The 288,358-nt window shown below is 43.2% G+C and overlaps 1 long non-coding RNA gene across 1 annotated transcript; it reads left to right on the forward strand.

The window, feature by feature from the left end:
• The first annotated feature begins 25,641 nt into the window (after positions 1-25,641).
• Positions 25,642-227,602, forward strand: LOC138526578 (uncharacterized). Its single transcript, XR_011283631.1, has 3 exons — positions 25,642-25,696; positions 84,113-84,456; positions 227,155-227,602. It is a non-coding gene; the product is annotated as an uncharacterized lncRNA (long non-coding RNA).
• The last annotated feature ends 60,756 nt before the right edge of the window (positions 227,603-288,358 follow it).

The raw sequence follows: 288,358 nt of genomic DNA on the forward strand, positions 1-288,358 counted from the left end.
TGAAAGAGTAGGGAGAGAGGGAAAGAGCAGAGAACTAGGTTAGCAGGGTAGAGGGAGAGAGAAGGAAGAGGAGAAGAGGAAGGTTTGGAGGAGATTCCGAAACTTAATAAGATCAGGCTCAAGACAGAGGGCGGCAGAGAGGCTATTCAGAGGGAGGCAACTGCTGAGGATAAGGATCTCACCCCAAATCTTTGCTTATAGAACCGGCTCACTCGCAGAAGGTTGGAGGTAGATGAGCAATGGGCTTGCGAGGGACAGTATTTAGGTAGGCAGCGTTGCAGGTAGGTAGGTCCCAGGCCCCTGAAAGCCTTGTGAACAATGCAGAGGGTCTTGAACTTGATTCTTGCAGCCACAAGGAGCCAGTGAAGAGATTTCAGTGCCGGAGAGATGCGGTCCATGTGCATGAGGCAAAGGATAAGTCTTGCGGTTCTGTTCTGGATGAATTTCAGAGGGTGCAGGGCAGAAAAGGGAAGATGAGGAAGAGGCTGTTGTAGTAGTCCAGCTTACAGAGAACGAGGGCTCTGGAGACAGTGAGGCACTGGGGGAAAGTGAAAAAGGGTAGAGTACCTCTGAGGAGGTGTAGCTGATAGTTGGACTTTTTATGGATGTCCGAAATGTGAGAGGAGAAGGAGAGAGTGGAGTCAAAAATGAGCCAAGGTTTCTTGTGAATCTGTGAATCATGTGAATCTTTATCCATTGAGTATTATTGCAAAATGTTGGAAGTGAGAAATCAATAATGCATCATTTTCTCATTTAAATCTTAAGCCCCTGAAGAGGTTCTGATGATTTTTCACAAGCTAATCAGGACGAAACATGTAGGGCACGCAATAGGGTGATTGGAATCCTAGAGGCAACAACAATAATATTAATGATGAGAGTAATCAAGTTGTTCCTTATTTCAAGCACTAAGCACAACAAAGTATGAGAGTGAATGAGTGAGGACTGGAAGAGGTTAAATTAATTAGCAGCACTTTGAGGCAAGGGGGGTCATTACGAGGTTGGAGGTAGCCATGGTGCTATTAGCGCCATGGTTACCCCCTTACTGCATACCGGGTCCCGGTTCCTTGAATGGGGAATTACCGGGCCATTCCAACCTTGGAGGACCCAGTATTTCCCCATTCAGGGAACCCCTCCCCATTCCCATTTGAGCCCCCATAGGGCTCAATGGGAATGGGGAGCATGCTAACAACGGGCCCGGTAATAACGGGCCCGTTGTTAGCATGCTGGTCCTTTAAGGGCTCCCACTAAGGGCGCCTGGTAAAACCAGATACCCTTAGCGGGACCCGCTAAAGGACCTCGTAATGCGGCGGTAAGGGGTTAATGGCACCGGCACCATTACCGGCCCGTTAACCCCTTACCGCCAACCTCGTAATGACCCCCAATGTGTTATATTGAAATAGGTGCTTATATGCACTATATGTGTGGATACAAGCATATTGAGTGGGTAATGTGATACTGGGTAACTCCAGTTATTGTTCATGTGGACCTTATACATTGTGTGTTGATTAAAATAATGTATTATTACCATTTAGCAGGTATTGTATTCACACATAGGTTGGGGTCATTGTAAGGTCATTATTCCAGGGGCACCCACGTGTTGTAGTACCCTGGGGTCTCCTGCTGTATGTTGTAAGGCTGTGTACTTTCTCCATGCTGCACTCACATCTATCTAGTGTGAGACATTGGCTCTCTGCCCCTTCCCCAGAAAGGAAATCACTGTCCAAGGCTGGATTATGTGGATTATGTGTGGATTCCTCGGCAAAAGATGAAATATAAAATGCCAAACAAGCTGGTTTGATGCATGGCATTTGTCGACCCCCAATATGGAGTTAGCATATAGTTTGCTTATATCTACCAATAGTTCCCAATGTAAAGGTATATTTATGCAATAGTGCCTGTTGGGTAAGATGTTCATATTAGTCATAAAACCTCCTCCTTGTGTCAACTGCAGAACCTTTTGCTTGAACTTGGTGATTATTTTCCCTTGTCCCTAAGTGAGTGGGAATCTTGTTCCCCTCTCTCCTATCCTTTTACTTTTTTATGGGTGACCTTTTAATGTCTCTCCCTAGTGTGTGTTTTGAGTTATAGTGCCCAATAAGTTTCGAGTTTAGCTGCGTTGCCCTTGGGGCTTCCCTTTGTAATTTCTCTTATTATCTTTTGGGTAAACTACTATTCCCAACAAGTAAAGTGGGATTCCCATCCCCTTTAGATTTTATATAGTGAGCCAGAACACCTCACCTCATGTGGAGTGTTCGGGATATACAATGTATCCCTTTCTCACTTACCTAGTAACATTTGTGTTACAATTACAAGTTAACTTAAATGGCTGGTGGCAGTGGTTTTACCTGAATTACTTTTTAGTCATGTTACTCACAGGCTTTCAAACCAGCAGCGGTAATGCACAGAAGGGTCACCATTCTGCTAAAATGGTGGGATCCTTCTTTGTTTTGCCATTTATCATTTACATCTTGTTTCTTAGGTCTTTTTCTGCTGTGCCAGGTCAAAAAGATCTTGGTTGAAGGTTTGTCTTTGGCATAAAGCCTTTGCATTTGCATTCCCTGCTGAGGCACCAGAGCGTCTTTCAAGGTAGGAAGCGAGGAAGTAGTCCAAAACTCTGCACCCCTTTGTCTTTCACCTTGCCTGAAAGAACCAGTTCCTACTGGGGAGTTGGCTGTTCTGATTGGACAGCAGATGCCCCTTTCTGTAAACTGCATGGAGTGTTTGCAGTAGTTATGCTGTAGCTCCTGATAAAGACTCTGATCTTGGAAGCTGTTGACAAGTTCACCACTGGAGCTGAATCCGAAGATGAAGATGAAGAAACTACAGCTGTAACCATTTCTAGTGACCAGATAGCCTGCTGTGTAACCAGAGCCTGATGTAACCCTTCCTTCCATCTACCCTAGGAGTCCCAAAAACAATGACTCCTTCCAAGATGCTGGTGAAACCCACTGAACTCAAGAAAATCTGCATTTTTAGCAATTCCTCAATGAGCTGTGACCTTGCTGGGCTGCAAACTACCATACCTTGAGCTTGAGCGCAGTGCAACATCTTTAGAATTCCGATTCCTGCTGAAACTGCCGGACCTCCAGAGACAGGATTTGAATCCAGAGTGCTGGACTGAGATAGCGAAGAGAATCTGACCAGTGATATTCACTCTTCATCTTGTTCCTGTAGAAGGGCACCAAAACCACAGAGCCATGAGAAGCATTGAGTAATCCTTTGTTGGAAGCCTTTTCTGATGACTGCTGTTTCAAGCTCCCATCTAAGGTCCTTTTCTTTCGTCACCAGACCAAGACTCCAGGGACCGGGCCTTGTGCTGCTGCGGCGTGAAGCCATCCACCCAGGAGCTCTTCATTTCTGCTAAGTTACTGTGTTGGCTTTGGTAATACCTAGGATATGTCTTGTGTCGATCCTGTGTGGCTGAGTGGGTGACTTGTGTGTTTGGGAGTTTGCCCATACTGTTCACCCAAGCCTAACGCTGGGATGCCTATAGGGAGTCTTCTGTGAAGTCCCTCAACACTTTGAACTAACTCTGAAGCTTATACTTGTTGAATAATATATTCTCTGCAACTCTGACTTTCCTGTACTTGAACCCTATCCTGACCTGCCTACAGCTGGCTCCTAGACCACTAGGGCCCATCTTCTGCCTCTGAGAAAACTCATGCTATAGACTAGTGAAGGATTGTAAAAAATAAGGCTTCTGTCTTGAAAAGTGTAAAAATACTTACTTTACTTGCAAATGAGTTAGTGTTGTAACTGTATCTCTGAAATAAAATAAGTTACGAAGTGTTACAAAAGTTATTTATTACCTTTAAATTGCTGGTTGCTCTGTTAAAAAGTATCTTACTTTGAATAGTGTTCCACTCTTCGTAAACATAATTGTGTTGGTACTGTTTGATTATTCTTAACTGTGTTTTATTATTAACTGAATGAGTGTAAACACTTACCAGTAGGGTTTACCTACCTTGAATAATTGTGGGTTCTTCTTAAAGTGTACCATTGAGTTTTGCTTTCGCTGATCTGCTTCTGTGCATTTCCAAAACTGTCTTGTAGCCCCTCTGAAAAGTGTATGTGTACTTACTTACCCTGAACACCTCACTGCCTTACTTAACATTCTGCTAAGAGTTCCTACCTACCTTAGAACTGTATTCTACACTTCTGTATCATTGGTTAAACTGTCTATTCCTTTAATAGAAATAGTGTAAGGGTTATACACCTATAGGTTATACTGACCTTGAATAGATGGTGCTCTTCTTAAACTGTAATGTTGGGTCGTGCCTTCCCTGAATTGCTTTAGTGTACTTCTAAAACAGTTTCACTAGGTTCTTACTTGTCCATGACTGGCTTAAGGCCCCTCTAGAAAGTACACAAGCTAGGTTATTCCCTCTGAGCTGTGTTCTTAAAAGTAACATTAGTGTGTAACTGCATACATTCATAATAGAAGGAAGTGACATATGTTGCAAGATATACTTGTAACAGTGTTGGTCTAATTAAGTGATTCTATAACTGAATAACACGGTATATTCTGACCAATAGGGTCTGCTGCCCTTGAATTACTCATGGTATTCTAAAAATCCAACTACTTTGGTTTTACTCCCAAAGAATAGCTTAATGCCATTCTGGGTGTGTTACATTAGGTTTGAATCACCTAGAACTGCTGATCGCTATTCTTAACAAGGTTATACGTTGGTTTGTATACCATGAGTATTAAGTTGGGTTTTAATGATTGTGCTGATATGATATGTGATAGTACTGCCTCATAAATGCTTTCATGAAGCTCTTAATTGGACTTTAGAAAAACTGTCCTAACAGCTCCCAATACAAATTGAATGATCTCTCCATTGAGCAACCATAGCCATGACCTGCACATTGACAATGGAGTAATTTTCTGAGCATAGTTAAGCTTTGGTGCAGTCATCTTAACCCACTGCACCTTCCCTCCAAGGGACAGTCCAAGACCACTCCATCTCACCTTGTCTGGAGTGATAATTTTTTACTAGGGTAAAGAGATTAAACAGAACTAAAGTACATGGGCCTGAATTAATTTGAATCCCTAACTACTTCATGTCCTTTAACACCTAATGAAAGTGGTGATGATGGATATAGTCAAGTACATGAGCCTGAATTCATTTTGATCCCTAAGTACTAAATTAAGCAATATGCCTCGAGCCGTGGGGGCATTAGCGAGTCAGGTAATGCCCCGGGGCCCATAGTTATAGGCCCAAGCAAAGCAAGGACCTTAATGAAGGCCCCGGGGCATTACCTGCCTCAGTAATGCCACTGCGGTGAGGGGCATATTGCCATTATTACCCCGTCTGGCAAGTTCGGGGTACTAATAGCAAATTGAAAGGAAATGGCCACTGGGAAAGGGAAAACAGAGTCCGTTTTCCCTTTCCATGGTGGCCATCGGGAGTGGAGACACTGGGAACAGAAATGTTCCCAGCGTGTCCGCTCCCAAAAAGGAGAAATACGAAGGTAAGTGGGGTTGGGATGGCAGGGAGGGGATTGTGTGCAGGATAGGGGGGAGAAAAAAAAAATCTTACCTTAATCCCCGGCGGGGGACGATGGCAGCTTCCAACCGTGTGGAGGCTCGGAGCAGGGATGTCTCATTGGCTGAGTGGATGCCACGCCCCCCAGCCGGAAACAAAGGAGTGGAATCCCGGCCGAGGGATTCCTGGGTGAGTAAAGCCCCTGCGAGGGCCAATCAGAATGTTTGTTTCATCTGGTTGACCCTCGCTGGGGTTCTAATGTCCTTTAACAGCTAATGAAAGTGGTAGTGATGGATATGTGCAAGTAATGGGGAGGACCTCACATTTATGTCAATATGTTTTATAGCCAGTAAACAAAGTGAATAAGCAGCTATAGTGTCCATCTGTGGCTCATTAGGATGTACAGAATCCTTAAGTATTACAAATGTGTCATCCACACGATTCCCTTTGTTGCACTAGCAGGCGCAGATACTCAAGTTGTGGATGATGTTGGATCACCATCGACAGAAATTCCAAAGGAAGTAGCAAACACAACAGGGTCAAAGGACAGCCATGTCTATTCATCCATGTGATGTCAACTTGTATAATATACAGCCATTACAACTAGCCCTAGTAGCGGTATTTTAGCAAAAAAAGTGCCACTTTATTGATTAAGTCTTCCCCAAGGGCAAAGAAAGATAAAATTCAAAACATGCATTGCCACTCCAGCCGCACTTTTTCTGCATTTAATGTCAGAGCTAGAGACAGGGTTTCCATATTCTTCTCTTGTCAAAGAAATTGAAGCAGTTCTAAGACTTTGTCCCAGTCCATACCTGTGCATACCCTTCATCTGATGAATGAATCAAAGAGAGAAGACATTTTTTGCAATCCAGTGGGCAGGTTTTTCACCAACATATTGTTGTCTTCAGAGTTGAAGGCAAGGGACCAGCTGCATCTGTTATTGTTCCTAGCATTTTTGGAATGACTAACACCAGATCCTTTTTAAATTGTGAGATTCCCTCATTTTCGAACTTGTCAAAAAGAGGAACCACAAAATCTTATGCAGATTGTGTAACATGTCAAAGGAAGCAACATCATGTACCAGTGACTTTCCAGCTGTCATATCTTCCAAGGCTTGTTTTAGTGCCAGTTTCATTATTGATGTTCCTGTGACCCATTTACATCAGTATTGGCAGTGGCATGGTTATGTTTGCTCATACAAAATGTTTCCCCAATCACATCAATGGGGGATTTTGCTGTAAAGAGGGCACGGTAAAAGGCTGCAAATGTATCAGAAATGTCTATAGGATGGAACACGAGTGCCCATCATCCACAATGAGTACATGGAACCCAATATCTGACTGAAGATTCTTAAGATGTAGCACCAGAAGTCATCTAGCCATTCCTCTTTGTTCATTATGATTTTATTTTTGTTGTTGCAGAAACGGGCAAATATCTGTTGCTCAATAAGAAAGTAGTCAGATAACCAGATAATTTGTAGCCATCCCACAATGTATACAACAAGGACTCTGGAGGTGACTGCATGTATTGAAAGGTCGGACATCAGACATATTTCTAAAGCACATCCATTTTATTTTTTTAAAACCAACACGTTTGAAGCATGGTGCAAATGAAATCTCCACCAATAAAGCTGATTTATGGCTCAGGTCTAAGTAATGTTTAATGGTGCCACATATCTGCCTGCCTTTATATTACAATATGTCTATAAAGACTAATATGTATCCTCCACCTCCTGAAAGCAGGTTCATCCATAGACATCGCCATATTTTTGGAAATGGATGCATGATCCAAATGACTACTCAGAAAAATACGACTATGGATCATCATTTCCAGTAATGAAGAAGACAATGTCAAAGTGTATTCTTGCTAGTACCATGTACACATAACAATAAATATATTCTCTGTCCTTGGGGTGTCAAAAGCTGCAAGGATCCACTAAGCCAATATCCTCATCTTTCAAAACACCTTTGCCACCATGAGCCACAAGATAAGGGAACAGAAATTCCAATGACACCCAAGTCTCACATGAAGTGACCCAATTTAGTGTTGGAGCATGTTTGCGGTATCCCTGCCACAAACATATGACTACCAATGCTTTCTTTAATGTGTGGATTATCCATTTCATTAAATCCTGTCATGTTTTGAGGATTTTACTTCCGAGAGTCTTATTGAATAAAATGGCTTCCCCACATATATTTCCTTCACACTTTCCCAACAGATATAGGGCTTATTTCCCACCCAGTCTTTGCATATTTTGAAGGCCTGCAATACTTCTTGACAGTTGCTTAGACTTTTTTATTCAGGGATTTCATCCTAAGCACCGACCACTAAAATAGGAATATAGTTTGTAAGTCATGTATTTGGTGTCACAAGAATCATGTCAACTCCTTAAACAAAGCAAATGAACCAACATGCTCCTTAGATAAAATCTTATTCCAGACATCAATTGACAACCAGAAAAAATCAGATTGGCCTATATCAAAGCTGATGTCTTTTGACAAAGTTGGATATGTCCAAGCTCTTATTCAAGAAGGGTCTGAAGAAGTGAATTCAATTATTTAATGGAAGTGATGTGATAGAATAATATAGACGGTGCCAGGCAACTATACAGTGCTTCAGTGAGGGCAGCAAGCATCACTTTAGGAAAGCATTATGTGCTGGTTGTTACATGATGAGGAATTCATCTAGGGATCAGAGAGAATGATGTTTGACAATGGTTTATCAAGTTAAAAAGAAGTGGAATCATGGAAAATCAGAACAATATAATGAACACGTAGAAGATTGTGAATCCTCATTGGTAAGTGTCCAGATAATTTTTGACCTTAGCAGAGATTGGGACTTGTACAGAATATGGTTGTCATTACAAGAGTGAGTCAGAGAGTCTTGTGGGTAAGTGGGAAAACACAAATCTATCTCCTTGCAGTTTATAGCAGAACCATTACCAGCAATCTTCTCTCTCCTTAGGTGGAAAAGCTTCCTGCAGGGATTGTGGTTTCTCTGAGGTTGAAGATACATCCTTTGCCACCTGTTCATATGCACAGAGAAAGATCTTGAGATCCGTAGGTTCCAGAAATTCATTAGTTCTGCCATCTTTGGCCAAATGTATGCACACCAGTCTGTGAAAGCCATACTTGAGATTACACAATTTGAGCTTTTGATATCCGAGCCTCTATATATTGTTGCATGTGACTTGTTACTTTATACAAAGATGTCAAGGTCATCATAGTGGAAAGCAATTTTCATCTTGAGCAGTGGCTGAAACAGTCAAGTAAGACTGATTCTCAGTAGCAGAGTAGGATGTGCTTGAGTGTGTTTCGTTTGGAGGGGTCAAGGTCAATTTATGTGCACCCTATGGATTTCAAGTGTCCAATCAAAGGTGGTACACTTTGGCAGTCATGCCTCCATGAAAATCACTGTAACTGTCCCTTTCATATTTTCACGGACAAGAAAAGGGTACATATTTTTGCAACCACTTCAATCCATTATGTCAGTCAGCTTTAGTTCCATGACATTACACTTCAGATATGCAGAGCCTTCAACTCTTCCTTACAAATAATATAGGCCTATGGTTTTCCTTGCTTCATTCTTTGATGGAATTGACTGACTACAATTAGGCCACCATTTGCCCTAGTAACAATCTAATGCTGATTTTCCTATATCGTGGTACTGGGGATCAATATTGAAAAGCAAGAGAAAGTGCCACTAGGCCAGGGAGTGTAACCGGTACCAGGTCCTTAGAGGGGCTCTAGTTCCTGCAAATACTCAGATATTTCTGGACAGTCTATCCATAAATGGGGAAAAATCTCCTGCTTTGCCTGATACTGTTACGAGTATCACAGCTGTCAGGTAAAAATGGATGGAGGAAGGGCAGTACATTCCAGGATCAAAACAGCTGGTATGAGGGTTTCATGGTCTGATTTGCTGTTCCTTGGCCATGGTAGAACATAGTTGGAGGGGTAACACCCGCCCCAGCACCATGTTGCAGTCAAGAACTTCATTCCAGTAGGGTTCTTGCTATTACAGGACCTCCCTGACTCAGACATAGTCGAGGCAGTGCTTTGAGTGCAAGCTGGAAGAACAGCAGAGAAGGAAGCACAAGAGGGCTGAAGCCCTGAGGCTTCCTCATTTGGAGAGTGTGAGAGACCGGTCTCACCGGTAGCTCCCAGTCCAAGTCTGAAGTCCCCTGAGGCTCCTACTCCTGTGAGGGAGGACCCAGCGGCCATTGAAGTGATTATGGAGTCAACATAGGATTCAGTGATCTAAAGGTTGCCTATGGGCATAGAGGAGATACCTGAGATGGCAGACAGGGGAGCTTCAGACCTGAAGGGCCTTCTAGAGCTGGAGAAGTTGTCTTCAGATGGAGGCCCAGGTCAGATTGACTTTTGCCTGGAACAAGGGGACTGTCCCACTCTGGTGAGTCTGTTGTGGCACATGAGCAGGTGCAGGGCGGAGGTCCTGAACCACTCCTAAAAGGGGAATAGGTTCAGAGCGAAGGCCCTGACCTATTCCAAAAACAGGAACTGGTGAAAGGCAAAAGCCCTGACCAGTTCACAGCGAAGGAGCCCACAAGATTTCTGGGGAAGGGCACAGTCAGGCACTGGTTGTTCACCCAGGCCCCAAGAGTTTCCTAGTGAACTTGGTCCCTGACAAACCTGTGGCCAACTTCGATGTGGCTGGGACATCTGACAGCTTGTCGGATCATTTCTGTAACCCCCTTGTGGATTTGGAGATGGAAACTATACCCTGCCTAGGTACTGACAGGACAGGCAAAGCATACACAATCCAATAAAATCCACTTTCCGTGGTTGTGCGGTTGTGCGAGAAGAGCAATACCTTCTCTCAGATGGGATCCCTCCGAGCTCTCATAACTGACAGGGACCCCTTTCAATCTCTGTGGCTGTGCAGACACCACAGGAACCTCATCTGGCCTCTGCCTGCCAAGCAACTTTCCAGCGCTGGGAAACTAATTTAAGCAGGTCCTGAGTTCTAGAACTCCCAACCTACGTGGTCGGAATACAATCCGCACAGGCATCTGTAAAACTGGAATCGGAGTACACTCAGTGCAGCTGATGTCACTGATCAGCCCCATTACCTGCGCTCACAGATGGCTGATGGGGTTAGAGAAAAAACTGGGCCATGGTTGAGAAGAATCCAGAGCTTGTGCATTGGGACATCTCTCTACAGAGAGTTAAAATGGACATGCAACCTAAGTCTGGGGCTCAACCTGCTTGCAAAAATGGCATCTGGTTATTTTCTCACCTTAAGGTTGGACCTTAATCTAAGAAGGGTTAGTCTCAACTTGTTTGGCTTTGGGGCATGTGACAGATTGCCATTTTTGATTTTTCTTTATACATAAAATGATTCAGGTAATTCCATCTCCAAAAGCACAATCTGCTGACCAGATTCCCCTTTTCATCAACTCCATGCCAAAAACATAGTTAGGCTTTCCTGTTTTCAGTGAAATCTGATAAACACTGAAAAAACGCCCTCCCCCGAAGAAAAAGGCGCCTCCTAGTTGTAAACTGGAAAACACTGTTTCTCCTATTCCAGTGGTCAGAGCTATTTTGAGAAATTTTAAACAAATGAGTGGTTGTCAATTCACGTCTTAAAATTGGCTAAAATAGCCCTTGACCACTGACAAATATTTGTATTTACAAAAAATAGTTTAACACAGATTTTTCAGTGTCTCTGTTTGTGCCTATAGATCCTTTGTGTATGTTAATCTGTCTGGAGGAGAGCTGAAAAGTGTCATCTTTCTGTTGGCTTTAAAAGGAAAGCAATGTGCAGCTTCTATGTATGAGGCTTGCGTGAGGCCATAGTGTCACTGTCACCGCGCAACCTCCTGTGGCTCTCTAGAAAACCAGCACCCAGCGGCTCATCAAAAACTGCAGGCCTCCTAATTACTACTTAGCACATTCTTTCTTCAAGAAGAGTTTTTAAATGACAAAACATTTATAAATGATGGCTCATTTAAGGGACCATTGCAAATGTTTATTTAATTCTGAAAGCACACAGAAAGCACAAGTTAGTTGCCTAAATCTATGCCCTCCTCCTGGTCAATATAACACAGAAAGGTTTTAAACCAACTAACTAGATTATTTTCAGATGTTCATATTTAACACCAAAAAGTGTTTATTTTCCGTAGAATGTAATATTTGTATCACATCATTGATGAACCCTGCATTTGTCAAACACTGAAACACAAACAAGTTTCACACATTCCATTTTGTTATAAGCATTTCAAAACCTCTAAGGCAATTTGTTTGCCTTTTGCTGAATTGCATTCTGGTATTTGAAGGCTGCCATTCAATATGGAGGTAATAATGTCAAAATATTGCACTTTGTGCCTAACATAGTTCTATAAGGATTTATATATTTGAATGAATACATTGCTATGGTATGTGTACTATTCAAGTTATCTTTAAAAAGTAAAGTATTGCTGAAAGCCAGACATTGGGTTGAAGAGGGGAAATGATGAGACGTCAAGCGAGTCATGAATATTTGCTCAACGTGTGGCAAGAGAGGTTGCAATCCTGGAGACTGGTGCAGTTAATTTTCCCTGATTGTCTCTGTTTTTCAGGGGACAAGTAAAGCATACATATGAGTGGACCGTGTAACTTTTTTCAGAGGGAGGACGCAACCCCTTGTATTTTATTTTTTTTTTGAGGTTGGCAAGCTTGCTCAAGAATTTGCGTACCAGGACTTTACACAGATTGTCATGTTCCCAGTGCAGACACTTAGCCACAGGACCACAAGTACTTGTATTGGGATTTTGTTTTCCATGGAATATTTAATTACAGATTGCTGGGTTTAAAAGGTGTGCACCTTGTATACTATGCCAGCATATTTGTTGGAACATTTCCTCTCTCAGGTTATTTTTCTGGTGTTCATTATTTAAAAAATGTCTAAAGCTCTTTTGTTTTGCACACTTTCTTCTAAAGAGAAGGTCAATTGAACTACATTTGTATATTTCACTTTAACATATGTTCACTTACTGTGCGTATATTCATGCGTGCCAGCTTCTGATTTTCGCTATGGAGGAAAAGTTACCACATAGAGTGAAGCGAGAAAGCCCAGTCAAAACAACACATTTTACAGCACATGTTGCAGAAGGAATAGGAAAAAAAGTCATACAATTTACAGGAAGGTAAAAACATATAATATCTAAGCCACAATCACCTAATGCCTTTACAACATTCTGCTATAGGATTCCCTGATATTCCCGCACCCGACAAACAGTGTTGGCTTGCTCAACCCTTCCAAGCAAGGCTTAGGCAATACATTAATGAGACTCCACTCTCATTTTGTAGTGAGCAGCACTTGATAAAAGTAGTTATTATCTGCTTGGAGTTTCTTTATTTTGACAGTCAACATAATCCTTATCTCCACCAAAGTGAGTGCTCTATCACCAAAGTCCTTTATCACACTATGCTTTATCTGTTAAAATTAAAAGTCACTTCAATATGGAAAGGTTGTTTGCACAAATGAAAGTCTTCTTGGGAATAAAAGAAAGGGCAACGATGGGTAAAGAGACCCTGAAAAAAGAGTTGCATGATTTTCAACAAGTGTTCATAAGATCTTGCACTGAGAGATATTACGCTACTTTTGCACGCAATAAAACAATACATTAATACTGTGTGTTTATAATGGGAAAAAAAGCTATCTGTGATTTTCTTAAGGGGTCAAATGGGAAAACACTGATAGACACAGGTTCTGAACATTTTTGAAAACACTGGAAAAACACCACTGGAAGTAAAAAATGAAAAAAGGAAACCCCAAGCATAGTACAGTCATGCCCTGCTGCATCAGTAACCTGATCCCCTTCACCTGCTCTACTTGTGGCATAGAGTGGGTTCGAAAGTCACACAGTGCCCACTTGACAGCCGCAGACACAGCCAAGTACCTGCAACACACAGGTGGCATTTAAGATATGCCCTTCTGTACCCAAAAGTATGATGATCATAAGTCACCCATGCTGGTTGCAGGGTAGACTCTAAATAAAGGTTATCCCTACTTTTAGGCATAGTGCATGATCCTACTTATTATCATGATCACCACATTCCAATTGATATTGCACATGTGACAGCTCCTTTGAGTCAGCAGCGCTGCGAAAGGTGATGTCTGTTCTGGTCAGCCAGGTGTAGCCCTCATCTTGAGGTGAAGAAGGAGCTGTTCAAGAGAGAATGAAGATCTGTCCCCTAACTACTCTCAGGGCACATCAGGAGTGACCAGTGCTGTGGACTAAAACCAATCACACTGCAACACACCTCGTAAGCTTGGAGAGCAGACCCTGAACGGAAGCATACTGTCCTTGAGTCCTTTGACCTCACAGCAACCTGAAGCTCCCTGTTCTGCCCCAACTGGTCGCTCCATGTTTCCCGCATCATGAACAAGAGGGAAGGTGCTGGTGACTTTGTTTTTCCATCCAGCCGAACTCGTGCTTGCATCTAAATCATCTCGACACTGTATCGTGTCCTAGAGAAGCATGTCACCGGCTAGGCCCAAAGCGACTGCTCAATGCCAGATTCCTAACTGAATCACCAAAGGTTCACTCGCCGACTATAACCATGGGTTACAACCATGGCTAGCCTGTGAACTGCCATCTCACTGATCACACATCGATGCATCCTCAATCACCACTTCGACGACAGTCACCCGCTGACTTGAACCGCTGGAGCATCACTCGCTGACTTCCTAGCAGCTAAAGCCCGACTCGGCCTGTCCAATTGTGAAGTGTTCCTGGGAACTCCCTGACCTGCATCTTTGAAGAACAGCTATTCTACCACACAGAGCACCCGCATTCGCCGCTACTTGACGTCTGCTTGCTGCCAGGGCCTCTATGGTTCTATGTACCCGGAACGAGCCTGATCAGCTCACATCAATGTTTCAAACCCAGGTTGGATGCATCAGCCCACCAAGAACTGAATCCAGATATTTCTGACACTGAACTTCTCCCACGGTCCACTTGGACCCTAGAGACTGCTTAGGTCACAATCACTCCTGTTTTCAATACAACATCCTTTTTATTTTAGTACCTTACATACCACCCCTTGAACCATGATCAGAATGCTACTCTGTTGCACCATCGCTGTACTTTCCATGTTTTATTTTTTTTGTTCTATGTGCAGATGGTGTGTTTGTTTAAAGTATAAATGTTTTTAAAGAGACTTGATTGGACATTCTCTTTATTTTGTACTGTGATACTTTGCTGTTTGGGTTACTACTTGTTCACCTTCCCAGCCCTCTTGAGAGTAAAGCCTTCCCTCGGCCCATGTTACCACAAAAGGTGAAGGAGGTATATCTCTTGATTTTCCCTGTTTTACATGTATGATTGCATTGTATTTTGGTTTGTAGAAGTGTGAAGTATGAGTCGGCCACTTTACATCACTTGTACTCCTGTGAGGCAGAATCCAATTATTCACACAGACTGCTAACAATGATGCACGGCATAATGATTCAATGGCAACAGCAGTCCTTAAACATGGATATATTATAGGTGGCGCAAATGAAGGATGAACTACTGCTTTGTTGCCGTTGTTTAATCTTGGGATCATGATGGTTACAGATGTGTTTTGAGGGAGAGTGCCAGAGAACAGCATTTAGGCAGCCAACTTTCATGACAATTCAACATGACCCTTAAAATGAGATATCTCTATGAAGCTACATACTTAAAATTTAAAGTAACATCAATCAGAGAGGAAAAACACTGAATCTCCATCGGAGAATCATCCTATTAATTCAACGGAATAGGAGTAGAAGATAGATGATCCAACAAAGCTAGCCAGGGTTTCTACTGTTGGATTTGTTCCCTTATAAGCACAACCGAACTTCACAAACAGCCTCTCACACTGTTCGTCATTGCTTCACTCAGACTAAGAACATGTCTTCTGCTCCCTTAAGAACTAGGATATGCCAAGGTCACATGGAATGGCCCATTTGCAGAGACAACAGGGGCTCTACGGGTAACAGATTCCAGCTAGTCCATGTGATTTCTTCCCGGATGAGCTGCAAAGGGGATCCCCCATAGACTCTTCATGTCTCTAACACCTGCATACATTATGAGTGAAGGTCACTCTACTCCTTGGCATCCCAAGAATTCACTCTTTTCCAGTGACTTAACCAGCCATAACGTGATACAGGTATAAGCCTACATTTTTATTTCTTTATTCTGTTAACGTTTTCAACAAACATTCCAAATGCATGAATCATTAAATGCAAATTATATATAAATATACATCAAAATGATTTGCTATATGGACAAATCATTATCCACTAATTTTGTCATATATATACTACAAACTCAATTTCTTCATCTATTCAAAACCCATTATAAAATCTATTTAGAAATCATAAAAATCATATATCTCATAATACTTTATATTTCAGGAACCTGTTTTTTTACTTTCATGACAGTCTCTTTCTCCTTTCTTAAGTAACCATCAATTCCTTACTAATTCTATCAGGGGTCAAACGTCTCTTTTTCTTTATCCATTTCCCCTGAGATTTGCACTCTGAGACATTATTCCAAAATTGTACAATTGCCCAAATTAATGAGATTTGCTTTCCTACATAATTTGTTCGCAAAATTCTTATGTATGAACACATTATGAGCAAAACAACCCACATTTTTTTCTTCCAACATCTTGGTCACTAAACATTTTACAACTAGGAGTCTCAAGGTTTCTTCTTCCATGTTCCATGTTGTCTTTATTACCCTAATGTTCTTCGAGTAGGGATCCAAAACCACCAAGGTTCCCAAAATGTGTGCTCTAAACTATTGATAAATCCATCTCTCTTTCTTTGAAAGGAAGTTACTCAAATTGGTTTACATCCTTCCTTGACATGGTAGTTTTTCTAAATATTTTTTTATTTTAATGATTTCTTTCTCAATTAAAAACAATATTTCACATGATCCCATTTTAACACTTCATTTGTCATATCTCTAAGCACCATTCACAGATCTTTTTGAGATGTTTCTTCATACTGAATATACCATACATCCGCCAAGAATCTCATACACCCTTGTACATACCATGCCAAAAATCTATCCTTTTATTTTGCTTCATTTCTTTTCAAGACCACCAGATTGTGTTTGTCTTTGCTGACCAGATCCGCAACGAAATAGGCATTTTCCTAAATTCAATAACTTTATTAATGATTTCAAGCCCAATTCCAATCATATCCACTAGATTGTCACACAGTTCGAAATGCTGAGGGTGGGTCTAAACAGACATCTGTCTATCTTTTCCAGCCAATTCTTTGAGTCATTATGGCACATCTCCATTGACAATGATTGCGTACTACTACCTTTGAAGTAATGCATGGAAATGCACCATACTCTGCTACTAACCCACACTATTGTTTCAATGTCATGCTATTAATATAATTTGTACTTTACCAATGTAGGACTTTTGCCTCTCTCTTTTTAAATTGTTTGGCTAGTTAATAATTAAACTTTGTTTTATGATAAATCTACTCTTGTGATCCTTTTGGGCTAGCATTTGTTCCCCGTAGCCTAGCTACTTTTGAGGTGTACCTACTGTGCATCTATGAATAGGGTTCACCGTTGACTCTATATTCTGTCTTGTTAGTCCACTACACCCTCCTGAGTCAGGCCCCCCTTTACAAAAAAAGAGGGTCCCTTTTTGCCCCACCATGTTCCTTCTTCTTTCTTACATCTCCATGACATACAGAATTGTCATGACTATTTTGATTTTATAGGCCTCAATAAGAGGGAGAAGGGTGTAACCCTCATATTTCCTATCAAAACATTTCAAAGATGGCTTAAGAGATCTGGTTTTGATCTTTGTTCTCTCCTTACTTCTAGTTTCCTATGGATTAATTCAAAGCCAGATACCTAGAAGTAGGAATACCGTCATTTATTTTGTCCAGTTTTGTATTTTCCAAATACTACTGCATCACTTTCACTTTTGTTTTCTTTGGACTTCCCAAGACATCATTTTATTTTCTGACTGAAGGAGAGTTAATTATTATTGTTTGCATATTTTTCCAAAGCTTCAAGATTTCTTTGGAGACCCACTCTGGTTAGATTGAACACCATAATATGGTCAGCATATGCAAACCAATGGATTAGAAGTGAATCTAGACTCAGTGGGAATGTATGAGTTTGTGAAAGGACTTGATCCAGGGCTCCTAAATACAAATTCAAAAGACATCAGCCCAGTACAAAGACATGTTTTAGGCCACAATAAGTTTTAATTCTATGTAAAGAGACCACCATCAATTAATCTTACTCACGCTAGGGTATCTGTATGAAGCAGCATAATTAATTGCAGTAACTCAACATCCATTCTCCATTTCACCAATTCTTGCCATAGCTGTGTTCTGAGCACTGTTTCAAATGCTGCCAACAATTCCTGGAAGGCAGTATGCATATGTCCCTTTACTGTCTCCTTGGTTGTTTAAGCTATTATCAACAACATGGTAATGTGCATGTCACATTCATAAACAAAAAAAACAGTCAGAGAAGGCAAAAGCTATTTAAGGTATACACATATTGTTCTCCACCACTATCATCAAAAGCCATGTGTATCACACATAAATGGTATGGAGCGTACAACATTCAATAAGAGAATACTTTTGTATGGAATCAATCCAGGAGAACAGAAGCACTGACCCTAAGCAGAAGAACATCCTGTCCCTTATCACAGGGTGCTGTCCCAAGATCAGTGGCAGTGTAGTTCTCCTGGATTGATTCCATGCATAAGTATTCTCTTATTGAATGTTTTATGCTCCACACCATTCTTGTGTGATACACATGTCACATTCATACCTCAATTCCACTTGAAAAGTGGGTAGGATGATCTTCTCTTCAATTAGCTAATTTATAGAATCCAAAAGTGGCCCTGAAAAACAGTTACTGGAGACATCCAGTGGGGTAATAGGTCAACATCTAGGGTCTTTCCTCCAATCTTTCTTATTTATAGGTATTATTAGGAATTCACCCCTGTTTTTAGACGTCTTAGTATTATTATTATTTTGTTTCAAAAAGGAGTTTTGAGATCAGATGCTCATTCTTCGCTATTGTTTTCATCACAGTGTTTTGCCAAACCATCAGGCCCAGTATCTTTAGACCTCCTTTATTGATTACATTTTTCTAAAATATTTTCACTAAATAAGCCCTCCGAACCATTTCTCATATTTAATTTAAGAGGAGATATCTTCTCGGACTTCAGTATAACATTTGTAATAATGTATTGGAACCAGGTTTTGGCTCCAATGTAATTAGTCTGCAAAATGATTGTGCTTGTGGTGGGCTTTCATAGCTGCATCCGGAGGGCTTTAGCATCCCCCATTTAAATAATAATATGAAGCATATTCTCCCAGGCGACTGCAAGGCATGTTTCTTTATATTTATTTTGACAATTTTTAGTCTGTTGTTTTAATCTTTTTTCATTATTGAAAAGGTCTATTCCAAAATCTTCATTCTTAACTTAATTTGTATCTAAGATTTAAGCTCTCATTTCTTTGTCACTATGTTTATGTCACAGGAGGTGTGCCTTCCCTCAGCTTTACCCTATAAAATACCCTCCTGATTGCTGCACATTTTTTAACTATCTTGTTATCTGATATACACATGTTTTGGGCTCAATATCATGCCTTCCAAAATATTTTTGAAATTGGTATTCTTTAAATTGTAATTGTACCATGACTTGTAAGTTTTGTTGTGAAAATATGATCATGCTTTTTTTTATTGTCTTCAAGTTCCCAATCATTCCCATGCTTTCCTTGTCATGGCAGTTTTGCTGGCACATTATAGATAATGTGGCATGATCACCAAACATATTTCTTTCAATGATTAGTATCATTACTTCATGTAATATATCCTGAGTAAGGAAACAATAATCCACAGTGCATTGATTATTTGCTTTTCAAAAGCTATACTGGTCCAGTAAGTCTCCCACCATACAAATATTCAGTACATATCAATCCTATTATTTTAGGAGGTTTTGACTGTTTTTTTCAGTGCAAATAAATTGGAGCAAGGAGATGTTAATCGAATCCTTCATTTTTCTCCAAATGTTTTCCTGTTTACTAAAACATGTGTCCTTTAAATCCCTGCATGGAATAATCATTCTCAGAAATCCCAGGGTCATCCAACTTTTAATGCTTTTTCCCAATTCTTTAATGATTAAAGAATACTCTTCCCAGAAGACTATGAATACAGGTCAGTAAATATGTTGCTCTTCTGTTAATGAGCCTTTAAAAATGACCCATGTCAATACCAAATTGCTGCTGCTTTATCTTCTAAACCTTACTAAAATAAATGTATTTCAGCCGCAATTATAAGGCCTCCACTCAGTCACCCATGCGTGCCTTTCCAAACTGGACAAACAATATCATTTTATCCATCCAAAATCGGGAAGTCCATTAGCCACATTTCTTCCAGCATTAAGATATCACGTTTATAGATATATTTAGTATCCTCATTCATGGTTAAAAGCTATGATATACTCTAGTGTTCAAGTAGAGCAGCAGCACTTTGTTATTTGTATCAGGGTCATCAACTTATCTCTTCTTGTAGCAGTTTAGGCTACCACTAAAGCTTGTCATGACAGTACTTCCATGCTTAAAATCTTTCACCAATAGACTCTTCTTTGGAACATGCAATTTTAAAATAATATTGTGCTATCTTCATTCCCGATTTTCACTGCCTCTCTATTGGCTTCCTCTGCCAATCCTCTTTATTATCTATATTGTTGTGTGTTCAGTAATAGATAAACCACGAATTCTTAGTTCTTCAATTTCCCATAAAAAAGATCTCATAATTCCCATTGTTTTAAAATGAATAATATTGTTTAGTCACGATCTCTTGTTTAGGAAAGTCTACTCATTCAATATCATCAGTTGTATTTACTTAGAGCATAGAAATACTACATAATAGATGCAGTTTTCTTCATCTATTCAGAGGACAATTGTATTCATAATTGAATAGTTCTTCCATCACATAAGTTAGCACCACTTCATCACGCGATAGCACTTATTTATATCCTACTTTCATCTTATTCCATGCATTTCCTCTTTGTTTTCACCATTGTCTTGTTCAATTTCCATAATGTCTTTTATATTAACTTGTGATGATTACCCCTATTTCAAAATCATGACATCTCTTATCACCCAGGTGTTCCCCTTTCCCTTCTTAAAAGGGGGTTTAATTTTCTCGCTTTAAGTGAAGTTGGAGCCGCCATGCACAATTGTCCTGCTCGTCTTCTATTTCCTATTAGATCTCACTCCTCTTTTTATTTTAATACAATTCTTGTTGGTTCCCCCTTCAGTTCTTTTTTCATTTCTTTTATTTTCACTCCAACGCTTGTTGCAAAATAATCTATTATTAGAAAAATAATCAATTATCATTCTCTTTTTAGATCCTGCTGCTACCTCTTCTGTAACTATTTTCTGTCCATCATTGCCCATAGTTGTTCATCCACTACTGTTTTCAAGAATTGTTTCATTGCTTGGTCTTGGTCGTTATATTCCCCTGCTTCTGAGCTATAAAAATAATTGTAATGTTCCCCTTTTTTTGCTGGGATTCCTGACATGGGCTCAATTTGTCAAGATCATTTACATTTCCTTGAGCTTCTTAAATTATATGCCATGACTTATGCGGGGCTTGAAAGAAATCTTTGTTTACGGCTTCCCCTTCCCCCAGGTGGGTTTTTGACACTCTGCCTCACAGAGGTAACTCAACCACCACCACCTTCAGTGCTTCCCGCAATTTGGGCCTCCTAGTTGCCATGCCGTACCTCCTTCACCTCCTGCACAGACTGCCTGGAATTCCCATACTTAGGCCTGCTCTTCCCATAGGCGTATTGTTTTTCTTCCTTCCAGACTCTATGTATTGCATTATGGATCCACCTCCAAAGTCCAATCTGCTGTGTCACCAAAACATCTGCAGATGTTTTCCTCTGCCTGCAGTGCCCACAATTAGGTCTGCATATCGTGATCATGCTTCACACAGGTGCAGTGCTTTTCGTCCTTTGAGCTCATGTATTGTGTTATGGCTGCCCCTCAAGAGTCCAAGGTGGTAGGTCACCAACAATTCTGCACAGCATTCATTTCTCTGCCCAGACTGCCCACACCTATGCCCCCACTCTTCACTCGTGTATTGCATGAATCTGGTGTTTTTCTTCCTTCCAGCCTCCATGTTTCCCACTACGGCTCTGCCTCCAAAGTCCAATGTGCTGGGTCCCCAAAACTTCAGCACCCCTAGCTTGTATGCCCTACATGCAACCAGCCCCATTCCAGACCTGTTTGCGAGGAGCAGGAGATGTGAACAGCAGAGAGAAGCACCAGCATGGAAATGCTATCTTTCTGAATAAACAGTTATCCCATTATTAGAACGATGGGAGAGGCTCTGACGATTAACAGTACTACCTACTGTCACAGCGGATATTCACCGGATGATTTTTTAAGGAATGAGTTAAGAAGCACTGCAGACAAATTGAGACTACTGGGAAGATCCCCCTGGTTCTACTTTCAAGCAGGAGTTTCCGCTTAGGAAGAGCAACAAGAGATATAGTGGGAAACACATGCTCACAACTAGCTTTTAGTTGTATTTTGACCCCTCAGCATGTGATTGTATAAGAACACCAAACAGCGTTATTCGCCACACCCAGCGCAAATGCATTTTGTCCTATCCAACACATTCACTTGCATGATGCTCACATAACACATTTATTTTCTTGCCTTGCACAAATTAATGCAGCACTAATGTGCACAATGATATACTCTTCCTGTAGAAACTGAATTTACAGTGAAGCATGTGTTGAGAAAACATTAATAAGAAAAACCTATTAGAAATTTGAACATTTTATACAATGAAAAAGGCAATGCAAAGAATTATGACTCTGATGGAATATCTCAAGCAATAATTGGGTTAAAGCATGTACTAAAACACTCACCTGAAATGGGAGTTTTGGCATACTGGCATTTTGGGCTCCTTCAACCTTCCATTCCTTAAAATGTATATATCTTCTAGCTGCCACAACAACAACTTAAGCTAGAGCAAAAGACCTAATCACATCAAACGAGGAGTATGAAAGAAACTGGACCTCCAATTTACCCAGTAGGATTCCTTTATCCAGACCCTCCTGCTTTCCGGATGGATGAGATTTCACTCCCCTGATTAGCAAATGGTAAGTGAAAATAGGTAAATACCAGTCCGAAGGTTAAGGTTCGAAGCAGCATCTGATCTTCTATTTATGGGATCACAGGGACAATCGTGATTGTTGGCATGGATGTCTTATTGAGTAGCAAAAAACAAGGGGGGTCCGGGGAGTCTCTCTGCCAGACCTTAGTCCCGGTTACGAGAGCCTTACCCAGATTCTTTAGCTCACTATCGTTCACATTGGCATTTTCCTGGCATATTTACGCCCAATTACCGCTGCATTTAAGGGCTATGGCCCAACTCGTGATGAGGCCCAACATGTGAGAGGGGTGACAATGTGCAACTGCAGCCCAACTTGCAGTCCAATCTACAAAAAGAACCCTTGTGAGAGCTTCTCCGGGCCTATCACTCAAATTTCTGAACCCAATCTTCCTAGTTCCCGTTTGAGGATTTTCTCTGCATAAATGTCATTTTTCTGAATTTATGTTTTTTATGAATAAAAATGAAATACTCGATGTTTTCACCTCAGAAATGTCGTTTTGCCCCTGAAACTTAATTTTTATGGAGTTTCAAGTGCTCGCTCCAACCAAGGGTGGAAACGTAATCTCGGAGCAAAAAAAAAAAACGACTGAAATGGTCAGAAAAGGGAAAAAGAAGCCCAGCCTGTAAAACAGCATTGGTGACCAGTAGCCACGATGCTGAACTAATACATAACGTGAATTCGGGCACTGCTTCCAAGTCTGGAAACAAAATACAATTTTGAGTCAGGTTGGCCCTGAGAATGTGGGATCCCCCTATTGGAATATATGACAAAAGGAATAGAAGCTATGACAGGATATGGGCACGCAGTGAAATTATTCTGGAAAAATTAGGAATACTGTAAATGAAGAGGTACAGATATGTGCTTCCTGAAAATAACTGATGTACAAAGGAAGACATCAATAATATCTCAACTTTAATATTGAACAGGAAAGCGTAACATAGATCAGAACTAAAAGAGAACAACAGCTGGTTTGGATCACTATGAGGAGGGAATGGGAGTGTTGGAATGGTCCGTGGATGAGAGGCTTATGTCTTTTGAAATTATATCTTCAAGAATAGAAATAGTAAGTGTAAATAATGGAGTGATGCGTTTAGCTGGGTGTTAAAAAGGGATTTGCCTGGTGCTGCTAAATCAATATGAAAGTTTAAAAAATCATTACAGCACACATATACTTGTGCACAGAATTTGCTTTTTTTAGAAAAAAGGAACATTTTCTGAAATGATCGCTGCAGAGATGAAGCAAGTTATTCCCATTTTTAACTTCACACGAACAGGGATCCATAAATAGGGCAAACCAGAAAAAAGTGTGAGAAAAACCCCAAAGCTAACCAGTCACTCTCAGTATGTACTATTGGTTAATAAAATAAGTATATCAGGTTGATATTTTCTCTGTATAATTCTCGAGCTCAAGACCTTAAAGTTAAAGTTGCATTTAAAATAAATCTTTTCAGTGCAAACAAGGTGAAGATTTAATGTTGAACAGTGAGGGAGTCCAATGAGTGTCTCATGAGTGCAAGACTCCTTCATCAGGGCAGAGCCCTTAATTCGTGTTGCAGACCAATCAAAATCAAAATCTCACATTTGAGAAACTAATGAGTACAAGCGCGCTCCATCCCACGTGCTGCTACAGCTGAAGATTGCATCCAGGTAGTGATCAAAATCTCTTGTGTGAGAAACAAATGAGTGTAAGCGCACTCGATCCCACGTGCTGCTGCAGCCGAAGATTGCATCCAGTTAGTGAAGAACGTGGGATTGAGTGCGCTTGCACTCATTAGTGTTCCTTTTAAAGGACTGAATATTCCTATGGCCCATTTTATGGCCATTAGTTCCTTCACAATGATGGAGTAATTCATCTCTGCTCCTTTTAAGACTCTCGATGTGAAGGATATCATGAGCTCTACTTACCTTCCATCTGTATAAGTTTGACTCTGAAATCCTTACTTGCTGGCATCTGTTATCATAATAATATTTTTCCTTGGCTTGAAGATTTTTCATAAGAATACCTTTCCCATGGCACTTTTCAATTAATTGAACTCTTCCTAACATGTCTTGACCCAGTTGAAGTTAACTGTCAGTGCATTCAGCAGAGCAAGCTAGAGTGGTAGCAGAGAGCTTTGTCATGCTCTCGTCGCCAGTGAAAATATCAACGCTGGGATTAAGGCGAGTTACTCATTTACTAACTTCGTATGAACTCTGATAAATAAACAAGGGTCCACCATCTGATCAGGTACTCCACTCTCAACTATCACTTACACTCTATTCAGCATTTTCTCTGACCTCACACATTCTAGAGATGGCCTGCCTGACATGAGAAGATCTGCAGATGCCACACATATATTTAATTATGTCTACTTTCTGAATTTAAAACATCTTCATTGTTGCTGATTACCAAACATCCACTGTAAAAGTAGCTATGTGTATTGTAGGGAAATGTAATAGGGCATTTCCCTATTCTGAATTTCAACAATGGTAGCACCACATTTCATCATCCACCTGTTAGCAAAGGTCTGAATTTTAACTAGAGCCAAGGGTGTGAGACTCGTGTGTGACTCAAGGGTGTGAGACTCGGGCTGAATCTAATAGATGATAATGTTGGGAATGCACAGAACACATGCTAGAAAAATAATCACTTTGCTCCACAATACCACAGTTGTGGGCTAAATTGAACTGAAAATAAAACTAACATGAACTAACATACACATTTACTTTATCCATTTAACATATAACAGATTCCCATACTAACATTTAGTGCAAACCAGTTCATGCCGGTTATATAAACGTGATGCAGATTGATGGAAATGCATTGTAGTTTGGAAATGAAACTAAATGTGCAGGCTAAAAGCTGCGCTGTGTCTGAATAGGGACGTGACAAATCAGAAGTGTGGAATGTGAGATCCGCTTTGCTAAAGACATTGCATTGTTTAAAACACTTTCAGAGCAGGAAAATGGCACTGAGATGTAGCTATTGTTTCCACTTCTAAGCAGTGGGGATGGACACGATCAGAAACATTCTTGGAATGGCTGACTGACAAAAAGGTAGGTGGTTTTGAATGACACATGAGGTCTTATAAAATGGCTTGCAGCAGGAAAGGGCTGGGGCTTTTTCACTCACTCACTGGCTCGGGAGCTGGCAGATGTCTAAAGAGGGTTCATTCCTGGTGCTCTTTTCCTCTGGCTGACTTCGGAAGCAGAAAATCTGGTAGAGAGTTTGTTCCAGGCGAAAAGGGAGTGGACCAGATAAAGAGTCATTCTGTCCGACAACTAGATTGGGGTCGTGAGCAGTTCAAGACACACACACCCAATTAAAGATTTCTTTGGAAAGTTCAGTCAATTTGAGGAACGTTCTGATGAGTGAATGCTTGATATTAAATAGTATAGAGTGGTTAAGTCATTTCATTTTTAGGTGCGGCACAATGACATTTCAAACATGTATGTAAACTGTGTTCATGTTTCTACAAGTTTTGTTGTGATAAAACTCAGATGTGACAAAAGCCTGTGCTCATCCAATTTTTGATGCAAAGTTCAAGGCCAATGTTGGCAGAACCCTGGGCATTATCGCAAATAGAATGTTTTGAAACCCACTGCAGGGAAGGCTTCACTTATGTTTGTATTACAACGTGAATGCACATGTCATTCTGTGTAATATTTCTAACTTCTGATAAAGATTAACTATTTGAAAAAGGTGAATTAGCCTCAGTGTACTTATTCTGTGATCAGCTTTATTTCTTGTTGGCATACAGAGAGATGCAGAACGAGTGGTGAAATATAAAAGCAGAGTTAGTCATTGTAATTTGTGTTACCCTGAGAGGCTCCGAATGAATGTTTGTGTTTCATTTACATGGTAAATGTATTCTGAGATGCAAGCTAAAAGGGTCATAATATGGTATTCTAGATAAGATACACAGAAGGAGATGAGTTAATTGTTTAAAGGGTACTAAGTCCAGCATTTGATTACCGTTAGTGATTCTGGTAAAATAACAATTATCAGGTGGTACTCTGAATTCAGGCTCACCACTATACCAGGAAGTACCAAAAATACCACTATACCAAAAAAATACAATTAAATATCAAAAATATAGCTAAAAAGATCTCTAACAATATATCTTCAATTATATAGCATACATTTAAGTCCTGGTTCTTTTCCTTAGGATATTGTAACATCAAAACAAAACCTTGTTTGAATGACCTCCCAATGGGAAGAATTTACAGACCTTTTTTAAACCTGACATAGAGGTAGTGAGTGCCAATTTGAGTAAGTGGATGATCCACATCCTACAAGTGCTGCATGCTCAATGACATTACCACATGATGTAGACATTGGGAGAGGGCTAGAAAGGAAATAGTACCCATGGACAGGCTACATGCACAATGGCAGCACTAATAAAGAGCTGGCAGTTGAGCACATGCAAGAGGTGCAGTGCTAGTTATAAATATAATTGTTCATTTATAACACACTTAATACCAGGAGTGGTTTCTAAGCGTGGGATCGGGATTCAAACCTGCATTGATCTGTGTTGTTTAGCTTCTAAGACACATTGGCCCTAAGCTATGCTTTCTCATTTTTAGTGATGCCAATGTGAAAGGTCAAGACCACAATGCATAAGAGGAGGAGAATGTTGTGGCAAAAGGTCCAAAGTATGCATGTAGTGAGAGGGGGACCATGGAGACTGACTCTGTGACTGACTCAGTGATGGAAAAGAGGAAGGGGGAAGAAGAGACACTCTTGCAAAAGACCAAGGGATGCATTGTAACGTGTCTGAAACTACGGTTTGTATCAGGAAATAGCTCGGAGTTTAGCCATTGAGACCCTGACACAAAACTCCCTGGAGTACCAACGAATCATACAGTAGGAAAAAGAAGCAAGTTTCATAAATACAAATCTGTTCATGTATATGCCTCTTCGTTCCTCATGTTCTAATTTTGTGCCGGTGGTGTCAAATTCCACGCCTAGCAAACATTTCAGATTTTCATGATATCCCTCATTAATATGCATGAGATAAATTTGAATACAATTGGCCTCATTACGACCCAGGCGGTAAGTTACCGCCTGGGCCGTGACTTTACCACCATGGCGTAAACTACGTTTACGCCATGGTGGTTGGCGGACTTACCGCCCCATTCCGAGTTAGGCGGGGCGGTAAGTCCCCAATCCCCATTTACCCTTCCCCATTCCCATTTTTGCCCCATAGGGCATAATGGGAGTGGGGAAGGCGTTAATTACGCCACCGTAAATTACGGTGGCGTAATTAACTCCATGGTCCCTTAGCGCCATGGATTTTAACGGCTGCAAAAAGCAGCCGTTAAGATCTCCATGGCGCTAAGGGACCTCGTACTCAGGCGGTAAGGGTCGGCGCTGTTTACGGCGCCGTAAACCCCTTACCGCCTGAGTTGTAATGAGGCCCAATGATTCTAAATGCATGCAGGTATGTCCCTCATTAATATCCATGGGATACATTTGAATACAATGATTCTGGTATGTCACTTGAACATTAATGAGAGACATGCTGAAAACCTGGCATGTTTGCGTCCCTAGAGGCCTGGAGTTCCATGCCCATCCTAACACTTCACCTGGCCACTACTAGTATGAAGCAAATGCCTGCTATCACACTGGAAAAGACTACTCAAGTTGGGACTCTGTGTGCTTATTTTCGCACTAAAGATCTCATTTTGTTTACAGAAACAATCGATTTGCTGTTCTTTGATTAGTCAAGCTGCTACTGCACTGGAATGCCACATTCTCCATCTGCTCCAGATAAACATGGCAGTGTTCACTGGGAAATCTCGGGGGTTACAATTTTCCCATAAAGAAAACAAAGTCGAATTTTACACCGTAATGTATATACAATGCTGACATGTTGTTGTACTATAGCACTGTCTTTTTTTAAGTGCTACCCAATATGCATGAGATTTGGTGCCTGACCCTTTATGGCTAGAACGAATATAGCAGCCCTGGCCGCACTCTTAAAGGCACATGCACTATTCAACAACTGTACGTGTGACACCTGCGACCACCCCACTCTACCGACACTAATCCTTACCTCGATTCCGCCGGATTTCATGTTTCCAGCCCAATCTCACCAAAGTAGTACATAAACGTGCTCACTGTATTTCCTGCCTAACACAATGAATAGGGTTTGTTTCCTTGTAGTAATTCCTACGTCTGTATGACTCATATCTGTAGAGTTCCCAGAAGTGGCTGCCAGGCAAAATAATGTATGCAGCGCTAGAGAAAACAAATGTATAAATGACATAAGGGCCTAATTCATGGAACGTTTTCCTATGGGATTGCACCATTATAAAGCACTTCCATGAATCATACCCTTAAGTGTGGTTCGTTTGGATACAGCACAGGTTCTGTCTGGAATTCTAGAAGGTTGCAAAGTAGTACTTCACCTGCCAAGGAGCAATTCGTAATGTTATGCCTGCTTAATACCATCACTTATGCCTATTTGGGGGATGTCAGTCAAGGCTATCTTAGTGCACCCTCTAAGTGAGGCATATGTTTCTGTGAAGCCATAACTCGTCACTACAGACATTACAGAGACATCTCTCCCCCAATCCCAAATCTCCTACCACAACCCCCAAACCCTCCACACCTCCCTCCCCATATTTTCATAGAAGTTCCTAATAGTCAAGAATTACCGCGGGACTGTGTCGCCATACACTGCACACTTTTTGTTCAATTGAAATGTCTACCTGTGAAGAAGAACACAAATCATGTGCAGGCACTGCATAAAAAGCAGAGGACCCTGAGGGCGGAAGTCATTGGCAGAGGGTGCTTCCCTTATTACACCTGGATAAACAAACGTATCCATTCACTTGAAACTACTCGAGCACCAGGAGAAAGCCTTGGCACAAATGTGGGCTTGGCCTGCGATTTCCAATAATGATTCGCGCTGAATCAGTGTGTGATCCGTTCATCTTGCTAAATGTAGCGCGTGGCACTAAGTGCATTGGCGCGCACAGTTAAATGATAATAAGCCCTACTGTTAAAGCTAATAGAAAATGGCCAGGTTCGCAGGCTATTGCCACTTACTATATTAGAACGGATCGCCTCCAATTGATATCTCATGCAGTCAGAGGGAAGGCTGCCCATTAAGGCACACCTTATATTGGATTTTAAATAAAAGGTTTACAGTGACACATACCAACTTTCGTTTTAAGATTATCCCATCAAAAAGAAGGGTTTCAATCAGTCTCATTGATTGAACAATATTATTAAACACCTAAAACACGTTTCAAACGACTTAGCTGATCATGAAAAGAAAATATGCAGTTTCAATTGGATAGGCAGACAGAAAGAATGTGGCAGCTTCCCCAGACAACTTTCAGTCCGTTTTTAAACATATGTTATGAGTGCTGTATGACTGTCTTTACTTAGAAAACACTTGACAAAATGGCTGGGTTCCAAGCATTCGGAATAACTTTGAGACACAACAGAGGAACTCGCAGGGAAAGAGCCAACCTTGTACTTGTTTGTGAATATGTAGCTGTGTACTTAGTGATAGAAGTGTACCAAAAAGTAGTGGAACTGTGACGCCGGAGGGGGACAGGGTAGGAAGGAAAGGAGCAACGTCCAACACATTTTTCAGTCATGCTGGTTAACAGCCAATTGAGCTGAAACAGATTTCAGGTCAGCTGTAACTGATATCTGGTATTAAAGTGGAGAAGCGTGCTTTAACTTCCCAAAGAAAAGTTCTGGAATGGTGAAAATGGTTGCAAAAAGTATTGGAGCTGTTAACAGTAAAAACAAAAAAAATTAAAAAAAAGTTGTGGAACACTGCTCACGACTATTCCCGTTCACTTGAACCACTGGCAGTCAGACGACAGAGTGGCGGGTGTTCCAGATGTCCAGTTTAGTACCAGAAAAGGTGCCCCAGTCTGACAGCCCTTAACAAAGGAGTAACCCTTAGACTGCCCCAGGAAGATGTACGTTAGTGCTCAAAGAATTGACAGCGGAAGTTCCAAGTCCGAAAACACAGATCAGGAGTATGGAAGTTGGATGATGCTGCAGCACGAAAGCCACCTGCTGCCCGAAAAAAGTGATTACACTTGCCATTGCTGCTCGAGATGTGTAGAATCGTGATGATTGTGACCATGAAATGGCAGTTGTTTGAAATCTCTTGTTAAGACCTGATTGCCACTTAGAAACATTACTTAAGCTCTGAAGGAGCCCTTATATATGAACCATGGTTGTTCCTTAGCCTAGTCAGACACGTACTCACATCATTGCTACTATTGCTTTGTATGCCTTGACATGTTATTCAATTGTATAATTGCTTATCCGGCATACATTTAGACTCATCTTTGAAAACTCACAGCATCTCTCACAGACAGCATAGACATCCATATATACACTCCTCTTTTCAGGCAAAATATAGGCCATTTTGAAAATAAAGAATGTTCTAATCTGGATGCTTTCAACAATAGGATGGATGCATACTGAGGTTGATGGCTGGATGCAGGGGATCGGAGGTGTCGTTTTGAGTGGTTCAAGGCTGTTTAATGGCGGTCTACTAGTGGCCCCTAGATTTTGCCTCCAGAGGTTTGGGGGGGCAGCTTTCTCTGTGGCTTCAGGTAGGCTTTGGAATGATCTCCTAACTCGTCTGAGACATACTATGAATCATTTGCAGTTTCATCATCAGCTTAAAACCCAGCTATTCTGAAAATACCATCTGGCCTACCCTCTCTGTTGTGTTTCTCGTGCCAAGATGGCTTTTAGGTGAACATGCTTGCTACAAATGCACATACAATAAGATAAGAAGACTCATAATTATTTAGCAAACTCAGGGGTTTCCTCAGGGCTTGAAGACCAATGGACCAGATTATCACTACTTCAGACCTATCCAACCTTCGTTGTTCCCTCTTTTGCTTTCGTTGGAGTCTTTTTTTATCCTGCTTGCACTTATGAGATGGGAACTCAGCTACTTTCTCCACACACAATTTCAGATATCTCTTTATCGTTTTCAAGTTTCACCTCTAGATTTTTATCTGCCTTGTGATTAATGACAGGGTCCACAATGATTAGATCGTCTTCACTTGAAACAATACTGGAATGTGGCATTGTAATGTGTGTCTTAAGTATGCTTATTAGTTCTCCTTGCGAGTCCAAACCCCTATTAAATAATGTAACATCCACGATACAAATGATTGCAAATGTTTGCTCCTTTTGGTCTTGAGCAGTACAAGAACCAAGACCAAATAATGCCTTCATGGTGATTGCCAGCTCGGATAATTCAGCATTGATCACATCTGTTTTATTTAGCAAGTCGTCAAACTCTGAGCAATTTTGAATGTTCTCTGTACCATCCAAGTCAGGTGATTTGGATAATCTGGGTTCATCTGTACCTAAGATTTATTCACATTCCTGTTAAAAAACTATAAGTTGTATTTCTAGTAGGGAGGCAAAACAATAATAGCTGTGGGCCATTAAGTGTACATGTGCCAATGCATTTCGGTAAAAACCATCTTCAGGGCTGTACACTTGTGTTGAGTATCAGACTCTAATTGCAAACCTGTAGCATCAAGCAGAACATCATTACAATAAATCAAAACATTTTGCGCAATGATCGTGGTGTTTTAGAATAGAAAAGTTCAAAAAATAACATACCAATGAATGCCATATCAACGAGTTCATTAACGGGTGTCATCCCAATTTGCAGTAAAGGAGAAAAGAGAGAGAATGCATGTCAACTCTAGTAGCTTTCCTTTAAATGCCTTCTTAAAGCTTTAATAATATGAGATGGAAATAACAATCGTACCTCCTTCTAAGGAAAGAAATACAACTTATAGTTTTTTAACAGGAATGTGAATAAAACAATTCCTGGTATAAACACAAAGAGTCCCTGTATTTTTCCAAAAGGACTTTACCCAGTAGTCCCATAAGGAATTGTATGGGCTAATTCTGGAAAGAAACGAATCAACAGTTATCATAAGAATCTGAATAACGAACGTTTAAACTCTTCTCTGCTCCTTCGGGGGCAAACTGAGAGCGCCAATTTTAATAGGGTGGTGTCACCTTATTTATTTTCGTTGTACATTTTTGGGGTCCTTGTGCCATAACACCTTTTTTGACGGGCAGCCCCAGGCTAAAACAACCATTGAAATCAGATTAGATGTTTTGAAATTTACATAATTTAAAAGATTGAGAAATAACGTGGTGCCCACCGCTATTGTTCATTTAGCAAAAACGCGTCATCATTGAGGTGCAATCTTAAAAACCTAACAAGCAACATGATTGGTTATAGGAAGGTAACTTCATCATAGGTACTATATCTGTATGTGGTGACAGGGAGCAGGGATTGGACACTCAATGTCAGGTGGGGCAACTAAGTCCTTCCTTCAAAATGGCCACTATGAATGTCACTAAAAGTACAACGTCCCATTGGCTCGACTCTCTATAGGATCATAGATTACACGGTCCACTATGATTGGGTTTGCATCAACCCCACTCATACGTTTCCACTTACGTCTAGCAGCATTACAATAAATCATCACCTCAGTGGTCATGCGCCAATTACTGCTTTGTAGTTTGGCCTCGAGTCTGCTTCTTGGTCTGAGAACTTTTAAGGAGTATGGGCATGGCAGAGATCCATGCATAGGTGTGAAAGTTTCACTCTTCCAGCCTGCCTTGTCACGTGACTAGGACACAGTGAAATCGACCTCTTCTTCATGTATTTTCATGTATTTGATTTAATTCTGCCAGTCTTCTACCATCTGGGACTTATCTTGACCTTTCTGAACAGGATACTCTGTTGTTTTCTCTTTAATTGTATCCATTGTTGGGCTTTTCCAACCAGATATGACCTTGGCTTCTTGGCATGGTTACCTTCAGCTGAGTTTCGCTCCATCTTAATTCTCGATTTGTTTGCTGCAACACTCTACTCTCGAGACCTTTAGTAACCTTTGTTTGATTCTGCTCATGTGCGTAGTGGAATTATACTCATGTATAAAGTGCTTTTGAGGTATACATATGTATATGTTGGTGCTTGCCGCAATCTATTTACTATTAAGCATAAGCCAGCTTAACGATTTCTTTGCTTCTTGTGGTTTCTTGCATCTGTACACGCTTAAACTAACTGAATATCTTCATTGTGTATGTGGCATAAGTTTCTTCATCTTGGGTTCAAGATGTCATTTATCCATGGTATCTCCTTTTAACTTTGTTTTCCATCAGCATTCTCTGGTCTTATATCATCTATGAGTGTGTCCATCCGATGTTTTATGGCGTTACCGTTCATCTTACTTTATTATCTTCTTGGTTTCCTCGGGTATTCCATTCTGACAACCGTCATTTTGTCTTGACTGTAGATATGGTTTTCTATGGGTACCTCACTGTCCAGGTTTTTATTAGGTGTTGGTACTTCAAAAGGAGCTGTTACTCTGCCCTTTGCTGGATTATTTGTTCTTCATACGTCACATACTTTGGCATGAAATTACCGGGTACTACGAAGGGGTTGCTGGAGTGTGGATGACACATGGCACTTCCTCTTCACTCCCCCATCTGGGCGATTCATCGACCACTCTCACATCCTTCTTTGTATCCACTTTAATTTCATCCTCTGGATCTAGACATCTAGGTCTGAAGAAATGCTTCCTTGGGATCCATATCTTTATGACTCCCTTCAGAAATTCTGATGCTCTCACATGCTCATCTTTGTTCCATGTCATTAGTTGACATTCTCCACTTGGATTGCAATAGATCCATCTTCCCACATATTTTTTATGTTTTCTTGGATACAGGAACTTTGTTCCTTCTAGTGCATAAATGCTGGCCTTCACAAAATCTCCTATTTCTTCGTCAGTCAGGTCCTTGGGTTTCCATCCTGACTCAACATCAATCATGATTTTCATCCCTGTGGCCTTTTTTGCAGTTTTCTGGCACTGAGAGATTATTAGCTTGATTACACAGAATCCAACCAATATCATCACCAACAGGGCTCCTAGGAACTTGAATGCATCTGCCATCCATTGTGGAACCCATGAAACTAGTGTTCCAAAACAACTATCATCATCAACTTCATCAACTTCATTTATCATCCGATTCTGTAGTTGTGTCAGCATACTGATGGCTTCTGTTAAGGTTCAATTTTTTTGTATGAATGTATAAATGTGCAACAAGATTCTCAGATGTTTGCACAAACACCTCCATCCATAGCTGTGATCATGTCTAGGACATGTCTGTTCTTGAGCGTCATTAGTAAAATTGCTCTTAACTCTTCTTTGATTGCATTAAATCATTTTATGGCCATGTTGATGGTCTGCAGTAACTCTCATCTGGTTATCTGCAACCATTTAGTATTTGCTCCAACCTGAATTCTCGGCATCAGAATTGTTGTGAACACTGATGAGGTTAAGCTGAACAACCTATGTTCATACGGGATTGCATTAAAGGCTTCTATCGATTTGGCAGACAAGTAATTTTTTCTCTTTATTTGGCTCATCATTTCCACATATCTCTTCTTCTTTAGGTGAGCATCTGCTTTCTGGGAACTGTCAATATTCAGATCACTTCTTGGAATCACCAATGGTGGAACATGGACATTCACCAATGTATATATACCTCCCCAATTCTTTGGCAGTGAGATATATGCTTTGGATCCACACACCCAATAATGATCCATGATTACTTCCATGCGTCATTCCTGTAGCATCAAAGCTTCGTCCACAGTTCTCATTCTCTCCCATTTTGTCTTGTGGCATTGTTTCTAAAGCATACTTTGGAACTATCAAAGGGCACTATCTGCAAGGGTCCTCCTCTGTCTTCGACCGATTTCAGTAGTCTTACAAGCCTCGGCCATAATGGTTTGCATATCATTTGTGCATTTTCAGTTGTTTCTTTATAGTATCCAATAATCAACCATGCTCTGCAGATCACCACTCCTTTCTCCCATCCTTCTGGTGAAAGCACTGTTCCCCAAATTTGGATTTGTCCTCTGTCCTTCCATCTTTGAGTGTCTTCTCTAGAATTTCCTTTGATGTTAAGTGTTTTGTTTGTTTCTCTTCTGATCTCTGATCCTTCCACTCCAGGTTTCTCATATCTAATAAAAGAGTGTTTTGTTTTGCCATTATTTCTTGTCTTTATGTCTCGACATATTCATTTTCATCTGGATCAGTTGCCCATTTGAGCAAAGCATCACTTCCCATGAACTGGCCTCTGGCCGTGCACATTGCTATGTGTGCTAAGCAGTGTGCTGTTTTGACATTTATCTCAACAGCTATAAAGATTTCTGACTTCCACATGCTGTACAGTAGGAGTGCACAAAAATAGCATTCGTCATCTGAACTTTTCCTTCCAACTTCCTTCATATGTTGGAACCATATGTTGTTTCCCAAGTGTGCTGTGCTATCCAGGTAATCATTCAGTTTGTTGTTGTCTTCTTGGGTGCTTCTTCTAATTCTGAACGTCTTTCTGAAGTTTGCTAAAACCACATCTTTGAACACATCTGTATAGCTTCTTCTGGCTGGTTGATTTATAGGAACATCCGCCCGGGTTCCCTGAGTAGTAGAACGCTCTGTTAGTCCTTCCTTATCCCTATGTCTCTTCCTGGTAATGGTTATAAATGGCCACATTGATCCTGCTATTATCTGTTCATGTGATTGTCTTGCAGGTCTTGAGCTTGAACCTTTCATCACTGGATCAGGTGTGCTTGTCGGTGCTGTCTCTGTTCATTCTCTAAAGTTTTTTTGTCTCCTTAAAAGTTCAGCCCCCTCCATTTGTCTCTCATTTTCTTTTGGCGTAAAACTTCTCATTGTTTTTTGTCTAGGTTTTCCCCATTCTCTGGAATGTGATTCTGAAGTCATTGACACTAGATCAGGTGTGTATGTGCCCATTATCTTTGTAGGTGTACCTTTCATCAATCCCTTATCTGATTTGCTTTGCTGACCCTGTCTCTGGCATTTTAATTCATTTGTTAACACAAGTGCCATGTGTGTGTGTCATTGTTTATCACATCCATCTCAAGCTCAGTCACCCTATCATTCTTATTAGGAACTGGAATGACAATGTAAGATCTGGGCACTTTTGTAGGTCTTATGCGTACATCATTAGGTGGGTGCACGGGAATCTGAATGCTTTGTGCACCGATAAAGAATGCAGTTCTAATCGTTAATGACCACCCTATGAGAATGAATACAATGAATGTGTAAATTACACACTTGTAGGTAATTTTACAGCATTTTTTCGTGGGCCAATATGAATGTCTCTCCTCATGTGGGAGGATTATGCTGCTGTTCTGGCTTCCAATCTCGAACATCTAAGAAAGCAAAACTAATTCTTTTAACATGCTAAACAGTGTTACTATATGTGGACTCTGCTGTCTCTGCTTGCAGGTCACGAGTGCTGGACCGATTAACCTCTTTGTCAGGAATAGGGTTTGGGGCAGCAAAAGGCGAGTAAAATGTGGGAAGTAGACTTTTGAACTACACTTCCCAGCAGCCTATGGGGCCTTGGGTAGTTCAGTGTCTTCACGTTGTGAGCCAACTAGGTGTGATTTGAAGGCGTATTAAAACCATTGGCCGCCTGTGCTGAGGTACGGATAATTAATGTTTGCAGCATGGCCGGTCACGGCTTTCGTTTGACTGAGCTCTGGGGAATACATGCAGCGAGAGGAATGCTGAGGTTATGCCCAGTCGGCGGCGGTGAGAAAAACAGCTCGAGCAGCAGCAGACGCTATTTCTTGGAAGGAAGGCTTGCTCGGCATTTCCACGGCGGTGAACAGCCTCGGCTCTGCCTGCATTCACGCTTCATTACCACAGTGCCTAGGTGTCGTTACAAGACACTCGGGCATTCAGATATGTGCTTCTGTAATTCCTATCTCTTGCGCAATGCTGACAGTTACCACTTGCGCTCACTGAGCTAATGTGAACTTGGGTCTTGCAGTCTGGCTCATGTTTATTTTGGGAACGCAATGTCACACATCAGTTGGAGCGAGTGTTTCTTATAACCTTGTGCATTATTGAGCTTGTCAACCAGTTGGATAAGCATACCATGGTCACACTCCTTTGATTATTATTTTGGTGAACATTAAGTGACCACTCAGGTTATTGTGATATTTAACAACACGTTATCATGGCTGATGCGGGAAACATTACATGGGGCATAGTGGTGCTCGGTTGGTTACTGATTAGGAAGAGCGCATTTAAATGTAAGGTTATGTGTCTTTATGTTGCTAGCCCAACGGGCCATGTGTATTTTCTTTGGTTTCATCATGGAGAGCTTCCCTTGTTTGTGTCATACAGCTTGATGTCCAACACATGTATTTCCTTTGTGTTTTGCATAATGTGTATGTTGGGCGTAATGTGACATCTTGTTTATAGGGACCAAAAATCGTTTTACACATACGTTTATGTTTGAACAATGCTGAGAAAGAATGTGACAGGATGTATGGGTTACGTTAAGTTGCAAGTCTGAGACTGAAGTAGGAGTTGTCAGGTTTTGGAGGTTAAATATAGGACTACAGGTTTTGGAGCAGTCGCAGAAGTATATGCTTATATGTATGTGTATGATTTTTCTTCCCTACCTTTCCCTTATCGGTCCACACCCTTTTCCTAACTTCTTCTTTCCCCTCATTGGCTGCCACATGGCTACCTGTGTTATCAATATCCAGGCGCCCGGGCCAACCATGGTGGGAGGGTCAAACTATTCAGCTTCTGTGGTTCGGGAGAGGGGGTTGCCGCCCCTTTATCCCTTACGTTTTGGCACTCTTGGTCCGAATAATAGACTGCCTCTTGGGTCTGGAAACAATTCTCTTTCCACTAACGAAAGTTCCAAATGAGGCAATAAGTTCAGTAAGTCTTTTATTGCATTTTCCATATAGACCAATTCCCAGTCTATGCCTCTAATCTGCTTCATTCCAGACGACATGTTATTTTCTTGTCAGCATAAATAAAAGTGAAGTCCTTGGCAACACTTTCATAATCTGTCCCTCGAAGGAAAGTTTCTGCACACTTCTGTGATTTCGATGATGACTGGAAAGTTCAACCTGAATCACAATGCTATACATGAGCATACTCAAATGTGTAGTGTTTGCTGGATCTCTGATGAAAGTGAGAACGTTGACATTGGCATGTCTCCCCACAAGATCTGGAAAGTCTTCAATTAAGTGAATAAATACAGCATTAGCTAGTCAGTTATTTTCTTGTGATAGGGACAGTTGTCTTGCCCTCGCTGTACTCTGGAAGAAAAATAAACTGTTCTGCAATCACTGTGAGCAGCCTCTTTATTGTCTTTTCGTTTTCAGGATCTTGAAGACACTCTGTTATGTTCGGGAGTGTTCCAACCAATGACGGTTAGGACCTCAATACTAACTCGAAATAGATCAGAATGTCTTTGGTACGGTCAATATTGCGTGACATCATAAGTGAGTCCAAACAAGGATTCTGTGGTGAAGGACTCTGTATACTCTTCCAGTTTATATATCGTCGATCAAAATTTGGCATATCTTTTCTTATCAAGGCTTCAGTGTGCCTCAGTCCAAAGTTCAAAATCAACAAGTCATTTTGTGGCTTAAAAATGTAATTCTCTTCTTCCACCCTGCAACTAGGATGCACAGAGTGTTCGTTTTTTGTTTCCGTCTACCCTTCTTTTGCTTTAAGGAAATGTCCAGAACTAAGCCACAACTTTGCACAAAAGTTTCTTGCCTTTTGCTTGATTGGTCATGCGTCCTTCTTCCTCGTCATGGTTCTTGTCTGCACATGCTGTGGTTCTTCCCTGTTGTCTGTAGTCTCTTCACAGTGGGGGTGTGGGCAGAGGGATTTTTCCGATACATGGCTTGATGTCACCAAGGAAGATCCAAGCTCTTCTTCCCTATAACTTGACAGCAGAGGGTTTTATTTCTTCTACAATAAACAGACTGTGAAACATTGGCTCGTCCCACTTTTTTCTTGTGTGATTCCTTACTAAGACAGTGTCCCCAGGGAATAATTGAGGTACATGTAATTCTGAAACTTTATCTGTTGTAGCATGTCCTTCCATGTTCTGTACTGCCCTACACCCTTCTTGTTGTCGCTGCAGCTGTCCTGAAATTACAGAAAAATAAAATGTCACGCAATTCAAGTCGTTTTGCATTACCAATCCTAACACATCTCCTGTTGACTGAGCATCACATCTAGCTCTTATTCAAGGTGTTAACAGCGTCCTCATCCTTCTGCCTATCATGATTTCATTCGGTGTGAGATGGTGATCAGATCCAGGTTGGTTTCTGAGAACATATAGTGCCAGTTGATGACAGTGTAACCATCCCTTCTTCAGAGTAAGCTTCAACCTGGCTATCCTTTCTTTTAGCAAGCCGTTGAGCCTCTCACATATCTCATTCCCTTGAGGATGATACGCCAATTAAAACTTGTGCTTTATACTAAGCAACAAGCTGATATGTTCAAATACTGCATTAACAAAATGAGGACCATTATCTGACCTCATCACTTCAGACACTCCCCATATGGGAAACACCTCCCTCACTAGGAATTTGGCCACACAGGTAGAGTCTGGGTCCTGCTTCTATCCATCTAGAGAATGGACACACCACAACAATTTAATACCTGTACCCGTTACATACTCGAATCATATCGACATAATGATATGCAAGTGCTGAAAAGGCCCATCAGGCCTTGGGATGACTCCTCTAATCACACGTAGTGTTTGCCCAGCAGTAAACTTCTTACAGATTATGCAATTTAGCATAAAAAATGCAACGTGTTCTGTCAAGTTTGGTATAAATCAGTCTTCGGAAATTGTTGCTGCTAGATTATCTTTTGTTATGTGCGCTGGATAGTGTAACTGTTCCAGTGGTATCTTCAATAAGACTAAGTATCACTGGTTTACCAGTACTGTCTTGTCGCCACAAGCTCTCGGAGGGGTTTAAAGAACACCCTCTTCGCTTCCATAGGTTCTTTTCTTATTGTGGTGCTTCTCCTTGGAGCTCCATTAACTGAGTTTTTGGCATATTGCTGTAGCTTGCCGGCTTACTTTGTGCAACAATCATTTTCTCATGCACATCAAACATTTCCACATTCATTATTATTTCATCTTCGGTTGTCACATGCTTGGCTTCAGTGTCTGCTTCTTGATCTCCATGTGAGATAAAATCTATCCCTTTCGTGTGGGCTGCGCATTTCACAACCGCTATGCCCACTGGGAGCTGTAGTGCTTTAATGAGCCTGTCCAATAAGGTGGCATGCTGCACTGGCGTGCCGTCCGCTCAGAGATAGCCCCTCCTTTTCCAGCATGCTAAGCCTGTGTGCACTGTTGACGTCACATAGGCAGAGTCACTCTACACTGTTAATTACTGATCTGGGTGATTCTCGAGTGCGAGTATCAACACCAATAATTCTGCAGCCTGTGCTGAATAATGGGAGGGTAACCGTGCACTAATGAGTACTGGGAATTCCCCATTCGCTGTGTGCTTTGTCACAGCGGCACCTGTATATCTTAGCCCATCTTTTTGATCGATCCTGGAAGAACCATCAACGAAGACGATTTCTCCTTCTGCCAATGCATTTTCTTTCACTCTGGGAATCTCATAAAATTCTTCATAGTTCGTGAATCATGTATTGGCTCTCCTTCGGTGACTGGCTCTGCTATAAACATAGCTGGGTTCACAATTTTACATCGAACTATTTTAATCATTGGATTTGATATGACCACTTAATAAGCAGCAGCTCTTTGAGATGACAATGTGCCTTTCGGTTCCTCTAAAATGGCAAATAACGCATGCTCGACGAATAATGTCATTGGACACCCCATCACAATGGTTGTAGCTTTCTCTATGGTGAATGTTGCGGCAGCCAACCTTTGTACGCATGGGAAGTGACCTCTCATTAGTGGGTCCAAATTCTCACTGGAGTATGCCAGGGGCTTGTACCCCAATGTGGTTTTCTGTGTAAGGACTGTTGTCATAAAACTGCCATTCGTGTGTGAAAACAGCTAGAATTCCTCTGCATAATTGGGAATCCCTAAGACTGGGGCTGTGCAAATAGCCTTTTTTAGTTCATGAAACCCTTCCTCCATGGTCTTAGTCCACTTGATTTTTTCTTTTGTTGCCTGTGCTTTCTTTAAGGCTTGTAATAAGGGCTTAGTATAGGAACTTTAATCAAAGACCCAGGCCCTGATGTAATTGCATAACCCTAGAAAACTCTGCATTTGTTTTGTCGTGTGTGGCTTAGCTGTTTTTGAAATGGCTTCAGCTCTTTCAGGGGTAACCCTTTTCCCTTTATGTGAGATCAGCTTGTCTATGTACAGCACTTCTTGTTGACAATATTGTAACTTCTCTTTGTCAACTTAATATCCTTTCTCTGCAAGTATAGTCAATAGCTGAATGGAATTTCGTCTACTTTTCCTCTGTTGTGCTGCAAATTAGAACGTCATCCACATATTGCAAGACAACATTCTCTAATGCAATATTGCTTAAGTCCATCTGCAGAACTCTATTGAAAATCGAAGGAGACTCACAATACCCTTGAGGTAGTCTTGTGCTTTTCAGACAAACTTGTCTGAATGTAAATTATGTCAAGTCCTGCGAATCCTTGTGCAAATGGATTGAGAAAAATGCATTTTTCAAGTCAATCACCGTGAAATATCTTGCTTCAACGGGTATATTACATAGGATCGTGGATGGGTTCGGGACTAGAGGGAACTAAGCCTCTACTATCTGGTTTATCGGGCAAAGATCTTGTACTAGCCTCCAAGAACCCCCTTCCCTTTTTTCACTGGGTAAATCGAAGTATTGCATGACAATTCTGACCTCACTAAGATGCTGTGATCCATCATGGCAGAAATGGTCTTCAACATCCCTTCATCTGCCTCCATAGACATGGGATACTTTCGTGCTTTTGGTAAAATTGCTCATGGTTTCAATTTAATCTTCACTTCTCTGACTCCTCAGTAAGCCTACGTTATAAAGGCCTGTAGTCCATACTGAGACAGGCACCTTTTCCATGTCATCATCAAAATATTCAGGACGTTTTTGTGCCAACATCATTCTCTGAGGCACTTCTCTTTTAATCATTTCCACCCATTAAATGAGATTTACCTCAACTGCCATCTCATCTTCACCTATTTGCTTTTCAAATAGATCGTCATCAGTGACGTCAGTCAATCTGTAACCTTCCCCAATGGTGATTATTGCACACCATTGTCTCCTTCATCATCACAACCATCAAGCAAAGCCATCTCTCCTCGAACTATGCCTGTTTGTATTATTAAGGGAAACACTTGTCCCTTTTCCTCATGCATAGGTATTCTTGGTCTGAATAGAAACTCATTGGGGGTTCTCATTGTTTTGTCTGCAGGGCCTGGTAGCCATGACATTAATATGCGCATTCCATATGCGAATATCTCTGTTTCCGATGGAATAGCTCTCATAGTCATTTGTCCTGCGTATGCTCTAATAATTTCACACACGTTCAAATAATGCATTCCTGGAGTTGAACATACTATGCCCTTCTCGTTGAACGAGATTGTCATATTTAGCTTTGTCATTAAGTCTCGTATATTTACAGGTGTCTGCCTCAAATATAGCAGTGGCACTTTCATGTCATATTCTCCTATGGAAACTAGAAGTTCTTTTGCAAAAGGAACACGGCTTGTTGCTCCTGTAAAGCCCTGAGTATTTAAAGTGTAGCCGGAAAAAGAAAACTAGCCTTCACGTATACACGAGCGCGTCACAACCTGTGTCAACTAAGAAATAATATTCATTATCCCCTATAAAGACATCTACCCTTGGTTCCTCATGAGGGTTCGGTGTCACTGATAGGATAGAACACATCAGGTCTCCCAGTGAGCTGTCCTAGTTCATATATAATCTTGTCCCACACTGAGTGAATGAATTTCCTCCATTACCAGTGGCATCTCCTATTTCAGAATTCAGTATCTGTCTTGTACCTGATGTTTGTGACAGTTGCATCAGAGACTGTTGATACTGCCCTTGTGGAAAATGTGTCACCTTCTGCTGCGGTTGAAAGCTTTGCTGTACCCTCGGTGCTTGCTGCTGTACTGTGTGATTCTGCACAAATCCATTTCCACCCTGCTGCGACAATGCAGATAGATTCACCATCCCTCCTCTTGTGAATTGGTCGTTTTGCACCATTCCTTAACTTATGCACATATGTGCTAGAGGCCCTGTCATCCCACACGTCCAACATGTTGGAGGTGGTCTGATTACTTACTCATTTTGCATATCCTGGTTTCCATTTTGCTTATTTTGAAAACCTCCCTGATTACTCTGAAAACCTCCCTGATTACTCTGCCATCCTCTTCCTCGAAAACCTCTTCCTCTTGGGTAAAACCCATTATTGCTTTGATTGAACTGCCTTTGGTTATTGACCTGTTGCGTATTTGATCCATCTGTACTAGTTATCATTGCCCTCTTAATGGCATAATTTGATAATTTTTTCTGCACTAATTTAGCCTCTTTGCCCTTTCGTGCAGCATCCTTTTTGCGATTTTTCTCTTGCAGCAGTCTGCAATAGTGCACGATGGTCAGCTCTGTTTCAGACCATGGCTTAGCCTCAATCCCTACCAATTTCTTGAGCTGCTTCTGTCCCTGTTCTGTAAGCCCTTGGCATAATATATGGTAAAACACGGGTATAGATTTCCCCCAAGATTCCTGCTTTCCAATACCCATGTGTCTTGGAAATTCTGAATATAAAGCAACAGATCATCTTCCTCCTTCATCTTGCATGTCGTTATAGCTCCCATATCAGAAGTGTCTGGGTATAGCACTCGAATAGCGGTTCTGCAATTGTTAAATGGTGCTCCGTAATGCGCGGTATTAACTGTAGTCACCCCAGGGTAACCTGCACGTGTCCACACATTGTCAGCTCTATCACCAAGTATGGCGATTAAAAGACCCTTAATATCCCCTATAGCAAAAGTGTTCCCTCCCATCTTTTTTTCTAACTTATGTATCGATTTTCTGGCTCCTGATGTCAACATTGGGAGCTTATTTTTCAGGTTTTCTCTATCCATCTGTGGCCAAGGTATATATTGTGGCCTTGTTCCTCCTTTTTCTAATAAGGGGAACTGTGACACATTAAACTCCTTTTCTTCTCACATCATTTTTTATCTACCACAGAGGTATTATTCCTGCATCGCCGTCTACCTGGCAATGTCCTTAACCTGCTCACATATGGTGGTGGAGACACCCTACTCTAACCATTTGACACTCCTTCATGCTGATCTGATTGTATGGTTAACTCTGGTGCTTTAAGTGCAGACCCTGTAGAATCTGACCATCTTATTCCCTTTCCCCTAGAGAAGCGTCTTTCATGACTTCTCTCGTCTTCTCTTTCTTCACATTCTTCTCTTTCTGCGTCTGATATTGTCTGTGCCCAACTCGTGCAACTTCTCTCATCCTCCTCATTTCTAATTATTGTCAGCCTATCTAAGGACAGTTCTCTATGTCTGCTACTTCGGGAGGCATCCTCAGTATCATACAACTGAGTGCTCTCAAGACACTCATCCTCTCCTTTCCCATGGGGTATCTTTTCTAGCCCCATCTCATCATATATTCTATCATTTGTCTTTCCGATACTTCTGGTGTCAAAGTCATCTTCTAGATTTGCTCTAGACGTGCCGGGTACTGAATCGTACTCAGGAAAGAATCCTTCTATATCTTCCCATTCTACTACTGGATCAGGTTTTTTAACCTCTCTTTTCAGATATTCGAGATCCTGTGCTCTGTTTTCGCTTGCATTCTATGTCATCATCAAATTCTCTATGTTTCCTTGCTTCCTCTCTGACCCTATCTTCTTCTTTTTTCCTCACATCTCTTTGTTCATGTGCCCTTCGCATTTCCTCATCTCTTTGTCTTTTTATTCTCTTGTCACATATTTGTTGTTCTTCTTCTTCTAGTCTCCTTTGTTCTATTTTATCCTGATCATCAGCTGTTCTCTGCTTATGATCACGTTTTCTTTGTTCTTCCACCTTTTCCTGTTTTGTGGCCTGCTCGTCATGATATAACTGCTCTCGTTTCTGCCTATCTTTATTCCTAACCCCTTCGTCTCTTAATCGTTTTTCCTTTTCCTTTTCTTTTCCTTTTAATTCATTCTGTTCTCCCCTTTGTCTCATATCCTAAATGCATTTACCATTGAGTTTCAATAAAATCTGACCTCCCATCCATTCATTCTGTGTGAATGCTATCTCATCAGTCCTATCTTCATCTCCTCCCCATCTCTTTACCTCTCTTCCCGTACCTCGAAATGTACTTGCTTGTGCTTGATCTCTTTTTTCCTTTTCTCATCTCTCCTTGTCCTTCAGGACTTTGGAAGTAATGTCTCATTCTCTGTCCTTTTCTGGGCTTTCGTCACTACTTTGCATAGGCGACTCATATGACGGGTTGCTATATCCCATGGCTAACTTAGTTCCCTCAACGGGTAAAATCCTTCGTCTTTACTAGCTTCGCTTTTTGTTTCAGACGGGGCGGGTGGCGCAGAAGGCTCTTCACCCATCAATCCATGCCATGCAACATTTTTCTTTATAATCGTGTAATTTTCATGCTATTTTTAAAAAGTTTTTTGTTACCTTATGACATCATAAATGAACTAAAACACATAAAACAGACAAACAGATTCTGGCCGGCCACACAAATGTTATGCCATCTGCTTCCTCTGATGCATCCTGCCCCTATTAGTATTTTGATATGGAATGTAAGCCCATCTCTTTCAGATTGTCTTTAATCTATTTGGTCTCCTACGTCATCCTATCAATTAGGACATTACATGAAGTCTTCTGCTAGCGCTCTTTAAAACCTAGGCACTGGGCATATACTCTTAATGCGGTCACACTCATGATATCTCTTTATATTGCTCAGCCACACTCAAGTCAATGTTTTCCCCTTATACATACATTTACATTATACTCTTACTCTGACCGTATTTTTGTCCCACCTCCCTCCGTTAACTTCCCATTACTTGTTTTTTTAAGGCATGCAAGCTTTTGCCAAACATTCAGTCTTTTCCACTCACCATTCGCATGTTTTTCCTCTCCGGATGCTCAGGATCACTGTCTTCGTTACCGCCTTCCCGTGCTGTTCGTTCGATCAGCTGCTCATAGAAGTGGGAAGGTTTTTTTTGGAGGAAATCAAAGGTTCCTTCATACCTAACCTGCAGGGTTTTCAATTAAACTAACTACTATCTACGGGGAGCTTCTCGTTCTATAAGCCAGATGGCTCATGTTTATTTTGGGAAACGCAATGACACAAATCACTTGGGGCGAGTATTTCTTATGACCTCATGCATTATTGAGCTTGTCAACCAGTTGGATAAGCATACCATGGTCACGCTCCTTTGATTATTATTTTGGTGAACATTAAGTGACCACACACGTTATTGTGATGTTTAGCAACACATTATCATGGCTGTTTCAGGAAACATTACAGGCGGAATAGTGGTGCTCGGTTGGGAATGATTAGGAAGAGCGCTGTTAAATGTAATGTTATGTGTCTTTATGTTTCTAGCCCAACGGGCCATGTGTATTGTTTTTTCATCATAGGGAGCTTCCCTTGTTTGTGTCATACAGCTTGATGTCCAACACATGTCTTTCCTTTGTAATTTGCATAATTTGTATGTTGGGCATAATGTGACATCTTGTTTATAGGGATCAAAAATCGTGTTACACATGCTTTTATGTTTGAGCAATGCTGAGAAAGAATGTCACAGGATGTATGAGTTACGTTAAGTTGCAAGTCTGAGACTGAAGTAGGAGTAGTCAGGTTTTGGAGGTTAAATATAGGACTACAGGTTTTGGAGCAGTCGTAGAAGTATATGCTTATATGTATGTGTATGATTTTTCTTCCCTACCATTCCCTTCTCAGTTCACACCCTTTCCCTAACTTCTTCCTACCCCTCATTGGCTGCCACAAGGCTACCTGTGTTATCAATATCCAGGCGCCCGTGCTAACCACGGTGGGAGGGTCAAACTATTCAGCTTCTGTGGTTCGGGAGAGGGGGTTGCCGCCCCTTCATCCCTTAAGTTTTGACACTCTTGGTCCGAATAATAGACTGTCTCTTGGGTCTGGAAACAGTTATCTTTCCACTAACGAAAGTTCCAAATGAGGCAATAAGTTCAGTAAGTCTTAAATTGCATTTTCCATATAGACCAATTCCCAGTCTATGCCTCTAATCTGCTTCATTCCAGACAACATGTTGTTTTCTTGTCAGCATAAACAAAAATGCAGTCCTTGGCAACACTTTCACAATCTGTCCCTCGAAGGAAAGTTTCTGCACTCTTCTGTGATTTCGATGATGACTGGAAAGTTCAACCTGAATCACAATACAATGCAGGAGCATACTCAAATGTGTAGTGTTTGCTGGATCTCTGATGAAAGTGAGGACGTCGACATTGGCATGTCTCCTCACAAGATCTGGAAAGTCTTCAATTAAGCGAAAAAATACAGCATTAGCTAGTCAGTTATTTTCTTGTGATAGGGACAGTTGTCTTGCCCTCGCTGTACTCTGGAAGAAAAATAAACCGTTCTGCAATCACTGTGAGCAGCCTCTTTATTGTCTTTTCGTTTTCAGGATCTTGAAGAAACTCTGTTATGTTCGGGAGTCTTCGAACTAATGACGGGTAGGACCTCAATACTAACCTGCAATAGATCAGAATTTCTTTGGTACGGTCAATATTGCGTGACACCATAAGTGAGTCCAAACAAGGATTCTGTGATGAAGGACTTTGTATACTTTTCCAGTTTATATATCCTCGATCCGAATTTGGCATAGCTTTTCTTATCAAGGCTTCAGTGTGCCACAGTCCAAAGTTCAAAATCAACAAGTTATTTTGTAGCTTAAAAATGCAATTCTCTTCTTGCACCCTGCAACTAGGATGCACAGAATGTTCATTTTTTGTGTCCGTCTACCCTTATTTTGCTTTAAGGAAATGTCCAGAACTAAGCCACAACTTTGCACAAAGGTTTCTTGCCTTTTGCTTGATTGGTCATGCGTCCTTCTTCCTCGTCATGTTTCTTGTCTGCACGTGCTGTGGTTCTTCCCTGTTATCTGTAGTCTCTTCACGGTGGGGGTGCGGGCAGAGGGATTTCTCCGATACATGGCTTGATGTCACCAAGGAAGATCCAAGCTCTTCTTCCCTATAACTTGACAGCAGAGGGTTTTATTTCTTCTACAATAAACAGACTGTGAAACATTGGCTTGTCCCACTTTTTTCTTGTGTGATTCCTTACTAAGACAGTGTCCCCAGGGAATAATTGAGGTACATGTAATTCTGAAACTTTATCTGTTGTAGCATGTCCTTCCATGTTCTCTACTGTCCTACACCCTTCTTGTTGTCGCTGCAGCTGTCCTGAAATTACAGAAAAACAAGATGTCACGCAATTCAAGTCGTTTTGCATTCCCAATCCTAACACTTCTCCTGTTGGCTGAGCATCACATCTAGCTCTTGTTCAGGGTGTTAACGGCGTCCGCATCCTTCTGCCTGTCATGATTTCATGTGGTGTGAGATGGAGATCAGAACCAGGTTGGTTTATGAGTACATATAGTGCCAGTTGAAGACAGTGTAACCATCCGTTCTTCAGGGGAAGCTTCAACTTGGCTATCCTTTCCTTTAACAAGCCGTTGAGCCTCTTGCATAACTCATTCCCTTGAGGATGATACGCCAATTAAAGCTTGTGCTTTATACCAAGCAACAAGTTGATCTGTTCAAATACTGCATTAACAAAATGAGGACCATTATCTGACCTCATCCCCTCAGACACTCCCCATCTGGGAAACATCTCCCTCACCAGGAATTTGGCCGCACAGGTAGAGTCTGGGTGTGTACATGGACCTGCTTCTATCCATCTAGAGAATGGACACACAACAAAAATTAAATACCTGCACCCGTTTCATACTTGAATCATATCGGCATAATCGATATGCAAGTGCTGAAAAGGCCCATCAGGCCTTGGGATGACTCTTCTAATCACACGTAGTGCATGTCCAGCAGTAAACTTCTGACAGATTATGCAATTTATCATAAAAAATGCAACGTGTTCTGTCAAGTTTGGTATAAATCAATCTTCAGAAATTGTTGCTGCTAGATTATCTTTTGTTATGTGCGCTGGATAGTGTAACTGTTCCAGTGCTATCTTCAAAAAGACCAGGTATCACTGGTTTACCAGTACTGTCTTGTCACCATAAGCTCTCGGAGGGGTTTAAAGAACACCCTCTTCGCTTCCATAGGTTCTTTTCTTCCTCTGGTGCTTCTTCTTGGAGCTCCATTTACTGAGTTTTTGGCATATTGCTATAGCCTGCCGGCTCACTTTGTGCAACAATTATTTTCTCATGCACATCAAACATTTCCACATTCATTATTATTTTATCTTCAGTTGCCACACGCTTAGCTTCAGTGTCTGCTTCTTGATCTCCATGTGAGATAAAATCTGTCCCTTTCATGTGGTCTGTGCATTTCACAACTGCTATGCCCACTGGGAGCTGTAGTGCCTTAATGAGCCTGTCCAATAAGGTGGGTTGCTGCAGTGGCGTGCCGTCCGCTCAGAGGTAGCCCCTCCTTTTCCAGCATGCTAAGCCTGCGTGCACTGTTGACGTCACATAGGCGGAGTCACTGTACACTGTTACTTACTGATCTGGGTGATTCTCGAGTGTGAGTATCAACACCAATAATTCTGCAACCTGTGCTGAATAATGGGAGGGTAACCGTGCACTAATGAGTACTCGGAATTCCCCATTCGCCGTGTGCTTCGTCACAGCGGCACCTGTATATCTTAGTCCATCATTTTGATCGATCCTGGAAGAACCATCAACGAAGACGATTTCTCCTTCTGCCAATGCATTTTCTTTCACTCTGGGAATCTCATCATAAAATTCTTCATAGTTCGTGAATCATGTATTGGCTCTCCTTTTGTGACTTGCTCTGCTATAAACATAGCTGGGTTCACTATTTTGCATCATACTATTTTAATCTTTGGATTTGATATGACGACTTCATAAGCAGAAGCTCTTTGAGATGTCAATGTGCATTTCGGTTTCTCTAAAATGTCAAATAACGCATGCTCGACGAATAATGTCATTGGACACCCTATCACAATGGTTGTAGCTTTCTCTATGGCGAATGCTGGGGCAGCCAACCTTTGTTCGTATGGGAAGAGACCTCTCATTAGTGGATCCAAATTCCCACTGGAGTATGCCAGGGGCTTGTACCCCAACGTGGTTTTCTGTGTAAGGACTGTTGTCATAAGACTGCCATTTGTGTGTGAAAACAGCTAGAATTCCTCTGCATAATTGGAAATCCCTAATACTGGTGCTGTGCCAATAGCCTGTGTTAGTTCATGAAATCTTTCCTCCATGGTCTTAGTCCACTTGATTTTTTATTTTTTGTTGCCTGTGCTTTCGTTAAGGCTTGTAATAAGGGCTTAGTATACGAACTTTAATCAAAGACCCATGCCCTGACGTAAATGCATACCCCTAGAAAACTCTGCATTTGTTTTGTCGTGTGTGGCTTAGCTGTTTTTGAAATGGCTTCAGCCCTTTCAGGGGTAACCCTTTTCCCTTTATGTGAGATCAGCTTGCCTATGTACAGCACTTCTTGTTGACAATATTGTAACTTCTCTTTGTCAACTTAATATCCTTTCTCTGCAAGTATAGTCAATAGCTGAATGGAATTTCGTCTACTTTTCCTCTGTTGTGCTGCAAATTAGAACCTCATCCACATATTGCAAGACAACATTCTCTAATGCAATATTGCTTCAGTCCATCTGCAGAACTCTATTGAAAATCGAAGGAGACTCACAATACCCTTGAGGTAGTCTTGTGCTTTTCAGACAAACTTGTCTGAATGTAAATTATGTCAAGTCCTGCGAATCCTTGTGCAAAGGGATTGAGAAAAATGCATTTTTCAAGTCAATCACCGTGAAATATCTTGCTTCAACGGGTATATTACATAGGATCGTGGATGGGTTCGGGACTAGAGGGAACTCAGCCTCTACTATCTGGTTTATCGGGCAAAGATCTTGTACTAGCCTCCAAGAACCCCCTTCCCTTTTTTCGCTGGGTAAATCGAAGTATTGCATGACAATTCTGACCTCACTAAGATGCCGTGATCCATCATGGCAGAAATGGTCTTCAACATCCCTTCATCTCCTCCATAGACATGGGATACTGTCGTGCTTTTGGTAAAATTGCTCATGGTTTCAATTTAATCTTCACTTCTCTCACTCCTCAGTAAGCCTACGTTATAAGGGCCTGTAGTCCATACTTAGACAGGCACCTTTGCCATGTCATCATCAAAATATTCAGGACGTTTTTGTGCCAACATCATTCTCTGAGGCACTTCTCTTTTAATCATTTCCACCCATTAAATGAGATTTACCTCAACTGCCATCTCATCTTCACCTATTTGCTTTTCAAATATATCCGTCATCAGTGACGTCAGTCAATCTGTAACCTTCCCCAATGGTGATTATTGCACACCATTGTCTCCTTCATCATCACAACCATCAAGCAAAGCCATCTCTCCTCGAACTATGCCTGTTTGTATTATTAAGGGAAACACTTGTCCCTTTTCCTCATGCATAGGTATTCTTGGTCTGAATAGAAACTCATTGGGGGTTCTCATTGTTTTGTCTGCAGGGCCTGGTAGCCATGACATTAATATGCGCATTCCATATGCGAATATCTCTGTTTCCAATGGAATAGCTCTCATAGTCATTTGTCCTGCGTATGCTCTAATAATTTCACACACGTTCAAATAATGCATTCCTGGAGTTGAACATACTATGCCCTTCTCGTTGAACGAGATTGTCATATTTAGCTTTGTCATTAAGTCTCGTATATTTACAGGTGTCTGCCTCAAATATAGCAGTGGCACTTTCATGTCATATTCTCCTATGGAAACTAGAAGTTCTTTTGCAAAAGGAACACGGCTTGTTGCTCCTGTAAAGCCCTGAGTATTTATAGTGTAGCCGGAAAAAGAAAACTTGCCTTCACGTATACACGAGCGCGTCACAACCTGTGTCAACTAAGAAATAATATTCATTATCCCCTATAAAGACATCTACCCTTGGTTCCTCATGAGGGTTCGGTGTCACTGATAGGATAGAACACATCAGGTCTCCCAGTGAGCTGTCCTAGTTCATATATAATCTTGTCCCACACTGAGTGAATGGATTTCCTCCATTACCAGTGGCATCTCCTATTCCAGAATTCAGTATCTGTCTTGTACCTGATGTTTGTGACAGTTGCATCAGAGACTGTTGATACTGCCCCTGTGGAAAATGTGTCACCTTCGGCTGCGGTTGAAAGCTTTGCTATACCCTTGGTTCTTGCTGCTGTACCGTGTGATTCTGCACAAATCCATTTCCACCCTGCTGCGACAATGCAGATAGCTTCACCATCCCTCCTCTTGTGAATTGGTTGTTTTGCACCATTCCTTGACTTCTGCACATACGTGCTAGATGCCCTGCATCCCAGACGTCCAACATGTTGGCGGTGGTCTGATTACTTGCCCATTTTGCATATCCTAGTTTCCATTTTGCATATTTTGAAAACCTCCCTGATTACTCTTAAAACCTCCCTGATTACTCTGCCATCCTCTTCCTCGAAAGCCTCTTCCTCTTCGGTAAAACCCATTATTGCTTTGATCGAACTGCCTTTGGTTATTGACGTGTTGTGTATTTGATCCATCTGTACTAGTTATCATTGCCCCCTCAATGGCATATTTTGATATTTTTTTCTGCACTAATTTAGCCTCTTTGCCCTTTTGTGCAGCATCCTTTTTGCGATTTTTCTCTTGCAGCAGTCTGCAATAGTGCACGATGGTCAGCTCTGTTTCACACCATGGCTTAGCCTCAATCCCTACCAATTTCTTGAGCTGCTTCTGTCCCTGTTCTGTAAGCCCTTGGCATAATATATGGTAAAACACGGGTATAGATTTCCCCTAAGATTCCTGCGTTTCCAATACCCATGTGTCTTGGAAATTCTGAATATAAAGCAACAGATCATCTGCCTCCTTCATTTTGCATGTCATTATAGCTCCCATATCAGAAGTGTCTGGGTATAGCACTCGAATCGCGATTCTGCAATTGTTAAATGGTGCTCCGTAATGCGCGGTATTAACTGTAGTCACCCCAGGGTAACCTGCACGTGTCCACACATCGTCAGCTCTATCACCAAGTATGGCGATTAAAAGACCCTTAATATCCCCTATAGCTAAAGTGTTCCCTCCCATCTTTTTTTCTAACTTATGTATCGATTTTCTGGCTCCTGATGTCAACATTGGGAACTTATTTTTCAGGTTTTCTCTATCCATCTGTGGCCAAGGTATATATTGTGGCCTTGTTCCTCCTTTTTCTAATAAGGGGAACTGCGACACATTAAACTCCTTTCCTTCTCACATCATTTTTCTATCTACCACAGAGGTATTATTCCCGCATCGCTGTCTACCTGGCAATGTCCTTAACCTGCTCACATATGGTGGTGGAGACACCCCACTCTGACCGTTTGACACTCCTTCATGCCGATCTGATAATATGGTTAACTCTGGTGCTTTAAGTGCAGACCCTGTAGAATCTGACCATCTTATTCCCTTTCCCCTAGAGAAGCGTCTTTCATGACTTCTCTCGTCTTCTCTTTCTTCACATTCTTCTCTTTCTGCGTCTGATATTGTCTGTGCCCAACTCGTGAAACTTCTCTCATCCTCCTCATTTCTACTCAGTGTCAGCCTATCTAAGGACAGTTCTCTATGTCTGCTACTTTGGGAGGCGTCCTCAGTATCGTCCAACTGAGTGCTCTCAAGACGCTCATCCTCTCCTTTCCCATGGGGTATCTTTTCTAGCCCCATCTCATCATAGATTCTATCAATTGTCTTTCCAATACTTCTGGTTTTGAAGTCATCTTCTCGATTTGCTCTAGACGGCCTGGTACTGAATCATACGCAGGAAAGAATTCTTCTATATCTTCCCATTCTACTACTGGATCAGGTTTTTTAACCTCTCTTTCCAGATATTCGAGATCCTGTGCTCTGTCTTCGCTTGCGTTCTATGTCGTCATCAAATTCTCTATGCTTCCTTGCTTCCTCTCTGAGCCTATCTTCTTCTTGTTTGCTCGCATCTCTTTGTTCATGTGCCCTTCGCATTTCCTCATCTCTTTGTATTTTTATTCTCTTGTCCCATATTTTTTGTTCTTCTTCTTCTATTCTCCTTTGTTCTATTTTATCCTGATATCCGCTGTTCTCTGGTTATGATCACGTTTTCTTCGTTCTTCCACCTTTTCCTGTTTTGTGACCTGCTCGTCATGATATAACTGCTCTTGTTTCTGCCTATCTTTATTCCTAACCCCTTCGTCTCTTAATCGTTGTTCCTTTTCCTTTTCTTTTCCTTCTAATTTATTCTGTTCTCCCTTTTGTCTCATATCTTCAAAGCTTTTACCATTGAGTTTCAAGAAAATCTGACTTCCCTTCCATTCATTCAGTGTGAATGCTATCTCATCAGTCCTATCTTCATCTCCTTTACATCTCTTTACCTCTCTACCCGTACCTCGAGATGTACTTGCTTGTGCTTGATCTCCTTTTTCCTTTTCGCATCTCTCCTTGTCCTTCAGGACTTTGGAAGTAATGTCTCTTACTCTGTCCTTTTCTGGGCTTTCGTCACTACTTTGCCTAGGCGACTCATGTGATGGGTTGCTATATCCCGTGGCTGATTTAGTTCCCTCAACGGGTAAAATCCTTTGTCTTTACTAGCTTCGCTTTTTGTTTTCAGACGGGGCAGGTGGCGCAGAAGGCTCTTCACCCATCAATCCATGCCATGCAACATTTTTCTTTATAATCGTGCAATTTTCATGCTATTTTAACAAAGTATTTTTACCTTATGACATCATAAATGAACTAAAACACATAAAACAGACAAACAGATTCTGGCCGGCCACACAAAAATATGCCATCTGCTTCCTCTGATGCGATCTGCCCCTATTTGTATTTTGATATGCAATGTAAGCACATCTCTTTCAGATTGTCTTTAATCTATTTGGTCTCCTACGTCATCCTATCAATAAGGACTTTAGATGAAGGCTTCTGCTAGCGCTCTTTGAAACCTAGGCACTGGGCATATACTCTTATCGCGGTCACACTTATGATATCTCTTTATATTGTTCAGCCACACTCAAGTCAATGTTTTCCCCTTATATGTACATTTACGTTATACTCTTAACCTGACCGTATTTTTGTCCAACCTCCCTCCGTTAACTTTGCTTTACTTGTTTTTAAGGCATGCAAGCTTTTCAAACATTTTCAAGCTTTCCAAACATTTGGTCTTTTCCACTCACCGTTCGCATGTTTTTCCTCTCCGAATGCTCAGGATCACTGCCTTTGTTAACGCCTTTCCATGCTGTTTGTTCGATCAGCTGCTCGTAGAAGTGGGAAGTTTTTTTTTGGAGGAAATCAAAGGTCCCTTCACACCTAACCTGCAGGGTTTTCAATTAAACTAACTACTATCTACGGGGAGCTTCTCGTTCTATAAGCCAGATGGCCAAGGACTTTGCAGAGGACCCGAAGTTACTTATGTTGACGGCCGATGGGTATCTTATCTAATTGAACCATCAATCTCTGATACCAAGTGAACTGGATGGTCTCCAGCCAGCCCTCTGACTGGGGATCTCCAAACAGCCCTTTAAGATGAGTAGCAGTACCCTCGAGATAGATGGGGATGCAAATTCATACTCATGCATCAAATAACTATGACAACTCAATAGTTTGGCAAAGGGAGTCCATTTAATGACAAGTACATAAAACGGTGAGTACAATGAACATCAGCAACTGCTTGTTCTTCTCTCTCTCTCTTCCAACTCCACTTAATTTCAGAAAAACACAGTATTTCGAGCAATCTTCAAAACCTGACATGCAATGTGATTGGTTATAGGAAGGTAACTTTATCATTGGTACTATATCTGTATGTGGTAACAGGGAGAGGGATTGGACACTCAATGTCAGGTGGGGCAACTAAGCCGTTCCTTCAAAATGGCCACTATGAATGTCACTAAAAGTACGATGTCCCATTGGCTCTACTCTCTATACTCTCTATAGGACCCTAGATTACACTGTTCACTATGATTGGGATGGCACCAATCCCACTCATACTTTTCCACTTACGTCTAGCAGCATGCAGAACTACCTGTCATCCGACACCGCCGTCGCGAGTGGCGGCTTCTTCCGCGTTGGAGACTACAGCGTGGGAGAAGGTTTTAGTCCCTTCTTAGTGTTTGGTGACCGCCCATTGGACAGACGCAGGACTGCCGGGAGGTTATCTGCCTCCTCCTCCCAGACAGTTGCTGCGTTGCAACCTTGCTGGATACGCTCCAGTGCTTTCGGGTTCCTTCGCTCAGTGCTGTCTCTCTGCTGGTCTCCATTCTTTGCTTTCCGGATCCAGCGGTCTGTACTTTTCTGCTCTCGTGCTTCACGCCCCTCGCGAAGCGGTTGTTTCTGTCTCTCTCCGTCCGCTGTCGCGCTCGCGGCAACGGGTTGGTTTCTATCCCTCTTCCCGCTGCTGCTGCTCTGGCGGCGGGTTAGTTTTCTCCCGTGTTTTCTGCTTACCTCTCCGCTATAGAGATTCTCTCCTCTACTGGCTCTTCCTCCTCCCTTCTTTATCCAGTTTCCTGCAGTTCTTTCCCCTCCGGCCCGTGCTCCTCGGTTCTAGCTGTATTACGGCTAGCATTCACTACGTTCATGCCGGTGTGCCTATTCACTGGGTCCACTGGGGGTTTTCAGCCTGTTAGGGAGAATTCTCTTCTTAGGCTGAATTTCCTAACCTAGTGAGTCACCCAGCAGCTTTGCTGGATTTCTGGAGTTTGTTTTTTTCCATCCTGCCAAGAGTGAGACTCTTTTTCTCCCACTCTTGGACATGAAGTGGTTAATTCCTTTGAATGTCAATGTGTTCTATGGGCTATGGGGTCTTTTACTCCATAGGGTCTCATATGTTTTGCTATGTATGTTACACCGCACCCTCCGTGCCGTAACACTGGGGCATCCTAGAGGATCCCCACCATAGACTCCATACCCTGGGACTGACTACTGTCTCCCAGGGCATGTAAAGTCACCATTGGCTTTACTAGACCTAAATTTACTAACAGAACTAGTACAAACCATCCTATTGTGGACGTAATAGTAGGGGTAATTTGATTGCCCCTGGGTCTGTTATTCGAGGGGGCACTGTCCCGTCCCCCCTTGTCGAGTTTTGGCTGGTGGCAGTGGAAACTACTTGTTATATTCAACCCCGAATATAACTCTATGGGATTCTTCCCATTGTTGGAGACTAATCCTTTTTCTCGTTAGTCTCTAACATACCACCAGTTTATTTGTCTTAAATAAATCTATCGGTTGGTATTTTCTGCCAGAACTCGGTTTTTAAAATGGAGTCTGTGTTTGTCTCTGTAACTCCGAACCAAAGGTTGAGCCCTTTGTTCCACTTTTGGCGGGCTTCTACACAGAAGCCCTCCAAAGTGGTGCCATTCTGTCTGGGTACCACAGGGGGTGTTGGAGGGGGTTTAGGCACCCTGGACTGAGTTGCCTTGCCAACTCAAGTCGCACTCTGGTGTGATTGGCCCAAGTGGTGAGCCACCCCGCTCACCACTTAGCGTGTTTTGATTGACAGCTAGGCTGAATGAATGGGGGTTTTCTGCATAAAAGCAGGGCTTTTGGGACTGGATCTTCAGAAGTCACCACAGGACCTAAGAATCCGACAAGGGTAAAGCTGAGCCGACCTGCAACGACAACACCTCCGGTGGAGCCCTGCTGAACCGACTCACCACTTCCCAACGACAGAGGAGATCTCCCCGCCGGAGAGTCTTCTTCCCCTGACTGGTAGGCACAACCAGTCCCCTTTGCTTTTTCTTCGCTTCCAGGGCGTAGTGGTCGAATTGCCCATGCTGAGCACCCCGGCAACCGGATAGCCACTAGCCCATACTGTGACCAAAAGGTGGTGCCTTGTGACGGAGCACTCTGCGGCTGGTCTCTTCCCTGGTGGTGCAACGATCTTCAACTTTCCTTCGACGACGAGATCATCTCTTCTCTTTGCAAAGCCCTGACTTGCATCCACCACCAGGAACAACTGCCCCCGCCGGAGCTGTCTCTCCACATACAAGGTACCGTGTCCGCCTGGCTTCCCTCGTGACGGTTAGCGTGAGGTGTTTTAATCCTTGCCTCTCCACTGAGTCTCCACCAAGCTTTCTTAACTTTCTGTTCTGAACTGGTCCAATCTTTCTGTGACAATTTGCGACAAAGACGCAAAGTGGATTTCCACTGTGATACTTTTTGGGACATATCGCCTTGCCTCTCTCCGAGTGGGCCTGGCCTTTGAACTTTGCAATCTACAGTAGACCCTGCCTTACTTGCCTTGCATTTGTTTCGTAAAAGTGTTGTTACCGAGTTGATTTCATACCCTGCCTTTTCTCTCCCGTTCTAACGAATATTAGAGTGCCATCTAGGTTAAGCATTCACCTCTGTCTGCAAATAAGTGGTGCCGTTGAACCTTGTCGAACTATTGTTAGAGGAGTGAGATACTTATAGTACTTGTGATTGAAGTTGTTTGCCGTATTAGTGCCAGTGTGTTTTTCATAGATGTGTTTTTATAAATAAATAACTATATATCTTTACACCGAAGCTCTGTTCCGTGTTTGCTTGTTCTACTGTGTAAATTGCCCTATTTTGTATACTCCACATACTGCCTAACTTTTCTTGAGAGAGGTCTGACTGCTCAGCCACAGCCACCAAGTGAATCTGTGTGGTACAGACTGCTACCAAGTGGGTTTACTGCCAAGCACCTGTAGTCCTAAATCTTTTGCAGTGGTCCCAGAGGGAACTGCACAGGTTTCCGCCTAACACAGCCTTCGGAGTTTCTCATCTCCTTCAGCCTGCAAGTTTGATCCTGCATCTGCCTCAATTCCCACCTGCTTCACCTTGGAACTATTGGACCTTTTTGGAGGACTCTCTTCTCGAAGGGTTTTTTATCCCAAGTTGGGTTTTCCCTTCTTCCGGCTTGCTCCCGGCAAAGGAGTCCCGGGACGGCTGCTTCTCAAAAAGGAAAGAGACTATCTGAGCCGCCAGAATCTACAGGACACCGACTACTCTGAAAGCTCAGGTGAGGAGAGTGTGGAGAAAGGGGAGGAAGAAGGGGTTCATCAGCACGAATCACCACACTACCAGCCAGGTGCAGGGAGTTAGTCTGCACCCAGCTTCCCTCCAATTATGTTACAATCAATCATCACCTCAGTGGTCATGTGTCAATTACTGCTTTGTAGTTTGGCCTCGAACCTGCTTCTTGGTCTAATAACTTTTAAGGGTATGGGCATGGCAGAGATCCATGCGTAGGTGTGAAAGTCTCACTATTCCAGCCTGCCTTGTCACGTGACTAGGACACCGTGAAATCGACCTCTTCTTCATGTATTTTCATGTATTTGATTTAATTCTTCCAGTCTTCTACCATCTGTTGCTTATCTTGACCTTTCTGAACAGGATACTCAGTTGTTTTCTCTTTAATTGTATCCACTCTTGGCCTTTTCCAACCAGATATGACCTTGGCTTCTTGGCAGGGTTACCTTCAACTGAGTTTCGCTCCGTCTTAATTCTTGATTTATTTGCTGCAACACTCTCCTCTCGAGACCTTTAGTAACCTTTGTTGTATTATTATTATTTTTACATTTTTAAAGCGCTCAAACAGCCCGCGGGCATCGAGGCGTTGTTACAGAAAGTGTTTGTTTAGTTGCATAATTGTTTTTTTTGTTGTGTGTCTTAGTTGCGTATTCATAACGTGCTTAAATACCCAGAGGTTTCTAAGCGCGGACCCATGGATCGAACCTCTGTTGCTTAGTGTCGTCTTGCTTCCAAGGCACGCACATTGCCACTGCGCTATCCTCCCGGGATGCGGGTTTGATTCTGCTCAACTGCTTTTGAGGTATATATATGTATATCTTGGTGCTTGCTGCAATCTATTTACTATTAACCATAAGCACATTTAACGATTTCTTTGCTGCTTGTGTTTCTTGCATCTGTACATGCTTAAACTAACTGAATATCTTCATCGTGTATATGGCATAAGTTTCTTCATCTTGGGTTCAAGATGTCATTTATGCATAGTATCTCCTTTTGACTTTGTTTTCCATCAGCATTCTCTGGTCTTATATCATCTATGTGTGTGTCCGTCCGATGTCTCATGATGTCACCATTTGTCTTCCTTTATTATCTACTTGGCTTCCTCAGGTATTTCATTTTGACAACCATCATTTTGTCTTGACTGTATATATGGTTTTCTCAATGGGTACTTTACTGTCCAAGTTTTCTTAGGTGTCGGTATTTCAATAGGTTCTATTACTCTAATGGGCACTGGGCAGAGCCCAACCGCTGCTCTTTGCTATTTTATTTGTTCTTCATACGTCACATACTTTGGTGTGAAAGTGCCGAGTACTACGAAGGGGGTGACTGGAGTGTGGATTACACTTGGCACTTCCTCTTCAGAAAAGCAGATGTTTAAATCAAATTGTTATTGTCAATAGAGGGGTTAGAAGGTGACCCATTGGCACTGGTAGGCCTATGTGAGGAGGTCACTAATTTTTCCAAATCACACAAGGAAGTATCGTCTGGCAATGCTGCTCCTTGCACAGCAAAAAAATATGTAATATTTCCGAGTTGGCCCACTGGGTCCGTTCGCTTCCCAGTTTCCACCACATACACAGGCAGATGTATGGATGTAAGGGGAAAGTTAAGGAGCAGTTGGCCACCCACTTTGGCAGTATTACAATGTTTAGCATCAGCTTTCCTCATAGAACTCCGCAATTGATTTGATAGCATGATACTATCACCAATATAGGTTCAGGGCAAAGACACAAATTCAACAGGCCCTAGATCATACCCCAAACAGTTGAATATATATAAATATGGGAGGATGAGAAATAATGAAGGGCAGACTCATCACCATTCCTGGGCTCTGCCTTCAGCCAGTCAGGCTGTCAGAACTCCTCAAACACTCCCTGAATGCGCACACACCAATTTGCGCAGCCCAGGGGTTTTATCCTCATCCTCTTCCTCTTCCTGGCCATCTAATATATGTCCCAGCAACTTAAAGGCACAAATATATTCACTGTCTTCCTTGTCAGCCTGTCAGCACTTCTGAAGCCCTCGCTGAATTCACTCACGCCAATGCGCTTAGCCCAGGGGTTTTATCCTCTTCCTCTTGCTGGCCACATGATATATGTCCCAGAAACTCAAAGACACACAGACATTTGTGGGGGTAAGTAATGGAACCATAATGAGCAGACTTCCTTATCAGCCTGAAGGCACTTGTGCCATAGCGCGTAGCCCAGGGGTTTTATCTTCTTCCTGGCCACGTGATATAAATCCCAGCAACTTAAAGGCACAAACATATTCACAGAGGTGTGTAACGGAACCGTAATGAGCAAACTTCCTCCTCAGCCTATCAGCACTCCTGAAGCAATGATTGCATACTATTCTCTTCTATTTAGATTGAGGGGCTAAAATTGATAGACAAGCCTGTCTATGAAAACTTCATGATTCATGTTAATTGATGTTCAATATATAAGGTCCCGAAGAAGGTGATTGAATTTAGATAGTGTTGAAACATTGATGACAAATGGCAGCCTAACTTGGTCAAATACTAATACATTCCAATTAATGATGAACCAGCAAAACAAACTACTTTAGTAGTGTAAAAAACTGTTAATGCTGTTCTGTTGACAAATGAACTAGCCAGATTTGGACTAACCCTATGATTTGTGATCCTAGAAGAGGTATATGGACAGAATAGCAGACTCAATGTAAATTAAAATGTTTACAAAATCACTAAAGACAGAACAAAAAAGAGTAATTAACTAAGCTTTGGTCACAAATGAATTGAAGAATGTTATTGTATGCCAGTGGTTTGAATGCATATGTGAATTTGGCAAGGCATAGCACTGTATTTAACTGTCTAACTGAATTGTTACTGCGCTGTGCTGTATTGTATGATGTTATTGTATGAGACTTACACAGTTACTGGACATTATGTTTATATGTTTATGTGAGACTAAAAGAATGAAGATGTTCATATATTAATGTATGTGTACATTTGTCTTGCTAAATTGTAGATCAGAATTATAATGAGAATACATTAAAATACATAGTTTTAATACAAGTTAATGGCGTGAAAAATTCTGTTGTATATTATTATTATTATTATTATTATTATTATTATTATTATTATTATTGTTGTATTTATTGAGTGCTGACTTAGCTTTGAGAAGCAACAGAGTGCTTTACAGAGTTACACAACAATACAGATACTTAACAGAGAGCTTTACAGAGGTATACAACTGTACACATGCATAAAAAAGCACTTTTCAGAGGTAACAACAGAAGAAATATACAGCAGGGAGTAGGATACAGAGGGGCACAGAGGAGGGTTCCAGCTGTACCGGGTGCCCAGGAGGAGAGGAACTGGGCGATCTAGCGAGTCAGTGGGCACGGCAGGCAACGTGATGGCATACGTGTTGAAGAGGAGAGATTCCTTGGTGGATCTTGAGTTCTTTCCTGAATTCTAGGAGTATGGATGCAAGTCTGATGCTGACCTGGAGGCAGTTGAAAGGTCATCGGACGTAGGCAGAGAAGCCTTGTTTTCTGGCCCTTTCTTTGCTGCAGAGGCAGATGTCAGCTCTGCATGTGTCCTGGCTCCTGGTGGTACACTTTACACCAGACATGCTGAGTTTCTCTGCAAGGTAGCTGGGTGACTTGAGGGTGACTGCCTTATAGAGGAAGCAGCAAGACTTGAAGGTGATTTGTGAATGCATTGGGAGCCAGTGAAGGTCGATGAGGGTGGGGGTGATGTAGTCATATCTGTGTAGACCCATGATGAGGCGTGTGGCCATGTATAGGACACTTCTGTGAGGCACAATGGTGCATGATGAGAAGCCGTCGATTAGTGCATTGCCCCAACCAGGTGAGATAAGACCTGTGTTGGATCTAAAGCTGTCCTGATGGGATCTTGACTTTCTGCAGAAGAGAGAGTTGATACTAGCTGGTATAGCTGTGTGCCATCGGCATATTGCTGGATGTGGATGTTGTGTGTGGCTAAGAGGGCTTCCAGCAGCTCCATGTATAGAATGACAACCAGTGGGGAGAGGATGCAACCATGCAGGACAACACAGGTGACGGGCAACATTAGCGATCTAGAGGACTCCATCTGAACAAACTGCTAGCGGTTGACAAAGTAGGACTTGAACCAGCATAGGAAAAGGTTGATCTCCAGGCACTGATGGAGGGTGTATTTAAGTGTATGGTGGTCTGCTGTGTCGAAAGTGGCCGAGGGGTTGGATAGAACCAGGATACTGAGGTGGCAGTCGTCAAGGATGTTGAGGTTGCCATCAACTACCTGTATGGTTGCTCTCTCCATGCTGCATCTCGGTGTGAACCCAGATTGGTATTTTATTTATTATTATTATTATTATTTGTATTTTTATTTTTTACATTTGTATAGCGCCCAGACCCAGGGGTATTACAGCGCTTGTACAGGACTTGTGAGAGTTAACAGCAGGGATGTAATTTCACCAAAATGCCTGGGGTAGCAGAAGTGACATCACATGACCCTTGTTCTCTGATGACATCACAGGACGTGATGTCCTTTGACCCCACCTCGAAGTGACTTCACGGGAAGGGATGGACCATGACCTTTCACCCTTGGCAAAACTGGAAGTGGCATCACATAGCATTGCTCCTAAATACACTGAAGCAATCATGAGTGACAAAATAGGTGTGAGTGCACAAACTGGCATAGCCAACCCTCATGGCACGGGTGGGGCTACTTCTACAAACTAGGTGTGGCATAGTCATTTCAGTTATGTTAAAGGATTAGCATTAGGATATGAGATAAAGGTAAGGTGTGATACAGACATATTACAAATATGGCAATAGGCTGAGTCCAACATGTTATATTTGAGGCAAAATGCTGCCATGTAATATATAAGCAGCAGACTGATGAAGGGTCAAGAAAGGAGGGTTGTGCAACATCATACAGCTGCAGGTCAAATCCAGTATACTACAGACAGGTTAAATTAAGTATCCAGCGTGATGCTGAGGGACAAGTCAGGTATAGTATAGACAATTTCAAAATATATAAACAGCACAGGGTTGCAGGACAAATCCAATATGTTACAGAACGGGTTACGTTATAGATTTACAGTGCAAGGCTGCAGGCGGCCAAGTCAGGTGCGTAGTAGGCAGATTCAAGCACATATACAGCACAAGGCACCAAGTCAAATGAGGTTCAAAACAGCTGCACGTAATGAGGTGCATAAGGAATAGAATGGGCGCCTGCTGCTGGGTCCAATGGGTTAAAGGGATCCTGGCACTTCTCTGATCTGTCCGGGCAAAAAGGTTGCACAAAAAACTAATGATCAGGGCGAGCCCGAATATATTCTGAACCAAAAGGATTTTTTGATGAGTTTACCTAATTTAAATTGGTAGACGTCAAAATTCCATTTATGTGTTTGGTGCAAAACATTCACATATAGTTATCGAGCAAAGTGTATCACAGGAGAAGCAATATACAACAACAATACAGTGGAAATATAGACAAATGAAGGTATACAAACTTCAAACATTAGTTTATACAAATGCAGGGAGATCCCTTTACATTTTCTTGGAACCATAAATCATTGCATCTGCTGACAGTATCAGCTTGGTGAGCAGGATGAACAATTAATACTTCGATGCCCTTTTTAGCAATAAAAGGGTCCCACTCTCAGCAGATAGTCAACATCTACACACTGTGCACGCTAAACAATCAAACTAGTTAGCATGACTTTTTTCTCTTTCACCGTCAGGCGGAGATACATTCCAACAGTGGCTAGCTCGACAACTTTCTACCTGCAAATAAGGATTCATTCAACCACCCTCTCCTTCAGTTAATTTGGTCTCTGCCTTCCCTGCTGAAATTACAGAGATCCTGTCTAAAGTGATACACACACTTATATATTCATATATATCCACAGATTATCAACAAACATGCACTAGTGAATCATCGGTTGCCGTGCATGAACTTTCTTGAACGGTAAGCCCTCCAGGGACATTTTCTTTTTTAAAAATGTTTTGAAATATCAAAAAGCAGTTGAAAGTTAATAGATATCATGTTGTTTTTAAAGATACCCGAATATACACCCACCTCACTCACAGACATTTCTTCACTGATTGTAGAGTCACAAAGGACTACCCATTAAGTGAATGCTCATCAACTTTCCCCTCCCGATGAAGGCCGTTCCACCCACAGCATATTTCAACTGCTCCCTGTGGCCAAAACACAATTGTGTCAACAACCAAATCTCTATACAGTATTGATTGTTCACAATGCCCACAAGCTGATACTTTCAGCAGATACAATGATTTGTGATTCCAAGAAAATGTTAAAGGGACCTCCCTGCATTTGTATAAACTAATGTTTTCGGTTTGTACACCTTTGTCTATGTTTACACTATATTGTTGTTATATAGTGCTTTTCTTGTGATACACGTTTCTCAATAACGATATGTGAATGTGTTGCACCAAGCTCATGAATGGAATTGTGAGGTCTACCATTTTAAATTGGGTAAACTCATTAAAAAATCCTTTTAGGTCAGAATATACTCGGGCTCGCCCTGATCATACGTTTTTTGGGTGCAATGAACAGTGTGTGACGTTTGCAAATTAGTTGTTCTGTGTAAAAGGAGTGTGAAAAAATGCAACTTACTGGTTCTGGCACAGTGTTGTGGCAGGACACAGCAGGCACATACAGGGAGCAATAGTAAAGGTTACCCGCTGGCAGAAGCTGCAACCATCGAACTGCATTGTGATGGGATGACTGAATGTTTTGTAAATGGATGTGTCCTGCCTGCTGGGACCATGTAGAATATGGTTGTGTAGACATAGCAGGCTAGTAACGGGAGAGGCAAAGACATGGTACGATGTGCGTGCAGGCCAGGTGTGAAAGGTACAGCGGAAAGCAAGATTGCCTGATCATCGCTAGGCTGAAATTGGCTGTGGCAAGTAGTAGGCGAGTAGGGCTCTTGGTCGGAGGGGATTGCAGTCACAGATAATTGGTTCAAAGTTCTTCAGGGTTGCAGAGGAGACAAGAGTCTTCTTACCTTAATGAGCAATGGGGAGTGTAGGGTATTTTGTGGAGATTTGGGGCCTGACGGTATTTTATTACCGCCGAAAAATAACTTAGCAATAATCACTCTTTGTATTCAGATTTGGCCATGTGCAACAATAATACAATGGACATGCATTATTTCAGCACCCAGACCTGCATATTTGGTATACGTGGTTGGTGGTATTTTGGTGAGCATAATTCCCTTGTTTTATTTGTGGCCCCAATGTCCAGAATCCCTTATCTTTGCTTAGATTTTTCGTGTGATCACTAGAGAGACCTCAGACCTGCATTCTAGGAATACCACATTTCCAGTGATAGTGTTGGTGCGCCACCATGGGCGAACTCACTGACTTATTTACGACAGAGAGCTATATGTGGTAGTCTTGTGGTAATTTCCACTACCTTATATACGGTAGGGAGCTATGTTCAGAGAGTCTCTCTTCCCGTTGGCTCATGTACCTCCAACAAGTTATGCTACAGTTACTCACAATTATTCATACTGATTCTGACATACACACATCTGTCTTAAAATGACCATTGCACTGTTTAAAAATCTCCCCACATCATTGGCATTGTAATGGTAAATAGAAAATAAACCACCCGTCTGTTTTCAAATATTTTCTGTATTATAAAAGTTGCATTTAGACATGATCTCATTCTTTACAGAAATAAATAAAATGGTACAGTAAAAGCATTTTCTATGTCACACTGCAAAGAGCGTGGCGGAGAACAGAACTCAAATTGCAACATTGGTATTTGATTAAGACACGCACAGGAATCCTACACTGACTGCATATTTTCGTGCACACACCCGGCTCCCACGCTTAGGTAATTACCTCATCTGAGTGTTCTTCAGTTGTTCTCTTTGTGAATGTGGCTCTCTTGGATTAACTCCAGCAAAAAGGAACGCTTGCCTTCTCAAGCCGGGGTCATTGCCTGGAATTCTCAGCTTTTTCAGATAGGAATGCCTCAGCCAGTGGAAAGGTTTTTCTTTCAGCTCTCCCCAGTCTCGACTGCAGCAGGACACCGGAATTTGCATTCAGTCAGGACCCCACAGCCAGGTCTTCTCCCCAGTAGTGCAGAAAGATGTCTGCCTGTCTTTTTCCCTGATACTGCCCACTAAAACTTTCCTCTCAGCCCTCTGTATGACGTGTCCCAATGAAATCCATCATCTCTCATCCTCCTACTCTTCAACAATAGCTTCGCTTATACATTTGCAATTGTTGCAAATCTGACTTCCTCCTTCCTGCAGTTACTGTGCACAAAAACACGGAGAATCAGGCAGAGAAGAGAAGAGAAAAATCTGCACACACATTTAAATGGTTTTCAGAGTATGCCTAATTCTGCAGTGGAGAACACATTTTTATTACAGGGTTATATTAAAATAAGGTTTTATTAGTCAGGTTAATGGTTAATAGGTTAGCTGTTAATTTTCAAATGTGTCTCTAGCAATATAGGCATTTCAGGTGAAAAATAGTGTGCATTTTTAAATGAACACGTGTGCTTTTAACTGTAAAAATAGATTTGCATCTTATATGTTAAAATCGTTTTTGACTGAATAGCCTGTCTTTCCTTGTTAATCTGGCAACCCATATAGCAATGCACCGCACCCTTGTGGTGGTGCTGCAAAAAAAAATGTTGCTACTTGTGCAGTAGCGCTGTACTCTGTGCTGTTTGCTAAATATCCTTACATATACCCTCCTTTTGTTTTTAGAACTTGGCTATAATCCAAGCCAATTCCTAAAAACAACTTGTTCTATTTTTTTTACAATATAGCAATCCAACAAAATGAAGATTCATGTGCATCAATGAAAATTTGCAATCAACATTTCATCTGAGTCCATCAGTTCATAAAATGTTCCACATTTGCCTTCTCAGTGGAAGTGGCATTACTTTAAGTTTAAATTTTCCAAGTCAATTAAAAACAATGAAATAAAACAACTAACTAAAACAAATAAGTAATATAACAAGTTAAAATAAATAATTAAAATAATAAATACGTGTAACTTCATATGCCGGAACTTTTGTTTTGTCTCTTTTGGTATGTCCCGACCAGCGATGCCATTCGGTTCATTCGAGTACTCTTTCATCTTGGCAATCTTGAATCCACAGTAGTCATCTCTTTTGGCATTCCGGTTATTTTGTCTTCACCTCCACCTGGAGGCAGGCATCTTTTGGTCTTCATCCAGGGGACTCCAGGACTCCATCGTCTCCCGTGGCCTCTGATCCCGGAACCTCCGACCAAATAATGTTAATTGTCTAAATCAAAATAGAAAATAAACAGATTAAGTACATAGCACAATACTAACTTCATCCTTTTGCCAAAAATAAAACATGCTTGGTAAAAATATTTCTTTTCTTTTTTTTTTTTTTCTGAAATTAAACACAAGTTAAAAGAAAACAAGCATATATAAAACAGCATTCAATATTTAATACACTTTCTCTCTGCACACCAACCATGAGCTTCCATTATATGTGCATTTATTTATTTATTTATTTATTTATTTTATATTATATATTTTACATATACTACAGTGTTTATGTGCCATCATAACAATCAACTTTTTTTAACTTCTTTGTCACTGCCTCCTGATTACACCCATTTATTTTCTCAAGGGACTCTATCCGTTTCCACATGCTCAAGCTGCCTGATCTCATGTCTGGGATGGCATGGTTTGATTTGATTTACATGGACAAACTGCTCTATTGCTGTTTCACCTTCATTTTTCAAAATTTTATACACTACAGGAGAGACTTTATCTATAATTCGAAATGGCCCCTGCCAGGCTGCTAGAAATTTAGAATTTTTCTGTTTACTTTTTCCAAAATGAAACTTGTACACCTGATCCCCTACACTGTATTCCTTTACTGATGTCTTTTTATCATAATATGACTTAGCACTGTCAGCAGCTCTTTCCAGATTTCTCTGCACAAAAGCAAATGCGTGTTGCAAATGCCTCCTCAGTTCATCAATATATTCATGAACTGTGGATGCACTCACTAGAGTTTGCTCATGTGTTCTGTATAGTAGGTGTTGTGGTAACACCATTTTTCTACCTGTCAAGACCTCATGGGGGCTAACACCTGTTGCTTTGGCAGGAGTCGACCTGATTGCTATCAGAACCAATGGTAAACGTAAATCCCAGCTGGAACCTGCTTCTGCCACAAATTTCTTTAAAATATCCACAACAGACCTATTGCTTCTTTCAACTGTACCTGAAGACGCCGCCCGATATGCGATATGTAGTTTCCTTTTCACACCTAGTATTTGCCATACCTTGCTCATTAGAGTACTTGTGAAATGACTTCCTCTGTCTGACTCAATTCTTTGCGGCAACCCAAACCTTGAGAACACATGGTTCACCAGCAATGTGGCTGCTGTTTGCGCACTACAATCTGGTGCAGGAATGCACTCAATCCACTTTGACATCAAACATACCACACTCAAAATATAACGGTGTCCCCTGCTCGACCTTTTTAAAGGACCTACATAGTCTATTTGCAAATCTGACCATGGAAGAGTTAGGCCTCTTTTCATCAATGGTGCTCTGTGCATTGGTGAAGCAGGTTTAAATTGGGCGCATACTAGACATCCTCTAGTATATAATTCCACATCTTGGGACATATGAGGCCAGTAAGCATAATCTTTTAGTATTTCTAATGTTTTTTGTGAACCTCTATGGCCTGCAGTTATGGCATCATGTGCATGGTGTAGCATTAGTCCTCTGAATGAAAGGGGTACTACCCACTGTATTTGTCCTGTTATGGACTCTCTAATCATGAGTCCATCCTGTAATCTGATTCGTGTTTTGTTCTTTAATAACACCCTCAACTCTTCTTTTCCCATACAATCATTTTCTGTTAAAGGATTTTGTTCAGGATCTATCAAATGATTATAATAGATTCCCAAAATTTGATCATTCTTTTGTGCCTCAATCAAATCTTGGTCTGGCGTGTCATGACTCCACTGCACCACCGGTTGATCTACCTCCTTTGGTGCTTTAGAACGTGTGACTGCATCAATTTGTATTTCACCCATTAAATAATCAATAGGTAGCAATTCTCCCATCACAGCCCCAATCTTAGCCAGATGGTCTGCCTTATCATTTCCCTCCTTATCCTCTCCTGGTGTTTTTAAATGCCCACAAATTTTTCTCCAGTATATTGTTAAATTATTTTCTGACACCAATTTGTCTATGGCTTGTATCATTTTTCCATGTTTAAGTGGTTTTTTGTTGTATGTAACCATGCCTCTTGCTTTCCAACCAGGTAAATACTCCACAAAGCTATTCCGTGCATAGTCAGGATCAGTCACCAGGACAATTTCACTGAACCTTTTATCAACTGCAGTAGCAATTGCTTTATAGATGGCTGCCAATTCCGCCACCTGACTGCTCCAATCTCCAATCCTCATCCCTATACTAGGAACGCCTTCACATTTCAACCAGACATTTCCTATTCCTGCCACTAATTGTTTATTACTGTCATTTTCAATGTGAAAAGCACAACCATCCACATATACAGTTGGCAAATCCTTGCATGTTTTTTCATCAAAAGCTTTGTGTGGTGATTGTTCAAATTCCTGTAAACTAGCTTCCACTTCCATTTCATTTGGTATTTGTTCAGCTGCACAGTCATGTAAGTCAGCTAACCCTTGAGCAATTGGGCTCTTTTTATTTTGTCCATATCTTACTTCTACGGGAAAACCTTGTAATGCCAGCGTCCATGAAGTGATTCTGGATTGCGCTAGATTGCCTGATCTAATTCTTTTACTCTCTAAAAATTGCAAAGGTTGATGATTTGTTTCAATAATCACCTTTTCTCCCTGAACAATGGGGCGAAAATGTTGTAGCGCCCACACAGTGGTTAATAGGGCCTTCTCACATTCATTAAATTTCATTTCAACTTGGGAAAATGCCTTACTTGCATATGCAATGGTTTTGTGATTCAAATCGTGTTTTTGTGATAACACTGCTGACATACAATGTTCAGAAAAGCCTATTTCTATAAAGAAATCCCTGTCCTTTATGGGGTATGCTAAACATGGTGCCTTTACAAGACATTCCTTCAATCTAGCCACTGCATCAGACTGCTCTCTTTCCCATCTCCAGGGAGTATTTAGTTTAAGCAGTTTAGTCAATGGTTGAGTGATTTCTGCATAATTCTCAATGAACTTTCTGTTATAGCCTGTCATCCCTAATAAACTTTTTACTCCTTTCACATTTTTAGGATCTTTTAATCTTTGAATGGCCTCTATTTTCTTCCTTTGTGGATTTGGCCCATGTTCAGTCACTTCATGCCCTAGAAAGTTCACTTTTTTCTTGCACCATTGTGCTTTTTGCAAAGATACTTTGGCGCCTGCTTTCTGCAATTGGCCAAGCACATGTCTTATTTCATCAAAATGGCTTTTAAGGTTTTCATTTTTTATCAGGACATCATCCACATAAACTATTGTTCCTCTTTCCGCTGCATCCGGCATGGCCTTTCTCAAAAATATGCCAAATTCACTCCCACTATTGATGTACCCGAACGGAGCTCTAAGCCAGGCATATTGAGTCCTGTCAAATGTAAAGGAAAATAGGTGTTGTATCTCCTCTGCCAATGGCACACACCAATATCCAGATGTGAGATCTAATGTGGTAAATACCTTTGAACCATGTATCTGAGCTAGGCCCTGATCAATGAATGGTAGTGGCCATCTAGATACTGGTACTCTTTTATTTAACTCTCTTAAGTCTGCACACAGCCGCCATTGACCATTTGGCTTTAACACACCTAAAATAGGCGTATTGGATGTGCTATGAATGGGCCTAATTATTCCCTGTGATTCCAAATTTTTAATAATCTCTGCCAATGATTCTAAACATGCCAGCGGTAGTCTATACTGGCGTACAAACACTGGATTTCTGCTACAACCTTCTGGTAGTGTGGCCACATGTAAACCAGTTAAACCACAATCATAAGCATCTTTTGCAAATACATCCTTAAACTCCATAAATATTTCCCTCAGGTCGTCTCGATCCTCATCGCTGTCACATGCATCCGCTAAGGAGATCTGCTCTTCTACCATTCTGGAAAATTCTGGAAACTCTTCTGGTAAAGGAATCTCAGCGCTTTCCTCTAACTGTGTGGCTGTGTCTTTTTGTAGAGCTGCCACTTTCAAATATTTTGGCATATCAGCTTCCACTTCAATGGGCTGATTTCCTGTTTCATTTTCATTTAAATTAAATATTATGCAATCCTCTTGATGGCAGCACACTGTCTCATTTGAATCATAAGGATACACAGAATGAATTTTAAATATTCCTTTGGGCTGAGAGTCCAGGTGTTCTGGCAACTCGCTCTTGGCATCTACATATTTTTCAGGAATATTCCCAATCACCATGTTATTTAAATCTGCCGTATAATGTGATTTTTGTATGGCCATTCCTAATGGGGAGTTTTCCTCTAAATGAATATCCTGACAACCTTTATTATTTACCATGATTTTTACAGATCCCTCACCAATGTCTACCAATGGAATGTATTCATAATCCAGGCCTTGCTGTTTTATGGATTCATTCAGGCATACAAATGCATCAGAGCCTTTCATCTGCTGTCCATTTTTGCATTTCAGTGTTATTGCAAACTGTTTTATAAATGCAGGAACAATAGTATTTTTCCTCATTTGTAATTCGACTGCATAAGGAACTAGTTGTGCACAATGATAAGCCCTTCTTTTGTCTTCAAATTCAGGTGCCGGCCCACCTAGGCGTGACCATATTTTTTGATTAAGGAAATCTAACACCATACACATTCTGTGCATGATGTCATTGCCCATGTAAAATTCATTTTGTGCTCCATTCACTATCCATACATTATGGTAAATTGTTTTCTGCCCAATGCTAATTTTAAGCATGCATCTGCCTGTAATTCGGTTTTCAAAGTCTGGACTGTCCAACCCAGAAACATATTGGTTTTTAATCCTAAATTTCGGGATTTCTTTCCTCTCCATAATTTTTTGCAACAATTTCTCATTAATGAAACTCCTTTCATGTTCAAGCGCTAAAGTGGCTTTTATTGTTTTAAGATAATCATTTATACCAACGTGAACCCATGGTTGCTCATCTTCCATGTGTATTTCTGCCAGAGTGGTAATGTGTTTTTCTGAATCTGTTTTAGGAACAATATTCTGTTTGCATGTATTCTCTTTTAAGTAAAAACGTAATGTGTGCTCATCTATAGCAGTCTGCCAATCTTTCCTTGGGTCCAAGTATATTTGTACAGGTAGTTTCTCATTGTCGCTCTGATCTTTGTCTTGACACATTAATATAACAGTGACACTAGGTATGCAGCTATTCTGGAGATATACCTCCACAGCATCATTTGTTTTGGCAACGGTGTGACATTCTTTTATATTGCTGTTTTGTGATTTTAGTTTCTTAGGCCTCAATGGTTTTTTGGTTAAGGACCACAGCACTCCATTCACCCCATCTATGAGAGGAGACAATCTTTTCAGGCAATCTGTCCCCATCAGAAATGGAATTTCACAAATAGATGTGATCAATACCTCTTGTTTCATTCTGTGCTTTCCTATTTTTATGTCAACCTCAGTTACACCTATGATGGGCACCTCCTCCCCATTAAAGTTATGCACTGGGCCTTGATTTGCCTTCACTGTGATCTGACTCTGTGGAGGCCTCCCTTCATTGATACTCTTTACCAGCTCCTTGGACATAATTGTGGCCTGTGCGCCAGTGTCAATCATAGCGAAGGTGTGGCATTTTTCTTCTACAGTGATGGGTGCATAATATCTGTCCTCAACTTCCTCTAATACACATAAGAAATGTGAATTCTTACTGATTTCAGGGCTCACCTTTCTCAGGTCTTTTTCACTTTTGGCTAAGCACATTGGTAAATGAAAAGACATTTTTCCCTCCTTTTTACCCATTTCTGTGCGAGATATTTTATTCATTTCTCCATGTTCAGAGGTTTTTTGGAGTGTGGCCACCGTTCGCCCATCCATCTGGGTAACATCAGAGACCACATTACAACCTTCCAACTGAACATGTGTAACAACATCATTCAGCAATTTGTCATTTTTTAATTCTGTGCATTTGTGATCATTTAGTGTAATACCAGCCCTTTCAGCCTCTTCAAAAATATGTGGCTCAAAGAATTTTTCAGGTGATTGACTTGTACCCTCCTTGTGAGTATTTCCTTTTTCTGTCTGTGTTTGGTCATTGTTTTGCTTGCCCAGGGAAGGAGCTATGGCATCCCCACTTACTCCCTGTTCACTGGTATTCCCCATGCATGAGTCATTTTTCTTAAATCTGTTCCTTTGTTCTTTTGGAATTCCTAATGTTTCTTTTTCATTTGTGCAAATCTTTACTGTTTTATTTAGCTCTAAGTTAAACCGTACCTCTTTTTTAGAAGTATTTGCACTTTCTGTCACAATTTCATTTACTGGTACTTTCATTTTTAATCCATTAGGCATCTCAGAGTCGTTATGCAAAATTATATCAGAGCAATCTGTCATTTTGGCACTGCAGTTATCATGAGTACTTAGTCACTTTTCGGAAGCCCCCCGGTCATTGCTATGGCCATCAGCCCCCTCTTTGGAAGGTTGTTTTTGCGCTGTATAGAGCTTTCCTATTTGCTCAGCTAACATTTTCACTTGGGCCTCAAGGCACTGGAACCTTTCCATCTCTCTAGGATCCTCTTTCTGTGGCCTAGGTCGATATTGGTTGTTTTCCCCCTGATTGGATCTATTCTGATACCTCTCAGGTGATTGATACCGGTTGGGATGGTTTCTGAACTCTTGATTCATTTGTGGAGGGGAGCGGGTTGCACCCATCCTTTGATTATAGTCCCCTGGTGGGGAATCATTGTACTGGCGTGGACTGTAGTTCACGTTTTGCCTCATGTCCTGTCTCTCAGATTGTGGGTACTGGCCCCTATGTTGATTTCCATTATCAATAAATCGATCCACATATCGGGGCCTATCCTGATTACCATATATCATGGTGTTGGGATCAAACCTACTCTGTGTCCCCAATGACTGGTAGGGACCATCGTTTCTTTGATCTTGATTTTGTCTCTGGTTATCGTTCATACCTGCCATATCAGACCGGTATCTTACCCGGGGTCTATCTCCTAAATATCTAGGGCTGATGTAGCTCTCTCTATTACTAGGATCATGTGATTGGAACATTGGTACAGGAAATGGCGATCTTTGTTGATTACCCCTTTGTTCAGGTGTCACATTATTTTTACCTTGGCTTTGAGCAGACTCAAGGGACATTTTGGCTGACCTGATTTCCATTACTGTGGCTGAGGGTTCTTTAGATTTAGGCCTAGTATCTTTCATTTTATCACTTTCTCTACCCTGACAATAGAGTACCTCATATAGCTTTGTGCTTTGATGTACAATCCATTCAAGGGACTTGTCACGGTCAAATTCACGGACCAATTGGGATATGATGTCTTTCTGTAGCCCATAGAAGTATGCGGTTTTAAACTCATTGGAATTTGAGTCAAAAGATACATCAAAGCGAGAGAATGCTCTTTTTAAGTCTTGTAAAAATTGGCGAGGGGATGTATTAGGTCCAGCAGTAATAGTGTACGCGACTTTCTTTGCCTCCTGCAATGACTGAAAAGGAGAAAAATGACGCCTAATTTCTTTTTCAAACTCCAGCCATGTCATATTCTGCTGTTCATTTAATCCCCTTATGATGCTGGCCGTCGGGGCATCTAAAGTTAAATGAAAATATTGTCTGTACTGTTCCTTAGGTATCTGGAGCGCTTTAAAAATGTCATGTACCGCTTCTAAGTGATCCTCAATGCAGCATTCACCTCCCTTTTTAAATGGTTTGATCAGGGCTTTAATGGATTTCATTATTTTTATGGGGCTACTTGTTGCAATGCATGGAATTGCACTATTTTGTGATTCAATCCTGTTTTCAGGTGTATGAGATTGGTGGCTGCCCCCAATGGGAGTATCAAATCCCCCAAGGGCGCTGCAACCAAGTTCAGTCACCGGCCCTGTCACTGGGGCACTAGCTCTTTGGGCAGAGCTAGAATTCACCTCCACTCCATTGAATGTGGTACCCTGCCGCCTCTCCTGGGACCTGGGAATGCACATTTGCTGTTCTAAGTCCTTACACTTTTTAAGGAGTCTGTTGGCTTCATCATGCAAATAATTATTTTCATCACTCATTTTATTAATCGCCTCCTGCATATCGCACATTTGCATTTGGCATTCATTGAACTCTTTATTTCTCTTGTCTCTTTCTTGGATCATTTTAATCATTTCTTGTTCTGCACTCTGGAGATCACCTTCTTTTTCGCAATGTTCTTTTTGTAAAATCTGCATTTCTGAAACAACCTCATCTTTATCCTGCCTAATGTGATCCACTAAGGCTTTTAAGTGTGTCAATTCTTGCTCACTATCTTCAAATTGTTTCTTGCTTTTGGATAACTGAGTATCAAAGTCTCTGCATTTTAATTGCATGTCTTTTTGGCATACATCCAATTCTGCTCTCAACATTTCCTGATTTTTACTTGCCCCATCTAATTCAGTCTTTAACCTGTTAATTAGCTGAGTATCATTCTCTTGCATTCGCAGGGACTTGTTTAAAATAAACCATATTTTGCCGCATAGCCGTATTAAACAGTCTTTCTCTGCACTTTTATCGGCTGCATTCAATAATCTTGTAAGGCAGACCTGAATTATGCTGCCTTCTGCAAAAATATTGTCTAGTTTTTCTTTCTGCACCTCACCCTGAATGCGGTTACTCCATTCTAACGTGGTATTCGAAGACCAATTCCCATGTGCAAATAACTTTGCCTCTAAATATTGCACTAGATCTGAGAATGTGGTTTCCCTTTGTGACATTCTGAAATTCGTTTTTAGTGGCACTCTGCTATTATAAAATGGGTTCCCTTTAATGTGTAAATGGCAGTGTGAGACACGCTTGCCACGCCCAGTAGGTACTCTATGATCACTTTCCCGGCCTGCAACGCACCATAAATATGTAGGGTATTTTGTGGAGATTTGGGGCCTGACGGTATTTTATTACCGCCGAAAAATAACTTAGCAATAATCACTCTTTGTATTCAGATTTGGCCATGTGCAACAATAATACAATGGACATGCATTATTTCAGCACCCAGACCTGCATATTTGGTATACGTGGTTGGTGGTATTTTGGTGAGCATAATTCCCTTGTTTTATTTGTGGCCCCAATGTCCAGAATCCCTTATCTTTGCTTAGATTTTTCGTGTGATCACTAGAGAGACCTCAGACCTGCATTCTAGGAATACCACATTTCCAGTGATAGTGTTGGTGCGCCACCATGGGCGAACTCACTGACTTATTTACGACAGAGAGCTATATGTGGTAGTCTTGTGGTAATTTCCACTACCTTATATACGGTAGGGAGCTATGTTCAGAGAGTCTCTCTTCCCGTTGGCTCATGTACCTCCAACAAGTTATGCTACAGTTACTCACAATTATTCATACTGATTCTGACATACACACATCTGTCTTAAAATGACCATTGCACTGTTTAAAAATCTCCCCACATCATTGGCATTGTAATGGTAAATAGAAAATAAACCACCCGTCTGTTTTCAAATATTTTCTGTATTATAAAAGTTGCATTTAGACATGATCTCATTCTTTACAGAAATAAATAAAATGGTACAGTAAAAGCATTTTCTATGTCACACTGCAAAGAACGTGGCGGAGAACAGAACTCAAATTGCAACATTGGTATTTGATTAAGACACGCACAGGAATCCTACACTGACTGCATATTTTCGTGCACACACCCGGCTCCCACGCTTAGGTAATTACCTTATCTGAGTGTTCTTCAGTTGTTCTCTTTGTGAATGTGGCTCTCTTGGATTAACTCCAGCAAAAAGGAACGCTTGCCTTCTCAAGCCGGGGTCATTGCCTGGAATTCTCAGCTTTTTCAGATAGGAATGCCTCAGCCAGTGGAAAGGTTTTTCTTTCAGCTCTCCCCAGTCTCGACTGCAGCAGGACACCGGAATTTGCATTCAGTCAGGACCCCACAGCCAGGTCTTCTCCCCAGTAGTGCAGAAAGATGTCTGCCTGTCTTTTTCCCTGATACTGCCCACTAAAACTTTCCTCTCAGCCCTCTGTATGACGTGTCCCAATGAAATCCATCATCTCTCATCCTCCTACTCTTCAACAATAGCTTCGCTTATACATTTGCAATTGTTGCAAATCTGACTTCCTCCTTCCTGCAGTTACTGTGCACAAAAACACGGAGAATCAGGCAGAGAAGAGAAGAGAAAAATCTGCACACACATTTAAATGGTTTTCAGAGTATGCCTAATTCTGCAGTGGAGAACACATTTTTATTACAGGGTTATATTAAAATAAGGTTTTATTAGTCAGGTTAATGGTTAATAGGTTACCTGTTAATTTTCAAATGTGTCTCTAGCAATATAGGCATTTCAGGTGAAAAATAGTGTGCATTTTTAAATGAACACGTGTGCTTTTAACTGTAAAAATAGATTTGCATCTTATATGTTAAAATCGTTTTTGACTGAATAGCCTGTCTTTCCTTGTTAATCTGGCAACCCATATAGCAATGCACTGCACCCTTGTGGTGGTGCTGCAAAAACAAATGTTGCTACTTGTGCAGTAGCGCTGTACTCTGTGCTGTTTGCTAAATATCCTTACAGGAGGTAGGAGGGAGCAGTCAATATTCTGCATGAAGTATAAATTATTGAAAGAAGGCGCATGTACATGATGTTTGGATTCAGCGATGACGGCGGGAATGACTGGACAGGGCCAGACAGGTAAGTGAAGAGCAGGCCTTATGGGAAGGTCTTTAACAGGGCTGCCATCATCTGCCAACTCCAGAGAGGATGTGGTTAAAAAAGCACACCCAGCCAATGAATGGTGGGCAGAGGCGGGACAACAAAGAGGGCCAAGCCAAATCAAACGGTCGTGTTAGTGTCGGCAGCCATGATAGCAGGGCAAAAGATCTTCTATTGCTGTAGCCCAACAGGGCTCACCTGTGGCTGCTGGTAGCATGGGATGTTTCTTGCTCGCACTCTTGTAGATTTGGAGGAGATTGTTGGTGTTGATGTGTGCCTGCAGTTGTGTAGCTACTGATTTCTCGATGATCTTACTTAGTTGGGTGATGGGTGATAGTTACCTAGGTTTTTGGGATCCATAGTGGGTGTCTTTAATAGAGGGAGGATTTGTCCCATTTTTAGGGTTGATTGAAAGGTGCCTTGAGTTAGGGAGCTGTTGATGATCTCCGAGTAGGGAGGGAGAGCTTCTGTGGGGAGGCTCTTAAGTATGAATGCTGGGAGGATATTGTCTGTATACGATGTGGATTACAGGGTTTCCAGGGTATCCATGAGGTCCTTTGTCAAGAGTGTCTTGAATGCTACCCAGGGAGTGGCGATTTCATGAGGATGGGCATGAGTTGGGTCTGTGGATGCAGAGCTGGTGTTTATGAACTAGCAAATCTTGCTGATTTTGTTGATGAAGACGGTGTTGATGTCAGTGGATTTTTCAATGCAGTGTGATATGACAGGGGTGGGGAGCAGGTTGACGCAGTGCTTGACCTATTTGAAGAGGGCTTTGTTTTTGTTGTCGTCTTCTGCTGTGGTATTCTGATACTAGGAGGCCTTGGCTGTGTTGATTAGTTGTTGACAGGTTGCTCTGTGTTTTTGAGTTATTTCCTGAGGACTCTTTTGCTGAAGTTGAGTTCTTTCGTGTACCAATGGGCTGATTGTTTTGATTTGCAGGTGCGTTGTTTCAGAGGCATGTGTCGGTTGATGGAGGCAGCGAGGGTGGCGTTGAATGCTTCCAGTAGTGAGTCGCAGTTCAGTTGGGAGTGTTTGGTCCGGTTCCATGTGATGTTACCCAATTTACAAATAACAAAAATAAGATGTACGAAACTGAAACTCTGAAAAACATACTGAATTATAATTCGTTTTTTGGTGTTGTCCACCCCGAAACGCCACGTTTACAACCCAAACCCAACCACTCCCCACCGCTTTTATCCCCTTACTCCACCCATATACATTGTTTAAAACTTTTTGCTGATTTTTCCTTATTTCAGTTTTGTTATAAATGTTGTTCATTATTCTGATTTCGGTAAACATCACTGGATACCCTTCGGTCCATGTAAGGTGGATGTTGGCGAGGTCTTCCATGAGGGCTTTGACCAGGATATTCTTTAAGGATCTGAAGGTTTGTCTGATGGGTTTCTGCTGGGAGTGATTGACTAAGGTGGTATGCAGGATGTTGAAAGGCACGGCTAGGTGTTCAGACCAGTCAAGCAGGAGAGGAGACCTGTAGTGGAGGGAAGACAGTGCAGACATGGTCAGGTCGAGGGTTTTATCTTTCTCGTGTGTTGGGTCTTTAGTGTGCTGTGTGAGGCTGAGGGTGTAGAGAAGGCAGAGGAGAGATTCCTTCATCGGTTTGGTGGCCTTGTTACTTGGGAGATTGAAGTCGCCTTGGAAGATGTTGTTGGGTTTGAGTGGTCTGTAGAGGAGATGGAAGGAGACTGTGTCCATCGGGGCGGGTAGTGGCAGGAGAGGACTTTGTTGACATCAATTCTGGGGCAGCGCCACAAGGTCTTGTGGATGACTGGGTGGCCTTTGCCTGTCTTGTTCGGCTGGTGGCTGTGTTGAATGTTGCAGCTGTCAGTGAAAAGGATGTGTAGGATGTGGGTGGAGGTGGGCGATGTCCGCTGCCTGGGTGTTAGCTGAGTGGATGTTGGTGAGCATCAACTTTGGTGTTGTGGACTGTGAGCGGGTGCTGATGGGCTTGGGGCTGATGTGGGTGAGGTTTCTGCATTGCGTAGTCCATGCCCTAGAGAAACTTGGTTACTGTCCTTAGTTCTGGGCCTAATAGATCCAAAAGTATAATATATATGCTGTAATAAAATGTCTCCTTCTCCTAGGGCCTCCATCAGAGTCGACTGGCACATGTGACTGCGATTGTTAATGAAGTTACCACAGAGTAGTATAGTTGCCAGTGGCTTAGTACCACTTGCACCTTTGGTAGATCTGCATAGGTGTGATTTACCCTGATGTAATCAAATGGGAGACTACCTTGCCTCTGCTGACCTCCTCCTTGCAAATGGCACAAACCACAATGTTGGTTTTGGTAGCATGGATGGAAAAGTAGGCCTAGATGACTTTGCAGCCAGGTGGTTACTGGATTCTGTCTGTGAGGACTCGACTCAAGCACTAGTGTTGGCAGACTCATGTTGCAAAACATTCCTGGCAAAGACACAATAAACAGCATTATGTGTCTCTCGGGCAGATGGAAGATTGGTCAGTGGAACCCTGGTTGGGGGACGGTGGATATTTCCTTCCCACACAGGGCCTTTCATTGAATCCTGGCTCTAAGAATTGTTTGAAGAGGAACTGATTGCCATCTCTGAATACCTGTGTTGCCTCCGCCGGATGTCGCTGGCTAGCTGATACTGGTGAGCATCTCTTCCTCTTTGCTGGTTGGCTTGAACTTTAAAACTATGGTCCAACTCGTACACTCTCATGCTGCACTTGTGGGTTTCCATATTTGTGGCTGAGCAGAATGTCTGCAAGTGCAATAGTGCAGACATGCAACACCTGGTGGAAGACATCCAAGCATAGTCCACAAAGCTGGCACACGTGTTGCAGAAGCAATTCACTGTGGAGTAGCCAGCCCCACCTCCCACATTTACAGTACAAAGGGTGGGCTTACGTGTAACTTTACAGGACCGTGGGCTGTGATTGCCAAAGCACTCTGAGTCTTAAAGGCTTTGCAAAGCACATAATGGCCCTAAACATATATGTGAATGTCTGTGAAATTTTACGAATGCCCACCGAAGCAATGATTTTGTGTGTTCAGTCGCACTAGACAATGACTTTATGTGTATTGGTCACAGGAACATGCAAAAGTCTGCAGTAACACATTTGTGCAGGGAATTCGGCAATGAGACAGCAAAAAGGCACTCCAAGATTGTGGAAATCCACAGCAGCTGAAAATTTGCAATAGCTGCATTTTTCCACGGAAGCTGCGGGTGTAAAACACATGTTTCAATTTACGGATTTCTATTCCGCTACAGAAACTTCACCCACTCCTAGTAGGAAGCCTTCTATGTAGCTGTAGATATTTTCAGCTGTCCTCCAACTTGCCAGCACTTCGAATGTGTGCCTCAGAAAAAACAAGAATTATTGAAATTAAGTGTACCATGGTATTTTCATACATTTCCAAAAGACTATGGCAATAACCGCTGAGCCAGCGGACCATTACCCTCTAAGGTAATGCAACTGGGCTCCAAAGTCCCTCGGGGACCCGGGGGCATCACCTTTAGGATGCAAAGGCCTGCTGGTGAGGCAGTTATTGACATTAGTATTCCGGAGTTTGTAGCCCCGGGCTACTAATGTTGTAGCGAAACCTTTTCAAGCGGCATTTCTTTTGCCATTTGAAAAGGCCTTGCAGCAGTACGCGTTAGTTCTAGGAACACTAGAATGTGCATACTGCTTCATTACTACGGAGCAGTAGGGTGCCATTTTGGGCCGAGTTGCTCCATAGTAATGAATGGGAGGAATGTTTTTTAAACATGCAATGTATTCTACACGTGTAAGGCAGTATGTGAAATGCAGTAATGTGCATTTCACAGATTGGCTTGCACGTGTAGAATACCTTGAACGTATTCTAACCTTGAACGTATGTACCTTGTACGTGTCGAAACCTACCTTCACACGCCGCTATTTCCCCGGCTACAGCAGTCGGGGAAATGGCAGTGTGCTAAGGTAAGTTTCGATACAACAGTGTACCCGGCGCGCGATGCACGCAAGTGCGTCCACAGGATTACACTGTGGTATGGCTCTAAAACAAGCCAATCCACATGAAGTGTATCCTGTGGATTTGTCTAGCCGGGTACTAACTACTAGGACATCCAATGCAATTTTGCCTTTGAATGCATGAAGAGCAACTCAGAAAAAAATAGTTTTTGAGCCTTGTAGAATTTACTATGGAGAGAAAACGAACGAAAGAATCAGGTAATTTGGGCTATGTTTGCTACTGCGTTGCAGCTGGGTTTTGGAATCAAGTTTGCTGAATGACTTTTATTTTCCTTTCAGAGAAAAAAAATACATATTGTGCAGTCCCATTTCAGTTTCCTATTTTCGTTCACCTTGCCTGAATGCGCAATCTCGCTGAACGAAGTTGGAACGAATAATGTACTGCTTGTCTGACCTGGCAGTTTCATAGCAAATGCGTTTGAATAAATGTTTGTCAAACTTTTCTTGCAGCTATTTCCCTACACTTCGGAAAAGAAATGTGCGCCTTGTATGCCTGACGTGTTTCGCTTTATCTTGTCAGCAGGCGCCATTACATTTTGACCCTGGAGGCGCGGAGGAGTCTCGCAGACCCAACCGTACATCCAATTCAGTTTTTAACCGGAAGACTGACAAAATGGTTGAGTCAGACAATCTAAACCGCTCTAGATTGATATGTTGCTACCAAAGTCAAAACAACAAAAGCGAGCAAGGTAACAACCCTGATTTCTTGAGATAAAAGACTTCCATGTCTGCACGAAATGGGGCATGCGTGGGACTCTGAATAACAGGACCGAGAGCCCTTCAGCAGCTGCTTCAAAGAACATCTCATTGAAAGTTCGTAAAAATGTTCACAGCCTGGAAAGCCCCACCCTTTCAAGCTTAAAGGTGAGTTTTCCTTCACTCATTTTGAGACCTTGAGATTTGTTTAATTTTCGTTTTGATTATTTGCATAGCCCTTAAGCCAAAAAAGCATATGACATTAGATGCGATGAGGAACTGATTCACAAAGCCAAAACATCTAGCACATCTGGGAATGCACACACAGAAAGGCAATTCACAAAGATGTGCCCCAGGATATCAGAGTGGCGTCTTTGGCTTCTCATGATGTGCTCCAGTGTTAGGCTATGTGTTCAGGTGTTAGTTAACAGGTATACATTGGAGGTGTTCTAAGGCTTCTGTTGGCTTGCACGCAAACACATTAAAGGACTATGGGTGGGTGAGAAACCTGTACCAAAACCCTTACATATTCAACAAAGACTGTACAGGTATGGTTGACTAATTGTTTTCAGTCATGTCATCGTGTACAACCTAACCTGCGCTTCAATCATGCTGACTGTACCCTCCTGTGGTAGGTTATCTCTAGATGTCGGTGAAGTGCTGCCTGTCTAGGGTGAGGGGGGGCTAGCCTCTGACTGGGGCAAGTCAAAAGAAAAAAACTGTACAGGTATGGTTGACTAATCGTTCGTCAGTCATGTCATCTTGTACAACATAACTTGCCCTCCAACCATGCTAACTGTAACCTCCTGTGGTATCTTATCTCTAGATGTCGGTGAAGTGCAGCCTATCTAGGGTGAGGGGGGTCAGCCTCTCACTGTCCCCTAACGGTAGATAGGTGGCACTTCATCGACATCGAGGGATAAGCTACCACATGAGGGTACAGTTAGCATGCTTGGAGGGCAAGTTAGGTTGTACATGATGACATGATGGACCAACGATTAGTCAACCATACCTATATAGTCCTTTTCTATTGACTTGCACCAGTGCACATCTTTATGAATTAGTCACAGCTCTTATTCAGCCTGCAAAAAACAGCCTTCAGTTCTCAATGTAAATATGCAGTTTTAATTCCAAAATACATATTCGAAAGTACGAAATATAGCAGTGGTGGTAAGAAGCATGCCTCCCTCGCAATGATTTAAGTTTCGTAGAATGTGTGTGTAAATTAATAGGCGTTTTTAATGGTTCAATTGCATCGTGATATTATTATGTGATGTTTCATCTTGTTTATGTTTGCAATTTGACCTTATGTATTGCGCTAATAGGATCAAGGCTTGAATAAATAAAACACTGAAAAAAGATGTAAAGTGGTAATTAAGACCGGTGGAAATTCGCTGAACAGTGTTTTTTCAAAACTTGAATCATTAATTAAAAGATATAAACCTACCAATAATAAAAACACACTTAGACGCTCACACAAAGCAATTAACAGGCCGTATCCCCTATAGAATGCATCACATAATTAAAAGTACAAACCACACACAAGAACAGGCTTCTAAAATTGGCTTCTAGTCAATCTGAAAAGCCCCCATGGAAATGACATGTTTTTTTTTTGTTTTTTTTTACTGTTTCTGGTTTTACCTGTTAACCTGATCAAACATCATGCTTCGACCACTGTAAGTATCGTTGGCTACGTTCAAGCTGCTGTGTGCTATAATGAGTTGTGCAATACTATTGGTCAAGTAAAGGACAAGTGAATGACTATTGCGAGTGGCGATTCAGATGCTATGAAAGACACAAAGTCAAGAGTTATGCTTTAACATCTTTACTACTAAGAGCCAGCAGCAAAGAAAATACACTTTCCCACATGCAAATAAGTTTTTCTTATTTTAAAAACATGCATAACATTTATGCATGCAAGCTTGTAGCAGAGTCCTGTAGCTTCACTTTATCCTTTTCTGGGATTGCAATTAGTTCTCCTGAAAGCAACCGAAAAGCCTACACCATGAAGGCGTCAACCCAATTGTCAGATGTTGAAGTCCTCTCTGGTACCCATCATTTAAAGCTAAACTGATATGCCCTGGACTTTTGTCTGCTTAAGACTGGAATTGCAAGAAACAAAATAAACAGGGGTGTATAGGAAAAATATTAACTCTGTAATTTAATAGCATCTAAACCCCCCATCCCCAGTTGTAGACGGGATGAGTCATTCTATGTCAGGGCAGGATGCTTCATATTATGTAAGTTTAAAGGCCTTGCAATGCCACGCGTTCAACACACTTTCAATAAAACACCTTAAAGGTAGATTAACTAGACTAATCAGCTGCTTTTACAGTGTGTTGAAGACACTCCCTGCCCAGGAATAATGATTTAGAGGTCGTGTTCCCCAAACAGATGTCACATCAGCTTGTTTCATGATCCAAAGAAGCCACAGAGCCAAAGTACGTGAGGAAACACCACGATCAGGGTTACACAGAGAGATCAACAGCTGAGAGGAGGCAGGAGGCCTAATAGTAGCAGTTTTCTGCTCATAACATCACAAACATTGCACCACACAAAATGTCTGATCTTCGTGAAAGGAAAGTTAAGAAACCAATGAGGGCATGCATGTCATGCTAAAAAAGTAACGCTTCATCTGAGTCCTCCTTATTTACTAAATGCAATTCTTCCCCATCGGACACATGCTTAATAGAAGGCAAGCACAATAACGTAGTTAGTTTGGCACATAGCTGTTGAGACAATCACTGGTCATTAGCAGGCCAGGATTTAAGCAAGTTGTGAATCAGATGGGCATCCCAGAACAGAGTACTTACCCACAATGTGTAAATAGTGGAGAGCTCTCCTTACCAGAAAATGCCTACCAACAGGTTCCTCTTGCACCAAGATATGGCCGGCTGGTATTGCTGACGTAAAGCCATTAATTATCTTTTATGCCAGGGTTGTCAAACTCTGGTCTTCGAGGGCTGGATCCATGCCGGGTTTTCAGGATACCATGCCTTAATATTCACGAGATACATTTTCAAACAATGATTCCACATGTATGCACATTTTGCCTCATTAATATTAATGTGCGATACCCTGAAAAAACCCATCAGGATTTGGGCACTCGAGGCCTGGAGTTTGACAACCCTGCATCTCAACTCATCGCTCGGTCATGCTCTCAGGCACACCCTAAGTTCTAAGGTACACCAGCAGTCACGCACACATTTAGTCCCAGCACAAATCTACCACTGACTGCTGCCACATGCTTAGATAATTCATTATGCTGCTAAAACCCTGCTCACACCCTGCAAATGTAACCCAACCTATTCTGCTATCCACTTCCGCATCTTTACCCTCCTGACCCACTATGACTGGATCACAATCCCAAAAATATTAAAGATGCAGCCACTTTTCAGGACTTCAACATTTCCTAGAAAAACATATTTTCCCTTAATGAACTGCTGTCACCTACATTGACATCACTCTGCCCTGCCCATGTGATCTTCTCCTGTCTTCCCATTTATACAAAAATGTAACCCATGTAGTGGAGAACATGACTACATTACTATCAATGCCCTCTGCATCAATTCCATCTTCTCCAGATGTCTAGATACCCCAGGATGCACTTTGCTGATCTCATCCCTCGCTCATCTGCTATATTTATAATGCATGTGGGAGATACCCAGATTGAGTTCAGACTGATTGGCTTTGATAGTGGTGTGCTCTGTATTTCTACGTACCTTTTTCATATTCACAACTGGATAAAAGACAACTACCACTGCCTACATGATTTTTGACAGCATGCTGTCCTTTGCTTCACGTGCCCTAGAGATCAGCGCTAAAGCCCCCTTTCACCGTCATGTTCTGGAGAGAATATTGTCAGTCTTCAAGCACCCTCAACATACTCAGATTAATTCAGCTGTAGTGCTCTCTGGGCTGGTCCACTGCAACTGCCTGTACCTCAATCTGCCAAAACAACTTTTCCATGACCTCCAACTCACCTAAAACCAAGCGGACAGGTTACTTTGCCTCTGACAACTTGGGAACATTTCACTCCAGCCCTTATAATGCTGCATTGCCTCCCTGTTGCCTTCCATGTCCACTTTAAATCTCACTTTTTCATTCATAGAGGTGTATGCGATATTCAATCAACACTACAGCCAAGTCAATGCCTAGTCTGGGATGCTGAGGAAAACCCTTATTAATGTATTTTTATGTCTAGTTCAATACTCTGGATGACCACCCTTGTATAACACCCCCCTCTTAGAATCCCCCTGACCCCACTGAGCCAAGAAGTAGGTTTGTTTTGCAAATTAAAAGGTTTATTTGAGAATTTAAACAATATATATATATCACACTTTATAATAAATTAATATCTGATAGTACATTTAGACATATGATGTTGATCAACAATGGGTAATCTGGCACTAGCACACTTCTTTACAATCAATGAGGAGTTAGTATAGGATGGATAAAGTAGCAAAAATACTTTTATGATTTCAAGGGAAAAGCAATGAGGAATAAAATGCAGTACAGAAATACTTGATATGATTTTAGCAAAAGATAAGATAATCACTTTTTCTCTGGCAATTCACCCCCCTCCCCTATGCAATGTAAGAAATGGAAGGAGATGGAAAGTGGAGCACACAGTTCTCAGGAATGCAACCAAATACAATACGAAATTCAGTTCCCCCCCCCCAGCAAGCTTAGAGGAAACAGGTAGGAGTTTGAAACACAGGCCCAAAATGCTTTTAAATGTGATGGCAATGGATGGGAAAATGTGCCAACTGATTTTAATTCCCTCTAGAGATGCAGGGTGAGTGGGAGATGCGTGTTGGTATTAGTTCAGGCTCACTTTAGCAATGCTCTATGAGTTATTACCAAGTTGCAAACGGATTTTAACAAAATAAAGAATGGAGCTGCTATTTTGACAAGTGGAGAAATTGAGCCAAAATCGCAAATCGCGGTAAATTTCGCGAGTGCGTGAATCGTGATTGCGGAAAAAGTATAAGGAAGTAGGAAGTCGGTTCTAGGCTTGTTGGAAAGGTTAGATTCTAAGCTTTCAGATGAAAGTTAAATCTCGTTCCTAGCCCAAACAGTTCCAGAGATACGGACAATTAAATAAAGGTAGTTTTTCGGATTTAAAGTAAAACTCGAAATGACAGGTGACAGCTTGCAGCTTCAGAATTGACAGGTGACAGTTGTGCAGCTTTACAAATGACAGATGACACAATTTCTAGGAGGCTGTTCTACTTAGGTTAAAATAGTTTGGATTAGATTATTTTAACTAAGAGATTGGTTCTGCACAGTTCTGCTAGGTACTCACAACATAAATTTGAACTAGGCTTTGTCACGAATCTGGTCAACACGTCCGGCTGCGGTTCTGTCTGCTCGGCGGGTCAATCAGGCACCGGTTCTGCTCACAGCGATCTGGGTCAGCTCTGCTCTGCTGGTCTAGCCTCTCTGGATTCAGCGGCCTCTGGTTCTGGATACTGCTCTGCTTTCCGGTCCGGATCAAGTGGATTCTTGATGTAACACTGCTTTCCGGGTACTTGCAAGAGTTCTTGGCAAAAGAATTCAGACAGCTCGCCCGGCTGTGGAATAGTTTGCAAATGATTTTGAGGCCTGCTGACAAATACTTTTGCTTGCAGTGGGCCTTCTTGGTTCAAAGTTCTGTAGTCTCTGTTTAGCTTGGAAGTCTAAGTGTTGGATCTCTGGATGTGAAGTCGTCGGTCAGCATGCTCCGCAGCAAATAGAATTGAATATCTCTACCTGTCCCAGCAGTCTCTTTTTATGTGTTTTGAAAATGGGTGTGTGCCTGGGCCTAGCTAAGCCTGCCCCTCTCTATTTGTCATTGGCCCAATTCTCCCCTCTCCCATGATTGGGGCAAGGAAATGGATTGTCATCATGATGAGGTCTGTTTATGGGTCAGAGGATCCTCCCCTGGTCAGTTTGCCCACAAATCTATATTTGATTCAAATACATCTTTCCCAGATATACAATTTGTTGAAATTACATGTGCACATTATATATTCCATATGGTCCGCCTCTGATCTTCCTGGGGGCTTGCATTAAAAAATGACAACATTTTGCGCTTTTTAACTGGTTTTGCAATATCGGACATTTACCCAAAATTACACACATGTGCGCAAGGAGTATGGACATTAATTGATGAAGTGTCAGATTTTTAACATGCAGACATTTGGAGTGAGACCCCATTTTCCGCTAGCAACCCCCCAGAATACACCACAGGGTCCTAACGCCTCTCAAAATGTTCACAGAAAAATCACAAAAATAATGATATTACTTATATAATTCTGACAAGTCCGCACTATGAGTTTTCTATCTTTTTAAAATTATGCCCTGGTCAAAAAGGGGTGTGGCTTCCCACATCACAGGGTGGAATAACTGGTTTATCCACTTCCCCCAAGCTCAGCTGCTAGCAGAGGCACAGCCCCTCCCAGTTTCCCTTACGAGGACGCCACTTTACAACGCCCCCAATATAACATTTGCCTGAGTCAAGGGAGTTGCATTGTTCTGTTCCTTCCAGTTCCCAGGTGCTCCACCCCTAATCTAATCAGAGAGGTGACAACTCCTTTTAGCAAGGGGCAGCAGGATGCAGCTAGGCCTGGGAAGAGTGGCTGAACAGGTTTCTCCTGTCGGGGGTAGTCGTCAGGCAGAATCCAGTTTCACTAAGCCAGGTTTCAGCTAAATCTCACTTTTTGTTCCCAGTTTTCTGCATTCAAATCAAACTGAAAATTTGTACCTATACATTAAATAATTACTTCCTTCAAGTTATTTCAGAATATGGTTTTACATTCTTCCACCTCTTAGCAAGTCTTTCCTTGGTCTGGTTTTGTTTCATTTGTGCAGTTTTACACAAAAGTCTGGTGGTTTTAAAACGCCGGCTTTCTGATAGTGGTGAGTACTGGTAATGCAACCATTTTTGGGATTAAGAAAATGAATTCCCCACAGTTCTGGGTTGCTTTTGGCAATCAGCATTGCCATTCCCAATGGTTTCAGGCTACTGTGTGTGTAGCCCAATGGTGGTTTTAGGCAGTGCCCTCCTGTGCTCACAACATAGGCAAAAATGGGTGGCAGCCTATTCTTCATGTTTTCCCTGTGCACTCTCTGGGGAGTTCTGGCCATCATGATGTTTTCCATGCCAGTACTGCACAGTTTTATGGTAGGGCTTGTATGCATGGGTAAAAACATCCCACAAGCCCCCCCTCTTGCGATGGCCATTCTGTCCTTTCGCTGATGGAACTCGCAAGATCTGGGATGTTCGCCTCCTCTTCTTCCAGTTCCATGGATGGCACAGTTCAGCATCTTTTCCTCCCTCCAGTCGATCAATCAGTTCTCCTTGCTGGTCCTGATGGGAGGATTGGGCGGTACCCTGGGCCCCTCGGATCTTTGCTCCCGGTCCTTGGATCGTTCTCCTTGGCCAGTCTCCAGGTTTTCTTTCTCCAAGGACGACAAAGGAAAAGCGGCAATACCTATTCGTAGACATTTTTCCATCACTACTAATGGTGTGGCAGACATATACATTTTATACTTTAACATACCTAACATTTTACTTTCGAGATACAAGTTATCATTCAAAGACAGTGGCTTACAAGAGTATAATATTTTAGAGACTATATGTAGGATATTTTAGGGTTGGAACTGAATTAATCTGGAGCGGTCCCCTCTGGTATTGCAGAGGACTCCTCCAGTTGCTGCAAAGTGTGCCTGGGATGGCAACACTTTAGCTGGTTAATATGGACCCACTTGTCTTCCCCTTCCGCCAGACTGCCTTTGGGGATGCAGATCTTATAGGCAACAGGGGAGATCTTGACTATAATTTCAAACGGTCCGTTCCATGTAGGCAAGAATTTTCGCTGTTTGGCCTGGTTCCTTTGAAAATTGTATAGATAGACCCGATCACCCACCTTATATTCCTTTCGGGTAGTTTTTAAATCATAGTGGGTCTTCATGCTCTCGGCTGATCTTTCTAGATTCCGCTGAGCATAGGCAAAAGCATGCTGAAGGTGTTTCCTTAAATTCTCCACATACTCATGAGTTGTGGAGGCATTTATAAGTGTCTGCTCTTGAGTCCTGTAGAGCAAATGCTGGGGAAGCACCATCTTGCGTCCAGTCATCAACTCAAATGGTGACATTTTGGTTGCAGATGAAGGGGTAGATCTGATGGCCATTAGGACCAGAGGTAATCGGATATCCCAAATTGGCCCAGAATCTGCCACAAACTTTTTTAAGAGGCTCACAATGGTTCGGTTATATCTCTCTACTGCTCCAGAAGAAGCTGGTCTGTAAGCAATATGTAGCTTTCTTTTGACCCCCAGTATCTCCCACATCTTTGTCATTACTTCACGGGTGAAGTGGCTACCTCTGCCTGACTCAATCCTTTGAGGTAGACCACAACGGGTAAAGATGTGGTTAATCATCAGTGCAGCTGCTGTTTCTGCCTTGCAGTTTGGGGCTGGGGGACATTCCACCCACTTGGTAAACAAGCATGTAACGGTCAACATGTACTTGTTTCCTCTAGATGAGCGAATTACAGGGCCTACAAAGTCGATTTGCAAATCTGACCATGGCAGTGTCATCCCCCTCTTTTGGAGAGGCGCACGGTGTGTGAGGGATGATGGCTGAAATTGTGCACACACAAGAAACCCCTTCAAGTATTGGTCGAGGTCCTGCCCCATGTGTGGCCAGTATGCAACCTCTCTTAAGATTTCCAGTGTTGTGTGAAACCCCCTATGACCGGCGGTGGCCGCATCATGGGCGTGACTTAACATCAGGCTTCGGAATGAGGTAGGAACCACCCACTGATCGTGGCCAGCTTTGGATTTCCTTACCAGCAAACCGCCTTGGATTCGGAACATTTTTGGACATTTCATTAACACTCTTAGGTCCTCTTTCCCAATGTAATCGGTATCCGTCAGGGGAAAGTTCTCAGGGTCCTCAAGGTGTTGGCAAAACTTACCAATAATTGGATCCCCCTTCTGAGCTGTAATTAAATCAGCATCAGGGGTCTCCTTACTCCATTGTGCAGTTGAAAGATCATTGTGAGCATTTGTCTGGGACCTAGTGATAGCAGTGACCTGGATTTCCCGCAATAGGGACTCTATTTATATTAGATCCCCTTGGATGGCCCCGGTTTTGGCCAGCTGATCAGCTAAGTCATTTCCAGTTTTGTCTGGTCCCTCTACTTTGGAATGACCCTTGATCTTTTTCCAATAGATGGTCATCCCATTCGAGGTGACCAGATCATCAATATTTTGGATTAACTTCCCATGTTTCAGGGGTTTGTTATTAGCGCATAACATGCCTCTGGTTTTCCAGTTGACCAGGTGCTCCACGAACCCGTTCCGTACATAATCCAAATCTGTGATTATGACCAGTTCGTGGAGTTGATGCTGGACAGCAGTGAGCATGGCCTGATGCACAACCATCAATTCCGCCACCTGACTACTTCGGAGACCAATTTTGTATCCAGCGGAGGGTTCTGGAAACTCCTTCACCCATGCATTCCCTACGCCGGCCACCAGTTCTTTCTCCCCGTTGTTGTCAACATGGTACGAGCATCCATCCACATAGACAGTGGGCATTCCCTCACACTTGTCTTCTTCAAAGACTTTATGTGGGGAATTAAGGTATGCCTCCATGTTGTCCTTGATTTTTAGACTTTCGTCCTCGAGACAGTTTTCTTTGGCACAATCATGCAAGTCAGCCAGACCTTGTGCGAGGGGACTCTTCTTGTTTTGGCCATATCTGACCTCCACAGGAAAGCCTTGCATTGACAGAATCCTGGAAGTAATTCGGGAATTACTCACATTTCCGGCCCGGATTCTGTCACTTTGGAGATGTTGCAGAGGCTGGTGTGGAGTCTCCACTATGATGTGTTTCCCCTGGATAAACGGGCGGTAATTCTTCAATGCCCACACTGTTGCCAGGAGTGCCTTCTCACAATCGTTGAAATTTTCCTCCACAGAGGCTAAAGTTTTGCTCGCATAGGAGATTACTTTATTGACCTTGTCATGCTTTTGGTATAATACTGCCGTCAAGCACGTATTAGAGAACCCTGTCTCCAGGAAGAACTCCTTGTTTCTGACAGGGTAAGCTAGGCAAGGCGCTTGTGAGAGGCTTCTCTTGAGTTGTCTTACCGCCTCGGATTGTTCTGGACCCCATTCCCACTTGACCCCCCCTTCAAGAGATGAATCAGGGGTCTAGTGATCTCTGCGTAGCCTTCAATGAGCTTTTTGCTGTAATTAGTCAGTCCAAGGAGGCTCCTTAGTTCCCGCAGAGTTGTGGGGTCTTTCAGTTTCTGGAGTGCTTCCACTTTCTTTTCTTGGGGACAAAGACCCTGAGGAGTAATCTCATGCCCCAAGAAATTAACACGGGTTCTACACCACTGTGCTTTCTGAAAGGAAAGTTTTGCTCCGGCGGCCCTCAACTGTGTCAGAACATAACGGATCTCCGCTATGTGTTCCTCCACAGATGAACTTTTGATGAGGACATCATCTACATAAACCAGGTTACCGCTCGCACCCAGGTCGGGCATGGCCTTATGTAGGAAAATGTTGAATTCATTGCCGGAGTTGAGGTATCCGAAGGGAGTCCGGGTCCAGGTGTACTGCTGGCCCCCAAAGGTAAAAGCCAGTTTGTATTGGTCCTCCCTACTGACAGGCACGGTCCAGTATCCATTGGTCAGCTCTATTGCAGTGAATACTTGTGACCCTTGAATCTGGGCCAGCCCTTGGTCAATGTAGGGCAGAGGCCATCGGGAAGTATGGACCCATTTGTTGAGCTCCCTAAGGTTGGCGCAGAGTCTCCACTGGCCGTTTGGCTTCAATATTCCCAGCACCGGATTATTGAAGGTGCTGTGTACTGGACGTATTATTCCCCGGGACTCAAGGTTCTTAATTATTTCAGTAAGGGACTCCATGGATGCGAGAGGCAAACGATATTGCTTCACAAACACTGGAGTCATTCCAGGGTCCGTGGGAATTGTTGTGGTGTGGATGTCGGTGCGACCACAGTCATATGAGTCTACTGCAAAGAGATCTTGGAAATCCAAGAAAACTTGTTTCAACTTTTGCTTCTGTTCCAGAGTCACACAGGCATCAGGTAGGTTGACTCTCTCTTCCACCATCTGCCTGAAGCCTGGAAAGACTTCTGGTTTGGCTATCTCAGCGGCCTCCTCCAGCTGGGTGGAGAAGTCCCTGGTCAGAGTGCTGATTTGGACTGGAGGCTTCAGGTGGGAAAGGCAGCCCTCATGGACCTGGAAAATCACCTCATCCCTCCTGAAGTCACAAGTCACATCTTCCTTACCATAAGGGCAAGAAGTGTACACCAGGAAGTTCCCCCCATGCCGGGTGAAAATCCTGTCTGCTGTTGTGTCGTCATCACTGTCACTGTCAAAACAGTCCTTGGGGATTGGTCCTAACAGTTCATTTCCTAAATCAATGGAGAAATGTCGGTCATCAACCGCCATTCCAATAATGGTGCCTGCGTCTAGAGTAATACTCTTTAAGTCGCTGTTATCCACCTCTATTGGAATGGTGTCATGTTCTATGTTGACTAATGGTGTTGGGTTTACCCCCAACCCTTGCTGTTAGAGAGAAGCATTTAGATGAATATAAGCATCAGGGTTTTTCAATTTTTGTCCTCTTTTAGCTTTCACTCCCAGGGAGAATTGTCGGGTCCTTTCTGGGATGGTGACTTCCTCTTTAATCTGAATTTCAACTGCATAAGGTAGCAATTGAGCTGACCTAAATGCTTTTTCTGAATCATCAAAGCCCATGGGATTATCCGCTAATCGGGACCAAGCTTTAAAGTTTATTAGGTCCAGACTAATGGCAAAGCGATTGAGAATGTCACTGCCTAAGTAAAAGGCGGCAGTGACGTCTCGCACGACCCAACAATTATGGACTATGCTCTTGTTGCCAATGGAGATTTTGAGCATACACCTGCTTGGCAGGAGATGTTTGGAATTAGGTGCTTCCAGGTCCATTTCCCATTTGTCTATCAGTTTGAATGTGGGAATGGCTGGACCTTTTGGGAGTTGGCGGAACATGGCTTCGCTGATGAAGCTCTCAGCGTTGTTCACACACACTCGAGCGAGAACAGAGTCCTTCCCATCATTTAACTGAACAGGGATGAACAACTGCTCTCCAATTTGCTGAATATCAGCTAGGCTCTGAGCTGACTTCACACCTTTCTGGACTATAGGAGTGGGAGTTTCTGATTGTGGATTAGTAAAGAATTTCACAGTGTTTCCTTCCAGTGTGGAATACCACCTTAAACTGGAAGGAAGGTTGATTTTCAGAAATAGAGAGGACCCCCCAACACTAGTCTGTTGTCCTACTGCTATTACTGTCACATCTGGAATTTGGTTGTTCTGGAAGTGAAATTCTAATTGGTCAGATTTTTGTTCAACCATGTGGCAGGTGCCATTTAAACTAACATGGTTGACACTCTGTTTTAATTTTATTGGTCGACTAGTCTGGGTCCAGAGGACCTTGTTTACGCAATCTATTAGGGGTGACAACCTTCTCAGGAGGTCATTCCCTAGTAAACAATGGGTGCCCTCTAGTCACTACTATGACCGGGTGTTTCACCTTGTGTCGCCCAATTTTGATGTCCAAATCTGCAGTCCCCTCGACAGGAATTTCCTTCCCGTCAAAGTTCTGCAGTTGTCCAGGAAGTGAGGTGAGAGGAATACGGTAATTATCCCCCCTTCCTGCATTTAGTTCATCAAAGGCCCATTTGGACAGAAGGGTAGCTTGGGATCCAGTGTCCACCAGTGCCGAAATTGTACCCTGCCCCTGTACTTGTACCGGGGCATAATATCTTCACTCCTTCTCCTCAAGGGGGCACAGATAATGCACATTTTTGGACAACTGGTGGGCTAACCTTCTGGTTTTGGACATTGCTAGCGACGAGATTTGGGCAGAATTCTGTGGAGAGTCTTGGGAATCTAAAAGAAAAAGTTGGCAACTGGAGATCAGAGCCATTGTGGGTTCCCCTGGTTCCGGTTCTGGGCCGCCCCCCCCCTTTTTGGAGGCAGTCACCAGGATGGGTTTGAACCAGGGGATTTTGGTATTGTCGGTTCTGGGATCAGATGATGGGCGGCGGTAGCTCAGTCTTCACATCTCCCCAGTCTGAATTGGCATCCCTTGGGACCCATTTTTCCTTGAGAGGAGTTCCCCAGTCTCTAATGGAGAAGATCCTTTCCCCAGGATCCTCTGAGGATCCCTCTCCCTCAAATTGGAAGATCTGTACCTCCTCCACAAACTGGGTTTGTTTGGGTCCTTTGTTTCTCCTACCCCCCCTCTGCTCCTTGGGAGGGAGGCTTTCAGGGGTAGGAGATTTTGTTTCCGGTTCCTGGTTTTCCAGGGGCTGTTTACAAGTTGGGAAGGAGGCTTCCTCCAAGGCTTTACACCCCCCTTCCCCTTGTGCCTCCTCCCTGGGAACCGGTGGGTTATCGGGGTGCTGCCCCCGTCATTGTTCTGGAGCACCAGGTCCAGAGTTTGGGGCATTCTGCGGTGGCATGCTCATCTGAGGGTTCTGTTGAGCCCTCAGTATGTGACCCAGATCCCGTGCCATATTTTGGACCTGGCGCTCAAGTTGTGAAACCCGCTCAGGCTGATACGGGGCTCTATTTTCTCCCCTGGGCTGATCCCGAGAAGGGTAGCTATCCCTTCTCTGGTAGTACCACTGGTTGGGAAGATTTTGGTACCCCTCCACCCTTGGCCTCCCCTCTCCCGGATTAGGTTGTCTGGGCTCAGGGAATTGGGGAAAGAAGGATGGATGATTTTGGGGCTGGAAATTGGGCGGATACCTGGGGAAAAAGTTCTGCCCAAGATTTGGAGAATTTCTGCCCTCCTGGGGGAAGTTAGGAGGGAAGTTCCCCGGGTCAGGTGCTTGGCTGGATCCCCCCCCTTGGGCTGGAGGAGTCCACACATAACCCAGGATTGGTCGGTTTCCCTTGTAGCGGGGACTTACATAGTCAGGGGAGCGGGGGACCCCATTTGTGGGACTACCTCCTCGACTCCCTGTCTGTGACTGGCCCGAGGGCCTTCTGGGCTGTGAATTATTTGGTGCAGGCAGGTTTTTAGGCCCCCCCATCTCCAAATCTAAAACGGGGGCAACCTTTACCTCTGCCACCTTGGCAGCAGCAGGGGTGCTGTTGGTTTTGGGGTTTTTCGGCGCATTATTTTTATTTTCAATGGGCTTCTGCACCTCATAGATCCGGGTAGCCTGTTCAATGACCCAGTCTAAAGATCTTTTCTCATGAAAATCTCTCACGAGCTGTTTCATTATGTATTTGGGTAAGGCATGGAAAAACGTATAGATAAATTCTCTGCTATCCGTGCGCACCCTTCTGGTGGTCTGCGCAAAAGCACGCTTTAATTCTTGCACAAACTCTTGTGGGGCCTCATCCTCCCCACATTGCAAATTGTAGGCTGTGCACAGAAAAATGTTTCAAGATGCCCGCCCTGTATATGGACCACCTTGAATGGTTTTGATCCTCCAGCCCCGCAAAGAAACTGGAGTATTCTGATGAGAAGGTCCACTTTACATATTGAATACAGCTTTGGCTGTCCTTCAAATGGAAAGTCTCCATCATTTGCTCATAGAGCTCCAAGTGTTCCCAAACAGAATACTTGGCGTTCTTATGATAAGGTGTGATGACACTCCTTATTGCCTTTATTTGTTTCAATGGGTCCTTAAGCAAGGCCCTTTTTGCCTTATTGGCCTTTTTGGTTCGGGTAACCCTGGTCCATTCATCCTCCGACTCAGAAGCGCTGCTCCCAGAGGTGCCCGTCTGATCTTCCAGGTTTTCCCGGATTCTGCGAGCCTGGAAATGGCTGGCAGAATGTGGGGACCTGGTCTCCTGTGTCCTGTGACACTCAGAGGAGTCTTCAGATCCCTCCTTGCTACCAGGATTTGCTGGGTATACCCGCCACTGACCTAACTGGGCAGAGGTTTTCAGGATGCCCTTAATGGGCCTACTCTCCTGGGGTTCCCCACTAAATTGCACTGTGCTTGGGTGCCCATACCCGAATACCCGCCCATCCATTCCTGGGAGGTACTGGCCTATGAGCCCCATACTTCTAGTTGGATAGTAATCTGCCATCCCCATGGCCCTGAGCTCATGTGTGCGAGGGGACATGGGGGTGGCAGAGTCCAGGGACTGGGAGAGATGAAGGCCTCTGGTACTAGGGCTCCTGAGGTTATGCTCAGGAGTTTCTCTTTCCCAGCGAACCTCATCTCTATCCGCCCCTGCTTCCTGTTGCAATGCAAGAGCCTGCGCTTTCAGTTCCTCAGTTAAGGCCTTACTAGACTCTATCAGTCTCTCCTGCATCGCTACCTGTTGCTGGAGCCTATCATTGTTCTGACAGAGAGCCTCATTTTCTCTCTGTGCCTCCCGATTGGTCCTGGAGTACTGGGCCAGTCTCTGCTGCAGGAGGGTTACCCCCTGAGCTGTGTCCCTATTGGCCTGCTCCTTTCTTGCCAGAGCATCCTCCACCCTCCTGGTGTGCTCTAACAAGTTCTGGTGTTCATTTTGGAGGTCACCCAGTCCCTGGAGGGCCAGGTGATTTTCTTCCATTTTTCTTTTTAAGTGGCAGATTTCCTGGCCTAAGGTATCCCTTTCCTGACTAAGAGCCTGCATCTGTGCCGCCAGGTCGTCGCTTTGCCTTTGGAAGGCACCAGCTTTCTGGCGCTCCTGATCAAACTCTGCCTGGGTATCCAGGTCTTTCAGAATCAATTTATTGCTTTCCTCTTTCTCTCTGTCTAATCGAATTTGCAGGGTGGCTACCTGCTCTGTGCATGCCCTGTTGAAGTCCAGTTGTTGCTCCAGCTTTTTCTGGCTCTGCATAAGGGAGTCCACACCTTCTTGGTACTCCTTCTGCAAGGCCAGAAATCTGGTATCCTGGTCAGCCTTCTCCTGTTGCAGTCTATCCATGTCCTCTTTTATTTTAATGATATACTGCCTACTATCATTTTCTGACTCCTGGCTCCTCTGCAGCCTCTGCTCAGAAGAGACCAGGTCAGATTGGGCCTTTTCTAACGCCAGCTGTTGCCTACTTGCCAGATCTTGGCCTTCAGCACATTTGTCCTGCATGGCTCCCATATATAGATACAAATATGCCGCTATCCTAACCATCTTGTCGTGTTCATCTTTAACTTTAGGAGCCATGTATAATTCATTCAGGGCCACATGTAATGGACCCTGATCTCTCCATTTCTCTGACCCTGTTTCAGTGACCTGTTGCGCGATTGCCTGCAACCAGACCGTTTGGTCCTGATGAGTCCACTCACCTATCACAAATAGCTTATGTAAGAAGTGCTCTCTGGCTATTTTCATATCTACCAAGGTTGTCATTCTGGAATTTGAGTTCCTTCCTGACTTACAGAAGTTTGTATTTTATTTTGCAAAACAGACCGTTTCCTTAGAGCGTTCCTTTGAGGAATGCTTTCACAGTGTAAAACAGCGTGGTGATCTAACCGGATATGTGTATCTGGTCAGTTGGCACACTGTATTAATCTGCACAAGTGGTAAACCCAACCCAGAGTATCCCGGACGAGCCCCCACTTTTGTAAGCGATATTCAATCAACACTACAGCCAAGTCAATGCCTAGTCTGGGATGCTGAGGAAAACCCTTATTAATGTATTTTTATGTCTAGTTCAGTACTCTGGATGACCACCCTTGTATAACACCCCCCTCTTAGAATCCCCCTGACCCCACTGAGCCAAGAAGTAGGTTTGTTTTGCAAATTAAAAGGTTTATTTGAGAATTTAAACAATATATATATATCACACTTTATAATAAATTAATATCTGATATTACACTTAGACATATGATGTTGATCAACAATGGGTAATCTGGCACTAGCACACTTCTTTACAATCAATGAGGAGTTAGTATAGGATGGATAAAGTAGCAAAAATACTTGTATGATTTCAAGGGAAAAGCAATGAGGAATAAAATGCAGTACAGAAATACTTGATATGATTTTAGCAAAAGATAAGATAATCACTTTTTCTCTGGCAATTCACCCCCCTCCCCTATGCAATGTAAGAAATGGAAGGAGATGGAAAGAGGAGCACAAAGTTCTCAGGAATGCAACCAAATACAATACGAAATTCAGTTCCCCCCCCAGCAAGCTTAGAGGAAACAGGTAGGAGTTTGAAACACAGGCCCAAAATGCTTTTAAATGTGATGGCAGTGGATGAGAAAATGTGCCAACTGATTTTAATTACCTCTAGAGATTCAGGGTGAGTGGGAGATGCGTGTTGATATTAGTTCAGGCTCACTTTAGCAATGCTCTATGAGTTATTACCAAGTTGCAAACGGATTTTAACAAAAGAAAGAATGGAGCTGCTATTTTGACAAGTGGAGAAATTGAGCCAAAATCGCAAATCGCGGTAAATTTCGCGAGTGCGTGAATCGTGATTGCGGAAAAAGCATAAGGACTAGGAAGTCGGTTCTAGGCTTGTTGGAAAGGTTAGATTCTAAGCTTTCAGAGGAAAGTTAAATCCTAGCCCAAACGGTTCCAGAGATACGGACGATTAAATAAAGGTAGTTTTTCGGATTTAAAGTAAAACTCAAAATGACAGGTGACAGCTTGCAGCTTCAGAATTGACAGGTGACAGTTGTGCAGCTTTACAAATGACAGATGACACGATTTCTAGGAGGCTGTTCTACTTAGGTTAAAATAGTTTGGATTAGGTTATTTTAACTAAGAGATTGGTTCTGCACAGTCCTGCTAGGTACTCACAATATAAATTTGAACTAGGCCTCGTCACGGATCTGGTCAACACGTCCGGCTGCGGTTCTGTCTGCTCGGCGGGTCAATCAGGCACCGATTCTGCTCACAGCGATCTGGGTCAGCTCTGCTCTGCTGGTCTAGCCTCTCTGGATTCAGCGGCCTCTGGTTCTGGATACTGCTCTGCTTTCCGGTCCGGATCAAGTGGATTCTGGATGTAACACTGCTTTCTGGGTACTGGCAAGAGTTCTTGGCAAAAGAATTCAGACAGCTCGCCCGGCTGTGGAATAGTTTGCAAATGATTTTTGAGGCCTGCTGACAAATACTTTTGCTTGCAGTGGGCCTTCTTGGTTCAAAGTTCTGTAGTCTCTGTTTAGCTTGGAAGTCTAAGTGTTGGATCTCTGGATGTGAAGTCGTTGGTCAGCATGCTCCGCAGCAAATGGAATTGAATCTCTCTACCTGTCCCAGCAGTCTGTTTTTATGTGTTTTGAAAATGGGTGTGTGCCTGGGCCTAGCTAAGCCTGCCCCTCTCTACTTGTCATTGGCCCAATTCTCCCCTCTCCCATGATTGGGGGAAGGAAATGGATTGTCATCATGATGAGGCCTGTTTATGGGTCAGAGGATCCTCCCCTGATCAGTTTGCCCACAAATCTATATTTGATTCAAATACATCTTTCCCAGATATACAATTTGTTGAAATTACATGTGCACATTATATATTCCTTATGGTCCATGCTTGTCCGCCTCTGATCTTCCTGGGGGCTTGCATTCATAAATGACAACATTTTGCGCTTTTTAACTGGTTTTGCAATATCGGACATTTACCCAAAATTACACACATGTGCGCAAGGAGTATGGACATTAATTGATGAGGTGTCAGATTTCTAACATGCAGACATTTGGAGTGAGACCCTATTTTCCGCTAGCAACCCCCCAGAATACACCACAGGGTCCTAACGCCTCTCAAAATGTTCACAATAAAATCACAAAAATAATGATATTACTTATATAATTCTGACAAGTCCGCACTATGAGTTATCTATCTTTTTAAAATTATGCCCTGGTCAAAAAGGGGTGTGGCTTCCCACATCACAGGGTGGAATAACTGGTTTATCCACTTCCCCCAAGCTCAGCTGCTAGCAGAGGCACTTCCCCTCCCAGTTTCCCCTACGAGGAAGCCACTTTACGACACCCCAATATAACATTTGCCTGAGTCAAGGGAGTTGCATTGTTCTGTTCCTTCCAGTTCCCAGGTGCTCCACCCCTAATCTAATCAGAGAGGTGACAACTCCTTTTGGCAAGGGGCAGCAGGATGCAGCTAGGCCTGGGAAGAGTGGCTGAACAGGTTTCTCCTGTCGGCGGTAGTTGTCAGGCAGAATCCAGTTTCACTAAGCCAGGTTTCAGCTAAATGTCACTTTTTGTTCCCAGTTTTCTACATTCAAATCAAACTGACAATTTGTACCTATACGTTAAATAATTACTTCCTTCAAGTTATTTCACAATATGGTTTTACATTCTTCCACCTCTTAGCAAGTCTTTCCTTGGTCTGGTTTTGTTTCATTTGTGCAGTTTTACACAAAGGTCTGGCGGTTTTAAAACGCCGGCTTTCTGATAGTGGTGAGTACTGGTAATGCAACCATTATTGGGATTAAGAAAATGAATTCCCCACAGTTCTGGGTTGCTTTTGGCAATCAGCATTGCCATTCCCAATGGTTTCAGGCTACTGTGTGTGTAGCCCAATGGTGGTTTTAGGCAGTGCCCTCCTGTGCTCACAACATAGGCAAAAATGGGTGGCAGCCTATTCTTCAAGTTTTCCCTGTGCACTCTCTGGGGAGTTCTGGCCATCATGATGTTTTCCATGCCAGTACTGCACAGTTTTATGGTAGGGCTTGTATGCATGGGTAAAAACATCCCACAGAGGTTAGTGGGATGTTGGTCCTGGTTATGTCGATACTGCGACCAAGAAGTGCTGCCCTCCTAGACTGCTTAGAGTCACAGGCCAAAGGAACATTTTGTTACACTCTTCAGGGAAAAGAAATCGAGTAGAAGAATTCTAGTATCCACCTCTCCTACATTTTTGAAAGTCGTGTCCATTAACTTCAGCTCACGATGTTCAGAAAGAAACTTAGAACTTGTCTCCTTAATATTTAAACTCTTCTCGCTGTCTTCACATTTGTTGGCCTGCAGTGTTTTCTTTTTTACTGTAAACATTTAATTGTATTTCTTCCTCTCCTGGCACTTCTATGCCTCCTCCATTTTTTTACGCAAATGCAGAACTGAATGCTTCCAATGCCTGTGAAAGATCCTGTCTGATCATGTCCCCAGCTTGCACTATAGAAAACATTATACAATTATTGTAATGCACATGCCCAATAAGCCAACATGGCCAAATAGAGTCTCAATCATTTCAGAACCCCCACCAAAATCACTATATGTCCCAGGATGCACCCTGTCCCATTCAGTATACAGATTCCTACCTGACTACATATATTAGAATGTACTATGATTCACTTAGGGGAGATGATCTATCAGAATTACAACCATATAATGTTCTCTGCCTTGAATGAGAGCTTCCCCTCAAGCAAAGCTTATTTATTTATTTTATTTATATACAGGAGGAACAATGCTCTTTTGATCACAAAATAATGTACAATAGATGAGAAATCAGAATTGATGGGAAGCAGCGAGTTTCATACAATTAGGTGAGTTTGAGGAACATTCTTACCAGGTTGTGAAGGGGAGAAAACGGAACAGTCACCGGGAACAATACATAAGTGAACATATATAGATTAGGGACAACCAACATTGCAAATGTTTTAGTACAGGTAGGTGGTACGGCCAGCTGTGCTCGGGATGTGACCATGATCGCTGAATTACTAGATTGGAGGCAGTGGAAGTGAGGGACAGAGGCAGGTTAGAGGCGAGGGAAATATTTTAGCTAGCAGGCAAATTGGAGGTAGGTTAAGAGGGTAACTCGGAAGCGAGGAAGTAGGCTTTTAGTTGTGTTTTGAAGAAATCCATGTGGACTCTTTCTTGGTTGTCCAGGATAAGAGAATTCCATGCAAGTGGAGCAAGAAGAGAGAAAGAGCTGAAGCAAGAAGAAGCACTAAGGGGAAGAGGAGCCACAAGAGTAGTCGAGGAGGCAGAGCAGAGTTTACGAGAAGGCTTGTAGAGTTGGATAGAGCAGGTTAGATACAGTGATGCCTTACTGTGGATAGATTTGTGAACCAGGAGAACACATATAAATCTGGCCCTGTTTTGCATCATAAGCCATCCAGCCTGGTAACAGTACGAGGTAATAGGTGTGAAGTGAAGAAGTTCAAAGAGAGTCCTGGTAATGAATTTAATAATCTTGTTGAGAGGACAGAAAGCATAGTCGGGAGACTAAAGAGGATGCTGGCACAGTAAACCAGTTTAGAGAAGAGAAGAGTGGTTAGGAGATGCTTGGTGGTTTTGAAAGTAAGGAGGTGCTTGATTTTCCTAATATTTAGGAGCTTGAGGTGAGCCGCTTTTCCAGTTTTGGAGATGAAAGAAGAGAAGGTGTGAGAAGGATCATAGATGACAGTGACGTTTCTAGCTGAAGAGAGTAGGAGAGAGTGTCAGGCGGGAACTGGCAGCGAAGAGGAGCACCTCTGTTTTGGTCGAACTTAACATCAGAGGGTGTGAAAGCATGAAATACTTATGTCAGAGAGACAGTTAGAAACTTTGATAGATTGATCAGAGTAGAGTTCAGGAAAAGAGAAGAAGATTTGGGTGTCATCCACAAAGAGTTGGTATGAGAACCTAAAGGAAGAGATTAGTGCCCCAAGAGCACAGGTGTAACGTGTAAAAGAGGAGCAGATGCAAGACAGAGCTTTGTGGAACACCAAGAGTTAGAGGAGTGAGCTGAGAGGTACTGTTGTTCCAGAAGACAGAGAATTGGTGAGGTGCAAGGTAGGATTCAATCCAGGCAATGGCTTGATTGCGAATACCAAGAAGAAAGAAAGAATTAAGGAGATCAGAGTGTTTGACAGTATCAAAGGCAGCAGACAGGTCAAGGAAAATAAGGATAGAGGATAGGTAGGAGTGCTTAGCAGAGGTGATGAAGTTGGACACATTCATATGAGCAGTTTCTGTGGTGTGACAAGACCAGAAACCTGCTCATATGGGGTTTCAAAGGTTGTGGTTATCTTGGGAAATTGGCAAGTATGCTGAACACAACCCTTTCAAGCACTGTAGAGTAGTGTGGAAGGAGAAACACAGGACCAAAGTTAGCCAGTAGGTTCGGGTCAGCCCCTTGCTTTTTTAGAAGAGGGATGACCGTAGCTGTTTCGAAAACTGAGGGAAAGCAAGCGGAGTCAAGGGACAAAGTCAAAGTCTGGTGATTGCAATGAATGTCAAGGTGTGATTCATGTAATGTAAATGTTGTATTCATGTAGTCATCTGGTTATAGTGTACTTTAAGACTTTTCATTGCATGTAGGACAGAAGACATCAAACGGCCACCCCATTTAAATTTATCCCAGCCCACACCTGTCACAAACATGAAACATTTATTCAAATCTATAAACAGAATGACCAGCAGGGCAGGCAGACCGGGACTAGGGCAACACATGTTATAGTCTCTCTGGGATCAATTTAAATAGGTGGCCGTTTGATGTCTTCTGTCCTATATGCACACAAAAGTCCTAAAGTATAACCAGATGACTACATGAGTACAACCTTTTGCGTTGCACACATCACAGGTTGACATTCATTGCAATCACCAGACCTTCCAAAAGTAAACATTTGCAATATAGAAACAAGCATCCAGAGATGGCCTGGTGTTGCATTGATGACCAGCCCGAATTGATGCAATGAGCACAGCTGAGAGAAAATTAGTAATTACGAATTCCATGAGGAGACTGGAGCAATAGTCAAGCATACTGATAAACAGAGTTGAGATTAGGTTCGTGGTCAACAAAAGGTAAGATATAGGCACCATTTTCAGATATTTAGTAGCTGCTGTGGTGGCAGAGATGATAAAATATTGATGCTTAAGGTCATTACAGAAGAGAGATCCCAGGTTTCAAGCCTTAGGAGATGGGTGGAGGAGGCCATGTAGGAAATCAATAGGAGAGGAACAATTGGTGGGGAATTAGCATCTAGTAGGAAGATAACTTCTGTTTTAGAAGAAGTCAGCGTTAGAGGGCAGTGTGCAGGCCAGTTGCAGGTGGGAGACATACAGTTGGGTATAGAAGATGATAGCTCCACAGTGATGTAGAGGAAGGAGAACATGCTTTGAGTCTGGTTAGCAAATAGGCAGTGGAAGAAGCCTAGAGAGAAGATATGCTTAACAAAAGTGGTGGTGAAAAGTGAAAAGAGGAGGGGACCAAACTTGATCTTTCAGATTGGGGGTGGCAATAAAGGTGCAGTTATTCCAGGTGATGCAGGGTAATGCTGCAGTCGATGCACACTGACCTTGGCTCAGTGGGACTACCCCGAACAAAGTCTTAAGAGTCAACACCTGCCTTTCTCACAAAGGCCTGCCAAGGGATGACATCAGTGTTGGGAAAAATAACCTATACATTTTCTAAACTACAACATGTTAAATGACAGGAGGACTCTATTCCCAAACCTCTCAATTGCACAAATATTTAACATTATTTGGCTTATTGTTTTTTATATTACTACAAATGCATTGTTTTGTGTGAATGAAGATTCGGTATGGATGTGATATGATTGATGTGAAAGCTGTATGTCTGCTGTATATTATTTTCCGGTCATCCAATGATATGTGTGTTTGTGGGGGAGGTTGTTTATTAATACATGACTAAACATGTTCTCTTAAATATACCTTTAGCCATTGTGGCAATATGCCACTTCTCTTCTGATTACGTTTGAGTATGTTAAAGCTTTTATGTTTATGAAAAATCCCCATTTTTGACAATCACACAGGACAGAGCAGCCATAGACATGCAGCAGTGAAACCTACCTAGGGAAGAAACTGTGAGAACAACAAAGAGTGGTGCTTAAAATACCCCTAAAATAACTTTCTGTGCCTACTCTTTTTTAGTCAACATGATTCTACCTATCGCCAGAGCTGTGTATTGGATGACAGGTCTGGATGCTTCCCCAGAAAAATTGACTTACATTTGCGTCCCCAGGTGACCTCTGGTAGGTTCTGTTTGTCCTTTGCAACTTGGGACAGATCTCAGGGAACCCCTTCTGCACCATAGCCATACACCACTAGAGCCTGAATAGCTGGTACGCAATACCTGATTATGGGGACAATAAAATGTACAGCTTGGGGATAAAATCTGCCAGAAAAAATGCATTTCTAAATACCATTTCCCCTTTTCCCCAGGAAGATTTGACAGCTGCAAAATGGCAACTGCTGATGCTTGAAATCTACACCTGTTGTCTGCATTGCTTTGCTGCTCTTGGTCTGAAATATCGACTTCTGTTATCCAATCCTTCTCTTTGAGCATCCACTTAGGAGGATGGGCTGAAGTACATGAAAATTAGAGACCAGACATCTCAATGCTTCATTGTAGGAAACAACGTTGCAACTTATTTTGCCATAAACACCCATATACTTTGTTCCTGAATAAGTCTATGATGGCCGCTGGACCTTCAGAGGTCTTCCCGGGAGTCCCAGGACCACTTTGGCTTCTGTGATCTTACAGCTGACCATGATCAAACTGTTGGTGCTCCTTCAAATCTTGAACATAGAGACCTCAGGTTTTGAAAAACAAGGCAAGCCTGTTTGGTAATAATTGAGGAGATTGTGGCTATTTAGAAAGCACCCTCATGTATATGACATAGACAAACTGAGGAAGCAATGCTGTCTATACACGCAGAAACTTGATTAAAAAGCTGCACGCGTCAAACGTCTCAGCAAGTACTAGATGTGCCGTTGGAGCATGTAAAGACTCCATAGGTTGAGAAACATGTGCAAGCAATGTCAGCAAAGAGGAAAAGCATCCTCCATGGTTCCACAGAGCACGTTACTGAAATCCAGCATCCTTGCTAGGATGGTCTCGCACCAGAAAGCATGTGGACTTCGTAGAAGGCTTTGGAAGTCAATAAAGCTGAGCTTATTGAGTGGAAGGCACAGAGGGATCTGGAAAGAGACAGAGCAGAAATGGCAGGCAGCTGTCTGGGTGGGAAAAGATACACATTTTTAACATGTTATCATTTGAGAATTACAATGGGGCACATATTTATTTGTACAGTCAATGTGTATTGAACATTGAAGTAAATGGGCCTCATTACGAGTTTGGCAGTAGCCGTGCCTGTTTTACAGCACATACTACATACGTACATACATAAAACTGGACTGTGCCGCATGAGTTGAACCATGTGGTAAAACAGCTAGAACTGGACTCTCTGAAGAGAGGACCAAAGTGCTCTATCAGCAACAACTAATCCCCTGGATCCCATGGATATCATAACCAGGGTCCAAAAGAACAGAGATCAGTGTGTATGTTTGCTGCACATCTATAAAAAGAGGCATCCGCTTTATAGGTGAAGGCCAACATGAGAATGTTAGAATGTATTATGTTAAATAGAGATGCCATCTTATCAGGGCTGACTTGTGGTGGAAAAATCTAACAGCGTTTTTCTGTGTGTGTGCAACACCTTTAAGAACTTCTTGAAAGGCCCCTGGGGGTGCAGAGCATTGGTGCGCGAGTCCAGTTAGAGTCAGTCACTCTCCCGTCAGACAGAAGTCAGTCGGGCTCAGCTGATTTGAGAGAGCTGCTCGCACCAACAGTAAATATGGATGAAGGGAGTGGCCGCCAAAGAACTGCAGCGCCCACTAGGGGGTGACCTCCTTGTGCCTTACCTCGCCTCCCTATAATGCAGCCTGATGATGCAGGAGGGCCGGAATCAATGCATTAATAGGCTCTTCCCCCCAGACCCACCAGCATAATGGACGCTATTGATGTTTCTGTTGCCACTGACACTTTGGGGTGGCACATGAGGGGGATGGGAACGGCACAGATCTAAACCACACATAAGTCAAAAGACTTGCAGGCCATAGAGGTAATGGGGTGTGAAGGGGACACCTGGGCCAAAGTCCCGTCGGGAAGTTGACGTGCTATCCTGGTCAAAGTTCTCAGAGGCCAGCACGGAGCCAACAGACATGATCAGTGTTGATGAGGTCAGACGGTCCACTGTTAAATCTGTGGGCAAATCTGTGCTGAGGACTAACCCCTACCTGGCATCTGAACATGATCTGAGTATTTCATGTTAGACAGATGCCCTCAAACATGCTCCTATCCCAGTCGGCCATTTGATGGTAACGGTTGTTGAGGAAATGGTTGTGGCTGGCTTAACAGGGTGAGTTGTTGAACTTATTAGGAGGTGCCACCCTGAGGGTTGTCCTCCCACAACCCTTGCTATTTGAAACTGAGGCATGGAAAAGAGAAAGCCCAGGTTGGACCTTGCTGTTCCACTCCTTTGAACAAAAACATTGGGCACAGTGCTAGGTTGCTATGTGACAGCAGAGAGGAGGGTGAGTCACTGCCCTCTGATTTAGTAAAGCGCATGGAACTCAAGCATAGAAGTAATATAACAATGCTCCTGTTTAAAAAGACTGATGTGTCTGACCAAGGTCCAACCGACTATTTTAACTGGGAGGCTGAAGATTCAGATGCTGTCCTTTTGAAAGAGGTGGAAGTATCGGGTGAGCAGGTGTTGGGTGGTGATGGGAGAGTATTGGCAGTGGTGACGCCTGAGCCCTCTCTACAAGGGATGGTTAATAGGGTCCCTGTCTATGTACCCAACACCTCTGCCCAAGTACATCAGTGGACGCCAGCTCTCTTAGCCCCTCCTTGCAAAACATCTAACCTTTCGCAATCAAATATGGCTGGAGGTGGAGGAAGTTGCCACCCTCACTACACTGCACTAGTACTCGAGGCTTTGAAGAATTGGTGGAACCTCAGAAGTCCACCAGATACTTGGGAGACATCTTTGAGATCAGATATAGCCAGGATCGAAAAGATGATTAAGTGTATGGAGCCCAGAGGTCCAACAGTATCTGATTTGGATCCAGAGGACAAAGCTGATCAGAGATCTCAAAACACGCTACCTGTACCTCCTATGAAAGTGCATGCAGGAAGTGAATGTGAAAACTTTGAGTTTCCAGATCCAATGCAGTGTAATGACAGAGACCGGGAAGAGGAGCAGAGGGTGGGCATTATGGCTTCTGTTTTGGATTCCTCTGAGGCCTCGTCAGCCTCCTCCTGTCTATCTCTGGATTGAAGAAGGGGTGGAGACCCTGGACCGACTTCACGAAACAAGCCTGTTTGACGATGGTGGATGCTCAAAGTATAATGTCCATGCTAATGATTGCCCTGGAACCTTTTGTGAAACTGTATGAATCGGTCAACGACACAATGAAGGATCATGCAACCCTCTTAGCCATGCTGCACTCCAAAATGTAATTAATTGAAAATTTCATTAACAACAATTAAGGTTCCGGAACAACAGCACCCCAGGTGACATGTATATTTCCAGGAGGATCAGAGTGTCCCTAGCCCTTCAACTTCATCCTCTATCCAGAAGGCTGCTGACATGGCTCTAAGGGGAATCTGTGGCCCTCAGGTTTGTTTATCAGAGATGATTATCCCTGAGGAGTTCATAGGGGACTTGGATCCTTTGGAGTTAACCAGCCCAAGGAGGAGGTCAGGTTCAGATAGTGCCGACCAATCGATCACCAGGAGTCCTAAGTCTGATTCCACTGTTATCTCAACTGAAAAGGATGACCAGACTAAGGACGGAGACTCTGACGGCACCGGTGAAACTCAGAATGAGAATCTTACAACATCCGACTCACTGTGTGCTTATCCAGTCTTCTCTCAGAGAAAAAGGGAAACGTTGGGAAAAGGTTCCCAAACTTTGTAAACATAGAATCAAAAAACTCAGTTACCAGTTTGGTCTAATGATTCAAGAAGTTTTCTGATGAACCTGCCAGTGGTAGTGGTAAAAAACATCACACACCTGCACAACAAACTAAGTCCACTAAGAAGTCTAAAAGAAACGAGGAAGCTATTTTTGCAACAACGGCAAGGGAACCAGAGTATGATGCTTCAGACGATGATGATGCTGGCTTAGAGACTGTTAAATCTGTCAGTATATACAATCGAAACATCTGAGGACATAGAGTGCGTGTCGGCTCCGGTTTCTGCCCCTGTAACCCCCAACCCCCCATTTGCCTCTTTTTCTTCATGTAGTAGACAGACCCTGGTGGAGACTATTGTGGCCCAAGTGATCAACAACCATTAAAAACAACGGAGGGAGTAGGAGTAACCAGTAGGAGGGTGGAATGCCTGGAGAGGGGTGTGAGTGAGTGGAAGGCGAGGATGTCCTAGGATTGGCTGTTGGCCACTGTATCGTGTCAACCCTCAGATTAAAAAAAATTGAGCAGGTTTAAGTACCTTGGCCCTGATTTCTTGGAACACCTAGGGACATAATCATCTCATTAAGAAGGGAGAAATAGTTTGGGAGGAGTTTGATCTAGTATTTCTCCAAGAAACCTGATTTAAACCAGATCTGGATGGGTTAAATTCTGGTGTGGGTGGGAACCGGGGAAGACTGAAAGCTGGCCTCCTCAGAAGTGTGCAAAATGGCTTAGGTTTGGAACTAAGAGAACTTAGAAATCCTACCCCTAACTGGTGGTGTTGCAACATTGTTGAGATAATGGGAAAAAGTCTAAACACAAAACAGAACATCTGGTGGTATTGAATTTATACTGGAACCAAGCTGCAGGTGTTAATCTCTACCGGCATCGACTCACTAGATGAGGTTCTCAGTATGGACTGTAACAGATCCATTATAATCTGCAGAGTTTTTAACTGTTTGTGTCTGGGAGAAATGGAGAGGTACTGAGGGTGTATTTGAAGTCTCTAAATTTGTCAGAAAACAGAGGGTGTGGACTGGAATCAGGCTATTGATTCAAAGGAACTAAAATTGCTTAATGGGCACACTATTGGGGGCCTTCCAAACAAAGCAACGTGATCAAGGGGCTCTCAGATGGCCACTGTTAGGGAGAATTCTCATAAATGGCTAATTTCCCTTACCTATTGAGTCCCTCAGCAGCTTTGCTGGATTTCTAGGATTTTTTTTTTCACCTGGTAAGAGTGTGAACCCTTTTCCCACTCTTTCATGTGTTTTGCCATGTGTGTTTTTACCATTTTGTGTGTTCTTGGGCTCACCTACTTCATGAGCACCACTTCTTTTGTGTGTTACACAGCGCCTTCAGTGCAGTTACATAGGGTTGTCTTTTAGACTTCCCACTGACTCCATTTTTCTGGACTACTGTCCCCCAGAAACATATAAAGTTGCCATTAACTGTATGTAGTCTTTTTAAACCACAGACCCAGTACACCCCATCTTACATGGAGTATTGGAAAGGGTTAATTCTTACCCCTTTTTGTCTGTGCCTCTTGGAGCCTTGTTTCGCTCCCTTAACATTAAGACTTGGCTGGTGGCAGTGGTAACTACCCTAACTTTTCTACAGCGATTATATTATATAAACGTGGTATTGTTTTAGGCTATTATATTAGCCACGAACATAAACCTGCTTGACCAAATACACTTTATTTTGGCTCTGGATGGGTTTTTCCGCCATTTCTTTTTGTTAAAGTCTTTCTCTTGTTTTTCTCTGTGCGCCAAACCGGGGGTGATTCCTTTGTTTGCCGTCTTTTCGCGGGTTTCTGCACAGAAGCCCTCCTTAGAGCACCTGATAGTCTAGGGAGGCTGGATGTGAGGGAGGGATCTTCGGACCCCTGCCATGGGTTCCCTCGGTAACCCAAGTAGCACTCTTGTCTGATTGGCTAAGGGGACTGGCCTTGGCAGGTCAGCCCCCTGCTGTGTGATTGACAGCCAGGCTGTATGAATGGGGGAAAACTGCATAAAAAGAAGGTCTCTGGGATTGGAAAGGCAGAGTCGCCACTGGAACGCAAGAACTAATGAGGAACTGGAAGAAGAGGACCCCTACCACGACTGAAAATCCTGGTGAAGCCCTGCTGCAGGTCCAAATCTCTGAATCGGACAACAGAGAAAATCCTCCAGGAAACTTCTTCCCATGAGCTGATGGGACCAACCAATTCGCCCAAACTGCAAGCCAGGACCCCTCCTCTGGTCGAATTCGCTGTACAGAGCTACAGTGGGCCAGATAGCCAGGAAGGTCGGACCCTGCTTGGATTTGAAGGAGCGCACCTTTTATTCATTGTTTAGCTCTGCTGCTGGCTTCTTCCCTGGGTGGCGCGGTCCTGAAGCGACCAGTCCGACAGTCACTTCAGGAACCGTGAGCCTGCAGAAACCACCAGGAACGTCCGCCTCAGCTACAGCTCCCTCTCTGTTTTAAGGTACTGTGCAAATCCAGTTGTCCGTTTCGTTCAACCGCGGTGAAAGTGTTTGAACTTTTTTGCCAATCCGAGGGCTGGTCCTTCTCTTCTCTTTGAACTAACTTTTCTACCAACCAACCTCATCCGGAATCTGTGCCACGAACTTTACCGCAAACTACCCTGAATTGAGTGATCTTGAGCAGAAGACTTTTGACCCATTGACTGTGGCCCTAAGCCTTTCCTGATCTCCTCACTGTAGTTTCTCTTGTTCAATTGCCCTGAGTACTTACCTGTTGGTTGTGCCTAATTTCTAATAACTTTGACTTTACCTCCCTTTTAAATTGCTGGAGTGCCATTTTGCTCCCACTTCATTTTGTCAGCTTAACTTGTCTGGAATTTAAGGGAAGTGGTGTGGTGTATTTATGATTGTGATTTCTTACTTGCTTAGAATAGTGTAGTAAATAAATATATATTCTTTTACTTAGAAGTCAGTGTTTGCCTGAATCATAGTAATTGCTGTCCTTTGCGTAACTATTTTTACTGCTCACTTACTCTTGAGATAAGACTGGCTGCCCCGCTACTGCTACCACTATAACTGTGTAGTACAGGCTTGTACCAAAGGTGAAATTGTACTGTCACTTGCAGTATTAATTGTGTGTAGTGTTCCCAAAGGGTACTGCATATAATTCTGCCTAACAGCCACCTTGGACTATGTGTTTGTTTCTCGTGACCTGTTGCCTAAAAGTAAAAGTCTAGAGGTAATGAACAGGGATACCAGTGACCATGGTCCATTGGCTCTGTTTTGGCAGGAGTCAAACTGCAAACCTAGTGCGACTATGGAGGTTAACTATGGAGGTTAACTTAGTAGTTGTAAAGGGGGGGTATAGGGTGAACATGACAGAGAAGAATAAAAGAGCCTTTATCACTCATTTCATAAAGCAGTCGCCAGGAAACTTAACCCCACATTCCATAATTCGGATGTAACCCACTTTCATAGTTACGACAGAGTGCTGGTCAAAAAAAGGAGAGAGCTAAAACGAGCACTGAGGAGAATTGGTAAAAGGAAAGGGGGAAGCTAGATGCTTCCGATCCATTAATAATCAAATTAAAGAAGGATTATTGTGCATGGGTCTGCTGCATAAGGCTAAATTGATTAAGCAAAATGTGCAGCTCTTGCTGAGAGTGGTTTGTGGTAAAAACACTAGAGAGTTATGGAGTGTGCTTAAAAACAAGCTTTCTGGTCAATCAGCACTACAGGCCAACAACGTCCCAGAGGCAGCTGGCTAGCCCATAAAAAATATACTCAGTAATGGGCCTTTGTGGTTTTGGCAGCAATAATCCCCCTGTGGGTAAGTGGACAGCCCCTTCAGACCCTGACAACATCAGGCTAAAGATTGTGAGAGCTAGTTAATCAAGGGCCCCAGGCCTGAACAGCTTGACAAATGCCATTCTCAAGAAGACCCAGTTCTGTGGGATGATTTCATGAGTTCCCCATTCAAGCAAATTGACGGGCTAAAAGTTATTCCGGACCCATGGATAAAAGCAACAGTGATTCTGATATTCAAGAGGGGCAATAGGGAAGATCCACAAAGCTACCATCCTATTGCTCTTCTTGATGTCACAGGTAAGAACGTTGGCTCACTATTGCTAAATCGGCTGTCTAGGTGAGCTTGTGAGGTAAATCATATGGACCTGTTTCAGCTGGATTTGTCAAGGGTCTGGGACCAGCCCTAGCACTGCTGTCTTGTCAATACTAAAAGGACTGTCCATTGGACTTAATTGAACAGCTTCAGTGTCTCCACACAGGAACATCAATGAGGGTAAGGTTGAACAGGGAGGGATCATTGTCATAGGAAATCCCAATGTATAGAGGCCTGAAGCAGGGCTGTCCCCTTGCTCCAGCCTTGTTCATCCTTTTTGTGGCTTATATTGAGTCTAGCTAGAGCAAAGAGTTTTCCATGGGATATCTTATATACACAGATGATTTAATATTGATTTATCAGACAGCGATTGGCTTACAAGGATAATAAATCAACTAGAGGCGCATGTAAGGGATAGCAATCCGGTGATTATTAACATGAAAATGAACATTTTGGTCTTGAAGAAACCATGTAATAGAACAAGCTCAAGACACTTGTGGTGGTTGGGTTGGTATAGGATTGAACAGGTGTCAATGTTTAAATACCTGGGCGTCTGGATCAACACAAGTACTGTAGAAGCAACCATGGTAAAACCAAGATGATGGCAAATCAAGCAAGACTAATCTGTAAAAGGTATTGCCTTTTTTTGTTGATTCCAATGCTGGAATTTTACAAAATGAAAGTGACTGCAACTGGGATCTATGGAGCAGATGATTCTTTTTTATCCCGGGTTCACTTTGGAGAGTGTTGGAAGGCCTTTTCTGGAAGAGGGTCTTAGCTTTACCAAGCCAACCCCCATCCAGATCATTCAAAAGAACTGGGGTTAATCTCCTTGAAAGGTAGGGTAGTCTGGGCTTCCCTGTTGTTGTATCGAAAAAGTATTCTGGAAGAAACCCCCTTGACTTTTGCTGCTTTAAAGGCTGAAAGAGTTGGAAATAAGGCGTGTGGGCACAAACAGTGGGTGGGAAAGTGAAAGGTTATGCTGGGCGAAGCTGGCTCCTCTGAGGAGCAACTAAAGGGAAACCCGAATAGTGTAAAACTAAATATGTGGAAGAATGATTGGATTCTGACCTCAAAGGAAGTCAACAAGTTCAAACATCTCTGCCAAAATGCCTTTCCAAATTTCCCAACAACCACTTTAGATCACAACTCATGAGAGTTAGATTAAATCTGATGCCACCCTCATAGACTTTGTCTGTGAGAAAGAAACCGAGGCCAGCAAATGTCAGCTGTGATCATTGCAAGAACCCCAGGGCAGCGGGAACCTTAAAACATCTAGTACTCTATTGTCTGGGATGCACAGCCTCGAGATCTGTATTTTTTTTAAAAATGTTTCAGGGAGGCACAAAGTCCTTTATCAGTGTAACATTGGTGGATGCTTTTAATTAGTGGGGAAAATACGTCATTGACTTTAGCAATGGTTTTGTTCTTAGATGTCATTTTTAAACCAGGTATGTATCAAAGACCTGTGGATGCTAGGGAGGTCAAATTGAGGTCTTAGGACGTTTTTAATAATGTTGATGTTAAATTGGAGAGAAATTTTATTTTTCTGTGATCTTTTGCTTTCTGTGATGGACACTGGTAATGGCATGAAGATTTGTCATAAGCCAAATGTTGTAAATAAAAAATAAATAAAAAAAGATGCCATCTTGTCATCTGGGAAAGTGTATCTAAAAAAAACAAGATTCGAGTTACTTACATGTGAAAGGGTGACTATAGTGTGTTGATCACGTAAGGTGTGTAGGTCAACCAACTTTTAATGATTTGTGAGAGCTTGGTTTGGTGTGTCTTGTGACTCATTCCCAATCTAAGAGTGCACATCCTGCTGAGGGGACATTCTTCCTTTAAAACAAACCAGAAATATGCATGTAACAGAATGTGCTTCATTACTTCTTGTTTGGCTCTAAGTTGGCTGATGCATTTATTGGGCAGACTAAAGGATCCCTAATACTACTACCAGTGTGGAAGTACTGTTTGGAATGCCAAGGATTGACCTTGTCAGCCCCTTTAATGTCAAGCTGTATCATGGAAAATATGCATATTAGGGGGTATTGATCACACCACTCGGTACCTATAAGAAAGTGTTTTAGGATGCAGGTGCATTCACTGCATTGCATTATTTTGATTACCCTGAGCGGATTACCCATCCTTTGTGAAACAAGGTTGGAAACGTAAATAGAGGAATTGCTACAAATGATGAAGTGTGATATCTGCTGGCCTCCCTAAAACAATGCCCTCCCTCATGAACAAGGCAATGTCTAACCTCAAGGCTAGAGATAAACTGATGAAGGAGTGCTATGATGAGAAGTCACCCCTGACCAGTGACCAAGATGGCTAAGAAGATCTTGAAATGAATGAAGGAAACCAATCTATAGCCTTTTGAGATCAAGTGTACAGGGCATTATACTGTTATTTCTACAAGTGGGGTCACCTACTTGGGTCACATAGAATGTCTAAGCAACATGCCCAGGTCATTCCTCTGTGACCAGGAATTGGCTGCAATCCTTTTATTCTGAGATGAGGAAGAGATATGCAGTGAGCGCCCCTACAACCAAAACCAAACTCCACCTACAGAGTGTTCAGTGTATGGAATTAAACTATTCCATCACACACAGTTGTCCTCTATAACTCATTCCAGAGTGAACGCATGACAGATACTGCAGGCATTCTTAATTTCAATATCAAGACAAACAGGATATCAGGTATGATTTTAGATTTAATAAATTCTGAGGCCACCAACATGCATTATTTAAGAGTGATTGCAAATACCAGTAAATCATGGCTACCATCAATTCTACAATAATTTGTGGGGGATAGAGCGTGATAATGTCACAGTTTATTGGACGGTCACTCTCAACTCAGGAAGGCCCCACCCCCAATGAAGGTGTTGCAGAACAAAGCGCTTAGCAGATTAAAATTTGGTTAGGCCTCCAACCTGTATAACACCATTCAGCAGATTCCCTCTGTATCACCAATAAGCTAGAACCCATGCCAGTATAGAAATAATAGTGTATATTTATTTACGTTTCTACAATTAATAATACAACAATCACCAGAACACCAGCAACCAACTCCATGGAATAACACAATAATCATAATTACAAATTACTTGCATCAATTGACTGACATGTATTTCTTTTTTTTTTTTTATAATTTTTTTTATTAAGGTATGTAGTATACAATCATAAAGTCATAACTTCATAAACATAATGCAGTGAAACTTTTTCATGAGAATAGATTAAACAATGGTAAAATGGAAGTGTTCCAGTAGAGCAATTAATTAATTACACTGTGTGCAATGTGAAATTGAGCATATAAGGAACAAATTGTCAATATAATTGAAAACTTACGCAAAAGAACTATAGCACAGTGTTGTGCACAACTTAGTATGGAACAAATTCTGCATTATGATGTCTAAGTGGGGGGGAGGACAAACATAAGACTGACATATGACAAACACGACATATGGGGGGAGGGGGGAGAAAGGGAGGTGGTAGGTGTTGATGAAGAGAGGCACATTGGCATATAATACAGTAAATATTCAGTTAAGTGTCCAGATTAGTATTCACATATAATGATCTTGGGAGCCTCAAAGGAGTGTGAGAGATTTGGGGCAGATCTTGAGAGGTGCTTTTTTTGATCACCTATATCCGCACAAATCGCGTTAAAGTCCCCAGTAACAATGATGTGGTCCAAATGGAAGTTTGAGGAGGCTTCCTCTAAGGTGTCAGTTAATAACTTTAGATATTCTTCATCTTTGATGGCCTCTGGATTCCAATATGTGTTTATTTGGGCAATGATTTCCTTGACCATGGGCCCTTCCGTATTCCATATTCGGTTCCATAACAGTACTGTAGCTTGAATAAATGGCGAAAGCAATATCTGGGTACAAATTTTGAGGACTGATCCTGAGCAGATTGCTGTTATAAAGCCTGCAGTTGGACGGCCTGTCAGGCCTTTTTTTGCTGGAATAAAAGTTATATCATAACCATCCAGGAGGGGCTTTGTCTCCTGTAGACAAATGATATAATTTGAGCCCAGGTCTGCATCATTAGAGGTTATCAAATGGTTGAATCCTCTTGTATTCCAAGATGTCATTTGGATGACTGAGGTATTTCCATGTGTGTCTGATCTTACTGCTCCTTCCTACAAAGTCTCCCTGTCATTTGCTGGTGGCTAATTGCCAGAACTGGGCCTCGTTGGAGGTGCGGTCCATGTCCACATTTTTGGATCAATCTTTCTTGAGAGGGGTCTTTTTTCCCTTTCCATTCTAAATCAATTCCCTTTTGTTTACTTCCTTGTAAGCCTTCTTTTTCTTGTCTTAGGGGCCCAAGTGGTGATCGCCTTCGCTCTTGCCTTTCTTCCCACCTTGAGCTTTCTCGTGGCTGTTTCGAACGATGTTGTTTCTATTTTGTCTTTCTATAGGCTCTTGTTTTTCTTCCGTCAGCTCGTATCCCAAGATGTTTAATCTCCGTTCTTCCTCTTTTAATCGATTTCATATTATTTTTGATTTGATGTGGAGATAGGAGCAGTCTCTTCTGCCAGTCTGACATGGTTCTGCTATCCAAATATCCTCATTTTTGAGTTGCCGAAGATTTGGTATTTGTTGAAATACACCCAGAATAGTCTTTCTGTTCAGGGTCAATTTATCATCTTAAAAACACAGTTACTCTGTATTTTTCTCGACATTTCGACTTTTGATCTATGCCCCCTTTCTTGCCATTCTGTTTGATTTTTAGGTGAGTTGCTTCTCGCTTCGGTAAGTGGCCGTTTGTTCCTTTCACTCTGATCCCAAATGGAGTTGCACAGGGATCTGCTTAATGATTTTCTTGGCTCCCTTGTCCGTTTTTTTATAACCAGTGAGATTTGTCTATCCCTGGTTTTATCTTTCCATCTGATTGTTCTTTGATTTTCTTTAGGTGGTCTTGGTAATGGTGCCACCACCTTTCTTGGACTCCTTCTGACATCTTGGACGCGTTTTACTTTGTTTGACTGCTTCATTTCTTTTTCTGAGAGGGGTGGTTCTATTATGAACACTTTCTTTTTTGGTTCTTCGTCTGCATGGGTCTTTCCATTACGGTTTGCTTTCCTTTTATGTTCCGAGGTTTCCTTTTGTTCGAATGACACCTCTGCGATTGAATAAGTGCTTAGATTCATCAGGTCAGTTATGGATGTGAGGCTGTCGTCTACCAGGACTGCTGATTGATTTTTTTTGTCATCTTTCCATTCCGGGTCATTGTGTTGAGGATCCCCTGGTTTATCATTGTCTTTTTTTGTTGTCTGCTCTTTTTGTCTGTTTCCTTTGGTCGTAATGTTTTTTGCGGCTGTGCCCGATCCTTTGGACATTTCGTTTGATTGGAGATGCCATAGGAAAATTGATTTTTCGAATTGGGTTCTTTATTTTTGGTCTGTTCTTCTAAAGTTACTTTTGTTATTTTTGAGGCATTTTCTTCTCCCTTCGAGATACATCCGTTTTCTTTCCCTGATTTTGTGGTGGTTTGATTCTTAGTCCCCAACTTTAGGGGAACTTTTGGTTGGGTTTTTGATCTGGCCGTATTCGCTGTAATAGGAGCTGAGTTCTTCTCATTTTTTCCCGAGCTTTCAACTCTCGCACTCGTGCTTGGTGGCGGGTCGTGCGGGCCAACCAAATTTGTTTGCGTTGCAACTTCATTGTAATCCTTTATTACCTTTCCCGGCATGCCCCGAGGGATATTTTGTGGTTATTTGTCATTACCAGATTGTATTTGGTTTTGGTTTAGTATTTCCATGGTGTCCCATCCTTTCGCCATGATATAGCCCTCGAGGAAGTGCATCTTGGTGTGCATCAAGGCGATCATCGTTGTTTGATCTTTTAATGTGTCGTTGATGCTCTCATACAATTTACTGAATAGCGCCAATGCGATTGTGACTGTGGCCATTATATTTAGGAGATCTGTTTTTTTCCCTGAGGTGTCTTTCATTTGAGAAGACTTGCTTTGTTCACATGGTTTCCTCTGAGGGGAGTATAGTTCTTCTTGTCTATGTAGGACTTGTTGCATGTTTCTTCCCGATAGTTTTTGGCTTAGTGGTGCAATTTGAGGCACACTTGGTATTTCCTCTTGGGGTCCGTGTCCTTTTTCCCTTAACTCCACTTGGGGTCCTCTGTTCCCAAGTGTTATTGCCAGACCCCTTGCTCCATCAAGGCCCTTTTTTTCCGCCACACCCAGCGGTTCTTGCACTGTGATTGGGCTTCGAGGTGTTTCAAATTGATCCCTTTGTGGCGCGTGACCATTTACCGCTATTACCTGTTGTTTATTCAAAGGTGTTGATTGCTCATTTCGGTTTGTGTGTTTTAAATGGACCATATTCTTTGGATTTTGTCCAAAGTGCCATCTTATCGGTGTCGATGTAGGATGCAATTGGTAGTCCTTCCGTGACTGTTCTGCTGATTCTATGGCCGAAATGTCCTGGGAGCTCTGATTCATTTCGTCTGACAAGACTCGCTGATTTGGTGAGTTGACACTCTCCAGCATGTTGCTGTCTGAAATATCATTAGTCGTTTTATCTGACTCCGAAATTTTCTTTTTAAAGAATTTCTCCAGCAAGTCATGATTCAGTGGTTTTGATGTGATTTTTTTTCTTGTTCCACTTTGCTTTCTGTCATTTCAATTGATTGCTAATATTGTCCGGGCTATCTCCTCCTTTTTAGGTATATCTATTAGTTTTCCCAAATGTTTGCTCACCTTGGTATAGGACTGGTTTTCATTCCAATTCTTTTTTGATGGCAAGGTTCATTCTTCTTTGCTTTCCACCATTGGTACTCTGTATGAGCACTCCCCATATTTTGGTATTTAAGTTGCTCGGAAATGAGTTTCTTTCTCCATGATCTCTTTATTGGCCGAAAGACTAGTTATCTTTGATGGTGAAATGGCCTTTGCGTCTAGCTCATTATTACTTTTTACCAAGTAAGACTTTTTTTTTGTTGGTGATGAGTCTGTCGCTTCCAACTCCATAATGCTTTGAATCGAGTTGTCTGTATAATGCAGGCCAGTTGAGGGCTGCCCACCCAATTTTTCTGGGGAGGTGGTCCTTAGATCTTCCACTTCATTATATGGGTGCACATCAATCTGTGCGTTTGCGCTTTGGGACAGGATTTTCAAAGCTTGTTGGCAGTCCGGGGGGCTATCTGCCTCCGGGATCTCTAGCTCATAGTCTGCGGGTGAACGGATGCCTAAAACGAGAGGTTCTCTGCCCATTGAGACAGCTCCGATGTATTCACCCTCCCATGGGAGGGGAATCCCCCCAGCCATCTCCTCGGCCTGGACTGGCCCCGTATTTGAGACCCGGTCTCCCGCATCCGCCCCATTCTCCTCCCCAGTTGACCCGCCCCCGCTGCTCTCCTCGTGTGCTCTCTGGAGTTCCGTTGGAATCTCTGACGGCATTCCAGTCTTGAACCTGCGTTTGCATGCAGGTTGGGGCAGATGTCAGCCGCTTCACACGGGAAGATGGTTTTAAGGGGCTCCGCAGTTCCATCCCCCAGTCTTCCCGTGACGGGCAACCGCTCCGTAACCATCTGTCGGATAGCTCGGACATTTCCGGGTGGTTGCACCATCAGCGCACCCTTGATGTCCTTTAATCTTGCAAAGCACTCCTCAGTCCGTAAGAAAAACAGTCTTTTAAGGGTAGCTGGTGAAAGGGATTTACAAAAAGCTCTCTGTTTCTAGGTTGTATGGGGTAGACTTGTGTGTAATCTAGATGGTTGAACTGTCCCTCTTTATCCCTGAACGCCCTTGTCAGATGTGAACTTCAGTTTAGGGAATGATGAGTTAATGTCAGCCCAAACGGTATCCAAGAAATGGCGGAATAGATGGGCGGGCTGCCAGCGCCCAGCAAAACAGCAAACAGTGGAACAGTGCAATGAAAGCGAGCGCCCTTGACTAGGTGTCCCTCTCTCCCTTTTCAATTCCGCTTCCTGGATTGGCAGAGCCACGAAGGTGCAGTCTCTTAAGGCTACAGTGCCTTCAATGCTGAAACGAAGTCTTCAGCCCCTCAACAAGCACTGAGCAGGGAATGCCACAGTTCAGGCAGCTCAGGCTCACGCAGCCTCCTGCACACGTGAATTCCAGGAGCAGGAGAAAGGTAGAAGCTGCAAAGTCCAGTGCAGCACAGTGAAACAGTGCGACGAAAGTGAGTGCCCTTAACTAGCGCCGGCACCACATTTATAAGTCTTTAGAGTATTGTGGGACTGCCCCTCTAAATGTGTTCCCTTTTGACAAAACAGTTCCACACTTTCAAAAACCATTCAGAATCAAGTCTAGAATAAAATTCCAAAATGTCATGCAGTGTGAGAACTGCTTTTCACCAACCCTGTACTGCAGAAATAGACACAGATGTCCCCGAACATTTGAAGTGTTCGCGAACATCATTGGAATGTACCCAAACATCCAGACTTTTCGCAGATTCTGGGAGTGAAAAACACCAATTTCTGGTGCTTCCTATGACCATATCCCATCCCATCCTCATCACCCCTCACCTCCCCAGAGAATGTTTGATAAGTTTGACAAGTGCAATGCTATGTTTTTATTATATGTTTTACTGTGGTGTCCGCGGACACCAGCAGATGTCCACGAATGCAACATGGCGGGCGTTTCCAAAAATCGGACACACTTCACGCTTTTCACCATCTAATCAGTGGGTACGTCCCATGTCTGTGGACACTACGTCACCCTCTAGGCCAATCGGTTGCTTGTCTGCAGACCGAACTGGGAAATGAGTCAGCGGACCGAATCCAGATATCACAATTTATTTTGACCTACTTTCTGGTCATTTAAAAAAAAAACGAATGGACGGATTTACACCAAAATTACAAAAGCACGCTTTCGGGACCAAGCTGCCACTCCTGACAGAAATCTGGTGAAAAACTGTCAGCGGTTTGGGCTCTAGACGTGAGCAACATTTCTTTCCATTGCTTCTATCGAAAAAAAAAAAAAAATGTTGGGAACCCCCTATAAATTTGCCCTCCCTTGACAATCCCTCACTAAACTTGCCATATACTTTTTTTTGCAAAGTTTGGTAAGGATTCGTCCAGGGGGAGCGAAGTTGTAAGCTGCCCAAAATGTTCTCTTCCTATCAGTTGAGCAACTTAACCATGACTACACAGCCGCTACAGCAGACCATGTAATGTACATATATTGCAAGGCCTGCGGTAGTGGTCCTGTAGTTATGGTTAAGTTGCTCAATTCATAGAAAGGCACTTTTGGGTGGCTTATAACTTTGCCCCCAGTGGACTAATCCTCACCAAACTTTGCAGAAAAAAGTATATGGCCCCCTTGGAACGGTGTTGTAAAGTTTGGTGCAGTTTCATCAAGGGGGAGCAAAGTTATAAGGGCTTCCCAAAATGTGTGGCAATCCTCATAGATGCAATGGAAAAATACTTTTGCACGCGTATATAGCCCAAACTGCTACCCACATTTTCAACAAATTTATGCCAGGAGTGGCAACGTAGTCCCAAAAGCATGCTTTTGTAAATTTGGTCTTAATCTGTCCAGTTTTGTTTTTTTTAAAGTGCAAAAATTAGGTTAAAAAAATGGTGATATTTGGGTCCAGTGCACACACTCATTTCCTGTTTTGGGGTCCCCAGACGCCTCTGGACCAATCAGGGTCTGGTGTGATGTCCGTGGACATCGTTCACACCTGCTGATTGAAGAGAAAAGGAGGCGGAAGGAGGAAAGTAGGAAGAAGGACTCGCCGTGTAGTAAGCCGAGCGAGCAGGGAAGCAGCCAGAGTAGCAGGTAAGGACCGATAGCCAAAGAAAGAGTAAAGAAAGCGGAATGCAAGGAGCGCAAACCAGAGGGATAGAGAGTGGCTAAGAGCAAGCCGTGAAAGTGGAAATCTAGTACTTGACCCAAAGAGAAGCGTAAATCAAAATTCAGGGGTTGCAACGCAACGGTCGCTGGGAGAGGAATGAATTAGTACCTCCCAGCAGCCGCCATCTTGGGCAACGACTAGACCTGCACAGCACGTATCATGGAACGTGCTGCAACTAGTGGTAGTGCCGTCCGCGACGGAGCCTCCAACCCAGAAGTAACCGCCAACCAGCTCGGCAGATGACAGCTTCATGGTATGCAGTTTGTGGGTTAAACTTGGCAACCGTATTTTCATTCTGTAAGACTATGGCTCACTTAAATTGTCGAGATATTAGTGTTGTGCATTGAGAAGGCAACACTTTGGGTTATATTAATCCAGTAACTTTGCAGCTTGACATAAAGAATATGCTGAGAAGCCTAATGGAACTGTTTCCAGCTGTGAAGATTATTTTCTCTCAAATCAACCCAAGGCAAATATGGAGATGTCCGCCTTTGTTTTCTTCACGAAAGGAAGAAGATAGGCACCTTGTCAATAAAGGTTTATGTGCTTTTTCATATGGTTTAGGGATGGTATCTTTTGAGACTGAAAATGTCAAGTTGGATGGTGTAAATACTTTTCAGAGTGCATTTAACTGATGTTGGCAATCAGAATTATCTTTGAAATTTCACAAATGCATTGAAAAAGTTAATGTGAACAAGTTTAAAGGGAAGATGTGCATACGTAAGCATTTCTTAGTAGGTGTAGGAAACTAAAATGAAAAACAAAAAACAAAAATAAATTGAACTTCCCCAAAAAAGGCTCTTTTAACAGCCACCATTGTAACATAAATGCTTTAAATTGAGTTTAAACATCTCCACACTCCTTCAATTGCTCATGCCATCCATGGACAATGCAGTAGTTTGCTGACACGATGGGCCTGAGTCACAGATGCGTTTTATGATGGTGCAATCTCATAGGAAAACATTCTGTGAATCAGGCCTTATATGTTCAATCCATGTATTTTAAGGATGGTAGGCATGGAAAAGGGTATGCTGTCTTTGTGGGTGTGGTGTACAGGAAGACTGGCCTGCAAGAATGATGGTTATTGTGTGCAGTGACGATGGCTATGGCTTTAAGAAAGCAGAGTGTCTGTTTATTGGGCGATTCTTGGGTCAATTACATTAAGATGTACTGTGAGCATTGAGGATTACCAGGGAAACTTGGATTTTAAAAATCTGAAGTTTCCTGTTTTGGACTTCGAGGAATAAAGTGGGTGGAATTTCCCAGTTTTGTGAGAGTATGGTTACTTTGAAGCATCCAGATGTCATTGTAGTTCACAATGGTGGCAATAGTTTGGGCTATGTCATTGGAATTTCATTACAGTTTGCAATGAAGGATACATTTTCATAGTTCATGGAACTGTTTCCACATTTGAAGATTGTTTTCTCTTGGATAGCTGAAAGACAACTGTTTGAATGTATTTTGTCCTCAAATTGAGAAAGCAAGGCACAATGTAAACAAAGGTGTATTTGCTTTTTTGCAGGATGTTGGAATGACACACTTTCAGAGTGAAAATATCAAGTTTCATATTGTGAACAGAGATGGAGTACATTTGACTGATGTTGGCAATCAGCTATTTCTTGAACATTTTCAAAATTACTTGTAACAGTTTCTGTGACATCGTGGGGGCATAGCTCAGCAGCAATGTGTTCACCTTGGAAGCAAGACGACACTAAGCAACACAGGTTTGATCCCTGGGTCCACGCTTAGAAACCTCTGGGTAGTTAAGCGCGTTATAAATACACAACTAAGACAAATTAATTACAATTACACAACTAAAAAAATGAAAAAATCCTGTAAAAGCGCATTGATGCCCGCGGGCTGTCTGAGCGCTTTAACAATGCAAAATAAATAAATAAATATAAAATATGGATTGAAATATGTTTAGTACTTGTAGTAAACAAAAGGTAGTCAGAAAGTTACAAAAAAAAGGTTATTTTAAGAGCCACCACTTTTTAATGAAAAACAAGTTCATTGATTTTAATTCCCCTGCCCCATGCCGGGAATTGTTCAGGTGTCTGTGCACTACAACAGTGTGGACCTTACAGCCTGTAAAAGGTCCTCTGATTAGTTTTATGTTCTATTTTTTAACTGTGAAAGGGGTCTCCAAAAGGATTTTTTTCTTTTCTGGCTTTTATTTTTTTTTGTCAGAGACGTGAGGAGGTAAAGTGGGGGAGGGAAGGGAGGGCAGGGAGGAAAGAGGTAGCAACCACAGATACAGAGGGGCAGGTGGACAGGGGAAGATGTTCGGCGGGCCTTAAACATAAGGTAGGGAGGGGGCAGTGTTCTTCGTGTTCCTTGACTGCTTCTTTGAAAACACTTTGAAACTGCTTCCCCTGAAGAGCAGTGTATCACAGTATATGCAGAGAACTGTGACCCCTTGAAAGGTAAGGATCGACAGCCAGCTATATGGTCTGTGAGGTTGCTTGCGCCATCCTCTGTTCCACAGGAGTAACAACTGGAACAGACCAACCAGCAAAGGGTCTTGGCACCCATGGGGACCTTCAAGGCCCAAAGGATTCCCTAATGGATTCCTGGACTCGGTCCTGGCGCCGGTGGCGCCAGGCTCATGCTGCCATCTCAAGTAAGGCAGGTTTCAAAGGGAGAGAACCACGTGCAGACCAGTCTGAGGCAGGCTGAAGGGACTACTTTACCAAGGGAAAACTTGCTAGGGTGTGGTTGGAGGGACTACTTTACCTGGGAACTACTTCTTGAAGGCTATATAAAACATGCCTTCAGTACAGAACACGCTTCGCGTTATTCTGCACTCCTGCAGTGTAACGCTCACCATATCTGCAAACTCCAGGTCTGTTTTCAGCCACGCCCGTCCCATCCTCTCGAGTTACTTGTAAGGAAAAAAGAGAGAGAAGAAAACAGAACAAGACTCTTACCTGATGCTCGATCTCTGTCACTCTGGAGTCACCGCTTCTGCTGAGCTGCAAAGGAAAAGACACCAGGTTAGCAGCGCAACACTAATACTTACCAGTAGGCTGCTCATTCCAGCGATCCATAGAAGCACCATCACTCGATCACCGCTCCATCATCCGATCGCTGCTCCGGAGCTGCCGCATCTGCAGAAAACAAAAGAAGACATCAGGTCAGAATTTAAAATCTTGCGCAGCGCCGCTACTCACCTGAAGGCAGCCCTTCCTCGCAGTCCCGCAAGACATCACCACGTGCTCTCAGCCTTGGATATACCGCACCTGCAAAATACAAGAACAGCAGGTTAGGTGCACAGAGAACCAATACTGTGTGGAGAGATTATTGCATAACGCTGCCGCTAGACCTACCTTGGAAGCAAGCTACCATTTCCGCAAGGGACCCCGCTCCATATTAAGCACTGAGGGGAAACCTGTAAGGAAGAGGCACAGGAGTGATCTTTTGGCAACTTGAACTCGTAAGCAATCCATACTTTGGAATAAAGACTTACCCATTGAGTCACAGTTGTCTGGAACTCTGCAGGATCAGTGAAGTAACTAGATCCTTGAACTACTACGCACCCCTGTACACAGTCGCAGGATGGAGAGTCCGCCATTTATAACATAAAGGTGAGACATAGCAGAGGGGTGTAAGAAGAGGTCACGGGCGGCGGGAGTTGCCCTCATCTTTATGGTTGGGTAACATTTGGTTTAACCTTTTAGGCAACCTGCTTTGGTGACAAAAAGGGGAATCAGAGGGGGACACGAGGAACTACTCTACACCGGACCGTCCAGCTCTGTTTGGCGCCCCTGTGGAGACCAGGTGAGCCTAACAGAACACAAAGACTTCCAAAAACCTCTACCTGGGTGCCATGGAAACCTCGGAGACCGAACAATTAGCCCAGCTTTTGGGGAACTCAGATCAGAGGTGCATTTGGCTCGCAAAGAGACTAACGTTCTAAGAAGAGAACTGATTGTGGCAAAAGAGCACACCGATGATCTAGCCCGGCAACTACTCCAAGCCCAGATTGGCCACACGCTGTTGCCAACAATGGGGGCATCAGTCCCAACTCAGTCAAGTAATCCAGTGCAAGTGGTCCTTCCTGGAGCCATACCTTTGGCTCCACCTGAACCCTTTGCGGGAGATCCTAAAAGGTTTGCGGTTTTTATGTACAAGTGCCGCCTACACGTCCTATGCAGGCCAGGGGCCTTTCCGAATGATCAAGCAAAAGTGGCCTTTGTTCTTTCATATCTCAGTGGCAGTGCTGCAGAGTCGTCCATACTACTAGTTAATCAAGACGACCCCCTTCTTCGAGACTTCCAGGGGTTTCAGCAAAATATGGAGAAGTTGTTTGCCCGGCACTCCCAAGGCCAAGCTTTGGATAACGAACTACTGTCTCTTCATCAAGGGAACCAAGATCTGTTAACTTATATTGCAACCTTTAACAGATTAGTGGTGGAAACCAGTTGGCCTGAAGACAAAAGGACCACGTTATTTCATCGTGGGCTGAGAGGCGAATTGAAAGATGTCTTGGCTCAAGTGGTCAACCCACCCCGGGATTGTGCGGAATACATTGACTTAGTGGTACAACTAGATCATAGACTGCAGAACCGGAAGGCTGATCGAGCTAGGATTGAGAATCGAGTGTTTGTGCGTCTGAAGGATAACACCGCCAAGACTACAGACACTCCTGAAACCATGCAAATTGAAGGTTTACGGGGGCCACTATCTAAATCCGAAAGGGATAAGAGAAGACAACAACAATTGTGCCGATATTGTGGCACGGCAGGCCATTTCCTCCGAGACTGTCCAGTGAAACCACCCAAGAGGGCAGTCGGGGTTTCCGACAAGGTCGGCACCGAACCTGAGCCGGAAAACTACTCTGCCCGGAAAGTGTAGACGTCCTCTTGTCGAGCGAGAAGAAGGACCCCGAGACAGGTCAACTTCACCCAGTGGCCTTTTGGTCATGGAAATTCACAGCACCAGAACTGAACTATGCTGTAACCGACAAAGAGCTTCTGGCCATCATGGCAGCATTCAAAGCTTGGTGACATTATCTCCTAGGAGCCAGACACACCATTACAGTGATTACAGATCACCAAAATTTACAATACCTAAAGTCGGCCAAGGCTCAGTCCTCTCATCAGCTCCGATGGGCATTATTTTTTGCTGAATACAATTTTGGGAGTACTTACCGACCTGGTTGCCGAAACGTTAAGGCTGATGCGCTGTCCTGTATAGGAATGGAAGAAGCATACTCAAATCCGGACTCATCATTCCAGGGGGGGGGAATCCTTGGAATTACTACTACACTGACGACATCCACAAGGAAATTTCGCATCTCCTCGATTCAAAGGCCTTACAAGACTGGTCAAACAAAAGCAAATATCATTCGGTTGCTAATCATTTACCTTATTTCCAAGGACTTCTCTACTTACCTCGTAAGGAACTTCAAAAACAGGTAATCTCAAATTGTTATGCATCGTTGGTGGAAGGCCACCCGTGAATTGCAAAAACCGAAGCCAAGATCAAGAGACATTTTTGGTGGCCGACTTGGCGTAAGGACATTAAACAATGTGTGCTTTCATGCGGCATTTGTGCTCAGAACAAGGCCCAGAAAAAGAAACCATCTGGTCTACTTCAGCCTCTAGATATTCCACCTACACCCTGGCACACATTATCTCTTGACTTTATCACAGATTTACCTCCCTGTAACGGCTTCAGCACCATATTAGCGGTGGTAGACTTATTTTCTAAAATGGCCCATTTCATTCCGTTAAAGGGTTTGCCCTCCGCTTCAATATTGGCAAAGGAATTCCTAGAACAAATTGTCCGAATACATGGATTCCCCTGCGTCTTAGTCTCAGATCGGGGAAGTCAGTTTATCTCTCAGTTTTGAAGAAAATGTTGTCAGTTGGCCCAAATTGACATAAGACTTTCGACCAGCCACCATCCTCAAACGGATGGTCAAACCGAGAGAACCAACCAAACTTTGGAGCAATACATACGATGCATGTTGCATCAAACTGAAAGCAATTGGAAAGACATTTTATGGATAACCGAGTATGCCTACAATAACTCTTTGCATTCCAGTATGGGACAAACCCCATTCTATACAATATATGGAATACACCCACGAACCTCAGAACTCGACCCACCTCAACATCTGGAAATGCCTGCCGTGAGCAGTCCACACACAACCATTACTCAAGCCTTCAAGAGGGCAACAGAACATTTAAAACAAGCTAAAGAAAGATACAAGAAATCTGCAGATCAACTAGGAGTGAAGCTCCAAAATACCAGATTGGAGATGAGGTTTGGTTAGCCTCAAGACATATACCACTAAAAGGAACCCACACATTTAACTGCAGGTATTTAGGACCATACACCATCAAGGCCATCATCAACCCTGTGGCAGTAAAACTGGAGCTACCTCCAAACATGTGAGTCCACCCCGTATTCCACGTTTCCCTTTTGAAACCAGTGCAACCAGGAACTCGGATAACGAAACCACCAAGACCCATTTTGGTAGATGGTGAACCAGAATCCAAGGTCAAAGACATTCTGGACTCAAAGTGGGTCAAATCAAAACTTTTCTATCCAGTTGATTGGAAAGGCTATGGTCCCCAAGAAAGGTCCTGGGAGCCAAGTGACTTTGTTCATGCACCACGCCTAGTAAACCGTGTTCATCTAAACTACCCGACCAAACCTGGAACAGCGGGACAAACCACCTTGGGAGGGGCCTTGGGAGGGAGTGCTGTGTCGTTACCTGCCCCCAGACACCTGGAAAAGACCAAGCAGCCCAGGGTATTTGCACCCATGGGGACCTTCAAGGTCCCAAAGGATTCCCTAAGGGATTCCTGGACTCGGTCCTGGCTCCGTTGGTGCCAGGCTCATGCTGCCATCTCAAGTAAGGCAGGTCTCAAAGGCAGAGAACCACGTGCAGACCAGTCTGAGGCAGGCTGAAGGGACTACTTTACCAAGGGACTAGTTGCTAGGGTGTGGTTGGAGGGACTACTTTACCTGGGAACTACTTCTTGAAGGCTATATGAACCACGCCTTCAGTACAGAACACGCTTCGCGTTATTCTGCACTCCTGCAGCGTAACGCTCACTGTGTCTGCAAACTCCAGGTCTGTCTTCAGCCATGCCCGTCCCGTCCTCTCGAGTTACCTGCAAGGAAGAAAGAGAGAGAAGAAAACAGAACAAGACTCTTACCCGATGCTCCATCTCGGTCACTCTGGAGTCACCACTTCTGCTGAGCTGCAAAGAAAAAGACACCACGTTAGCAGCACAACGCTAATACTTACCTGAAGGCTGCTAATTCCAGCGATCCATAGAAGCACCATCACTCGATCACCGCTCCCTCATCCGATCGCTGCTCCGGAGCTGCCGCATCCGCAGAAAACAAAAGAAGACATCAGGTTAGCCGTGCAGTGGGGGAAAGGCCTCCTTCAGACTTTAAAATCTTGCGCAGCACTGCTACTCACCTGAAGGCAGCCCTTCCTCGCAGTCCTGCCAGACATCACCATGCACTCTCAGCCTTGGATATAGCATACCTGCAGAATACAAGAAAAGTAGGTTAGGTGCGCAGAGAACCAATACCGTGTGGAAAGACTATTGCATAATGCTGCGGCTAGACCTACCTTGGAAGCCAGCTACCATTTCAGGAAGGGACCCCCCTCCATATTAAGCACCAACGGGAAACCTGTAAGGAAGAGGTACAGGAGTGAACTTTTGGCAACTTGAACTCTTAAGCAATCCATACTTTGGAATAAAGACTTACCCATTGAGTCACAGTTGTCTGGAACTCTGCAGGATCAGTGAAGTAACTAGATCCTTGAACTACTACGCACCCGGCGACGTTCGACAAATGGTCACCAAACTTTGTAGAGGCACACACTCATTGGATGTCTGAAAATGTGAGGCACGTCATAATTTTTGAAACAGTGGCCATTTTGGGTGGGCAGATCATAGCCTTTCACTGCAGACAGTGCAGTGAGGAAAATGAGTCTAGAAAATATATCTGGGGTTATTGCGTGGATGAAAGAGGGCCTAGAAAGGGTGGTGGTGTGGAAATAGTTGTTATAGAGCACTTTTTATTTGTCAAAAAAGGTTATATAGGTGCAAGGCATGTTCTAAGAATTGTTCTGTTTGTGGACATTATTGGGATTGGGTGTGGTGGGTGAGTATTGATATTTCAAGTTGTATTATACATGGTTTAATTCTATTGTGGTGGTTGTGGCCAATGGCCAGATTCTTAGGGGCATGGCCATAGGTCGTGCTTGCAAGAATCTGGCCACTGGCCACATGCACTTTAGTAATATGTATATAGTTAGTGTAGGTACTTTAAGGGGGGTATATCATATTTGTAATATGGTGAAATGATATAATTGAAGTGTATATGTTATTTCTGATTGTAGTACAATTGAGGATAGTGATCATTGATCTTTGCTTCACCTTTGACATGGTCAACCATTCTATCGTTATTAAACAGCTCCATGGTGCCTTTGGCATAATAGACCGTGCACTGGATTTGCTGACCTCTTCCTTCATTGACTGCCCTTTGCAGCTGCAACTGGGCCATTTCTCCTCCACTACTTCACTCTCTACTTGTTGCCATGGTTCTAGGCTGGACTACTGCAACAGTGTCTTCCTTAACCTCCTCCTTTGTTCCCCACACCCCCTTCAGCTAATCCAGATAGGGCTGCAAGACTTATTCTTGGCCTGAATCCCAGGAATCGTATCTGTGCAGCCCTAAGATGTCTACACATGATCCTGATGACCACAAGGATGAAATTGAAACCCCTGTGCATTATCCAAAAGGCTTTTTAGGGCCTGGGACCATGCTATTTACAACTGTGCCCCCCTAAATACTCCACTTCTAGAGTCCTCCGCTCCTATAACTTGAATTCTCTGGTTGTTAAACATTTGCTGAAACAGAGTGGGCAGCAGGTTTCTATGTATGGCTGGTGCCTCTCTTTCAGAAAGTCTCCCTGCCTCTCTTAAACTCGAGCCGGACTTCCTTCAGTTCCAGAAACTTCTCAAAATGTTGCTTTTCTCTTCCTCTTTCCCTCTCTCCCTTCCCTATAAACTCATGGAACTGCCATTGACACTGGTGGCCTGATCCTTTTAAAGTTGACAGTTTGCAGGCACTATACTTAGTCAACATTAGAACCCCACCCTTTCTTCAGCACTGTGCTTGCGGACCCACCACCTGGCGACTGTGCACGTCACTCTTGGGAACGCACTGCCCCAGGACTTAGGCAGTGCTCTCTGACTTTGGTACTCCCTGGAGCGTCATTCCCGGGCTCCCTTCAGCACTTGCGCATCCCTACTCCCTCTTCTATTAATACACTTCTCTCACTGGACAATGCATATGTGCATTTATAGCAGCACTGTGTACAATTGTTTTGTATAAGAAGAAAAATGTGAATGGAAACAATTTCTCAAACATAATTAAGATGCAGTTGATGTGTGGAAGTTTAATGTGTTGATAGGGTTACATGCAGATTTGTTGGAAGTGATTGCTGGATGGATGTGTTAGTGTTTCAATGCAGGCAATGATGGAGTGTTAGAAACATGAAAGTAAAAAGGGTAGGTGGTCTGTCCTGTGTGATGGTTTGCACATGACATTCGGGTCTTTAATGATGCCTGGCCATTAAAGGGTAATGCAGAGACAGTTTATAGTTATGAAGGTGCATGGATTATGGTCCTTATTGTATGCTGGAGAAAAGTATTTGTGATAGAAAATTGTTTGTTTCCTTTTTTCTTTTTCTCTACTATTCAATTATCCATTATTTCCATTAGCATAGTCCAAAATGGTAATGGAAATGTGGAAGAATCTTATTGAGTCTAACTACTTTATTGAAAAATATAAAGTAGATTGAATCTATAAGATTGTTTTTGTTCTATTTTTTAACTGTAAGAGGTGGCTCCAAAAGGAATGGTTTTTGTGTATTTTTTATTTTGTATTAATATTATTTTTTTGCAAGAGAGGCCAGCAAGTGAGGCGGGGGAGGGAGATGAGAGAAGTGGCACCAATAACAGATACAGAGGGGCAGGTGGATAGGGGAAGATGTTGTATGTGCCTTAAATCTAAGTTAAGCAGCAGAATTTCTTAAGCTCCTTGATTGCAGCCTTGAAAGCACTTTGAAAATGCTCCACACTGCAGAGTGGTGTGTTGCAGTATATACATATATATATAAATATACTGTTGTCTTGTAAAGATATGGAATAACAGCCACTTTTATGGTTTGGAAGCTTCCTGGTGGGATCTAATGCCCCACAGGATTAGTCTGTGTGGTGGCAGTATTGGTTGAGGAAGATGAGGTAGAGGAGCACAGCCTACGAGTTCCTGATAAAGGAATTGCCTTTCTCACGGCATCCCAGTGGTTGGATTTGGTGTGGTGGCGCATTGAGGTGGTCCCGTTGGTGTACTGCCCAGGTTTTCCGAAACTGACACCTTAGTAGCCTTAGCCTTCGCTACACCACCAAAGGTGGAAAAGATTTGTCACACCCATGATTCTTTCTGGCTGCTGGAAGTAGGCCTTTCATCTATCTCATCTTCCTGGTCCTCTAGATTCTTTTCTGCATCATTGCACTTTTTCTGTTGTCCAGGCCCTCCAGCTGGTGGGGATGGTGGTGTTGGTGGTGGCTCCTGGGGAGGAGGTATGGCCATGGCTGATGCCATTTTTTAATTTAAGCCGCAGTTGTGCTAATATTCTTTCACACGTGCTCTGCCTAGGATTGCAAAATAAGTAAGAATAGGTCCAGGAGCTGTGCAGGGGTACATTTTCAGCTTGAAACTTCCTTGATAAGCTCAAAATGCAGTTTCAATGTGTTTGCAAAGCACTGACCCGTTCACAAAGCGCGGACCCATCTGCGAACATGTCATCACCACATGTGTGCGCATTATCACGTGAGACTGTACGGAACATCAGCGGGGACGTCAGATTTTTGCGAACATCAGCGAACAAAAAACAGTGGGAAAAGTTGCATAAAGTTAATAGAAGTGTTAAAAAAAATTATATGAAGTGGGGAATAGTACAGCTTTAAGGTGAAACTTTCTAGATCAACCGAAAAATGCTGCTATATTGGGGCTAAGTATGATATTAGGATGTTGTAGCAAATGAGGGTGCACTGATAAAAACCCATGGAATTCAGTGAAAACACTTTTATAAAGGGGCAGTAGTGTTACGCTGGTAAGAAAAACCTATGAAATTCAGTGAAAAAACATTGTTAAAGGGATCTTATGGTTACAAGTAAAACTGGAAAACCGAAGAAATGTGCAGGTTATGTTAAGCTAAACAACCATAACTCGCACCATCACTGTGCACTGCTAAGAATAACACTCAGGACATCAAACATGACTTCACAAATGTCATATATATATATATATATATATATATATATATATATATATATATATATATATATATATATATATATATAATTGATATCACTCATAAAGGTCACACAGACACAATTAAGAGCTATACCTCCATTGCTATTTGTGATAATTTGGGCATAGGGCAGGCTTTTCTTTTAAGAGAGGTGTGAATGTGATTAGAGGAGCAACCCAAAAAGAAATTGTACAAGACTTGAAAATATAGGAATGTCCAATCAAGGCTCTAAAAAATATATATCTCTACACTTTAATTAAACACACCAATATGCAAACAATTAACTGTAAAAAAACACATGCAAAAACTGACCACTTTGGAAATAACACTGAAAATGCAAAACATGGCCATAAAGACTCTCTCTGCACTGTAACGGGACCAATAGCAAGAAACCACAGAAAGTGCAAACAATGGATTTGAAGGCACTCTGTGTACTGTAATGGTGGTGAAAACCAAGATATTGCAAGACTGTCACATGTAAATGATATGTCTTTGAGAAAAAGATGCACAAGAGTGGCTTATCAGTCACTATGCCCTCAACCGTGTTTCAGATGGAAGGGCCCCTCAAACGTACCTTCAACTATTCTTGGTGCTTGGGTTTCTCTGTTCAGTACTTGTGGGTTGCACTGGATTTGAATGCGGTGACTCTCAGCAATCCAGGTCATGAAACGGCATAGCACCAGGTTTGATGTGAAGCTCCAGGTGATTTGCTGCAGTGTTATAGTGGTGCAGTTCCAAGAGTCCATCAGGTTAGGTCCAATGCCCAAGCCGTTTCAAGAGAATGGGTACTGCTGGGTCGAGTCCACAGGCAAAATGATGCTTCCAGCCGTTTCAGTCAAGGTTCAGGTTGGTTAGATGCGAAGATCCTGACGGTTCAAGAAGCTGTTTGAATACACAGCCTGATGAAATGACTACTATTCTGCCTGAGTACAACAGTGAATGGTGGCTAAACCACCTACTCACCCCACACACTGCCACAAACCAAGACTGACTCAAATCATATATGTTAAACAGGCACAGTCAAGTCATTTACCCCCTTTACCTTTTGTGGGCCGAGGGCAGGATTTACTCTTAAGATGTTGTGAACGTGATAACAGTAGCAACCCAGACAGAAACATAAAGGAATGTCGAAACAAGGCTCTATAACAATATAAATATTTTAATTAAAAACACCAATTTGCAATATAACTGCACTAGAACAACTCTAACAAAAAAACACCCCTGTGGAAAGAACACAAAATAAGCAGAACGTAATTGTTACAAGCACTCTGGGTAATGTAGCAGAAGTAATAAGCAAGCAATTGCAACACTGTCACATTAAAGGATATGTCCTGTTGGAAAAAGGTACACATGGGTGGCTTAACCGTCTCTGGCATTCCAAAAAGAGGCTGGACCTCTCAAAAGAACCTAAATCTCTTTTTAGGAAGGTTCAACCGCATCAAACCAGGTTTCGAGATTCTGTCTGTGTGGTTTTGAATGCTGTTTGAATGTGGCAAGTCATATGGTCCAGGCAGTGAGACAGCTATGAGTGGGTTTGAAGTGGAGCTTTGTAGGGTTCAAAGGCAGCATTCAAGTTATGTAGTTCAGTGAGTCGTCCTGGGTATATCCCAAGATCAAACAGGTTTCATATGATGGTTACTGATGGGTCAAGTTGGAAAGTGACATGATGCTTCCATTACTTCAAATTATGTTATGCAGGAGAATGCTGATCCCCCGAATGTATGATTTACGTATTGCTTCCGTTCGAGGGGAATTACGTTGATGTGCTTTAATGTTTGTTTTGGTTTGTAGATGGAGATTTTTCCCTGTATGAATTTCGCTCCTTGGCCGTGGATCGTTCTATGTTCTGCAGAGTGTTTTGTATAATATTAGTTTCTTGGCCGCTGGCCAATGTAGTGTTCTCATTGCTGTTGTGATGTGTTCTCCCTGAGTGAGTCTGAGGAGCAGTCTTGCTGTTGCGTTCTGTATTGAATTGTAGTTTTTTTATAAGGTATTCTGGCATTCCAAGATAGATGCTGCTGGTGCATTCTATTCTTGGCATAACGAGAGAGATGATGGCGAGTGTTCTGTGTGGGAAGGTGCAGAAGGGGAGTATCCTCTTGATTGTGTGTAGGTGGAAGAAGCATTTTTTAACTACTGTGTTGACTTGCGGTTCTAGTGTTAGTTTGTTGACCATTACAATTCTGAGAATTTTGACCACTTCGGATGGTTCAGGTGGGCTCCTCAATTTGGTAGGCCATGGAATGTGGCGATGATTCGATGGGTCATTGGGGGCGATCATGATTCCTGTTTTGTCCGTGTTGAGTTTAAGGCTGTTGTCGCTCAGACAATGATTTATTTCTGTGAGGCATTTGGTAAGTGTTGGGTTATGTTCTTAGATGGTGTTGATTTTGTAAATGATTTCAGTATGTCTGTGTAGTTGTAGCAGGTGTGGCTGTGTTTTTGATGAAGTTAATCAGGAGAGTCATGTAGATGTGAAAAAGTAGGTTAGGGAGTGATGGACCTTGTGGGACTCCACATTTTTTTTGAGGGTGTTGACTCAAATGGTGTTTTCCAAGTTGTTTCCGTTCTTTTTGTCATGAAGGATTTTAGCTAGAGGAGTGCTGTGTTGCCAATTCCTACATCTTCGAGTCTTTTGAGGAGTTTTTTGTAGTAGACTGTGTTGAAAGCTGCTGATAGATCGAGTAGTATTAGTGCCAATTTGAAGCTGGAGTCTGTGTTGGCTTTTAGATCATCCTTTATCGATAGTAATGCTTTTTCCGTTCCTCTCATGGATCTAAAGCCTAATTGTGCCTGGTCCAGTACCATTGTTTTCTACATGTTCCGAGATTTGTTCGTAGATGTAGATTATTAGTAGCTTCACTGTGTATGGCATGTTTGAGTTTGGTCAGTAGTTGGTCACGTCTTACATGTTTTCCAATGGATCTTTAAGGTGTGGCTTGATGTATGACAATTTGAAGGCTTTTGGCGCAGTTCCCGTTGATAGTGAGTGGTTGAAGTGGTTGAGGAAATATTCTGCAGGTTTTTTCTGGGAGAGGATAGTCTTGTATATGTCTGGTGCGCAGGGGTCTACTGGAGAAACTGCTCTGTTGCTTTTTCTCACCAGGCTGTTGAATTCTTCTGCCGAGATTGGTGGAAGGTGGTTTAATCTAGTAGGCAGTTCCTGTGTTCACTGGTTTAGGCGGTTGCTGGTGATTTTAGGCATGATTTTAAGGACTTACTAGATGTTTGTTATTTTCTTTTTGAAGGGGTCTGCAAGGTCATTGCATAGTTGTTGTGATGAGGTTGGTGTGTTGCTGCATGCTGATCATTTATGATGTTGAACATCTCTTTCTTGGTGTTGCTTAAGTCTGCGATCTATTCGTAGTAAAATGTATTATTTGCTTTGAGTATTTAAGTTTTGTACTGTCGTATCTTTCATTGGTATGTGATTTATTTTAGTTGGTCGTAGTTCTTCCTCTATTCTTGTTCCAGTTTCCTATTCATTTTTTTACGGTTGCCTGATGTTGGCTGTGAACCATCTTGCCATTGTTTTCTTTAGAAAAAAGGTGAATGGCTTTTCAGGTGCAATGTCATATAATGTGGTTGTGGAGTTGGGAGATTGAGATGACATTTTTCCATCAACTCGTGCGTACATTTCTTTTGTTTCTGTTTCTCCGTTGAGTAGTTCAGAAGGGTTTTGTCTTGGATCAATGTTTTGTACAGGGTCCTCTCTCTGCTCACATTGATGATTCTTTGTGTCATGCCAATTTCCTGTGACACATGGTGTGTTGAGGTTATTTCATTTGGTTTACTGTCTGTTGGGTTTCTGTTATCCTCCTTATGGTTCTTAAGGTTGGATGGGTGTCCGAGTGGATGGTAAGTTGATTGGTAGCATAAGAAGAATGAATTTGGTCTTGTTCTGGCAAAAGGTCTCTTTTGTGGTGGATGGGTAGGTGTTTTATCTCTTGGTATAGGTTGGTTCCCGTGTGTGGTGTTTTGGGATTGTTCCAATTGGTTTATTTAGTTTTGGCTACTTCTTGTGCATCGTTCTTTCTTGGTGTGGTGCATTTTATGTTTGGGGTTTATCCCAAGAGTGTGGTCTATGCCAGGGGTGGGAGCTATCCCAGGGGTGGGGGCTTTCCCAGTGGCAGGAGCTATCCTAGGGACGGGGGCTATCCAAAGGGTGGGGTCTTTTTCAGGGGGAGGGGCTATCCCAGGGGCAGTGGCTAACCCAAGAGTGGTGGCTATCGCAGGGGCTATCCCAGGGCTGGGACTTCCTCAGTGGCAGGGCTATACCAGGGGTAGGGGATATCCCATGGGCAGGGGCTATCCCAGGGAGCAGGAGCTGTCCCGGGGTGAGGGCTATCCCAGGGGCAGGGGCTATCTCAAGGCCAGGTGCCATCCCAAGCGCGTGAGCTATCCCAGGGCTGTGAGCTATCCCAGGTTCTGAGCTGGCCCAGGGCCTTAGGTGTTTCAGGGTAGAGCTATCTCAGGAGTAAGGTTTTTCCTGGAACATAGCTATTCCAGTGTGGAATTATTCCCTGGCTCCATTATTCACAAGAGCTGGATTTCTGAGCGGTTAGATCTTACCATGTTATTGTTCCTGGTTGTAAGTTCACATAGTGATGATGCCTTGTATTGGTGAGTGACATAGAGTGGTTTTAGCCAACTGATGTTTGGCACTCTCATTTATGGGGTCCTGTATAGTTATCAGCTTCACAGTGTTGAAAGCCTCTCTGTGGTAGTTGTATGGCACACACTGCCAAAGCCTGCACCCTGTTTCTTGAACATGTCACAGAAAACCTTTCCTGTGTAGTCACAGAAGCATTGCATGCCCCGTGGGGACATTCCTCAACCCATATTTCACTAACCACCACAATGGATTTCATGCTTATCTCCTGGGGGCTGTGCACATATTATGCTCTGTTATATTACATGATTGCAGACTTTCCTGGTGCAAGTGGCGGCCATTACATTGGTTCATCTTTTTTTCAGGGTTAGAGATGGTATGCTGTACATCACATAGGGCTATGGAATGATGCAAGGTCCTCATGCTGCTGCCTTGCCTCCATGTCCCACATCTGTGCAAGGATGACCTCCTGGCTGGGCCTAATGTAGGCCAGGATCAGTTCCCTGACATGTTCCAGTTATCACAGGGGCTGGGAGGGCAACAGCAGATCTTCCAGATGATTTCAGAGGAATGGGATCTGTTTCCGTGTCAGTCTGCACATCCACTGTTTGGTGCATGCTTTTCCAAATGGGGTTTCTTCCATCATCACCCTCGGCCTCAGTCTCAATGGTGACTGGCACTTATTCATCTGGGGGTATGTTCTGCAATAATTCCTCAGACACCTTATAGGTGTAGGGCAGCTGGTACTTGCACCCCCCACAGGGGCTTTGCAGTTTGCTCACCTCTTGCCAATCATTTGCCACAGTGCGTGTCTCATCAGAATTGTGCATGGTAGAAAGGATGAGGACGTATAGCTCAGGGGCAAGGCAACGCGGCACAACACAAGTTTGAATCCCAATTCCTCGCTTAGAAACCAATTACTAGTATTAAGTGTGATATAAATGAACAATAAATAAAAGAATAAATAGGTTTGTCTTTGCAGTCACTGTGGTGGTGTTTGTGATACCAGCAGAGGTGGTCATAGCTATGGGTGCTCAGGTCCCAAAAGACAACCCTCTAGTTGGAATGTGGAAAACTCTCCCGATCAACGGAGAATGTATCTGTGGGGTATATAACAGGGTTCAGTGGCATTACAATACATCGGTGAGATGATACATGCATCTACTTGATTTATGTGTGACAGTGGCCAGCCATGCACCCTCACTGTCCTGTGTGTCTGGGATGACTAGTGGATTTAGGGTATCTGTTATCACTGGATGCTTGTTTGCGGTCCCTTGTGTGTACTTGTAGGTCCTTTGTGACACACTTTTGTGCCCATGTTAAGAGTCTTTTCAAGTGGGTTGTTGTATTGCTTTCTGCTCTCAAGGATGTCTGCAGACATGACTCTCATGTACGGTTGCCATTGATGGTTTAATAATGGCATTGTTGTTTGCACTAAACTGTTAGTTACACAGAACCTTTTTTAGACCAGGTACATATGCATCCTCCTATGCAGCCACTGTTAGGGACCGTGAGTGACATAGTTCAATTGGTATTCAACAGGCACTGTCTGGGGAAACTGCTCCAACTTCGGCATCCCCCGACCATACCACTCACATGAGGTCCTTGATCGGGCAGCCTCTAGCGCCAAGGGGTGCATGAACGTGTCATTCCTAATTGGTAATGGTCCTTTGATTTACAATAGACTAAGGTTCACTTGTGTTGCTTTGCTTATCATTAGGTTTGGGAAAACCATTACTTTATTACATGCATCACTTTGTTTTCTTTTAATGAACATCATTCCTAGTACGGCCAGTGCTGTCCCAGCAATCATCTGTTGATTCACTCCCAAGGTTTATCAGAGCAGGACTGGATTAGTCTCCCATCATTTCTATTTTCTTTTCCCTTTAGGACATCAGACTCCAGGTTTACTTACCTTAGTCCATCCTGACTCCAAGATTCATCAAAATGTGACCTCATTCTCTGCTGAGCATGAAGTGCTGGCTGTTGATGCTCTGTTGTGTTGCTGGACTGCTGGCACAGGACTAATTATGGGTGTGGAAGCAGGAGGGAGGTGGGGTACGGGAACAGCGTGGGATCCCTAGAGGAACCCAGAGAGGGGCACCAACCCTTGGGGAACAGTGAGGTGATTATGAGGGGCCGGACTAGAGAGTAGGGGGTTCATAATGGAACAGTGGCTGTGAGTTAATGAGGGTGAAGTGCTGTAGCGCCATGGAGACCAGTGCTCAAGGAAAAAGGAGAGCAAGGATGGTGGGGGAAAGAGCTGAATTAGGAATTCCGATTCAGAAATGGGTTTTGGATGAGGGAGCAGCAGTGGGCAGGATTCAGTGGGTGAGCATCAGCCGACGGGCAACACATTTAATGAGCAGGCACTTTGAAGAACTAAATAGACACCAGTCTACGTGTCAGCATGCATCAGTTCCCTAACCCTTAGTGTTTCTCAGGCTTAGCCTTAATTTGGCTACCTACATTTCAAGTGTTCATTTCTTTTTTACCTGCATACATTGGACTATGTGTCCCAACATGCATCAGTTCTGTCAGTAATAACATTTCATATACTTGACCTGGATTTGACTCTTAGCGTTCAAAATGTTAAAGACTCTAAGCTTATGGTCCAGTTTATTCTCTCACTATTACCATTTTCCACTAGTTACATTCATTTACTGTTTAAAACTCGGGTACAATACTTATAGCAATGTTCTGCTGTTTTCTCCATGTTTGCCCCTCATTTTCCATTTTATTAGCATGTGCGTATTCCTTATGATTGTTTCAGCATGCTTTGAGTGTGTTCCTATCTCTCATCAACCTCAGGTAGACCCTTTGTGTCAAGGCATGTGATATAGTTCACAGTCTTGACTAGCTAAATAACTCCTCCCAAACATCTTGACATGAAAGTATTGGTTGTTTGTGAATTGTGGTCGTGTTTCTTTGGTCAGCCTTCACATTCAGGGGAGTTTTCTCTGCTGCGTCTTTACTTTGCCTATTTACTTTGGGGTTTCAAATCAGTCAGCTGCTCTCAGTCTTGGTTCTCAGGCCATTCTGCATGGCTCAGTAGAGGAAACAGCTGGATTCCTAGTTCGTTCTAGGGTGCTTCTCCATTCATCCAACCCAATGCTCTCCTCCTTCTGCATGACATGCCTCCATGTTCACCTCCCCATGCCTCCTCCTTCAAGAATCAGTTCCGCTCTTTTACATGCCTGTGGACCTGGTCATGTGGAGAATGATACAAATGACAGATCTCTGGTCTAGAAGTATTCATTCATTACCCACCTCTCCCTTTATATCTTCAACATCTAACTTGGGAAATAGCTCATGTGAGATGTCTTCTTCCTACCTTTTGGTTTCCAAATTGTTATCTCCTTAGTCTGCCTATTCTCCCACCTACTGTTGGAAGGAATCTTAATTGGTGTGTGTTTTGTTCTTATGTTTTGTGTGCTTGGAAGGTTTTAAATGAAGTGAGGAAAGTTGGCCCACATAATTACTTGTTATAACTTGGGGATCATGACCTGGTTATAGGTTACTCCTAAGCCTGTGACTATATCTTGCTATCTCTGCATACAGAAATGATAGGAAGTACATCCCCACTTTGTATATTCAAAGAGTTTATCAATCCAGAGATATTCACTGTCCCTCCTGCTACCCAAGTGTAGCATTGCTTAAGTTGTTATTCACTATTAATGGGATTATATATACACATCTGGAGTTGTTGTTTGTAATGCATCTAGGGCTAATACTTTCAAAGTAATGTCACTGGTTCTCCAGCAGCCTGGGGATAGCTCTGGGTGTAGGCAATTAAAGTGTGTTGTATTCCCATCTTGATGTGATAAATTGTAATTATCCTCTAATCTTCTTACTCCTATTCCTCACTATACTGCCATGATGTTTCATTGGTGAAAGGGTAACACACCAGCAGTGGAACTGGGCCCCTGCAGTGGTGGGGGGAAGGTAGCATGAAGCAACAAATATGTTAAGAGGTTGGCGGTGGGAGGGATAGAGCACCATTTTGATTTGATTTTTGATTTTGTATTTGTAAAGCGCTCATGAGAAACGTAACCATATAGCAGAGCAGATGGAACAAAAATCGAACAAAGCAGGGAATGAACTAGAACAATTTCAGCAACAGGAATGACAACTCTAGTAAAGCATTCTGTTTTATATAAACAAGAACGTCTTAAGTGCTTTTTAAAATTTGTGAAGTGTTTCAAGGTTTCTGATTTCTCTGGGAATACTATTACACAATTTTGGAATAAAAATAGCAAATCCCCTGTCTCCCCTTGATGTACAAATTGAAGGGGGAACAGCGAAGAGCAGGCAATCTCTAGATCTTAGACATCTAGACTGTTGATAGTAACATATCTTATCTCTCAAGCAATCTGGGGCCAGTCAATTCAGGCATTTAAAGATAAGGTATGCTACCTTAAATTGAATGCGCACTTCCACTGCCAGCCAGTGTTGTGCACGATGAGATGGGGATCCATGGGCTGATTTACTCAGCCAACAGACCAATCTGATGGCCTCATTCTGGGCTATATAAACTCTCTGAAGTTGTTTAGCTGTAATGCCCATCTACTGGCTGTTACAATAGTCTAAATGGCAATTGGCTAGCATAGCATGTGCTTCATTTGGAATATATGTCAGGACCTGCCGTAGGAGTATCAGTGAATGAAAAACTGCCTGTACCTTGGCTTCTACCTGGCCCACATTTCCAAGGTTGTTCTGCCAAATACAACCCAGGTTCTTAACCTTAGAGGCAAACCCCAAATTATCACCCAAGAATGTAGGGATTGGCAATTCCTTGATGGTAGTGAGTAAATATCTGGGTCCAGACAGTATAAACTCTGTTTTAGACACATTCAATTGGAGCTGATTACTAGACATCCACTGACTGACTCCCCCCACACTGTGTTAAATAAAGGTTTAATCAAAGTTTGCAATTTTTACCAAGATTTGAGTGTCATCAGGTAGGAATGGTAATTCATCACATGGCACCTCAAAATCTTCATCGAAGGATGTAAATAAAGATTGAAAAATAAGGGTGGCAGTGAGGACCCCTGCGGTACTCCACATCTCTTGTTAGTGGGGCCTGAGATGTAATCTCCCAACCTGCCTGTTGTTGAGAGTCAAAAATGCTTCAAACCACTTAATATCATGACCAGAGACTCTGCCCACCACTATCAGTTGGTGAATTAAGAAGTGATGGTTGACCTTATCAAAGGCCGTGCACAGTCCCAGAATCACCAACAATGACAGTTTACCTCGGTCTGCAGCCTCTAAAAGGACTTACTGTACAGTGAGTAGGGCCATCTCGGTTCAAACGTAAGTTGGAAACCCGACTGAAAAGTATCTAACAGTAACTCTCTTTTCACAAAATCCTGCAACTGGAAGGTAGCCATCTTCTCAAGGATTTTTGCAGGCCAAGGGAGTCCAGCAATTGGTCGATAATTCTGGAGAGTCACTGGATCCAGAATAGGTTTTTTTAGTAAAGGAGTCAAGATTGTGTGTTTTATTCTTTTGGGCACTTTGCCCTGATTCAGGGATTTATTAATAAACTCGGGCATGAATGGTGTTACTTCCAGAGTTATACGCTTTGCTGCATAAATGGGCAAAGGAAATAAAGAGTCATAAGTAGGTTTCAGCACGTTGACTAGCGTATGTATGTAGTTCTCAGATACCTGATGGAAATTAAAAAGAGCTAATCAGTTTTTAGTCTGCAACTGTATTGGGCCTACCGAAAACGGATAATTCACCTGTCTTGGTAAATTAAGGACAATGGTTTGGATTTTGGCTGTGATTTCTATTTCAATGAGTTTAATTTTCTCATTAAAAGATGTATTAAAGAGATTGACCTGTGCCGAGGATGGTTCAATGGTACAGACCTTGCAACTGGGTTGACAAAACTTGGATACAAAGGCAAATAATTCTCTTGGTTTTTTACTTCCTGCCGATATTTCCTTTTGAAGGAAGTCTTTTTTAGTTTTGACAGCAGCTTGTTTATATCAGGTTAGGGCACTTCTTGCCCTGCAAGCTCTCTCTAGAGTTTTACTCTTTTGCCATTTCCGACCTGATAGACTGACCAGTTTACGTACAGGTGTCAGGTGTCGGGTGGACCAGGGTTTAGAGATCCTCTTCTTCTTAGGCTTTGAGGGTGCAGCATTGGAGCAGATTGCATTCAAGGTTATTACCTCTGTGGTGAGGAATTCCTCACTCTGCACCAAAGTATCAATAGAGGCCAGTGATTCCTTAACTTCAGCACCTAGAGATTTTATACAAGTCTTTGATTTTCCAGGTTAATATAGGGGATTATCTCTTAATATATGCCTTTTCCCCCATCCGGGTGGGGTGGGCAAAAAAAGATGATCTGTGGGTATTGTTTAAATTTTGCTCTCATGGTTTAAACAATGTTCAGTTAGCATATAACACGCTTTATGGTTTTCCTCCGGGAACATCTAGAAATGCTGGAAAAAGTGTCAAGTATGCTAATGTGTTTTCTTCTCTTTCAATTCATACTTCCATTGTAATGAAATGTGCTGGCACAATGATCTATAGTGCCTCAACCTGAGTTGGGTGGTAGCCCAGCTCTTACTGCGCCGGGATACCGCCCAATGCTATTAGGGTTAACACATTGCGTTACCGCATTATGCTGGATACCGAGTTGCGAGGGGGGTAAATCCCCATTCAATGGACCCAATGGGGGTTTCTTGGTGCTATTAGCACCAGCGCAATTAGCGCCAAGCTAATAGCAGCAGAAAAGTTGGAAAAGGGAGATTTTTACCTCAAGCAAAAAGCTGGCAATAAAACTCCCACTTTCCACCCAACTCGAGATTGGGCGGAGTGGTAAATATGGCAGTATTAGTGTTACCACCACATTTTGCCGCTCTGCCTGACTCATGATGAGGCCATCTTTCCCAGAAAATGCAGATCATGTTAACAAAGGCAATTCCTGACTTTTTAATGTAGCCTAATATGTCAAATCTACTCCTCCACCTTTCATCTGTACAATCTCTGAGAGATGGTGGTGAGATGTTGATAATGACAGCAAGTGGTACCATGTTAGTTGTGTTTATGTGAAAAGTAAATGCACAGACCTTTGAATCATCAAAACATTGTATTCAGGCAAACATGAATAGCAAAAGGATACATATAACAAATACATTCACTGATTGTTTTGGCTATTTAGGGTTTTCACAGATTTTAATAAGAACACATCAGATCCATAATGTGATGAATGTCTGTATCTGTAATTTACAGTATACTATCCCAAAATGTGCCTCTAACAGATCATGCCCTTTTTAGCTCCTGGGTGGCTATACAGGACTGTAGAAAGCAGTCAAATCTGAGGTCTTACACGTTGTGTTGCTGCTCACCAGTTCAGTAATGGCTAATGTTAATTCACTAACTCAAAGAAACATATCAGATATCATGCAATGGGATGATATACCTGTATATAGTACAGTTCGGGAAATGGTTGCAAAAAGGAGTGGAACTGTAAATTATAAGAGTATCTCCTGTCTCTTCGACCAAATACAATATGTGAGACAATTTTACCCTACCAATGTAAAAGGTGGACTAAAGTTGCAAAACATATTTTATCGAATCACGACGTGGGATGTTATTTCAGGAATGCAATGTTGTTTTTGTTTTAATGCAATCCAAGAGACTTCCTTGCCCTCATCCTCCAGTCTCGTGTCACAGTGGCAACAAAATTTTCCAGTTCATGTAAACTCTGTGTCTAGTGGACTTGTAGTACCCTCGCTCATATTGTGTTTATAGTGACATTACGGATTAATAGTTGACTTACTGTTCAAATATTAATTTGAGTCGCGGGTGATAGTTAGCTATATCCAGATCTTTACTTTCAGAGTATTTGAAATTCTTTTGGCATCTTATATTAGATGGGGATACAACTCTTATGATAGATCGTTTTGTGCTCTTTCAAGTATGTAGTTTTTCTTTACATGTTCAAACGTATACATTTCAAACTGGCCAATATGTAAATGTGAATCTGGTTAGTCATTTATGGGTAAGTATGGGTAAGTATGGGTTTTATCAGGCCAAGGTATTTAAAATAAAAACACAATTTCATGTTGTATTCATATGGGCAGCTGGGGTACTTGTCCCGCTCAAGTGGACAATATTTTGAAAAGATTGTAAAGAGGTCAAGAGAAATGCATAGAAACCTAAGATGTGTGTTTTAGTCCCACGGAAGAGATTCAAACCAGTCACAGTCTAGCATGTCTTTTCTTTGGGAGCCCTTTATTGGTGTTGTGGGGTGCCACATGTGGGTTGTGAGTCATAGATACTTTGCCTGTAACTACATTCTTTGGAACAGGCTGTTGGTCCGTATTAGAAACTCTTCTTGCCACCATCCCCCCACCAAATAGAATTCTGAACAATCTGTCTCTCTATCTGGGCTGCATACATCACCTTATAACTCAACGTATGAGCATGGGTCATGGCACTCAATGGGACTTATTACGTATTTGGCGGTGTGTTAAAAATGGCAGCTTCCAATCTCTGTAGACAACATTGGCATTCCCCTGGCATGGTTCAAAATTGAAATTGGTTGGTCTCCATTTCCAAGAATAGCTCCTTCAGTGCCTATCGACCTGTCAGGTTATTAAAAAAAAATTGTTGAGAGTTTTGAGACATCAGTAAGGATGACCTTTATTTTTTTAACAAAATCACACTCCACGAAACAGTGAACCTGTAGTTTAAGAAATGGATGGTACACAAAAGAATGTCACTAGCAAATGACAGAAGATGCTCGATAGTTTTGGTCACTCAAAGTGCATGATTTGGGGCAAAAAAGGCAGGAAGCCCATGAGCCTAATTATTTCTGAACAGACTTTCAATTTCCTGCCTCTTTACAATGGATTATTTCTTTAACCTATGCTGCCTCTCTTTATAGCGGTGCTGTCCCCTGCCCCCCTCAACGGAGTTCAGATAACATGATAGGCAGATCAATGGTTCCATTATTGCAGAAAGTATGTAGTTTTTCTTTACATGTTCAAACGTATACATTTCAAGCGCCTCTTTTAAAAATGGTTAGAAGTGCACATAGCTCTGCAGTATCTTTCTTAAAATAACCCAGGAAGTGAAGGGTGCTTTAAGTATCACACATTTATCATGAATATGTAAAAATATATTATAAAAAAGAGATACAAAGCAATACATGCTTAAAGATTTAAATAATGACTCCATGAAGGTAGCATAGTAGGCAAACAGAGAGATATTTTTAAATGGATGCCCAAGCACAAAATGCTGTCTAGCGTGAAAGCCCTGACTCATGCTGATAAGAAATGGCCTCTGGCAGCATCTTGATGTGAGATGATTTAATCTGGGAGACTAAACTTGGAACTTGGCAGGAAAAAGCAGACAAAACTCATGATGAGAAGGCATAATGTGTTGATGTCAAGTATGACTAATATGGCTTGGTGAGCTACAGATAAATCATCCAATCGTAGGGAAAGGAGGGTTTTTCTCTGGCTAACATTGCCTATTACATACATATTCAAACAAAGTAGTCAATTCCATGAGGGTGTTGCATCATCCAAATAAGCATATATAAGCAGGGGAAAGGCAGAATGACTGTGTGTTTTTTCATAAGTGTCTTGAATTTACATCCAATAAAAACTGCTGTGGAAACCACCCGGGTGCCTGTTTCTTTTGCTCCTGGTTCTTGCCTCAAAATGAATTCAGAGATTCCAGAAAGCTTAATGGGATGGAAAGGGAGCCCCTGTACACTTGGCAAACACAAGAAGGGACCCTACAAATCTTTCTTAAGATTCAAAGACAAGAACCTAGGCTTCATGTTGATGTACTTGCAGAGATGGGGAGATGCCTGAAGGAGAGACAAGGTGAGTGACAAAACTGCAGTGTGCTCTCATTTCTGTCAGAAGGTGTCTCCCCGTGATTGTCAGCATGACACACTTGGCATCTGTGAATTATGGTATATATAGTGGGGCAATTGTTCGCTAGAAAGCAGGTGACCAGTTTGTTTGTAGAGATGCACACGTTATTTCCTTTTCAAAGTCAATGTATGTTACCACCATTTAAATATGTTTTTCTGTACGTTTTCAGGTGCTCCTTGTTAGATCTGTGCTACCAGATCTAAAGCATAAACAAAGAAAAGGTACCTCAAACACCTCGGGATACAAACAAGGGCACAGCATAGACAACTAAACAGTTGTAAAGTTATTAGTTAGGAATTCCAAACAAGAGAACTTAAAGATATTTTTGACAAGAAAAGTTCACAAAACTAAGGGGGTAATTCATAGATTTCAGCGCAGAGGGAGCACATGCGAGCAGCGCAGAGAGGGAGCGTGTGCCAGCCGAGTGCGCTGAACATCATTCTGGCGCACAGCGTATTCATGGAATTCCCAAGCCATTTTGAGCGCTGGCACAGAGAACATCCCGCAGCACCAGTTACGCCCCCAAGAAAACCCCTTGCGCAAGGAAAAGGCATTGAAATCCCCAATGCAGCCCAAAGGGCTGGGCTAACCATGCAGCAGCTTACAGGGCCGGTACAATGTAATCGCGTGAAAATACTACGCGCACCCCGCTCACGACACCCAAAAGTGTGAAAATGTACTGGTGCACCCCTCTGAATACACGTACCCTGCTCGCGCCAGCTAAATTGCATAGAAAAAGCACCCCCCTGTGGTGTGGGCTGCCTGTGGGGCATGCCCAGGGTGGATGGGCTGCCTGAGGGGCCTGGGAAGGGTGAGTGGGCTGTCTGTGGGGCATGGCCAGGGTGGATGGGGTGCCTGGGGTGCCTGCGTGTATTTCGGGGGTGCACAGGGAGTTTCACACGCAATAGGCCTTGGGCGACAGCAGGGTACATGTATTGCGGGGGTGCGTGGGGAGTATCACGTGCGATAGGCCTTGTGCGAGCGCGGTATGTGTATTTGGGGGATACGCGGGAAGTTTCACATGCGATACTCCAAGCGAGAGCGGGATAGTGTATTTTGGGGGTGCGTGGGAAGTTTCACACGTGATACTCCAGGCGATAGCGGGGTATGTATATTTGGGGGGTACGCAGGGAGTTTCAAATGCGATAGGCCTTGTGCAAGCGGGGTACGTGTATTTTGGAAGTGCGCAGGAAGTTTCACACGTGATAGTCCTTGTGCGAGCGGGGTACGTGTCTTTTGGGGGTACTCGGGAAGATTCACACGCGATGCTCAAGGCGAGAGCGGGGTACGTGTATTTTGGGGGTGCGCTGGAAGTTTCACACGCGATACTCCAGGCGAGAGCGGGGTATGTATATTTGAGGGGTACGCAGGGAGTTTCACATGCGATAGGCCTTGTGCGAGCGGGGTACATATATTTTAGGGGTGCACGGGAAGTTTCACACATGATAGGCCTTGTGCGAGTGGGGTATGTGTATTTTGGGGGTGCGTGGGAAGTTTCACATGCAATACTGCAGGCGAGAGCGGGGTACGTGTATCTGGGGGGTACGCAGGGAGTATCACATGCAATAGGCCTTGCGCGAGCGGGGTACGTGTATTTTGGGGGTGCGCAGGAAGTTTCACACGCGATAAGCCTTGTGTGAGTGGGGTACGTGTATTTTGGGGGTGCGCAGGAGGTTTCACACGCGATACTCCAGGCGAGAGTGGGGTACATGTATTTGGAGGTACGCAGGGAGTTTCACACGTGATAGGCCTTGTGCGAGCCGGGTAGGTGTATTTTGTGGGTGCACAGGAAGTTTCACACGCGATACTCCAGGCGAGAGTGGGGTACGTGTATTTGGGGTGTACGCAGGGAGTTTCACACGCTATTTGGCATCGTGGGCCCTCCCGGGTGTGCGGTTTCCCCCCTCACCATGCCCTGCAGGCAGCCCACACCACAGGGGACTACCCTACAACCCGCACCATGCCCTGCAGGCAGCCCTCTGCACCCCCACCCACCCAGCAGTGTCGGTCACCTGCCAGCAGGCCCCGACGCATGTCACCCCCAACATGTCATCACGATCCACACTCATGGCCCTTATGGCCACCCAAATCCCACCCCACGCCAACCCAGTCCAAACACCTAAACAAGCATTCCATCCACTCCACATTGAAATCCCCATGTCATGATAGATCCCAAATAACAAGTATGCACATCAATACATGTCCGTCAGACACACACAATGGGGGCAAGTGAATTAGAAAACCCACAGCGTGGCATGCACAAAACCAATGAGAGAATACCACACAAATGAAGTATGAAATCAAAATGTATTAAATACCAAATCAACGGAATGAAAGAAAATCACACAAGAAAAAAAATAATAACTAAAAGGCTGGATGTCCAAAATGAATGAAAAATATATGAATGCTGAATCCAAATAAATCCAAATGAAAATGGTTCCAAAGGGTTTGTCCATCAAACCAAATCCAAAGGTAAATAAAATTGAAAACCATTGTTCCATGGGAAAAAAAAAATCAATGAAGTCAAATCCAGTCCTGAACTATATACAATGTAAAAATCCAGTGTCCATGAGCCCAACAATCCAAAGGAAACCTACAAAAAACCCTACCTAATAAATAACTATATACAAAAAGGTGGGGCATAGTCCATGCACCCCAAATGATAGAAAACTAGAAAGGAAACCGAACACTAATGAACTATATACAATGGCGGCGGGCAAGTCCTACGGCTCACTTGTTGATTTCCCGGGCCAGGGCATCATCGAACTGTTGTTCAACGTCCTGGAGGCGGGCCTGTTCCCTGGCCCCGAGGTCTTGCAGGGATGCCATGTACACCTCCAACTCCCTGCGAATTTCCTGGAGACACTGAGCCCACCTCAGTGCCCTGCGCATGGAGTTCTCCGCCCTGACCATAGTGAGACGTGCCTCTTCCGCCTGCCTTGGCTCTGCATCTATTTGCTGGCCCAACCGCTGCCACACAGAAGACAATCCCAATCTAGGGTCCTCCTGCCCTCCGGCCGATGCCTGCCCCTCTGATGTTGATGGCCCCGAGCCATCATCACTCCCACCTTGAGCTTGCTGCTACCGTGCATTTGCCCTGCCTGTTGATGCCTGCACGTCCTCCTCCTGCTGGGGTCCAGTTGTTGGGGTGGCCACCCCTGCTGGACCTCCGACTCCTGACTGTGGCAGGGATGTGTCCTCCACCAGCCTGGCCACTGGGTCAGAGGCAGCTCCACAGGGTGGCCAGGTGATACTTGGCCCGGAAGATGGCACGGAGGACGACTGGTACATAGGTGGTTCAGTTGAGGAGGGGGTCGGCACAAGGCCCAGCACACGGAGGAAACCAGCACCAGTGATCCCTCCTAGCCAGTTGAAGCGGTGAACAAGGCATCTGAAGTAACGTGCAGCATCCTCACGAGAACCCTGCACGTTATCCCGGATGCCAAGATGACGCAACACCACCCCAGCCAGGACAGGCTTAACACGGTCCAGGATTGCCACGTCTGTAGGGAGAGGAAGGCCAGTTGTTGTTAGCGGTTCCCCTCCCTGAAAACGGGTCTGGACAAAGGCATCCCTGCTGGTGCGGGATGATGCAGTCACAGGATCGGGGACAGAATTGCACACAGGCACCTCCGCGGCCGCCTGTGCTGCCTCCTGTCCCTGCCCCTGGACTCCACCAGCACCAGTGGAATCCCCCCTCTAGACCCTGTGTGTGGCCCTTCCACGGCCTCCTCCTCAACCAAACCCTCCACCAACCTGGATGACTCGGTGCCATCTTCCTCCATAGGTCCCTGTGGGGTCTCAGCTGCCCCTTCTGCTACCGAGGAGTCCAACTCCGACCTCTGCCTCTTGGACCTACCCTCAGCAGCTGCGGACGCAGCACCAGACCCCTCACTCCCCAACGAGATGACAACCTGGGAGTGGAGCTGGGCCTTGCGTCTCCGGCTGGCGGTGGGATCCCTGCCGCTGTGCTCCACAGCACTGTCTTCGCCCTCTTCATCAGTTGACGCTGTAGACAGGGAGAGACAGAACAAAGCCATCAGGGCACCGTACAATGGTCTGATACACACATGACAGTTGCACACGAGTGGCAGTGTCAAACTTCACACATGTCATCACAATCCCCAACACACCTATCATTTGAACCCACACACATGCGCAAATTAACAGGAATGTTGCAGCAGGCAGCACCATCCATACACATACAACTGCATGAGCATCCGAAGGTTAGCCTGACGTCACATGCAACACGGGGAGTGCCAAACACATGCACACACGCCACCAGACATACATGCATCTGTACATCTCCACCACCTGTTGCAGTTAAATCATCGGCATCCATGTCACATCTGCCAAACATCCTCCCACATGTCGGTGTCACATGCATCCATGGTGTATCACAGTGGCACACATGTCAAATACACACATACACACGTACATTGTGCACATACATGAAGGTGGAACCAGCATCCATGTGTCACACCACAACCATGCCACATTACATACACATAATTATACACATGTGTGCACCGACACATGCATTTGGGCACGATGCATTTGAACACATACACCATTGCTGTGCCTCACACATGACTGGACTCGCATGCGGCAGGCTCATGCCCCTGTACATACACATCCATACATGGCACTTCCAAGACATATGTGCAACCTGCACACTCCTGCCACACCTCAACATGCACAGCATCCAATCAGTATGCCTGGACACTTACCGCTCGACTCTGGATGGGTCTGCCTCTGAAGGATCTGGAAGTGGAACGCTGGGTGTATGCGTTCCAGGTCCCTCATCTAGATGTTGGTAAGGCGGACCCGGCACCCCTCTGCATGCTTTTCCCTCAAGAGGCGCCGGGCCTTGCTGAGGGTCCTGGACCTGAAGTCCTCCCAGTGCTTCCAGACATGTTGCATGTCGCGGGCCGCCACCCCCTCCACGTTGATGGCAGCCACAATGTCCTTCCAGATCCTCTTCCATCCTTCATTGTCAGCGCGTGAACTTCCAAAGAGGGCATCATAATGCCCCAGGACTTGCTTCACCAGGATGCCAACTTCATTGGCACTGAAGCTGGCAGCCCTCTGCCTCTCTGCTGGGGGGTTGCAACTGGTGCCAGATGGTGTTGTGTCGGACATGGCAACCCCTGAGGCAGGTGTGGGTGGGTAACTGGGTCCTGGGGCTGGGCTGTGAAGCGATGGAATGCTAGTCGGGAGTCTTCTGTTCCAGCAGGGGTGGTCACAGCAACTGGACCCCTGCAGATGGTTGTCATGCAGGCACCAAATAGCAGGGCACGTAGCCAGCAGGCAGGCAGGCAGCAGCAGATTGCAGGTGGGAGCGTTCTCAGGGCTCTGGGGGGCATGAAAATGGCCTTCTGGGCAGGAGCATGGTCTTCCGTGTGTTGTTGCGTGGCCAGCTTGATACAGAGTGATTTGGCATGTGAAAAAACTGCACGTCAGCGTGTAATTTGAGAAAGGCCCTTAGCGCGTAAGCGCGTCTGTGACGTAATGGTCATGGGCGTTTCACTCCACACGGGTGCATGTTGATTGTACACATGCAAAAACTGCACGTCCGGGTGTCACTGCGTGTAATTGGAGGAAAGGCCGTTAGCGCCTACGCACGTAATGACGTCGCACGGGTGGGCTGGGTTAAAAGGTACACGTAGGACGCCATTTTTTGTACGTGCTTTTTGTGGAGAGTGAGTGGGTGATTCTTGTACTTCTTGTCAGTTCACACGCGATTACTTCACAACGGTTCCAGTTCATACTCCTTGTATACTCAGACAGCGTTCAATTCTTCTTTTGGCGGGGTGTTGCCAACGCGCACGCGCACGTCTTTTTCACATTCTTTTTCCAGGCAGACGGTGAGTCGCGCATGTATTTCTTAACTGTGGTTGCCCCCGTGTGTTAATTCTGCCTGATTGATGAAATCCTTTACATGTTTACCATACATTTTTGTGCCCTTCTGCCCCAAATGTAACATACTTCAGACATAGATTACACCCCACAATGGCACACATGTTTCCTTATTATGGGAATGATGTCATCAATCAGGATGACTAAGTAATGTGCACCTACACATGGCCTGCACACAATCACTTCGGGGCCCTGTTTGAATGTTGAACATGACAATTGTCTTCTGTCATGTCGAGGTGACCAACCATTGATGTATCCATGTGCCTGCCATCACTGCATTAGTGATCACTGGCTTTGTTGCAGTATGTGGCACATGCGTGTTTTGTCACACTATTTTGCATGTTCTATTTCATGATGTCCATCTCACATGGATGGGTGACAGTACTGATTTGCTACCATCTGGGTGTCCTTGTCAAATCTGACATGGCTATGCTACGTGCCATCTGTGTGCTGGCATGTGTCATGTATGTGGATTGTCCATGCCACTCACAGGCTAATGTGTGATGCAAGTGACAGTAACTTACACAGAGGCATTGGGCTCCCATAAGTTGTGTGGGCAGTCTGTAGTCCAAACTGTGTATACATCCCTAGTGGGGATTGTTGTTCATTTCTCCAATGCATGGTGGATTTGTATATGGTTTTACATACAGGACTTTTTGCATATATACATGTAGCTTCTTCAGGTCTTAACGAGCCCGTCTCCTTTGCAGATGCAGTTCATGTTGTATGCAGTACACTGCCACATTTGCCTACCATCAACACTCTTGGAAGGGGTCAATGTGCTGCCTTAGTCAGGTTGTGACACTTGAACTACTTTAATTTTTTACTGTCATATGTTGCCACTGTTGGATCCTGTACTGATGTTTTGTCTTGCTGGTAAGTATTTGTTAATGTGTGCTGTTTTTTTTTTATTGGTAAGATTCAATTGTTTGTGGCCTGTTTCCATTTGGGACGGTGCACTTTGTGACACTTGTGTCATGTGATGTGCATTCATTTGGTTGCTTTCACATCGCATGCCATGGTGTGCTGGGTAGCTGAGATGGGGTCAGGGAGGGGTTGGGTAACATGTCACTATTTGTTTGTAGTGTTTTGCAAGGGGGTAGTCCTTTCTGCTGCATGAATGTGTGCCTTTTACTGACACAGCATTGGGTGTGTTTAAGTAGCAAGCAATGCACACAATGTAGCACTTCCAGGTAAACAATCTCAGGGTGGTATGGTTGTGACAGTTGACTGTCCCTTTTGTCATCATCATAAATTGTCAGCTGGTATGTGCCAGGCCTATGTGCACTCCACAGCGATGGGATTTTAGGTGAAGAAATTTGCCACAAGCTGGGTATGGGATTCCTCACCACGTGCCCTTTCACCTCCGATGCGCAGTGGCCGTGCATGTGGTTGGGGATGCCACCATGTCCACCGGCACGCCCCGCCAGGTTGCAACATTGTGCAGGACACATGCTGCCACTATGATCCTGAACTATACTTTGGGAACATATAGCAGCTTCCCACCAGAGCGGTCAAGGAAGTGAAAGCGTGACTTCAGCACTCCAAATGTGTGCTCCACTATACCTCGGGTTGCAAGAAAGGCTGTGTTGTATCTTACCTCGGGTGGTGTGGTGGGGTTCCATATTGGCGTCATCATGTAGGTGCTCAGAGGGTAGGCACTGTCCCCTGGGGAGGTGATAATGGTTGTCATTAGTGGGGTTTTCACATTTCTCAGTGCCTGACATGCATGCATTTGCAGAGGCATTTATACTCATCAATTAGCCATGTGTCGCCATGCCGCCCAGATTCCAGGTCCCGGTTTAGGGGTGACATTCTGAATATGAAACTATCATGGCTGGACCCCGGATACTTGGCATATACTGAGGTGATGATTCCCTTGGCTTCACATACAACTTGCATGTTGATGGAATGCCAGTGCTTGCGCTTTCGATAGATGTGCTCAGTGGCCCTGGGAGGACGTAGAGCCACATGGGTGCAATCAATGGCACCTAGCACTTTGGGGAAGTGTGCCACCCCGTAAAAGTCCTGGACGACAGCCTGCCTTTCTGCAGGTCTTCTGGGCATGTATATGTGCCTGAGGACTGAGGGGCGTGCAGTCATGATGGCCAACACCTGGTGTAGGCAGCGTGGCTGTGTGGCCTGTGAGACACCCCCGACTATGGCACTTGTCTGCTGAAATGGCTCAGTAGCCAAGAAGTGCAGTACATTGAGCACCTTTTCCAAGGGGCTCAGTGCTTGGGAGCACAGGGTGGGTGATGTGAGGTCATCGTCCCACTCCCTGACCAGTTCTAGGATTATTAGTGGTGGAAACCATGTCCACCGGCACGCCCCGCCAGGTTGCAACATTGTGCAGGACACATGCTGCCACTATGATCCTGAACTATACTTTGGGCACATATAGCAGCTTCCCACCAGAGCGGTCAAGGCAGTGAAAGCGTGACTTCAGCACTCCAAATGTGTGCTCCACTATACCTCGGGTTGCAAGAAAGGCTGTGTTGTATCTTACCTCGGGTGGTGTGGTGGGGTTCCATATTGGCGTCATCATGTAGGTGCTCAGAGGGTAGGCACTGTCCCCTGGGGAGGTGATAATGGTTGTCATTAGTGGGGTTTTCACATTTCTCAGTGCCTGACATGCATGCATTTGCAGAGGCATTTATACTCATCAATTAGCCATGTGTCGCCATGCCGTCCAGATTCCAGGTCCCGGTTTAGGGGTGACATTCTGAATATGAAACTATCATGGCTGGCCTGACATGCATGCATTTGCAGAGGCATTTATACTCATCAATTAGCCATGTGCCGCCATGCCGCCCAGATTCCAGGTCCCGGTTTAGGGGTGACATTCTGAATATGAAACTATCATGGCTGGACCCCGGATACTTGGCATATACTGAGGTGATGATTCCCTTGGCTTCACATACAACTTGCATGTTGATGGAATGCCATATACCTGATATACCTGATCATCAGGCATCCAAAAAAGGCTGGTCCTGGGTAGAAAAATGCGGGGCCTGGCTATCCTCCTCCTCCTGCGGTGTCCCACGACCACTGCTGCGAGGAACGTTACATTCATCGTAGCATATGAGCTTGTTTGTTGTTTGCACGCACATTTATGCTGCGCGGGGCTGCTTACGCCTGCTTCCTGCTGGAGTACGTGTTTCCGGATTAGCGCGTCTTTTTTGGCGCACGGGTTTCCCCTGTTAGATTCCACGAGTACGTGTTGTTAGAGTGCGTGTGGGCGATGCGAGCTTTACCTCCCGTACTTCCCCCATAACGCCCACATTTTCACACATTGTTCCCCATTCTGCATGTTACGCCCCATGTTCCGCCCACTTTTCTTGTGTGCGCTACATGATGTGCGCTTTCCCTGTGCACGTCGCGCACGTCGTTTAGTGATGTGTGCGTCCATGTGCGCCATCCACGGATTTGGTGCACATGCCAGTTTTTACAGGTGCAGCGCAATCCATGAATCGATGGACCGCTGCGTGCGCGGCTTTAGTTCGCCTGCGCTGCGATTTTCACGCTTGCACTCCCCTTTTCGGCACACATTTACCCATGAATAAACTTGAAAATGTATTATGTTATATTTTCTCAAATTTACAACACAACTAAATCATAAATACAGTAATTAAACCCCTTGGTAATTCAATACAATGCAGGGTAGTCTTTTACATCAATTTCATCGACAAAAATGATACAATCAAATGCTGAATTTATACAATTTACAAAGATAAACTCATAATTCTCTAAAGGGGAGAAAATATCCCTATATCTTGACAGGAGATGTCTGTCTGCATAAGGACTAGACTTGTCCACCTATCTTCTACTATGCGTTTCGGACATAAATCCCTTCTTCAGGTATGGATATCTGGAATACTCTTTCTGAAATTGTAATGAGAGTAAATACTATTTAGTGAAGGAACTACTTTTGATGTTGTTTCAGTAGATTATAACCAGAAGTTATATAAGGGTCACTGCACTGACCTGTGGAGGGACTCATATAGAGATAAAGTCCTTCTTTCATACTGCTTCAAAAGGAATATGAGTTATGAAAATAAAAAAGGCACATGACCGAAATTACTAAATCCATCAGAGTCACCAATCTGTTTCTTAAAAGGCAAAGGTGCTGGTCTCCAGCTGGACAAGTCGCTGAAAACGCGCTGTGTCCCACCGAGAGACCAGACTGCAGCAAAGGACAATCTTAGCTGCCATGTTAAATTGAAAATGACTCACCCGCAGTGAGGATGCTGTATCCTACTCCAGAAGGAATACTTAAGAATTACTAAATATCATGCTGAGTGGGTGAAAGTGCCTGCTGGGAGGATGTACCTGTCATGGCCACATGAGGGAACTGACTGTAAACATGTACTTCAACACCTGTGCACATATTTACATGCCACACACAAGGGCAAGAAGCTCAAGAACAGACTAGGGGTATTAGAACTCTGGAAGGCCTTTGAGGAAGAAACAGAGGGGCCTAAGATGGAATGGATGCTTAATATGTGTCAGGGGTAGAACGAACAGCCCATAGCACTGCTTCCCTCTCTCTCTGAGGAAAGCCCTTACACATAGCCAACAGCTCCACCAGCAGAGGTAGACAGCCACACACAATTCACAGTACTACCTCAATATGAAGAGAGCACAGCAGGCGCGACCATCCCAGGAATATACCCGGTACAAGCAGCACTGTGGGGTATAGTAACCACAGGTATGATACCCTGTACCCTGATGAGGAAGGGGATGAAAATAGGAGAAGGGTGAAAATGGTAAAAGGAAAGGCAGCATTAGTGCAAATGGAAAATGAAGCATGGCACAGCTCAGAGAGACAGTTAAGGGATGAGGAAGAATATAGAGGGCAAATAAAGGGGTAGACCTGCACTCACAGTCCTTCAGGTAAAGTATCTAACAATCAAAAAAAGGTGGATCAGTAGAATGGGATGACACTGGTTACATTAAATGTATATCAAAATATTTATTTGAAAAAACTCATCATATAGTCAATCATTTTGCTAGAATAAAATTCATAAAACATCTTAAATCAATTCATGCCTTCATCGAAACAGCCCAGGAAGAAACCAAAAAACAGGGGGAGGAGCTTGAGGTGTTGGAAAAAGCCTTTTTGGAAAGTACTACGGTAAAAGATGCCAAAAAACAACTTGAGGGGTTCGAAGAAGAAATTAAAAAAATCAAAGATCTAAATTTGGAAAGGAAAATTAACAAGCTGAAAAAAGATGTGGCAAATTACAATGAGGAAAGAACGTACCCATATTTGAGAAAAGGATTTTTCACAGACCCTCCCTTAGGTGGTTTTAACTATCGGAGGAATAACCGTTATACTAATTTTTCGAACACGTCAGGATCCTCCAGTGGATCAGACCCTTCTCTCAATGGACAACCTAGTACCAGTACAGGGATTGGTGGGAGGGGGCAAAATCAACAACAGGTTTTTTCAGAGGGGGACAACGAGGCAGGCCCAGGCAGCGACAACCACAATACGGGCAGGGACAAGGAATGAGGACCAGGCAGTGGTATTCCAACCAGTGATTCAAGGCCCTTCCGATCTACAGCCCATTTTCAATTTATCCCATTATCCTCTTGTCAAATCAGATCTGGATCTATTATCCAAAGGGCTTTCATATGTCCCCACGATGAGAGCTGATGCCTTTAATACGGAACTAGAGCTGCACACATTTTTTAGGAGCATAAGGCTCAAGCATTTTTTTGAGGTCTACCTGCCAGCGCATCCATATCAAAAAAGCTCAGTTTCAGATGCGGTACCCAATGTGAGCGGGTTAAAAATAAGATCTAATTTCATTCCTCCGCCACATACTTGTACACCCGAAATCATAGCTTTCGAGAACATTGTTACTCGAGAAATACTTGCAGCTATTAAGTCTAAGAACCATAAACCCGATAATTTGACAAGAGCAGAGAGACAAAGCCTCATCAGATTATGCAGTGAAGATTCGATCACGATAAAACCCGTGGACAAGGGGGGCGGGATTGTGGTATTAGACACAGTTAAGTATGAAGCAGAATGTTTGCGACTATTGGGTGATACATTATCCTATAAGAAACTAGAGAGGGATCCCACAGGTCGTCTCCAAGACAAAATAAAAAGTCTAACGGACCATGCAGTAAACGAACAGTGGATTAGTGAAGAAGAAGGTTGCTTCCTTAATAACACTGAATCGAAGAAGGTGGCCTTCTACATTTTGCCCAAGATCCACAAGAATATCACTGAGCCGCCCGGTAGACCTATAGTATCAGCCATTGACTCACTGCTTGAACCGCTGTCGGTCTATTCAGAGGTGTTTCTTAAACATTTTGTACTGATGATGCCATCGTATGTAAAAGACTCTACCCATATGATTAACATCATTAGAGACATTGAAATCGGAGAGGATGATATTCTGGTCACTATGGATGTAGAGTCGTTATATACGGCGATTCCCCAACTGAAATGCCTACACGTGCTTGGCCGATATCTGAAGAAAAGAACAAGACCACATCTGCCCCCTACTGAGTTTGTGCAAGAATGTATCAGGCTCGCCATGACAGAAAATGTCTTCTTGTTTAAGAAAAAACTTTACAAACAAGAAAAAGGCGTTAGTATGGGGGCTACCTTTGCGCCCGATGTGGTGAATTTATATATGGCCAATTTTGAGGATCAGTTTGTCCTTGGTGAAGACAATCTGCTTATGAGCCACCCCACTTTAAACATGCATCTGAAGCTTTGGAAGCGGTACATCGATGATGTTTTCCTAATTTGGAGTGGTTCAGTGACATCTCTCAATGAGTTTCATGCTTGGCTAAATCAATGTGACACGAATATCAAATTCACAATTGAACATAATTTTCGCCAGGTGAGTTTTCTTGACCTTGTGGTTAAAAAATCTGCGAGTCAACTAATAACGACACTTTTCAGAAAACCCACTGGTAAAAATTCCTTACTACATTTTGACAGCTTCCATCCTGCCATCCTTCGACAAAACCTACCTTATGGGCAGTTTTTGCGGATTAAAAGAAATTGTTCCGAAAAAGATGAATTTAAATCCCATGCGGAACAGTTAAAGGATAGGTTGAAAAGCAGGGGTTATCCAAGCAGATTAGTGAAAGATCAACTAAAGAGAGCGCATAATACCAACCGGGAAATATGTTTGGCCACTAGGGAAAGAAAGAAGAATGAACGCCTAGTATGTGTCACCACTTTCAATCCATTAAGCACAGAAGTAAAAAGAATTATCAATAAGCACTGGAACCTAGTCAAGCAGCCCGGCACGCTACTGAAAAAGCCGATGTTTGCATTCAAACGTAATCAAAGCTTAAGACAAAAACTGGTGCATACCTATTGAGAGCCCAAAAAAGAACCCACTATTAATGACCAATGGGGGTTGCCACCCATTATAGGGCATTATAAATGCGGTAGATGTGTTGCGTGCCCGCTTACGGAAACCAAGAAGGAATTCCATTATGGCAATAGAGTATTGAAGATGACTGTCACACTAATTGTTTAACGAAAAACGTAATTTACATCATTAGCTGTCCAAGCAAACTCCTCTATGTGGGTAAGACCACACGCGAGGTCAGACAACGGATATCAGAGCATAGGAGCTGCATACGTAATAGGGTGGCAGATAAGCCGCTGGTGGAACATTTTACTAAAATGCAACACAAGGACACAGATATGAAGTGGTTTATACTTCAACATATCAGGAATACCATGAGAGGGGGCGATATTGATACTAGATTGCATTATACTGAACAAAAATGGATACATACCCTCAACACAGTCCAGAAGGGACTAAATGTTTCAGTAGAATGGAACAATTTGGTGACAAAAAATTGAGAATGAATATTACTGCCTTCTTAGTGTGGGCAGAATATCCATGAACTGATTCTAGCATAACGATAATATACATTGGAACACATTTATCTTGTTCATTTTTCCCTCTGTTTTTAACAAGTTGTGATTTGCTCCCACATGTGCACAAACTATGTAAGCAGCACAACTGGTTATACATGTTGATATATACTGTGTCTCAATTGACTTGATTCTATCCATTTGGTCCGCTGTATCTTGGGGAATCAATGGTATCATCTGTTCATATGTTCACATAAATGCAATATGTACTTGCAGGATTATCATTCTGTATATCTCTCAGTTCCTTCTATCAGGGTGTGCAGTATATGTAATATTAACATTGACCATGTTTGGTTTAGTCCACGTTGTATGTGATAAACGTGGCAGTGAATCTGGGTGCACTTTCGCATTTTTTTATTTTTTTATTTTTTCATTATTTCTCATTATTTTTTCATTTTTTCTTTTCTGCTGTGTCTAGTTCTTGGTGTACACATGGAGTGTTTGGTGTTTGTCAAAATAAAAAAATGTTTTTCGTTAATATATTTTTCGTTAAAATATTTGTTAAAACAATATTTTTGTTTTTATATGTGTTGAACCTACTAGATCTCGTAACAAAGGTGCTTGTTCATCTTTTCTGAGCTGGCTGGACTGCCCGCTCGCTTTTCTAGTAAGTAAGTCCGTTTTTAGTGGTGTTGTAGCTGGTTGACGTGGGGTGCCGGGCTCCAGTGAGTTGAGTCCTTTGTTAGTTTCCATTGTTAGTGTTTTCGTTTACAATGAGGTTTGGATGCTACAAATATTGGTCCCCGGCAGCGGTCAGCACACACTTTTGTTGTCACTGTGTTGATGCCGCGTGTAAACAGGAGGAACAGACGTGAAGATTTGTTTCTCACTACGCACAGAGCTGTGCGGTAAGCTCAGGTAGACATACACGAGTGAACGCTAACTCGTGTAAATACACTTATTTATGGTGAATAGACACGAAGTGTCTGCGACGCGGTGTTGGGCTCTTCAGGAACCTTACTACATAGATTGAATATGGTCATAGCTGTAACTGAGTCCTCGCATGAAAGTGTTTGTATGACGCGCACATGAGGTGTTTGCTACTATATTATACGGGTGATGCCGCATTGACACGCTACATTGTATGGTGCTTTTTGATGGGTTTTAATATGCATTGGGCATTAAGTCCATAACACGGTATTTGTATCGGTGTGTAGACATGAGCACACAGTGAGGTCACCCCTTTTGTATGGGCTAGTCTCCTCTAATCAAGATATACTTGGTGACGAGTACATAAGGCACTATGCCCATCATGACATAATTAGTAGCGAGGTCCCGCATTGATATATGGTAATTGTGTTTCCCTTTGTTACAGTGTTACGGAGAATTTTTTGACCGATATACCACCTGGCGTAACTGTACATGGACTTGAGGTGTTCCTGGGTCTTTATGCACTATAGGAGTCTCCACCAGCTACGTTGTGTTTGTAAGTCCTTTTTCTTAGTTTTGTCTAGTAGTGGATGTGTTATAATGTTGCAGACAGGTGCATGAGTGGGTTGTTCTGCGACAGACACTTAGAGTTGTTCTTGTTGGTTCCATAGGCTCCACATAGATATTGATGCCAATGGAGGATTGATTTCCGTTGTCCTGACTTACCGTCCCGCAAGCCGGAACGTGGGGGTGAGTAGGGCTTTATGTTCTCATTTTTGAAGCATATTGTGACAATGCCTGTCACCTGTGTAAAGAAATAGGGATGACATTCTGGTTTTTTACATTTTAGATTTATTACTGGCCCATATACGTGGAGAACTGGGCGGAGCAATTGCTCCCTACCCGACATCCTGAAGAAGGTCTCTGACCGAAACATGTGTCGACGTGATCTCTATGAGAGATATCTGGTGATATTCGAAACCAGCTAAATAATGACACCTGATATTATGGACTGGGTCACTATAGGAAATGTTAATTGAAAATATTTTGGAATAATACAAATTGGTGTTACTATTACACTAGGGTGTTTTATTTATGGATGTTTGAATGTGGATACGTATGAAGGCATGAATTGATTTAAGATTTTTTATGAATTTTATTCTAGCAAAATGATTGACTATATGATGGTTTTTTCAAATAAATATTTTGATATACATTTAATGTAACCAGTGTCATCCCATTCTACTGATCCACCTTTTTTTTGATTGTTAGAATATAGAGGGCTACATAGTTTAGAAAAGCAGCCAAGAGCAGTCAAGGAGGAGCTCCGGAGAGTGAGAGGCATGCAGATAGAGGGCCACAGGGCAAGATGCATACCCATAGGTAATGGGGATAGTGAAGAGACAATGATGAAATCAGAGAAATGGGTATGGCGGGAAATATTGTTGAAACTCGATTGGAAAGGCACTGCAAATAGTTATGTGAAGGTAGTGGAGTAAGAAGAAATGAAGGAAGCAGCCAGGGAAGAAGTCAGGAAGGAGAACAGGAAGAGATTGAGCAAAATAAACAAAGGCAGAAAGAGAGGAAACTGAGAGAAGCAGCAGAGAAGATACAGAGCGAGGAACAGGAAAGACAAAGAAGGAAGAGGCAGGTAGGAGAAAGGGATGAGTATTTGAGGAGGCTAAAGGAGATGAACAGAAGAATGGCAAGAGAAAGGAAGACATTAAAAAAATGAGGAAGGAGATGAGCCAAAGAATGAACAGGAGTATGATGCCAGTGATGTGGGGAGAAGGGAGTGGGACAATAACCCCACACACCAGGGGCAGAGATGTGTTGCCAGAGATAATAAGTGGAACATATGTAAGGGAGCCTGTTAGGGAGTGACTTTTGATTTCATACTTGAGGATGACGAGAGTGAGAAAAAGTGACAGGGAGACAGATTGGGTAGACATGGATGGTGAAGAGGGGGAAGAGGAGGCAGTGCAAGCCCCACAAATGGGTACCACAGGACCAGGCATAGGAGAGATAGCAGATTTACTGGGGCCAAACTTAAGCCTGTATCCACCCCTCACATCAGTACTGCCCATAAATGAAGACCATAAATTACCATATTTCTTAAGAAACTTGCCAGAATGACAGCGGCACAGGGTAGCTGAGAGATTGAAATGGATAACTCATGCAGCATCACCTTTGCGCAAGAAAGGGGTAACCCAATTCCCACTGCTCCACAAGGGATAAGGGAATCCCCACTATACTCCATGGAATCAGACAGATAAAAATATCTTGATGGAAAAGCTGCCATCACTGACAGCAGGGGCCGGCTGCTTGATCTACAAACTAAAGCGAGAGACAGCTAGGCTAGCATTGGCCATAGATGACATGGAAAGCCTATTTGCATCCATATTGGGTTATCAGGCAGAAGACGTGTGGAAGCGAGCAGGCTATTCTGCAGTGACAGAACATAACATCAGTAAATATGACGGGTCACCATTTAATAATTGCAGAGCTAATGTATGGAAGGCAATGAGGGTACTATTTCAAGATCAATCTGACATGAATGCCATAATAACTAGAAAGATCGGGCCTACAGAGGCCCCCACGACCTATATTCAAGACATTAAAGAATGTTGGCGTTTGGAGACTAAAGACCATTGAGATAAAAATATACCAGTGTGTTATCATATTCTATGTAAGGGCTTACCTGAAGAAGTACAAAGACAGTTAAAAAAGATTGTGGAGATTGAAATGCGAACACGGTCAGAGATACAACTGATTAGTGTCCATCATTGTAGGTTAAAGCAGGAGAAGGATCAAAAGAAAGTAGAGGAAAGGCAAAAGGAAGAGGCTAAATTGGTATAGACGAAATTATCCAAAATGGCAGTAGAAGCAGCAGTTTTGATAAATACAGGAGGCAGGAATAATGGACAGGAAATTGTCATGCCACAGCAGGGCAGGGGTGGTTATTTTGCAGGAAGAGGTGAGAGTAGTTTTTACCCCAGAGGAGGAGAAGGATTTGGGTTTGGTGGGGGACAGCCCTGCTTTGGAGGACATGGGAGAACTGGAGTAGTATGTTGGACATGTGGTAAAGTAGGGCACATTTCACGGGTGTGTAGAAGTAGAGGAGCAATGCAGCAAAGTGCAATGCAGTATTGGCCAAGAGGGTGGGTGGCGTATTCAGCACCATATGGTGCATCACAACAAAACTATGAGTACTTTACACTCAATATTCACCAGATTAGGCACACACACAGCAGGTGCAGCAACCCCAAGGGCCACGGATACAGCCACAGACAATGCCACAACAACCACAGCAGACATTGACACAGACACCCCAGAGTGCAGTGCAATCACATCAAGAAGTGAAACAGTGGGATACCAATATTTTGCAGCAGACACCAGGGTAGGAGGAGTGACATCGATTGGGGAAACCCTTTGACAGGGACAGGACTGAACATCTGTCCCCAATAGGACAGCTCACATAATTGCTAGATATGCACCATCCTATCAGCAACCACAGTCACTGAACAGGAACAGAGGGTGGATGTATCTACAGGTGACCAGACTCTTTCTTTCTTATTTAACAATGGGGCAGCAACATCCTGTGACAGTGGGAGAATAGACGGTAGCTATCACATTCCTATATTCCAGGAAAACACCTGTTAACTTACTGGTAAGAGATCTTATGGCCAAATTCAATATGTCAATATCATTAACAGAGGACAGCATAACATACTGTACACCAGGCATATACTTCCAGACAGAAAAAGAATACATACAAGTCTTAAAATGAAAATAGAGTATACAGAGATGCCACAACAAATAATGCTAGCTAAAAAGGTACCATCATTTATGGAAAAAGATATGGCGAAGGTTACCCGGCAAACTTTGAATGACTAGTTCATATGCTCTGGGGTTGTTAAAAGAATTGAATCAGTAAAAATAAAATTAAAGAAAGGGTCAAATTTACCTGAAGTGAAATAGTGCCCAGTGTCCAAAGAAACAAATGCAGGTGTTTATTAGAAATAAAATTGCTCATTAAGCAGGGAGTGATAGTGCTATCAGAATCTCCTTGCAACACTGCTGTATATACAGAGAAAAAGTATAAAGGAGGTTGTGGAGATTTACTTATTTATTCATTTTACACTTATAAAAAGCACAAAACTTTCAGGCATCACGGGTTAGCAACATTATCAAGATTGCACCTGACTCCTTATGAGTTGGTGACAGGTTGTAGGATGCATGTGCCCATTACCTCGCCCATGCACGCGCAGACAGATTCCCATAGCACTGCGACTGTTTGTAAATGTGGTACAGGACTATTTGATGTCCATGACTAAATACCTCTCTTTTTCAGTTCTTGACAGGAAAGGAATGGCGGGAGGTATCACACAAAGCACAGAAAAAGACAATAAAATTTAAAATGAAAGCATTTGTCAACATTTTTCATTTTCTATGGGTCAACATAACAAATATAAGACGATAAAAGAGGGCCGCCTCCCTGCCCAGCTACCAGTATCCCGAGGGAGAAGAGATGAAAAAACAGACCCAGGACAAGAGCTCAAGAGCAAAATAAAAGGAATAATGAACTTGAGAGTAAAGTTGATAAATGACATTGCACCACTTGAGGAACACTGATGCTGAAGTATTTCTGCTGCTGAGGACTATCTTTCACAAGGACAAACATCTATAACAGAGCATTTTCTCTACATTCCTACCTCAAAATTTTATTGGGACTATATGATATATTATTTTTCACAAGGACAATCATCTTTAATGGACAATTTTCTCTACTTTCCTATCTCTATATTTTATTGGGACTATTTTTTATACTATGTTTCAAAAAAGCGTACATGTACAATATACTGTATTTCCTATTTTTCATCTTCACATTTTCTATTGGGACTATTTCCATTTTCCAATTTTTTATGTTTTTATATTTTAACAGCACTATTTTTATATTTTTATATTTTTCAATGAACCACATAATAGTGAAAGTGATTTGGAAATCATCAATCAAATATTTTATTATTGTCATTGAATGGAACATTCTAATTCACTACTGCCCGGTACTAAGCAAACTGTAGACATGTTTTCATATCCTTATATTCCTGATATCTTCATAACACCCTGGTACACAGCAGGACACATCTACACATCTACACATAATTGACATCATGGCTATTGCAGTAATTCTATTTTTTTTCCTTTCTCTTTTGTTGTGTTATTGCTTATTGTTTCTCACATTACATTTACATTGATTATGATGAAGTTAATGTGTCCCCATAAGGTTAGTGAAGAAGTTAGAAAACTAGTAGATTTCCAGTTAGAGCAGGAAATGGTATTACACACAATTGTGGAGACAGTAAGGGCTTGGAGAAACATTATAGATGAGTATTTCATGAGAAGGTATTTGGATAATTCCATAAATATTGAATGGAATTCATGATGTATGTCAATGGAAGAGGTGGAGAGAGAGAGAGAGAGAGAGGGAGCGAGAGAGAGAGAGAGAAAGAGAGAGAGAGAGAGATCAAGGGAAAGCTCTTTTGTTTGCTCACTTATCCCCTATGCCATGACAGCTTCTCAAGTATTTATACATCAGGAAGTACCTGAATACAGAGCACGCTGCTTGGTACATCTTGCAGTATGCCAGACTAGAGGACAATTTCAGGGACAATAGGCCATGATAAAGTATGCCACAGGATCGGGATTCCCATACGTAGACAGCTATGTAAAATAAGCACATATGATGGGGAATATGAGAATAAAAAGTAAGGTACTTAAGTACATACTATCAGGTCCAAAAGGAGGAGATGTTGAAGCAGTGGATCACCATAATTAAGGTGTAGAGATGCCCAATTTAATTTGATACCTCATTGTGTCGACAGACAGCAATTACAAATAAAAGGGAAAGCATATTCTTCAGGAGGATGGGTTGTTGGAATAATGGGATGCAAAGCAGAGGCAGTATGGACTAAACCAATAGAAGTGTTAAGAAACACTGACAGAGTGTGCCGGGAGGAATGGAAAGAAACTGCAAAATGTTTAACATGGGTAGAAGATGAAGCCGCTTTAGATATCATTGTTCAGTAAAGCTTGGTGACAATTAAGGTTGCAAACACATTATGTATTTGCCAGGAATTAAAGTTGGCACAGCTGTACTAATGGACCCTTACTGGGCTTGCTGTACAAGAGCTTATGTACAGTTTTCACCCAACTGGGGTGGCATATGTCCCCGCACATGATGAGGAGAATGGGACCTTGACAGAGGCCATATACTCCTTGAAGGAGCTACAGCATAGGAGGAAGTAAATGACATTGAGGGCGATAGCTGGTTCAGTTATCTATTGTCCTCGATGCCCACCTGGCTGACAGATGCATTCACATTTCTGTTGGCAATTTTGGTACTGGTCCTAATGGCTTTTTTCATCTTGAGAATAGCAATAAGCCAATGCAAAAGATTGTCAAAGAAGGCACTCCAAATGGCAGTAATGGTTAATGTGGCTGACAGTGTACATAAGTGCACCCAGCAGTGACAGGCACCTACCAGCAGGCCCCCACTCATGTCCCCCTGAACCTGCACCCACCCAGCAGTGATGGGCACCTGCCAGCAGGCCCCGACTCATGTCCCCCTGCACCCCCACCCACCCAGCAGTGACTGGTACATGCCAGCAGGCCCCGACTCATGTCCCCCTGCACTCCCACTCACCCAGCAGTGACGGCACCTGCCAGCAGGCCCCCACTCATGTCCCCCTGCACCCTGACCCACCCAGAAGTGACAGGCACCTGCCAGCAGGCCCCGACTCATGTCCCCCCAACACGTCATCACGATCCACACTCATGCCATTATGGCCACCCAAATCCCACCCCACCCACCCCAGTCCAAACACCCAAACAAGTATTCTATCCACTCCACATTGAAATCCCCATGTCATGATAGATCCCACATGACAAGTATGCACATCAATACATGTCCGTCAGACACACACAATGGGGGCAAGTGCATGAGAAAACCCACAGTGTGACATGCATGAAACTAATGAGAGAATACCACACAAATGAAGTATGAAATCAAAATGTATTAAATACAAAATCAACGGAATGAAAGAACATCACACAAGAAAAAAAAATAAAAAAAAAGGATGTCCAAAACTAATGAAAAATATATGAATGCTGAATCCAAATAAATCCAAATGAAAATGGCTCCAAAGGGTTTGTCCATCAAACCAAATCCAAAGGTAAAAAAAATTGAAAACCATTGCTCCATGGAGAGAAAAAAAAATCAATGTAGTCAAATCCAGTCCTGAACTATATACAATGTAAAAATCCAGGGTCCATGAGCCCAACAATCCAAAGGAAACCTACAAAAAACCCGACCTAATAAATAACTATATACAAAAAGGTGGGGCATAGTCCATGCACCCCAAATGAAAGAAAAATAGAAAGGAAACCTAACACTAATGAACTATATACAATGGAGCTGGGCAAGTCCTACGGCTCACTTGTTGATTTCCCGGGCCAGGGCATCATCGAACTCCTGTTCAACGTCCTGGAGGCGGGCCTGTTCCGTGACCCTGAGGTCTCGCAGGGATAATTCCATGTCCACCTCCAACTCCCTGCGAATTTCCTCGAGGCACTCAACCCACCTCAGTGCCCTGCGCATGGAGTTCTCCGCCCTGACCATAGTGAGCCGTGGCTCTTCCGCCTGCCGCCGCTCCACATCTATTTGCTGGCCCAACCGCTGCCACACAGAAGACACTCCCAATCCCGGGTCCTCCTGCCCTCCGGCCGATGCCTGCCCCTATGATGTTGATCGTCCGAGCCATCATCGCTCCCACTATGAGCCTGCTGCTGCCGTGCATGTGCCCTGCCTGTTGATGCCTGCATGTCCTCCTCCTGCTGGGGTCCAGTTGTTAGGCTGGCCACCCCTGCTGGACCTCCGACTCCCGACTGTGGCAGGGATGTGTCCTCCACCAGCCTGGCCACTGGGTCAGAGGCAGCTCCACAGGGTGGCCAGGTGATACTTGGCCCGGAAGATGGCATGGAGGACGACTGGCGCATAGGGGGTTCAGTTGAGGAGGGGGTCGGCACAAGGCCCAGCACACAGAGGAACCCAGCACCGGTGATCCCTTCTAGCTAGTCGACGTGGTGAACGAGGCATCTGAAGTAACGTGCAGCATCCTCACGAGAACCCTGCACGTTATCCCGGATGCCAAGTTGACGCAACACCACCCCAGCCAGGACAAGCTCAACACGGTCCCGGATTGCCACGTCCGCAGGGAGAGGAAGGCCAGTTGTTGTTAGCGGATCCCCTCCCTGAAAACGGGTCTGGATGAAGGCAGCCCTGCGGGATGATGCAGTCACAGGATCGGGGAAAGAATTACACACAGGCACCACCGCAGCCGCCTGTGCTGCCTCCTGTCCCTGTCCCTGGACTGCACCACTAGCACCAGTGGAATCTCTCCCTCCAGACCCCATGTGTGGCCTTTCCACGGCCTCCTCCTCAACCAAACCCTCCACCAACCTGGATGACTCGGTGCCATCTTCCTCCGTAGGCCCCTGTGGGGTCTTAGCTGCCCCTTCTGCTGCCGAGGAGTCCACCTCTGACCTCCGCCTCTTGGACCTACCCTCAGCAGCTGCGGCCACGGACGCGGCACCAGACCCCTCACTCCCCGACGAGATGACAACCTGAGAGTGGAGCTGGGCCTTGCGTCTCTGGCTGGCGGTGGGATCCCTGCCACTGTGCTCCACAGCACCGTCTCCGCCTTCTTCATCAGTTGACGCTGCAGACAGGGAGAGACAGAACACAGCAATCAGGGCTCTGTACAATGGTCTGATACACACATGACAGTTGCACATGAGTGGCAGTGTCAAACTTCACACATGTCATCACAATCCCCAACACACCTATCATTTGAACCCACACACATGCGCACATTAACAGGAATGTTGCAGCAGGCAGCACCATCCATACACATACAACAGCATGAGCATCCGAAGGTTAGCCTGACGGCACATGCAACACGGGGAGTGCCAATCAAATGCACACACGCCACCAGACATACATGCATCTGTACATCTCCACCACCTGTCGCAGTTAAATCATCGGCATCCATGCCACATCTGCCAATCAGCCTCCTACAGGTCGGTGTTACATGCATCCATGGTGTATCACAGTGGCACACATGTCAAATACACACACACGCACATGTACATTGTGCACATACATGAATGTGGAACCAGCATACATGTGTCACTCCACAACCATGCCACAGTACATACACATAATTATACACATGGGTGCACCGACACATGCATTTGGGCACCATGCATTTGAACACATACACCATTGATGTGCCTCACACATGACTGGACTTGCATGTGGCAGGCTCATGTCCCTGTACATACACATCCATACATGGCCCTTCCAAGCCACATGTGCAACCAGCACACTCCTGCCACACCTCAACTTGCACAGCGTCCAATCAGTACGCATGGACACTTACCGCTCAACTCCAGACGGGTCTGCCTCTGAAGGATCTGGAGGTGGAGCGCTGAGTGTATGCGTTCCAGGACCCTCATCTGGATGTTTGTAAGGCAGACCTGGCACCCCTCTGCATGCTTTGCCCTCAAGAGGCACCAGGCCTTGCTGAGGGTCCTGGACCTGAAGTCCTCCCAGCGCTTCTGGACATGTTGCATGTCGCGGGCTGCCACCCCCTCCACATTGATGGCAGCCACGATGTCCTTCCAGATCCTCTTCCGTCCTTCATTGTCAGCGCGTGAACTTCCAAAGAGGGCATCATAATGCCCCAGGACTTGCTCCACCAGGATGCCAATTTCATTGGCACTGAAGCTGGCAGCCCTCTGCCTCTCTGCTGGGGGGTTGCCACTGGTGCCAGATGGTGTTGTGTCGGACATGGCAACACTGAGGCAGGTGTTGGTGGGCAACTGGGTCCTGGGGCTGGGCTGTGGAGCGATGGAATGCCAGTTAGGAGTCTTCTGTTCAAGCAGGGGTGGTCACAGCAACTGGACCCCTGCAGATGGCTGTTGTGCAGGCACCAAACAGCAGGGCACGTGGACAGCAGGCAGGCAGCAGCAGATGGCAGGTGGGAGTGTGCTCAGGGCTCTGGGGGCAGGAAAAAGGCCTTCTGGGCAGGAGCATGGTCTTCCGTATGTTGTTACGTGGTCAGCTTGATACGGAGTGATTTGGCATGTGAAAAAACTGTCTGTGACGTAACGCACACAGGCGTTTCCCTCCACACGTGTGTATGTTGATTGTACACGTGCAAAAACAGCATGTCCGGGTGTCACTGCATGTAATTGGAGGAAAGGCCCTTAGCGCGTACGCGCGTAATTGACGTTGCACGGGTGGGCTGGGTTGAAAGGTAAACATAGGATGCCATTTTTTGTACGCGCTTTTTGTGGAGAGTGAGTGGGTGATTCTCGTACTTCTTGTCGGTTCACACGCGATTAGTTCACAACGGTTCCAGTTCGTACTCCTTGTATACTCAGACAGCGTTCAATTCTTCTTTTGACGGGGGTGTTGCCATCACGCACACGCGCGTCTTTTGCACGTTCTTTTTCCAGGCAGACGGTGAGTCGTGCACATATTTTTCAACTGTGGTTGCCCCCGTGTGTTGCGTAACCATCAGAGGTCATTGTAGCCAGCGTGTACCACGCGTACGCTTCTTTTTGTGTTTCTGGGTGCCACAGCGTAATGCGCGTTCATTATTCCACGCACATGGGCTACCACGGGTTGCGTGCACGTTACATTTTGTTTTCGGGGTGCCTGAGCGTTGTGTGACCCGTCATCTTCCCCCAGGGGTCACAGACAGCCTTGCTACAGCACTAGGGTACGTATTCCATCTAGTACCCTGCCCCTTTCACCCCACTTGCCCAGGACAATTGTTTACTGCACCTCCCATTCACACAAGAACATCAGTGCCATGGTTGGGAGGTGACCAAGCGGTAAGGGAGGCAAAGGTGGCCGACCTCCAAGAGGTGGGCACGGTAGGGGACATGGCCAGGATGTGCAAGGTGGCCCAAGAGGCCAGTGTGTGGAGGACCAATCAGGGACACCCATGCCCCCGCAATGGGTCAGGGAGATGCAGCTGACACCATCCCAGCTCAGGCCTTGTTAACCCGGCCCATATTGTTAACCGAACTGGCACAGGATGACTCCAAGGCTGACTTCCGTGTCACCAAGTCAAAGCCACGTGTGGCAATGAAAGTTGCTGTCACCAGGCCCTCTGGATCTGGGGCAGCAATATCATCTGCTGCCCCAAAAGGAATACGAGTTATGAAAATAAAAAGGCACATGCCTGAGTTTACTAAATCCATCAGTCACCAATCTGTTTCTTAAAAGGCAAAGGTGCTGGTCTCCAGCCGGACAAGTCGCTGAAAAAGCGCTGTGTCCCACAGAGAGACCAGACTGCAGTAAAGGACAATCTTAGGTGCCATGTTAAATTGAAAATGACTCACCCTCTGTGAGGATGCTGTATCCTACTCCAGAGGGAGAATTACTAAATATCATGCTGAGTGGGTGAAAGGGCCTGCTGGGAGGATGTACCTATCAGGGCCACAGGAGGGAACTGACTGTAAACATGTACTTCAACACCTGTGCACATACTTACATGCCACGCACAAGGGCAAGAGCTCAAGAACAGACTAGGGGTATTAGAACTCTGGAAGGCCTTTGAGGAAAAAACAGAGGGGCCTAAGAAGGAATGGATGCTTAATATGTGTCAGGGGGAGAACGAACAGCCCACATCGCCGCAGCCCTCTCCCTCTGAGGAAAGCCCTTACACATAGCCAACAGCTCCACCAGCAGAGGTAGACAGCCACACACAATTCACAGTACTACCTCAATATGAAGAGAGCACAGCAGGCGCGACAAACCCAGGAATATACCCGGTACATGCAGCACTGTTGGGTATAGTAACCCCAGGTATGATACGCTGTACCCTGATGAGGAAGGGGATGAAAATAAGAGAAGGGTGAAAACGGTAAAAGGAAAAGCAGCATTAGTGCAAATGGAAAATGAAGCATTGCACAGCTCAGAGACACAGTTGAGGGATGAGGAAGAATATAGAGGGCTACATAGCTTAGAAAACCAGCCAAGAGCAGTCAAGGAGGAGCTCCGGAGAGTGAGAGGCATGCAGATAGATGGCCACAGGGCAAGAATCATACCCATAGGTAATGGGGATAGTGGAAAGACAATGATGAAATCAGAGAAATGGGTAGGGCGGGAAATATTGTTGAAACTCGATTGGAAAGGCACTGAAAATACTTATGTGAAGGTAGTGGAGTAAGAAGAAATGAAGGAAGCAGCCAGGGAACAAGTCAGGAAGGAGAACAGGAAGAGATTGAGCAAAATAAACAAAGGGAGAAAGAGAGGAAACTGAGAGAAGCAGCAAAGAAGATGCAGAACGAGGAACAGGAAAGACAAAGAAGGAAGAGGCAGGTAGGAGAAAGGGATGAGTATTTGAGGAGGCTAAAGGAGATGAACAGAAGAATGGCAAGAGAAAGGAAGACATTGAAAAAATGAGGAAGGAGATGAGCCAAAGAATGAACAGAGGTATGATGCCATAGATCTGAGGAGAAGGGAGTGGGAAAACAACCCCAGAGACCAGGGGCAGAGATGTGTTGCCAGAGATAATGAGTGGAACATATGTAAGGGAGCCTGTTAAGGGAGCGACTTTTGATCTCATACTTGAGGATGACGAGAGCGAGAAAAAGTGACAGGGAGACAGATTGTGTAGACATGGATGGTGAAGAGGGAGAAGAGGAGGCAGTGCAAGCCCCACAAATGGGTACCACAGGACCAGGCATAGTAGAGATAGCAGATTTACTGGGGCCAAACCTAAGCCTGTGTCCACCCCTCACATCAGTACTGCCCATAAATGAAGACCATAAATTACCATATTTCTTAAGAAACTTGCCAGAATGCCAGCGGCACAGTGTAGCTGAGAGTTTGAAAAGGATAACTCATGCAGCATCACCTTTGCGCAAGAAAAGGGTAACACAAGTCCCACTGCTCCACAAGGGATTAGGGAAACCCCACTATACTCCATGGAATCAGACAGATAAAAATATCTTGTTGGATAAGCTGCCATCACTGACAGCAGGGGCCGGCTGCTTGATCTACAAACTAAAGCGAGAGACAGCTGGGCTAGCATTGGCCATAGGTGACATGAAAAGCCTATTTGCATCCATATTGGGTGAACAGGTAGAAGACGTGTGGAAACGAGCAGGCTATTCTGCAGTGACAGAACATAACATCAGTAAATATGACGGGTCACCATTTAATAATTGCAGAGCTAATGTATAGAAGGCAATGAGGGTGCTATTTCCAGATCAATCTGACATGAGTGCCATAATAACTAGAAAAATCCGGCCTACTGAGGCCCCCACGGCCTATATTCAAGACATTAAAGAACGTTGGCGTTTGGAGACTATAGACCTTTGAGATAAAATTATACCAGTGTGTGATCATATTCTATGTATGGGCATACCTGAAGAAGTACAGAGACAGTTAACAACGATTGTGGGGATTGAAATGAGAACATGGTCAGAGATACAACTGATTAGTGTCCATCATTGTAGGTTAAAGTAGGAGAAGGATCAAAAGAAAGTAGAGGAAAGGTAAAAGGAAGAGGCAAAATTGGTATAGAGGAAATTATCCAAAATGGCGGTAGAAGCAGCAGTATTGATTAATACAGGAGGCAGTAATAATAGACAGGGAGTTGTCATGCCACAGCAGGGCAGGGGTGGTTATTTTGCAGCAAGAGGGGAGAGTCATTTTTACCCAAGAGGAGGAAAAGGATTTAGTTTTGGTGGGGGACAGCCCTGCTTTGGAGGATATGGGGGAACTGGAGTGGTATGTTGGACATGTGTTAAAGTAGGGCACATTTTACGGGTGTGTAGAAGTAGAGGAGCAATGCAGCAAGGTGCAATGCAGTATTGGCCAAGAGGGTGGGTGGCATATCCAGCACCATATGGCGCATCACAGCAAAACTATGAGTACTATAACTACACTCAATATTCACCAGATTAGGCACACACACAGCAGGTGCAGCAACCCCAAGGGCCACGGATAGAGCCACAGACAATGCCACAACAACCACAGCAGACATTGACACAGAAACCCCAGAGTGCAGTGCAATCACAGCAAGAAGTGAAACAGTGGGATACCAATATTTTGCAGCAGACACCAGGGTTGGAGGAGTGACACTGATTGGGGAAACCCTTTGACAGGGACAGGACTGAACATGTATCTGCAATAGGATGGCTCACATAATAGCTAGATATGCACTATCCTATCAGCAACCACAGTCACTCAACAGGAACAGAGGGAGGATGTATCTACAGGTGACCAGACTCTTTATTTCTTATTTAACACTGGGGCAGCAACATCCTGTGACAGTAGGAGAATAGACGGTAGCTATCACGTTCCTATATTCCAGGAAATCATATGTTAACTTACTGGGAAGAGATCTTTTGGCCAAATTCAATATGTAAATATCATTAACAGAGGATAGCATACTATACTGTACACCAGGCATATACTTCCAGACAGAAAAAGAATACATACAAGCCTTTAAATGAAAATAGAGTATACAGAGGTGCCACAACAAATAATGCTAGCTAAAAGGGTACCATCATTTATGGAAAAAGATATGGCAAAGGTTACCCGGCAAACTTTGAATGACCAGTTCATATGCTCTGGGCTTGTTAAAAGAATTGAATCAGTAAAAATAAAATTAAAGAAAGGGTCAAATTTACCTGAAGTGAAATTGTACCCAGTGTCCAAAGAAACAAATGAGGGTATTTATGAAGAAATAAAATTGCTCATTAAGCAGGGAGTGATAGTGCCATCAGAATCTCCTTGCAACATGCTGTATTTATAGAGAAAAAATATCAAGGAGGTTGTGGAGATTTACTTATTTATTTATTTTACACTTATAAAAACCACAAAACTTTCGGGCATCACAGGTTAGCAACATTAGCAAGATTGCACCTGACTCCTTATGAGTTGGTGACAGGTTGTAGGATGCATGTGCCCATTACCTCGCCAATGCATGCGCAGACAGATTCCCATAGCACTGCAACTGTTTATAAATGTAGTACAGGACTATTTGATGTCCATGACTAAATACCTCTCTTTTTCAGTTCTTGACAGGAAAGGAACGCCGGGAGGTATCCCACAAAGCACAGAAAAAGACGATAAAATTAAAAAGGACAGCAGTTGTCAACATTTTTCATTGTCTATGGGTCAACATAACAAATATAAAGACGATAAAAGAGGGCCGCCTCCCTGCCCAGCAACCAGGATCCTGAGGGAGAAGAGAACGAAAAAACAGACCCATGACAAGAGCTCAAGTGCAAAATAAAAGGAATAAGGAACTTGAGAGTAAAGTTGATTAATGACATTGCACCACTTGAGGAACACTGATGCTGAAGTATTTCTGCTGCTGAGGATTATCTTTCACAAGGACAAACTTCTATAACAGACCATTTTCTCTACCTTCCTACCTCAACATTTTATTGGGACTATATGATATACTATTTTTTGGAGGGACAATCATCTTTAATAGACAATTTTCTCTACTTTCCTTTCTATACATTTTATTGGGACAATCTTTTATACTATGTTTCAAAAAAGCATACATGTACAATGGATGGTTTTTCCTACTTTTTTATCTTCACATTTTCTATTGGGACTATTTCCATTTTCCAAATGTTTTATATTTTTATATTTTAACAGCACTATTTTTATATTTTTATATTTTTCAATGAACCACATAATAGTGAAAGTGATTTGGAAATCATCAATCAAATATTTTATTATTGTCATTGTATGGAAAATTCGAATTCACTATTGCCCGGTACCAAGCAAACTGTATGAATGTTTTCATATCCTTATATTCCTGATATCTTCATAACACCCTGGTACACAGCAGGACACATCTGCACATCTACCCATAATTGAAATCATGACTATTGCAGTAATTCTATTTTTTTCCTTTCTCTTTTGTTGTGTTATTGCTTATTGTTTCTCACATTACATTTAAATTGATTATGATGAGGTTAATGTGTCCCCATAATGTTAGTGAAGAAGTTAGAAAACTAGTAGATTTCCAGTTAGAGCAGGAAATGGTATTAAACCCAGTTGTGGTGACAGTAAGGGCAAGGAGAAACATTACAGATGAGTATTTCATGAGAAGGTATTTGGATAATTCCATAAATATTGAAAGAAATTCATGATGTATGTCAATGGAAGAGGTGGAGAGAGAGAGAGATAGAGAGAGAGGGAGAGAGAGAGAGAGAGAGAGAGAGGGAGATAGCGAGAGAGATATCAAGGGAAAGCTCTTTTGTTTGCTCACTTATCCCCTATGTCATGACAGCCTCTCAAGTATTTGTACATCAGGAAGTACCTGAATACAGAGCACACTGCTTGGTACATCTCGCAGTATGCCAGACTAGAGGACAATTTCAGGGACAATAGGCCATGATAAAGTATGCCACAGGGTCGGTATTCCCATACGTAGACAGCTATGTAAAATAAGCACATATGATGGGGAATATGAGAATGAAAAGTAAGGTACTTAAGTACATACTATCAGGTCCAAAAGGAGGGGATGTTGAAGTAGTGGGTCACCATAATTAAGGTTTAGAGATGCCCAATTTAATTTGATACCTCATTGGGTCGACAGACAGCAATTATAAATAAAAGAGAAAGTATATTCCTCAGGAGGATGGGTTGATGGAATAATGGGATGCAAAGCAGAGGCAGTATGGACTACACCAATATAAGTGGTAAGAAACACTGACAGAGTGTGCCATGAGGAATTGAAAGAAACTGCAAAATGTTTAACATGGGTAGAAGATGAAGCCACTACCCATAACCAAAATACAAACAACAACATTATGCTTTAGAAAAAAATGTTCAGTAAAGCTTGGTGACAATTAAGGTTGCAAACACATGTATTTGCCAGGAATGAAAGTTGGCACAGCTGTACTAATGGACCCTTACTGGGCTTGCTGTACAAGAGTTTATGTAGTTTTCACCCAACTGGGGTGGCATATGTACCCGCACAAGATGAGGAGAATGGGACCTTGCCAGAGGCCATATACACCTTGAAGGAGCTACAGCATAAAATGGAGGAGGAAGTAAATGACATTGAGGACGATAGCTGGTTCAGTTATCTATTGTCCTCGATGCCTAAATGGCTGAGAGATGCATTCACATTTCTGTTGGCAATTTTGGTACAGGTCCTAATGGCTTTTTGCATCTTGGGAATAGCAATAAGCCAATGTAAAAGACTGTCACAGAAGGCACTCCAAATGGCAGTAATGGTTAATGTGGCTGACACTGTACATAAGTGCACTCAACCTGATGAGGAAGTTTACTGTCCCATGAACCCATTGGAGCCAACAGTAAGACTGCCCTGGCTTCCCCATAAAACATGGAATTACAAAATCAGAAAGAACACATTTGAAACTGCACTTTAAATCCTCCTGGAAATGCAGCTGGCACAAAGAATAGTTAGCTCTGCTACACAAGTAGGGACAGAGGAGGCATCAGCTTGCACAATTAGTGTATCCTTTTAAATAGAATAGACTAGGTGGCAGGAAAACGTGTACCAAGAGAGGCTCTCTCTGCACATATAGGGGCAGCATTGCTATAATAGGTAGGGTCATGTTGCAGCGTACCCATAGGCCTCGGTAGGGAGCAAATAAATGCAGAGCAAGAAACACAAGATGCCATTTTGAAAATTGCAGCAGCGGAGAATTCAGCTTTGCAACTTTAAGGAAAGCCCAGTTGAACACGCTTGAACAAATCTGGGAAAATGCTGTAGCCGGCTGGATGGTGAATAGCCAAAGGAATGTTGAGGCAAAGCGAGCCTTGCAGGAAGTGTACATGGTGGAATAAGATATTATTGTGTTTGATCAGCTGTCAGATAAATCAAGTTGCAAAGACACAGCAAACCATATCAAGCTTATAGCATTACAGTAAATCAGAAGGAGGTGACAGATTATTGTATTATGCTGGCTGGCGGTGGGATCCCTGCCACTTTGCTCCACAGCACCGTCTCCGCCTTCTTCATCAGTTGACGCTGCAGACAGGGAGAGACAGAACACAGCAATCAGGGCACTGTACAATGGTCTGATACACACATGACAGTTGCACATGAGTGGCAGTGTCAAACTTCACACATGTCATCACAATCCCCAACACACCTATCATTTGAACCCACACACATGCGCACATTAACAGGAATGTTGCAGCAGGCAGCACCATCCATACACATACAACAGCATGAGCATCCGAAGGTTAGCCTGACGGCACATGCAACACGGGGAGTGCCAATCAAATGCACACACGCCACCAGACGTACATGCATCTGTACATCTCCACCACCTGTCGCAGTTAAATCATCGGCATCCATGCCACATCTGCCAATCAGCCTCCTACAGGTCGGTGTTACATGCATCCATGGTGTATCACAGTGGCACACATGTCAAATACACACACACGCACATGTACATTGTGCACATACATGAATGTGGAACCAGCATCCATGTGTCACTCCACAACCATGCCACAGTACATACACATAATTATACACATGGGTGCACCGACACATGCATTTGGGCACCATGCATTTGAACACATACACCATTGATGTGCCTCACACATGACTGGACTTGCATGTGGCAGGCTCATGTCCCTGTACATACACATCCATACATGGCCCTTCCAAGCCACATGTGCAACCAGCACACTCCTGCCACACCTCAACTTGCACAGTGTCCAATCAGTACGCATGGACACTTACCGCTCAACTTCAGACGGGTCTGCCTCTGAAGGATCTGGAGGTGGAGCGCTGAGTGTATGCGTTCCAGGACCCTCATCTGGATGTTTGTAAGGCAGACCTGGCACCCCTCTGCATGCTTTGCCCTCAAGAGGCACCAGGCCCTGCTGAGGGTCCTGGACCTGAAGTCCTCCCAGCGCTTCTGGACATGTTGCATGTCGCGGGCTGCCACCCCCTCCACGTTGATGGCAGCCACGATGTCCTTCCAGATCCTCTTCCGTCCTTCATTGTCAGCGCGTGAACTTCCAAAGAGGGCATCATAATGCCCCAGGACTTGCTCCACCAGGATGCCAATTTCATTGGCACTGAAGCTGGCAGCCCTCTGCCTCTCTGCTGGGGGGTTGCCACTGGTGCCAGATGGTGTTGTGTCGGACATGGCAACACTGAGGCAGGTGTTGGTGGGCAACTGGGTCCTGGGGCTGGGCTGTGGAGCGATGGAATGCCAGTTAGGAGTCTTCTGTTCAAGCAGGGGTGGTCACAGCAACTGGACCCCTGCAGATGGCTGTTGTGCAGGCACCAAACAGCAGGGCACGTGGACAGCAGGCAGGCAGCAGCAGATGGCAGGTGGGAGTGTGCTCAGGGCTCTGGGGGGCAGGAAAAAGGCCTTCTGGGCAGGAGCATGGTCTTCCGTGTGTTGTTACGTGGTCAACTTGATACGGAGTGATTTGGCATGTGAAAAAACTGTCTGTGACGTAACGCACACAGGCGTTTCCCTCCACACGTGTGTATGTTGATTGTACACGTGCAAAAACAGCACGTCCGGGTGTCACTGCATGTAATTGGAGGAAAGGCCCTTAGCGCGTACGCGCGTAATTGACGTTGCACGGGTGGGCTGGGTTGAAAGGTAAACATAGGATGCCATTTTTTGTACGCGCTTTTTGTGGAGAGTGAGTGGGTGATTCTCGTACTTCTTGTCGGTTCACACGCGATTAGTTCACAACGGTTCCAGTTCGTACTCCTTGTATACTCAGACAGCGTTCAATTCTTCTTTTGACGGGGGTGTTGCCATCACGCACACGCGCGTCTTTTGCACGTTCTTTTTCCAGGCAGACGGTGAGTCGTGCACATATTTTTCAACTGTGGTTGCCCCCGTGTGTTGCGTAACCATCAGAGGTCATTGTAGCCAGCGTGTACCACGCGTACGCTTCTTTTTGTGTTTCTGGGTGCCACAGCGTAATGCGCGTTCATTATTCCACGCACATGGGCTACCACGGGTTGCGTGCACGTTACATTTTGTTTTCGGGGTGCCTGAGCGTTGTGTGACCCGTCATCTTCCCCCAGGGGTCACAGACAGCCTTGCTACAGCACTAGGGTACGTATTCCATCTAGTACCCTGCCCCTTTCACCCCACTTGCCCAGGACAATTGTTTACTGCACCTCCCATTCACACAAGAACATCAGTGCCATGGTTGGGAGGTGACCAAGCGGTAAGGGAGGCAAAGGTGGCCGACCTCCAAGAGGTGGGCACGGTAGGGGACATGGCCAGGATGTGCAAGGTGGCCCAAGAGGCCAGTGTGTGGAGGACCAATCAGGAACACCCATGCCCCCGCAATGGGTCAGGGAGATGCAGCTGACACCATCCCAGCTCAGGCCTTGTTAACCCGGCCCATATTGTTAACCGAACTGGCACAGGATGACTCCAAGGCTGACTTCCGTGTCACCAAGTCAAAGCCATGTGTGGCAATGAAAGTTGCTGTCACCAGGCCCTCTGGATCTGGGGCAGCAATATCATCTGCTGCCCCAAAAGGAATACGAGTTATGAAAATAAAAAGGCACATGCCTGAGTTTACTAAATCCATCAGTCACCAATCTGTTTCTTAAAAGGCAAAGGTGCTGGTCTCCAGCCGGACAAGTCGCTGAAAAAGCGCTGTGTCCCACAGAGAGACCAGACTGCAGTAAAGGACAATCTTAGGTGCCATGTTAAATTGAAAATGACTCACCCTCTGTGAGGATGCTGTATCCTACTCCAGAGGGAGAATTACTAAATATCATGCTGAGTGGGTGAAAGGGCCTGCTGGGAGGATGTACCTATCAGGGCCACAGGAGGGAACTGACTGTAAACATGTACTTCAACACCTGTGCACATACTTACATGCCACGCACAAGGGCAAGAGCTCAAGAACAGACTAGGGGTATTAGAACTCTGGAAGGCCTTTGAGGAAAAAACAGAGGGGCCTAAGAAGGAATGGATGCTTAATATGTGTCAGGGGGAGAACGAACAGCCCACATCGCCGCAGCCCTCTCCCTCTGAGGAAAGCCCTTACACATAGCCAACAGCTCCACCAGCAGAGGTAGACAGCCACACACAATTCACAGTACTACCTCAATATGAAGAGAGCACAGCAGGCGCGACAAACCCAGGAATATACCCGGTACATGCAGCACTGTTAGGTATAGTAACCCCAGGTATGATACGCTGTACCCTGATGAGGAAGGGGATGAAAATAAGAGAAGGGTGAAAACGGTAAAAGGAAAAGCAGCATTAGTGCAAATGGAAAATGAAGCATTGCACAGCTCAGAGACACAGTTGAGGGATGAGGAAGAATATAGAGGGCTACATAGCTTAGAAAACCAGCCAAGAGCAGTCAAGGAGGAGCTCCGGAGAGTGAGAGGCATGCAGATAGATGGCCACAGGGCAAGAATCATACCCATAGGTAATGGGGATAGTGGAAAGACAATGATGAAATCAGAGAAATGGGTAGGGCGGGAAATATTGTTGAAACTCGATTGGAAAGGCACTGAAAATACTTATGTGAAGGTAGTGGAGTAAGAAGAAATGAAGGAAGCAGCCAGGGAACAAGTCAGGAAGGAGAACAGGAAGAGATTGAGCAAAATAAACAAAGGGAGAAAGAGAGGAAACTGAGAGAAGCAGCAAAGAAGATGCAGAACGAGGAACAGGAAAGACAAAGAAGGAAGAGGCAGGTAGGAGAAAGGGATGAGTATTTGAGGAGGCTAAAGGAGATGAACAGAAGAATGGCAAGAGAAAGGAAGACATTGAAAAAATGAGGAAGGAGATGAGCCAAAGAATGAACAGAGGTATGATGCCATAGATCTGAGGAGAAGGGAGTGGGAAAACAACCCCAGAGACCAGGGGCAGAGATGTGTTGCCAGAGATAATGAGTGGAACATATGTAAGGGAGCCTGTTAAGGGAGCGACTTTTGATCTCATACTTGAGGATGACGAGAGCGAGAAAAAGTGACAGGGAGACAGATTGTGTAGACATGGATGGTGAAGAGGGAGAAGAGGAGGCAGTGCAAGCCCCACAAATGGGTACCACAGGACCAGGCATAGTAGAGATAGCAGATTTACTGGGGCCAAACCTAAGCCTGTGTCCACCCCTCACATCAGTACTGCCCATAAATGAAGACCATAAATTACCATATTTCTTAAGAAACTTGCCAGAATGCCAGCGGCACAGTGTAGCTGAGAGTTTGAAAAGGATAACTCATGCAGCATCACCTTTGCGCAAGAAAAGGGTAACACAAGTCCCACTGCTCCACAAGGGATTAGGGAAACCCCACTATACTCCATGGAATCAGACAGATAAAAATATCTTGTTGGATAAGCTGCCATCACTGACAGCAGGGGCCGGCTGCTTGATCTACAAACTAAAGCGAGAGACAGCTGGGCTAGCATTGGCCATAGGTGACATGAAAAGCCTATTTGCATCCATATTGGGTGAACAGGTAGAAGACGTGTGGAAACGAGCAGGCTATTCTGCAGTGACAGAACATAACATCAGTAAATATGACGGGTCACCATTTAATAATTGCAGAGCTAATGTATAGAAGGCAATGAGGGTGCTATTTCCAGATCAATCTGACATGAGTGCCATAATAACTAGAAAAATCCGGCCTACTGAGGCCCCCACGGCCTATATTCAAGACATTAAAGAACGTTGGCGTTTGGAGACTATAGACCTTTGAGATAAAATTATACCAGTGTGTGATCATATTCTATGTATGGGCCTACCTGAAGAAGTACAGAGACAGTTAACAACGATTGTGGGGATTGAAATGAGAACATGGTCAGAGATACAACTGATTAGTGTCCATCATTGTAGGTTAAAGTAGGAGAAGGATCAAAAGAAAGTAGAGGAAAGGTAAAAGGAAGAGGCAAAATTGGTATAGAGGAAATTATCCAAAATGGCGGTAGAAGCAGCAGTATTGATTAATACAGGAGGCAGTAATAATAGACAGGGAGTTGTCATGCCACAGCAGGGCAGGGGTGGTTATTTTGCAGCAAGAGGGGAGAGTCATTTTTACCCCAGAGGAGGAAAAGGATTTAGTTTTGGTGGGGGACAGCCCTGCTTTGGAGGATATGGGGGAACTGGAGTGGTATGTTGGACATGTGTTAAAGTAGGGCACATTTTACGGGTGTGTAGAAGTAGAGGAGCAATGCAGCAAGGTGCAATGCAGTATTGGCCAAGAGGGTGGGTGGCATATCCAGCACCATATGGCGCATCACAGCAAAACTATGAGTACTATAACTACACTCAATATTCACCAGATTAGGCACACACACAGCAGGTGCAGCAACCCCAAGGGCCCCGGATAGAGCCACAGACAATGCCACAACAACCACAGCAGACATTGACACAGAAACCCCAGAGTGCAGTGCAATCACAGCAAGAAGTGAAACAGTGGGATACCAATATTTTGCAGCAGACACCAGGGTTGGAGGAGTGACACTGATTGGGGAAACCCTTTGACAGGGACAGGACTGAACATGTATCCGCAATAGGATGGCTCACATAATAGCTAGATATGCACTATCCTATCAGCAACCACAGTCACTCAACAGGAACAGAGGGAGGATGTATCTACAGGTGACCAGACTCTTTATTTCTTATTTAACACTGGGGCAGCAACATCCTGTGACAGTAGGAGAATAGACGGTAGCTATCACGTTCCTATATTCCAGGAAATCATATGTTAACTTACTGGGAAGAGATCTTTTGGCCAAATTCAATATGTAAATATCATTAACAGAGGATAGCATACTATACTGTACACCAGGCATATACTTCCAGACAGAAAAAGAATACATACAAGCCTTTAAATGAAAATAGAGTATACAGAGGTGCCACAACAAATAATGCTAGCTAAAAGGGTACCATCATTTATGGAAAAAGATATGGCAAAGGTTACCCGGCAAACTTTGAATGACCAGTTCATATGCTCTGGGCTTGTTAAAAGAATTGAATCAGTAAAAATAAAATTAAAGAAAGGGTCAAATTTACCTGAAGTGAAATTGTACCCAGTGTCCAAAGAAACAAATGAGGGTATTTATGAAGAAATAAAATTGCTCATTAAGCAGGGAGTGATAGTGCCATCAGAATCTCCTTGCAACATGCTGTATTTATAGAGAAAAAATATCAAGGAGGTTGTGGAGATTTACTTATTTATTTATTTTACACTTATAAAAACCACAAAACTTTCGGGCATCACAGGTTAGCAACATTAGCAAGATTGCACCTGACTCCTTATGAGTTGGTGACAGGTTGTAGGATGCATGTGCCCATTACCTCGCCAATGCATGCGCAGACAGATTCCCATAGCACTGCAACTGTTTATAAATGTAGTACAGGACTATTTGATGTCCATGACTAAATACCTCTCTTTTTCAGTTCTTGACAGGAAAGGAACGCCGGGAGGTATCCCACAAAGCACAGAAAAAGACGATAAAATTAAAAAGGACAGCAGTTGTCAACATTTTTCATTGTCTATGGGTCAACATAACAAATATAAAGACGATAAAAGAGGGCCGCCTCCCTGCCCAGCAACCAGGATCCTGAGGGAGAAGAGAACGAAAAAACAGACCCATGACAAGAGCTCAAGTGCAAAATAAAAGGAATAAGGAACTTGAGAGTAAAGTTGATTAATGACATTGCACCACTTGAGGAACACTGATGCTGAAGTATTTCTGCTGCTGAGGATTATCTTTCACAAGGACAAACTTCTATAACAGACCATTTTCTCTACCTTCCTACCTCAACATTTTATTGGGACTATATGATATACTATTTTTTGGAGGGACAATCATCTTTAATAGACAATTTTCTCTACTTTCCTTTCTATACATTTTATTGGGACAATCTTTTATACTATGTTTCAAAAAAGCATACATGTACAATGGATGGTTTTTCCTACTTTTTTATCTTCACATTTTCTATTGGGACTATTTCCATTTTCCAAATGTTTTATATTTTTATATTTTAACAGCACTATTTTTATATTTTTATATTTTTCAATGAACCACATAATAGTGAAAGTGATTTGGAAATCATCAATCAAATATTTTATTATTGTCATTGTATGGAAAATTCGAATTCACTATTGCCCGGTACCAAGCAAACTGTATGAATGTTTTCATATCCTTATATTCCTGATATCTTCATAACACCCTGGTACACAGCAGGACACATCTGCACATCTACCCATAATTGAAATCATGACTATTGCAGTAATTCTATTTTTTTCCTTTCTCTTTTGTTGTGTTATTGCTTATTGTTTCTCACATTACATTTAAATTGATTATGATGAGGTTAATGTGTCCCCATAATGTTAGTGAAGAAGTTAGAAAACTAGTAGATTTCCAGTTAGAGCAGGAAATGGTATTAAACCCAGTTGTGGTGACAGTAAGGGCAAGGAGAAACATTACAGATGAGTATTTCATGAGAAGGTATTTGGATAATTCCATAAATATTGAAAGAAATTCATGATGTATGTCAATGGAAGAGGTGGAGAGAGAGAGAGATAGAGAGAGAGGGAGAGAGAGAGAGAGAGAGAGGGAGATAGCGAGAGAGATATCAAGGGAAAGCTCTTTTGTTTGCTCACTTATCCCCTATGTCATGACAGCCTCTCAAGTATTTGTACATCAGGAAGTACCTGAATACAGAGCACACTGCTTGGTACATCTCGCAGTATGCCAGACTAGAGGACAATTTCAGGGACAATAGGCCATGATAAAGTATGCCACAGGGTCGGTATTCCCATACGTAGACAGCTATGTAAAATAAGCACATATGATGGGGAATATGAGAATGAAAAGTAAGGTACTTAAGTACATACTATCAGGTCCAAAAGGAGGAGATGTTGAAGTAGTGGGTCACCATAATTAAGGTTTAGAGATGCCCAATTTAATTTGATACCTCATTGGGTCGACAGACAGCAATTATAAATAAAAGAGAAAGTATATTCCTCAGGAGGATGGGTTGATGGAATAATGGGATGCAAAGCAGAGGCAGTATGGACTACACCAATATAAGTGGTAAGAAACACTGACAGAGTGTGCCATGAGGAATTGAAAGAAACTGCAAAATGTTTAACATGGGTAGAAGATGAAGCCACTACCCATAACCAAAATACAAACAACAACATTATGCTTTAGAAAAAAATGTTCAGTAAAGCTTGGTGACAATTAAGGTTGCAAACACATGTATTTGCCAGGAATGAAAGTTGGCACAGCTGTACTAATGGACCCTTACTGGGCTTGCTGTACAAGAGTTTATGTAGTTTTCACCCAACTGGGGTGGCATATGTACCCGCACAAGATGAGGAGAATGGGACCTTGCCAGAGGCCATATACACCTTGAAGGAGCTACAGCATAAAATGGAGGAGGAAGTAAATGACATTGAGGACGATAGCTGGTTCAGTTATCTATTGTCCTCGATGCCTAAATGGCTGAGAGATGCATTCACATTTCTGTTGGCAATTTTGGTACAGGTCCTAATGGCTTTTTGCATCTTGGGAATAGCAATAAGCCAATGTAAAAGACTGTCACAGAAGGCACTCCAAATGGCAGTAATGGTTAATGTGGCTGACACTGTACATAAGTGCACTCAACCTGATGAGGAAGTTTACTGTCCCATGAACCCATTGGAGCCAACAGTAAGACTGCCCTGGCTTCCCCATAAAACATGGAATTACAAAATCAGAAAGAACACATTTGAAACTGCACTTTAAATCCTCCTGGAAATGCAGCTGGCACAAAGAATAGTTAGCTCTGCTACACAAGTAGGGACAGAGGAGGCATCAGCTTGCACAATTAGTGTATCCTTTTAAATAGAATAGACTAGGTGGCAGGAAAACGTGTACCAAGAGAGGCTCTCTCTGCACATATAGGGGCAGCATTGCTATAATAGGTAGGGTCATGTTGCAGCGTACCCATAGGCCTCGGTAGGGAGCAAATAAATGCAGAGCAAGAAACACAAGATGCCATTTTGAAAATTGCAGCAGCGGAGAATTCAGCTTTGCAACTTTAAGGAAAGCCCAGTTGAACACGCTTGAACAAATCTGGGAAAATGCTGTAGCCGGCTGGATGGTGAATAGCCAAAGGAATGTTGAGGCAAAGCGAGCCTTGCAGGAAGTGTACATGGTGGAATAAGATATTATTGTGTTTGATCAGCTGTCAGATAAATCAAGTTGCAAAGACACAGCAAACCATATCAAGCTTATAGCATTACAGTAAATCAGAAGGAGGTGACAGATTATTGTATTATGCGCCAAGCTAAGTGTGAAGGGAAGACCAAGAAGGCCTAAGAAAAAACAACTAAAATGCCTTGATGTAATCTTAACAGGATGACTTACAAAATAATTATACATAAATCCGTCAAGAGCAGGATGGCGATTACAGATTGCGAACAAGGCCTTGAGCATGGCATGAGGTATACATGGGCTATTTGATTTCATTAAAATAAGGCGATGCACTTGTCTCTCCCGCTCTCTCACCTACTCATTATGCAACCAGTTCATGGATAGTGTGACCGCATTTTACCCGATTAGCGCATGTCTTTTTTCACCGTAGAAGTAATTCAGGGCCTACCAACTAATTTCCAGATATGATGAGGTAGCACTTTTCTAGGAGAAGGTCTATGGGTGGAATTTTAGATAACGATTGTCTAATCCCTAGGTACACACATATAGGTTCCATATGTAGCTTAGTTGAGGGAGGCAACAAGCAGGAGCGATAGGTTTTCATAACTATGACATCACAGTGACCCTTTTCGTACTATATAAACTCCTGTTGTCTGTTCTGACTTAGGAGAATTCTGGAGTGAGAGCTTGGTTTTTATCTTGATTTCTTCCCCAGTCTATTGCAATAAACTGGTTGCCTTGCATTCAGCACACCACAATCTGTGTTGTCTATTTTTTTGACAAATTCCAGGGAGAGGGCAATTTGTCCTTTTCTGACCCTTTTATCATATGTATTATGGGGACAGAGGCATAGGAAAAAGAAAACATGTGTATGTATATATTAAGCGGATTGAGGTTATTTAGAAAGTAATGGGAAAGTAACGGGAGATTTTTTTTTGTGTAAAGAGAGAGAGAGTAAGCCATGATTCCTGACCTAAGGGGGCTCTAGAAAAGATTGTCTTACACCCTGATCAGGGTCACTATGCTACAAATGGGCAGGTCTATATAAGAAGACAATCTAAATCCTGTGATCAGGGTATTATTAGGGGCAGAGATTAAGCGTGATCACTAAGGTTTTTGTGTGAAGAGTCGACTCATCTGTTTGTCTGTTTATAGGTTTATGTTTAAATTAAGGTGTTGAAGAGCGACAAGTTGTAAAAAGAATGGAGATAAAGTTATGAAGTTACATTTTCCATCATGGAAGGTGATTGGCACCAATCTAAAAGTAGACAGGGATCAGTGAAAAGGCAGAGGCTTCAGCAGTGATTGATGGAATGCACTCATATTTGTTGTCTCAGATGTTTTGGAGACCTATATTTGAAAAATCTGTAAAGAAAAAAATAAATAATATGTAGTCAAATTGTGACTCTATTTTGCACCTTTAAAACAAGCAAGTAAAATCTGGTAAAGAGTTCAATGTATATACTTGTAAAGATAAGAATCTTAATAAGCTAAAATGTTTTTAACTATAGAACATAAAAACGAACGAAGGAACAGATATGTGTAGGATATTCTGCATGCATTTTTCATGGCTAGGAAAGAAAAGTGTGTAGGCGGGAGAAGGTCTTTAATTTGAGTTATGGGCCAAAATCCAACAGTAATTTCCCTTTCTGTTTCAACAAAAGAAGGTAATTGTGTACATGACATATTCTAAAAATGCATCAAGACAGAAATATAGTCACTTTTTGATGTATATATGTTTGCTATGAACAAATAGTGGGTTATTTGTATATTTTTTAATATATTCATATTTTTTGTTCCAAGCTGTAAGTAAGCCAAGGCCGACTCTGACCCTTATGGAAATATGATTTTTGAACCAGTACTCAATGAATTCATTTTCATTTGTTAAGGATTCTTTTGATATACCCATGTAATGTTTTTGAATAAGGAAGCTCAGCTGTAGGTCCATATGAAAATGTTAGTGGAGGAAATTGACAATTGAGTACACTTTGAAAAATAGCATTTTTCCATGACATTTATGTATGTTTTTGAAGTCAGGTGCTATATATGAGAATTTATTGTTTTACAGTAGACACTGCTTCCAGTTATTGCACAGGTATGAACTAGGGTGGTCCCATTGGGTCACTGGTTGGAAGTCACACAAGTCACTTCCCATTGTAAATGGGTTTGCTGGTTATTTTTGGAGTTAGTGTTGGATACTTTCTCTGTTAAGCACATATTAGCGTACCCCTGATTTGTTAAATTTCATTTTGAAGCAATGTGAAAATTTTCATTGATGATAAATGGGACATTTGAAAGAATCACAGATCATGAGGCATGCATGTGTCAATCACACGGACGAGGAAGAGAGGGGAGGTGTTTGCTAAGAGGTTTCAGTGTGTTACAAAAGGAAAGACAGATTGCAAATGAAAACACAGGAGAAGTGCCATAAGTAACCAGAACAGTGAGAATATTGGTAGTTAAGGACAGATAGAGGAGACATGTGAAATGCACCATAGTACAATGCAGAGTCATGGGGATGTTATTCATGCAGGCTCAGGCATGAGCACGAGGGCCACAGCAGATTGGGCTGGGTTTAAGAGTGGCAACATCATTTCCCCCACTGTAAACTATAGAGGCATTTGAAGAAGGAAAAGAAAAATGTGTCTAAGATCACACAGATCGTGAATCATGTCGCCGAGAATAAAAAATGGGACTATGAATGCAAATTACATTCAAAAGAAGATTAATGCAATATTGAATGATATTAAACTAAGCACAGTTAATGTAATATTGAATGATATTGAACTAAGCACAGTGCATATTTATGGAGAATAGCAAGAATAAATAAAAGAAAACACCTTTTTAGCAACAATATTAAAGGTGCATTTATGAATTCAAATATCATATTTAGAATGGGGAAGCAGTAAGTAATGAAGGGGAGTAATCTCAAATGTACTAAAGCTAAGGTTACATACAATATAGATGAAAAGCATGATACATGTAATGGTTGTATTGAGAAGACATTAGGTAGTAATTTTCAAAGAGCACACATTTATGATTTTCAAGAATAAGGAATGTGTTATTTAGATTTTTGCAGGGTTTGTGTAAATGAAACATATTTATGAAACAATACAAGCAGGCTGGGCACTGATAAAGAAAAACAAGGAAAACCTGACACAATTATTAAGCATGATATGAACTATTATTATGTATGATGAATTGATTTAGGTCAGAGTCCCTGTCTTGATTTGCTTGTAAGGAGAAGGGGAGTGATGCACATGCACCACACACATGCACATACAAACACACACAAGCACATATGCATACACAAACACACACATGCATATACACACACACACACATGCACACACACATGCACACACATGCACACACATGCATACACACACATGCACACACATGCATACACACATGCACACACATGCACACACATACACACACACACATGCACACATGCACATGCACACACACACATTAACGCATGAACAAATGCACATGCACACATGCGCACATGCATACATGCACATGCACACATGCACATGCACACATGCACATGCACAAATGCGCAGATGCATACACACACATGTACACACATGATCTTGTGGAAGTACAGGCAATCAATAAATCACAGGCTCAATTCACATACAAACACATATAGGTAGTCAGAGAAGGAATTCAATATTGCAATGAGCACACACGCAGACATTTAGGATGCCTTCCCTTTACATTAGGAATACTAGTTAGTAAAATTATGTTTTGCTAAAATATGATACACAAGAAGCTAGATTCTTTGGAGGATATAAATGGAAGAGAGATAGGGATATTAGGTTCACCCAAGATCAGAGATTGTATCAGATGCAAGCGCAGAGTGTGCAACAAGGTACAATAGCTAGAGCAAGTGCAAATGAATCCACTACAAAGGCCATCACAACAAGCCCCTATGCAGACCAAGCAATATACAAACGTGGGATAAATACGCACGCCCAGAATAGGAGGTGCCACTGTGGTAGGAGGAAAACCTTTCACAGGAATGGGAATATGCATGCACCCACAATAGGACTAAGGTCGACTTGATGTGTTCAGCACTACCATTGACACCAGATCCCAAGAGGAACCAATGGTTGTTGTGACTATAGGAGGTCAATCTTTTTCATTTTTAGTAGACACTGGGTCTACTCGTTCATGTATACAAAAGGCAAAAGTATCCAATGTCGGGAATTGCCATGAATGGTCAAGGAGCTACAAGCTGAGTTTATTTTACTGATGAATTACCAGTATCTACAGGAGAATGTGACATGACTGCTCCTTTGTTATATTTGCAACAACAAACAGTTAATATTTTGGAAAGGGATTTGATGACAAAACCTAACATGACAATTTCATTTATTGACCAAGGGATAGTGTGTTCAACTCCTGGAATACACAATTTAAACGCAAGTGAATTTATACTAGCATTCACATGGCAAGTGACTCTGTGAGGCGTTCCAGTGGAGCCAGAGGTTTTTCCTTAATTGGGCTGAGCATTTTATTAACATGGTTACCTGGTTTAGTGGGGAAGATTGTGAGGATACCTGACATATTCTTCTTCAGACAACAGATACTTATGGGCGAAGAAGGGGACAGACAATCCCTCTAGAGTTACAAGCAGCCATAGCACAAAGGGAAATGGTGATGCTCGAAGGAATGGACAATGAGGGTAGACCATGGAGGATTGTTATAGCTCTCAAAGAAAGATATAGGTTTGAAGAGGCCCCTGAGGGACTCTCGGGTGTGGAAACAAGGCACAATCACCACACACGAACTGACACGCAAGACACAAGGTTGTGTTCCCAAAATCTAGGGTTTATTGCAAAGCAAATAATCTCAGTTGGCCAACTGGGTCCCACGTCCCGCAACGTGTGTTTCCAAACCTCGGGGGATGCAAGAGAGCGACAATCATACAACAGTTACATATATACAAATCAAGCATCTTGTAATCAGTAGTGACACATCCAATACTGCCCCTAATATATTTCCTTTGAATTGGGCATGATGATTGACAATGGTGACGAGTATGACACCTTCGAACATTCATTTAGCAACAGTTTGCAATTTTTGCGAGCCTACAGACACAAGTCTTCGTTTAAAAGAACAAAATGCTTCTGTTCTTGCAAGCAAGCTCCGTGCAGGGGAGAAACACATTCCAGGCCTTGCTATCTCCTAGTTTCTAATTGTGCACTGGGGGTCAACTTGCTCTCCAGGGCTCCACAGGGCTTAGGAAAGGGGGGCAGCAAAGAAGAGCATAATTTAAGTCATTTAATGTTCATTTCTAGCATTTCTACTGTGTTTTCGAGACTAGTTGGCACCTGTGGACTGATTAGGATGCCTCGCTGCTTACTTCCAAGCAAACGCGAGGGAGGAGACCAGGCATTTCTGTCTGGGTTACTGCGTTATGTTTCAACATGTCTCTTGCGGCCTTGTGTTATGCACTAGTAGAGCAGAATACTATTTCAGCAAAGCAGTTTTAACAGAAAGCAAAATGCAAACATTAGAGGAAACAAAATGGTGATTTCAGTCACCTTTAAAATGGCCGCACTTTAGTCAAGCTTATGGCTATATAATTCTAATAGTAAACACATGAGGCGGTTGGTCTTTGGCCAATATAGTACATGGCCTTATGATTGAGGGGTGTCTACTTTTTCTGCACCGACAAACCCTCCTTTTGGCCGTCTGGCAAACATCTCATCCGTACATTGCATCCTCTTCTGAGCAAGTATCTGATTCTGATTCTGAATCTTGCGCATTATTAGTTTTCCTTTTATTGTCATCAATATTGATTGACATTAATTCTTGAACTGTCTTTAATTCCTCATTACCATGGGTACTTTATTTAATAGTGCTCTTTTTTCCATCATCTGTACCCACTCTTCACTCATTTCGGTGCATATCATGGGTAAGCAGTGTATGCAACAACAACATGTCATGAATATTCCTAGCACTGCTGCTAGGATCCCAAATAATTTCCAGCCCCATGAATATAATATCTCCCAGAACCAAGAGCCTATATCCCAACCCCCTTCTTGGGTATGGAGTTCAGAGCTCAAATCGTAGGGGAGGAGTCATTTACAAATACACAGCACGCTGATCCCACGATTTTGCAAACACCGCCACGATCAACCAGGTTCACATCAAGAGCCATTCTATTTTGACAGTGTCATTAATCTAATCCCTTTCTCCTCTATTGTCATGTTGTATAATATATCTGTTATTCCATTTATTGTTTTCTCTAAGATTCTGGATAGTTGTTGTATATTTTAGGAATGTATTGCTTGGGCCATAAATGGTACAATGATTTTGCTACATCTTCCAGAATCAATCTTCCTTCATTACTTCCCTGTGGCCTAGATCTAGATAGTTTGGCTATGTTTGTTGTTTTTAAAAGAAACACTCCTGGGAACAAAAGTCCTAAATAGCAAGTACCTCCCCAGTTTCTAGGCAACCAGGGATACGCTTTTTCTCCACAGATAAAATACACAGGATAACCTACATACACAGGTTCTACTTCCCTATCAAGAATCACTCTATTCATGCATCTAGTGAATGTCCCTACTGAATAGGAGCCTTTCTTTTCTAAGCAAAAAGGCACAGAACGTGGGTTGAAATTTTACTGTATAGGAGGGGGGCACTGCGTCTTTATTTAGTTCTAGTCTCATATGAAATGTGATTACAGATGATTTATATGGTGCAGAGAATCTATCTTGTGGCATAAATTTGGAAGGTGTAACTTTTGGTGTCATTATTCGTGCTCTATGAAATATGGAGCAACCTATAGGTTTCATGATTGTCTCTTCAAATTCATTCATGTTTGTGCTATCTAATTGACCCGTTTCACTCTTATTCCATTTCCCATAATATAAGGTACTCAGAGATGCACTGCATGTAGTACTCAATGTCAGTGGCTGCAAGTGCAAGGTAGGGTATTTTGTGGAGATTTGGGGCCTGACGGTATTTTATTACCGCCGAAAAATAACTTAGCAATAATCACTCTTTGTATTCAGATTTGGCCATGTGCAACAATATTACAATGGACATGCATTATTTCAGCACCCAGACCTGCATATTTGGTATACGTGGTTGGTGGTATTTTGGTGAGCATAATTCCCTTGTTTTATTTGTGGCCCCAATGTCCAGAATCCCTTATCTTTGCTTAGATTTTCCGTGTGATCACTAGAGAGACCTCAGACCTACATTTTAGGAATACCACATTTTCAGTGATAGTGTTGGTGTGCAACCATGGGCGAACTCACTGACTTATTTACGACAGAGAGCTATATATGGTAGTCTTGTGGTAATTTCCACTACCTTATATACGGTAGGGAGCTATGTTCAGAGAGTCTCTCTTCCCGTTGGCTCATGTACCTCCAACAAGCTATGCTACAGTCACTCACAATTATTCATACTGATTCTGACATGCACACATCTGTCTTAAAATGACCATTGCACTGTTTAAAAATCTCCCCACATCATCGGCATTGTAATGGTAAATAGTCAATACACCACCCGTCTGTTTTCAAATATTTTTCTGTATTATAAAAGTTGCATTTAAACACGATCTCATTCTTTACAGAAATAAATAAAATGCTACAGTAAAAACATTGTCTATGACACACTGCAAAGAGAGTGGCGGAGAACAGAACTCAAATTGCAACATTAGCATTTGATTAAGGCATGCACAGGAATCCTACACTGACTGCATATTACCGTACACACTCAGCTCCCACACTTCTCATTACCTTATCTTTTTAATTGTTCTCTTTGGCTGTTCTCTTTGTGAATGTGGCTCCCTTGGATTAACTCCAGCAAAAAGGAACGCTTGCCTTCTCAAACCGGGGTCATTGCCTGGAATTCTCAGCTTTTGCAGATAGGAACGCCTCAGCCAGTGGAAAGGTCCTTCTTTCAGCTCTCCCCAATCTCGACTGCAGCAGGACGCAGGAATCTGCATTCAGTCAGGAGTCCCACAGCCAGGTCTTCTCCCCAGAAGTGCAGAAAAATGTCTGCCTGTCTTTTTCCCCGATACTGCCCACTAAAACTTTCATCTCAGCCCTCTGTATGACGTGTCCCAATGAAATCCATCATCTCTCATCCTCCTACTCTCAACAATAGCTTCGCTTATACATTTGCAATTGTTGCAAATCTGACTTCCTTCTTCCTGCAGTTACTGTGCACAAAAACACGGAGGAGCAGGCAGAGAAGAGAAGAAAAAAAAAATCTGCACACACATTTAAATGGCTTTCAGAGTATGCCTAATTCTGCAGTGGAGAACACATTTTATTAGTGGGTTATGTTAAATAAGGTTTTATTAGTCAGGTTAATGGTTAATAGGTTAGCTGTTAATTTTCAAATGTGTCTCTAGCAATATAGGAAGAGTATGCATTTTTAATGTAAAAATGTGTGCTTTTACAATGAGGAACTGGATTTGCATTTTATATTTAAAATCATTTTTGACTGAATAGCCTGTCTTTCCTTGTTAATCTGGTGACCCATATAGCAATGCACCGCACCCTTGTGGTGGTGCTGCAAAAAAAATGTGCTACTTGTGCAGTAGTGCTGTACTCTGTGCTGTTTGCTACCTGTGCAGTAGTGCTGTACTCTGTGCTGTAACATGCCAAATATCCTTACATATACCCTCCTTTTGTTTTTAGAACTTGGCTATAATCCAAGCCAATTCCTAAAAACAACTTGTTCTTTTTTTTTTTTACAATATAGCAATCCAACAAAATGAATATTCATGTGCATCAATGAAAATTTGCAATCAATAGTCCATCAGTCCATAAAATGTTCCACATTTGCCTTCTCAGTGGAAGTGGCATTACTTTAAGTTTAAATTTTCCAAGTCAATTAAAAACAACGAAATAAAACAACTAACTAAAACAAATAATTAATATAGCAAATTAAAATAAATAATTAAAATAATAAATACGTGGAACTTCATATGCCGGAACTTTTGTTTTGTCTCTTTTGGTATGTCCCGACCAGCGATGTTATTCGGTTCATTTGAGTACTCTTTCATCTTGGCAATCTTGAATCCACAGTAGTCATCTCTTTTGGCATTCCGGTTATTTTGTCTTCACCTCCACCTGGAGGCAGGCATCTTTTGGTCTTCATCCAGGGGACTCCAGGACTCCATCGTCTCCCGTGGGCTCTGATCTCGGAACCTCCGATGAAATAATGTTAATTGTCTAAATCAAAATAGAAAATAAACAAATTAAGTACATAGCATAATACTAACTTCATCCTTTTGCCAAAAATAAAACATGCTTGGTAAAAATATTTCATTTTTTTTTTTTTTAAATTAAACACAAGTTAAAAGAAAACAAGCAGATATTCAATATTTAACACACTTTCTCTCTGCACACCAACCATGAGCTTCCATTATATGTGCATTTATTTATTTATTTATATTTATTTTATATTATATTTTACATATACTACAGTGTTTATGTGCCATCATAACAATCAACTTTTTAACTTCTTTGTCACTGCCTCCTGATTGTACCCATTTATTTTCTCTTTTTGTGTTCAAGGGATTTTATCTGTTTCTACATGCTCAAGCCACCTGATCTCATGTCTGGGATGGCATGGTTTGATTTGATTTACATGGACAAACTGCTCTATTGCTGTTTCACCTTCATTTTTCAAAATTTTATACACTACAGGAGAGACCTTATCTATAATCCGAAATGGCCCCTGCCAGGCTGCTAGAAATTTAGAATGTTTCTGTTTACTTTTTCCAAAATGAAAATTGTACACCTGATCCCCTACACTGTATTCCTTTGCTGATGTCTTTTTATCATAATATGACTTTGCACTGTCAGCAGCTCGTTCCAGATTTCTCTGCACAAAAGCAAATGCATGTTGCAAATGCCTCCTCAGTTCATCAATATATTCATGAACTGTGGATGCACTCACTAGAGTTTGCTCATGTGTTCTGTATAGTAGGTGTTGTGGTAACACCATTTTCCTACCTGTCAAGACCTCATGGGGGCTAACACCTGTTGCTTTGGCAGGAGTCGACCTGATTGCCATCAGAACCAACGGTAAACGTAAATCCCAGCTGGAACCTGCTTCTGCCACAAATTTCTTTAAAATATCCACAACAGACCTATTGCTTCTTTCAACTGTACCTGAAGACGCCGCCCGATATGCGATATGTAGTTTCCTTTTCACACCTAGTATTTGCCATACTTTACTCATTAGAGTACTTGTGAAATGACTTCCTCTGTCTGACTCAATTCTTTGTGGCAACCCAAACCTTGAGAACACATGGTTCACCAGCAATGTGGCTGCTGTTTGCGCACTACAATCTGGTGCAGGAATGCACTCAATCCACTTTGACATCAAACATACCACACTCAAAATATAACGGTGTCCCCTGCTCGACATTTTTAAAGGACCTACATAGTCTATTTGCAAATCTGACCATGGAAGAGTTAGGCCTCTTTTCATCAATGGTGCTCTATGCATTGGTGAAGCAGGTTTAAATTGGGCGCATACTAGACATCCTCTAGTATATAATTCCACATCTTGGGACATATGTGGCCAGTAAGCATAATCTTTTAGTATTTCTAATGTTTTTTGTGAACCTCTATGGCCCGCAGTTATGGCATCATGTGCATGGTGTAGCATTAGTCCTCTGAATGAAAGGGGTACTACCCACTGTACTTGCCCTGTTATGGACTCTCTAATCATGAGTCCATCCTGTAATCTAATTCGTGTTTTGTTCTTTAATAACACCTTCAACTCTTCTTTTCCCATACAATCATTTTCTGTTAAAGGATTTTGTTCAGGATCTATCAAATGATTATAATAGATTCCCAAAATTTGATCATTCTTTTGTGCCTCAATCAAATCTTGGTCTGGCGTGTCATGACTCCACTGCACCACCGGTTGATCTACCTCCTTTGGTGCTTTAGAACGTGTCACTGCATCAATTTGTATTTCACCCATTAAATAATCAATATGTAGCAATTCTCCCATCACAGCCCCAATCTTAGCCAGATGGTCTGCCTTATCATTTCCCTCCTTATCCTCTCCTGGTGTTTTTAAATGCCCACGAATTTTTCTCCAGTATATTGTTAAATTATTTTCTGACACCAATTTGTCTATGGCTTGTATCATTTTTCCATGTTTAAGTGGCTTTTTGTTGTATGTAACCATGCCTCTTGCTTTCCAACCAGGCAAATACTCCACAAAGCTATTCCGTGCATAGTCAGAATCAGTCACCAGGACAATTTCACTGAACTTTTTATCAACTGCAGTAGCAATTGCTTTATAAATGGCTGCCAATTCCGCCACCTGACTGCTCCTATCTCCAATCCTCATCCCTATACTGGGGACGCCTTCACATTTCAACCAGACATTACCTATTCCTGCCACTAACTGTTTATTACTGTCATTTTCAATGTTAAAAGCACAACCATCCACAAATACAGTTGGCAAATCCTTGCATGTTTTTTCATCAAAAGCTTTGTGTGATGATTGTTCAAATTCCTGCAAACTAGTTTCCACTTCCATTTCATTTGGTATTCGTTCAGCTCCACAGTCATGTAAGTCAGCTAACCCTTGAGCAATTGGGCTCTTTTTATTTTGTCCATATCTCACTTCTACGGGAAAACCTTGTAATGCCAGCGTCCATGAAGTGATTCTGGATTGCGCTAGATTGCCTGATCTAATTCTTTTACTCTCTAAAAATTGCAAAGGTTGATGATTTGTTTCAATAATCACCTTTTCTCCCTGAACAATGGGGCGGAAATGTTGTAGTGCCCACACAGTGGTTAATAGGGCCTTTTCACATTCATTAAATTTCATTTCAACTTGGGAAAATGCCTTACTTGCATATGCAATGGTTTTGTGATTCAAATCGTGTTTTTGTGATAATACTGCTGACATACAATGTTCAGAAAAACCTATTTCTATAAAGAAATCCCTGTCCTTTATGGGGTATGCTAAACATGGTGCCTTTACAAGACATTCCTTCAATCTAGCCACTGCATCAGACTGCTCTCTTTCCCATCTCCAGGGAGTATTTAGTTTAAGCAGTTTAGTCAATGGCTGAGTGATTTCTGCATAATTCTCAATGAACTTTCTGTTATAGCCTGTCATCCCTAATAAACTTTTTACTCCTTTCACATTTTTAGGATCTTTTAATCTTTGTATGGCCTCTATTTTCTTCCTTTGTGGATTTAGCCCATGTTCAGTCACTTCATGCCCTAGAAAGTTCACTTTTTTCTTGCACCATTGTGCTTTTTGCAAAGATACTTTGGCGCCTGCTTTCTGCAATTGGCCAAGTACATGTCTTATTTCATCAAAATGGCTTTTCAGGCTTTCATTTTTTATCAGGACATCATCCACATAAACTATTGTTCCTCTTTCCGCTGCATCTGGCATGGCCTTTCTCAAAAATATGCCAAATTCACTCCCACTATTGATGTACCCGAATGGAGCTCTACGCCAGGCATATTGAGTCCTGTCAAATGTAAATGAAAATAAGTGTTGTATCTCCTCTGCCAATGGCACACACCAATATCCAGATGTGAGATCTAATGTGGTAAATACATTTGAACCATGTATCTGAGCTAGGCCCTGATCAATGAATGGTAGTGGCCATCTAGATACTGGTACTCTTTTATTTAACTCTCTTAAGTCTGCACACAGCCGCCATTGACCATTTGGCTTTAACACACCTAAAATAGGCGTATTGGATGTGCTATGAATGGGCCTGATTATTCCCCGTGATTCCAAATTTTTTAATAATCTCTGCCAATGATTCTAAACATGCCAGCGGTAGTCTATACTGGCGTACAAACACTGGATTTCTGCTACAACCTTCTGGTAGTGTGGCCACATGTAAATCAGTTAAACCACAATCATAAGCATCTTTTGCAAATACATCCTTAAACTCCATAAATATTTCCCTCAGGTCTTCTCTATCCTTATCGCTGTCACATGCATCCGCTAAGGAGATCTGCTCTTCTACGATTCTGGAAAATTCTGGAAACTCTTCTGGTAAAGGAATCTCAGCGCTTTCCTCTAACTGTGTGGCTGTGTCTTTTTGTAGATCTGCCACTTTTAAATATTTTGGCATATCAGCTTCCACTTCAATGGGCTGATTTCCTGTTTCATTTTCATTTAAATTAAATATTATGCAATCCTCTTGATGGCAGCACACTGTCTCATTTGAATCATAAGGATACACAGAGTGAATTTTAAATATTCCTTTGGGCTGAGAGTCCAGGTGTTCTGGCAACTCGCCCTTGGCATCTACATATTTTTCAGGAATATTCCCAATCACCATGTTATTTAAATCTGCCGTATAATGTGATTTTTGTATGGCCATTCCTAATGGGGATTTTTCCTCTAAATGAATATCCTGACAACCTTTATTATTTACCATGATTTTTACAGATCCCTCACCAATGTCTACCAATGGAATGTATTCATAATCCAGGCCTTGCTGTTTTATGGATTCATTCAGGCATACAAATGCATCATAGCCTTTCATCTGCTGCCCATTTTTGCATTTCAGTGTTATTGCAAACCGTTTTGTAAATGCAGGAATAATAGTATCTTTCCTTATTTGTAATTCGATGGCATAAGGAACCAGTTGTGCACAATGATAAGCCCTTCTTTTGTCTTCAAATTCAGGTGCCGGACCACCTAGGCGTGACCATATTTTTTGATTAAGGAAATCTAACATCATACACATTCTGTGCATGATGTCATTGCCCATGTAAAATTCATTTTGTGCTCCACTCACTATCCATACATTATGGTAAATTGTTTTCTGCCCAATGCTAATTTTAAGCATGCATCTGCCTGCAATTCGGTTTTCAAAGTCTGGACTGTCCAACCCAGAAACATATTGGTTTTTAATCCTAAATTTCGGGATTTCTTCCCTCTCCATAATTTTTTGCAACAATTTCTCATTAATGAAACTCCTTTCATGTTCAAGTGCTAAAGTGGCTTTTATTGTTTTAAGATAATCATTTATACCAACATGAACCCATGGTTGCTCATCTTCCATGTGTATTTCTGCCAGAGTGGTAATGTGTTTTTCTGAATCTGTTTTAGGAGCAATATTCTGTTTGCATGTTTTCTCTTTTAAATAGAAACGTAATGTGTGCTCATCTATGGCAGTCTGCCAATCTTTCCTTAGTCCAAGTATATTTGTACAGGTAGTTTTTCATTGTCGCTCTGCATTTTGTCTTGACACATTAATATAACAGTGACACTAGGTATGCAGCTATTCTGGAGATATACCTCCACAGCATCATTTGTTTTGGCAACGGTGTGACATTCATTTATATTGCTGTTTTGTGATTTTAGTTTCTTAGGCCTCAATGGTTTTTTGGTTAAGGACCACAGCACTCCATTCACCCCATCTATGAGAGGAGACAATCTTTTCAGGCAATCTGTCCCCAACAGAAATGGAATTTCACAAATAGATGTGATCAATACCTCTTGTTTCATTTTGTGCTTTCCTATTATTATGTCAACCTCAGTTACACCTATGATGGGCACCTCCTCCCCATTAAAGTTATGCACTGGGCCTTGATTTTCCTTCACTGTGATCTGACTCTGTGGAGGCCTCCCTTCATTGATACTCTTTAGCAGCTCCTTGGACATAATTGTGGCCTGTGCGCCAGTGTCAATCATAGCAAAGGTGTGGCATTTTTCTTCTACAGTGATGGGTGCATAATATCTGTCCTCAACTTCCTCTAATACACATAAGAAATGTGAATTCTTACTGATTTCAGGGCTCACCTTTCTCAGGTCTTTTTGACTTTTGGCTAAGCACATTGGTAAATGAAAAGACATTTTTCCCTCCTTTTTACCCATTTCTGTGCGAGATATTTTATTCATTTCTCCATGTTCAGAGGTTTTTTGGAGTGTGGCCACTGTTCGCCCATCCATCTGGGTAACATCAGAGACCACATTACAACCTTCCAACTGAACATGTGTAACAACATCATTCAGCAATTTGTCATTTTTTAATTCTGTGCATTTGTGATCATTTAGTGTAATACCAGCCCTTTCAGCCTCTTCAAAAATATGTGGCTCAAAGAATTCTTCAGGTGATTGACTTGTACCCTCCTTGTGAGTATTTCCCTTTTCTGTCTGTGTTTGGTCATTGTTTTGCTTGCCCAGGGAAGGAGCTATGGCATCCCCACTTACTCCCTGTTCACTGGTATTCCCCATGCATGAGTCATTTTTCTTAAATCTGTTCCTTTGTTCTTTTGGAATTCCTAATGTTTCTTTTTCATTTGTGCAAATCTTTACTGTTTTATTTAGCTCTAAGTTAAACCGTACCTCTTTTTTAGAAGTATTTGCACTTTCTATCACAATTTCATTTACTGGTACTTTCATTTTTAATCCATTAGGCATCTCAGAGTCGTTATGCAAAATTATATCAGAGCAATCTGTCATTTTGGCACTGCAGTTATCATGAGTACTTAGTCACTTTTCGGAAGCCCCCCGGTCATTGCTATGGCCATCAGCCCCCTCTTTGGAAGGTTGTTTTTGCGCTGTATAGAGCTTTCCTATTTGCTCAGCTAACATTTTCACTTGGGCCTCAAGGCACTGGAACCTTTCCATCTCTCTAGGATCCTCTTTCTGTGGCCTAGGTCGATATTGGTTGTTTTCCCCCTGATTGGATCTATTCTGATACCTCTCAGGTGATTGATGTCGGTTGGGATGGTTTCTGAACTCTTGATTCATTTGTGGAGGGGAGCGGGTTGCACCCATCCTTTGATTATAGTCCCCTGGTGGGGAATCATTGTACTGGCGTGGATTGTAGTTCACGTTTTGCCTCATGTCCTGTCTCTCAGATTGTGGGTACTGGCCCCTATGTTGATTTCCATTATCAGTAAATCGATCCACATATCGGGGCCTATCCTGATTACCATATATCATGGTGTTGGGATCAAACCTACTCTGTGTCCCCAATGACTGGTAGGGACCATTATTTCTTTGATCTTGATTTTGTCTCTGGTTATTGTTCATACCTGCCATATCAGGCCGATATCCTACCCGGGGTCTATTCCCTAAATATCTAGGGCTGATGTAGCTCTCTCTATTACTAGGATCATGTGTTTGGAACATTGGTACAGGAAATGGCGATCTTTGTTGATTACCCCTTTGTTCAGGTGTCACATTATTTTTACCTTGGCTTTGAGCAGACTCAAGGGACATTTTGGCTGACCTGATTTCCATTACTGTGGCTGAGGGTTCTTTAGATTTAGGCCTGGTATCTTTCATTTTATCACTTTCTCTACCCTGACAATAGAGTACCTCATATAGCTTTGTGCTTTGATGTACAATCCATTCAAGGGACTTGTCACGGTCAAATTCACGGACCAATTGGGATATGATGTCTTTCTGTAGCCCATAGAAGTATGCAGTTTTAAACTCATTGGAATTTGAGTCAAAAGATACATCAAAGCGAGAGAATGCTCTTTTTAAGTCTTGTAAAAATTGGCGAGGGGATGTATTAGGTCCAGCAGTAATTGTGTATGCGACTTTCTTTGCCTCCTGCAATGACTGAAAAGGAGAAAAATGACGCCTAATTTCTTTTTCAAACTCCAGCCATGTCATATTCTGCTGTTCATTTAATCCCCTTATGATGCTGGCCGTCGGGGCATCTAAAGTTAAATGAAAATATTGTCTGTACTGTTCCCTAGGTATCTGGAGTGCTTTAAAAATGTCATGTACCGCTTCTAAGTGATCCTCAATGCAGCATTCACCTCCCTTTTTAAATGGTTTGATCAGGGCTTTAATGGATTTCATTATTTTTATGGGGCTACTTGTTGCAATGCATGGAATTGCACTATTTTGTGATTCAATCCTGTTTTCAGGTGTATGAGATTGGTGGCTGCCCCCAATGGGAGTATCAAATCCCCCAAGGGCGCTGCAACCAAGTTCAGTCACCGGCCCAGCCACTGTAGCGTTAGCTCTTTGGGCAGAGCTAGAATTCACATCCACTCCATTGAATGTGGTACCCTGCCGCCTCTCCTGGGACCTGGGAATGCACATTTGCTGTTCTAAGTCCTTACACTTTTTAAGGAGTCTGTTGGCTTCATCATGCAAATAATTATTTTCATCACTCATTTTATTAATCACCTCCTGCATTTCGCACATTTGCATTTGGCATTCATTGAACTCTTTATTTCTCTTGTCTCTTTCTTGGATCATTTTAATCATTTCTTGTTCTGCACTCTGGAGATCACCTTCTTTTTCACAATGTTCTTTTTGTAAAATCTGCATTTCTGAAACAACCTCATCTTTATCCTGCCTAATGTGATCCACTAAGGCTTTTAAGTGTGCCAATTCTTGCTCACTATCTTCAAATTGTTTCTTGCTTTTGGATAACTGAGTATCAAAGTCTCTGCATTTTAATTGCATGTCTTTTTGGCATACATCCAATTCTGCTCTCAACATTTCCTGATTTTTACTTGCCCCCTCTAATTCAGTCTTTAACCTGTTAATTAGCTGAGTATCATTCTCTTGCATTCGCAGGGACTTGTTTAAAATAAACCATATTTTGCCGCATAGCCGTATTAAACAGTCTTTCTCTGCACTTTTATCGGCTGCATTCAATAATCTTGTAAGGCAGACCTGAATTATGCTGCCTTCTGCAAAAATATTGTCTAGTTTTTCTTTCTGCACCTCACCCTGAATGCGGTTACTCCATTCTAACGTGCTATTCGAAGACCAATTCCCATGTGCAAATAACTTTGCCTCTAAATATTGCACTAGATCTGAGAATGTGGTTTCCCTTTGTGACATTCTGAAATTCGTTTTTAGTGGCACACTGCTATTATAAAATGGGTTCCCTTTAATGTGCAAATGGCAGTGTGAGACACGCTTGCCACGCCCAGTAGGTACTCTATGATCACTTTCCCGGCCTGCAACGCACCATAAATATGTAGGGTATTTTGTGGAGATTTGGGGCCTGACGGTATTTTATTACCGCCGAAAAATAACTTAGCAATAATCACTCTTTGTATTCAGATTTGGCCATGTGCAACAATAATACAATGGACATGCATTATTTCAGCACCCAGACCTGCATATTTGGTATACGTGGTTGGTGGTATTTTGGTGAGCATAATTCCCTTGTTTTATTTGTGGCCCCAATGTCCAGAATCCCTTATCTTTACTTAGATTTTCCGTGTGATCACTAGAGAGACCTCAGACCTACATTTTAGGAATACCACATTTTCAGTGATAGTGTTGGTGTGCCACCATGGGCGAACTCACTGACTTATTTACGACAGAGAGCTATATATGGTAGTCTTGTGGTAATTTCCACTACCTTATATACGGTAGGGAGCTATGTTCAGAGAGTCTCTCTTCCCGTTGGCTCATGTACCTCCAACAAGCTATGCTACAGTCACTCACAATTATTCATACTGATTCTGACATGCACACATCTGTCTTAAAATGACCATTGCACTGTTTAAAAATCTCCCCACATCATCGGCATTGTAATGGTAAATAGTCAATACACCACCCGTCTGTTTTCAAATATTTTTCTGTATTATAAAAGTTGCATTTAAACACGATCTCATTCTTTACAGAAATAAATAAAATGGTACAGTAAAAGCATTGTCTATGACACACTGCAAAGAGAGTGGCGGAGAACAGAACTCAAATTGCAACATTAGCATTTGATTAAGGCATGCACAGGAATCCTACACTGACTGCATATTACCGTACACACTCAGCTCCCACACTTCTCATTACCTTATCTTTTTAATTGTTCTCTTTGGCTGTTCTCTTTGTGAATGTGGCTCCCTTGGATTAACTCCAGCAAAAAGGAACGCGTGCCTTCTCAAACCGGGGTCATTGCCTGGAATTCTCAGCTTTTGCAGATAGGAACGCCTCAGCCAGTGGAAAGGTCCTTCTTTCAGCTCTCCCCAATCTCGACTGCAGCAGGACGCAGGAATCTGCATTCAGTCAGGAGTCCCACAGCCAGGTCTTCTCCCCAGTAGTGCAGAAAAATGTCTGCCTGTCTTTTTCCCCGATACTGCCCACTAAAACTTTCATCTCAGCCCTCTGTATGACGTGTCCCAATGAAATCCATCATCTCTCATCCTCCTACTCTCAACAATAGCTTCGCTTATACATTTGCAATTGTTGCAAATCTGACTTCCTTCTTCCTGCAGTTACTGTGCACAAAAACACGGAGGAGCAGGCAGAGAAGAGAAGAAAAAAAAAATCTGCACACACATTTAAATGGCTTTCAGAGTATGCCTAATTCTGCAGTGGAGAACACATTTTATTAGTGGGTTATGTTAAATAAGGTTTTATTAGTCAGGTTAATGGTTAATAGGTTAGCTGTTAATTTTCAAATGTGTCTCAAGCAATATAGGCAGAGTATGCATTTTTAATGTAAAAATGTGTGCTTTTACAATGAGGAACTGGATTTGCATTTTATATTTAAAATCGTTTTTGACTGAATAGCCTGTCTTTCCTTGTTAATCTGGTGACCCATATAGCAATGCACCGCACCCTTGTGGTGGTGCTGCAAAAAAAATGTGCTACTTGTGCAGTAGTGCTGTACTCTGTGCTGTTTGCTACCTGTGCAGTAGTGCTGTACTCTGTGCTGTAACATGCCAAATATCCTTACAGTACCAACCTGTGGCAAATGGGCACACACCCAACAATTATTCTTTCTCAGGATTGAATGTGTCATATTCATTATTTGCAGTAATGTATTGTTACCATATCCTTCCCTATGTCTTTCTTCCATTGGGAACATAGTGTAAGTAATTAAATGAACCGGGCTTTCAGTAGTGGAGAGCATTTCTAATGGGTGCATTTCTTCTAAGTACCATAATACCAGTGCTGTCGTTATTGGGGCTATTATATTTATCACACACATTACTATTGTTAAAATCAGCATACAATTTTTTCGGTAATCTATTTTGTGTAACTTTCCAGTTTCTATGTCTAATTCATTATCAGCAGTGGTGCAGGAGGAGGCAAAAGCTGATTTTGTCATTTTTCTCTCACGGTTCTTCTTCTTCACCAGTGTTTGTCGTGAATATCTCCCTTCGTTGAACTCGTTGGTATGTCAATAAGTTCGGTAAATGTCAACAGTCTGTTCTGCCAGTTTTTAGCAGCCTGGATTGCTTTGCATTGGGCAAGATCTCTCTGCTTTTGCACATTGCTCAAAGAACTCCAGAGCAGTTATCAATTGCCTTCGTACCATGTGAGCCCCTCTTGTCCTGGAGGAGCCTTGCTTTTTGGGCTGTCCAATTTGCACAACCCTCACGCGGCTCTCCTCTAGGCCTCTGGTTCCTACTTTATCCGAGAATAGGAAACAAAGATCAAAAGAAATGTAGATTTGATCACTCCTTCTTCTGGTTCCGCAGATTATACAGCCTTGCTCCTGGTATCGTGTCATCAATGAATAGTGCAGACGCACTTCCAAACTCAAGCTCGGAGTCAGCCTGTGGCGCAATAGCAGATGATGGTGGGTGCCACAGTGGTGATGCAGGTTTCGATTCAGGCTGCAGCACAATGAAAGAGGGTGGGCACCAAATCGGTACACGTTTTGTGTCAGCCAGCAGTGATGCAGATTCTGCTGGACAACGTTGGGGCACTCTTTGCCCTTCCTCTTTTACAGCAATCTTTTAAGGCTTCGTTTCAGGATCAGGCAGATTTTGTGGCAAAGAACTGGCAACTGTCTCTTTCGATTCTGGGACTGCTGTCTCTTTCTGGTCATCTCGATCAGACAGTTTTTCAGATGGTGTCGGGACCTTTTTAGCATGGGTTGCGTGAATCCACGCTTTCCTTCTGTCTACATGAATGGCCGTTTGCATTGTTAGGAGTATTAAATAGGGTCCACACCACCTGGGTGCAAGCAATGACTTCCGTTCAAGGTTCTTGATGAGGACCCAATCTCTGGGTTCCAGTGCGTTTCCCGGACCAGTGTATCCTATCAGTAATGCCTCCTGCACCTGCGGATTAATCAAACGCAATTTCTGTATTAAAAGATTACAGTAAATGCTGAGCACAGGGTATTCGAGTTCCCTCAGCCGTTTCAGCTGAGGTGCACACCAAACATTCGCCGGTCTCCCCATTACAATTTCATAAGGGGAGAGCCCAGTTCTTGCCTGCACAGATGTACGCATGCACAGTAACTCTAGTGGTAGTGCGTCTACCCAGCTTAACTTGCTTCCTGTGCATATTTTGCTTATTTTGGACTTCAAGATGCCATTGTGGCATTCAATAAGACCCGCACTCATGGGGTGTCTAGAACAATGGAATTGCTTATTGATCTGGAGACCTGCGCAAATCTGTAATATCACTGCGCCCACAAAATGCGGACCATTGTCTGACACGGGGCAGACCAAAACAGGAGAAGTATTCCTTCAACATGACTTTTGCAGTGCTCTTGGCGGTACAGTCTTTCAATGGATATGCTTACACCCACTTATTGAATGCACATATGACCACTAGGACATTCTTCAAGTTTTGGCATCTCTCCATCTCTATGAAATCAAAATGGATTACCTCGAAAGGCATAGAGGGAGGACGAAAACTGCCTGGTGGAGTCACCGTTCCCTTCCCCACATTGTGTTGTAGACACGTGACACAGTTCTGAACCAGCCTCTCAGCATTTTTCTTTATGTGTGCATTCTCCCATACTGTGGCTAGATGGTGAACTATCTTTTTGGCACAAATATGAGTAGGGCTGTGGGCCATCGTGACCATTGCAGTTACATAGGAGTTGGGCAGCATCCAGTTTCTACTCTTCTTGTCCATCCAGCAACCTTGTAGATCTAATTCTGCAGAGTCCTCAGCCCACTCTTGTATTTCATTAGCAGTGGCTTTTGCCTGCATCTCTTTCACAGTAGCAATTAAATTTTCTATCATGCAGGGTACCTCCGCAGACTGTACTGTCAACATTTTGGTATTCAAATCAGTGGCAGTTTGCTTCGCAATTCCGTCTGCAAATGCGTTTCCCTATGCCACTTTACATGTTACTTTTTTATGCGCCTCGCATTTCATTATTGCTAGGTGCTTCGGACACGTAAGTGCAGACAGCAATGGTATAATCAAAGGGTCATGTTGGATTCTGTCCCCATGTGATGTCAGCCCAAGAGGCATACCAAAGTTATGAACCCTGTCAAAGGCGTATTGGCTGTCAGTATATATGTTTACACTCAGATTTTCAGAAACCTCACAGGCTCTTGTTAAGGCTATTATTTCCGCTGCTTGCGCAGAGTTGTAGGGGATTATTTTACTTTCCACAATACTCTTTGACGTGGTGATTGCATAGGCAGCAGTTGATGTGCCATCAGGTAGTTTAAAACAAAAGCAGTCACAAAACAACTCTCCATCTGGCTCTATTTGTGGGGTGTCTGTTAAATCAATTCTTCCTTTCGTTTCTTCCTCAGTAACTCTTAAACAATCGTGGGGAGGTGATTCATTCTCACCAAGTTCTTTGTGGGCAGTGGCATTCATTCTGCAGGATTCAAAGTACTACACCTCATAATTTGGATGTGTAGCGCAAAAAGCACAATTTCATATCTAGTCAATCTAGCTGAGGTGAGGTGTTGCGTCTTCGTTCTATTTAACAGAACATCTATGGCATGTGGCACCATCAAAATCAAGGTGTGCGCCAATACCATCCCTTCCGTTTGTTTAACTGACTCAGCAGCCGCTGCAACAACTCGCAAACATTGTGGTAATGCGAGCTCTACAGGGTCCAGCGCAGAAAAAAATAGCCGCATGGCCTATTTCTGCCACCTTGTTCCTGTGTAAAAACAGCCAACGTGCAGCCTTCATTCTCATGTACAAACAGTCTAAAAATGTTCTCATAATTTGGTGTGCCCAAAACTGGAGCAGAACACAATGCAGTTTTAAGCAGATAAAATGCTCTCTGACATTCTTCATTCCACTGCAAAGGCATCACAACATCCTTTTTTGTCAATTCCACCATTGACTTCACAATCAAAGCAAAATTCACAATCCACTGCCTATTATTGCTCTGACTCCTTTTTGTGTTTTTGGAATAGGCATACCAGAAATGCTTTCTATCCTCTCTGGCGTCAGTCTTCTACCTTCTCTCGAAAGTAGGTAACCCAAATAAGCCACCTCCTTTCGACAATATTGGAATTTCTTTAAGCTCGCTTTGTGACCATGCGCTGCTAGGTGTGTTAATAGTAAAACAGTGCTCTTTTTACAAATCTCCTCTGTATCTGCGGCGATCAATAAGTCATCTATATACTGTAACAATACAAAACCTGCTGGTAATTCTAGCATATCTAGTTGTTCTTTCAATGCTCTGCTGTAAATACTCAGACTCTCTGTGTAGCCCTGTGGAATGCGTGTGAATATGAATGATCGTCCGCCTAACGTGAAGGTGAACAAATATCTACTTTCTTTGTGTACTGGAATACTGAAAAAAGCATTTTTCAAATCAATAACACTAAAATATTCGGCCGCAGCAGGAATCATTGTTAAAATTGTGGTAACGTCTGGAACCAATGGGAATTGAGGATCTACTACCTTGTTTAGTGCACGCAGATCAATTATGAAACGATACGGTACCTCATTACCTCCTTTCTTATACACCGGAAGAATGGGACTGTTACATGTACTGCCTGTAATCTCTTCAATCACTCCCAATTTTACCAAATCAGACTCAATACTTTTCAATCCTTTCTCTCCTTCTGCTGAGATTTTGTATTGTGGAATACACAGTAATGCTACTCCTTCTTTCAGAGCAATTTTCACTGGCTCTATCTTCAAGCATCCCATATCATTGTCATTCACCGCCCATATACAAGTTGGCACTTCACTCAATTCTCCTGGCAAAGGTTTGGACAAAAATTCAGACACTGGTACAGTCTGTGGTGAAATGGTCAAAAATACTCCATCTGGCATACAGTGGATAACTGCACTCAGTTTCTTCAATAGATTTAATCCTAACACATTTTCCTCGCAGTTTTCTGTTAAGAGAAATGGACAATATTCAGTGAATGGACCTAATGTTACTGGTACTGGTTGGGACACTGGATTTATTACTGGGGTACCTGCTAACCCTACTGAAATATTTCTTTGCCCTGACAGCGGTATCTCTGGAACCAAGTGATGATCTATTGAGCATTTGTTGTGCCCCTGTGTCTACAAGAAAGCTATGCTCTCTATTCCCGATGTTCATTTCTACATGGGGTCCTTACTGATTAACGGGAATAGGCACTGGTTCTGACCCCTGTCTTGGGCTGTCCTATTGGGGAAACAACACATCATCCGATGTGTAATCGCTGCTGTAATTATAGTATGCATTTGATTGGGTGTCAAAAATGTTTCCGCACCTCCCTCTATTCCCATTATGCGTGTTTTGATGGCTCTGATTCTGAGTAGAGGCAGTTTGATTCTGAGTTTGGTTCTGACTTTGGGCACTATTCCCTTGGCTATTTTGGTGCTGCTGCATGATATTTCTATTCTACCCACTTGTTCCTGGGTGCCCCCTATGCTGTCTTCTCTGGCTATACCCATTTCTATTTTGCAGATGTGGACATTGCGCTCACCAGTGACCTTCCTCTCTGCAATATGCACACTGATTCAATCCCAGAGGCCCTCCGTGCATGTTCGAATTACCTCTGCCTTGTGCATTACCTCTTCATCTATTGTGTCATGCCACTTGTTGGAGTAGCACCTCAACCATTTTTCATAGTGCTTCTATCCTCATTGGCAAGGGGTATTCATCATACATCTCATGTATTTCCATTGTGGGGATACTAGGATCTGAACTTCATTTTAACGCCTCCCGTATACATACTTTTAGTTTATCTTCCTCTGTGTTGACGACAGCAAAAATCGCTGCTGTATATAGGGCTCTACCGCTTCCTCCCTATCTCTCCCAATATCTTTACTCCTATACCCAGGCATGGCAAACATTTCAGCATATTCATTATCAAGTTCATTCTTTAATTCAAAAAGTCGGTCTACATGTTCCCTTATTTCTTCATTTCTCCCTCTACAACGTGCTAATGCATTCAAATCCAACAACCGTTGTGGCGGTAGCCTCCTAATTAACTGTTTCCATCCTATTCGGGCGCCATCTTGAAGGGGCCCCTGAGGGACCCTAGGGTGTGGAAACAAGGCACAATCACCACACACAAACTAATACGCCAGACACATGGTTGTGTTCCCAAAATCTAGGGTTTATTGCAAAGCAAATAGTCACAGTTGGCCAACTGAGTCCCACAACCCGCAACGTGTGTTTCCAAACCTCAGGGGACGCAAGAGAGCGAGGATCATACAACAGTTACATATATACAAATCAAGCATCTTGTAATCAGTAGTGACACATCCAATACCGCCCCTAATACATTTCCTTTGAATTGGGCATGATGATTGACAATGGTGACGAGTATAACACCTTCGAACATTCATTTAGCAACAGTTTGCAATTTTCGCGAGCCTAGAGACACTTCTTTGTTTAAAAGAACACAATGCTTCTGTTCTTGCAAGCAAGCTGCGTGCAGGGGAGAAACAAATTCCAGGCCTTGCTATCACCTAGTTTCTATTTGTGTACTGGGGGTCAACTTTCTCGCCAGGGCTCTATAGGGCTCAGGAAAGGGGGGCCGCAAAGAAGAGCATAATTCAAGTCATTTAATGTTCGTTTCTAGCATTTCTACTGTGTTTACGAGATTAGCTGGCACCTGTGGACTGATTAGGATCCCACGCTGCTTACTTCCAAGGATATGCGAGGGAGGAGACCGGGCAGTTCTGTCTGGGTTACTGCGTTATGTTTCAACATGTCTCTCGCGGCCTTGCGTTATGCACTAGTAGAGCAGAATAATATTTCAGCAAAGCAGTTTTAACAGAAAGCAAAAAGCAAATGTTAGAGGAAACAAAATGGCGATTTCAGTCACCTTTAAAATGGCCGCACTTTAGTCAAGCTTATGGCTATATATTTCTAATACTAAACACATGAGGCGGTTGGTCTTAGGCCAATATAGTACATGGCCTTATGTTAGAGGGGTGTCTACTTTTTCTGGACAGACAAACCCTCCTTTTGGCCGTATGCCAAACGTCTCATCCGTACATTGCATCCTCTTCTGACCAAGTATCTGATTCTGAATCTTGCACATTATTAGTTTTCCTTTTAGTGTCGTCAATATTGATTGACATGAATTCTTTAACTGTCTTTAATTCCTCATTACCATGGATACTTGATTTAATAGTGCTCTTTTTTTCTATCATCTGTACACACTCTTCACTCATTTCGGTGCATATCATGGGTAAGCAACAACAACATGTCATGAATATTCCTAGCACTGCTGCTTGGATCGCAAATAATTTCCAGCCCCATGAATATAATATCTCCCAGAACCAAGAGCCTATATCCCAACCCCCTTCTTGGGTATGGAGTTCAGAGCTCAAGATGTGTAATTTTCTTATCGCCTCAAAAATCGTAGCGGAGGAGTGATTTCCAAATACACAGCACGCTGATCCCACTATTTTGCAAACACCGCCACGATCAACCAGGATCACATCAAGAGCCATTCTATTTTGAAGTGTCATTAATCTAATCCCTTTCTCCTCTAATGTCATGTTGTATAATATATCTGTTATTCCATTTATTGTTTTCTCTAAGATTCTGGATAGTTGTCGTATATTATAGGAATTTATTGCTTGGGCCATAAATGGTACAAATGATTTTGCTACGTCTTCCAGAATCAATCCTCCTTCATTACTTCCCTGTGGCCTAGATCTAGATAGTTTGTCTATGTCTGTTGTTTTTAAAAGAAACACTCCTGGGAACAAAAGTCCTAAATAGCAAGTACCTCCCCAGTTTCTAGGCAACCAGGGATACACTTTTTCTCCACAGATAAAATACACAGGATCACCTACATACACAGGTTCTACTTCCCTATCAAGAATATTCATACATATAGTGAATGTCCCTACTGAATAGGAGCCTTTCTTTTCTAAGCAAAAAGGCACATAACATGGGCTGTAATTTACTGTGTAGGAGGGGGGCACTGCATCTTTATTTCCTTCTAGTCTCATACGAAACGTGATTACAGATGATTTATATGGTGCAGACAATCTATCTTTTGGCATAATTTTGGAAGGCGTAACTTTTGGTGTCATTATTTGTGCTCTATGAAATATGGAGCAACCTACAGGTTTCATGATTGTCTCTTCAAATTCATTCATGCTTGTGGGATCTAATTGCCCCGTTTCACTCTTATTCCATTTCCCATAATATAATGTACTCAGAGATGCACTGCATGCAGTACTCAATGTCATGGTCTATCCCTTTACCACCATGCTGTGGCAAATGGGCACACACCCAACAATTATTCTTTCTCAGGATTGAATGTGTCATATTCATTATTTGCAGTAATGTATTGTTACCATACCCTTCCCTATGTCTTTCTTCCATTGGGGACAGAGTTTACGTAATTACATGAACCAGGCTTTCAGTAGTGGAGATGTTTCTTACAGGCAAGAGAATTTATAATGGGTGCATTTCTTCTAAGTACCATAATACCAGTGCTGTCGTTATTGGGGCTATTATACTCATCACACACATTACTATTGTTATAATCAGCATACAATTTTTTCGGTAATCTTTTTTGTGTAACTTTCCAGTTTCTTTGTCTAATTCATAATCAGCAGTGGTGCAGGAGGGGGCAAAAGCTGATTTCGGCATTTTTCTCTCACGGTTCTTCTTCTTCAGAAGTGTTCATCGTGAATATCTCCCTTCGTTGAACTTGTTGGTATGTCAATAAGTTTGGTAAATGTGAGAAGTCTGTTCTGCCAGTTCTTAGCAGCCTGGATTGCTTTGCTTTGGGGAAGATCTCTGTGCTTTTGCACATTGCTCAAAGAACTCCAGAGCAGTTATCAATTGCCTTTGTACCATGTGAGCCCCTCTTGTCCGGGAGGGGTGATCTGCACATGGATCTTTTCTTTTTAGCACCGAGGAGCCTCGCTTTTTGGGCTGTCCGATTTGCACAACCCTCGTGCCGCTTTCCTCTAGGCCTCTGGTTCCCACTTCATCCGAGAATAGGAAACAGAGGCAACAAAGATCAAAAGAAATGTAGATTTGATCACTCCTTCTTCCGGTTCCGCAGATTATACCGCCTTGCTCCTGGTATCGTGTGATCAATGAATAGTGCGGACGCACTTCCAGACTCAAGCTCGAGTCAGCCTGTGCCGCAATAGCAGATGATGGTGGGTGCCACAGTGGTGATGCAGGTTTTGATTCAGGCTGCGGAGCAATGAAAGAGGGTGGGTGCCAAAGCGGTACACGTTTTGTGTCAGCCAGCAGTGATGCAGATTCTGCTGGACAACGTTGGGGCACTCTTTGCCCTTCCTCTTTTACAGCAATCGTTTCAGGCTTCTTTTCAGGCCAGACAGATTTTGTTGCAAAGAACTGGCAACTGTCTCTTTAGATTCTGGGACTGCTGTCTCTTTCTGGTCATCTCGATCAGACATTTTTTCAGATGGTGTCAGGACCTCTTTAGCGTGGGTTGCGTGAATCCACGCTTCCCTTCCGTCTACACGAATGGCCGTTTGCGTTGTTAGGAGTATTTAAATAGGTTCCACGCCACCTGGGTGCAAGCGATGTCTTCTGTTCAAAGTTATTGATGAGGACCCAATCTCCGGGTTCCAGTGTGTGTCCCAGAACAGTGTATCTTATCGGTAATGCCTCCTGCACATGCTGATGAATCAAATGCAATTTCTGGATTAAAAGATTACAGGAAATGCTGAGCACAGGGTATTTGTGTTCCCTCAGCCGTTTCGGCTGAGGTGCACACCAAACATTCGCCAGTCTCCCCATCACAATTTCGTAAGGGGAGAGCCCAGTTCTTGCCTGCACAGATGTACGCATGCACAGTAACGCTAGTGGTAGTGCGTTTACCCAGCTTAACTTGTTTCCTGCACATATTTTGCTTATTTTGGACTTCAAGATGCCATTGTGGCGTTCAATAAGACCTGCACTCATGGGGTGTCTAGAACAATGGAATCGCTTATCAATCTGGAGACCTGCGCAAATCTGTAATATCACTGCGCCTACAAAATGCGGACCATTGTCTGACCATATGACATGGGGCAGACCAAAACGGGAGAAGTATTCATTCAACATTACTTTTGCAGTGCTCATGGCGGTACAGTCTTTCAATGGATATGCTTCCACCCACTTACTGAATGCACATATGACCACTAGGACATACTTCAAGTTTTGGCATCTCTCCATCCCTATGAAATCAAAATGGAGTACCTCAAAGGGAAGGACGAAAACTGCCTGTTGGAGTCACCGTTCCCTTCCCCACATTGTGTTGTAGACACGTGATACAGTTCTGAACCAGCCTCTCGGCATTTTTCTTTATGTGTGCATTCTCCCATACTGTGGCTAAATGCTGAACTATCGTTTTGGCACATATATGAGTAGTGCTGTGGGCCATCGTGACCATTGCAGTTACATAGGAGTTGGGCAGAATCCAGTTTCTACTCTTCTTGTCCACCCAGCAACCTTCCAGATCTAATTCTGCAGAGCCCTCAGCCCACCCTTGTATTTCATCGGCAGTGGGTTCTGCCTGTATCTCTTTGACAGTAGCAATTCCATTTTCTATCATGCAGGGCACCTCCGCAGACTGTACTGTCAACATTTTGGTATTCAAATCAGTGGCAGTTTGCTTCGCAATTCTGTCTGCAAATGCGCTTCCCTCTCCCACTCTATATGTTACTTTTTCATGCGCCTCGCATTTCACTATTGCTAGGTGCTTCGGACACGTAAGTGCAGACAGCAATCGTACAATCAAAGGGCCATGTTGGATTCTGGCCCCATGTGATGTCAGGAAACCCCTCTCAGCCCAGAGTCGGCCAAAGTTATGAACCACGCCAAAGGCGTATTGGCTGTCAGTATATATGTTTACACTCAGATTTTCAGAAATCTCGCAGGCTCTAGTTAAGGCTATTATTTCTGCTGCTTGCGCAGAGTTGTAGGGGATTCTTTTACTTTCCACAATACTCTTTGACGTGGTGATAGCATAGGCAGCAGTTGATGTGCCATCAGGTAGTTTAAAACAAGAGCCGTCACAAAACAACTCTCCATCTGGCTCTTTTTGTGGGGTGTCTGTTAAATCAATTCTTCCTTTCGTTTCTTCCTCAGTAACCATTAAACAATCGTGGGGAGGTGATTAATTCTCACCAAGATCTTCTGTGGGCAGTGGCATTAATTCTGCAGGATTCAAAGCGCTACACCTCATAATTTGGATGTGTAGCGCAAAAAGGACAATTTCATATCTAGTCAATCTAGCTGAGGTGAGGTGTTGCGTCTGCGTTCTATTTAACAAAACGTCTATGGCATGTGGCACCATCAAAATCAAGGTGTGCCCCAATACCATCCCTTCCATTTGTTTCACTGACGCAGCAGCTGCTGAAACAGCTCTCAAACATTGTGGTAATGCGCACGCTACAGGGTCCAGCGCAGAAGAAAAATAGCTGCACGGCCTATTTCTTCCACCTTGTTCCTGTGTCAAAACAGCCAACGTGCAGCCTTCATTCTCTTGTACAAACAGTCTAAAAATGTTCTCATAATTTGTTGTGCCCAAAACTGGAGCAGAACACAATGCAGTTTTGAGCAGATCAAATGCTCTCTGACATTCTTCATTCCACTGCAAATGCATCACAACATCCGTTTTTGTCAATTCCACCATTGGCTTCACAATCAAAGCAAAATTCACAATCCACTGCCGACAATAAGAAGCCATGCCTATTATAGCTCTGAATCCTTTTTGTGTTTTTGGAATAGGCAAACCAGAAATGCTTTATATCCTCTCTGGCGTCAGTCTTCTCCCTTCTCTCGAAAGTAGTTAACTCAAATAAACCACCTCCTTTCGACAATATTGGAATTTCTTTAAGCTCGCTTATCTATTCATCTGATGAATGCAATTCTCGTTGTGGGTATATTTTTTCTATACTCAACTGATCGCGTCTATTTGATTTTCTCAAACTATCATTCCACTCCTCCTCCTCCTTTTCTTTCACTCTGTCTGCTTTCGATTTATGCCTGCGCGCATGTTTCTATCTACTTCTCCAATGAAGCATAGCTTCCCTTCTCCAGTCCCTAAGGACATCAAATGCTGCAGAACATGTTTTCTTTTTCATCAACACCTTCTCCAAGTTATCTATTCTCGTCATCTCAAAAGTCCCATGATTCGGCCACTGAAAATCTTCCTGTTTTCTGGTTTGCCTATGCCAAGTCTCACAAAACATTATCGCTCCCACACCAAATTTCACATACATCTCATACGCTGGCGTCCCCACAGGTGGCGCAACCTGGCCAGTTTCCAAAGATTGTCTATCGCAGCTGAAAAATCCCGCTAAGGTGGACAATACCCCAGGCATGTTTTAACCTTACCCTCGGCTAATCAAACTTACACTGGGTGTTTGATTTTGCAAAATCAACTCTCAACCAATCGGGGCACGACTCACCTGATCAATCAAGTTGTCTTTTCAAGACACAATTCGTCCGTATACTGACGCAACCAATGACGTTGTGTCTGCGTATCTTGGCTCACTCTGCCTTGTTTCGAGACCCTTGCCTCCTTGTTCTCTGACCGGGCATGTCAATCAGGGATCAGTTGTGTGCAGCTCTGCAAAGGAGTCTCTCATCGCTTCCGCAGGGGTGCCCCGAACATCTCTTGACCCCGGCTCGATCGTCCCATCCTCGCCGTTTTCTCCGCCTTCCTTGTTTTACAACATACACGACGGAACAAGTGAGGGAGGGTCCCTATTCGGCGCCATCTTGAAGGACATTATTGATGACGACATGTTTAAGAGAAGACTCAACAGATGATGAAGTGGTGTTTTTCAGTAGCATCACATGCTGGATTAAAATAGAGAAAAGGGAAATCCCACAGCGCATTATAAAAATGTGACAGCAACCAGCATATATTCAGGAAGACTTGGAGAGAATGACAAGTGTCACGTGGACCACAGGCCCTTATGACGTGGGTCTACTGAAAGGAATAGGGGAACAAAATAAAAGTACACACATGTGAGGGATCATAATATGTAATATATGAGGGTTTGTGTTGTAATTAGACAAATTAATGTAAGACAATCATAAACAGTTCAAGCTAAACGCACTGAAGTAAGAAGTTCAAAAAAAAAAGATTGACATTAATCCAGGGGATGAAATAAATGAATGAATGAATGAATGAATGAATGAATGAATGAATAGATATTAAAGCAGCACAAAACACAGGTTGGCAGAATGTGCAAATAAAGGAACAAAGAGTAACATTGTGAGACAAGGGTAATGTAGGAAGGTCAGGATAAGATATCCAGATTTGCAACCAATTAGCACAATGGGTGGTGCTTGTTTGAATAGATCAGTGAAGTACATTAGATTAAAATAAAATGTGCTTAATGAAAGGCCAAAAAAGTATGGATGGCCAAGATAAATCTAACAGTATGAGCGAACTTTTAGTAAAACTGCACAAAAGAACATACAAGAGTAAGTAACAAAAACCTTGTTTATCTTCATATGGAGGTGTTGCTTTATGTTTTACAGATTAATGATATTGTCACTATATGGCCTTAGTGGAGTATTACAATATAATGGGAAGAAACATCATATAAGTTATATATAAGTACTAGTAGACAAGTAGAGAATTAAAAGGTAAGTACCAGTTGACACAGCAAGTGTGGGAACAACCTTATTGATCATTATTAGGAGTAAGCAGACTGAGTAAAGAAAAAAAGGTAATAAGTGATATAGTCCTTTTGAATAGATAGCATTTTCCCAAGAAAGGTGCAAAACATGTGTGGGCATAGAATAGCATATGTATGCAAACATGGACATATTTAATGATGAGAATGATGAAGACTTTGGATAGAAGGTGGAGTAACTTTTTTGTAATGCTGGTGATAAGGAAATGCCAAATATTTGCATTTGGCAAATGCATGAAACTTTAAGGATAGGCAAAACAATGCATTTCTATATGTCACACTCGCATGCACTCGCATGCACCTAATAGAATCAGTGCTGGGTTACCACTAACATGGACAGGCAAGATTAGTGTAGGAAGGGCAACGCAAAATGTTGATTATGTCTCAACAGAATAAACACAGCAAAGAAAGAAGAGATTGGGGTCCCACTACATCAGGAGGACTTCAAAAGTACAGAGATCATAGCAGAAGAAACTAAAAACTGGCCTGTCACTACACTTATGAGAATTTGAAGGAAATTAAAAGTACATCCACATTTGTTTTCCAGAAAAGCGATGCTGGATTTTATTGAGCTGAGAATGCCAAGAGACGACCTCAGCAAACATCCTGATTGAAAAAAAAGGAAAAAATGCCTGCGTTAGGGAAATAATGATTTGATTTGCCAGCTTAAACATGGCTTTGCCTCTATTTCAGTTTCTACAGGGAGCAAGTACCCATACCAACGTCTGCTTCTTCAGCAACAAATGCACCAAGAAGAAAGAAAGGGAGCGACTGAAGAAGACACATCCTTATTTCGAGAAAAAAAAATGAATTTGTTATGTTGTTAGTTTGTCTTTTATTATTTGTATTATATAGAAGGAGACTGTATAACTCTATGGTGTGAAGATTGACAACCACAGAGAAAATGTTTCCTTTGGTAGTTAATAAGCACACTATACAATTTTCAGAAAAAAAAACATGAAAATATAGGGCAATGTCAGGAAAAAGCAAAAGTGTATATGATTTATGGTCTTGTGTTATAGCCAAAACCCGGTATCAGCCAAAATGTACGGAACATAGGTGATACTAAGATATGTCGAAAGGGAGAAGGAAGCGGCCATCCTATTGTATTAGAAAAAGAAAAAATGTAGTAGAAATTGTTTTTAAGAGGTAGAAATGTTCAAAGATAGAACATGGTTATTCTAATGTTTGTGTTTGAGCAGGCAGAACTGACGATAAAAATGCACTTATTTTTCAAGAAACTCCTTCAGCTTTTATATTACAGATGACGAGATGTACCTGCACACCAGGTAATTGACGGCAACCGATCCTGTGAGCAGGGGGAAAAACCCATTGTGAAAAGGATTTTGAGGGACCCAGCCAGATGCCCAGTTGCAACCCCCTTTGTGTTCCCCAGAATCAATCGAAGGACCACACTGACTATTGGATGTGAATAAAGAATATTGAAGTTCAAGTCCTCTGTGGTTACACACAAAACAAATAAAACTGTGAATCCAAAAATACTTGCGTATGAATTAATGGGACTTTGAACTTGCTGCAAAGTAGCCCAAAGGACCAATAAAACAAATGGACTAAGAATGAAGAAGGTCCTTGGACGCAGAATAAGGAAAATAAGATGAATCAGGTGGAAGATGTGCTGATGGATGACAAACAAAATGAGGAAGAAATTAAAATGTTTATGGGGAAAGGGCAGGAAACAAGGACATGTCATGGGGTGGGAGGAAGGAAAACGTTTATGCGAATAATTAAATGTTGCACATAGACGGAACAGTAGAAAATGGGCTGGTGGGTCCCCTCAAGAAATGGTCTCTCCCGATTCTTGTGGTGGCAGAAATCACTTGTTGTGCATGTTATGTCTATATTTAATTGGGTAATGGGGGTGAGATTAAAGGAGGGTGAAACATATGGAATGGTCTTTGAACACAAAAAAGATACATGTATGTCTTAGATTAGGAGAATACAATATGGTTGAAGACACTGTTGATTCTTATGAAATGTCTTTTTCATGATACCTCCCATGTTGAGATAAAGCCCCAGACTGAGAGGGGTGATTGAGTTAGTGATATAGAGGTTCCCTGCATATGGGGGAGGGTGGATCCTGGGTGTAGTGGTTGCATATTAAACAGTGGTCGAATATCGACCAAATGGGGGTTTGTATAGGGGTGCAGACCCCTCCCCACCAATTAGCACAATGGGTGGTGCTTGTTTGAATAGATCAGTGAAGTACATTAGATGAAAATAAAATGTGCTTAATGAAAGGCCAAAAAAGTATGGATGGCCAAGATAAATCTAACAGTATGAGCGAACGTTTAGTAAAACTGCACAAAAGAACATACAAGAGTAAGTAACAAAAACCTTGTTTATCTTCATATGGAGGTGTTGCTTTATGTTTTACAGATTCAGGGCAATGTCAGGAAAAAGCAAAAGTGTATATGATTTATGGTCTTGTGTTATAGCCAAAACCCGGTATCAACCAAAATGTACGGAACATAGGTGATACTAAGATATGTCGAAAGGGAGAAGGAAGCGGCCATCCTATTGTATTAGAAAAAGAAAAAATGTAGTAGAAATTGTTTTTAAGAGGTAGAAATGTTCAAAGATAGGACATGGTTATTCTAATGTTTGTGTTTGAGCAGGCAGTACTGACGATAAAAATGCACTTATTTTTCAAGAAACTCCTTCAGCTTTTATATTACAGATGACGAGATGTACCTGCACACCAGGTAATTGACGGCAACCGATCCTGTGAGCAGGGGGAAAAACCCATTGTGAAAAGGATTTTGAGGGGCCCAGCCAGATGCCCAGTTGCAACCCCCTTTGTGTTCCCCAGAATCAATCGAATGACCCCCCTGACTATTGTATGTGAATAAAGAATATTGAAGTTCAAGTCCTCTGTGGTTACACACAAAACAAATAAAACTGTGAATCCAAAAATACTTGCATATGAATTAATGGGACTTTGAACTTGCTGCAAAGTAGCCCAAAGGACCAATAAAACAAATGGACTAAGAATGAAGAAGGTCCTTGGACGCAGAATAAGGAAAATAAGATGAATCAGGTGGAAGATGTGCTGATGGATGACAAACAAAATGAGGAAGAAATTAAAATGTTTATGGGGAAAGGGTAGGAAACAAGGACATGTCATGGGGTGGGAGGAAGGAAAACGTTTATGCGAATAATGAAATGTTGCACATAGACGGAACAGTAGAAAATGGGCTGGTGGGTCCCCTCAAGAAATGGTCTCTCCCGATTCTTGTGGTGTCAGAAATCACTTGTTGTGCATGTTATGTCTATATTTAATTGGGTAATGGGGGTGAGATTAAAGGAGGGTGAAACATATGCAATGGTCTTTGAACACAAAAAAGATACATGTATGTCTTAGATTAGGAGAATACAATATGGTTGAAGACACTGTTGATTCTTTAGAAATGTCTTTTTCATGATACCTCCCATGTTGAGATAAAGCCCCAGACTGAGAGGGGTGATTGAGTTAGTGATATATAGGTTCCCTGCATATGGGGGAGGGTGGATCCTGGGTGTAGTGGTTGCATATTAAACAGTGGTCCAATATCGACCAAATGGGGGTTTGTATAGGGGTGCAGACCCCTCCCCACCTCAACAGAGTACAGATAACATGAGAGGCAGATCAATGGTTCCATTATTGCAGAAATCAAAGTTATAGCGCCTCTTTTAAAAATGATATAAAGTGCACATAGCACTGCAATATCTTGCTTAAAATGACCCAGGAACTGAAGAGTGCTTTAAGTATCACACATATATCATGAATATGTAAAAATGTGTTATGAAAAAGATATACAAAACAAGACATGCTTAAATAATTAAATAATGACTCCTTGAACACAGTAGGCAGACAGAGATATATTTCAAAACGGATGCCCAAGCACAAATTGGTGTCTAGTGTGAAAGCCCTGACTCATGCTGATAAGAAATGGTCTTTGGAAGCATCTCACTATGAGATACTTTAGTCTTGGAGATTAATCTTGGAACTTGGCCGGAAAAAGCAGACAAGACTCATGATGTGAAGGCATAATGTGTTCATGCCAAGTATGACTAATGTGGCTTGGTGAACAGCAGATACACCATCCAATCATAGGGAAGGGCGGGTTTTTCTTTGGCTAATAGGACCTATTGAACACATGTTCAAACAAAGTAGTAATTTGCATGAGGGTGTTGCATCATCCAAATACGCCTTTGTAACCAGGGGAACTGCAGAATGACTGTGTGTGTTTTTCAGAAGTGTCTTGAACTTGCATCCAATAAAGACTGCTGTGGAAACCACCCGGGCACCTGTTTCATTTGCTCCTGGTCCTTGCTTCAAAATGAATTTATAGATGCCAGAAAGCTTGATGGGATGGAAAGGGACCCCCTGTGCATCTCCATCAACCAGGATTTCAACATCTACACTTCAGTGAAACTGCCTTACTTTATATTGCTGTCTCTTTTTCAATTGCCATGGCACCCTTTCTCTTATTCTTGTCCTTCTGGATCTTTCTGCAGCTGCTATGGATCAACCTATTTTTTCTTTTCTTAGATTTTCTGGCTCCGTGCTTCAGTTTTCCCAGTCATATCACAATGACAAGAGCTACTCAGTCACACTAGCTGGGAAGCCCTCTCCCGTGCTTCCTTTACTATTTAGTAAAAGCTAAGGCACTGCATTATGCTCTCTTCTATTCTCTATGTACGCTGTCCACCTTTCCTCTAACATCTCTCTGTTGTATCTCTCTGCCACTTCTACGCTGATGATGCACAGATCTTTACACAATTCACTCTACCCCTTCAAGCTGCTTTCTTGGAAACCTGGTCAGGAGGAGTACTCTAGTTTCTTGCCTCATCAGCTAGTCCCATTCCTCTTCCCTCCATTCTCTCCCTTCCTCCGCCCTCCCTTCCTATTTCCTCCTCTGTTTGGAACCTCTCTGTCTTGTTTGACTCTACTCTCATTTTTTACCACATTGCCAAAACTGCTCTTTTCTGTCGCTGTCACAATTACATTTACAAAACCTGTCCCTTTCTTTCCTTTAAGGCATAGGAAAGAAAGTAGAACAACAGAACTGTTATATTGGCCTTTGTGACAATCCTACAGTGTAAGTGCAAGACAAGGTGGTAAGTGCATGGGGATGAGAAGGGAGAAGTGCAGGAGTGAGGTGCCCAAAGGGTCGGGGTCAGCAAGTGCTGGAGAGGGCCAAGATGGAGGATAAGTGCGGTGGACAGGGTGGACCAGGTTAGGGCTAGATACGAGAAGGGTGCCACAGGGCAAGTGCTGGCAGTGATGCTGGGGGGACTGACAGGGGGTCATCTGGCCCCTTTATGGCTCTGAAGGGACCAGGCCCCAGTCACAGTAGCAGAGGGAAAGGGAATGTTAGCACAGGAGGGTGAGGGGGAAGGAAGAGGAGAAAAGGAAAGTCTTGGGATGTTTCAGGAACTTAAGAAGTCTTGACTCAAGTCTGAAAGGCTCAGAGAGGCCATTCCAGAGGGAGGAATCAGCCGAGAAAAGGGGTCTACCTCCCACTTTCTATTTGGAGAAACATTTGACCTGCAGAGAGTTGGAGTCAGAGGACCAAAGCACTCTAGCTAGGAGATATTTGGGGAGGAAAAGCTGGATGTAGGGAGGTCCCAGGCCCCATACAGCTTTGTGAGTGATACAACAGGTCTCAAATTTGATCCTTGCGGTCACCACGAGCCAGTGGAGAGATTTTAGGGCTGGAGAGATGTAGTCGCTGTGCTTGAGGCAAAGGACAAGTCTTGAAGTCCTATTCTGGATAAGTTAAAGGAGGCGAAGGGAGGAAAGAGGAAAATTGAGGAAGAGGCTGGTGCAGTAATCCAGCCTAGAGATAACTAGGGCTATGGAGACATTGAGCTTCTGGGGGAGAATGAAGAAAGGCAGAATGCCTCTAAGGAGGTGGAGCTGAAAGCTGGACTTCTTGGCAAGGTTTGTGATGTGTGGAAAGAAAGAGAGAGATGAGTCAAAGATGATCTCACATATTTTTGCCTCACCATTGTGTGAGGGGAGGGGGCCCAAATTGGGTGGCCAGAGAGTGGGGGGGATAAGGAACAGGTGCCCCAATGAGAATGATCTCCGTCTTACTGGCATTAAGGCAGAGATCATTGGCAGAACACCATGCCTGAATAGCAGTCAGGTATGAGAGAGCAGGGGGAGGAGGTAGAGAATGGCAGCTTAAAGGAAAGCTGTGTGTTGTCTGCATAACACTCGAAGGGGGAGAAGGTGAAGTGGGCTAGAGAGGCCACGTAGATGTTGAAGAGCCATGTCGATAGGATAGAGCCCTGAGGAATGCCATAGGCAGAGAGTGAGGCGGAGGTGAAAAAAAATAACCAATTTGCACTTGGAAGGGTATGTTTAGAAGGAAGGAGGTCAGCCATGCCTGTGCCCGGTCTGTGATGCCTAGGTTATCATGGAGACAAATTATGAGAATGGAGTAGTTTACTGTGTCAAAGGCAGAAGAAAGATTGAGGAGGATCAGAACAGAGGGAGTGTTTGAGTCCAGATTTGAGAGCAGGTCTTCATGGGTGTTCAGGAGAGCAGTTTCTGTGCCATTTCTGTGTGGAAGGTCAGTTGGGGTGTGACCAGCTTCTCCATGAGTTTTCCCAAAAAAGGGGTGATAGAGATAGGGTGATAGTTAGCTGGGCAAGAAGGGTCAGCAGACAGCTTTTTACAAGAGGGTGCACAAATAGTTCTTACAGGGTTGTGGGAAGGAGCCAGTGGCAGAGGAATTCTTGCAGAGGTCAGCCAAGGCTGTGGCAAGAGAGGTGATTTTGTCCTTGATGGTTCTGGAAGAGCAGGGGAGCACCTGTTTAGAAGAAACTTTCATAGCACAGACATCTCTAGAGATCTCGTCTGGTGCAATGGGAGAAAAGGAGGAGAGTATTGGAGAGGGGGACCAAAGGAGGCAAGAGAAGGGGGTGGGGAAGGGAGAAAACAACAGTAAGGACAGACTGTGCAGAGTTCTGGAGGAGAAGTGGGCAGCCAGTGCACTGCAGAGGCTCTGGGGATAGGAGGAGGAGGCTAGGAGACTGCAGTAGGATTGGCAAGTTACTTGCACATTTTAAAAAGTTCAGCCATGTTATTGGTGGCTCCAGAGATGCAGGCTTGGACTTGAGCCCTCTTCTTGGAGCAGATGGAGAGATGATATTGTCTGTGGAGTAGGCGGCAGGGCAGTTTGTCAGTTGATGAGCTAGATGCCTGCCACTTCCGCTTTTCAGCTTTGCGCTTCTGTTTCAAAGCTTCCAAATCTGAATCATACCAAGAGTTTCATTTGCAGGTAGGCTTCATGTGGATCCTCATGACAGGGGCAAGGATGTCTGGGGTGTTTGAGATAGAGAGATGGAGGTTAGCTAGAACAGAGTTAGAAGGAGAGTCAACTGTAGGGGGCAGAGGAGAGGAAAAGGAAAGGCAAATGCAGAGACTGACAAATGCTTCATCAGTCAAATGACGGCGAAGAAGGAGTCTGACAGTGAGGGCAGAAGCATCATCAAGGGGCAGTGGAGGTCAAGGTGGGAAGAGAGGAGAGAGTGGTCAGACCAGGAGAGAGGGGTAGTTAGTGGTTTGGAGAGTGGGATGTCTGTTGAGATAAGAGCATCCAAGGTATGTCTGGCAGAATGGGTTTGGCCAGATGGGAGGATACTGAAGGTAAGAGAGTTGCAGAGGTCATGAAAGAGTACAGTAGCCATATCTGGAGAGTGGAGATGGATGTTGAAGTCCCCAAGTAAGATACGTTTGGGGAGGAGGTAAGAAGAGAGGAGGAAAGGCGCCCATTCTGGGAGGAAGATGTACAATGGTCCGGGCCCTATAGATGGTAGCGAGAGTAAGACAGAAGGTAGGCGAGACAGATAGCCTGCAGACAAGGCTTTCAAAGGATGAGTAGGTTTGGGTGGGTATGATGGAGGCAGGAACCCATTCTGGGAAGATCATTGCCACTTCGCCACCAGGCTGGGAATCGGACAGGATTGTGTAGCCCTCAGGGAGAAGAGCGTCAAAAGCAGTAACAGAGTTGGCCCTAAACCACATCTCGATGAGAGGAAGGACCTCAAGGTCAAGGTCTTCAAGGAGGAGACAGATGTCTGAGGAGTGTTTTATAGCAGAGCGGGAGTTGAGGGTAGCTAATTGAAGGTGGTTGCCCCCTTTAAATGTTTTTTTGAGAGGGCCACAGGGGAGGGGTGCTACCAATGGGGAGGGGGAAGGAGGGATGTGGTGTGGAGTGGTGGCATGAGAGGGAGGAAGTTGAAAAGAGATGGTAGATGCCTGTCAAGAAGGAGGAGGTTGGGATTAGAGCCATGGGCTATGATAGTGCCATTGTGATAGACATTAATGGTGCACTTAGAAGAACAAAAACAAAGAAATGATGGTTCGAAGGTTTAGAATGAATCAAAGTAAGCACTTCCCATCTCGTGCCACCAGTAATGGGTGGGGAAGAAAAAGGAGAGAGGACAGAAACCATATGGTGAGTTCATACATCAGAGAAAGGAACAGCAAGCAGAATGTCAGTGAAAGTCTGTCTGGAGGAGGCATTGATGTGGGTGTCTGCAATGGGCAGACCGAGGTTAGAACTCAGGAGTGTCGTTTTAAATGTCTACCTTCCAGACTTTGAGACTGAGGGAGGATAGGTGATGGAGAGCAATTAAAATAGATAGGGGAGACCAAGAGAACCATGGGGGCAAAGGCAAAACAGGGTGGAATGGTGGATAGCAGGGGAGAGGGTTAGAAGCACTGTGCACAATAGAATTTTCACCAGGGGCCAGGCAGACACAATCAATGGGCACACTAGAAATGCCCGGATTAAAAAATAATTGAAACATTGGAAAGCACACCTAAAATCGAATTTGCAAGAGTGCACTAAAATGCAGTACAAAATGGATGATGCACAGTTGAAAAGCACTCCAAAATTTGAATTTGCCCAGATGCCCAGAGAGCACTAAAATGCAGTACAACATGGAGGATCCACAGATGGAAGGCTCACCTGAGAATCAAAATTGAGTATAAGGTTTTTTTTTAAGCAGGGCATTAAGCAGGGCATTAAGAAAACAGCAGAGGCCCAACAGCAGAGGCCCAACAAGATGCATATTTCAATGGGTGCAGAGATTCGAATTTACAGTTAGGCAGGTAGGGAAAGGAGCAGGAAGCAACCAAAGCAGTCAGAGTCTCAAGTGAGATGTGTAGTACAGATCTATGCGATCCATGTTGCTTACTGGAGCGATGGAAAAGCAGGTTTTGTTCATAGGCAGAGCGTGCAGGGGTCTATGTCAGTGTGCATTGGAAGCATTGCCAGGATCTTAAGGGTCATGGTGTAGCATTGTAGAGGGGGCTCCTTCCAATGCTGGACATGGCCAGACAAGCACCTAGTGGTGGGCCTTTGTCGGGGGCAAACTCAGCTTGCCGACTCACTGATTGGGCTTAAGGCTCAAGGGAAGGCGAATCACAATGCAGGTGAGGCGGGGCGGCAAGGAAATGCAATGTGGGACATGCCGCAGGCAATGTATGAAGATCCCTGCATACAGACTTCAACAACCCCTGTGGCCTGCTGTGGTGACAAAAAGCAGCAAAAGTAAATGTATGTGCCATGCCAAAACGAAATATGTGGAAGGTGCCCATGCGCAATTTCAAGATGGTTCAGCATAAAATATTCATTTTTTTTCAAAAGCGCACATAAATTCAACAGAGCTGAGCTTACCTGCACTGATCTGCGGCCAACCTGAAGTTTTTCTGGAGCCTCTTGGTCTCGTGGAGGCTTCTTGTGCTGCCGGCTGAGATGGTGCCGGGGAAGAAGTGAGGAGGAAAGCTGCAACACAAGGGCCTAATGGTGGCCCTTTTTCGGGGGCTGGTTCAGCCTGCCGGCTCCCTGATTGGGCTTAAGGCTCAAGGGAAGGCCAATCACTATGCAGGCCAGCCGGGCTGACAAGGAACTGCAATGTGGGACATGGCGTCTGCCATGCTTGAAGATCCCCTGCACATGGACTTTAACAACCACACTGGGCTGCTGTGGTGACAAAAAGCAGCAAAAGTAAATGTATGTGCCAGGCCAAAACGAAATTTGTTGAAGGTGTTCACGTGGCAATTTCAAAATGGTTTAGCATTAAATCTTCTATTTTTTCAAAAGCGCACATAAATTCAAACAGCCCAGCAGCGCTTGCCTATGCTGAACCACGGCCAACTTTAAGATGTTCAGTAGCCTTGTGGTATCGTGGAGGCTTCTTGTGCTGCTGGCTGAGATGGTGTTGGGGACAAAACGCTTTACAAATCTCAATAAAAGGCAAAAACAAAATTCAAACACTTCAGCACAAGAACGATCCAATAAGCTAGCGCTGTATGACCTGGTGGAATCAGTTGATGTGAACACAGTTGCAAAGATTATCATCTGTTGGACAAACAGTAAGGCCCATCCCTAGAGTGATTAACTGTGGACCTATTTAAGCACTTCTTAGAATGGTGTGCTCCCTTGTTTATTAACAGTATTAAAGGTATCCATACTACTCTCAGTGTCCCTAAAACATGTACGCAAGCCATCATTGTGCACATATTCATGAAGGGCAACCACATATACTTAAATGGTGGACTTTGAAGAGAATGGGAAACTTCCTACTTTTACATCTGGAGAATTGGTGTCAGATAAAGAAGATCCTGACAGATGTATTTTACGGTGTCTATGGAAAGTTTCTAAACACCCAGTGAAAACTGTGGAGAAAAATCAAAGTAAAAATCTGTTTCCCCTCCCTCCATACTAGTGTGACTGACATGGTAACAAAATGAGATACCTGAAAAATTACTTACTGGGAACCCTGCTGTTTAAATTATACATCAATAGTGTACATATACTTTAATTTAATGTAAAGGGACATATTCCAATAATATGATGTGATATGGAATGATGTGGCATTTATAACGTGACTGTACACAAGTGTTTCTAGGTCCGACAAAACAAGGAGGGGGAAACAAGGGAGGACAAAGTAACAACCTTACTAGCCCTTGTGTCATTCAGATTGTGCAAGTGCCAGGAAGAGGAGAAGTGCCAGGGGGGATGGAAGGGGGAAGTGCAGTTAATTCACAAGTCCAGCCGGTGGGTAGTTCATAGGTGCAGAGAGAAGGGACTATAGGGTTGCAGATACAGACCCTTAAGTGCTGTGGAGCCCGGGCGCAGTGCAAGGGCAGCTGGACATGTTCAGAGAGTGACCAGGTGACCAGTCCACGGAACATTCAGGTGCATCAGCAGGGGAGAGGAAGAGAGAAAGCGGAAGTGAAAAGGAAGGTTGTGAGTTTCTTCCGGAACCAGTGGTGGGTTTGCTCAAGTTTGAGAGAGGCGGTGAGGCTGTTCCAGAGGGAGGTCCCAGCCAGGAGATAGATCTGCCCCCAACTCTGTGCTTGGGGAAGCCTCTGACCCTCAGAGAGTTGGAGGTGAATGAGCAGAGAGCTTGAGAAGGAAGATGTTAGCGGAAGAGCGGTACCAGGCCCCAGAAAGCCTTGTTGACAATGCAGAGGCTCTTGAAGTTGATTCTTGCAGACACGGGTAGCGAGTGAACAGTTTTCACAGCTGGAGAGATATGATCCCTGGGCTTCAGGCAAAGGACAAGTCTTGCAGTCCTGTTCTGGATGAGTTGTAAATGTCGAAGAGTAGAGACTGGAAGATTTAGAAAGAGGCTGTTGCAATAGTCCATCCTAGAGAGGGCCAGAGCTCTGGAGACAGTGAACTTCTGGGGGGAAGTGAGAAAAGGAAGAATACCTCTGAGGGTGGAGTTGAAGTAATAATACATATTTTCTAATGTGTATATACAGGAACTATGAGTATTATCAAAGAGTGATTTTTATAATCTAGACACTATGGATTTATGTTATATCAGAATGCATAATTACTGTTCAAATCGATTACAGCAATGAATTGGAAGACTTTGAGATAATATGAAGCTGTAACCACAGATAGAACAATTGGTTTCTAAATATGGATTGGGTTTGAATATGATGTATTAATATGATGTATAATGAGATCGTTCTCAATGTATGAAATTATTGGATTTACTAAAATTACTAAAATTATATTATTTGATATGTTTTGTAGAAATTATTTGAAATATGCGCCTGATGAAGAGAAAGAATATCTCAAAACGTGTTGGGCTTAAAAAATAAACACGACTTGTATTTAATGAAAAACTGTTTTCAAGAGTAAATTTGTGTCAAGTAACTATTGATGAGCAACAATTGAAGTGTACAATAAGATTAGATCAACTGACTGCCTAAGGACTTGATTTCTAAAACGTTTGGCTTTATTACCCAGCCCATATATAGTGTGCAAGGGACGGGGGTTCGCCTACGGGAACTTTCTTGGGTCTGTAGCAGGCAATCAGTCTGGCCAGAAAAACATCCAAACAGTCTGGTCCTCCCACCCTGAATATTTACTGGGTCTGTCTAGGATTGGAAAACTGATGAAGCTGGTCATAACCATGCAAGAAGGTGCAGGGGTGGGCTCAGAGTGAGCCCATGTTTGCCCAATGGCCCTTTTGGACCGTCCTCATGGTGAAGCTAGTCCTAACCATGCAAGAAGGTGCAGGGGTGGGCTGGGAGTGAGCCCATGTTTACACAATGGCCATTTTGGACCGTCCTCATGGTGAAGCTAGTCCTAACCATGCAAGAAGGTGCAGGGGACGGGCTCATAGTGAGCCCATGTTTGCCCAATGGCCCTTTTGGACCGTCCTCATGGTGAAGCTAGTCCTAACCATGCAAGAAGGTGCAGGGGTGGGCTCAGAGTGAGCCCATGTTTGCCCAATGGCCCTTTTGGACCGTCCTCATGGTGAAACTAGTCCTAACCATGCAAGAAGGTGCAGGGGTGGGCTCAGAGTGAGCCCATGTTTGCCCAATGGTCCTTTTGGACCATCCTCATGGCCTCCACAGACACAGGGGTTGCAAATGCATAACTAACCCAACAGCTACTGTACTGGTACATTGGGCTACTAAAAGTGTGAAACCTACTGCACCCATGGTGAAGCCAAAACTAAATTACAGCTGCCACCAACCTACTCCACAACACAAGGGTATTGTGATATGAGCACCATAGTGTCAAAATGTGGTGCATAAAAAGCTCCCCTGTCATAGGAGCCACATGGACTACCACAGTCGTGCATATCAAAAAGTAAAAATAAGGGGAAAACAAAGAAAACAGCCAACAGGAAAAGGCAAACCTTTTAGGGGTCCCATAACATGAGAAAGAGGACCTCTTAAATTGGAATTCTGCCCTAACCCCATATTTCCTAGCCCTAAGTGTCACCACACGACCTTGTTTTCATTTACAGTATCTAAAACATCCCCTGGTATTTATTTAATGTATGTATGTGTTCACTTGTAATGCACCCGTGCCCGCAGGCATCAGAGCACAGAGAAAGAAAACAAGAGACAATTGAAGAGAGTGGAGCGTTGGAGAAACAATGGTAGGTAGCACACACCGTGCAGTGAGTGGTGATGAACAGGCAGACTGCATGTTCCATTTTTCGGCCACAAACACACAGCTATATGAGAAGAAGAATAACTGTATATGGTTATAAGTAGATAGTGATCTAGTTATGTTTGATTAATTACATTTAATAATGTCACGTTGTGCTCAAAGGGAACGGCTGCATAAAATGCATTACGCTCCGTACCCATCCTTAGCTTATACTTTTTCAATGTAAAACAAAGCATAACAATGCAAAGCAATGTATAAGATGGGTGACCTTTAATGTCCTGTAGGTTCATCGGTGTAATTGGACACCTTACTTAGTTTAGTTGTGCCCCAAAGACCCTTCCCATTCCAGGATAAAATGTATAAAAGGCTTTGCTTTTCTCTTCCCCTCCAATCCAGGTATTTCATAGCTTCAAACTTCACCACGATGCCTGCAACCCTGCAGCGGAAATGAGTCGGCTGCCCTGCCAAGAGCTGACAGGCCACTGAAGTATAGACAGAACACAGATAGTAGGCTGCTAGGCACCCTACAATTTATCGAAGCAAATATGAGACGGCTGAGTGGCAAATTACCTACGCCGTTCACAAAGCAGCGGGCTGCCCGGCTTGCCAGCCTTCCACATTGTTTCTGGGCAATTTGGCACATCTCTGCTTTGTTGTGCTATTTCTTGTGAAATTACTTTGATTCTGGCGAGTTTCCCGCGGTGCAGTGTCTGTCCAAACCCAAGCAAAACACACGAAAGCAAATTCGAACAGCGGAGCCCAAAATACTTTTCTAATTTGAGCCACTTGGCCAAATAAGGCCGACATCGCCATCATTGTCCAATTATTACAATTTCACGGCGGCAACATTGAGAGGGTTCGTTTTCAGAGGAGCAACACTATATGGGTTTCGTAAAATGATCGTAGTTCTGAGGTTAGAATTAAAACCTCTGCTTCGAAGCCCTGTTGTTGGCGAAGCACAGGATGTCATCTGCTGTTTTCACAAGTAGTTGCAAACTGTTCACCTACATTTGTCCAGAAAATCATAATCTAATATAAACACTTGGGGAAGTTGAAGTGCAGTCAGTTAAAATGCCGCTGGGTTTTAATGCATTTTTGCCCCCTGTGCACTCTACTCTCCACGACCCTCGCTCTCCCGCTCCCTCACACTTCAAAGAAGAGTGTGTGCAATTGTGTGCAGTACAGTAGTTCAAATACGTACACATGAGCTTCCTGAGCATGTATTGATTTTGGAATTTAAACCAGGATTATCACCCTTTTTCACGCGTACAACAAATCTTAAAACCCAGCGGCATTCTAGCGAACTGCACTTCAATTGTATCCCCACAATCCAGCTTAATCTGCTCTCCACCAATGATATGAGGTTCCGGTTTATCACTGGACATAACAAAGGGTTGCAGGTGATGGCCTGGACCATCAGTTTACAGTTGATTCCAGAATGGAAAAGATTTCAGTTCCTCACATATGTGCAGAAAATGGGCAGGGGCAAGAGCTAGGCAAACCATGTATTTGGCAGAAAATGCGAGATTGGGAATACATTCAAGCCATATGACACCACTGAACTGTCATCCTTAAATCAATCCACCCCACTTTCTTGGATGCAGTGATTCCTTCAGTAGGTGCAAAGGTTGGTTGAAAGACATTGTAGGTTAAGCTAACATATGGATTCAAAAGTCAAAAAGAAATGGATAGAATTACCTCCCTTTTTTAATCTTGTGGCAACTAAATCACAACTTTCAAATATACCATCTTCTGGTAAGGTGGGTGAGTTAGCTACGGCCTCAGAGCAAACTCTGGTTAGTGAACAAAGCCCTTCTGTTTCCGACAAAGCACTGTTAAGTAACTCCGACTTCATCAATCCGGAGCAAATGAGGAATGAGCAAGGACCTCATGAAGTCTCTCCAGATCTTGTGGAGTTGGCACTACATGACTTAGCCACTACAATGTTGTCATATGCATCCACTCCGGCTCCTGTCCCTCCCAGGAGACTGTCCACTATGTGGAGGCAGGTTGATAACAAACTTTGAGAAGGAACTGGGCAGGGTCATGATGGTCTATTACACGAAATTAATCAGCTTTTGTTTGTCCTAGTAAACTTATATGAGGGATTAAAAGTCGATTCTAGGATTCAGACTTCTTTATTAGAGTCTTTACTTTTCAAGTTCGATCATATTGAAGTGTACAATACATTGAAAGAATTCTTAAAGTCAAATCAGAAGTCAGCAGGTATAGGGCATGCGACCAAGTGAGTACGCAATGACAACTACTCTAACCATGATCAACAAGTGAGCATAAAAAGGCCTGGTCTGATAGATGTTTTGGAATAAAGTTCTGTCTCTCTGGTTAAGACTCTGGAATCATGGAATGTTGCTAAAACCACAAAGGTGAAGCCGCGAACAAAGTCGGGGAAAATGCGAACAAAGTCGGGGAAAATGAATAAAGTCAATTCAGTTGGAGGCAATGGTGTTGAAGTGATGGATGAGGACTTGGCTGGTGGGTCCGGAGCTGCCGCCTCATTGTATGGCTTGTCTCCAAAGACAGAAATGATAACGGCAAAACCATGAGAGAAAGCTCAAACTAAAACCCAAATGTGTGAGAAGAAAAAGGCAAACATTAGACCAAGGTGTAGTCAAGTAAAACAATCCTCTTGGAAATCTTTTTGCACACTAGCAAGACAACCAACAGCTTTAGCTGCACTTAGAAATGTGCCATCCAAAAAATGTGGTGTGGTAAGACAAAGAATGCTTGTGGTGAGATCCTAAACGATGAAGAAATATTAGTGATGTTGATGGACCAGCTGGTGTACATAATTACAAAAAAGCATTGTGTGTCGAATTCAGTACAAACACATTATAAATTCATCTTAAATAGTTTTATTGGAGTGTCTTTTACCAGAGAACAGATATTTTATTTCAAATAGATCTAAACTATTACGACTTTTAAGAGATGTCCCAGATTTAATAACGCTAACTTCAAGAGAACTTGAAAGGGTGGATTTTATTGATTTGCAAAGGACAGACAGGGCAATAATGTTTATTAGCTCTATACTTGTGCTTGACAACATTTTCAAAGAGATACAATCATTGAGGCAACTAGGCTTTGATCTAACAATGTACGATAGCAACGAATCAAATCGGTATGTTAAAGGAAGTGGGTTTGTGCCTTGTTTGTTACTTAGTGAGATAAGAGTGTCAATCGAGTCAAGGGATGCAGTAAGGTGATACAGAGGTGTGAAGCTAGTATATGGATTTGTGTTGGCTGTTAGATGCTTTGCACAAGTTAGGGCCGGTTAAATATCCATAACCAACTCGCAGTTCCTAGTTCGGGCAGGAAACTCACACTTATTTCATGGAATTCTAGCAGACATTACGATTTATTTTCCAACCCTGTATGGGTAAAACCTTAAAATGTTACCACTTTATATTGTTACAGGAGAGGTGGCTAGTTGAATGCCCTTCATTTGATGGTATGTTGCATTACATCAGTCAGCCTGGAAAGGTTTTTGGTACGTTCTTCCATAGGGTTACTGATATTGATTACATCTGATGATGGTATGTAGAGGATTATTAGTCACATATGTAAAAGTAATAGAGGGGGACAGTGTGATGAATCTGTTTTTCGTAAATGTGTACTGGCCCAAAGGAATCTGACATTTGGATTTGGCCCTTGATACCATGGTATCATTTGTAAATGATTGGTGCATTGGGGGTCCTCCTATAGTGGCAGGAGATCTGAAAGCAGCACGTAATGAGGCTGATGTCAAGACAGCCCTACTGCCCACTCTACAAAAATGGATTAAATAACCTTTTCAGGTTGCCATTGGTGAAGAGTCTATAGGGTTGGGCTTCAGAATAATGAACATGTGGTAAAAGGAGGCATACCAAGTAGTACTACATGGATAATGGTGTATCTTGCTCCATTCCTGATTACATCTTCATTGGGGATTGGCTTTTTAATTGATGTAGTTTCCTAAAGGTCAAGAATACAGTTTTAAGTGATCACTTTTATGCTAACTGCAGAGTTCAACTTGACAATGGTTATTGATGACTTGAATGGTCCAGTAGTCCTTACAGTGAATCCCACGGGTAACAAGAATAAATGGAATCCACAAACCATGAAATTAGTAAATGATGCGCTCATTTTATGTTTAGAGGAAACATCACTAGTTTGGATACATAACACGCTTAGGCCTGTATTCACAGAGTTTTTTCCAATAGGGTTTTGCCATTTTAAAACACTTCTGTGAATTAGGCTCTTAGAGTGGATTCCTTTTTTAGATGATTGTCTGACTACCTCTTTGAATCTGCAAGGGGCCAATGGTTGCAAATATACTACAAACATGTGCATAATAATGACCAGAATGTTGTGGTGAGGAAAAGCCTCAAGATAACTCAGATGCAAATATTGAAATGAAGGAAAGACCTTTACTCCAGAGGAGTTTGTAAAATACATAAAGAAGATCAAATTAAACTATAAAAATTGGTTGAGGGGAGATAGAGTGCATATGTTATGAAGAGATTCTGAGAGAATACTTATAGTTCTAAAAATTAAAAATTCACAAGACCTTTGAAGGATGAACAATGAGACTGGGTCTTCTCAAGTAAATTATCTGATCAATGCAGTACCAGAGTCTGAATGGGCGAATTATTATGATGAGGTATTCTGTGCAAAGACCCTTGCTCAATCTGTATGACCCCTTTGTGAGAGAAACGTAGAAAGTAGATGGAATCTTAGAGTTGACCATATGGAGATTGATGGTATTCTGAGTAGAATTAGCTCTTCACAGACTCCGGGTCTGAATAAACATTTCAATGCTCTATTCGAGAGCTGCCCAGAGATTTGGTCAAAAGTACTATTTTACTTAGACAACTAGTTGAGACTAATACTTTCCCTAAATCTTGGAGAGTAGGTCATATCATTCCAATATTCAAAAAAGAAGAGAGATCTGATCCAAAAAAGATATATCTTTCTCGATACTTGACGCCAACAGTAAGGTATTTGCATCATAGTTGTTAGGGCATTTAGAGAAGTGTGACTGTGATACGGGCCGGTTAAATAAGAGACAAGTTGAGTTCCGAAAACTCATGTTGACATCACTGAATGGATTTGTACTGAAAAGCGTTGAGTCACTTGCCTGATCAAAACATATGAGTCTGTTTATATTTTGACTATAGATCTTTCTGCCACATTTGACACGCTTAATAGGAATCTCTTGTTGAGTAAGCTTCAAGGTTGAGGAATGCCACATGAATTGTTATGACTAGTTATGTGTTTACATGAGCATTCAGTTGTGCAGGATAGGAGCTCTGCCAAGGATAATCTCGACATATAGGGTTGTTAGATAGGGATGCGTGCCTGTCTATTTAATGTGTTTATGTCAGACATGGGTGACTATCTGGAACCAGTTGTTTCTGTCTCCCCTAAATTGAATCACCTTGCAATAACATAGATGAGTTATGCAGATGATTTCCTTACTTTAGACTGCACTGAGATAGGTTTACAGTGTCTGATCAATGCTTTTGTGAAGTTTGTGGCAATTCATTCTTAGAAGATTAATTCACCGAAAACTAAAGTAATGCAATATTCCTTGAGGAAAAAAGCTACCTCAGTTCCATGACAAGTTTTAACAGAGTCCTGGGAGAGGGTGGATGATTTCATTTTTTGGGAATTTCCGATACTCTCCTAGACCCATAAGTCCCAGGTGAGGGACTGGTTGAAAACTCGTGTGATAGCCCTGTTTAATCAGATGATTCAGGTGGCTGCTAGATATGAAAAGTTTTCACTAATTCCTACCCTACGATTTTATGAAGGGACGAATATCCCTAAGCTCCTTTTTGGAATAGAAGTGCAATTTTTAAGGTTGTTAGATTTTTTTATCTTTATTCGAAAGGATAATTTGGCGCAGAGTTTTACGGTTGCAGAACACAGTACCACTAGTAGCAATACAGTATGAACTGGATATTAATTCTCTTACCTCCAGGGCCAAGTGGACATTTTTATCGTTTTATATGAAAATCTTTTCTCCATTGGAGAATTCTTATATTCCGACCTGCATATTTTAGCCCCAAACAAAAAGGTGGGTTTTCTACGAGACTATGTGGAATTTTGTACAAGTCAGTTTAGTGAGATGGGAATGTCAGAGGATGATCTCATCATTAATCCACTGAGGGTTAAGCAGGGTTTGTATAGCAGGGATTGGATATCGCTTATGGAGTGTCTCCATGGTTATGACTTGCATCATCTGAGAAATGATCATAAAAGGTGAGGGATTGTAGCACCATTTTAACCCATTTAACCAAGTAGATTTGTTTGAAAGTTCTTCCTGAAATTTAGATCGAATTTACATTTAACAAAACAAATCAATTGCCCTGATACCGTTGGGTCTGGTGCGCATTATAAATAACAAAACAAACAAACAAACAAACATCTTTATCACCCAGATGTTGAGGAAGATATATGGAATGAGTGCTTGGCAGGTTGAACTACCTCAATAATTATAACAATAGTTGGTTTTTATAAAAGGTCTACAATTTGATAAGAAAGTCTGAAACTTGTTAAATTGTTCTCTCAAGATGGTATTCAGAACATGTTTCTTTGTATGATAGAATTTGTTTTTCTTTGAATTTAAAAAACTGTTGGGATTCATTTTCCTTCTTATTTAAATGTGCTAATTAGTTAAATATGATGAGTTGAATGTTTTAGATATTGGTGTAATATTCTTTTTTATGTTGTATGGGTGTTTGTATTTGTTAAAGGTTATTTAATTAACCATAAATCTATTTTTATAAACAAGATTTCATTCCAAACTGGTTCTGACCTCTTACTCTGAATCCCAATGTCTACATGTTCCCATTGACCACTGTTTTCTCCTTCTAAAATACACGTCTTTGCACCCTATTTCCAGCTTGGATTAACAGGAATGTAGATGTGCTGACCCCTTCATGCAGGTTTGATTGTCATTGAGTTCTTCTTTCTTGCTGCTGTGCTCACTCTCCTAGTACCACAGGTCAAAACATGTATCTCTGGAGAACCTCACCTCTTTCCGTCGGGTTCCACCTGTGTTACAAATGAGCATTCTTCTGATCTCTTCCTATTAGTCACAGGTGCTTTCATCATCCTCTCTAGTGCTGACAGATTATTTATCAGACTTTCAGATTTGAATATCCAAAGGTAGCCCTCTTTCCTACCCCCTCACAATGTCCCCAGTGAACTAGGCTGGTGATTGGGTCGTCAAATCACTTGTGCAGTATGCATCCCCTATAGATATAACTCTGTGAAACATGTGTCGTACATGGCATTGAGAGGAGATCAGATCAAGAGAGAAGCACTGAGCCACATTTTTAATTGTTTGAGTGCACTTTAAATACTTTTGGGACACACTGAATTGAATAGCCTCCGTTATCCAAACTCTCATCACAATTACACAAACCCCAGACAACACGTTGCCCCTTATTGATCTCCAGTTTGATATTGAATGCCCACTGTGTGCTCATCATAGTATTCTGAGATCCCCCATACACTCCAACATGGTGGCTCCACAGGAGTTATACATGGGATAACGTGCCATGGGACACTGTGTCCCACTTACCTAGCAGGATATTTTCACAAGGAGACTATGCATCCCACAATCCCACAGTGTTGCCATCATCCTACTCAGTTCTCAGATATACAGACTATACTCTCATGTAATATGTATCAATTAAAGACATGACTTGAAGACATAGGATACACTCCCCTTCCTCCCCAGAAATCAAACCTGGTCTCTTTAATACCATAGTTAACTAATATCCATATAGAAGCACTGCAGACACATTGAAATCCCCATTAATGTAGCTGTATGACTCATAGGTCCATTGACAGCGGATCTGCAGAACCTTCTAACACTGGTTTGAAGAAGCCTAGCCCTGGTGGCTCAACATTCAAGGGGGAGTTTCAGAGCCTCAGGGATACATATGCTCAAACAAATGTTCAAACGCTAGTTTTTTGCAAACAGAATGCAACTAGGAACAAACAAACTGCCCAAGTGGTATCCAAGATGGTTGCATCAACTTGTGTGACTGTGGCAGTGCCTGGCTATCCCTTAATGGAACCACCAGAGTTTTTTTAAATTTTTTTTTTTATCATGACCTATGCGTTTTCACAGAATCCAGGTGCAACCTATCCGCCAAAGAGCCAACCCTGGAGATAGGCTTGGATACTACAAAAGGACACAGAGCCTAGTCAGAGTGAGGCTTGTTGGGGCAATGATATTCTGCCCAGTATGATTTTACATATATGTACAGGAAACTGTCACTTTTTAGCCACTCTTATATGTTGCCCATTGAAATTTTGGTCCTAGGTAAAGCCCACTGTGATATTGATTCTGGGTAGGACTCACTGAGATGTGGTTACTAAGAACACCCCTGAGCAATATATGTTACTGCAATATCTTCTCATAACAACAGGGCACTGTGAATATCTGCCTCCTACATTGTGTATTGTTATACTTATTATTTTGTCACTGCTATTTGCTTTGCACAATTTAATTCCTACTTGTCTCTCTGTGATTTCTGCCCCTTCATGAGGTCCACTATAGAACCTAACCCATAATAGGGTACACTGTTTTATTTTCTCCCCATTATCCCCACCGGAGCATAACCTTTGAATCTTTAAGGTTCTTGAGGCCATATTCAATTAGGCCTGCATATCCACCTCTTCTTTGTGACAAACATGGGGCAACAGTCGACAATAAGAAATTACCACACAAGAAGTAGAAGCACCATAGCACACAAAGGGGCCGATTCATGGAATAATTGTGCGCCGAAATCGGTGGCAAAAGCGAGAAAAATCCAGTGCATGCGTGCGAATCGCACGCAAGTGATTCATGGAAGTCTGTGCGCGTGTCTTTCCTGGGAGCTGCGCCGAAGCTGCACGTGGCGCACACGTCACTGCGACATCTCGAAAGCACACAACGTGTAGCGCACACACCAAAAAGGGGGCGGAACACACGGAATGGGGAACAACACGTGAAAATGAGGGCGTAACGGGGAAGTATAGTTGGGAAATATACGGAACACCCACACGCTTGTGAACAACACATATTCATGGAATCGAAAATGGAAAACCTGCGCACACCAAAAGACACGCACCAGCGTAAACCCGTCCACCACACGAAGGCAAGTGGACTGTGTGCAAACAACAAACACGCATATACAGCTACGATGAATGTCCCATTTCTCACAGCAGTGATCATGGGACACCGCAGGAGGAGGAGAATAGCCACGCCCCAAATCTTTTTGCCCAGGACCAGCCTTTTTGGGATGTCTGATGGCGAGGTCTATGGCAGGTATAGGTTTCCACCTCATATCATACTAGACCTGGTCACTAGGTGGGAGGATGACCTCACATCACCCACCTTGGGCTCCCAAGCACTGAACCCCTTGGAAAAGGTGCTCAATGTCCTGCATTTTCTGGTCACTGGGTCATTGCAGCGGACAACTGCCATAGTTAGGGGCGTTTTACAGCCCACGCAGTCACGCTGCCTACACCAGGTGTTGGCAATCATGACTGCATGCCCCTCAGTTCGCAGGCACATATACATGCCCAGAAGCAGAAAGGCAGGCCGTGGTCCAGGACTTTTACATGGTGGCACAGTGCCATAGAATTCACCCCTGTGGCCCTACGTCCACCTAAGGCCACTGAGAACATCTACCTCAACCGCAAGCACTGGCATTCCATCAACGTACAGGTTGCATGCGATGCCTTGGAATCATCACCTCTGTCTATTCAAACTATCCCAGAATGTATGCCCTGAGCCGGGACCTCGAAGTTGGGAAGCATGGCAACACATGGCTCATTGATGAGTAGAAATGTCTGTGCACATGCATGCATGTCACACACAGACAAATACACAAACCCAACTAATGACAACCATCATCACCTCCCCAGGGGACAGTGCCTACCCTCTGAGCACCCACATGATGACACCAATATGGAACTCCACCACACCGCCCCAGGTAAGATACAACGCAGCCCATATTGCAACCAGGGCCATAGTGAAGTGCACATTCGGAGTGCTCAAGTCATGCTTCTGCTCCCTTGACCGCTCTGGGGGGCCGCACTAAATACACCCCCACAGTGTGCAGGATCATTGTGGCAGCATGTTTCCTGCACAATGTTGCAAAACAGCTGGGCGTACCGGTGGACATGGTGGTGCCCCCACATCCCAACCGCACGCTCAGGTGCTCCTCATGGGAGTGGAAAGGGCATGTGGGGAGGCAGCCCAGACCCAGCTTGTGGCTACATTGTTCACCTAAACTCCCACCCCTGCGGAGTGCACACAGGCCTGGTACATAACAGGTGACAATCGATGATGACAAAGAGACAGTCAACTGTCACAACCTTACCACCCAGAGAATGTTTCCACTGAAGTGCTACCTTGTGTGCATCCCTAGCTACTTAAACATAACCAATCCGGTGTGACCAAAAGGAATACATGCAAGGTGCATATCCCACCACCCCCCTGCAAAACAGGCCAAACCCTCCCAACCCCCATTAACCTCGTTGGCCACACCATGACATGGCATGCAACAGCAAAAGATCAAACGAAATGCACAACACACGTCAAATTAGTTACGAAGTGCCACATGATAAATGGAAACAGGCCTGAGACAATCACACCTGACATGGAAAGAAAAGACTGACCAACAACCCTCCCACAAATACAATGTCATGCATAAATGCATGCCATGCCACCAGCGGTACCATCAAAAAAAGACAGAATGCCTGTTGGCATGCACATTGTGCAATCCAAGTCCTCAAATCCCAAAACTGCATGCTGTGTGTGTCCCCTGCAACACACCGCTCAGCACACAGCACAGTGAGTGTCCTTTGTGTTGGGGATACACCTTGAGCATCATATAAAAAAGGACAAGCAACTAAAATTACCCAGTGACGCATGTACGCAATCTGAAAATTGTAAGTGATCATGCGCTGCAGGGACACAGCATGGCAGAGGAGGCAATGGGATGTGTGGGCATGGAAGGATGGTTGTGTGTGTGGTGGAGCATTGTGTAAGTGTGTGTGTCAGTAGGCACATGCACTAAATAAATGCATATGAAATGAAGAGACCCTCAGTGTCCTGTGCACATCACATGTGAACATTGCCCATGTGGACAACCCGGTGTGTCAAACCAATGTCAGACAGTGACCAATCACTGTAGCCCAAGCGTACAGTCAGACAACGAAAGGCCATCCCTCATTTCCTCATCACCTTGACCTTCAGAAGAACTGTCTCTGGGGTTCATTGGCTTCTTCAATCTAGTGTACCGGGCTTCAGTATCCCCCTTCTCCTTGGTTTCCTTGTTCTTCCTTTCGTGTAAATAGGGTCTAGCTCCCTCAGAGGTCACCTTGACTGGTAAAAATGCCAAATTGCAGAGAACCCCAAGGAGCCAAACCCCAAACCAGGGAAAAAGCCTCAAGGCACCAAAAAACCCTTCAAGAGTCTCCAGTAGATGACAAGAAGTTGTGGAATATGGGCAAGTACATGTCCAAGCTGAATAATAGAATGACTTCCAAGGTTGCACCGTTGTAGAATGGTTCAACTGGATGTGTAGGAACTTGAGTAGACAATAATCAATGAGGATGCCACAACTGATGTGTAGAGCTGAAACTTGAGTAGAAAATAACCAAGGAGGCTGGCACAACTGGATGGTTGAGCTGAAACCCAATCCTTGATAGCGTGAACGCAGAAAGGCAGAGACAGCACAAGACTGGAAAGGCAGAGTGAATGCGAGATTGCCGGAACCAGCTGACAGCAAGTTTTTTTGTTTGTTTGTTTGTTTGTTTTATTATTTATAATGCGCATCATACCCGAAGGTAACAGGGCGCAGCGGTTACAAGTATATGCAAAGCTTAGTTGCAACAAAGGTATAAAATTAACATACAGTTATTAATACATAAGGGAATATACATAGCGGGGTATATACAGGGGTTGTAGGGTATTTTGTATAAACTTGGGCTTGGCTGTATTTTCTTACCACCAAAAACAATGGTCATTTGACAGTGACCATTCCTTGCATTCAGATTGGGTTTGGCTTTATAGTGGAATACATTTTGTTGGTGGTATTTTGGTGAGCATAATTTCTTTGTTTTATTTTTGGCCCCAACATACAAAACCCCTTTCTTTTGTTTAGACTGTTATTGTGATCTCTAGAGGCCTCAGACTTCTACATTATTCAGAAACACCACATTTTCATATGGAGTGCCACCTATGACTGTTATCACTAATTTATTTACATTAGTGAGACAATGTTTCCATGGAGTATTCACAATAACATGTGGTATTATCACTAATTTATTTACATTAGTGAGACTATGTTTCCATAGGGTATTCACAATAACATGTGGTATTATCACTATTTATTTACATTAGTGAGACTATGTTTCCATAGGCCTCTCTCTGCTGATTCATATACGCTCAGAAGACTATTGCATTATATTCCACTCAGTAGCCACACACACATACCCTGAGTGGAATCACGCGCACAACTGTTTATAATGGCTCATGACATTGCTTCATCTGTATAAGAAATTTGGCACATTAAACATCATTCCCTCCCCTACAGAGTATTGTCTTTGTTTTTTTATAGGCACCAAATGAAGAACAGAAGCAAGAATACTCTCAGGCAAACTGTGTTATCACAATTTCATTTCAAAATGATACATTACCATTCTGGTGAGACAATTCTTTCTGAAATAAACATAAGAGAAACAAATGCAATAATACCACGAATTTCATTTCATGTTTGCAACAAGCAAAAGAGAGATTATATCATGTGTCTTGCAACATTATAACGTGGCAGTTAAACACAGGAGAATTCCCTATCGCTACACTGCCTGTCTAATAGTAGATCATTCGTCCGGCAGTCACAGCAATCTCACTCCATTTTTATATTTACCAGCTATTTGTAGCTTTTCAGCACGCAAAATCTCCTGGCTTGTCGTCTTTGAGCAGTGACCCAGGGCTCTCTTTTTTTTTCATACTTTAAAGCACCCAGCGAGAACATGCAGTTCAATCTGCAATCTACAATTCTCAATCCGGTGCCAAGTGACTAGGAAACCCCAGTCTCTGAAGGTCAGTGGTCCAGCTCCTCACAGCAGCAGAACGAAGGCGACCTCACTGCAACTCCGCTAAATGTCTTCTCCCTGTAATTCTGTCAAAGACACTCCAAGAAACCTCTGTTACCTCCCCTAAGTCTACGTAGATTGTTGCCTCCTCCTTCCTCAACAATAGCTCACTTTTACAGAAAGCAACTGTATCTAACTGATTTCCTTGCATTCAAATTTTTCTTCCTGTAAAGACAGTGAACAGGGCAAAGAAAAATTGCCCGTTCAAAAATGAATCTCAGCCTGCCTCATTTTGCACATGGAGAACACATTATAAAGTTAAGTAGTTAGAATCGTGTTAGTATTTGTTAGTTAAGTTAATTAAGCAAGTATCTAATGTGTCTCCTGTAAGTAAGGCATTTCAAGTGAAGAAAAAAAAATGGTGTGCTTTTAAAAATAGACAGCCTGTCTTCATATAGTGCTTTTAAAATAGATAGCCTGTCTTCATATACATGTCCATATGTTACCCTAGCAACACATGGATTGCTGTACCACAGCACGGTAATAATGTGATCTCATGCAGTGGCAATGCACTCAAAAACACGCTAAATTATGCTACATATCCCTTCGTTTTTCTGAGAATTTGGCCATGGTCCGAGCCACAATTGGAAGAAACCCAACTTGCTCTCTTTCTTCTTTTAAAATGTATGCGTATCCAACAAAATGAATATTCATATGTGAAAAATGAAAATTGAAAAATCACTGTTCAATCATCATAATATCAAAATTCATCTCTGAGTCCATCAGTTCTTATAAATTATTTCACATATTTCTTCCCAATGGAAGTGTCCATAGTCCAGTGTCTTACTTTTATACTTGAAGTCAATCACAAAACAATAAAATAAAACAAATAGTTAAAATAAAGAATTAATATAACAGATTAAAATAATTAATTAAAATAATAAATACGAGGAACTCTATACTCCGGGACACTTGTCTGCCTCTGACATGTCCCGACCAGCGATGTCACATCATTTGGTTCATTCGGGTACTCTTTCATCCTGGCACTCTTGGATCCTTTTTCCATAGGAGTCATCTCTTTTTGACATTCCGGTTACTTTGTCTTGACCTCTACCCGGAGGCAGGCATCATTTGATCTTCATCCAGTGACTCCAGGACTCCATCGTCTCCCGCATCCTACGGTCTCGTGACCTCCGACCCAAAATACGTTAGTATTCTAAATCAAAATAGAAAAGGAACAAATTAAGTACATAGCACAATAGTAACTTCTCCCTTTTGCCAAAAATAAAATTATATATATTCATGCACTCCATAAATCATGTTGCCCTCTTCCTCTCGCTTTCTGAAATTAAGCACATGTTAAAGAGAAAACAAACATACATAAAATATCATTCAACATTTAATACATTTTCATTCTGGAAACCAACTCCACTAATTTCAGCTTCCATTTTTTTTTTTTATTTTTATTTTTACCTATATGCATATGTAATAATCAATCACCTCTATTTTATTTCTCTGCTGTTGCCCTTTGACTAAACCCATTTACCTTACCTTCTTTTATGTATTCAAGGTACTTTATCTGTTTCTACACACTCAAGCCTTTTAATTTAGTGTCTGGGGTGCCATGGTTTAATTTGGTTTACATCAACAAACTGTTCTGTTGCTGTTTCACCTTCAGTTTTCAAAATTTTATAAACCACAGGAGAGACCTTATCTATAATTCGAAATGGCCCCTGCCAGGCTGCTAGAAATTTGCAATGTTCCTGTTTACCTTTTCCAAAATGAAATTTTTACACCTGATCCCCCGCACAATACTCTTTCACTGATGTCTTTCTATCATAATATGACTTTGCACTGTCAGCAGCTCTTTCTATATTTCGCTGTACACAAGCAAATGCATGTTGTAAATGCTTCCTCAGTTCATCAATGTATTCATGAACTGTTGATGCGCTTACAAGTGTCTGCTCATGTGTTCTGTATAGCAGGTGTTGTGGTGATACCATTTTCCTACCGGTCAAAACCTCATGTGGGCTAACACCTGTTGCTTTGGCAGGAGTTGATCTGATTGCCATCAGAACCAAAGGTAAACGTAAATCCCAGCTGGAACCTGCTTCTGCTACAAATTTCTTTAATATGTCCACAACAGACCTATTCCAGCGTTCAACTCCCCCAGAAGAAGCAGGTCGATGTGCAATATGTGATTTTCTTTTCACACCCAGTATTTGCCATACCTTACTCATTAGAGCACTTGTGAAATGACTCCCTCTGTCTGATTCTATTCTTTGTGGTAACCCAAACCTTGAAAACACATGATTCACCAGTAATGTAGCTGCTGTTTGCACACTAAAATCTGGTGCAGGAATACACTTAATCCATTTCGACATCAAACACACCCCACTCAAAATATAACGGTTCCCCCTGCTCGATCTCTTTACAGGCCCTACATAGTCTATTTGCAAATCTGACCATGGAAGAGTTAAGCCTCTTTTCATTAATGGTGCTCTATGCATTGGTGAAGCAGGTTTAAATTGGGCACATACTAGACATCCTCTAGTATATAATTCCACATCTTGGGACATATGTGGCCAGTAAGCATAATCTTTTAGTATTCCCAATGTTTTTTGTGAACCTCTGTGGCCTGCAGTTATTGCATCATGTGCATGGTGTAGCATTAACCCTCTGAATGAAAGGGATACCACCCACTGTATCTGTACTGTTATGGACTCTCTAATCATGAGTCCATCCTGTAGTCTAATTTGTTTTTTATTCTTTAATAGCACCCTCAACTCTTCTTTTCCCATACAATCATTTTCTGTTAAAGGGTTTTGTTCAGGATCTATCAAATGATTATAATAGATTCCCAGAATTCGATCATCCTTTTGTGCCTCAATTAGATCTTGATCTGGTGTATCATAACTCCATTGTACCACTGGCTGATCTATCTCCTTTGGTGCTTTAGAACGTGTTACTGCATCAATTTGTATTTCACCAAGTAAATGTTCAATAGGTAGCAATTCTCCCATCACAGCCCCAATTTTAGCCAGCTGATCTGCCTTATCATTTCCCTCCTTATCCTCTCCTGGAGTTTTTAAATGCCCATGAATTTTCCTCCAGTATATTGTTAAATCATTCTCTGACACCAATTTGTCTATGCCTTGTATCATTTTTCCATGTTAAGTGGTGTTTTGTTTTATGTAATCATGCCTCTCGCTTTCCAGCCAGGTAAATATTCCACAAAGCTATTTCGTGCATGTTCAGAATCAGTCACCAGGACAATTTCACTAAATTTATTATCAACTGAAGTAGCAATTGCTTTGTAAATGGCTGCCAATTCTGCTACTTGACTGCTCCTAGCTCCAATTCTCATCCCTATACTGGGGACGCCTTCACATTTCAACCAGACATTTCCTATTCCTGACACTAATTGCTTATTACTGTCATTTTTAATGTGAAAAGCACAACCATCAACATATACAGTTGGCAAATCCTCGCACGTCTTTTCATCAAAAGCTCTGTGTGGTGATTGCCCAAAATCCTGTAAACTAGATTCCACTTCTACTTCGTTTGATACATGTTCAGCTGCACAGTCATGTAGATCTGCTAAACCTTGAGCAACTGAGCTTTTTTTATTTTGGCCAAACCTCACTTCTACAGGAAAACATTGTAATGCTAGCGTCCATGAAGTGATTCTGGACTGTGCTAAGGTACATGACCTGATTCTTTTACTCTCTAAAAACTGGATTTGGTTGATGATTGGACTCAATAATTACCTTTTCTCCCTGAACAATGGGGCGGAAATGCTGTAGCGCCCACAGAGTGGTCAAAAGGGCCTTTTCACATTCACTAAATTTAATTTCAACTTGGGAAGACGCCTTACTTGCATAGGCAATGGTTTTGTGATTCAAATCATGTTTTTGTGATAGCACTGCTGACATACACTGTTCAGAGAAACCTATTTCTATAAAGAAGTCCCTATCGTTTATGGGGTATGCCAAACATGGTGCCTTTACAAGACCTTCCTTTAATTTAGCAACTGCCTCAGACTGCTCTTTTTCCCATTTCCATGGTGTATTCAGCTTTAACAGTTTAGTTAATGGTTGCGTAATTTCAGCATAATTTTCAATGAACTTCCTGTCATTCCTAATAAACTTTTTACCCCTTTCACATTTTTAGGGTCTTTTAATTTTTGTATAGCCTCCACTTTCTTCTTTTGTGGGTTTATTCCATGTTCAGTCACTTCATGGCCCAGAAAATTCACATTTTTCTTGCACCATTGTGGCTTTTATAAAGATACTTTGGCGCCTGCTTTCTGCAATTGGCCATGAACATGTCTTATTTCATCAAAATGGTTTTTCAAGCTTTCATTTTTTATCAGTACATCATCCACATAAACTATGGTACCTCGTTCCGCTGCATCAGGCATGGCCTTTCTCCAAAATATTCCAAATTCACTCCCACTATTGACATAACCAAATGGAACTCTAACCCACGCGTATTGCGTTTTATCAAATGAAAATGAAAATAAATTCTGAATCTCCTCTGCCAATGGCACGGACCAATATCCATAGGTGAGATCTAACGTGGTAAACACTTTTGAACCATGTACCTGAGCTAGGCCCTGATCAATGAATGGCAGTGGCCATCTGGATACTGGCACTCTTTTATTTAACTCCCTCAAATCTGCACATAGCCGCCATTGACCATTTGGCTTTAACACACCTAAAATAGGTGTGTTGGATGTGCTATGAATGGGCCTGATGATTCCCCGCACTCCAAATTTCTAATAATCTCAGCCAATGACTCTAAACATGCCAATGGTAATCTATACTGGCACACAAATACTGGGCTTCTGCTACACCCTTCCCGTAGCATGCCACATGTAAATCAGTTAACCCGCAATCATAAGCATCTTTTGCAAATACATCTTTAAACTCCATAAATATCTTCCTCAGTTTATTTCTATCCTCTTCACTGTCACATGCATCCGCTGATAAAAATCTGCTCCTCTACCATTTTGGAGAATTTTGGAAAATGTTCTGGAAGCGGAATCTCAGCGCTTTCCTCTAACTGTGTGGCTGTGTCTCTCTGTAAAGCTGCCACTTTTAAATGTTTTGGCATATCAGCTTCCACTTCAATGGGCTGATTTTCTATTTCATTTTCATTTAATTTAAATGTTATGCAATCCTCTGACAGCACACTGTCTCATTTGAATCATAAGGGTACACAGAATGAATGTTAAATATTGCTTTGGGCTGAGAATTCAGGTGTTCTGGCAACTCACCCTTGGCATCTACATACTTTTCAGCTATATTTCCAATCACCATGTTATTCAGATCTGCAGTATAATGTGATTTTTGTATGACCATCCCTAATGAGGAGTTTTCCTCTAAATGAATATCTTGACAACCTTTATTATTCACCATGATTTTTACAGACCCTTCACCAATATCTACCAATGGAATGTATTCATAATCCAGGCCTTGCTATGTTATGGATTCATTCAGGCACACAAATGCACCAGAATCTTTCATCTGCTTTCCATTCTTGCATTTCAGTGTTATTGCAACCTGTTTGGTGAATGCAGGGATAATAGTATCCTTCCTCAGATGTAATTCAATTGCATATGGGACCAGTTGTGCGCAATGATAAGCCCTTCTTTTGTCTTCAAATTCAGGTGCAGGCCCACCTAGGCGTGACCATATTTTTTGATTAAGGAAATCTAACACCATACACATTCTGTGCATGATATCATTGCCCATGTAAAAGTCATTTTGTGTCACACTCACTATCCATACATTATGGTAAATTGTTCTCTGCCCTATGCTTATTATTAGTATGCATCTTCCTGCAATTCGGTTTTCAAAGTCTGGACTGTCCAAACCAGAGACATATTGGTTTTTAATTCTAAATTTCGGGATCTCCTCCCTCTCCATTATTTTTTGCAACAATTTCTCATTAATGAAACTTCTTTCCTGTTCAAGTGCTAAAGTGGCTTTTGTTGTTTTAGAATAGTCATTTATACCAATGTGAACCCATGGTTGCTCATCTTCCATGTGTATTTCAGCAAGAGTGGTGATGTGTTTTTCTGAATCTGCTTTAGGAACAATATTCTGTTTGCATGTTTTCTCTTTTAAATAAAAGCATAATTTGTGCTCATCTATGGCAGTTTGACATCTTTTCCTTGGGTCCAAGTATATTTGTACAGTCTCAATGGTTTTTTGGTTAAGGACCACAGTACTCCATTCACCCCATCTATGAGAGGAGACAATCTTTTCAGGCAATCTGTTCCCATCAGAAATGGAATATCACAAATGGATGTTACCAGTACCTCCTGTTTCATTCTGTGTTTACCTATCTTTATGTCAACCTCGGTGACGCCTATAATAGGCACCTCCTCCCTGTTAAAATTATGCAATGGACCTTGATTTTCCTTCACTGTGATCTGATTCTGTGGGGATCTCCCTTCATTGATACGCTTTACCAATTCTTTAGACATAATTGTGGCCTGTGCGCCAGTGTCAATCATTGCAAATGTATTGCATTTTTCTTCTACAGTGATGGGAGCATAATACCTGTCTTCAACTTCCTCTAACACACATAAGAAATGCAAATTCTTACTGATTTCAGGGCTCACCTTTCTCAGGCCTTTTTCAGTTTTGGCTAAGCACATTGGTAAATGGAAAGACCTTTTGCCCTCTTTTTTGCCCATTTCTGTGTGAGAGACTTTATTCACTTTCACATGTTCAGAGGTTTTTTGGAGTGTGGCCACTGTTCGCCCATCCACCCAGGTATCTTCAGAGACCACATTAGAACCCTCCAACTGAACATGTGTAACAACATCACTTGGCAATTTGTCATTGTCTAATTCTGTGCATTTGTGATCATTTAGTGTAGTACCAGCCCTTTTAACCTCTTCAAAAATATGTGGCTCAAAGAATTCTTCATGTGATTGACATGAACCCTCCTTTTGAGCATTTCTTTTTACTGCCTGTTTTTGGTTATTGTTCTGATTGCCCAGGGAAGGTGTCAAGTATTCCCCATGCCTGAGTCATTTTTCTTAAATCTGTCTCTTTGTTCCTTTGGAATTTCAGGTGTTTCTTTTTCATTTGTATAAATCTCCAATGTTTGATTTAGCTCTAGGTTAAACTCTACCCCTCTTTTAGAAGTATTTGCACTTTCTGTTACATGTTCATTTACTGGTACATTCACTTTTAAATCATTAGGCATCTCAGAGTCATTATGCAAAATACCATTAGAGCAATCTGTCTTTTTGGCACTGCCGGTATCATAAGTACTTAGTCACTTTTCAGAAACCCCCCGGTCATTGCTAGGGCCTTCTGCCCCCTCCTTGGATGACTGTTTTTGTGCTGTACAGAGCTTTCCTATTTGCTCAGCTAACATTTTCACTTGGGCCTCGAGGCACTGGAACCTTTCCATCTCTCTAGAATCTTCTCTCTGTGGCCTAGATCGATATTTGTTGTTTTCCCCCTGATTGGATCTATTCTGATACCTCTCAGGTGAGTGATTTCTATTGGGATGGTTCCTGAACTCTTGATTCATTTGTTGAGGGGAGCGGGGTGCACCCATCCTTTGGTTGTAGTCCCCTGGTGGTGAATCATTGTACTGACGTGGAGTGTAGTTCATGTTCTGCCTCATGTCCTGTCTCTCAGGTTGTGGGTACTGGCCCCTATGTTGATTCCTATTATCAGCAAATGATCCACATATCGGGTCTATCCTGATTACCATATATCATGGTTTTGGGGTCAAATCTGCTCTGTCTCCCCAATGTTTGATAGGGACCATAATTTCTTTGATCCTGATTTTGACTCTGGTTATTGTTCATACCTAACATATCGGGCCGATAGCCTGCCCGGGGCATATCTCCTAAGTACCTGGGGCTGATGTATCTCTCCCTATTACTAGGATCATGTGATTGAAACCTTGGTGCAGGGTGTGATGACCTTCGTTGATTACCCCTTTGTTCAGGTGCCAAATTATTCTTACTTGGACTTTGAGCAGACTCAAGGGACATTTTGGCTGACCTGATTTCCATCACTGTTGCTGAGGGTTCTTTAGATTTTGGTCTAGTGTCTTTCATTTTATCACTTTCTCTACCCTGACAATAAAGTACCTCATATAGTTTTGTCCTTTGGTGTACAATCCATTCAAGGGACTTGTCACGATTAAATTCACTAACCAGTTGTGATATAATGTCTTTCTGTAACCCATAGAAGTATGCAGTTTTAAACTCATTAGAATTGGGGTCAAAAGATACATCAAAGCGAGAATATGCTCTTTTTAAGTCTTGTAAAAACTGGCGAGGGGATGTATTAGGCCCAGCAGTGATTGTGTACGCGACTTTCTTTGCCTCCTGGACAAATGACTGGAAAGTAGAAAAATGACGCCTAATCTCTTTTTCAAACTCTGCCCATTTCATATTCTGCTGTTCATTCAATCCTCTTATGATACTGGCCGTCGGAGCATCTAAAGCTAAATGAAAATACTGCCAGTACTGTTCCTTAGGTATCTGGAGGGCTTTAAAAATGTCATGAACAGCTTCTAAGTGATCCTCTATGCAGCATTACCCTCCCTTTTAAAATGGTTTGATCAGGGCTTTGATTGATTTCATTATCTTTATGGGGCTACTTGTTGCAATGCATGGAATTGCACTACTTGTTGACACAACCCTGGTTCCAGGTGTATGGGATTGGTGGCAGCCCCCAATGGGAGTATCAAATCCTCCAAGGGCGCTGTAACCAAGTTCAGTCACCGGCCCAGTCACTGGGGCACTAGCTCTTTGGGTAGAAATAGAATTCACCTCAACTCCATTGAATGTGGTGCCCTGCCGCCTCTCTTGGGACGTGGGAATGCACATTTGCTGTTCCATGTCCTTACACTTTTTAAGGAGCCTGTCTGCTTCATTTCGCAAATAGTTGTTTTCATCACTCATTTTATTAATTACCTCCTGCATGTCACACATTTGCATTTGGCATTCATTAAATTCTTTGTTTCTCTTGTCTCTTTCTTGACAAATTTTAAACATTTCCTGTGCTGCATTCTGGAGATCCCTTTCTTTTTCATAATGTTCTTTTTGTAAAATCTGCATTTCTGAAACCATCTCATCTTTATCTTGTCTAATGTGGTCCACCAATGCATTTAAGTGTACCAATTCTTGTTCACTTTCCTCAAACAGTTTCTTGCTTTTGGACAATTGAATATCAAAATCTCTGCATTTTAACTGCATGTCTTTCTGACATCCTTCTAATTCTGCTCTTAACATTTCCTCCTTTTTACTTGCCCCATCTAAGGCAGCCTTAAACCTGTTAATCAGCTTGGTATCATTTTCTTGCATTTGCAGCGACCTATTCAAAATAAACCAGATCTTGGCGCATAGCCGTATCAGGCAATCTTTCTCTGCATGTTTATTGGCTGCATTTAATAACCTTAGAAGGCAGACCTGAATTATGCTGCCTCTGCAAAAATATTGTCTAGTTTTTCTTTCTGCACCTCACCATGAATGCGGTCATGCCATTCTGAGGCACTGTTCGATGACCACGTCCCATGTGAATATAACTTTGCCTCTAAATATTGCACTAGCTCTGAGAATGTGGCTTCCATTTGAGACATTCTGAAATGTGTTTTTAGTGACACACTGTTATTATGAAATGGGTTCCCTTTAATGTACAGATGGCAGTGTGAGACACACTTGCCACGCCCAGTAGGTGCTCTATGATCACTTTCCCGGCCTGCAATGCACCTTAAATATTTAGGGTATTTTGTATAAACTTGGGGCTTGGCGGTATTTTCTTACCACCAAAAACAATGGTAATTTGACAGTGACTATTCCTTGCATTCAGATTGGGTTTGGCTTTATAGTTGAATACATTTTGTTGGTGGTATTTTGGTGAGCATAATTTATTTTTTATTTGTGGCCCCAAGATACAAAACCCCTTTCATTTGTTTAGACTGTTCTTGTGATCTCTAGAGGCCTCAGACTTCTACATTATTCAGAAACACCACATTTTCATATGGAGTTCCACCTATGGCTGTTATCACTAATTTATTTACATTAGTGAGACTATGTTTCCATGGAGTATTCACAATAACATGTGGTATTATCATTAATTTATTTACATTAGTGAGACTATGTTTCCATAGGGTATTCACAATAACATGTGGTATTATCACTAATTTTTTTACATTAGTGAGACTATGTTTCCATAGGCCTCTCTCTGCTGACTCATATACGCTCAGCAGACTATTGCATTACATTCCACTCAGAAGCCACACACATGGAATCACGTGCACAACTGTTTATAATGGCTCATGACATTGCTTCATCTGTATAAGAAACTTGGCACATTAAACATCATTCCCTCCCCTACAGAGTATTTTCTTTTTTTTATAGGCACCAAATGAAGAACAGAAGCAAGAATACTCTCAGGCAGACTGTGTTATCACAATTTCATTTCAAAATGATACATAACCATTCTGGTGAGACAATTCTTTCTGAAATAAACATAAGAGAAACAAAAGCAATAATACCACAAATTTCATTTCATGTTTGCAACAAGCAAAAGAGAGATTACATCATTTGTCTTGCAACATTATAATGTGGCAGTTAAACACAGGAGAATTCCCTATCGCTACACTGCCTGTCTAATAGTAGATCATTCGTCCGGCAGTCACAGCAATCTCACTCCATTTGTATATTTAGCAGCTATTTGTAGCTTTTCAGCACACAAAATCTCCTGGCTTGTCGTCTTTGAGCAGTGACCCAGGGCGCTCTTTTTTTTTCTTTCTTTAAAGCACCCAGCGAGAACATGCAGTTCAATCTGCAATCTGCAGTCCTCAAGCCGGTGCCAAGTGACTAGAAAACCCCAGTCTCTGAAGGTCAGTGGTCCAGCTCCTCACAGCAGCAGAATGAAGGCGACCTCACTGCTACTCCGCAAAATGTCTTCTCCCTGTAATTCTGTCAAAGACACTCCAAAAAACCTCTGTTACCTCCCCTAAGTCTACGTAGATTATTGCCTCCTCCTTCCTCAACAATAGCTCACTTTTACAGAAAGCAACTGTATCTAACTGATTTCCTGGCATTCAAATTTTACTTCCTGCAAAGACAGTGAACAGGGCAAAGAAAAATTGCCCGTTTAAAAATGGATCTCAGCCTGCCTCATTTTGCACATGGAGAACACATTATAATTTTAAGTAGTTAGAATCGTGTTAGTATTTGTTAGTTAAGTTAATTAATCAAGTATCTAAGTAAGTGAGGCATTTCAAATGAAGAAGAAAAATGGTGTGCTTTTAAAAATAGATAGCCTGTCTTCATATAGTGCTTCTAAAATAGATAGCCTGTCTTCATATACATGTCCATATGTTACCCTGGCAACACATATCTTGCTGTACCACAGCACAGTAATAATGTGATCTCATGCAGTGGCGCTGCACTCCAAAACACGATAAATTATACTACAGGGTGCAGATTTACAGGTAGGGGAATAGGAACGGTATATACAGATGAAACAGATAGCGTACATCAACAATGAATACCTGTAGGTTGTAAGTAGGGTATACAAGCAATGGGTGGGTAGATGTGGTTACCAGGATGAGTCAGGTTAGGGATCGTGGAGGGTGAGCTCCAAAGCAGAAGGTGTGTCGGTAGTGGGTCCTAACAGTTAACTAAGCAGGAGATTATCATTTAATAATCAATTGGATTTCAGCCACATAATGATGTTGGATCTGAAGTTTTGGTAGGATTGGTCGATTCACAATGTAGGAGGTAGGGAATTCCACAGTTTGGCTGCTTTCACAGGGAAGCTGTTGCCTCTGATAGTGGATCGTTTGAAAATAGGGATAGTGAGGTGGCCTCTATAGGCTGTTCTGGGTGTTCTCAAGGAGATCTGTTTGTGGAATCTGTCTACCAAGTAGCTAGGGGCAGCATTGTTAAGTGCCTTGTGGGTTAGCGACAGAGTTTTTAGGAGGATTTTGTCATTAGTTGGAAGCCAAATGTTTTGTCGGCTGCTCTCAGAGATGGGATCTCTTCTAGATATACTTAATGCCGCCTGGAGGGTGTTATTTTGTAGTATTTGGATTTTTCTAATAATGGCTATATTTGATCCTAGATAGGGGGCATTGCAGTAGTCAAGGCGAGACAGGATGAGGGCTCTGGCCAAGATGGTGCAGCTGGTGTCAGAGAGAAACGGTTTACCAGTGCGGATGAGTTTGCACTTGTAAGCCGTAGAGGACGCTAAGGAATTGACTTGTTTGGAAAAAGACAAGTTTGAGTCGAGGTAAAAACCTAGTGTTTTTACCACTTGTTCTACTTTGATATTATTGCCATCGATTGTAAATGAGGAGTAGTCAGAACCTAGTTTTTTTTAAGTTGGCAGGGGTGCCCAAGATGATGAGTTCAGTTCTATCATCATTCAGGCATAGCCCATGCATGGCCATCCATGCCTGGATGATGAGGTACACTTTGTTCACCAAGGCCAAATCCTTTTCATTATCTCCTGAAAGCGGGAGGAGGATCTGAGTATCATCTGCATAGTTAGTGTAGGTGATCCAGTTCATCGGAAAGGGGCTTGATAAAAATTTTGTACAGTGTGGGTGAGACACAGGAGCCCTGAGCCACACTGCAGGTAATAGGTATAGGGTTGGCCGCTGCTATGGTTGAGAGGACCCTAATAGTTCTACCATTTAAGAAGGATCTGATCCATGTGATGGCGTTGTCAGAGAAGTGTGCTGCTGTGTTAAGATGGTTGCATAAAATAGTGTTATCGACCAGGTCGAACACAGCAGAAAGATCTATTAGGAGGAGTAGGGCTGATTTGCCATTGTCCTTGAGCTCATCCACTTGGGTCTTAAGGTCTCTGAGGGCTGCGTCCGTACCATGTTGAGGACAGAAGCCTGATTGTCTGACACCAAGAAGGTGGTGTGATTCCAGGTGCTTTTGTATCTGTACATAGGCTACTTTTTCCAAAATGTTCAGGAGGAAGGGCACTGTCTTTAAGAATAGTGAAGAGTTCCTTCATGTTGGACTTGGCATGGGATATGTGTGTATCGAAGGATATTTGTTAGGCTAGACACATTTCTTTTTTGTACAGGGAGGATAGTTTAGTAAGTTTAAGTTTGTTGGCTGCTGAAGGTAGTTTTTTCTAGCAGCTTTGCAGTTTCTTTTTTGTTGCCTTAGGCTTTTCAGGAAGGGGTGAACCATTTGGTCAGGTGGGTTTTAGTCTTACTAGGTCTAAGTTTCAAGGGGGCGATCAGGTCCAGGGAGGTAGTTGTGATTTTGTTATATTCATCAACCAAGCTCTCGGGATCTGTTTTGTCTGGGAGCTGAATTAGAGTAGGAAGTAGGGCCGGGATGAGCCTATCTGCAGTAATGTTCTTTTTGTTTCTGGTTAGTGTAGGTGGGGTACTGGTGACAAGCGGAGGTGAGGTCTATTAGTGGAGAGCCTGAATGATACAAGGTGGTGGTCAGTCCAGGCTAGGTGTGAGATGGTGAGGATATTGGCTTGACAGTTATGGTCTTCCACCTAGTCAAGTATCCTACCTTTGTTATGAGTAGGTGTTTTACTTCTTTGGGTAAAGCCAAGATTGGAAAGTACGTTAGCTGTGGTTAGGGCAAGCTGGTCTGATAGGTCGTTAAAGCCCATATTGAGGTCACCCAGTACAAGTACTTGAGAGGAGTTTTTGAGATTGTTGGATAGGATGGTGTTGATATCGTCATCAAATGTCCCGGGCGGGCCGGAGGGGAGATAGATCAGGTGGATATTAAGGGGTTGGGTGTTAGTGAGAGATATTTTAACTGATAAGAGTTCACATGAATGGACGTCGATAGGGGTGACTAATCTCATAGAGAGGTTACATTTGTAAATGATGGCTATGCCTCCTCCCCTAGATCTTTGTCTATCTTATCTCAGAATGGAGTAGCCGTCCGGGACTGCTAACATGAGCATGGGACCTGCAGCAGGGTGTAGCCATGTCTCAGTGATGGCAAGAAAATCTAAATTCTCACTTTGGATCAAGTCGGCAATTTCTGTAGCATGTGCTACTAGGGATCTGGAGTTGATTAACGCTCCATTTATCTGAGGGCTCATGGCACTTGGAGTAGTTAGATGGGGGGGTTGTGCACGTTTGGGATTGCCATATTTGGTTATACTATTTGTTGACCTGAGGCCAAGTCTTTGGGTGGGATTTGAAGTAGTATTAATTCTGCTAGGCAGAGTGGGCGGAGTCCTTGATCCTATTTTGGTCGTGATGGATCTGATAGGCGGCTCGTATATTTTGGCTAACCTTGCTCTAAGGCTTAGGTTCCTAGCTGTGGTAGGGCAGGGATTGCTTGGTAAGACATTTTTTACGCTTTTTGAGTCCATGACTGAGCTTGTAGTACTATTATTCAGGTTTGTGATGGGTGTCAGGGTAGGTAGGTGGAGAGCCATAGTGTAGAACGTGATGCTATGTAGGAGGGCCCAGATGTGGGCCGCGTGGCTGGTGGCAAGGGGGTGCATGATAGAATAGGGTGGTGATGTGCTTTCTAATGAATATGTGGTAGAGGTAGGTGGTGTCAGGATCTGAGATGCGGGTTGAGAGGTCAAATGGTATTTAGGTTAGAGTAATTAAGGTCAGGTTGTCATAGGGCCACACTGTAGAGGCTTAAGTGAGCAGTTAGTCCTGAGTCAGGGTAGGTGTAAGGCGCTAGCCACGGTCTGTACAGCCAGCTAAGGCACTTGTAAGCAGTCAAACAGAGGTAATGGCACAATTTGAGCAACAAATGTAGGTGGGCAGTCACCAGAAGGCACTAGCCACGTAACTACTAATCCAGTGAAAACTGGCAATGACATGCAGGCATTCATTGAGGCACTGGCCAAGGTATGAGCAATAGGTGCAGGTGGGCAGCTGGAAGAGGCACTAGCCAACAGGAGGCACTGGCGTTTGCAGGACAGATATGGGCAATATCATACAGGCAATCACTGGGAGGCACTAGCCACCGCGTAATTATTAACCAAGCAAGTTAAGACATTTGTAAATAGTCACACAAAGGCATTGGCACAATTTGAGCAGCAGATGTAGGTGGGCAGTCAACAGAAGGCACTGACCACGTAAATACTAATCCAGTGAAAACTGGCAATGGCATGCAGGCCTTCATTCGAGGCCACAGTATGAGCAACAGATACAGAAAGGCAGCTGGCAGAGGCACTAGCCACAGAAGGCACTAACGTTTGCAGAGCAAATATGGCCAATATCATACAGGCAGTCACTGGGAGGCACTAGCCACCGCGTAATTATTAACCAAGCAAGTTAAGACATTTGTAAGCAATCAAACTAAGGCCTTGGCACAAATTAAGCAACAAATGTGGGTGGGCAGTCAACAGAAGGCACTGGCCACGTAGGTACTAATCCAATGAAATAATGGCAATGACATGCAGGCATTTGTTAGAGGCACTAGCCACGGTATGAGCAACAGGTGCAAGTATGCAGCTAACAAGGCACTGGCTACGTGAGGCTAATCAAATAAAATGATGGTAATAAAATGCAGGCATTCATTATAGGCACTAGCCACGGTATGAGACATAGGTGCAGGTATGCAGTCAGCAAAGGCACAAGCCACGTTACAAATCAAATGGTGTGACACTGGCATGCAAGCAGTCAATGGGAGGTATTGGCCATGTTCTTGTGCTGATTAAGAGGATGCCTCTGAGCGTGATATAAGGTAAGTTGAGGGCATTAGCATGTCCTGCAGGCGTTCGTGGTGTACAGTCTCAATCATTGAGGAGCGGCAGGAGACAGGGACCTAGTCACAGTGCCACTGTGGTTCTCCTTGCAGCTACAGCTGTGTAGATAGCACGTAGGTCTCAAAGGGGGCTTGTATCAAGTGTCAAGGAACGTCTCAGACTGTAGTTCGTCGATCGGCTAGATAGAGGTGAGGGGCTGCGGAAGCCCAATATGGGAGAATGGCGCTGATGCTAATTGGAGAAAGGGGGACGGGCGGGGCCGGAGGAGCGATGCTCAGGCTGGCATACGGTAGGGGATAGGATATGGAGAGGAGTTGAGCATAACTGGGGTAGGGGTACCAGACTTGGGCTTTGGCAGAGGGGACCTCACCTTGTTGGAGCCGTGGCTGGTGCAGAGATGAATGCAGAGTGCCAGTGCATGTCCAAGCTCAGTCAGGCTCAGTCAAGTGGAGCCTTTTTCGGATTGCCTTTGGCGGGGGCCAGATTACGCCTGCCGGTGCTCCCCGATAGGCTATCAAGCCAGGGCTAGCCTATCGGGAGGCAGTGGGTGGCAGTTGGGCTTCAGATGGCTTCAGAAGAGTTTGAATCAGGCAGAAATGCGGCGGTGGCCATCTTGGAAGGGCAAAAACCTTGTGTTTTTGCTATTTCGAATTTAGGTGCGGTGGAATTCGTTTCCTAGCTGAAGCAACACAAGGGGCTAGGAATGGGTAGGAAAGCAGCACAAAGTAGCAGCCTTAATTAGCAGATAAAAATGATGATTTTTCAAAGTACTGCAAGGACAGTGCCTAATACCAATGGTGCAGCCTCCAGGCTTACCTTTGGCCAGTCAGTGCTTGGGGCAGCATGGGGCTGCTCCAGCAGCTGGGTGAAAGAGGGAGCTCCTGCTCCAACCTCTGCACGGAGAATGGTCATCCAGAGCCAGAACAGTTGAATAGCTTTGGTAAAAGGCTGAAGTCAACATAAAGGTATGGATGTAATAGATGAAAGATAGGAGGAGCGAGAGAGCGCGAGAGAGAGAGATGCTGTGGTACAAAAGTGTACCGAGGCTAACCGAGGCAGAGTACGTGTACGCGGAAAGAACTGCTCGAGAGACCGGCGGACAGATCTGCAACAAGGACAGTAGCAGGAAGAAAAACAGGGACCAAAGGCACCAGAGAGTGAAAAATGAGTAAAAGAGCTGGAGTCCAGTGGGAAAACTGTGCCGTCACGCAGCAGCAAAGTCCAAGAGGGAAGAGAGATACAACGTGCCGTCTAGGCGGCCATCTCAGGTAAGGACTGGACCGTGAGTTGTGGTTCTTGGGTCACCTTTCTTATGCTTCCACCTTTGCCACAATTCCCAGGGGGTGAACCTAACACATACCAACTTGACATTGTCACATCTGGCCCCACCCACCATCAGTTTGGCTTTGACAGCTAAAGGGTGCAGGCTACTGTCTACAGCATAACCTGCATCAAGCAGGTATACAGGGAAGAAATGAAAAAAAATCACAATCAACTTCAATAAAAGCACAGTTAAAAAATGTACTCACCAAATTTGATTGCAGACATGCCGTGGAGAAAACATCCATAATCCCCACTAGGTGTGTATACACAAGTAAACATGTGTTTTACAGGTACATCTTGGAAAATCATCCAAACAAATTACTTCTCCCCCACGGGAATTCCTTGGTGGTCCAACAGTGACACTAACCAACTTACTGTGTGGTATCACAGATGAAGATACGGCAGGTACATTTTGATGCACATGTTGCATGATAAGAACTTTTTTTTAGAATTCAGTACTCATTCTCCGATTTTAATTTAGTTTTTCTCTACCGTTTTTCTATTATTTCTACAGGTTGCATACCAATCATGCTCTAAATACAACTTTTTGGTTATTCTTTGAAAAGACCCCCATCATTATCAAGATAGGAGATTTGACATTGAACATCCAGGTGATTATTATTATAGATATGGTCAACAAATAGAACATGACAGAGACCAATTAAGATGGAAACTGAATGTTGTACTGAATATTGAATTATATATTATAGGTGAAGAACAAAAGGAGGAATAGAAAGAGGGCAAACAAGTCTTGAAGAAGGGGACAAAACCAACCCCGAAACGCGTCGAGTAATATATGTTAATGCTCTCTATGGTTAATAGAAAATGTGTTAAACATACTGTGTGCCCACGAAGAATATTGAGCCTAAATTGAGTGTGACAGATAAATGTGCATGTCCACGCGTAATAAGTAAAGTTGAAATTGCATCAGTATAGATGATAAACATCTAATGAATCAATATGCAAATGTGTAGCTTGTATTTGATAGCAACATTAAATTGATGGTTATTTTTTAACATAATCATTGTCCTAAATTGTTTTTCACAAACATTTTTCAAAAACAAATTGTTACAATTGTTAATTTATTGATTGTTTTTACAATTGATTGGGTGTGCAGGGGACGGGAAAGTTCCACAAGAGTTTGGACATCTGTTGGTTTTACATAGCATCTGCTATCTTCACAGTCCAAGTGAGACACCCTGCAACAATGACAAAGGATGTACCCCACAGTATGTGTCTGGAAGGTATGCAGGGGGAAGTGTGCATGTGTCTAGGAACTTGGAACAGGCCATTGCAGTAGTCCAACATTTTACCCAAAAGTGCCATGGTGAAATTGAGGTGCAGTGGGGTGGAGGGGCAAGGAAGCATGCCCACGTGGGGTACCCGCATGCAGGCTGAACACACATGCACGTCAGTCATGCAATGACATAGTCCGAGTGCTGAATTGAAAGAGACCACAGACTACATGTAGACAGGTCAGTGAGCTGGATCGTGGACCAGAGGGGCAGCCAGGTGACTAGCATGTGAGTAGGGTGCATGTGTGGTAATGAAGACAGTCCCCATCTGCTTCACATGTCCATCATGCATCACAACAGGCAAACATTAGTGAAGCATTGCATGACTCGCACATGAGAACAGTGTACACATAGCATGTAATAATTACAAAAAACACAGTCACACATGTAGTGGCAGTCAAGCACAACACATCACACAAGCAAACAACACATGGGCTAGACAAACACGCAACAACACTCACCGGGCGTGGCATCATAATCCTGCATCTCTCCCACTCATTCGATCAATTGTGCCGGGATGAACTCTGCAGCGATCTCCTCGTGCTGAGTGAGTTCTTCCTCCACAGGCGGTGGCCCACTGCCAGTCACCTGAGTCATGGCATGATTGGAGGCACGCTTTTGCTTAGCACAGTGCCGGAGGGCATCCCAATGCTTTTTGCAGTCCTGAGCTGTGCGCACCTCATATCCGAATGCATTAACACCATCCGCAACATGCTTGCAGTGTGCCCAACACCGGGCAGGCGTAGTATGGCAATTTTGGCCCACTAGCATATTGCGTTCGTGTTCCGACACATAGCCCACAAGGAAGTCCAGTTCCTGCTGGTTGAAAGGCTTATTCCTCGACATGCCGGAGGCCGGAGCCATGTCTGGGGTCCAGGTCTCTTGTGCAGGAGCAACTTTCCTCCTCCTGGGAAGTGGTACAGACCCTGACTGGCAAATGCTGCCCTGATCAGTAGGGGCAGTGGCACTGGTGGACTGGACCAAGGGAGTGGCACACTGCGACGGAAGCCCTGTCTTGCATCAGTGGCTGCTGGGTGCTCTTGACAGGACACAGCGCAGCAACAGCCGCTGTGCCAAGGTCTGTGACAGACACAGTCCTGGCTGGTAGACTAACAGCCGGGTGGTGTTAGCTGCATCTGCCCATGCAGTAACCAACACCCTGCTGCTTGGGGCAGCCGATGACAACACTGTCCCAGGGACATGTGCATCTGTCAGAGCATCCCTGCGCGCACATTGCTTGTGCCTCCTGACCACCTAGAATTCAGCCTGGGAGTCATCAGGTGCCAACGCATCATGTACTGGCTGACCCTGAGCCTGGGTGGTGGTCACCACTGCTGCACCTGCAGCTACCACTTCCGTTGGGCACGTGACAGTAGATGAAACTGACTGCCGGGTCAAATGGGCGCCAGTGTCAGATGCAAGAGCTGCATCTCACGGAGCCACAGGGGGTGGTGGCATGACTGCACCAACACGTGGCATCCTGTCAAAGTGGCGCACCCCTGCCTCTTCCCCCTCTGCAGCCACAATGGCCACCCTGGACTCCCCCTACTCCCTGTTCAACCCAGCCATGTCCCTGACGATGCCCACCATGTGGAGGACACCCAACTGAGGCGCCCCTCACCTTTTGTGGCCTCCCATCCATGGCACGGATGTACTAGTGCTCAACAAAATCAAAGGGGACTACTTATGGGTATCTCAACTGTGTGTTGCCCAAAAACGTTTTCACACTAGGGAGGACACAGTTATGTCGAGTGGGGAGGAGTTTGCCAAAAAGCCAAATTAGCTAATTGCGCTTTCCAAGAAGTCTTATGTGCACACGTGTTGTGCTAAAAAACACATGCTCTACCGCCTTGGTTGTTGCATGTGTTAGCTGTCATCCAAATGAAAAATGAACATTAATTTTAATAGGTTTTCTCTGGATGGACAGGTGCAGGTTAGAATTGTAAAAAAAATGAAGAATTTTGCTTCAGCAATGTTCTCTCTGGAGGTAATTACAGGGAAGACCCCTAAAGACTTGGACAGGGGGTCCTTAATCTGAACGAACGTGACCTGTGCAGTTCATGTTGTGCACTAGGTATGCTCGTTTTCTAGCCAACCGGTTTCTGTGGAACAAATGAGTGGGCCACATTCATCAGGGCTTTGCAGGGCATCTGGGTCTGTGCCTGCTGGTAATCACGTCTGTATTTCTTGAAAAACACTCCCCGCTCCGTGTGGTTAGCACGGTGGGTGAGACGGCCCGAAACCTTGGAGCAATCGTCTCTGTTGGCCTAACGGACCGCGCGCGAGAGATGTGTTTCACATTCCTGTGCTCCTGCAAGTCTGTATGTGACCCCTGTGAGGAAATGACGGGTCACGCAACACTCAGGCACCCCAAATCTGCAATAAAACCGTGCATGCAACCCCCGGTAGCCCACGTGTGTGGAATTAAACTCCCACAGTATGCAGTGGCACCCAGCGACACAAAAAACGCATACGCGTGGGACACACAGGTTACTAGGACCTCAAAAACAGGTATGCGATACGCAAGCGGACCTGCAGTGGGATAAATAGCGTGCACGACTCACCCTCTGACTAGCGTGGGAAAGAAAAACATGCATAGGCAAGACCCCCACCAAAAGAAGAGGTACATCCTTGATCCGCTGTGAAGTGATGGCGTGTGAAACAACAAGAAGTAGCAACAAACGCATCGGTCTCCACGAAAAGCACGTACAGCGAACTGTTGGCCTATGCTCACCTTTAACCCATGCCGAGGGAAACGCCTGCATGTATCACGCCACTTACGTGCTTATGTGCTAAGACCCTCTCCTCGAATTACACGTTGCTGTGCTGTTTTTTCATGTGCTAAATCACACTGCATTGAGCTGGCCACTCGACCACACACAAAAGACCAAGCTCCTGCCCAGAAGGCAATTTTCCTACCACCCAGAGCCCTGAGCAGCCTCCCATGAGCCATCTGCTGCTGCCAGTCTGCCTGATGCCCACGTGTCCTGCTGTTTGGTGCCTGCACATCAGCCATCTGCAGGGGTCCAGTTGCTGCAACCACCCCTGCTGGAACAGAAGACTCCTGACTGCTGTTATATCACTTCACATCCCAGCCCCAGGACCCAGTTGCCCACCCACACCTGCCTCGGGGGTTGCAATGTTGGGGCAAACACCATCTGAGACCACTGGCAACCCGCAGCCAGAGAGGCAGAGGGCTGTCAGCTTCTCAGCCACAGAATTTGGCATCTTGGTGGAGCAAGTCCTGGGGCATTATGATGCCCTCTTCAGACGACCATGTGCCAACAAGGAAGGATGGAAGAGGACCTGGTTGGACATTGTGGTTGCAATCAACACGGAGGAGGTTTCAACCCACGACTTGAAACACATCCAGAAACGCTGGAGGACTACAGGTCCAGGACCCTCATGAAGGCCCGGCGCCTCTTGCGTGCAGCGGATGCAGGGCGGCGCTATGTCCAATTTACCATCGACCAGATGAGGGTCCTGGAATGCATCAACCAACTGCTTCACCACCAGTTCCTAGAGAGGCAGACCCGTCTGGAGTTGAACATTGAGTGTCTGGCTTATCCCATTGCACAAAGTGCATTTTGAGGTGTGGCAGGAGTGTGCAGCTTGGACATATGTCTGACATGGCCCATGTATGGATGTGTGTGTGCAGGGACATGCCTGTGCTGCATGTGAGTCCAGTCATGTGTGATGCACATCAATGATGTATGTGTTCCAATACATGATGCCCAACTGCATGTGGAGATGCACACATGTTTGCATTTCTGTGTATGTACTATGCAATGGTTGGGGTGTGACACATGGATTCTGGTCCCACCTTCATGTATGTGCACAGTGTACATGTGCGTGTGTCTGTTTGGCATGTGTGTGACAGTGAGACGTCATTGATGCATGTGACCCGGACATCTGGGTACCTGATTGGCAGATCTGACATAGTTGCAGATTATTGCACTGTGACAGGTGGTGGAGATGTACAGATGCATGTGTGTCTGGTGGTGTGTGTGCATGTGATTGGCACTTCCAATGTTGCTTGTGATGTCATGCCAACCTTTGGATGTTCATGCAGATACATGTGTATGGATGCTGATGCCTGCTGCACAATCCCAGTTTATTTGTGCATGTGTGTGGGTTCAAATGACATGAGTGTTGGGGAGTGTGATGCCATCTGTGATGTCTGACACTGACACTCATGTGCAACTGTCATGTGTGTAGCAGACCATTTTACGGTGACTGGAGGCCTGTTTTCTGTCTCTCCCTGTCTGCAGCATTGACTGATGAAGAGGGCGGAGATGGTGCTGTGGAGCCCAGCAGCAGGGATGCCACCGCCAGCCGGAGAGGCAAGGCCCAGCTCCCCTCCCAAGTTATTATATGTTCCAGGAGTGAGGAGTCTGGTGCCGCGTCCATGGTTGCAGCTGCCGAAGGGAGGTCCAAGGAGCCAAGGTTGGAGGTGGACTCCTCGGCAGCAGAAGGGGCAGCTGAGCTCCCACAGGGGCGCACTGAGGAAGACGGCACTGAGTCATCCAGGTTGTTGGGGGATGTGGTTGAGGAGGAGGACGTATCAGCTCCACGCATGGAGCCTGGAGGGGGTGGTTCCACTGGTGTGAGTGGTGCAGTGCAGGGGTAGGGGCAGGAGGCAGCACAAGTTGCCACAGAGGTGCCTGTGTGTAATCCTGTCCCTGATCCTGTGACTGCATCATCCCGCACCAGCAGGGATGCCTCTGTCCAGGCCCATACGCAGGTAGGGGATACGTCTACAACAACTGTCCGTTCTCTACCTGCGGATGTGGCAATCCATGACCATGTGCAACCTGTCCTAGTCGGTGTGGAGTTGTGCACACCTGGTATTCGGGATGATGTGCAGGGTTCTAGGCAGGACAGTGCATGTCATTTTGAATACCTGCTTGGCCGCCTCGACTTGCTAGGACAGGTCACTGGCACACGGTTCATCCGTGTTCTGGAAGCTCTTGCGACCCCCTCCTCAACTGCATCCCCTGTGCGCCAGTCATCCTCCGTGCCGTCTTCCCGCCCATGTATCACCTGGGCCCCCTGTGGAGCTGCCCCAGAGCCTGCGGCTAGGCTGGTGGAGACCACATCCCTGCCACAGTCGGGAGTGGGGGGTCCAGCAAGGGTGGGTAACCCCACCAACTGGACCCCAGCAAATGGACGATGTGCAGGCATCATCAAGTAGGACACAGTGCATGACGGCGCCGGGGAATTCCATCAGCCCGGAGGCCGTCGTGGTGGCAGAGGAATTTGGCATTGAGGCAGCAGCAGGCTCGGTGTGGGAGGCATCATCACTCGAGGCCAACAAAATCCCGTGGGCAGGCATCAGCCGACGGGCAGGAGGACCCAGGACTGCAAGTGTCTTCTGTGTGGCAGCGGTTGTGCCACCAAATCGATGCAGAGCGGCGGCGGGCAGAGAGGGCATGGCTCATGATGGTCAGGGCAGAGAACTCCATGCACCCGGCTTTGAGGCAGGCTGAGAGCCTCGTGGCAACTCGCAGGGACTTGAAGTAGTCCATGGCAACATCCCTGTGAGCGCTCAAGGTCAGGGAACAGGCCCGCCTCCGGGGCATCGACGTGAATTTCAATGATGACCTGGCCCGGAACATCAAGAGATGAGCTGTCGGACTAGCCACCGCCTTTGTATATAGTTATTTAGGCATAGGTTTCCTTTCGTTTAATTTATGATTTGGAGTCCACGGACTTTGCTCCTCTTTTTGTATATAGTTGTCACGACCCTCGCCCAAAACCCCCTCTGGCAAACCCATTGGCCAGGTGGAGTCAGGACTCAGGCCTATAGAGCCTGGCATCCTCTTCAAAAGCCCTCAAGGGGGCCAGTCATGGCGCCTACGGACCAGGCTCATACACCATGAAAACAATGTGCTTGGGAACTACTTTATTGTATTGTCAGCCAACATGGAGGCATCCACATAACTTGGTTTCTAAGAACCAAGCTATGCGGTCTAGTGTTTTGGGTGTGGTAGCCTAGGGACTACTTTACCTGGACTATTTTGTTGGGGCTATTTAAACCACACCCAAGCAAGACAACACACTTTGCGTTACTTTGCAGCTTGCAACGTGATGCTCACCGTTTCCAGCTATTCCCTCGAACCTCGGAGAAGCAGAATCTGCAAGGAGACAAAAGGAACATCATTAGCAGCAGCATCTTACCTGCAGTCTTCATCTTTAAACACTTGCAGCTACTGAGAACAGCTTCCTCGAATCTGCATGCCTCCCGGACAGAACGACCTGAAAGAGGAAGATAGAGGCAACATTAAAAAAGCAGTAGAGACATTTACAATTACGAACTGCTCAAAAGGCTTACCTGACTGGTTGCCTCTCGGCTGGCACCACTCCGGACATTCCACTCGCGCTGAAGAACACCGCGACCTACAAGGAAAGAAGACACAGGTTAGCAAAGGCAAGACTTTGCAGTGCTGCACATAGCGCTTACTTACCGCATCATAGCGCTCTTAATGCGCCATCATTTACCAGCGGGGCTCAACCAAGCCAGTTCGCCGCGCTGAAGCTCTGCATACCTAAGGGAGAAAAAAGAGACATTTTAAACAAAGAAAGGCATGCAGGATAGCAACAAAACTAAAGAACAGCAGTAAGACCTACCTGAACAATATCAAACGGGCCGGCGTCAGTGAAGCAACTGGACCATACTCGCCCATGAAAGACAACGCGCCCCTGCAAAGAAGGCAGGATGGAGAGCACGCCTAATTCTACCACAAGGTGAGGAGAGGGCGCCAGAGGGACTGAAATTATACAGGGGTGGAGGGAGGATATTTACCCCAGTCGGTCAGTCTTGAACACAGTCCTCCTGTATTTTCAGGCAGAACTTTCCCCGCAGACCACATCATGGAAAAGCTGAGAAGCATACCAGCGAATAACCCGGCTGGGTGGCGTCCCTGTGGATACCAGGTGAGCGTAACGAAACGCGAAGACCACCATACCAAATCCACCTGGGTGCCATGGAGACATCAGAAATGGACCAATTGGCCCAATTACTAGGACAGCTTCATGCTGAGGTTCATTCTGCCCGACAAGAGACTAATGCCCTCCGGAGAGACCTAATAGTGACCAAAGAACGCACTGAAGAGATTAGCAGGCAATACGTGCCATCACAGGCAGGACAGACGCCTCTACCTGGAAGTAATCCAATGATGCAAAACCCTGCCATACCACCCACTCCGGTCCAGATCACGTTACCTGGAACAGTGCCCCTGGCACCACCAGAAAGGTTCTCAGGCGACCCATGGAAGTATGCAGCATTCATCAATCAGTGCCGCCTTCATTTTCTTTGTAGGCCTGGAGCATTTCCAAATGACCAAGCTCGGGTAGCTTTTGTTTTATCATACCTGAGTGGTAGTGCAGCAGATTGGTTGGTGCCATTGGTAACCCATGACGATCCTCTATTACATGACTTTGGGGAGTTCCAGAGAGAAATGGAAAAACTTTTTGCTCGCCATACCCAGGAACAGGCAGTAGACAATGAATTCGTGTCCCTCCGACAGGGGAATCAGGACGTGTTAACGTACATTGCTACCTTCAACAGACTGGTTGCCGAAGCTAGGTGGCCAGAAAATAAAAGAACCATATTATTCCATCGAGGCTTATGAGGCGAATAAAAGGACGTCTTATCCCAGGTGGTTTATCCACCCAGAGACTGTGCAGAATTCATAAATCTGGTTGTGCACCTAGACCACCGGTTGCAGGATCGAAAGGCAGACTGGTCTAAGACGGACCCTCGGACCGTGTATGTTCGACCAAGGGAAAACGCATCCCGTGTACCTGAAAATGTTGAAGAACCCATGCAGATTGGAGGGATACGGCTTCCATTAACAAAACAAGAGCGGGACAAAAGAAGACAACAACAGCTTTGTTTGTATTGTGGGAAACCAGGACATTTCCTGAAGGACTGTCCAGTAAAACCCCCAAGAAGAACAGTCAGGGACACAGAGAAGGATGAAGCTAAGGAATTGGAAAACTACCAAGCTCAACAAACGTAGAGGTCAGTTTGTCGAGTGAGAAGAAAGAGTTGCTGACCTCGCATTGTGCAATACCAGTGATCTTAACCACCAACAGTCGTCAAGAATGCATGCCGTTGAAGCATACATCGATAGCAGAGCAGTTGGAAATTATATTGATCAAGAACTGGCAGCAGAGATGGGGCTTCCTTTGTGTTCTAAGCCAACTATGGACAAGGTAACCATCGTGGATGGGACAGAACTCGCTTCCGGACCAGTAACACAGTGCACAGCCAGGGTAACCTTGCTATGCCAGGACGGACATCAGGAGTCTATTTCATTCGATCTCATCAAGGCACCTCAGTTCAGGCTAATACTAGGGATGCCATGGTTAGTTGCTCACAACCCTTTCATAGACTGGCGGGCATGAAAATTAAGCTTCCCCAGTGACTGCTCCCCTGCCTGCTATTACCAAGAGAAGAAACCCGAAGTCTGTATCCCAGTTACTCCCGGAGCGACAGTATCAACCTTGGGAACAACTAATACTTTGCCAAGTGAATACCATGATTTCCAGGATGTTTTCCGAAAGGACCAAGCCAATACATTGCTGCCGCACAGGCCCTATGACTGTCAGATCAACCTTGTTCCTGGTGCACAAATCCCTTGCTGCAGGATCTACGCTCTCACAGAACCAGAAAACCTTCATTTGAAATCCTATTTAGACCAGTACCTTGCAAACGGATTTATCCGTCCTTCGAAATCCCCCGCAGCCAGTCCTTTGTTGTTCGTACCGAAAAAGGAAGGAGACTTCAGAACCTGTATTGACTACCGCGCATTGAACCAGATCACCGTGAAGAACCGCTACCCCTTGCCACTTATCCCTGAGATGCTAGACCAAGTTAAAGATGCCCAGATTTATACCAAATTGGACCTTCGAGGAGCGTACCACCTGGTCTGAGTCAGAAAAGGAGATGAATGGAAAACCGCCTTCCGTACTAAGTACGGCTTGTTTGAATGTCAAGTCATGCCCTTCAAGTTATGCAACGCTCCTGTGGCATTCCAATATTTCATGAATTACGTCTTAAGGGAGTACATAGACGACATCTTAGTATACTCAGCCTCAGAACAAGATCATGTCAGGCACGTTTGTTCAGTCCAAACCAAGCTCCGTCAACATCGCTTGTTTGCAAAGCTTGAAAAATGCTTTTTTCACGTCACTGAAGTAGAATTTCTTGGTTTTATCCTTACTCCAGGAGGCATCAGAATGGACGTGCACAAGGTAGATGCCATTCTGAAATGGCCTTCACTACATCTCTGAAAGGGGTACAAAGCATGCTGGGCTTTGCGAACTTCTACCGCCGGTTCATCTCAGACTTCTGTATAACAGGATGATACTAACAATTAAGAAGAGGTGGCCAGAGTGGCCAGAACAAGAGGGCACAGAAGTGAAGCTGGATACATGGTACGATATAGCAGAAAGGGGACACACAACCTCAAGGCTATATGAACAACTGTTAAGATCCAATAATTCACAGGCGTCACACACAAGAGGAAGCTGGGAAGAAGAACTCGGAAGACCCCTCAGTGACCAGGAATGGGCCAGGGCGTTGAGATATCCCAAAAAAGTATCAAGGAACGCAAGGTTCAGGCAAGCACAATTATATGTCACGCACAGGGCATACCTCACGCCCAAAAGGATGAATACAATGAAGCTGGGAGACCCCCGTACATGCCCCCGCTGCCCAGAGGAACAAGCAGGCATGATACACATGTTTTGGACCTGCCCAGTGATACAGGTCTTCTGGAACGAAATCAGACACAGGGTGGCTGAAAGCGGTCTTCACATACAAGAAGGAAATCCTGAATTCTACCTACTGGGCCTCTTCCCAAGAGGAGATAGACATAGGTCGCATCTCGCAAAAATGAAAGACCTAATATGCATATTGGCCAAACGGCGGATAGCAATAGCGTGGAACTCGAAAGAGGGCCCAAGAATAGACTCATGGTGGGCAGATTTCAAAAAGTGGGCAATGACAGAAACAGCGGTGTGGATAAGGGCGGCACAGAAAGGAGAAGGGGGAATAGGACAAAAAATGATGGCATGGAACTCCCTGATGCAGGACCTATTTGAACGAAGAGAGGACAGTGAAGGGGAAGACCCGAGAAGGGAGGAAAAACAGTAGAAGAAGACACTCGAGGCACCCCCCAGAACAGGAAGGCGAAACAGAAGAACTGCTAAACTGCCACAAGGACAGGGGAAGCCCAAATGACAGGAACACCTGCCCACTCGGAGGTGTAGAGAGGAAGGACACTTATGCAGAGTGCCAAGTAGCCAGTCAAGTTACATGTTATATGTTATATGTTATGCTTGTTTGTCTTGTAATGTTATCACAAAAACCAATAAAGAGTTTTAAAAAAAAAAAGATAAAACAGTGGTTTTGTGGAGGGCAACAGTGACCAAGTCCGACAACAGGTACAATGGCGTGTCCAGCACAGCTGGACATGCTAGGTTAGGGCTCTCCAAGTCTCAAAGGTACGTTTGATCAACTGTGATGTATTGATTTATTATATATACCTGCATGACATACACATACATGGTACTTACGTTGTTAAACTCTTAGGTGATTATACTATTTGTAAAGTGAATGCAATCCACTGCACACACCTAATGATTACCAATATGTGAAGTAATTTCCTTACAGGTCACATTACAGAAATATTTTGCATTACCACATTGTCGGACTGCAATGAAGGCTTCAGGTCAGAGCCTAAATCTCAATTTATTATAGGCAGGATGATGCTTATAAGCCCATTTTCACTAATGACTTCCGCTGAGTGTCTCTGTTTGGATAGTTTATGGTTTAAGCACCTACCTCTGATATACGGCAAGGTAAGACTTTACAAGTTCCTACCCTAGCAAGGCTGACTAAGCCCATCATTGTTCTCAGGTGATAAATTCAGTACAATTAGATTGGGATACGATAGCAGCTATTTTTGCAGTGCTTAGAAGCAGGGTGAATCTGGAATTAAGTGCTGTATTAAAACCGGATATTAGTAATGAAATTCCTGCAATGTAATTTGTTTCCAAAGCATCAATAGCATTTTGGAATGTACAACCTCTTCATGAGCAAAACATATCATTGTAATATCAACTATTTTTTTTTTCTCTGCCTCACTGTATCCCAGTGTCAAGTATTATTTAAAAGTAAATGCTCATTCCTTTGTAAATGTGAACTTGCATCTCCCTGTTAGTTAGATGGCTCAAAATACCTGTTGCACAAACATAGCAACTAATATATTTTCACACATAATCTAATTGAATAATGTATACACTTCACAGTTTCCAGACGCCACAAGACAAACTGGGGCGGGGGATCATGGGAATTAAGAAATTAGAACAACAAAAACGGTTATATTGGTCTTGTGACACTCCTACCGTGAAAGTGCATGACAAGGTGGCATATGTAAGGGGAGGGGGTAGAGGGAGAAGTGCAGGAGTGTGGTACCAGCAGTGGGGGCGGATAAGTGCTGGATAGGCCAAGAATGTAAGTGGTGGGGGAATAGGGAGGGGAGAGAGCATGAGTGCATTGGACACGGAGGACCAAGTTGGACTAGCCCAGGAAAGGGGAATCCAAGTGATTTGCCCGCGGCTGAAAGTACCGCGGGCAAATCGTTCGCATGAGAAAGGTGCAAACTACCAAAAGTTTGCACCTTTCTCATGCAAACACACATACATTCACACACCCACACACACACAACACATCCACAACACACCCATAACACACCCCCACCCACATCCTCAGCACACCCACACCACACCCACACCGCCAACATCAACAAACCCCACTTACCTTCATTTTCACACTGGGTTCCTGCAGCACCAGTTCCCTTTCACTTCCGTGATCAGGAACCAACGCTGCAGGCTCCTTTTCTTTTCTTTTTTTTTTTTAAACGGAAGGCTCCGGGGGTGTCCCCCAGAGCCCCGGCTCACTATACCATGAAGTATATTGAGTGGGGCGATGTGGAGGACACCCTGCAGCCTCGTTTTATTTTTACAATGCTAACAGCAAAGGTTCAAACTTTTGGTGTTCGAACCTTGTGTGGTAGCATTTTTAGAACAAATGGTCATTGCAACTGTTTGTTTTCGGAAAAATCATCCTGTAAGACTCTGAAGGGACCAGACCCCAGTCCCAGTGGCAGATGGAGAGTTAGCATGGGAGGGGGAGGAGGAAGAAAGAGGACAAAAGGAAAGTCTGGAGAAGTTTCCGGAACTTAAGAAGATCACGCTCAAGTCTGAAGGGGGAGGGAGACCGTTGCAGATGGAGGAGCCAGCAGAGGAAATGGATCTGCCTCCTACTCACTGCTTGGAGAAACCCTTGACTTGCAGAGAGTTGGAGCAAGAAGACCGGAGGAGGGGGGGTATTTAGGGAGGGAAAACTGAAAATCAAGTTTTGTGAGGCCTGGTTGAATTATTGGTGCCCAGTTAAGGGTGTAAATGTTCCAAATGGGGCTCTCAAAAGGTTGTGACACTAAGTTGTGGAACACACAGACTTTGAGATTGTGTAAAAACAGGGGCTTTGAGTATGTTATGTTATTTTATTGTGACTTATACCACGCACCACTGCCATTTTCATGGTGTCCAAGTGCCCAGGCTGATCTGAAAAGGAAGGGGTTGGGGTGGGGGGTGGGTGGCTTGTATGGATGAGAGAGAAACATACAAGAGAGCTTTCATGTGTTGTTGGTGGCTTCAGTTTGGAAACAAATGGTCACTGTGTGCTAGTATGTTTTTGGTTGATTGACGTTTGTGTGGTGTTTGGTGGGTGGATGTATGCTTGTGTTTTATGCGGGTCTTGGGTGTTGTGGAGAGTTTGTAGAGTGTCGTTGGTTGGGGTGTTTGGTGGTAAAGGTATGTGGCTTCTTTCTTCATTGTTGGGCGGGGGGAATTAAAGAGTTTTTAATAAGGTTATTCAGGGTTGTCTTGGTCTTTTTCTGTGCGTTGGATTAATCAATTGTGCTAGTCTTATTCTATCGAGTTTGGGGTTGGGTTTTCTTTGGTTGATCTGGTTTTGCAGATTTGTTTTCAGTTGGTAGTTTTTCTCTCTCCAGTGTTCTTTCTTTAGCTTGGTATGTTAAAGAGACATGTTTTTACTAGTTTCCTGAATTATAGGTAGTCTTCTGTTATTCATATTTACTTTGGGAGCGAGTTCCAGAGTCTCACCACTATGCAGGAGAATGTTGATCCCCTGAATTTGCATTTTGCGTATTGTTTCTGTTCGAGTCAAATGTCGTTGCTGGACCTTAGTGTTCCTGTTTTTTTGTAGATGGAGATTTTTTCCTGTATGAATTTCACTCCTTGGCTATGGATTGCTCTGTTTGTTGCAAAGTGTTTCTAAGAAGGTTTATTTTTTGACTGGTAATCCATGCAGTGTTCTCATCACTGGGGTGTTGTGCTCTCTCTTAGTGAGTCTGAGGAGTAGTGTTGCCGCTTCATTCTGTATTTGTTCGTACTTTCCTCAAAAGATATTCTGGCATTCTGAGATAGATAATGTTGGCCTAGTCTATTCTTGACATGATGAGAGAGATGACGGCGAGTGTTCTGTGTACGAAGGTGAAGAAGGGAAGCATCTTCCTGATTGTGTGTAGGTGGAAAAAGCATTTCTTAACTACTGCATTGACCTATGACTCTAGTGTTAGTTTGTTGAAGAGTAGTGGTGATTCAGACACCAACCCCCAGCCCGATCTTGAAGCTTGTCTCCTAGATATCAACCAATGGATGACAATAAACCACCTCCTCTTAAACCCCACAATAACTGAAATCATGGTATGCAGCAACTCTGCGCTTCTACCTCAACCTCTCCCTTGTCCCACATCCCTGGGCCAACCCTCCACTCCCTCCAACACAGTAAAAAAAACCTAGGCTGCACTATGGACTCTGGCTTACCCCTCTCCCGACAGATCAACAGTGTGTCTAAATGCTGCCACTAACATCTGAAACTTCTCAGACGCATCTTCCCCTACCTCTCCTTCCCAAACAGACTGTTATGTGAATTGTGATATCGAGACTGGACTATGCCAACTCCCTATACCTAGGAGTCCCAGCATACCACCTTAACAAATTCCAAAGAGCCCGAAACACTGCTGCTAATCTGCTCCTCGCCCTTGGTCCAAGAGACCACACCTCTCCTGCTCTCCGAACCCTCCACTGGCTCCCAGTAGGACGAAGAGCCACTTTCAAGATTCTGTGCATCACTCACCGTGCAGTGCACAAGACTGGCCCATTATACCTGCAAGAAAAGCTAAAACCTTACCTCTTAGCACGCACCATAAGATCAAGCACTGCCCTCCTTTTGGTGATCCCTACCACTAACTCTGTCAGGATTGGAGGGTCTGCCTTCTCATTCTTGGCCCTGACTCTGTGGAACTCGCTTCCCCCACATATTCGACACACCCAAGACTATATTACATTCTGCAAAGTACTAAAAACATGGCTCTTTCCAGAACACCAACCTCAACCTTAAGAAGCAACTGGAGTTCCAAGTCACTGAAAAATGAATACTCTGTGACCGAACCATGTCTTCAATGAAAACGAACATTGACTCAGCCATAGACAACCCTATCCCTGAATAAAGAATAATGGATCTCCTTGGATCAGCACTCATCCCAAGTTGTGTACCCAGCCCTCCCTGTCTACATGTACCGTTCCTGGCATGTCCCCACTGTCCGTACCTCTTCACTTGCTTCAAAGCACAATATGCTTAGGCGCTTTATGCATGAACCATCATATCATATCACTGTGCTTACTCTCCACTCTACACCATCACTCAAGTAGAGTACAGCTATACCCCTCGGTAAATTTGACCTAGCTGCTCACATATGAAGACTAGCCCACGAACACCTCATCATTATAATAAAACGCAGCTATATCCTATGACAAACCGGCCTAGCTGCTCACATAAGCGTGCTACAGGCCTATCGCAGCCAGAACCCGGTCTGGGTTTCCAACCACCAGACTGCACACATTCAACTGATATTTCCACCACCACACCTTATGCTAGGATGCAGCTACCATCAGGCAATCATTCCAGCGTCTAATATAGCTGGTGCACCCACGCACCTTACAACACTAACTCTCTCTATCCGCTCTACTGACCTGGACTGCGGTCCCAGAGGGCGTTTAACCTACCAGCACTTTGAGGTCATACCAATGATATATAGAGCGCTATATAAATGCCAAATAACATAACATAACATATCAATGAACCCCGTGGGACGCCACATGTTGTTGTTCTAGGTGCTGACTTGAAACGTGCTATCCAAGTTGATTCCATTCTGTCTGTTAAGAAGGAGGATTTTTGCCAGAGTAGAGCTGTGTTGCTGATTCTGATACCTTCTAGTGTTTTGATGAGTGTATTATGGTTGACTATGTCAAAGCCTGCTGACAGTTCGAGTAGTATTTGTGCGTAATTGACGTTGGAGTCTGTGTTGGTCTTTAGGTCATTACATATAGATAATAAAGCAGTTTCCAATCCTCTCATGGGTCGGAAGCCTACTTGTGCTTGATGTAGTATCTGATTGCTTTCTACATTTTGCAGGATGTGTTCATAGATGTAGCTGTATAGTACTTTTTCTGAGTATGGCATATTTGAGATTGGTTAGTAGTTGGTTAGGTCTTCCATTTTTCCTGATGGATTATTAAGGAGAGGCTTGATGTATGCCGATTTGAAGGCATGTGGCATGGTTCCTGTTGCTAGTGAGTGGTCAAAGAGGTTTATATAGCTTTCTGCATGTGCTGTGAGGATGGTCTTGTAGACGTCTGGTGGGTAGGGGTCTGCTGGAGAGCTGGCTCTGTTGCTTTTGCTCACCAGGCTTTTGTATTTGTCTGCCGAGATCAGTGGGAGGTAGTTTAGTCTAGTCGGTGCTTCCAGTATTGGCCTGTTGAGATTGTCAATGAGTCTTAATGTTTTGTTCTATATGATTTGCTGGATTATTGTGATTTTGTTCTTGAAGTGGTCAGCAAAGTCATTGCATCATTTTTGTGTTGTTGCACACTGATGTTTTTTTTAGCTTGTTTATGATGGTGAACATCTCTTTCTGGGTGCTGCTTGAATTTCTGATCTGATCTGTAGAATGTATTTTTTTACTTTGGGTATTTTGGCTTTTTATAGCCTAATCTGTCTTTGGTGATTTTTTTGGTGTCGGTTGTAGTTTTTTCTCCATTCCTGCTCCAGTTTTCTGTTAATTATTGTCAGTGCTCTGAGGTGGGGTTTCAATTAATTTCTTAAGTGAGGGGATGAATGTTTTTCTGGTGCAATATCATCCAGTGTTTTCGTGATCCATTTTTGGATTGTGTCTGTTCTTTCTTCTATGGTGGCTGAGTCTAGCATAGTGATTGATGCTTTTGTAGCTTCCAATCTCGTGTTTAGGAGCATCCTGTTAATGGATTTCCAGTTTCTTTTCAGAATTGGAGGATATTTTGGAAGGTTATCAGGTATCCATGCATGTGCTTGGATCACAAAGGGTACAAGGAGGTGGTCGCCTCAGAGGAATTGCATTGAAGGTGCAGTTTTTGTTGCAGAACATTTTATCTAGCATGTGGCCTGCTGCGTGTGTCACTTTTTTCACCAGTTGCTGTAGATGCGTTGTTGCTAGTTGATTAGTTAAAGGTTTGGGTGAATTGAAGTTCTTTTCTTCGAACTGGATGTTGAAGTCTCCAAGTATGATCAAGTGATCATGTTTAAAGGTGATGTTGGTGATGGCTTCCACAAAGGTGTCCATGAAGGTAAGTCAGTGGCCTGTAAATAAGTAGAAACGTTAGATTGGTTGATTTGAGGACCTAAAGCTTGATGCAGGAGGAGTGATTTGCAGTTTGGAATGTTTACCTGTGGTGCTGCTGTTATTGCTAGCTGGTCCTTGTATGCTACATCAAGAACCCCCCTCCTCTTTTTCCTTCTCTATTGGCTTGTTTAAGTTTGAAATTGTTAGGTAGGCAGTCATGTCTATTT

The sequence above is a fragment of the Ambystoma mexicanum genome, chromosome 7p (assembly GCF_040938575.1).
Source record: "Ambystoma mexicanum isolate Mex_15411 chromosome 7p, UKY_AmexF1_1, whole genome shotgun sequence".
In the NCBI taxonomy this organism is placed as follows: Eukaryota; Metazoa; Chordata; class Amphibia; order Caudata; family Ambystomatidae; genus Ambystoma; species Ambystoma mexicanum.